This window comes from Lutra lutra, chromosome 2 (assembly GCF_902655055.1).
Source record: "Lutra lutra chromosome 2, mLutLut1.2, whole genome shotgun sequence".
NCBI lineage: Eukaryota > Metazoa > Chordata > Mammalia > Carnivora > Mustelidae > Lutra > Lutra lutra.
The window spans coordinates 15,507,851-15,796,208 of NC_062279.1; the positions used below are offsets into that span (position 1 = coordinate 15,507,851).

Sequence of the window (288,358 nt, forward strand, 5' to 3'; positions counted from 1 at the left end):
CAGGCGCCCCTGGTCTAAGAATTTAAATTGACACAGAGAGATTAACAGGAGAAAATCAAATTTGATTACATGTATTTGAGGAATCCACATAAACGTGAGATATCCAAAGACAGGCAAAATGAGGTATATATGTTGTTTTGGACTAAGGAGAAGGGGTTAGTGGTCTGAGGCTTCAGAGAGAAGGAGGCAATTCACAGAAATAATGGAAGGAGCAAATGTTTAGTAAACAAATGCTTGTTAGGCCATCCAGAAAGAATGGGACATAGAGAGGACTTCGATCAAATTGGCCTTGCTATGGTCCTCCCTATCTACCATACCTTGTTCATATTATACTGTAGTTATCTATGGTGGTACCTTCCTTCCTAGAGGCAGCCCTCTATCTAAAAATGTTAAGCAAGACAAATAAATGAATAAATAAAGTAAAAAATAAAAAAAATAAAAATTTTTAGGTAGTTAGAGGGAAGGTCTTAAAAATAATCAGCTTAAAACAATCCACATGCCAAAGAGACATATTTTGGGGTGGTAAATTTTGTTTCCCTACATGCCAGTCTAGTGACACCCAGGTTCCTGGTTGGAAGTTGTAGCCAAATTTCCATCAGTTAGCTATGCATGTCTTTTATAAAGTATTATCAGCAAAATCTCTATCCTCCTGTCTTCTCACATCTCCCACGCCATGATACTGTGTCTCTTCTGCCTGAGGCTTTCTTGCAGATTATCTAGGATCTTTATGAAAACTCAATTCATGTCTGTTTTGACTTTATTTTTTTCTAGATTTTAGTTATTTATTTGAGAGAGACAGAGCCTGAGAGCACAAATGGGGAGGAGCAGAGGGAGAGGGAGAAGTAGATTCCCTGCTGAACGCAGAACCCAACATGGGGCTTGATCCCATGACCCTGAGATCATGACCTGAGCTGAAGTCAAGAGTCGGACACTCAACTGACTGAGCCACCCAGGTGCCCCTGTTTTTACTGTCATGAAAGTCAAGCCCCCTAGAGGGAAGGCAATAAGAAAGCAGCTATTAGAAATGTGGGATAGTATGGTTAGCCTTGTGGTTACAACAAAAAGCAAACAACAAAAGATGAAAGAATAATAATATTACATGCAAGTGAGTCCACCAAGAACTCTTGCTGCTTTTTACAGTAATTTTTAGGAAAAAGAAAAAAATAAGTATGGTGCTAGGAAACCTAATATATATATTTTTTTTTCTCAAAGTCACACTGTTAAAAGCTAATTAAGCATTTTGATTTGAGATATTTTTGGAAGAATGTGGAGAATAAACAAACACATACACTGTTCATAGAAGTAGTCTGCTGACTTCCAGATCAGAGGCACCCAATATATAATTACTTTTATATATGCTTCAGTCTTCATGTCAAAATTCTGATGCCTCTGGAGTTTGAACACAAGAATGTGGTTCCATGCTCTATGCGGGTTTATGACCACTCATCTTTGAGAATCTTACTTGCTTACTCAAGTCAGTTGGTTTCCTTGAAACATTGTTGCTAACAGTCAGTAGTTCAGCATCAGTTTTTGTTTTTTTTATTTTGGGGGGTTTTTTGCTTCAAAACATAGCAGACGAAATGACCTTCATATTTGAAAATCAGTTTTATTTGCCCAAATGTAAACATATGTGTTGTTTGATCAAAAAATGTATTACTCAAGTAAAAATTATAGAGATCTTTTTGAACATCTGCTTTGTTTTTCCTTTTATTAAAAAACATTTTATTTAAATTGAATTTAATTAACATATACTGTATTATTAGTTTCAGTAGAGTTTGGTGATTCATCAGTTGCACACAACACCCAGTGCTCATTACATCACGTGCCCTCTTTAATGCCCATCACCCAGTTACCCCATCCACCACCTCCCCTCCAGTAACCCTCAGTTTGTCCCTAGAGTTAAGAGTCTTTTACGGTTTGTCTCCCTGTTTTCTTCTTATTTTATTTTTCTTTCCTGTCTGCTATGTTTATCTGTTTTGTTTCTTAAATTCCACGTATGAGTGAAATCATATGATATTTGTCATTCTCTGACTGACTTATTTCACTTAGCATAATACCCTGTAGGTCCATCCATGTCATTGCAAATGGGAAGATTTCATTCCTTTTGATGGATGCATAATATTCCATTAAATTTCATATATATATATCACACCATATATATATATATATATATATATAATACATATATATATAATACATATATATACCACATCTCCTATAGATATAGATATATATCTGTTCTTAAAAATAATCAATTAAAAATAATCTATATATAGATACCACATCTGTATGTATATATATACCACATCTTCCCATTCATCTGTCAATGGACATCTGGGCTCTTTCCATAGTTTGGCTATTGTGGACATTGCTGCTATAAACATGGGGGTGAGGTGCCCTTTCAAATCACTATTTTTGTATTCTTTGGATAAATACCTAGTACTGCAATTGCTGGGTCATAGGGTAGTTCTATTTTTAACTTTTTGAGGAACGTCCATACTGAACATCTGCTTCATTTTGACTAGTTTTAAATTCAGCAGTAGCAACTCCGAAGCAATTCAGCTTAGTTCTATTGTATGACACCACACGGGTTAATCTTTTTGTCTTTTTTCAGTGAAATTGACAATGTTTGGCAGTTGCTTTAAAACAATATACTAGGTTAATCTGGAAGAACCTAATAGCTTTCATTCAATTGATAGGAGAATATCACAGATCTCTAGATTGAGTAGTACAATGCCTGCTATTCAAATAAACGCAAATTGTTATAATGTAATAACACCTATAAATACTGAAAGCAGATCCATGGATGTTAAGTGGAGGTATAGAGACCAGTATTCCTACTTATTATTTTAGAGCAGAAATATCTCAGTTACATTGATTGCAAAATAAAATAGGAACTTTAGATGGAGTAGGATTTGGGAATCAAACAGACCGGATTATAATTCTAGCCCTTATACATATGAACTGCATGACTTTGGGTAGGTTATGTACTCTCCCAGAGTTTAAATTTCTTCACCTGCAAAAAGGAGATTAAAATCTATGGTTGATGTGGGGATAAAGAGAATGAACGCAGATGCCATGGGCAGTGTCTGGTCCTTAAAGCAGGTGGCATTCAAGAAATGTTGGTCCCCTTCCCACCTTTTTTTTTTTTTTTTTTTTTTTTTTTTGCTTACACTATAAAGTTAGAAATAGGCTGCTATCAAGAATAGTCTTGGGGCGCCTGGGTGGCTCAGTGGGTTAAAGCCTCTGCCTTCGGCTCAGGTCATGATCCCAGGGTCCTGGGATCAAGCCCCACATCGGGCTCTCTGCTCTGCGGGGAGCCTGTTTCCTCCTCTCTCTCTGCCTGCCTCTCTGCCTACTTGTGATCTCTGTCAAATAAATAAATAAAAATCTTTAAAAAAAAAAAAAAAGAATAGTCTTGAGGGGCTCTTGGGTGGCTCAGTAGGTTAAGCATCTACCTTCGGCTTAGGTCATGATCTCAGAGTCCTGGAATCAAGTCCCGCATCCAGCTGCCTGGTCAGCAGGGGGTCTGCTTCTCCCTCTCCCCCTGTCTCTTCCCCTACAAGTGCTCTCTCTCTCCCTCTCTCTGTCAAATAAATAAATAAAATCTTTAAAAAAAAAAAAAAGGAATAGTCTTGGAAGAGACTGATTTGGAAACTTTTGTTATTAAAAGGGGGATGGGAAAGTGTCAATTTTATGTCACAAGGATTTATTGTCATATACTTGGAGCTTTATGCTCACAAGATATTTTTAGAACTTTTAGAGCTTCAAGAGAACAGTTTGGATGTCATCATTCCTTTAACATGGAACTTTCTTTCCTTTTCTGAGATTTGTGGACAGTATCTTTTATAGTTCTAAAATAATTTAATTTTCTCCCTAGAGTCTGGCCTATTCTAATAGCTACAAAACAATATTTTTACCAGCAGATACTACTGCAGTTTATATTAAGATTACAGATTGAAATTTCTTCTGAGTTTATGTAGTGGGTTTTTTTTTGTTTTTAGGAATAGGGAAGAAATACTTCCAAATTCTATAAAATAGAACAGAAATGATGATTACTTGCTCCATATGTCTATCACATTATATCATATTATATTTATATACATATCGGTTTCCTATTCCAGAGTATACATTACTTGAAGGCAGAGGCTGTGTCATACATTCCTTGTACCCCTAATGCCTAGCTAATCACAGAGCACACAGTAGGTGCTCAATAAGTACTTTTTAAAAATGTGCTAAGAATAAATCTTGCTATATAGAAAAATACATATGAGTACAATCTATTGAGATGGCCAGGACCTCAAAATTCAGTCTCCAACTGTCAAAACCTTACCCATCCTTAAAGGCCCAGCCCAGGAGAAAGAAACTTCTTCCTAGACACCCCCTGATCCTTCCACAACTCAGAGAGATAACCCTACTCACTTTTGTATTCTCATAGCACTTTGTACATCTTCTTTTTGAATATTTGCCATTTTCTGCCTCGTGTTATAATCTGTTCAGTGACTCGGGTATGAATTATTAACTCGTGCCTGCTCATGGTTGTGTCACCCTTAAGTATCTCATGGTACTAACAGACAGTAGTCCTCATAGAGTGCATGTTAAATTTATCCCTTATTTAACAGCTATGTTCTGAAATCTTTAAGTTAAAAAATTTTTTTTTAAAGTAGCTTCAAAACCCTTTTGGAAACAGGTATATTTTTTACAGAGTGAACATAGAAAAATACTGAATTTTATATATTAGAAGAAAACTACAGGGGCGCCTGGGTGGCTCAGTGGGTTAAGCCGCTGCCTTCGGCTCAGGTCATGATCTCAGGGTCCTGGGATCGAGTCCCGCATCGGGCTCTCTGCTCAGCAAGAAGCCTGCTTCCCTCTCTCTCTCTGCCTGCCTCTCTGTCTACTTGTGATCTCTCTCTGTCCAATAAATAAATAAAATCTTTTAAAAATAAATAAATAAATAAATAAGAAGAAAACTACATGGATTTGCATCTGGGTGCCATCATTTATTGCTACTGGACCATGGTCAAATGACTTAGACTCTCTAGGCCTAGTTCCTTCATCTATAAAAGGGGGTAATAATAAAAAAAAATAATAATAAAAAAAAAAGGGGGTAATAATAATACCTAACACTTACAGTTGGAGACAATATAGGTAAAGGCCTTTGAAGAGAGTTTGTTGCATAGTGAGCTCTTGATAACTGTAATCTATTATTTAATGATGATGATGATGATAATAAACCCAGAGATTGTTACTTCATATTCAGCTTTTTAAAAAATACCAAACAGGGGCAGCCACTCAGTCAGTTAAGCATCTGCCTTTGGCTGAGGTCATGATCCCAAGGTCCTGGATCGAGCCCTGCTTTTCGCTCCCTGCTCAGTGGCGAGTCTGCTTCTGCCTCTCCCTCTGTGATCACTCTTGCTCTCACTCTCTCTCAAATAAATAAAATATTTAAAACAAAACAAAAAACATCATTGCTAAGACTAATGTCATGAAGATTTTTCCCCATGTTTTCTTCTGGGAGTTTTACAGTTTCAGATCTTACATTTAAGTTTTATCTATTTTGAGTTTATTTTTGTTTTTGATGTAAAATATGAGTCCGATTTCTGGTGTGGAGTTTTACATTGCTAAATTGGTGCTTTCTCGTGGCCATTCAGTTTCTGCAATCCCCTTGACTTCAAACACACAATCCACCTTTTTATTTTTCTTCTAAAATTCTTCTCTTTGTATAAGATTCATCTTTGCGTAAAACAGAGCCCATTTCTCTCCACTGTGTTTCCCACATTCCTTACTACCCAAGATAGGCATTGGTTCTGGTGCTGTCCTACATCCCCTGAAGCCAACACTGAGTCAACAAGAAAAATTTCCCACATTAAAATATTCTGAGATTCAACCCTCAGGTAATAATTCCCCTGCTTTTAGTCATTCATATCCTTTGGTTCACCGAAATGTTGATCTAGTGCCTTCTAATTGCTGACCTAAATAATATCCCCAGTTTTTTAAATATAAAGTTTATTTTAGTAACAACCATGAGTCATTACAGAAGCTAATGAACTTGGTAATTCTATGAAATCATCCAAGCATATAAAGCCTATTTTCCAAGGTTCCTTTTTCTTAGTTCAAGGCCACAAGAATTGGAACATGATGGAACTTGACTTCCAGCCCACATTTGCCTTATGTCTAGATAATTATGAGTTATAAATCAAGCTAACAAATTGTTAAGTGAACACATTCTATTCTCCTATGTTAAATCTTAACAAACATACCATGGTAATGACCTGTAAGGCCAAGGTTGACCTTAGAATTTTCAGGTTCCTTGGTGTTCTGTATAGGACCTTGGTGACAGAGGCAAAGCTGACCTCAGCCCTGGGCCAATCCCCTTCCCTTTTACCCCAGCCCTGTTCCTTATGTAAGGGCCTTGCATCCCCCTATGTGGACTCCTTAAGGCCCATTCCCCTCAAACCACACATCCTTACTCCCTTCCCACAGCAGTACCTGGGTATCCTTTGGGCAAGCACAGTCTGTCTTTTGAAGGTGGATGCAGGGAAGAGGGCCTGCAGCCTCAGGGCCATTGGGACAGGGGCCTAACTATCCAGGGTGTGTTCTAGAAGAGAGGGTGCAAGCTCCAGGTAGGAAGGAGTACAGTCAGGGGAAGACCAGAGAGGTACCTCCTAGAGCACAGGTCCAGGCAGGGCCCTTCTTGCCCAAGTCAACTGCTCAACTGACACATGACTGTGTCATGTCCTCTCAGTCCACTTCCCATTTCAGCCTCAGTTCCAGTGGACAGTTCCATGGAAGCACAGACTTTCCTTTTGTTGCCTGCATAAGCTCAAGTTCAACTTTCTGGCCCTTAGCCATTCCCAACATTGTAGGAGCTTGCCTGCACACAAAAGCAGGCCAGAAATATCTCTGAGTTACCCATCTCTGAGGAAGCCTCAACTCATACAGGACCAGTTGGGGAAGGGCTCAAGCTTCCCATTGCTTTGGGTAGACAAATCTGGAGAGCTTTCCCTGAGCCCCTTTTGAGATCCCTGTAGAAACAGGAGAGCGAACTCCACAACACACCCTTATCTTGGCTTTGGCTTTTCTTCCTTCCCTGACTCACTCACTCTGTTCTCTCACCCTTGCTTCCGGGAATCGTTTCCCAAATAAATGCCCCACACTCAAGTCTATGCCTCAGGCTCTGCTTTTTGGGATACTCAACAGAATAAAGAGACACATCTAAGAAATCAAAGGACCAGCCCCTTCCAAGTACAACTACATGCTCTGCCCAGGCTCACTGGAGTCCTTCATCAAAAATCATTTAAAAACTTGTCTGAAGGTAAAAAGTATTCTCCAACATGTTTCTATTATAACCTAAACTCCTATCGAATAGGTTTTTGTTTTTGTTTTTTTTTCCTTTGAGTGGGTGGTCCCTTTGGTCTTTCCTCTATTTGAATGTCTAAAGTCCTTTTATGAAGCCTCACTCCCATGGCTAAATTTTGCCAAATTGACCAGAGCCTATTGGGAGGCAGGGTGGAGGCAGTTGCTTATGGAAAATGAAGAAGGAAGGGAAGCAGACCAGAAGCAAAAACCTGTTAGTAATTTTTACATCAAAGATGACAATGAGCAAGACAAAGTGCAAATAAACCCTTGATACAGTTGGCCACGGGCCGAGGCTCACATATACCAGAATTTCCTGGACAGTCCCCGCTTCAAAGTTTTGACATGAGATTCATAAACACATTCCTCTAGTCAGACTGTTGTTCAGGTTTAAGCTTCAGAAAATAGGGTCACAGACCATCCACAGCCATGACCAGGCCAGGAGCTGCTTTCTGTTGCTTGGGTCCCTTGTCCAGAGCCAGGCCTTAGGATCGGCTCCCTATATAGTGCGTAGTGCCCAGTTCCCAGAAGCTTAAGGGAAAGAGCTTTTCAATAAGACCAACAAACACCACTTCTTGCACAGCCTAACCTTGTTAGGGGGACCCTATTGCAGAAAGCCCCTCTAGGGCCAGTGCACTACTGGCCTCTGGACCACCTTGCTCTGTACCAGCTTTCACTATCAGGCTCTGAGTAGGCACGGAGAGCCCAGACTTTGGCCCCTGTGAGAGGGAGTCACTCATGGCCTAAAAGTGAACCCAGCCCTCTACTATTTACCTGCCCAACTTACAAACCAAAAACAGGGTGGATGGCAGAGAGAGGATTCACCCTGTAAACCATCAATCTCAAGAGCTGGAAGGACTAACCCCTTACTTAATAGATGAGACTCTGCCATAGGATTATAGCCTCTGGTATATACATTAGGCTCTTCTGTAGATTTGGTAAAATTAATCCTAAAACCTTAAGGGGTTGCATAATGCAACCATTTGCAATTTAATAATGTTTTCAAGGGGTAATTTTGTACTGTAAACTGGTGGGGAGGGATCCTGCAAGGTGCAAAAGGATTGATTTCATTATCTGTGCTGACCCCCAGTGGTGGAGGTAAGAAGGCACACCCAGGAGTGGGCACTGGTGTTGGTGCATCCAGGTGACAGACATATTACAAACCTAAGAATAGACAGCGACCCATCCTTACCGTCAACGTCACAATAACCTTGTAGGTTTGATCCTTCTCTTCAGAAATGAAAATGACATCACTATAGTTATGAGTAAACACCTTTTATGTACTAGCACTGAAAAAAATCAAAATTTTGACCCCCAGATACAAGGCCATAAAATGTTTTAAATATCCCAGGTATTATTCAGCAAACATCACTGAAATGAGCCATGAGTCAGGCACCGTTTTAGGCCCTTAGAATACAAAAATCAATAAAATGAGGCCTTTAGCTAGAGGAACTCATAGTTCTTTCCCCAGAATGAACACTCAACAAATCATCACATTCAGTGTGATGTGACCTGTTATAGCAACAAATTGGCTTTTTCCACTAATATTATTAAAAGCATCAAACATCAGAGATATCAGGGAAGAAAAAAATAACTTGGCAACTATAGGGTTGTCAGAATAAAGCAATAGAAAGTGTGAACTTTTGAAATATGCCAAACTGCAAATTAAATAGAAAATGGTAGGTAATGAAGCAAACAGCAAAAATCTTAGCAAGCAGTATTATGAAAAGAAAATAAATGCACTGACCTGAGCTTTGGATGTTTTTGTCATGCAAAATGGAAGGTAGAAAAGAGGCAATATGCATTGATCTGAATATATTAATACAAAATGGAAGGTAGAAAAGAGGCAATATGCATCGATCTGAATATATTAACACATTTCAGTAAAAAGTAGTCTGAAATATATTTATCCTTAGCAGATGAACAAAAGGAATAATTCTTTAGATTTTAGACTTAGATTTGAGTGACCTTGGCTGAAAGGATGGAAGCAATTTTGAGCCATTTAAAAAGAAAGTAACTGAAACTAAACTGGGCCAAAATTTAGGATTAATTTAATTTAATTAGGATTTAATTACATTTAATTAGTAGTCTATGGGATAAATGTTACCTAAATAAATGACAACCAAGGAATGACAGACACATTCTAAAATATCAAACTAACAATATCTTGGTTTGGACACCTATCACTGAGAAAGGACCAAAAATGGAAATTTCTACTTTTTAAGAAAATGTGAGACTTTTGGGTAAAAACGATTGAATGCAGTTGGATCACAGGATCTACCTCCCTCAATACCTAATGATATAAACTACCTGAAGAGAAACAGCGGAGTTCCCCTAAAGTAAATAATCATTGTGTGATGTCAGGCTATAGCCTTCAGAAGGAGATGCTGACTAATGAAAGAGAAGAAAAACTTTGGCAAGGCTCTGCCAGATGTCAGACCCAGTCTCACCAACAAAATGAGTCCAGAGCCACTGGGTAGTGCAGGTGCATCTAGGACCACAAGACCACAAGGATCTCTAACAATGTTGGCTATTGTCTCAAAATGAGAAAAGAATTTAAATTAATGAAATTTTATGCTGTTTTATTTTTTAATTTTAAAATATTTTACAGGAAAATTATTTTTACTACAAAATATATGATCTGATATGTTTGATATCATAAAGAACAAGAATATCTCCAAAAATGAGTGTTCATAACCCATCATAATATCTAAATGTCATAATATCTAAATGACCCTGCTAATATGCCCCATATCCAAGAGAAAGAAACTGAGGGAATAGCTTTATCTTGTCATGGAGTGAAAAAAAAATTTCTCTAAAGCCCAGCACTGGTTTCACTTTTACTTCAGTTATCTATTTTTCTGTTAAATTCAAGAAAATACAACAACTGAAGAAAAAAAAAACTGGCCAGACGAGCTCAACAGTAGAGTGGAAATGATAAAAGATAAAAGCAGTGTACTTAAGAACAATGAATAGAAATTACTCAACCAGAAAATAGATTGGAAAAAAAAAATGAACAGGGCCTCAGGGTCCTGCAGAACAATAACAAAAGTTATATTTGTATCATTGGTCCCAGAATGAGAGGAGAAAGAATAGAGGGCTAGAAAAATATTTGAAGAAATAGTGACTAAAAACTTCCCAACTTTGGTGAAATACATAAACCTATAGATGCATGAAACTAAATGAATCTCAAAAGAAAGAAATCTGTGCCAAGACATATCGTAATCCAACTTTTGAAAACAGGCAAATCTAAGTAATCAGAGAAAGATAATTGAGAGCATCAACTCAAAACAGCAGATTACTCATCTGAAATCATGGAGGTCAGCAGAAAGTGGCACATTTTTCAAGGGCTGATAGAAAAAAATAGGAAACTGTGAATCGTGTCCAGAGAAGCCACCCCTGAGGAAAGAAGGGTAGGAAAAGCAAAGGCACCCTCAGATGAAAGAAAACTAAGAGAATTTGGCACTAGCAAACTACCCTTGACAAATGATAAAAGCAAGTTCTCCAGATAGAAAGAAAATGGTAATAGAAGGTTTGCAACTTCACAAAGAAAAGAACAGTGGAGTGGATAAAAATAGGGGTAAATATAGTGAACTCTCCTTCGCATGAGTTTCTGAGATCATTTTTGAGGGTTGATACTGAAATTATAACACCATCTGTTTGGTGTTCAAAATATGTAGAAGAAATACTTGAAATAATTATATTATAAAAGGAGGGAGGGTAAAAGCATCTAAATAGAAGTAAGTTTTCAGTACTTCACTTGAAGTAATTAAACACTGATACCAATAAGTCACATGATAAGTGTGATAAGTTATGTATGTATATTGTAATACCTAGAGCAACCACTAAGAAAGCTATACAAAGCAACATACTCAGAAACAGTGTAAGTTAAACAAGGTGGAATCCTAAGAAAATTATCAAGCATCCCACTGGAAGGCAAGAAAAGAGAAACAGAAGAAACAAACAGAAAACAAATAATAAAATAGCAGACTTAAGCTCCAATTTTAAGAATTACTTTAAAGATAAATGGTCTAAAAATACTAACTAAAAGACAAAGATTAGCAGAATAGATTTTAAAATAAAAGAAGAGGGGCGCCTGGGTGGCTCAGCGGGTTAAGCCGCTGCCTTCGGCTCAGGTCATGGTCTCAGGGTCCTGGGATCGAGCCCCGCATCGGGCTCTCTGCTCGGCGGAGAACCTGCTTCCTCCTCTCTCTCTGCCTGCCTCTCTGCCTGCTTGTGATCTCTCTCTGTCAAATAAATAAATTAAAAAAAAATCTAAAAAAAAAAATAAATAAAAGAAGAAAACATTGAATTACATACTGTGTACAAGAAACTCACTTCCAACACAACATGAGTAGGTTGAAAGTTAAAGGATGAATAAAAGACGTATCATGCTAATATTAATATTGATAATAGATAAAGATAACAGATAAAGTAGATTTCAAAGATAAAATTAAATGGATAAAGAAGTGCATTATGTAATTATTTTTAAAAATCAACCAAGAAGACATAGAGATACTGATTGTGTATATACCAAACAATAAAGCTTCAAATAAAGGCAAATATAAAACTTTTACTCCAAATTAACATTATAATGATCCCATTTATTCAGAATTATTTTAGTCTATCCTTGCTTCCATCATCTATCTTTTTCTCTTCCTATTTATCTGTATATGTTCCAAGAGAGGTGGATGGTGTGGTATTTTCCTATATTAATGATGGTTATTTCTATGTTGTGGGGCTGAGGTGGTTCTTTGCCATCTTCTTTGTCTTCTGTATTAGTCTGCTATATTTTTTAATATGAGCATTTTTTAAAAAAGTAAAGTCATAAAAGAAGTAGCTACATTGGGGCGCCTGGGTGGCTCAGTGGGTTAAATCCTCTGCCTTCAGCTCAGGTCATGATCCCAGGACCCTGGGATCGAGCCCCACATCAGGCTCTCTGCTTGGCAGGAAGCCTGCTTCCTCCTCTCTCTCTGCCTGCCTCTCTGCCTACTTGTGATCTTGTCTGTCAAATAGATAAATAAAATCTTAAAAAAAAAAAGAAGTAGCTACATTAAGGTAAATTAATGTAGAAATTAATAAGTTCAGCATTTGAACATTTTATTAGCATTTCTAATTATATTTTAATTAGATTTTGAAATACTATCTCACAGAAAACAGATGTGTTCAACCTATGTTCACTGTGCATTTGCCTGTGCTGTGCTTCAGTTTAAGCAACTTGCTTTGTAAAGGGACAAAATTGAACCAGACTTTAACTATATATAAATGCTTATCTATTGATTTAATTAAAATGAAATAGAGTCAACTCTTCATTTGAATAAAGTAGAGCATCCTGAACTATATTCTGAGACAGCTTGTGTTCTAGGTACATAGAGATGACCAATGCTTTCAGCCATCAGGAAGGCTCAGTGGGCACTGGAGCCCCTAAGCAATTCACCTTGGCCACAAGCTCTGTTGTCCATTTATCCCCGTCTGTTATAGGGATGTTATTTCCTGTGCATGCTGTGATGAAAAGAAAAAAAAGGAGTTGAAAGATTTATTACTCTTATGCCTCAGTCACATTGGTAAATGAAGGCGAAGTTGCTTCTAGATGACCTAAGAAACCTCACTGGTATTGATGCCAATATGCATATTATTAAACAGAGCAAATGATTGTCAAGTAAGACAACAAGCTAGAATTGCAGAATTGTAGTGGTTATAGGTTACATTTCATAGACAATAGCAATAACTATTTAAGTCTATGTATGTTAAGAGACTCCACAGTTAAGCAGAAATTAAAACATCTTTCATTAATACGACTGTGAGCGCTTTCAACGTACCAATTTATCAGAACTAACTAGATGATCCATAAGAGTTCCTGCTTTTCTGCAATACAAAGAGAAGGGAGACTTTTTTTTTAAAGATTTTATTTATTTATTTGGCAGAGAGGGAGACAGCAAGAAGGGGAACACAAGCGGGGGAGTGGGAGAGGGAGAAACAGGCTTCCTGCCAAGTTGGAAGCCTGGTGTGGGGCTCGATTCCAGGACTCTGGGATCATGGCTTGAGCCAAAGGCAGCCACTTAACAACTGAGCCACCCAGGTACCCAAGAAGAGAGAATATTTTATTTTATTTTTATATTCTTTAGATTATTAATGTTTACCAGCAGCATTATCAAGTTGAAGTACACCAGTTCCAAACAGCACCAAGAGAAAAAAGCAGCCTTGACAAGATTAGATCTAGAAATAGAAAAAATGAAAAGAGCCGGGAGGATCCAAGACACAATTAAAGAAGAAAGAGGGGAGATTTACCCTGCCAAATATCAGAACTTCTACGAAGCTATGGCACTTAAGATAGCGTGGTTTTGCCACAGAAATAAACCAACTGACCAAAGAAACTGGCCTGTAAAGTAGAATAGAGTCTCTGAACAGGCCTCCACTTATTTAGTCTTTTATACACACACACACACACACACACACACACACGTATGTGTGTGTGTATATATATAGATATATATATATGTATGTATATGAGATATACATATATCATATATATATGACATATAGGTAGCATGGCCAATCAACAAGGAAAGGAGGGGTTTTCAATAAACAGGACTAAGAAAAAAAATGGCTATGAAGGGAAAAAGAAAAATATATTTTTATCTTTATCTACAAAAATTAATTCCAGATGGATCAAGGACTTAAGTGTCAGAAGCCAAACTTTAAAATGTTTAGTAGAAAATATGGAAGAATGAGATGTGAAAAGACATTTAGCCATAAAAGGAGAAAGAAGTTTTTAATTGTAGCAAAATAAAGAACTTCTTTCATCAAAAAATGAAAAGACAGACTCTAAATTGGAAGGAGATATTTGTGGTACATAAAATCTATCAAGGATTAATTTCATATCAATGCAGTATAAGGAGCTCCTGTGAATTCATTAAAAAAAAAAAAATGACAACCCAGTAGAAAATTGGCAAAAGACATCAATAGGACTTTCCTTTTTTTTTTTTTAAAGATTTTATTTATTTATTTATCTATTTATTGCATCTATTCTACTGGCAACTATTAAGAAGACAATACCAAATTTGGAGATTGTGGACCAAGAGACCACCTGTTTATTAGTTGGTGAGAGCTTAAGTTAGAACCACTGCTTTAGAAAACAATTTGGATTATCTCATGAAGTTGAACATTCTCTTATCTTATGGAAGAGTAATTCCTTTGCTGTAAGCCATAAAGAAACTTGCCCATGTACATCAGAAGACATTAAAAATAATAACAATAAAAATAATAATAATACCCAGTGCCATTCATAACATCAAAAATCCAGAAATAAATCCAAATGTTCGTTGATAGAAGAATGGGTAAATCAGCAGGAGAATGGACAAATAAGATATACACTTAAAAACGGTATGTTATTTAGGCAATCATATATATGTGATAAAATTTTTCTTAAGCAAGGGAATCATAAATATAAATTTGGGAGAGTGGTTACTCCTGGACTAGAGAGTGTAAAGCAGGGAAAAAGACAGGGGAAGAATAGTTATCATTAGAAGTTAGGGTCAGAGTTCTAATTCTTTTTTTTTTTTTAAGATTTTATTTATTTATTTATTCAGACAGAGATCACAAGTAGGCAAAGAGGCAGGCAGAGAGAGAGGAGGAAGCAGGATTCCTGCTGAGCAGAGAGCCTGATACGGGGCTCAATCCCAGGACTCTGGAATCATTACCTGAGCCGAAGGTAGAGGTTTTAACCCACTGAGCCACCCAGGGACCCCCCAGAGTTCTAATTCTTGAGTTGTGTGCTGTGGTGCCAGGTGCTCATTGTATTATTCAAGTATTATTCAAATTCATTGTATTATTCAAGTATTATTCAAATATATTTATATAGAGGCCCAAGCACAGTCCAGGATGAACTATGAACCAACGTGTCCTATGAACCAAGAATTATTAATCCATTTTGTGTATTTTAAGTCATTTTAAAAAGCAGCAGAATTTTAAACAAATGCAATGTAGCATTTCTTGTCACTTTCTTATTCTACAATTCCCTTTGTTGCCTCTGTAGCAATATTTTATTTTAAATTTGATTTTTTATAAAAATTTCTTACATTTGGTTTGTCAGATTTATTTTCCAAGTCTACTCTTAAATATGTAGTGTTCACTGTCTGTTAGTATCCAGGTGAGAACATTTAGAATACATTCTTTTCAAGGGTTCAGCTTCTGCAACATGTTATAAGTATAAGCCATGTAATTGTAACCTAGAAAGAAGATAGCATTATACTCTATAGGTCTTGGGCTTGATTTTTAATGTAGCCTAGGATAGGATGAGATGCTGGCTTCTTTCTTTTTTTTTTTTTTTTAAGATTTTATTTATTTATTTGACAGAGATCACAAGTAGGCAGAGAGGCAGGCAGAGAGAAACAGTGGGGAAGCAGGCTCCCCACCGAGCACAGAGCCCAATGCGGGGCTCGATCCCAGGACCCTGAGATCACGACCTGAGCTGAAGGCAGAGGCTCAACACACTGAGCCACCCAGGTGCCCCAAGATGCTGGCTTCTAACAACACAGATTCATTAATGACCTAGCACACTAATCTATTAGTTGCTAGTTATCTTTGTGTTTTTCCACTAAGTTGGAAAAGGAAAATACAGACTCTGTAAGCTAGCCAAGTTGTGTTACTCATAACATTTAGGGAGCTTGGTTTTGTTTTTGTTTTTTGTTTTTTGTTTTTAACTTTTGCTGCCTGTCACATTTCCTATCTCATGTGAAAGACACTTATCCCATAGGGATTCTTCCTTAGTGCCTTGTGGCACATGAAATCAGACCCACCATTGAGAAGCATTTAAATAGCTTGTATATTAATTTGAAAATTCAAGGAACAAAATGTTATTGTATCTTTTAGCTCCTGAACACAAGACCACAGTGACAGTAAAGTAGGTCAAGGCATGGTAGCAGAGAGAGTTAGTCTTGGTCTTTGAGAGTGAATCCCCCTTACCACTTAGTCATGACTCATTGACCAAACCAGAAAGTTCAGATGGAACAATACAGCAAAATAGCAAACATTATAGTGTGTGATCACCGTCGTGTGCTGCTGATACTTTCAATGGACACTAGACCTATCTTCTCGTTGATGACAGGTAGGTTGAAAAATATTTCCTTGGACATTTTCTTCAGTCTTTCCAATTGTATTGGGATGGACTTAGTGTCCAGAGGAACACAGGTTGGAATTTATTCCTTGGCAGGTGTAGGCTAGAGGAGCGGGTCTGTCTTTGGTCCTTGTGGCCTCAGGTCACCCTTGGGAACACGATGGTGCCACTACTAATTTGGAACATGGTGGGGAGTAGGTTGCTAATCTGTGTCTAGGGAGAAAAAGAGATATTAATAGCATACAGCTATAAAATGAGGGTGACTGACACTTGCTTATTGTGAGAGGTAGGAGTTTAAGATACAAGAACTTAGAACTTGACAGCCAAATTAGTTACTGAGGCTTGGTAAAACCCCTTCCAGTGAGGCTTAAGCAGTGTGAAAATTGATGAACCCAAATGTGAAAACAGCTGGATCAATTGGTAGAAACTCTCCTACTTGCAAATGAAATATTGCATCTCGTATGTATTGTTATAATCCAATCCATTTAACTAATGTAGAGTCTGTCAGAAGTGCTAGGAAGACCCAAAGTCCTACAAATTAATACTTCCTATGAGGAGATTGTCAGTCTTTTATAAACTACAGATTTCATGTTCATGCTATGGGCGGGACCATTTTTTAACATATATTATGGCAAGTTTCTTTTCCAAATGCAATTTTCAGATTTTTACTGTTCCTGCTGGATCTGGATGATGTGGGTAGTGAGACAGTGTTGGTGTTATAAAGCTTTACAAACTGTTTACAGTGTCCTGAAAAATGCCCACTCGGTCTTAATGAACAAGGCATTTCAAACATTGGAATAAGGTCTTTTCCAACATTGGCTGACAGATATTTGTAGAGGAGTTGCTTCTGTCCATCCTGGAAAATATACAAATACTGAAGCATACATTTATAAGGATAACATTTTATTTGAATAGATTAAGTCTGAATAATTAGGAAGATCCTTCAAGAAAAAGGATAAGTTGCCTTCTTTGTCTTTAGAGTTCTTCTCATACTGTGGGCCTGAAAAATGGGGAATTCCTATGACACTAGTGAGGCTACACTGACAAAATTATGGAGAGTGTAACTCACATCTAATTACTGTTGGAATTCCTTCTTTGTTCATGGGTACCAGTGGGAAGTTAAAGTAGTGGGAAGCAGAAGTAAATACTTTGGCAATACCAAGTGGCCATCTAGGAAGTGCCAAAGATGATTTGGTTACCAAGTCACCCTGACTGTTGGAATGTAAGGTTGTCAGAGAACACTGGTTATGTCTTGTACACCAAGGCTCCAGTTTGAGAATGAGGAATAACATATTTGTACTAGAGATCTGACATTATAATAGTTACAGAAGACAGTGATGCTGGGGCCATTTGGATATCTTAGCTCCTCCAGAATTGAAGCACCCTTATGGTATTATAACCACCATTAGCCATAATTACCCCAAAGCACAGCCTGGGCCACTGAAAATGTTAACAGCTTTTTGTGTTTTGTGTTTTTTGTTTGTTGTTGTTTTTAGAAGATACAATACTCACTTAAGGAAGAACAGCAAGGGGGCGCCTGGGTGGCTCAGTGGGTTAAGCCGCTGCCTTCGGCTCAGGTCATGATCCCAGGTCCTGGGTTCGAGCCCCACATCGGGCTTTCTGCTCAGCGGGGAGCCTGCTTCCTCCTCTCTCTCTGCCTGCCTCTCTGCTTACTTGTGATTTCTCTCTGTCAAATAAATAAATAAAATCTTTAAAAAAAAAAAAAAAAAAAAGGAAGAACAGCAAGTTCTGCTGCTTGGGGGTGACTTTTTTGGCCAGGTAGGGGTGGGGCCTCAGTTGTCTCTGTGGTGTTTGGCTTGAGTAGGGTGGTTATTGTCTAAAAGTTTTCTGTATTGCTAGGCATATGCTTTCCCGGTCCCTTGGCTAGAAAGAGCAGAGTTCTTTGGAAGCTTTTTTCTTTCTTTGGTGTGTACTCATTGGTGTTTATGAGTGGCTAGTTTCCTCTTTAGTTGATCCAAGATACATGAGACAAAAACAAAACTCAGGAAATTCACTGTCACATCATTCCCTGAGTTTTGAGGTTGTTCCCCAGACTTCCTTTTTCTGTCCACCGTCAAAGCCTTACTTTTGCTTTATAATGTCTAGGCATTCTAAGCTATACTTATCAGGAGAAGTAGGGAGAATTGCGTCTACTCCATCTTGGTCCTTATGGTGTTTTTGTATCAATGAAATAGAAATTCCATTAGAATTAAGAAACATAGCATAAATTTCAGATGTCTCTAAAGATACGCAGAGTGATCTAGATCAGAGTTTTCTCCAGTGGAAACCCTAGGCCTGGGTCATGTTTAAAAAATCAACTTTATCTGGTTTAATATTCATACAATAATGAATATGTTACATACAATTGAATGCACTAATTTTAAGACTACAGCTTGTTGAGTTTTGAGAAATACATACACTTGTGTAGCCATTACCACCATTAAGATGTATTCTCATTACCCCCCAAATCTCCCTTGTGCCCCCTTTGCAGTTGACAGAGCCCTAATCCCTGCCTCAGGCAAGAATTGATATGATTTCTCTCAAGACAGCTTTGATTTTGTCTGCTTTAATTCTTTATTTAAAAGGAATCAGGGATTTCTGGGTGGCTCAGTCAGTTAGACATCGGACTCTTGATTTCCACGCAGGTCATGATCTCAGTGTTGTGAGATCGAGCCCCACGTCATGTTCCTCTGTGAGGAACCTGCCTAAGATTCTCTCTCTACCCCTTCCCCTACTCTTTCCCTCACTAAAAAAAAAAAAAAAAAAAAAAAAAAAATTAAGTGAAAACTGGAATCACATCATATGTACTCTTTTGTTTGGCTTCTTTTACTCAGCAAGATGCTGCTAAGATTTATCCATGTTGTCTGTACTGGTATTTGTTTCTTCTTATTAATAACGACTCTTCTAGCACCCGACTAGCTCAGTCAGTAGAGCATGAGACTCTTAATAACGACTCTTCTATGGTACAACTGTCCCTCAATTTGTGTATCCATTCATCTCTTGATGGACATTTCTACTGTTTCCATTTAGATCATTATACATCAAGGTGCTGCGAGCACCCACCATTCGGTGGGCATCTATTTCCATTCCTCTTGAATAAACACCTGGGAGTGGAATGAGTGGCTCATTCAGTAAACGTATATTTAACTTTATAAGAAACTGCCAAACTGATTTCACAAGTGGCTGTCCAATTTTGCATTACCAACAGCAGTACGTGAGAATTCTGGTTACTTCACTTCCTTGGGCTCTGGCTTCGGTCCTTGCCACCAACACTGATGAAGATCCCTCCAGAGCCAGTGTGTTTTCAGTGCTAGGTTCAGCCAGTGGCACTTCTTACTAAATCTAACCTGTACTCCCACCGTGCCAGCTCTTTAAATTCCCTTGAGCTGAAGGGTTGAGTGAGGTCAGATTCTGGGGTCTTCCCCTCACATATAAGCACAGAACCACAATCTCCATTTGACTTTGGAATTCTGGATTTTAAAGATTTTTTTTTTTTTTTGTCAGAGAGAGAGGGAGAGAGAGCAAGCACAGACAGACAGAATGGCAGGCAGAGGCAGAGGGAGAAGCAGGCTCCCCGCCAAGCAAGGAGCCCGATGTGGGACTCGATCCCAGGACGCTGGGATCATGACCTGAGCCGAAGGCAGCCGCTTAACCAACTGAGCCACCCAGGCGTCCCTGGAATTCTGGATTTTAAATCCAGCAAGTCTTTCTCAAGCCTAACCCCACTATTTTTCAGCATAGCTGATACTTCTTTATTGACACACTGCCCAGGGTCATTAAGAAGCCTAGCCTGAAAGAGATGTAGAAGAAATCATCTGGAGGGGCAAAGGTGGTGAAACCCAGTAGATCAGTCAGCTATTAGTAAACTGAGAGGAGATAATGAGCAAGATCCTTTTGTAGTTGTTTTAATCCTGATAGACCTTGGAAGATTTGTAGGTTACTTACTTTCAAAATGTGGGCTTGTCTCATGGAACGTATTAATATTAATACAAAATAATTTTTTCATTAAAAATTAGAAAAAAAGGCTTTATGCAAAAGAAATATTCCCCAATTAATTCCATTAATTCAATTTCAATTAATTAAAAAATAAATTTTACCAATATCTTTCTCTTTATAATAATAATCATGCAGGAGATTAAATTTTACTTGGAAAATCCCTCAACCCACCCAACACGGGCTAGTATTTTGTCAATTCTCTAATTGTTACCTACTCATTAGACAACTTGCTAAAATCTTAGTGTATACTTCTCTCCTTGGACAGCCAGGGCAAACCAATCTGTGGACATTTTGACATTTTGATCAGGACAGCACTGCAAGAGGCCCAGAGCAGGGGTCTGGAAGAGTTTGGTCGTATCTGAGCCTTAGTTTCCCCATATTTAGATTGAGAGTATTTCTAAAATTAGATCTCAGGCCTCAGGACCTGTAATCCTCTGCCCATTATAGATGGATACCCACTCTAGCCTTAAGATATCTATCTGCAGGACAGATAGAATGGAGAGTACCTGAGATGGTAAGAAATGCTTCCCCAGGGCAAAACATTTCCCAGAAGGACAATATTCTTCCAGGGTGTGGTCTCTGAAATGTTTGCCGTGATTCTGTAAACCATCTAACAGGGAGAAAAATCACCTGTGGATTTTCCAAGTGAATCAACTGCTGATTCACAGGCGTGTCCACGAGGTGTTACTCACCCCATGGTAAGACTCAGCCCTCAGTCCTCCTTTGGGTGGGGTGTGACTAAGCAGGTCTAGCTGGCAGAATAATTATGTTCTCCCAGTTTCTGCCCCCTGGTGTCCATGCTCCATGTGATTCTCTCCCCCTTGAGTGTAGGTGAGATCTGGGAATACAATGGGATTTCATCCTGTGATGAGTTTGGGTTATCTGCTAATGGGAAGGGATCCTGCAGATGTAACAACATCAAGAGGGAGATTATTTGGGGTGAGACTAACCTGAGCAGGTGAACACCTCAAAAATGGGTCTGGGCCTTCTCTGAAGAGAAGAGATGTTTAAAGTGAGAGAGATCCTCCTACTGGCCTTGAAGCATGTTAGAAACTGTCTGCGGAGGGAGCCAAGTGGCAAGGACCCAAGGCTTGTACCTATGGAGAGTGGTTTCTGGTCAATGGCTAGCAGGCAAACAGGGACTTTTTTACTATAGCCATAAGGAACCGAGTCCACCAATAACTTTTATGAGCTTGAAGATGGTTTCTTTCCTAGTCAAGTGCCCGGGCAGGGATACGGGGCCCAGCTAACATTTTGCCTTGTGGGATCCCGAACAGAGATCTAGCTCAACTGTGCTCGGACTGCAGGCCACAGAAGCTGAGAGAATAAATGCATATTGTTTAAAGATGCTAAGCTTGTAGTAAGTGGGTCTGCGGCAGCAGAAAGCAAATAGAGCAGGAGCCGTTCAGCACTCATCTCCTACACCCAGCTTTGTGCCCCTTGACTTTACAGCCCTAGCATACGGCCTTGCACATGGCAGGGCAGAGAGTCCAACCTGGTATGAGCTCTAAGGATCTGATAGAAACCATGGAGGATGTGTTAGGTGGTATTATGTGAGCCTTGATGTAGGACAGGACCCATCACCTGTGAGGTCCTAATCTGTGTGCTTCACAACCACTGTGCAAGGATGATAGTATTTGTTAGAATCCTTTTATGAATAAGAAAGCTGATGTCCATGGAGGTTAACCAAGATGCCCAAGGTCATGTCGTTGATGAGCGAGAAGTCAGGCTTCATGGCCAGATCTTGATGACTCCAAAGTCAACGAGCTTTCGTTTACAGTGCTCCTTCCTATTCTTCATCTCCACTCTGTTTTTGAGTTCCCGAGGGCCACATGGTCCCCCACCTCCCAAGTGCTTGACTCTGGCATACTCATGTAGTTTTACTCCTTGCCTAGAGCAACCCTTGTAGACAAAACATTCCTCGTTGGTCCCCTTGCTCATATATGTTTGCTGCTCCTCACACGTGCCATGACGGACAGAAGCTCCTGGCTTTGATACTCCAGTGCCAGGAGCCACTGCTTCTTTGCTTTCTGGAGCCTCTGGTGACAGGTGAGAGAAGAGTAGTTGGATAGAAAACCAGGGATGTAAAAAAAAAAAAAAGAAAACTATGAATAGGTATCTTCCCATTTGTAGCCAGAGTAGACTCCCCAACTCTGTAGCATTCCAACTCTATTCTGGGATTTGTTCACCCTTCTTTAGTTTAGCTTCTTTAAATGATGCCGTATAGTTCTTGGCTCTCTTGCGGGCAGTTTCTGGAAAATAAGTCTCTGTCATTTGTTCAAACTATTTTTAAGGATCTGAGATCATCTGTGCTCCTGTTCTTTCCTACAGCCATTCTCAAGGAAGGCCTTGGTCCTTTCTGACCCTCTATCTACTGGACAGATTCTCCTTGCTCGTGCTGCTTCAGTATCTCAAGAGGCCAGAGCTCTAAGAACCAGGATAGGGAGTTTCTCACAATCTGCTTTGCAGATGCCTCCTCTCTACTAGATTCTGGTGCATGCTCTGGCTTGCATTTTTGATTTGTATCTTTTGGAGAAGTAAGTAGTAGAAAGAGTCAAGAATCTAGAGTTAGAAATAGCTGGGTTCGTGTTCGGGCACCATCACCAACAAACTGTGTGACTTTAGGCAAGTTGTTCAACCTCCCAGCTTTCATTTCCTCAGTTACAAAATTAGGATAAGAATAACCCCTTCATCAGATTCATAGGAGAACTACAGGAGATGATGCTCATAAAGCCTCTGGCATGGAGAAATTGTGTAACAGCGCTAGCTACTATTATATGCACATGTGGTGAAATGATAGTAGGCAATATTAACTGGTGCATTCCCATCTTCGTCATCCCCACTTGCTTTTACTCTCTTATGCTCCCTATTCCCATACTGCCCATTTGGCTATTAGACATGAGATCTTTGTGTCCCCAAGGAGAATTGTCACAGCAGAAGAAAGAGGGCATTATGTTCTCGAGTCCTGATGTCTAATGGCTGAAGCTGACACAGAAAGAGAGGGCTGATCTGCTTCTTCCCTCCCCTGCCTGCTTGCCACTAGATCAAAGTCCTCCAAGGTGGAGGAGAGAGAAGACCTAGTGAGGAGAGTAGCAGAGTGAATCACTGGTGGGGGTTCTGCCCATTTTCTACTTGGAACCCTGAAAGAGAAGCTTCCACAGTAACGCCCCCCACCCACCAGAGTAACTGTAGGAAGAGCAGACTCACAGACACCCTGCATGTCCCAGTAGCACTCAGGAAACAGCTAACTAACCTTCCTCTGTGGTCTGAGGTGCAGTTGCCTTTGAGGGGTGCAAAACATGCCATCCCCAAATGGGCCTCTTTGGCATAGGATTATTTCGAGTCACTGCAGACACAGAAGCTCTGAAAAGGGAGAAGAAGTTACTCTTTTGCAAGAGAAATTTGTATTTACAAAGGAAACCTCCACTTGTAAGGATGTCTCCCTCTCTGTACCAAGAAGAGAAGGATGACTCTTTTTTTAAAAATTTTTATTTATTTTTTAAAATTTCTTTTCAGTGTTCCAGAATTCATTGTTTATGCACCACACCCAGTGCTCCATGAAGGATGACCCTTAATCATAAGAGACTTACTGATGGAGGGAGCACAGACTTAAATCTGTGTAACAACCTTACTCTTGTTTATCTTGCTTTTCCTGATAATCTCCCCCATAACCAGCCCACCTCACTCTTCTCTCTTTTTCCTTTAGCCAAAGATGGTAGTTAAGCCAGAGGCTAAGCCATCTCAAGGAGTTATCACCCGCTTTTCCCTGGGTAGCTTCCATTTACACATGAGGTATACATGTTAGTAAACTTCTGTTTTTTGTTGTTGTTTTTTTTTTCTTCTTTTAATCTGATTTTTATCACAAGGGTCTCAGCCAAGCACTCAGAAGCTTACAGGGAAAATGATCTTTCTTCCCCTACAAGGGCCTCAGGGATTCAAGGACATTGAGTAGCAGCAGAGTAAACCATGAAAGCAGAAGCTCACTGGGAATGCAGCTATCTCCACGGACGCCAGAGAGCAGAAGTGATGAGGACAACCTAGCGAAATGATGTAAGTCTCAGCAGGACTGTCACAGGCCCCTGTGACAATGGAGGACCACCTACCTCCAACCATCCAACCTCTTCCTCTCTCCATGACACAATGCTTCGCAAACTCCCAGGCAAGGAGAGAGCCCCTGATTGGCTGGGTTAACCCTAACTGGAGCAAGTGTGCCCTAGATTGATGAGTTTTCCACTGCCAAGTAGTACTGAGGTTCAAGTGACTTGACTTATTAACAGAGAGCTGAAGTCAGTTTGTAGACCCACAGAATGGAGGCTGTCCCAGTGAACTGAACCTCCAAGCCAGTGTGCATGCACATGGGCACGTGCTCACACTCACACACACACACACACACACCCACATCACCATGGTATCCTTCCTTGCTCTGCTTGCCTCTGGGAGTGATCTCCTCTTTCGCCAAGGGCCATGCCACCCTAGACTTTCTCACTATTCTCATACTTGGGATTCAAGACACTTTAAAGCAAACTGTCATGTTTATTAAAGCTTGCTTGCTTGCTTGCTTGCTTTTTTTGAGATTTCATTAATTTATCTGAGGAAGAGGGAGGGAGAGAGAATCTGAGAGACTCTGTGCTGAGTGCAGAGCCCCACGTGGGGCTCGACCCCATGACTGCGAGACCATGACCTGAGCAGAAACCAAGAGTAGAGTGCCCCAATTGACTGAGCTACCCAGGTACCCCTGCAGCTTAGTTTTTTTAATATACACAATTCTAGGTCAAAGTCATCTAAGAACCAGAAGGTATAGCTTTCTCTTTCACCTAGGATATTTGCCTTTCTATCTAATCAGCTGCTAATTTGAGCCCCGGGAGAAGTTAATTTTTAAGAATGCTGCCCATTTCCTGCTTGGCACCCTGTAAGAGAAAACTCCCACAATACCTCCCCCATCAGAGTAGCTGTAGGAAGAGCAGCCTCATGGACACCCTACCTGTCCCAACAGCATTTAGGAAACAGCCAACTAACCTTCCTCTGTGGTCCCAGGTGCAGCTGACTTTGAGGGGTACAAAATTACACCGACTCTCCTCACACATCGTGCTTTGAAAAGATTACTGATACTGATCATTTGTACACTAGAAAATTTCCTCAGTTGAACGTCGTCCAGAACATTCTGGTTGACAAGTAGCGATGCAGTTCAGTGGAAGCTGATGTGACTGATGAATTTATCGGGATGGCAAAGGCACGAGGACAGTTCAGAGAAAAGCAGCAGTTGACCAGGCTTTTTCCTTGAAGGTGGTTTGGTTACTTTTGGTAGGATATTCTGGTGAAAGATAAACTGAGGCATATTACATTTTTAAGAGTTTGAGTAGAAATGGATTTGAATCAGGCAGCAGAAAACCACAAGTGGTTAGGAGCCCCTTGGGGCCTCGGGGCAAGACTTGCATAGAAAAGACAGAGAAGCAAAGCACGGAAATTGCTTGATTGGGTCTAGCTTGAACAGTTGCCTTATTTGGAAAAGTTTGCTGTTTGTGATTGGTTGGCCTTAGATTTGGATTTCTTAGCCTAGAGGCATCGTTGGCTTAGGTTTGGGTCTACTTTCTGGGCTGCCCCAGCATAAGGGTCACCTCGGTCCAAACACTTACCTTTCAATTACAACTGAAAAATACCCTTGTTTGAGCCTCCTGCCTGGCCAGAGCTGAGCTGGAGAGAGCCAAAGGCATCGAGGTGATCAATTAGGACAAGCCAAAGTGAGAGTAACCATGGAGCCTTTAAATGCTTATTGGGTTGGAGGAGCAAGAGGCAAACTGGGGAAGCACTAGCTCTCCCAGTGTTTTATTTTTCACCATGGAACAGGGCCAGCACAAACAGGAAGCCCAGACAAAAGGCTCCTGCCAGTTTTTTGGAGGGGGTGGAGAGAGCTGGGGAAGAGTAGGAGTGAAAATACTGAATACTGAGTCAAAGTGACTCAGAGCTCAGGGTCCCCCTGCCCCCAAGTCTAGAAGGTGCTCTCTGCAGAGGTGCCTGAAAAATGCCTCAACCATGAACCTCCCCCCCGAAAGGAGGCCTCCAAATGACGGTGATAGGGCTAGGAATGCAGGTATTTCTATGCAGCATCAGCCAGGAGGGCCCAAGGATCCCTCCAGAGACTCCATGCATTGCACACAGACACAGTGCATTGGCTTTGCATGAAGTGGGCTATGAGGAGGTCAGCTTCCCCGCCACGAGGTCCACTAGGTAAAGCCTCTGTAATTGGCGAACGTGGGGCCTGAGAGATCACACAAAGGGTTGTGACCAGGAGTCACACTTCTCACTCCTCAGTTTGACTTTCTTATCCACAACCCAAGTCCTAACTGGATGTCAGTGGGAAGAGATTTGTGACCCCCCACAAGGAGAGTTCAAATGTGCCTATTTGAGTAGGCCTTTCTGAGCACCCATCTGTTTTCTAAACCCTCATTTGTTCATTTGTTGTTTTTCCATATACTTCCTGAGAATAGATATATGATAAATGTTGCCTGTATTATCTTGACCTTGATGGCTATTTTCCTTTAAAACGGCAACATGAAGTCAGTAATATACTCCTTTTCTGTACATCTGTACACTGGTTTGTTAGCAATGAGGACAAATGGCTGGTTTCTTTTCTTCTTTTCTTACGTGTTCCGATGTTGTGATGTTCATTCTCCTCCATACCCACTCACCATGTAAAACCCAGTGAGGAAATCAACATTCTTTCTAGAACTAGTGTACCATATGTACCTCACACGGGTGGTAAAAGCAGTCCCTCAAAAGCTGAGGGGAAGTCTGGGGGAAGGAGGCTATACCAAGATCAGTCAGTTGACCTGCCCTAGGATCAGCCGGAAGCAACCCCAGTTTTTAAACTATTGAGTCATCCAGGTTTGCTTTGCTTTCTTTTTTTGACAGATAAATAGGTAGAGATTGGGAGGCTAATCAAAGGCTACTTAGGATAGGCGGAGGTTAGACTTCACATGCTCTGGAATTTTCTTTGACTCCACTTACTCTTGTTGACTTGAAAGGAAGGGAAATAGCCTCTTATCAGGTGTTCCCTGTTATTTTCAACAACCACTAACTCCACAAGGGCATAAAATGTGTCTTTTATCTTTATAGTCCTAGTACCTAGCACGGTGCCTGGCAAAAAAATTATAAATACTCAATAAATATTTGTTGAATAAAAATGTTAAATTCCCCAGGGACTGTCTACAAATTCAGGACTGAACCTGCTAATGCGGCTGCCATTGGCAGGCAGGCAGGCAGGATCTCTCTCAAGGTAGCTCAGCATCATGGTTGAGTGGGTAGACCCTACAACTAGACTTCTGGGTTCAAATCCTGGCTATGCTCCTTACTTCTTTGTGCCTTTGGTCAAGTTACTTTAGTTTCCTGCTCTGTAAATCTCTGTCTTGTAAGGTTGATAAGAGCACTACATGAGTTAATATTTAAAACCACTTAGAAGAGTGAGGGCATAAAGTTGAGAGCTATATGTGTTGATAAGTAAATAAAGTAGTTTTCCCAGTTCTATTGACATTTTCAATGACAGCAAATTGATGGATATCTAAATAACCTATCATGGTTCTACTGTGCTTTAATTTATCAGACGACTTCTCTGTCATTATCTTTTTTGTTGTTCTGTTTTTTTGTTTTGTTTTGTTTTTAGAGAGAAAGAGAGAGCATGTATACACATGCATGGAAGTTGGGGGTTGGGGAGGAGAGGGAGAGAGAGAATCCCAAGCAGGCTCCATGCCCAGCACAGAGCTCAATGTGGGGCTCCATCCCATGACCCTGAGATCATGACCCGAGTAGAAATCAAGAGTCACACTTAGCCAGCTGAGCCACCAAGGCACTCCTCTGTCATTATCTTTTAACAAATTCTCCTATCACTCCTACTGGTAGGGAGATATTATGGCCCCCATGTTAGAGAAGGAGAAACTGTAGTTCAGACTGGGGAAGAAGTAGCTTGTTAGCTCAGTAGAACCAGTGCTTAAATACATGAAACCCAACAGAGGAGGTGTGGATGTGGGTGGTGGAGTGGGGATGGGGATTTCTGAACTGAAATGAACTGTGACTATGTTCTGCGAAAAATATTTCTTAGTCATAGTTCTGATAAAAGTTTCATATGCTGAAAAAAATATTGGTTGCCCACCAACCATAATACCTCCAGAGATAGTGCACATGTCAACTTAACATTTCCTAGAATTTGCTTGACACAATTTGAAATTATGCCACTCTCCAACTAAGGTAGCTCTTTCAATGCAGTGACTTGAAGGGACATGTACATCAATCAGTTCTTCAGCACAATGTAGATGGCCTTAAGGCTCTCACAGATGAACTTTCACAATAAGCTTCCATCAGCGACTTGAGTTTTAAGGAGAAATTTGTAAAGAGACTCTCTAACAAATAATTTAAAACTTTTAGTGGTTAACTTTAAGGATATGAATGTATTATAGTGGCCCTGAGTCTAGCTTTTTTTCTTAGGCTCTCATTGGATGAACCAAACCACTGTTTTGGTTCAACCGTCTCAACCTTCCAATTCTGCTCTATGCGTGAGGGTGTATGAGGAGATGCAGGATGGGAGAGGGAGAGAGCAGGGATAAGTCAGATCCTAATTGTGTATGATTATATACTAATATTAGAAATTCAAATGAAATTTAAGTGATATTTGACTGGTTCAAACATCAGAAAGAGATATTTAGAAAGTTCATATTCAATTTCTCACATTAAAGATTTCTGAAAAAATGTTTTCAGAAGGCTAACAAGTCAATCAAGAGGGATAAAGAGCTGAAAGTAAAATAGAAGGATGGAATATTAATTAATTAAAGTCATTAAATTTTGTATCGGCCTGGGTTGGGTCAAGGAAGTATTGAATCAGACCACAGCTGATATGCACAAGCCAGGAAAATCTGATTTCTTTTTTTTCCTCACTCCAAAGTCTCAAGTTCATAGCAGGAGACAGGGAGCTATGGGGGGAGTGGGGGAGAAAGAGATGGGGAAGGCAGGGTGAGAATGCACAGGTGCAGAACAAGCTGTCAGTCCATATACTGCCTCTACCCATCTCCCCAGTGGTAGTCCAACTCATTCTTACAGATTTTTAAATAGTAGAAACTCTCAACAGGCACCACTTACAAATTTTATTTTTCAACCCTTCCATCTGAATTTGCACTGGCAACAATGGCTCTGGAGGCAAAATGTTCAAAATAGAGACATGGCAGCATTGGCTAAATTGGCTAAATGTAACCTAAATAGGGAGCTACAATTTCTTGACTGTATGACATTCTGATTAAATATTAGAAACAAACAACAACAACAAATGTGCGCACGCGCGCGCACACACACACACACACACACACACTCAGGTTTTGAGCAGAATCAGGTTTTTTTAAACATTAAAAATGGGAAAAGGTCTTGGAAAACTTGAAGGCCTCGAAATAAATACTATAAATGAACAATAGGATCTGGAAATACTATAAGAAACTTATTTCTTTAGAAGATTGTTAGAGACTATTAGATATGGATAGATTATAGAATATTAAGTTTTGTTTCCTCCCTGGCTTGCCACCATCTTCTGAGCCTCCAAACCCAGATCACCTCTCCCCTCTCCTACCATGGCTTCTTCTGCTGGCTATCCATCTTCACCAGGCTGCTTCTGCTCTGGCCAGTTATTTTTAGCTAGTGAGAATGATCACCGCCTACACTGCCCACAGGTACTGTGATGAGTTCTTAGTCACAGAACTTCCATATGCATCTTGAGAGTAAGAGAGAAAGAGAGATGACAGTCTTAAGTCCAAACCTGAGTTGAAAGAAGAAATAGCAGAACAGGTATTGGCCAAGATTTTCCTCTCATTCAATTCATGGGTAAGACCAAGGATCATTAAATAGGCCCCCAACAGTGTTTCTCCAACAAAGATCCAGGGATCACCCAAAGTGCCTGTTGAACAGAGACTCCTGGACCCCATTGTCCTTGACCTCTTGAAGCAGGATCTCCAAGCATGGAACCCTGGTATTTTCTTTTTCACATGGTGATTGTGAGGCATGCCAAATTTGAAAGGTTATGAGCTCTCTCTAGGCATCGCCAAAGCACCACTTACTTTTACATACGATGTGAGTACTGCAAGAGTCTTTAGAAACCCTTGACTTGGGACTCCTGGGTGGCTCAGTTGGTTGGACAACTGCCTTCGGCCCAGGTCATGATCCCGGAGTCCCAGGATCGAGTCCCGCATTGGGCTCCCTGCTCCACGGGGAGTCTGCTTCTCTCTCTGCCCTTCTCCTCACTCATGCTCTCTCTCACTGTCTCTCTCTCAAATAAATAAATAAAATCTTAAAAAAAAAAAAAAGAAACCCTTGACTTTACGCCTGTGGACACTAGGAAACAAGTTGTAATTTGGCCACAATCACTCTACTATTAGTGGCCTACTAAGACTGGGACCCAGATATCTTCCTTCCTAATAGCCATATATGATTCCATTTGATTTACATCTGTGATCTATTATTTCCTCATCATCTAAGAAATGGACTGATTGAGATCCTCCCACAGCAACATTCACTTTTTTCTCTTGCTCAGGATCAACTGATAAGTTAGATAAATTGGAAAAGAAATGAAGACTTAAATTGGAATCTTTTATTTTAATCTATGGAAAGTTCTGGCAAGTCTCTAACAATGATGACATAGTAACGGTGTACGTGGAGGATCTTTGGTCACAAGATTTCTGTTAAAAGACAATTCTGGGCCATTTCTAGTCACTGCCACGTCTTACTGCTCAAGTGTCATCAAGGAAGGACACTTTTAAGAGTACAGATTTATTTCAGGTAGCAAGTAGAACTTTATTGGACTAGAGTAAGAGTAGCCCCTCTCAAATGCTACATCAAAGATTCAGATCTGATACCAGTTTCAACATGTATAGATTTCTCCCCCACACCATCAAGCAATTCTTGGACACTCTTAAGGTGTCTTCTAATGCAGCTTGATTCTGATACTATCTACCTGGAGAGAGTGTCATAAGGCACAGGGTAAAGGCTCAGTCCTGAGAGACTGCCACTGTCTCCCCATGCCAATTGTGAGTTCAGATTGTCACCTGTGCTTCTGATGACAGTCTATGAATCAGAGGTTCCAATGATTCCCTTATGGGTGCCTTTGGTGGGATCCCCTTCTAATGGGTTCCATTAATTAGCTAGGGTGCCTCACAGAACCCAGACAAGCATTTTATTTACTAGATTACCAATTTATTATAAGAGGATATAACTCAGAAACAGAAGAGAGGCATAGGACAAGATATGGGGAAGGGGTGCAAAGCTTTTGTAATCTCTGGGTGCACCATTCTCCCCATGTCTCCATGTGTCCACCAACCTGGAAACTGTCTGAACCCATTTCTTATGAGTTTTTATGGAGGCTTTACTACATAGGCATAATTGATTAAATCACTGGCCACTGGTGACTGAACTCAACCTGCAGCTCCCTTCCCCTCCCCAGGGGTCAGGCCAAGGACAGGGAGGATGAAAATTCCAAGCTTCTCATCACATGGCTCCTCTGGCAACCAGCCCCCATCCTTAGGTTACCTGGCTTTCCAAAAGTTATCTCATTGTCATTAAAAAAGTCACCTTTATCTCTCTTATCATTTAGAAAATCCCAAGGTTTTTAGGAGCTCTGTGTCAGAACAGGGATGAAGACCAAACACCTATTTCTTATTATAAATCACAGTATCACACGGACCATTTCAATGTGCAGGAAGTTTGATCGTGGCCAACTGAGAAAAGTGAAGATAGTAGAACGTGTGCATATGTGTGTGTATAATGAGCATACCACATTTTCTTGGGAAAGTATTGGTCCTTTAATCTGAGATTGTGTCCTTTATTTGGAGGTAGAGGGGGAAAATGAGAAGTTGGGGGGAGTTAAAACATCTTTTTTTTAAAACAAATAATGGTGATAATAGGTTGTGTTCTAGAGAACATTCTTACTTGGCAAGAACAAAAGTTGGATATCTTTAATTCCATAAAATCAAAGGTTGTAAACACAACTAGATTATTTGACATTACCTTATTACCATATTCTCTCATATTGACTCTCATTTCAGCAAATCAGTGCTCACGTGCATGGGGACACACCTGACATTCTCACCTCTTAGTTCCATGACCTCATTTCCAAAATTCTGGGTTAAGCAACTTCATCCTTCTACTCAGTCATATCTTTTTCAGGATCAGATTTGCCCCACCTTCCACTCACTCTCTGACCATAATGTCTCATCATTTCATCCAAGTTTATCAGGACCATCAGGCTCTGGACCACTGTTCTTACTCCCTACATTTGTCACCCTTCTGTTTTCACTCCCCTCTCCGGCCAGCTTAGATTCCATGGTTCATCCAATCAGTAAATCATTTTTTCAGCATCCTGAAGTCCTCTATATTCTTTTTTTTTTTTTCATATAAATGTGGGCAAAGGCCCAAAGTTGGATAAAGCCAACACACACCAATACCCAAACAGCTGATTGTAACCGAGTAAAATTACACCACAGGGCAGGCTGGTGCCGCTATGGCCTGATTCATAATCACTGGTACCAAGGGGACCCTCGGCACTGCCCAGCGACCTTACCGAGCTTCTCTGGTCAACTCACTCTCCCGCTCTTGACAATGATTGTTGCAAACTTTCCTTGATGCCTTGATCACCTCCCTAACTTCGAAGAGAGACCTTATCTTCTACTTCATAGAACATACAGAGGCTATTATAAAGGAACTTCCTGCCACAAAAACTATACACCTAGCTTCATTAGCACCCAGCCTCACACTTTCCCCGTTTAAAAAAAAAAGTCTTTCCTCTTGCCCACAATTATGCTTCGATTTACCCTCACTCGCTTACTGCTCTGGCTACTCCTTCTATCTCTCCCTGTCCTTCAAAGCCAATTTCTCAAGTTTCTTATACTTGTTATTTGTTTCTTTGCTTTCCACTAATGAATCAGTCCACTCAAAGCTGGATTTCGTCTCTGTATTTGCAGGGTCCCCTTTGTCAGGATCACCTATATAACCTGCCATCATGAAGAAAATGCATATTTGAAATCTTCCTTTTCTCTGAATTCTCAGTGGCTTGTCACATTTCCTCTGGAAAGTTTCTTCCCACAGCTTTCTCAGCCCATACGGTTTTCCCGTCTTTGACTTGAGTGGTCCTTTTTCTCCTTTCCTGGGTGTTCAAATGTTGGAGCTTCCTCTTCCCGCATGCATTCTCCCCCAGTGCCATCTCTAGGCAAAGCAACTACAAGGCCATTCTTGACCTCCTTTACCCCCCCACCCCCCAATCCTTCCCCCACCCCCACCCACCCCCCCTCTTGTTGACTCTCCTCCAGCCACAGTGACGCTCTTAATGCTCTCCTTCAACCTTCCAGGCAGAAATGGGTTTTTGGAAATTCTTCAGTAAAATCAGTGAATTAGCACTCAACACTCAGGACCCAAGCATGGGTCCCTCGAAGGGAGGGCTGTCGGGTCCCCAGGCTTATATTTAAGTCACATAAAACCAAAGCATAAGGAACAGATTAGACAAGGATTCTTCCAGCCCAGACATGCTCCTTAATAGCTTTTGTACCAAATTTAAATTTGGCAAAAACATTTTCTTGAAAGGGAGATGCTTGCCTTTCCTGAAGATGCCTAAACACCTCAGTTCTTCAGGTCTTTTCATTATTATTTTTTTTAAAGATTTTATTTATTTATTTGACAGACAGAGATCACAAGTAGGCAGAGAGGCAGGCAGAGAGAGAGGAGGGAGCAGGCTTCCCGCTGAGCAGAGAGCCTGATGCAGGGCTCGATCCCAGGACCCTGAGATCATGACCTGAGCCAAAGGCAGAGGCTTTAACCCACTGAGCCACCCAGGCGCCCCATCTTTTCATTATTTTTTAAAAAATTTTAATTCCAGGATCGCTAACATAGAGTGTTGCATTAGTTTCAGGTGTACAGTATAGTAATTCAGTAAGTGTATACATTACTCAGTGCTCATCATGATGTACTCTAATCCCCTTCACCCATTTCCCTCACACCCCACCCACCTCCCCGCTGTTAACCTCCAGTCTGTTGTGCAGTTAAGAGTCTGTTTTTTGGTTTGTCTTCCCCCCCACTTCTGTTCCTTTGTTTTGTTTCTTAAATTTCACGTTTGAGTGAAGTCATATGGTACTTGTTAGGTCTTTCATTATCAGGGTAATAAAAGGTAGAGATTCTGGGCATGAAAATTCTCTTGTGAATATTTCTTGGCCTGCTTACCATGTGATAATTAATTATAATCATATTGTAAAGGATAAGGATGGAATAAGTAGAAAAATCAACCAAGAAACTAATACTCCAGTTTGTTCCTTCAACAACAAAATCCTGAGAATTATCTTGGGCTCAAGTTCTAATATTAATATGTTATGATGTCTCAATTAATACCTTGTGGTTGAGACAAAGAAGTTAGTGAGCTAAACAAAATCATATAACGTGGCTTTTGGAAATGTATGGTACCTTCTCCACCCCTGCCCTCTGTACTCATCATGTACAATCCATGTTCTCATCATTGAGAAAGTTTTATGCCCCTCTCACCTCCCCTTGATTAAATTTCATCTTTGAAGGCTTGAAAGGTACAATAAAAAGGAGTCATTTATATCAGTGGGTTTTAACATGGAGCTGGGAGGCCATTAAGGTGGGCCTTATGCACACTCCTCCCAGGGTGGAAACATGGACTTTTACACTGGGCCAAACAGCCGATATTCCAAGGACTTTCCATGAACACCTGCAGTCTGGTATAGGAATGAACTTTTGCTCAGTGATTACCTTCGCAAGCAATTATGGTTAGCCAAGATTGGTTTTCTGTTGCCAACATCAACCAAATTCTTTGCAAACATAGACAAGCATTCCCTTTTCTCTTTAATAAACCCTGACTTCTGTTCCCTAGTGGGTCAAAATTTGGGTTGATACCTGAACGTGTACTCCCAAATTGCAATTCTGAGACTCAAAATAAATGTGTTTGTTTGATTCAGTTCCGCTTCTTCTCTCAGTTGGCACAGGTAATACACTGACATGGTTCCAGAAAGTCGAAGTCTTATAGAAAAGTGAACACATGTGAAATCTCACTTCCATCCCCAACCCCATCCACCATTTACATTTTTATTAGTTTCTTCTTCTTCTTCTTTTAAATCCTCCTGGTGTTTCTTTATGCAAATGCTTTTTTTTTTTTGAAAGATTTTATTTATTTATTTGACAGACAGAGATCACAAGTAGGCAGAGAGGCAGGCGGGAGAGGGGTGGGAAGCAGGCTCCCTGCTGAGCTCAATCCCAGGACCCTGAGATCATGACCTGAGCCAAAGGCAAAGGTTTAACCCACTGAGCCACCCAGGCGCCCCAGCAAATGCATTCTTATCTCCGTCCTCCCTTTTTACACAAAATAGAGCATATTACCTACGTGTTCTGTTTCACCCATTTCTACTTAATCATACATAGGGGAGATCTTCACCTATTGGTTAAGCAGACTCCTCCCCACTTTTTACAGCAAATAATATTCCATTATGTGGATGTATCACAGTGTATTTAATCTGCCTTCTTTATAGATGGGTTGCTGCCTTTTTTTTTTTTTTTTAAACCATGAAAACAATGTTGTGATGAGTAATTGTACCTAAAATTTTGTGCATGGACAGATGTATGGGTAGCTTGAATTTCAAAAAAAGTAGATTGAAATGAAGAACATAAAATTTGGTAAGTATTGCCAGATTCTCCTCCACAGGGAATTACACCATTTTGCAAACCAACCAGTGGGAGGAGGTATTTTCTTGTTGTGTTGCCCACAGAATGGTATCTAACTTCAGGGCTTCTGTTGATCTGACAGAGGATAGATGATACCTTACTTTAATTTGCTTTTTCTCTTATTATGATGGAAATTAAGCTCTTTACCTGAGTGTTAGGGACATTTGGTCTTTCCTTTTCTGTGAACTGTGTCCATGCCTTTGGTCCATTTTTCTACTGAATCCCTGGCTTTTTCCTTTTTAATATCTCAGACTTCTTTAGATAGTAGTGAGATTAGAATGGACTCATTTTCTCAACCCATTATAGAACTATAGCTTTAAAGAGTCTTTAAAAAGTTATCCATGCCACCCTCTATTCCCTGAAAACAGGAATCCCATTTTCCCAGTTCGGATCATTTAATTTAGTTTTCTGACTTAAAAACTATTCCATGTTCATTATAGAAACACTGGAAGGAATTTAAAACTGCACGTTTGCACTTTGTTACACTCCTTTTCTAAGTACGTTATTTAAGGGAACACTTTCCCAGAGGTGGCCACCAGGGACATTCGTGGTTTGACATACATGTCTCCCAGGTTCTTTTTCCCCTTCTATTAGCCCCACTGAAAATGCATGTGGTGGAAAATGTTGTCTTCAGCAATATCCTTTATGCTGTTACCATTCTGCAAAGCAAGGAAACAAGCAAAAACATGGTCATATTTAGGGACTGTGGTCTCTGCAGACCTGCTGTCTTTCCTGGCATCCTGGTTATCTTAGTAACAGGGCCCCAGTGACAGGGCCTGGGAAGAAGAGAGCTCTGCTTATCCTATTCAGTAATTCACCACCACCTCAAAATATTTGATGACAAAATCCTGCTGCACCCTTTCTAAATCAAGCTCCAGATATTGGTTAAAACTGTTTTTAAACTAGAGTTAGCGGCACCATATCAGAAATGAGAACAACAAAAACTTGAACATGTTGGTGATTTAAGTTAAAATTTATATTTTGAAATAAAAATGCATAACAAAAATTTACAAAATAGTCACACAGGAACACATCTCAAGATACCAGGACATGCCTTATTTACTTAGAAAAAAGTTCCACAGGTAAAACAAAGAGTGGTCATTTATAAATGTCAGTTTCTTTCTTTGAGCAAGAGATAGCTTACCTTAAATGTCACGACTGCAAAACCCCTGAGGCCCCGGGATGCAGCAAGGACTCAGGGCCTGCCTGAGGGAGGACGCCTGCGGGGCTGGCCTCCATGGTGGGGGCTGCTTCCCCAGGCACCAGAGGAGTGGGGAGACTGGTGATTTCTAAGGTCCTGCGTGCCAAGGGCCTTTCATTCAATGAACAGGACATCATTATAATTACCATTTTTTTGTACCTTTGACTGTAAACTTCAACAGAAAATAACACACTTAAAAATTGTACCATAAAATGTGCTATGGTTTCTGCTGTGACCCTTAGCACCTTTGGAAAATTGCCATCTCAGAAACTTCTGAGTTGGTTGGCTCTCTTGGAGATTCCTGCCTTGGGTTGGAGGGTATCTTCCACGCACACTAGTCCATACGGAAAAACTAGCTAGCGGGCCTTTTCCCAAAGCCGGTCCAGGGCTCTGCCCTCATCACACAGGCTGTGCCCACAGTGTCTCTGCTCAGGCTCAGACCATCTTCTAATGACGGAGTACCCAGCTGATTGATTTATTGTTTTTCGTGGCATTTCACTGGTTACTATGTAAGTTGTATTTTAGTGCATTCCTGTAGAATTTCTTCAATTCACGCTGCTAGCAGCGTGATCGACAGTGTGAGGCTTTTACATAACATCTCTTCACACATTTTGCTGGCATGTGAAGCTCAACGGATTTGGTTCAGGCACAAAGGACAGGATTTGGGTGTTGGCAGATAGCTGCATCTCTGCACCTTGCAGTTCTAACTCTGCCTACCCCGCCTTGATGTTGCATTTAGCTAAATTCCTCGCGAGAGTCAAAGAGATTTGCTCACAATTCCTCTGGCAAAATATTTAGTTTCCTTTTCAATACTAAACATGACTTTTTGCAACAAAGACATGCTTGGGCCCAACATCACAAAACCATGCTCTCAGACAAATGACCAAAAAATACAGTTGACTTGTCTCCAAATCCTGATTCTAAAATCAAGGTAGGTCTTTAGGACTTTGACCCTGCCCGCGGAGCCCCACATTCTAGGATACATTATTCCTCATTAGCATGTCTGTGGTTTGACAAAAATCAGAGTACATACTCTCATATAGGAGCACGTTAAGATCATTGAAATTCATAATTACAGCGTTTAACCTCTTCCATGATTACTTAAAAATTCATAACAGCATCACTGAAACTTGTTAATTTTCAGGGCAGTTGATTTAGAAACATTTCCTCTCACAACCATTGTACTACTATCCATTTTTATTTATTCCTAATTAAATTCAATTTCGACTACCTGATTCTGAGTGTGAGGTAGCCTCATAGTTTTATTGCTATGAAAGTAGCAGGTTCCAAAGTACCATGTGAAGTATTCGATTAGATTAAAATAAGAGGAAAATACAGGATCAGTTAAACCATTTCCTCACTTGACATATGAACTAAAAAAAAACCAAAACAAACAACAAAAAAAACCAAAAATACCATCCATCTTTAGTGATAAAGATACAGTTCTTTTGTGAGCATAGACACAATACATGGAATCTGTTTCTTTCCATGAAAAGCAGAGTCAAGAGAAAAGGACTCAAATTCTGTGGCTACCTTTCGGTTAACTCGGGTAAGAATGTGCATAAACTCAAGCTTGTGAGCATACAGTTTCAGCATCGTGCAGAGTGACTGGATGAACCAGGATCCGTCCTTTGAGTTTCGCCAGGAATAGTAACCTACGAGGCAGAGTAACAACCCAAGTACCATGAGTATCTGATTTTATAGATTACATAATCACAAAGGTAAAAACAAGCACAAAGATCCATGCGCATTACTAGCCATAAAAAGGAAATAAACACCTCCTCTTGTTTCAGGGGAGATGATGCTGGGGGTGGGGTTGGCGTTGTGCATACACCTCTCATTCTGGTAAGGAAAAAAGAGTGTGAACTACCTTCCCCGCTGAATCATGGTGAGTTCTCTTGTCTGGGTTTCCCTTCTCATAGGGAGGAAGAGGAAAACATGCAAAAGATGCAGGGACAAATGTGTAAGAGACACCATTTTAAGAAGCATGATGTTGCCATCAGATTACTGATTCACCCCAGACATCAACTGCTTATGTATGCACACATTTGCATGTCCTAAATTTGTCTACAAGGCATCCAGACGAAGTATAATAAAGACATTACAGAATATTCAAAAACTCTAAAAAAAGAGAACACAATGTATCCATCGTACTTTTTCTCAGATTAACTCTCAGATCTATTGCTTCTAATTTGGAAGTACTTTACCTGGAACTGTCTTGAGGTTAAAAAGAAATCATATTGAGCGTATTTAAAAATGTAACATTCTTTAAATATACATTTGTCCTCTATTTCCAAACTTTGTGTCACCCCGAGTTAGCTGTATAATAAATAAATTTTACAATCAATCAATACTTATTTATAGGAGGACAGGTACAACACAACCGCAATAACATGGAATGACCTATTTCTTTTCCCCCATTCCACTCTACCCTCTCACACACTATTCAGGTTTATTTTTATTATTTCCCATCTTCCAAGGAATTCCTGGAAAATGTGACAATATAGCACACACTATACCGTATCATAAGATTACAATTCATCCCCTATATTTTAATACACAATATTGTATTGTATATTATAATATCTGGCATTAAGTTCATGGAGGACACTGTGGATGTATGCTTTCTTATTTTTTTTAATTTTAATTTTTTAAGATTATTTATTTATTTGGTAGACAGAGATCACAAGTAGGCAGAGAGGCAGGCGGGGGGTGGGCGGTGGGAAGCAGGCTCCCCGCTGAGCAAAGAGCCTGAGGTGGGGCTCAATCCCAGGACCCTGGGATCATGACCTGAGCCAAAGGCAGAGAGGCTTCAACCCACTGAGCCACCCAGGCGCCCCTCTTATATATTTTTTTAATATGTTCAGTTAGACAGTATACAGTACGTCATTAGTTTTTGATGTAGTGTTCAACAATTCATTAGTTGTATGTAACACCCAGTGCTCATCACAATACGTGTCCTCCGTCATGCCCATCACCTGGTTACCCCATCCTCCCACCTTCTTATAAATGCACACCTTCCAGCCAAACTTTGCTTAAAGAAGACTTTCTGACACTTCTCTGTTACCTTAAAATACAGACCCGTTAGATGCTTATGAATGTGAAAACCTTGGAAACCTTTGGAACACTTGCTCTGTGTTTAGACTCTTCAGGTAACGTCTGTTATTGGTAGCTGTCTTACCAGGGGCCGTGGAATAGGCATACAGGAAGTCCGCTTCAACTGGTATTTTCTGACAGGCCATGTCGTCCTCAGCTCCACTGTCCGTCTCAATACCGCAGTCCAGGTCTGTGCCTCGGCAGGCCTAGCAGTTAGAAAATAAGCATTTAAGGGCGCCTGCATGGCTCAGTTGGTTAAGCTTTTGACTCTTGATCTCAGGTCTTGTCCTCAAGGTCGTGAGTTCAAGCCCCATGTTGGGCTCCATGCTGGGTGTGGAGACTACTTAAAAAAAAATTATTAAAAACCATTATGTGTGTATATACATAATTGTTATTTCTAAGAAATGTAAAGGCTGTGTAAACATGGATGTTAAATGAGGAATTTTTTTGATTCAAGTCTAAAAGGAATATTTATTTTCTATCTTGTAAGTGGTAGTTTAAATGAATAAAAAAGTTAAAGTAGTTCAGTAGCTTCAGGGGGAAAAATAAATCCATTGGCTAATCCACAAATGAGCGAATTAATCCCTGATTAATCCTCAATAACTAAGTTGTTTAGGTATAAATTACCTGAATAATGAAAAGTTTGGGTTTTCCAGTCAGACTTCGACAGTAATCCCCTCTGAAGAAACCTGTTAGTTTTTTCAGGTCAACAGGTCCATTGGTTCCAAAAATTATTCCTTCATCCCCATGGCTTAGAAGTACACAAACAAAACTGCTCCTTTTGCTATGATCTTCTTTAGAGACTGGAAAAATGTTTACATGTAAGGAAAATAAACATAAAAAACAACACAACTTCATTCACCCATCAATCTCCTATTTAAACTGTACAGGAGGAAGATGAAGAAACTTGAGGACAGAACTGAGAGATCATCAAAACCTACCTTGGGGCAGTCGACATACCTCAAACCATGTTAGGGAGGTAGCATGAATAACTTTTACTTTATGTATATAAAATGTGGGATTATATAGAATATGGTGCCCCAGTTCTCATGCCTTATTATTATAATTACAGCTATACCATAATATAAAACTGGACAATAAAGGGAGGTCATCATTCTTTTAATTATTTCTTACCACTGTCCATTAATTCCAAAATTTCTTCGCATGTGAGATCATTTTTATTCCTGACTTCATATTTCAAGTTTGTGAATGTTTCCCGGAGGTTTGCTGCATCTACATCTGTACCAGACCGAGGTGCCATTCCTTGAAAACAGAAAGGATTACTTATAACTTCATGAAAAAAAAAAAATAATTCCTCTGAAATAAACTATTCAGCAAGTCACACAATCCACAATAAAATCTTTTCAACTGCTAAGAAAATTCAATGACTTTGATCTAACACAAAGTCTCTTTAGTTTCTTAGCATATAAGACACTTCATAACATAAGCTGTATCAGTGCTATGGTCAGAAGGATATCTTTCACAGCTGCTTAGATAGTGAAAAACACAACTGAAATGCTTAACGAGGGAAGTTCGGTTAAATAAATTATGATTCACTTACATAATGGACTACTGTGTTGCCATTAACATTTCTGTAGACATGACACAGCTCAGTCGGTTGAGCATCCGACTCTCGATTTTGGCTCATGTCATGATCTCAGGGATGTGGGATCAAGCGCTGCAGTGGGTTCCAAGCTCAGCCCAGGGTCTACCGGGGATTCGCTCTCTCCTTCTGCCCCTCCCCCGATCTCTCCCTCCCTCTCTCTCTCTCTCTCTGTGTCTCTCAAATAAATAAATCTTTTTTTTTAAATTTCCATAGACAAAATTTTGCCATGGGAAATGGTCATTGTATTAAAAAAAAAACCTGTAAAACAACAGGATCCTACTTTTGTGTAAGAAAAAATGCTATATATAACAATACACACATCTCACACATTCAGAGGAACTGTATTTTTTTAGGTTCCCAACAATTTTAAGATCCATTACTACTTTAATATACTTTCAGAAAAAAAAAAAAAAAAAAAAACAAACCCACAAACCACTACCACATTAATCTTGTTCACCAGGCATCCTGCTATGAGTAATTTCCTTCAACCCTTCCAAACACCAGTGTGACAGTGACTGTGACCAGCTTCACTTGTACAGATGTGGGACAGGGAGCACAGAGAAGTTCAGGAACTTGTTGAAAGTAATAAGGCTAGTGTCAGTCCTGTACCCAGGGGTTCTGGGCTTCAGTTTCTCCTTTACAGTACTCTCCACATTAATGGACAGACTGACTATACAATGTGCTCAGATCTAAAAATGCCAAAGTGTTAGAGAAGACATACCTTAGAACTGAGTAAATTATAACATGTATTAATACAAAAAAATACTCAATGCCTATGCCCACAAAATATTGTTGACAGAGCATCTCTGAGTAGTGTGACTATGAGTGACTTTAATGCTTTTTCTTTTATTAATCTGTAGTTTCTGAAATTTGTATCATGGCCATAGGTAATTTTTGTAAAATTATAATAAGCCCATCAAAGTTTTGACTTTGGAGAGGATGAGGACACCATGCAGCTATGTGACAAAGAGACTGAATTCTGGTCCTGGGTTGTGAGCCATTTATTTATTTGTTTGTTTGTTTATTTTAAAAGATTTTATTTATTTATTTGACAGACAGAGATCACAAGTAGGCAGAGAGGCAGGCAGAGAGAGAGGAAGGGAAGCAGGCTCCCCGCTGAGCAGAGCACCTGACGTGGGGCTTGATCTCAGAACCCTGGGATCACGACCCAAGTCGAAGGCAGAGGCTTTAACCCACTGTGCCACCCAGGCGCCCCATGAGCCATTTAACAGTAGAACAGAAAACACAAGACTATAAGGAGAGCACTGTGAGGACCTGACCTTCACATTTCAAAGCAGAAGAAGAGCTCATTCGATTGCTAAAGTTAGACTCCTGGGTTAAGTAATTTGTGGTTATGGCTGTTAAAGAATAGGTTCCACAATGTAAAATTCTACAGGAAGTGGGCATCATAACTAGCAATGTGATATAGAGTATCTGATGGTTGAAGGTGGCATCTCAACTTACAGCCAAAAGCAATACGAAGACTTTCGTTCAGATTCAGACACCTATTTTTCCCACTACTCCTTCCTCATAACTATTCTAACACCAAGTTCTGCTTATCGTTCCAGGGCAACCTGGATTCTTCTGGCCATTTTCACCACCGGCCCTATAGATGGCCTCCTAAATTGGATCTGGGCCTTCTAATTTCTTTAGTTAAAAATTAAGTCTAATGTGATCGAAATGCCGATTCAAAGAATTATCACAGCATCAATATAAATATAAAAAATAAGAAATGGAGAAACAGCCCAAATGTCCATTCATATGATAAATTATGCAAATTAAGCAAATGGAATACTATATAATAATTAAGAGATCTGATAATTATATAGCAACGTGAAAAATGCTTACATTACATTAAGTGGAACAAGCAGAATGCAACACTGCTTACATATTATGAATGAAATTAAGCTTTGAAAGAAACTCTCAGGAAAAAAGAATCAACACATCAAGATTTTAATGAACTTTCTGGGATTGTAAGGGATTTGATGGTTTATATTCTCTAAATATATATATATATATATATATATATATTCTGAACCATATCAGTAGATTCAAGTCACACCCAGTACAGAGACTGAGAAGAGAGATTTAGTGATCAGGCCATGGGGAACCTAAGCAAGCAGTTTCTGCAGAGGTAGAAAACAGAAAAGAGATTCAAGAGGGATGGAGAGAAGTGAAGATGGCAAGCTTACAGCCCATATTTTCAAAAATTTAGAAGAGATAAAAATCAGATCATAGCTTAAGAGGAAGCAAGGTGAAAGAAAGGTCTCTTTAAGATGGGGTTCTGTCATTTTTGTGGGGGGAAAGGAAAAAGTCAATAGAGCAAATGAAGATAGAAAGAAGTGAAGCAGTGCTTCACTGGAAGGAGGTGGACTCAAGAGTTCAGACTGCAAGGTGGGGCGTGGTCAGGCACACACCAAGGCCAAGTCCCAGCTCGCTACTAAATGATCTGTGTGAACTCTGTGTCAGAATTTTAACCTTTCAGCATCTAATTGTGGTTACTTTTCTGAATTGTTGCAAAAATTAAACAAGATAATACCTATGAGGTGCCTCACACAGTTCTGGGAAAGAAAAATATACTGCTCCTTATTTGTTGCAATCTGTTAGAATGAAAGAGGGAGCAGGAGGATAAAGAAGCAAGAGTTCTACAGAATTTGGGGCAGGAGAGCCAACACACAGATGGGAAGCTAGCTGTTGGAAGAGGAGAAATTCTGATAATGGGCGGAAGATCAAGAGTTTGTGATGGACTATGTGTAGGGTCCTGCTCTATCTTTACTTTGTGGCTATTCTGTGTTATCGTTTACTAACTAATAACATCAGTTCTATTTTTTATATTATACCAAACGTAAATGGTACAATATTTTTTTTTGAAGATTTTATCCATTTATTTGACAGACAGAGATCACAAGTAGGCAGAGAGGCAGGCAGAGAGAGAGGAAGGGAAGCAGGCTCCCTGCCGAGCAGAGAGCCCGATGCGGGGCTCGATCCCAGGATCCTGAGATCATGGCCTGAGCCGAAGGCAGAGGCTTTAACCCACTGAGCCACCCAGGCGCCACAAATGGTACAATATTTGAAGAGGATTAAAAATTACGTTAGGATACATACCAGTACTTCTATGAAAGTTCTTATTATTAATTATTATACATAAACCCATTTCAGGATAATCCATTTTATAACTGTTGTCCAAGGACATTCCAGAGTCCACTGATTTGCTTCCATGTAAGATCTTTCTGTTTGGAAATCAAAAAACAGTTAACATAGGTAGAAATGACTGATGCTGCTGTTCACAGTAATACAAATTTTATAATACATAAGAACAGTTCACATTTGTTGAACGAATGTCAGGCTTTGTGCTATGGTAGCCTTTCCTGATTTAAATTTCATGAGAAACCATTTCACAGATGTGGAAATGCGTACCCCAAGGCTCAGTGCTAAGGGTGACACAGACACTGTCAGAGCCAAGGGAGAGCACACCTTTCGGACTTCAGAGTTCAGGCTTTTACTCTCTACATTTTAAGTTTTCCTCTAAATTTTTATAAAATTTCACCAAATGTATTTTATAGTTTAAAATTCTTAAATTTCTTATAGCTTGTGAGATATTTCTCTCTCAAGGTAAGAGTAAGATCTTAAAAATACCCTGAAAATGAGAGGAAACTGAAAAAATGCAAATACATCTCAAAGCATGGTATTTTTCACCATTCCTAAATTGCTCCTTAAACACTATGAGCTGAACAAATTAACAGTTAATACACAGATCACTGTTGTAAAGAATTGGAAATAGTTGTCTGCAGGTCACTTATCCAAAAACCTGTTATCTAGACCAGGATCAAAAAACTTTTTTTTCAAAAAAGCCAAACATTAAGTATTTGAGATTTGCAGGTCGTACAGTCTCTGTTGAAGCAGCTACTCCATTCTACTGGTGAAAGTAGCCCAGGACGACATGTAAAGGAATGTGTGTGGCTATGTCCCAATAAAACTTGACCAAAATAGACAGCAGGCCTGACCCCTGATCTAGTCCAAGGATCAGGACACATCAGGTCTAGGGACACCAAACATCAACACCTCAAGTCCACGTCCTCATGCATTTAACCCGAGAGTATTTCAGATTATATACAATTCTACAAACATTGTTGGAAAAAGATTAAAATAGTAAATTAAAGCAGTCGAGGTCAGAAACAACTATATTTAGCTAACAGTGAAGATCCCCACATTGTACGGGTGAGAAAATTTATGCTCAGAAAGCCAAGTGACTTGTTGAAAATCATATAAATTGTGGATCCCAGAACTGTAATTCCCCACCACCCCTGCTGCCTCCTTAGGAGGGAGGGTTCCTCTACCAGCAACAGGATAGCTGCATGGGGAGGGGGACACGCCTGACTCAGAGCAGACTTAAAAGCCGAGGGACACGAGCATAACTTATCGTTGAATTGAAACAGACCTAAATCTGTTTTGGGCTCCTGTGCAATTTGCTATTAAATTATATTCTGTATGATATGAAAAGGTAGGAAAATGTGTAAGTCACTTAAAAAGGTTTAAAAAATAAATAAAAGACCCAACCCTTCTAAAATGAGATTGTATCTCAAAAGTTTAGTTTCTGGGGCGCCTGGGTGGCTCAGTAGGTTAAGCCCTCTGCCTTTGGCTCAGGTCATGATCTCAGGGTCCTGGGATTGAGCCCCGCATTGGGCTCTCTGCTCGGCGGGGAGCCTGCTTCCCCCCGCCCCCTCTGCCTGCCTCTCTGCCTACTTGTGATCTCTGTCTGTCAAACAAATAAATAAAATCTTAAAAAAAAAAAAAAGTTTAGTTTCCAATAAATCTCTTCAGCTAAGCAGACACTGCTAAATCATTATTGGTAACCTGGTGATCGTTCCGTAATACGTTTGTTTAATATGAAGATCACTAAATAATTACTGTGATTTTTGTCCAAAATAATAATACTGGGTCTCAGAAGAAACTTTCGGAATTCAAAGTTCCACAAGGGATCCCAAGTGGATAATGACATGAATTACATTAATGGTGTTTACATGTGATCTTTTTCCTTCCTCCATCATTTGGTTTTGGGAAACATTAATAAGCAAACTACTGGAAAGAGGAAGACAGAAAAGCAGATGGTGCGAGATCACCTAAAAGCAGGCAGTTCTTCCCCAGACTCAGAGCTGGCATTTCATTTTAGTCTTCAAACTCATAAATAGGGACGTCTGGGTGGCTCAGTTAGTTAAATGTCTGCCTTTGGCTCAGGTCATGATCTTGGGGTCCTGGGATCGAGCCCCGTGTCAGGCTCCTTGCTCAGCAGGGAGCTGCTCCTCCTTCTGCCTGCTGCTCCCCCTGCTTGGGCTCTCTCTGGCAAATAAATAAACAAAATCTTTAAAGAAAAAGAACAACTCATAAATAAACAGAAAGCCAAAAATCTCCTCCAAACACAAAGGCTGTCATCCTACAGACAGATTTTGGGAGGCACAGAAGAATTGCGAGTTCTGCCTCTCCTAAGGCATCCTCCTGCAGGTTGGGGATTCTGACTATGGGGCAGGCTCTGGACCTCATTGTGCTCTGTGCCCTCCCCACAGTATCATGAAAGTTTGGTTTGAAAGATGAGATTCAGGGAGGATAAGTTAACATGTGCAAAAGCCACGCAGCTGTCAAGGGAGGATGTCAGCTGGTTCTCTCTAGTTTGAAAGCCCTTTCTGCTTCCCCATTCCTTCAAGTCTGCTGTATTACCTACACACCTTTCCTTCATTATAAAGGATAGAAATAGAATATTTTTCTATTAGAAATATATTATAGAATAGATTAGGATAGCTATATATAAATATATGATATATATAGAATATGTAATAGAATATATAACATAATAGAATATATGGGAATATATTATAGAATAGAATATATCCAATAGAAATACTCACGTTTCTGAATTTTTAATGGATTTTGCGTCCACGGAGTGTTCACTGTTCTCCATGGATACTTCTAACTGGAATATAAAGAAGACAGGAGTTAATCTGTCATTAGAAGACCACTGTATTATATTAATTATTCCAATGATTCTTTCTCCAAATTAATGCTATATATGGACATTTTACCACTGGCATTACCACTCCTGGCCCAGCTTCTCCTCTCTTGTTAAAGGTTTTTGGGGGTCAAACCTGAGAGCTATAATCCTTTCTAAAAGTATGTGCAATGTAGTCCATTTCTTTCTCTCTCCTTCTCTCTTTTTTAACTGAGCTATGAACTTCATTTAGTGTGCAGGTAAGAAGCACACAGCTTGATAAATATTTACATTTATCCACTCCCACCAGATCAAGATACAGATTGCAATTTGTTTCTCTCACAACAGATCAGGTCATTCATTGCTAAGAACTTAGTCTTCCAAGGCAGCACAGTTGAGACAAAACCCAGAAACTTCCCATCACAATGGTAAGCTCACACGCTACTATGCTACAAAGCTTTAGATTCTCAAAAGACACAGCACCAGGAAGTCCAAACTTCCATGTAATCTTTATTTTGAAACTGGGCTTGAGAATTCCACCTACTCATCTAGGGCGGTAGAATGGCCAGGGAAACCTGGAAGAGAGAACTAAAGTTTCTGCTTTCAATCTTCCATCAGACAATTCCAGTGGACCTGACACGGTGAGCAAGTCCTCATGATCGGAGCAGCTGGCACTTACGGAGGACTTATTAGACAGCAGGCACTGTGCTAGGCATCTCATCTTTCCTCTTCCCAACACTCCTGAGAGTCAGGAAACCCCATTTCTAGTGATAAATGACTCTGTCCACAGTCACAGAGCTAAGTGACTCAGGCCCTCTCCTTCCCACTCTGCTCTGCTGCCTCTGAAGAAGTCAGTTCCTTACTACTTGTCTTCTGGAGTTCTCCCATGTCTTCTCTGGCCTTCCAGAAGTAAACGTACTTCCCATGGCAATCTGCCTCCCTAAATGAAGAAAAGAGAAAAACAGACCCCCAAATTCTTGACTTTCTCCAGCCTCTAGAAGCCCTGGCAACCGCAAAAATACAAATCAAAATACAACTTTAACCTGACTCGTATACTAAGATCAGAAATCGTAAAAGAATATAAAAGCCCATCAATAGGTCTCAGCCAACCACAAAAGCCTTTACAGAAAGTCCCAGCATTCCTCACCACTTTTAAATTTTAAAAAAATTGTGATACATAAATCTACCATCTTAACTATTTCAAGTATATAACTCAGTAACATTAAGTATAGTTACATTAGTGTATAGCTATCACCACCATCCATCTCTAGAACTTACTTTTTCATCATCCCAAACTGAAAATCTCTACCAAACCCACCCTTTTCCAAGCCCAAAGCTAAGGAGACCTCTTCTGTTCTCCAAAGCTAAGTTCATTCCTGCCTTCTCCCTAAATACCGTGTGAACCTATGGTGAGAAAAGATGGAGACAAAAATATGGAAGAAAGGAAGTGTGACCATTTCAATTCAACCACAGAGAAGAGCAGTGTTTTACTTCCTCTCAAAGCCAGTCTTTGTTTTGCTTTTCTAACAAAGACTCTTTGCTTTTCTACCATCTTGTTTCCTAAAGGCTTTCTAGAAAACCAAGGGAGGATGGTGAATACAACCTTAGTGAGCACATGCTTTGTAAGAGGTATCACTGTAGGCACCAAGACAGAGTGGAAGACAAGACAAAGTTCTTACCTTCAAACTTTCATCGTAGAAAGGAAGAATAATTACAGATTGATAGTAAGATTTCTGACACTAATTGGGACAATGAAGAAAAGAAAATGGGGTAAAGTAATGGAGAGACTGGAAGTATAAGCTACTTTAGCTAAGCTAGTTGGGGAAGCCATCTCTTGGGTAGTGTTTATATCGAGATCTAAATGACACAGAAGTTATCTTTGCTGGGAAGGACCAAGAAGTACAAAGTCCCTGAAAAAGTTTGGGGTATTCATGGTACAGAACGAATACCACTTTGACCAGTGCATGGTAAAAGAAGGGAAGGCATAAAAAGATATGAAGTAGGGAAGGTGAGATCACATAGGGCCCTCAGGAGCCGAGAGCGGCGTTGGTTTTATTCTGGTTGTAAGGAAAAACCATTGGTGTGTTTTAAGCAAAGGTGGGACGGCTTGCTTTAAAAAGATCACTCTGGCTGTTGAGTGGAGAATCAACTGTAGAAGATTGGTGTAGAGGCACACAAGCCAATGGAAAGCCTTACAGAATAGTTCTAGAAAGAGATGATGGTGGCTTAGATTAGATCTGATCACTGGATATATGTAGTTAAGAGTCTGGAACTCAGGGAGAGATCAGCACTGGAGATACACAGGGCACTCTGCTAATTACAAGGCCAGCCTGAGACTAAGAAAGATGACTGAAATGAGGAGGGGAGTTGAGTGGGGAGGAGTCAAATGAATGCTGTATACCAAAGCATGCAGAAGTCTTTCAAGGAATGTTCCATGCTTTAAATTTTGCTAAGAGGTCAAGTCAGTTGAGGACAGACCATTGGCTTTGGCAAGAAGGTCATGGGTATAGTGGGGATTATGAGGAAAAAATTGTCTAACACCTGGAAATGGGCAAAAGTAATTATTGTATAGCATTTCAGTGTGGTGCTGGGCATGGTCTAGAAGAATCTTGAGGATTAGCTGACTTTATAGCGTGTCTTTTTTTTTTTTTAAGTTCTTATTTAAATTCTAGTTAGTTAACATAGAAAGTAATATTGGTACCAGCAGTAGAATGTGGCGATCAATCACTTACATACATACAACACCCTGTGCTCATCACAAGTGCCCTCATTAATACCCATATGCATTTAGCCATTCCCTACCCACCTCCCCACCAGCAACCCTTCTGTTCTCTATAGTTAAGACTCTCTTATGGTTTGCCTCCCTCTCTTTTTCCACCCTTCCTCCATGTCTTGTTTCTTAAATTTCACGTTTGAGTGGAGTCATATGGTATTTGTCTTTCTGACTTATTTTGCTTAGCATAATACACTGTAACTCATCCATGTCATTGCAAAAGGCAAGATTTCATTCTTTTTGATGGCTGAATAATACCCTATTGTGAGTATATATGTGTGTGTTTGTGTGTACACACATAGCATATCTTTTGTCCATTCATCAGTCGATGGACATTTGTGCTCTTTCCATAATTTGGTTATTGTTGATAATGCAGATGCCCCTTCTAATCAGTATGTTTGTATCCTTTGGGTAAATATCTAGTAGTGCAATTGCTGGGTCATAGGGTAGTTCTTTTTTAACTTTCTGAGGAACCTCCATACTGTTTTCCAGAGTGGCTGCACCAGTTTGCATTCCTACCAACAATGTTAAGATGGTTCCCCTTTCTCTGAATCCTTGCCAACACCTGTTGTTTCCTGTGTTGTAATTTTAGCCATTCTGCAGGTGTGAGGTGTTACTTCATCTTGGTTTTGATTTGTATTTCTCTGATGGCTGTGGTTGAGCATCTTTTCATGTGTCTGTTAGCCATCTGAATGTCTTCTTTGGAAAAATGTCTATTCATGTCTTCGGTCCATTTCTTAAGTGGATTATTTGTTTTTTTGGCTGTTGAGTTTGATAAGCTCCTTACAGATTTTAGATACTAACTCTTTATCTGACCTTGTAATGACTAGGTTATTTTACAACTCTGTAGGAAATTAAGTCATAGAAAATGGATAGCCATGCTAATGGTTCTTGTCTATAGCAACAAAAATGAATTTTGTCTTTAAATGATACTGATTTCTGACCTATAGAAAAATGACCCTTCCAAATTATGTTTCACTGCCATTTAGGATATTAACCAGTTCTGCCTCTATTAGCAAATTCATCTCAGTATACCTAACCATCTGTTTGCTCTTCGAATTCTCCTTTGAACTGGTCTTAGTCTCTTACTGGTTCTATTATTAATTAAATAAAGTACCTGAAACATATTTATTCTACATTTACACAACAGCCAAGTGTCACAATTTTCAAACATTATAGTTTAAAAGGATCAATGTTGTGGCAGTGGGTTGGGGAGAAAATGGGAGAACAAAAATGAGTAAAGAGAACACAAGTGAGCAAGCAGTTTTGCAGGGAAGGGGAAAAGAGAAATGGCATAGGTGCTGGAGGGGGACGAGGGGTAGAGATTTCTTGCTGTTTGGTTTTGAAGATGGGCCACAGAAGGCTTGCTTTCATGCTGATGAGAATGATCTGTGGAAAGTGAGAAATTAATAAGGGAAGAGGAGAGAAAGTTCCTGAAGAGATGAAGGATTTGCAAATCTCTCACATATGGGGAGGACTTAGTCTCAGCTAAGAACAAGTAAGGGTTCATCCCCCATAAGGAGAAGGAGGGCAAACTATTGGGGCACATGTGGCAGGAGGGCGAATGTGAGGCAAGGAGGATGAGGTACTTCTTATAAGATTGCTTCTATTTTCTCTATATTTAGAAGATGAACTATGAGACAAGAATCCCAAAATGTCCAAGGTGTACTTTCGTGTATATTTACCCATGTATTATAATCATGTAATACCAAAAACCAATCACATACAATGCTAGCAGGGGTGTGGGAGATCAGCATTCTCATACACTACTACAAGGGGCATACATTGGTATTATCTCTTGAGAACATCTTGCTATGTTCTCTTATCCTGCAATAAAAACTTAGAAGTTTTGAACTGGTAAAATTACACTTCTAAGAACACAGCCTAGAAAAAATAACCCCAGGGAGTGGGAAGAGGAGGGAAAGAGAAGGAGGGGAGAGGAGAACATTGAGAATTGAGAATAGTTACGTTGTAGTATATCCATACGTTAGTTAAAACAGCTACAAAACTTTTTTAAAGAACTAAATCATGCAGGAAATGCTTATAAGGCTAAGTAAAAATAGGTTATAAAGTTTTATAAAATAATATAATCTCAATTTTCTATACAAGAAAAGACCCAAAGTAATTATCCAGCATCTTTACACATTAACCTATCATCCAACAGTGGCTATCTCTGGGTGATGGCTTTACTGGCTACTTATTTACTCCTTGATATTTTCCTGTATTTTCTATGACATCTATTTTTTTTTAACCTAGAAAATAGTAACAAAGTTTATCTTATAAAATAATATCTATAGGCAGGGAGAGATTGTATCAACCAGGATTGTGTGGTCAATTTCAACCTTCAGCCCTGTTTCAAGAATGACAAAAACAGGGGACTGCTACTACTATGAAAGTAGCAATCTTTTCTTGGCTGCTCTGTACCATGTTCTAGTCTCCCTCTTTTTCTTTCTTTTTCTGTTTCACACATACCACAAACATAGATTAAGTACAAGAAACCTCAAACATTCTTAAACCATAAATATAGAGCCAAATTGCCCCATGCATGCCAATTCTAACTGGGCAGACTATAATGCAAAACAACTATCCATCCGTGATTGAAAAAAAAAGTTGTGGTTAAGTTGATGAAATGAGAGAATAGTTACAGAGTGGCTAACAATTTCAAACCAGAGGCAAATACATAGTAAGTGATTTATTGTTATTATGTTACAATCCAGAAGAAAATAATATTATCTATGTTTCAAGACTTTATGGCCAGCCTGTAGTAAATCTGGAATGAAAACAGAATGGAGGGGCGCCTGGGTGGCTCAGTGGGTTAAGCCTCTGCCTTCGGCTCAGGTCATGATCTCAGGGTCCTGGGATCGAGCCCCACGTCAGGCTCTCTGCTCAGTGGGGAGCCTGCTTCCCGCCCCCCCACCCCGCCTGCCTCTCTACTTGTGATCTCTCTGTCAAATAAATAAAAATAAAATCTTAAAAAAAAAAAAAGAAAAGAAAACAGAACGGGAAAGAAGACTTAATAAAGATCGAAATTTCTAAAGCTGAACCTGGAGCTCCTGCCATGTCCTATCTGGCCCCAGTTTGCTTCAAATTGGCCCTGTGGATGGGTTTTCCAAATGTAGGGTACACAGTATGTGTTCAGGACCCCCTAAATGCTGATGGGTTCCCACATATGATTGAGGCCTTTAAGATCTCATGTCAAACACTCCTGCAAACAGTGCCACAATTCTTAGATGGAAATACTAACTTCTACCAACCTTTTATCTCTTGCCAACAATAAAGCTATGGGATGAAACTATGTTACCCTTCCAGAAAGCTTAAATTTAAATAGTGATCAGCTTTCCAGAGTTTTAAAATATTTGGCTTCTTGGCTCATATCAATGTTAAGATTTCACCTAAATAGTAGGTGATTTTTAAGTACTCACTTCCTTTTCATACATTTATTGAACTTTAACCAAGTCACTTTTAATAGTTAAAGTTTCCTATAGATCAAGCTTAATACAAGTAATTGTAATTTAATGATATTTGATATTAGGCATGAGATGGACGATTGTGTTTCAGTAAGGCAGTTGGTGGCTGGAAGGAAAAAATATGAATTCTTTAGAATGGGATTTAAAACAGTGTCTTATACTATTTGATAAGGATTTCTCAGGAACACACACTATGATGACTTTCATTGCTTTCTTTATCAGTACCTGAACCATATATATTACAACAGGATCAGCTGACCTTCGTATATTATCACAAATTTACACGGTGGTAAAAAAAATCCCCATTGCATCAGACATGTGCACATTTACTCTCTTCTTGTCACCATCTGCTTTTTCCACATGGAAACACCACATCCACACTCTTGGGAGAAAGAGCTTTGGTTCTTGTAGAACTTGTCACACGTAGCATTACATCACTTCCATTAGCTAATGCCAGGCTGAATACAATTATACTAGGGATGGTGATCTCATCTTAGAAGGATAAAAAAAAAATGATCCCTCAAGGGAAATATTTAACACTCTAAGTGATCACAGGACTTTAAGTTCTTAGAACACTTTCATTTGACAAAACGTAAGTGGGAAAACATACCAAAAGCGTTCAAAAAATATATCCTAGCACAGCAATGAAATTATCACTGATTCTCCTGTACTGATGTATGTAATTCTTTCCATCAACTCAGGATGCTGCTGATAATAAAATACATTTCTAAACATATATTAGATCCTGGAGAAATTGCAATAGACCAACTGGCATTAGATGGCAATTAGAACTTGGGTCTTAGACTCACTTTTCTAGTTCTTGGACCCCTTTAATGCTTGCCACTGAAGCTGCTACGAACAGTCAGATCTTCAAAAACAAAAACAAAAACAAAAGGTTGTCAGTATAAATGTATGGTCACTCTAAAATAGGTATTTAAACATTTCATGCTGTTTTCCTAAACAAGTGAAAAGTCATAATGTTTTCCTATTTATATTCTAGTTAGCCGACTAAAGAGGGCATTGTATATTGCAATAATGCAGTAAAGCAGGATAAATGTTTTACAGTGAAGGCAGCAGAATGAAAATTAATTTCTAAAACTGAAATTTCGGTATCAAGTTATAAAGTGTTAAAAATTTAAAAGCCCACAAAACCCTGTTATTATAAACGAACAGTGTGAAAGTGTGCCCATGATAGAGATTTCAAAATAAGACATTAAATTAGTAGTAACAGTTTGCCAGATTCTACTCTGCTAACTTGTCACACAGCAGTAGCCTATTCCTAGGGCCTGTCCTAAAAGGAAGCTGAGGCAAAGGATAACGCCTGGTTTCAAAGGGGTTTGAAATCTCCAAACGTGACATCAGAATGAATACTGCTCACTTATGAATCATCTATCATGGATCATGGGTCTATCTAAAAAAAAAAAATTATGGGTAAAGATTTACCAAAACACATAGCCAAAGAAACGGCCAAAGAATCACAATGCCATATGTGATTTGAGGGTTGTGTACAAATGTCATGTAACAAACAGTTCCTCTTGATGCTGGCTCGTCTGGGCTAGCCTCTGAGCCAAAAGGTACTTTTACTTATTTAGGTACACATTTATTATTTACTCAGGTCTTTCTGGCTAGTCCTCAAACCAGGATCTGTCCACCTTGAGAGGGCAGACTCCAACTCCTCCACATGACTAGGGTAATACTCTCCAGAGTTTCAAGGAAGGAAACTAAAATCCATAACCTAAAAGCTCTCATTAAGATGAGACAGAGAACAAAAAGAACATGACAGAAACTGACAGCAGAGATACTGAAATAGTTTAAACTATTGTTCTAATTAATGAACAAAATAGGAATGACAGTTATGGTGTTTTTGATACCACTGGGTAATCTCTTTCTAAAAGTCAAATATCTGGTTTCATGTTATTAAGATATTTTCTATATGCCTATAAAGTCAAAGTGAAGCCTTTCCATTATAACTTCTGGGAAGGCTATACTTTTGCCAAGAGTTTGAGAAACATCAGGATTGTATTTATGACCTATTAGAAAGGACCTATTAGAGGAAGCACCTGGGTGGCTCAGTGGGTTAAAGCCTCTGCCTTCGGCTCGGGTCATGATCCCAGGGTCCTGGGATCAGGCCCTGCATCGGGCTCTCTGCTCAGCAGGGAGCCTGCTTCCTCCTCTCCCTCTGCCTGCCTCTCTGCCTCCTTGTGATCTCTGTCTGTCAAATAAATAAATAAAATCCTTTTTTTTTTTTAAAGGACCTATTAGAGAAGACAAAGTCTCAAAAGCAGTCAACATACCCAGATTTAGTAACTTAAACAGAAAGAACAGACTTCTCACAATAGTTTGGATAAGAACAGATTTCAGCTGTAATGTACTAGAGGTTTTATTGAAATTCATTCCCATCTGGTCTTTGAATTTCTCTGGGGAATTTTAAGAATCACCAAATTAGACATTGCCATTAGACCTGGTAGTCAATCTCTTAATATTTACTTTGTAATTAAGGTGAAAACACACTGAGCAGCAAGTAAAATAAAAGAGTAAACTAAACTAAGTTCAGTTGTGTCGTACAAACAGATCAAACCATTCTTTCCTTTTCTTTGGAAGGGCCCCAGGACCAGGAAGACAGGCTGGAATTGTTTCCCCACTGTTTAAAGTCATATATTGTATAAAATAAATATAGAATGAAGGATCTTGCATGCCTTTTATAAAAATTACAACCTACAGAATCTCCTCCCTCCTGCTCAGAACAACTCCTCTATAGAAGCACTTCTGGTTTACAACCACTGGATTAAAGAAACTCTGCCTGCCAGGGAAGGTTTGAAAGTGGGAAAAGTCAGAGTCGGTAGTCAGTAGTATTTATTCATTTGTCACTGGCACTGTCATAATTTACTGAACTGTGTGCAGAGCACTGCAGTAAACCTATGTATGGAGTTGTGGTTAGAGCCAAGGAGCCTATCCCTGTGTGGGACTCACACCTGGACTCCCTTATTCAGTTCCACAAGGCAATTGCCAGACAGTGCTCAGTAGGGATCAGAGAAGTTTATCTTACTCTACACTAATTCAGAAGCTCTATAAGCAATTTGCAGGCAAGAACAAAATGGGCAGAGAAGTAACATTATCTAATTACAAAGCATAGTCAACAGACATCTCATTTTATCCCAATAACCCTGTGAGGTGTGTATATATGATTTATGCCTAACTTATGAATGAGCTAGTAAGTGGCAACCTTGGGACTTGGCCTTGAGTGGTCTGACAACAAAGTACCTACCTGTTCCCCTCCACTACATTTGTTACATGTGTACAAAACATTATCGAACAGTCTAAGAATTCCCACCTCTTTGTTGGGGCCCAAACACCAGGGCTTCCCCTATTTGAGGCAGAGTTTAAAGATCTAATAGTAGGCACCAAAATTGTTTTAAAGCCATACATGAAAATAAAGACTGCCTTTTAGCTCTGGAGGGGGATGAAGTAGTAGATTGTGTGAAATTGGTTTTGAAAGCAAAACAGTAAAGAAATACTGTAACTGCCTATATCAGATAACATGTCAGTTTCTTAAACAGGCAGGAAGCAAGGCCCTTTTTAAAGAGCAAAAGCAAATCTGATTTAATTAGGTACAATGGTTCTTTTCTTTTCTTTTTACTGTGAACAGGTTTTATTGCCACACTCCAGTAATTGTTCATTAAAACACATTCTAACTTTCAAAGCCTTTTTTTGCAAAAGAGCAAAGCAAAACCAAAGCTCAAACATCAGGTGGTGATAAGGAAGACTTAAGCTTTACAGTCATTCTTGGAGATCATGTAACTCCAACGCAAAGTGGCTGAGCACCACCTTCCTTAGCACCTGTTACTATCTTGCAAATTCACATTGTCACAGTGACTCCATATTTCACTTCTACCATTTCTTTCTAATTCTCATCTTTTAATTATAATTTGCTAAGTAAACCCAAAATAGGTTTATTTTTTCTTGATAGGGCATAATTATTAAAAAGCATAATATTGTAGTGTGGGTATTACTTGTGCCAGACCCTATATATATGGAGAAAAACAATAAGGAACAACAAGATAACAAGATAAATATAGTCACTCATGGAATTTGCTTACAAACTATTAGGGAAGATAGTAGACAAGCAACTGCAAAGGATATGCCATTTGCTTTTTATGAAATGTAGGATGCAAAAGGAACTCATAATAGAAGACCTAACCTTGAAGTACTTAATGAGAACAGAAACCTAAGTGGGAGTTCCTCAAGTGAAAGTGATGCAATGAAGGGAAAGAGGGAATGCAGAGTGTTCCAGGCAGAGAATGGGTCTGAAGATCAGCCTGGCTGTTCAATAAATGAAATGGTGATATAAAGAAAGATAAAACAAGGGAGGGGACCAAGGCGCCAACCTATGCTTGGCTTTGTTAGCCTTGTTAAAGGGATGGAGTTTGTCCTATGCCCAAAGGAGCAGCCTTCTAGAATTCTGTTTTATAAAGATCATTCAGCATGCGCTGTGAAGAATGGAATGGAGGGAGGGCAGGGGGAAGGGTCTGGAAGTACTGGAGGCCAATAAGGAGGCTGCTGTAGCTAGGTAAGAGCCTAGGGTGGTTCTCAAAAATGGAGAGGAGTGGACAGAGCTCACCAATATTTAGAAGGTCCTGGTGGCTTGATGGCTAATTGGGGAAGGAACAGGGAGGGAGAGGTAGCTGAGAACGCTCATTTTTGGCTTGGATGCCACTTACTGAGTACAGGGACAGGGGCAACTACTGCATGGCTTTAGAACAGACCCACTGAAATCCAGAGGGAGGAGGGTTGGGAAAGGCACCCTTTTCAACATGGCCTGAGGGGACTTTAAAGCAGCTCCCAGGTGACTTTGGCAACAGATACATAATCACAGGGAAGAGCTGCAAGGAATTATGGAAGCCTGCGGGTCTGAAAAGGAAATGGAATTCAGTGCTTGGAATTTACTTCTCTGGAAAACTGAGTCACACAATCAGCCCGAAAAAATCTAGGCTCGAGACAGAGAAAGCAGCAGAGACCAAGCCCTCTTCCAGTAATAGGAGGATCAGTCCGCGACTCTGAGCAGCACCAGGCTCGCCTCCCGCCCTCTCGAGGCTCCGTTTTTTGGCGCGGATCATCCGCTCCTCTTTTCCCGACCCAACTTCAGCCCAAGGTCCCAACCACCCTCACTTCTCAAGCATCCCGCTGCCTTCAGCTCCCGCTCCAACCTCCTACCACCCGGCCCCGGCGCCCCCCACCCTCACCCCGGGGCCAGACTCTTCTGCAACCCAGCCTCCACGCTCCCGACGCTTCCGGCCCGGCCTCTCAATCCTCCAGTCCTCCGGGCTCCGTATCTCCAGCCAGATCTCCGTTTCTCGGCCTCCACATCCCCTGGTCTCGCCCACCCCCTCGGGTGTCCTGCTAAGCAGGCTTCAGTGCACGTTCTCGCACCCGTCGTGGTGCCATAACAAAGGATCCGCTGCACGGACCGTGCCCACGTCCTCCTCCCCGGAGCAGCTGCAGGCCCGGGCAGGTCGCCGGGGCGGGCGCAGAGCTTGGGAGGATGGAGGGAGAGGGCCCAGAGCTCTCTCGGCGGGAAGGGCCGATGGCAGCACTCACCGCACAGCCTCCAAACAACAGCCACGTACGGATTCCTCTCGCACCCGTTGGGCTTCCTAAACAGCGGCCTCTGCCCGCAGCCCAAAAAGGTGTACTCCTGGGAGGCCCCGCCCCCTAGGCCCCGCCCCTAGGCCCCGCCCCTAGGCCCCGCCCCGGGCCCGCTCCCTTCTTCTTCTTACTCGGGAGACCTGTTCCTCCAGCCCAGACGCTCTCCCACTCCCACCCACCCATGCCTCTCCCTCATAGGCCCGGCGCACTCTCCTCCCCGCCCCCCGCCTGCCATATGCCTCTCCCTCATAGGCCCCGGCGCACTCCTCTTCCGCCCCCGTCGCCCCTATGCCGCTCCTTCATAGGCCTGAGCGTCCCTTCCTGTCGGCACGCCCACCCCGCGCTGTGGCCTCGCCCTCGCGCGTGGTTTGAAGACTGGTCCCGCCTGCTGCCCCTGAGGACTGGCGGGTTTCCGCTGGTGGCGCGGGGTTCTGAAAGTAGGAGGGACACCTGAACCCTTCGCGAGACCCAAGGAGCAGAGAGGAGGGAGTCAGAGGCGGGCCTCCCGGAGGTAGGGGAGCAGGCAGCGACCCGCGCTGGTAATCTGTACTTCCCCTGTGGTGCCGAGGCCTTTCCTTCGCTCACCCCCCAGTTCCCTGCCCCTTAATCCTCCTTCCCTGCGCTCAGTATTTCCCCGCCTGTTCTGGCTCACGAACTGTGTTCAGACCCTGATGCAAACAATGAGTCGTTTTCGCAGAGTGTTATCAACACAATCGAGCACCAAATTCTGCATCAAACTTCAAGAGGACATCCTTCGAAGTCGGGGACCGCACGTTAGCAGCTAGCCTGTCCCCAGCATTTCTGCCTATTCGGGTGTACGTCAGGGGGGTAGTCTGTCCATAAATAGACGTCGTCATATATATGTGTGTGTATGTATGTATATATTGATGCCTTTTTAAGTACGGCAGCCCTTTGTGAAGTGCTTAGTACATTTTTCTCAGCACATTTTCTTATTTTATCCTTCCAACAACTCCTGGAGGTACGAATCCCAATCCCCACACGGGTTTAAGAGAGTTAACTCATTTGCTCTTAACGAAAGCAGAATTACCTGAGTTAGATTTGCATCTCGAGAACACCTGGGCCTTTCTTTCTCCTTCCCAAATTGGGAGAGGACCCATGTTTGGCAGGCCCTTTTTCTGCTGCAGTAAAACTGGAGACCACGACCCTCTCCAAACCCTACCAGTGGTTTAGCGCGCCCTTCTTCATAGGGAGTGTGGTCGCACAAGTCCTGTCACCCCGCTGGGATGCCCACACGTCTTCCTGTGCTAAGCTCTCTTACCAAAATGATACTTCAGTTAAGGCAGCAGCAGCGGTTTTCTGTTTTCCTGTAGATAATACTAATTAGTCTAGTTGAGACTTCATTATAGTAAAAGGGTTGGCTACAGGCCATGTCTTCTGACTGAATTCAGTAATTTTTTTTCACAGAATTGTCGCAGAGGTGGCGGACTTTGATCTGGGCCTCGAAGAGGAAGAATTTGGGAAAGGCAGGCGAGGCCTTCCAGGTAAGAGAAATAGGTGGTGGTACTGGGTCAGGGACAGGATGTGATCCTGGCTGAACAATAAGAAATAAAATGATTAAGTGGTTTCGATTCTGGGGAGACTGTAAAGTCTTAGAATCTGGTCCAGATTCTCGAGGGAGTTTGGACTTCTTGGGGGTAAACTGAAGTGTGAATTGAGTGACTTTCTGAATCATTAATTAGTGTCACTATGGCAAGTTACAAGTCGGGTTTTAAGGGTGACTAGTGTGGCAGAGAGGCTGTTTGGATGGGGATCCTGTGGGGATGGTAGAAAGGGGTTACTGGAAAAGAACAATAGATCATTGTATGTTTTCTTATCCCTTACAGGAGATTTTTGGGAAATTATGAGTTACTTCTGTTCAAGCATTGAGAGGCAAAATGACCAAAGTGGAAAAGGTGAATGTACTAATTTGGAATGTACTCTTAAGTAGCAATATTACTATAACTGAGTTTTAATCACATACTTTATTATGAATATTCTAGCAGTGGGAGAAATAGTATAAATGTATTCCAAGAGGCCATAAGGGATTATGTTAAGAAATTATTGCCAGGGGCACCGGGGTGACTCAGTCGGTAGAGTGTCTGCCATTGGCTCAGGTTGTGATCCTGGGGTCCTGGGATCGAGCCCCACATCTGGCTCTCCGCTCAGCTTGGAGTCTGCCTCTCCCTCTTCCTCCGTGATCTCTCTCACTTTCACTTTCTCTCAAATAGTATCTTAAAAAGAAAAGAAACTATTGTCAAATACCAGAACACGACTAAATATTGAAACTGGAGCATATATGCCAGAAAGCACAAAATACTTTTTGTGAAAACACAAAATCTGTTCTCAGGACAGAGGGAACAGGGGTTGACGTGTGATAGACAAAAGAGGAAGGAAGCTTTCCCTAGAGGCCAGGAATCACGAGGCATGTGCCTTCTGTTGCAGCTGTTCCTGGGGTTCAGACCGTCAGGAGTCTGAGCTGGGCATATCTAGGCATAAACCTAGGGAAACCAGGGCTACTGAGGTTGGCTGTCTGTGTCATCACTGTACCTCCTTCTCTCTGCCTCTTCTCCCACTACAGTTCCTGTAAAAGGACTAAGCCAGCCTTTTTTCTAGCCTGACCACCTTTAGTTGTAAAATCAGTATTGACCATGATTGAATGCGGTGTTAAGAAATAACACCGTGGGCAGGTGGGGAAGGGGGCCACCTGGCTGGCTCAGTGGGTAGAGCCTGTGATTCTTGACCCTTTGCTGTGAGTTCAAGCCCCACATTGGGCATGGAGTTTAATTTAGGAAAGGAAGGAAGGAAGGAAGAAAGAGAAAAGAAAAAGGAAAGGAAGGAAGGAAAGAAATTAACTAACATTGTGGTGCATTGTGAAGAAATAAACAATAGAGTTCTTAAACCTACTATTTTAAAAAAACAACAAATATTTTTCTTTTTTTTTTTTTAACAACAAATATTTTTCTTTGGAACTTGGAAATTTACCAAAAATAGTTAACAGCCCCTGTGTGAAAAGGGGTTTTTGATGAACAGTTATGTAAAAGAAGGACGACAGTCCTTCCGCACCAGGAATTAAAAGCATTTCCAAAATGAAAATCCATTATCCCAAAGGATAGGGATGAGGAATATGATAGCCCAAAAGCAGAATGCCAGATGCCTTTCTGGTCTCCATTTCCTTTGCTTTTGTCATTCAGCCCTCCTGCTCTAGTAGTCCAGCCCCCAGCTGTCTTCTGACCCTCAACCCAGCTGTTAACATTTTTTAACTGTTCAGACAACATGAGAGCATAACATATATTGAATTCTTCTTTTTCCTTTGTTGACATTGTGGTTTCTTAGGTCCAGGAAGCATCAGACTGGTTTTCCATTGTGTCTCCATGACTTTCATGCATGGCTTCCTTCCCCTGGTTGTATCAGTATTTTTACCAAATCAAAAGTTTTCTGGATGTCCATGTCACTAAGTGTGAACATCCACATGGTTATTCTGTCAGTTACTGATAAGATACTAGAGCTATAAATCCTATCTAATTGCATTGTGTTAATTTTTTTTTTAATATTTTATTTATTTGACACAGAGAGAGACACCGAGAGAGGGAACACAAGCAGGGGGAGTGGGAGAGGGAGAATCGGGGCAGGGAGCCCAAAGCGGGGCTCCATCCCAGGGCCCTGGGGTCATGATCTGAGCCGAAGGCAGATGCTAAACCACACAGGTGCCCCCGTATTTATTTCTTCATTAAGTAATCATTGCGCTTTATTAAAAGTTAATACATTTCATAGAAGAAAGTCAGTTTCTCACCTAGGTTGTCAGAATGTGGAGGATTTTTATCAGTATGCAAAGCAGATTAAAATAAACCAAATATTCAGGATCTAGCAGTCTGGAGTCCTATGTCATTTTCATTGAAAAAAGCCGTTTCATTAAAAATTATTCCAGCTCTTCCATCCAGTGAAATTATATTCTGTTCCTAGGCATGTCTGGTATGAAGTTTATATTGATACCTTTAGAATTATGTTTGTTTCTTAGTTTATAATTTATAATTTTCATGCGGATCACGTGTAATTGCGAGAGTATTCTTTCTTAGGTCTGACATGTTTGAAGTCCAGTGTGAAATCTAACAGTGTCATGATACTGTATCCTCTCAATCTTTTAGGATGAACCTCTTTTTCCTTTCCGGGAATATATCATTTGCCGTTGAGTTTGTGTTGCAAAATTTTCTGCAAGAATTCAAGAGAATATTTATTGATAAGCACAAGTATGAAAAGGCATTGCCAGAGGTAAATAGGAATTTTTCCCTCGAATGCTTTAGTATATGTTGTTATTTCACCTTAAAAAATGAATATATGTGTTTTCTATATAGATAAATTATTTTATTAGTGAAGATGATACTAATGAAAAGGGAGACTACCTCAGTTATCGATTTTTTTTTTAAAGATTTTATTTATTTATTTGACAGAGAGAGATCACAAGTAGGCAGAGAGGCAGGCAGAGAGAGACAGGGCCCTGAGATCATGACCTGAGCCGAAGGCAGAGGCTTAACCCAGGTGCCTCACAGTTACCCACTTCTATATGAAAAACCAGACCAAAACTTCTTGGCTTAAAAATAGTTCATTTTTTCTTACAGTTCTGTGGGTTGACTGGGGAGGTCTTTGGCAGATCTCACCTGAACTCACTCAGGCTTGCTTAGGCATTGAATTCAGATGCCTGGATGGTCCAGAATATCTGAACTCCATGTATCTGGTAGCTGGTGTTGGCTGTTAGCTGAGGTAACTTGGTGCTTGTCCACATGTCCTTTTATCTTCTTTGAGACTGGAGTTCTAGCATGACAGTCTGAGGACAGTCTTGGTCACAGGACAAATCCAGTGCACAAGCGCTTACTACACCTCGGTTTGCTTCACATTTGTTGATGTGACATTGACCAAAGCAAGTCATGTGGCCAAGTAGAGAGTACGTGAGTGGGCTTAGATAACATCTCTTTGAGGGAGGAATGGCAGGTTTTGTGGCCATTACTTACCTACGATGCAAGCTCTTCTCCCCTTCTAAAAGCCTATCCTTTTTTGGTAAGTAAAGCGTAATCCCAAATCATAAAAGTATTTTCTGGCCCCCTTACCTTGGCATGGCTAACATGGAAACATTGTGTGCAAATAAAAAACACACGTCATTAATAAACAGGGATTAAAGGACTGCTACTTGAATACAGTCATTAAATTAACAGACATAGGTTAAAAATGTGTGTATTCCTATCTCTAAACATGCTTATGATTAACATGGACATTCTAAACCAAGACTAACCAATATTGCAGTTCCATTTATACACTGAATTGTTCTCCCAACTAACCACTGTGTTGGGAGAAAAGAAGAACAATGGATAGAAACAGAAGAAAAGGGAACTGCACAGTAGTGTCTAGAAATGAACTCTGTACTAAGAAATATCACAAAAGTGATGGCCAACGTAGTAGCTCCACTTGGGCAAGGTAGATAGTGCTTGATGCAATAAACTGGTTATAATAAAAACCATAATGATACAAAAGCCGCTTACGTTTGCATGAGGCTTTGTAATTTACAAAACGTTTTCTTATATCCTATCACATTTATCCTTATGATAATTACATAAAGTGTTCAGGATGACATTGATCCCCATTTTGCAGTTAAGGCTTAGGGTGCTTCTAAAATCATAGCACTATTAGATAGAAGAGCCAAGATCTAAAGCTATCTGGTAACTAGCCCCATTCCTATTTCACATTAAAACTTCATGCAAAACTATATATATACATAGTATATATATTATATTATGTATTATACATTCTATAATAATATATAGAATATATGTAATATGGAATATATATATAAAAAATATAGAATATATGTAATATAAATTACGTATTATATCATATATATAACCATATAACTGTATGTGTGTATGTATATATATAGATACCTATCTATATATAGAATATATGTAATAGAATATATATAATATAAATTATGTATTATATCATATCTATAACTATATGTGTGTGTGTGTGTGTGTGTGTATGTGTGTGTGTATGGCAGATAAGGAAATAACCGTAAGGAAATGGGTTTTGACGTTTTACCAAAAAAATAAGTTCTAAAGAAAGAAATTATGTCTTTGTTTTAGTGCTAATTGACAGAACTCTTACATGGGTTAGGATTTAGTTTCCCTGTAACTTCTAAACCAATGGAGAGAAAATGGGAAGCAAAACTGAAGCAAATTGAAGAACGAGCATCTCATTATGAGAGGAAACCGTTGCCCTCAGTATACAGACCAAGATTGTCCAAGCCAGAAGAACCACCCTCCATTTGGAAACTATTCCATCGGCAAACTCAGGCTTTTAATTTTGTTAAAAGCTGTAAAGAGGTAATATTCTTATCTCCTACCTCTTTTTTTTTTGAAGCTACTATAACTTGGGATTTTAAAAAGAAATGTCTGTTTGTCTTCAGTCCACATGAGTATCAAAAGAATTTAGTTGTGATCTAAATATCACATTATGGTTTTTTTTTTTTTTTTAAGATTTATTTATTTGTCAGAGAGAGAGAGCACAAGCAGGGGGAACAGCAGGCAGAGGCAGAAGCAGGCTCCCCATTGAACAAGGAACCTGATGTGGGACTTGATCCCAGGACCATGGGATCATGACCTGAGCTGAAGGCAGACACTGAACAACTGAGCCACCCACGTATCTGAAATATCACACTATTTACAGAAATTATCCCTATGAATTTTTGACCATTTACTTAGTATTAATAATGAAAAAGAATGGGCTATGTAGTGACAATTAAAGATTTGTAATGATGTTTTAAAGTTTTAATTGAAATGTAGTTGACATAGTGTATTAGTTTCACGTGAACAACATAGTGATTCAACAATTACACACATTACAAAATGCTTACCATGATAAGTCTAGTCTCCATCTATCACCAAAGTTACTATAATATTACTGACTATATTCCCTATGCTGTACTTTTCATCCCCATGCCTTATGTATTTTATAACTGGAAGATTGTACTCTCATCTCCTTCACTTAGTTCTCCTGTCTCCCCACACCCCTTTGTTCAGGCAACCACCAGTTTGTTCTCTGTATTTTATGAGTCTATTTTAAATTTGTTTTGTTTTTAGATTCCACATAAAAATGAAGTCTTTTGATCTTTGGTTTTCTGTAGCTTATTTCACTTAGCAGAATATCCTTTAGGTCCATCCATGTTGTTGTGAATGGCAAGACAATGAAGTCTTCTTTTTTTATGGCTGAGTAACATTCTTTTGTGTATATGTACTGCATCTTCTTTATCTTCATTTATCAATGGACACAGGTATCTTTCATACCTTGGCTATTGTAAAGAAACAAAGGACATATATTCTTTTGAATTAGTGACTTCATTTTCTTCAGGTAAATACTGAATTACTAGAATTAATGGATTGTATGGTGTTTCTATTCTTTTTAAATTTTTTTTTAAGATTTTATTTATTTGTTTGACAGACAAAGATCACAAGTAGGCAGAGAGGCAGGCAGAGAGAGAGAGAGAAGAGGAAGCAGGCTCCCCGCTAAGCAGAGAGCCCGATGTGGGTCTCGATCCCAGGACTCTGGGATCATGACCTGAGCCGAAAGCAGAGGCTTTAAACCACTGAGCCACCCAGGTGTCCAGGTGTTTCTATTTTTAATTTTTTCTGAGGAACCTCCATTCTGGTTGCCATCATGGCTACACCAACTTACATTCCCACCAGTGGTGCATAAGTGTTTCCTTTTCTCCAAATCCTTACCAACAGTGTTATTTCTTGTCTTTTTTTTTTTTTTTTTAAAGATTTATTTATTTATTTATTTTAGAGAGAGCAGGGTGGAGGAGGAATAGGGAGAGAGGGAGAGAGAGAATCCTCAAACCGACTCCCCACTGAACACTGAGTCTGACGCAGGGCTCCATCCCAGGACCCCGAGATCATGACCTGAGCTGACAAGAGTCAGACGCTTAACCAACTGAGTTACCCAGGTGCCCCATGTCTTATCTTTTTGACACTAGCCATTCTGACTGGTGTGATACTAGCCATCAAAATCATTTGATTTGATTTGATTTGCATTTCCCTGCTGATTAGTAATGTTGAGCATTTCCTCATGTGTCTGTTGGTCTGTTGGCCATCTGTATGTTTTACTCCTTCCTTACCAATTTGAATGGCTTTTTTTCTTCCTTCTTTTACTTGTCTGATTGCTGTGGTTAGGATTTCTACTACTGTATTGAGTGAAAGTGGGAAGAATGGGCATCTTTTCATTTTTGGGTGTGATGTTGGCTGTGGGTTTGTCATTCATGGTCTTTACTATGTTGAGGCGTGTTTCCTCTGTATTCCCTCTGTTGACAGTTTCATCATTATGTTAAATTGGGTCAAATGCTTTTTCTGCGTCTATTGAGATGATTGTTGGATCTTTATCCTTCATTTTATTAAAGTGCTGTAGATGCTGATTTGTGGATAGAGAACCATTCTTGCGCCCCTGGAATAAACCCCATTTGATCATGGTGAATGATCCCTTTCATGTATTGTGTTAGGTTCGCCTATATTTTGTTGAAGATTTTTTGCATCTGTGATCATCAGGGATAACTGTAGTGTCTTTGTGCGTTTGGGTTAGAGGGTAATGCTGGTGGCCTTGTAAAACAAATTCAGAAGCATTGCTAGGGGGAAAAAATTCCTTCTTCTTGTGTATTTTGGAATAGCTTGAGCACTCTGTATTAAATGTTTGGTAGAATTCATCTGTCTAGCCATCTGGTCCTGGACTTTTGTTTTTTGGGAAGTTTTTGATTACTGATTCACTTTCATTACTAGTAATCTATCTATACAGACATTCTATTTCTTCCTGAGTCAGTCTTTATCCATTTCTTCTAGCTTGTCTAATTTGTTGGCATATATTTTCTTGTAGCAGTCTCTTATAAATCTTTGTATTTTTGTGGATGTCAGTTGTAAATTCTCATTTATTTCTGATTTTTTTAAAGGTTTTATTTATTTATTTGACAGACAGACAAGTAGGCAGCGAGGCAGGCAGAGAGAGAGGAGGAAGCAGGCTCCCCGCTAGGGAGTCCCAATGTGGGGCTCAATCCCAGGACCCTGGGACCATTACCTGAGCAGAAGGCAGAGGCTTAACCCACTGAGCCACTCAGACGCTCCTTTCTTTTTTATTCTTGATGAGTCTGGCTATATTAATTTTGTTTATCTTTTCAAAGAAGCAGCTTCTAATTCCATTGATCTTTTCAATTATCTTTTTAGTCTTTATTTCATTTATTTCCACTCTGATCTTTATTATTTTCTTTCTTCTAATTTTGGACTTTGTTCTTATTTTGCTTGTTCCTTTTCGTATAAGTTTAAATTGCTTTTTTGAGATTTTTCTTGTTTCTTGAAGTAGGACTATATTGCTATAAACTTCCCTCTTAGAACTGCTTTTGCTGTGTCCCAGCCATTGCGTTTCCATTTTCTCTTGTGTCCAGGTATTTTTTTATTCCTCTTTGATTTCCCCATTGACACCATTGACCCCTCTGACCCATTGTGTAGTAACAAGTTGTTTATTCTCCATGTGTTTGTTATTTCCAGTTTTTTTTCTTGTAATTGATTTCTTATTTCATATTGTTGGAACAGATGCTTGATAGGATTTTAGTCCTTTTAAATTTATTGAGACTTGTTTGGTAGCTTAACATGTGATCTATCTTGGAGAATTTTCCATGTGCCCTTGAAAAAGAATATTTTCTTCTGTTTGGGGATGAGATGTTCTGTATAATCTATTAAATGCATATGGTCTAATGTGTCTTTCAAAGCCAATACACTTTATTGATTTTCTGTCTGGAGGATCTATCCATTGATGTAAGTGGGGTGTTAAATTACCCTACTATTATTGTATTACTGTCACTTTCTCCCTCTTTGTCTATTAATACTTGCTTTATATATTTAGGCGCTCCTATGTTGGCTGCATAGACATTTACAATTGTTTTATCCTCTTGTTAGGTTGATCCCTTCATCACTATGTCATGCTAATTCTTTCTTTTTTTTTTAATATTTATTTATTTAGTAGAGAGCATGCAAAGTGGGAGAGGGGCAGAGGGAGAGAATCTCAAGCAAACTTCCTGCTGAGTACAGAGTCCAACAAGGGGCTTGATCCCAGGACCCTGAGATCATGACCTGAGCTGAAATCAAGTGTTTGATGCTCAACCGGTTGAGCCACCCAGGAGCCCTTATGTCATGCCTTTCTTTGTCTCTTTTTACAGATTTTAAATATATTTTGTCTGATATAAGTACTGCTACTCCACCTTTTTTTTTTTCGTTTGTATTTGCATTGAATATCTTTTTCTATCCCTTCTTTTTCAGTTTATATGTCTCAGTCCGAAGTCTTTTGTGGGCAGCATATAGATGGGGTTGGTTTTTTTATCAATTCAGTCACACTTTGTCATTCGATTGGATCATTTAGTCCATTTACATTTAAAGTGATTATTGATATATATGTACCTATTGACATTTTGTTCATTGTTTTCTGGTTATTTTTGTAGTCCTCGTTTTTTTCCTTCTTGCTGTCTTTCCTTGTGATTAATGACTTTCTTTTATTTATTTATTTATTTATTTATTTATTTATTTTTTATTAACATATAATTTACTATTAGCCCCAGGGGTACAGGTCTGTGAATCGCCAGGTTTACACACTTCATAGCACATACCTTCCCAATGTCCATAACCCCACCACCCTCTCCCTACCCCTCTCCCCCCAGCATCCCTCAATTTGTTTTGTGAGATTAAGAGTCTTACGGTTTGTCTCCCTCCTGATCCCATCTTGTTTCATTTATTCTTTCCCTACCCCCCAAATCCCCCATATCAACTTCCTCATATCAGGGAGAGATTGATGACTTTCTTTAGTGTTACGCCTGGGTTCCTCTCTATTTTTTGTGTATCTGTTACAGGTTTTTGGTGTATAGTTCCCACGAGGTTCATGTATAATATCTTATGTATATAGCAGTCTATAAAGTTGGTGGTTGCTGATGTTCCAACACATTATAAAAGTGCTACATTTTTACTTCCTACCTCCGTGTTTAAGTGTATGATGCTATATTTATTTTACATATCCCTTAATTAATTTATGTCAATACTTAACTACTTTGTCCTTTAACCTTCATTCTGGCTTTATAGTGATTGATCTACTTTTACTGTATGTTTTCTTTGATAAGAGAAATTTTTTCCTGTCCTAATTTTCTTCTAGTTATGTTCTTTTCTTTTCCACATAAAGAAGTCCTTTTAACAGTTGTTGGAAAGCCAGTTTAGTGGTGATGAACTTTTTAAAATTTTGTCTGGAAACTCTATCTCTCCTTCATTTCTGAATGGTAATCTTATTGGGTAGAGTATTCTTGGACATAGGTTTATTTCTTTCTGTACTTGAAATAAATCATGTCATCCTCTTCTGACCTGCCTAGTTTTTGCTGAAAAAAAAAAAAAATGCACCTATAACCTGTGGGTGTTCCCTTATATGTAACTGGTTGCTTTTCTCTTACTGCTTTGAATAGTCTATCTTTAAATTTTGACATTTAGTTATGTGTCTGGGTGTGCACTTCCTTGGATTCATCTTGTTTGGGCTCTCTTTGCTTCTTAGAGCTGTTATTCTTTTTTCCTTCCCCAGGTCAGGGAAGTTTTAGGCTATCATTGCTTCAAATAAGTTTTCTCCCTCTTTCTCTTTTCTCCTTCTGGGGCTTCTGTAATGTGAATGTTTGTGCCCTTGATGTTGTCCCAGAGGTTCCTTAAACTATGGTTATTTTATTCATTTCCTTTTCTGTTCAGTGTTCAGCTTGGGTGCTTTCCACAATCTGCATCCTCTAATCTGCTCTGATTTATACTAGTGTATTTGTCCTGGTGATTTTCTTAACCAGACATAATAGGGAATGGGGACTTGTTCTCAGTTCTCCTGCTGTAGGCACCCGTGCAGGAGCCCGATGTGGGGCTTGATCCTTTTTCTCTTCATGGAGGACTTCTGTGCCTATGCTAACTGTTCTGCTTGTGGTTCTCCATACCAAGGTTTGGTTCCTATTTTTGCTTTAGCTCCTCTTACCCTTCTTGATGTGGCCTTGTTTTTATGTCTTTTGTCTTTAGCTGTGGAGGATCTGTTCTGCTGGTCTTTGACTGCTTTCAAAGCAAGTTGCCTTACTTGTGGCAGTTACTTCAGTGTGTCCATGGGAAGTGAACTCAGCATCCTCCTATTCAGCCTTTTTGTCCTACTCCCACATAATGATATTTAAAAGAAGCTATGCTGAGGGGTCTGGGTGGCTCAGTCGGTTACGCATCTGCCTTTAGCTCAGGTCATGATCCCAGGGTCCTGGAATCCAGCCCAGGGTGGGCTCCCTGCTCAGCAGGGAGTCTGCTTCTCCCTCTACCTCTGCCTGCGGTTCCCCTTGCTTGTACTCTCTCTCTCTCTATCCAATAAATAAATTTAAAAACAAAACCAAAAAAAGAATGAATAAAAGAAGTTATGCTTAGAGGAAAAATGACCATATCCATGGACTGAAAAATAATAGAATGACTAGATTTTAGTGGAGAACTAAAACAATACCCACAAAAATGTGAGGAAATGAATGAGTGGAGTATGAAAATTTGAAGGATGAAATGAGGAAGAAAAATGGAACTGAAGCAATAGGAAAATAAAATGTCTCAATTAGTATAGTGTAGAGTTCATAAACCCTGGGTCTTAAATCATACCACCAAAGCAAACATGTGTTTAACTTTCTGTGCTCTCCTTTTGTGCTTTGGAATAATAGAGTGGATTTATAGTAGTAATTTCCTACTTATTAGGTAAGTGGGATTAAGGAGTGGTTGCCGGCTGCTACCCTTGCAAATGGTCTGATGCTCAGAAATAAACAGTTGTGTATTGCACATCATTTATTTGGCACTATGGGGAATATAAAGTATGAAAAGGTGCATATGTGAAGTCAAGCATAAATATATTGTGATTCTGATCACTGATACTATATAAAAACTCAGTGTGCTTAAAATTTTTTAGGATGAAGACCCTTTGTTCCCTTGTAAAGGGAAGCTAACTCAGATCTCATCAGAAGAGTTTAGGAAATAGGGACACCTGGGTGGTTCTGTCGGTTAAGTGTCTGCCTTCAGCTCAGGTCATGATCCCAGGGTCCTGAGATTGGTTCCCAAGGTCCTGGAATTGAACCCCTGGGGGGGCTTCCTGCTCAGCAGGGAGTCTGCTTCTCCCCCTGCCCCTTCCCCTGCTCCTATGCATGAACACGCTCTTTCGCTCTCTCTTTGCCTCTCTCAGATAAATAAATAAAATCTTAAAAAAAATAGTTTAAGAAATAAAATAACAGCCTTTGTGTTCATTTTGTGTAAATCCAATTCAAGTATCGGAAATTAAATTCCTGACAGGTTCATTTGATCTTGAATTAGAATAGGAGTATGATTGCTAAAAGTTAACAATTACCAACTATAAAATTTATCTCAGGAAGATTTTTTTTTTTTTATATTTTTAAAATTTATTTGACAGACAGAGATCACAGGTAGGCAGCGAGGCAGTCAGAGAGAGAGAGAGGAGAAAGCAGGATCCCTGCCGAGCAGAGAGCCCAATGTGGGGCTCAATCCCAGGACCCTGGGATCATGACCTGAGCCGAAGGCAGAGGCTTTAACCTACTGAGCCACCCAGGTGCCCCAGGAAGATTGTTTTAATGTCAGTAATTTAGTCCCTCATTGAAATCTCATTTCTGAAAATGGAAGTTTTATTTCCTTGATAGGCTTAACAGCTGCTATTAACTAAGTGGAAAGAAAATAACTTGTGTATCCCTTTAATAGAAGAAACTCTTTGGGGCAACAAATGCAAATGGTTATATCAAGTGCCACAGCCATTAACCTTAAAAGAAGTGTCTCATAGAAAAGACTATTTATAGTCTTATACTTGTTAAAGGTAAACATTTTAAATCTTAAGCTTTTAATATTAACTTGTAAATATTTAAAACATTTAAAAATTTGTTGTCCACATGTTTTTATATGTATTAGAGAATTTATTAATTTTAGTCTAGGTCATTTTTTTTAAGATTTTATTTATTTATTTGAGAGAGAGAATGAGAGAGAGGGAACATGAGAGGGGAGAGGTCGGAGGGAGAAGCAGACTTCCCACTGAGGAGGGAGCCCGATGGTGGAACTCGATCCCAAGACTCCAAGATCATGACCTGAGCTGAAGGCAGTTGCTTAACCAACTGAGCCACCCAGGTACCCCTAGCCTTAGTCACTTATAGTAACATTTAGGTTGTTTCAAAAAATAAGTTTTAAATGGGTGGCACAGTCAACTGAGCCTCAGACTCTTGGTTTTGACTCAGGTCATGGTCTTAGTGTTGTGAGATCAAGCCCTATGTCAGGCACCTCACTTAGCACAGAGTCTGCTTGAGATTCTCTCTCCTTGTGCCTCTCCCCCTAATGCATGTGTGCTCTGTCTCTCTCTTTAAAATGAATAAGTAAGTCTTTTTTTTTTTTAAGATTTTATTTATTTATTTGACAGAGATCACAAGTAGGCAGAGAGGCAGGCAGAGAGAGAGGGAGAAGCAGGCTTCCTGCTGAGCAGAGAGCCTGATGCAGGGCTCGACCCCAGGACTCTGAGATCTTGACCTGAGCCAAAGGCAGAGGCTCAATCGAAGGCAGAGCCACCCAGGTGCCCCAATAAATAAGTCTTTAAAAGAAATAAGTTTAATTTCATAAACTAGAAAGTGAAGCTATAATAGGAAGTCAAGCTAGAGTGATTGAAAAGTGATTTTTCTCCCTTTTTTTCTCTTTTTGGTCTGGATATTTGAATGGTTTCTGCCTTGAACATGTATTACTTGAGTGAATAAATATAATTAGATTTTGATTGGCATAGTCACAATAATTATTTTTCTTTTTTTAGGAATAAAGATGCTCAAATTCCAGTTTTCCAAAATTTGATAAAATTCTTCATGAGCATCGACTAGCTACAGTTGTTTTTGGATTTCTGCTTTTATTAATTTTTCTACTATTATTTTTGCTCTTATAAAGGATGTTCACGTATTTGCTTTGGAATACAAAGTGGGCGATGGGCAACGTATTTACCTGGTGACAACCTATGCTCAACTTTGGTTTTATTATAAATCCCGGTAAGTCCATCAAGGACAACACATTAAAGTTACATTTCCTTCATCTAGTAATGTTGGTGAAATTAATGCTGGCTGAATTAACTGTTGTGAATCTCCATCCCACATTTGGTTACTCCTTTATCCGTAAAATTGAACTCTGGAGCTTCCGTGTCATAGCAGCACTAAATGATCTTACGAGGTGCTGGGAGAAAAGTCAGGGGCAATCGTGTGTGTGTTTTGAGTTCTTGTGCATGTGATGACACAATTCCCCCATCACTTTTTGTTCAAATTACAAACTTTTTACTTTCATAGGATGCCCTCTGGATTTCACTTAGCCCAAGTCATCATTCATTTACCGAGGCAGTATCTATTTTTATTAACCCATGTTAAAGTCCTATCTCTTGATCCACATGTGAGCACTGAAAGCTTTTGAAGTCAGGTGATTCAGAATATGTTTCTAGCCAATTTTTCAAATACTGTTTTCCTAAGGAAAATACAAAACTTAAAAATTCTCATAAAAAGCTTATCCAATCCCAAGAATACATGTGATCCTGGGATTCCAGTTCGAGAAAGAAAGTTCTTTTCTCAGACAAGATTCATTCTGTCATGACACCAAGAATAAAGAAGGGTCATACAGTGTCAAAATTATCTGTGAATAAATAACAGCATGAGGTTGACCATATTTTCAGGTAAATAATGTGACCACATATGATTGTTACATCTTCTTTGATGGAAGCTCTTAATAATATGATGATCCATAAACCCAAGGGGAGCAATTGTTCAGTTTGTCATGTCTTCATTATGCCATAGTTATATGTCATTAAATCACAGTTAGTCCAGTATCTTGAGATATAAGATCAACTACCATGATTCAAAAGGTATAAGATATAAACCTAACAATCTTGAACTATTTAATTCAGGAAAAATCTCTTACACTGCTATGAAGTCATTCCTGAAAATGCTGTGTGCAAGCTTTATTTTGATTTGGAATTTAACAAACTTGCAAATCCAGAAGCTGATGGAAAAAAGATGGTTGCATTACTCATTGAGGTAAATTACAAACTCAGGTTTTTCTCCTTATATCTGTATATCTTTTCATTCACGTATTCATTCATTAAGTGAATGCAGCCTGTGTAATATTTGGGTTCTGTGTTTCACCTCCTTTTCCTTTTTCTCTTGAATTTTCATTTCTTATATGACTTCTCTGAGTAAATTTCTAAAATGGTCAGAGATTCAATTTAGGTCCATATATATTGTAATATTAGTATATCTATAAAAAGTAGACTTGAGAGGGGCGCCTGGGTGGCTCAGTTGGTTAAACAACTGCCTTTAGCTCAGGTCATGATCCTGGAGTCCCGGGATCGAGTCCCACATCAGCTCCCTGTTCTGTGGGGAGTCTGCTTCTCCCGCCGACCTCTCCCCTCACATGTGTTCTCTCTCTCTCTCTCTCTAATAAAATCTTTAAGAAAGGGGCACCTGGGTGGCTCAGTGGGTTAAGCCTCTGCCTTTAGCTCAGGTCGTGATCCCAGAGCCCTGAGATCGAACCCCAAGTTGGGCTCTCTGCTCAGCAGGGAGCCTGCTTCCTCCTCCTTCTCTGCCTGCCTCTCTGCCTTCTTATGATTTGTCTCTGTCAAATAAATAAATAAAATCTTAAAAAAAAACAAAAACAAAAGAAAAGAAAAAGAAAGTCCTAGCAAAGAGGGGGGCCTGGGTGGTTCACTCAGTTAAGCATCTGCCTTCAGCTTGGGTCATGATCCCAGGGTTCTGGGATCCAGCCCCGCATCAGTCTCCCTGATCAGAGGAAACCCTCTTCTCCCTCTCCCACTCCCCTGCTTGTGTTTCCTCTCTCACTGTGTGTCTCTCTGTCAAATAAATAAATAAAATATTTTTTTAAAAAATCTTTAAGAAAAAAAAAAAGACTTGAAAAAGGTGGCAGTTCAGAATCTTTGTTTTAAATTATATATTAACTCTGTTGCAAGTAGCTGACTGATAAAAGTTAGGGAAAGTAATTTTTACTGTAAAAATTGGTTACTGAGCTGAATTTTCAAGAATTAAAAATTATGTCCTAATTTTTGTGCTGGGAGGAATTTTGGAAATTATTCTGTCTTACACCATCATAAAGGAGGAGTCTAAGGTCTAGAAAAACTTAAAACTCCTATTCTAGGTCCTATAATATTGGTAAAACATGATCTAGAAGTACAGTTATCGTTGTTTTTTAACAAAGAGAAAATACTGTCATTCCAGTATGTATTTTTGGTTTAGCAGTGTCAACTGGGAAGTTACTACAAAAGGAATAATATGGGCTAGTTCAACAAAAGTCTATTAATGTTTTCTTATAAGATCTTTTAAGATTTTATTATATTAAGTGTTATTAAACTTATATTGGCTATTATTTGGGGCTCAAAGTAGTATTAACATTTATTGATTAGTTTGTTTTCTTCCTTTTTAAAAATTTGTTAAAGTTTTTATTTTATTTTATTTTTTATTTTGAGAGAGAGAATGAGCGAGCCAGGGGAGGGGCAGAGGGAGAGAGAGAATCCCAAGTCAGCTCCATGCTGAGTGCAGAGCCACATGTGGGCCTCGATCCCATGACACCGACATCACGACCTGGGCTGAAATCAAAAGTTGGATGCCTAACTGACTGAGCCACCCAGGCACCCCTTAAGTTTTGTTTTTCTTTTTCTTTCTAGAGAGAGAGTGTATGCACATGTGAGTTGGGGGAGGGACAGAGGGAGAGGGAGAGAGAGAATCCCTGAGGTCATGACCTGAGCCAAAATCTAGTCGGACGCCTAACTGACTGAGCCACTAAGGCGCTCCTTAAATTTTTTCTCTTAGATGTTAACTATAGATGACACATTTTATAACTTTAAAAATATATCTTAAAATGTTTTTAGTAAAGCGTATCTGCTGATTATGTTGAATCACTTTTTTAAATTTTAAATTTTTTGAAAAATATATGCAAATACATTAAAAAAAGTCATGTAATATTAGCTTTTTCTTGGCTTCCCCCCTCCTTTACTTAGGTTTATTTATTTATTATGAAGTATAGTTGACATCTAATATTTTATTAGTTTCAGGGCTATAACATAGTAATTTAATACTTGATATACATTATATAAGATTCATCATGTTAAGTCTAGTTTCCATTTGCCACCATGTAAGCTTATTATAATATTAATGACTATAATGCTTACATTGTTTTGCATACATCCCTGTAACTTACATATTTTATAACCACAAGTTTGTATCTCTTAATCTGCTTCACCTATTTTGCCCATATTCCTACTTCCTCCCCTCTGGCATCTGCATTTTGTTCTCTGGATTTTTGAGTCTGTTTTGGTTTATTTGGTTTATTTTGTTTTTTAGATTACGCAGGTAAGTGAAACCATGTGGCATTTGACTTTCCCTGTTTGACTTATTTCACTTAGCATAATACCAGTGCTGACAAGTGGCAAAATGTTACTCTTTTTCATGGCTGAGTAATTTTAGTGTGTGTATATATACCACATCTTCTTTTTCCATTCATTTGTCAGTGGACACAGGTGTCTTCCATATCTTGGCTGTTGAAAATAATGCTGCAATAAACCTAGGAATGCATGTGTCTGTTTGAATTACTGCTGTTTTATTCTTTGGGTAAATCCCCAGGAATAGAATTGTTGGACCATTTGGTAGTTCTATTTTTCACTTTTTGAGAAATCTCCATACTGTTTTCCATAGAGGCTACACAATTTGCGTTCCCACCAACAGTGCACAAGGATTCCCTTTTCTCTACATCCTTGCCAACATTTGTTATTTCTTGTCTTTTTGATATTCGCCATTCTGGCTTGTGTGAGGTAATACCTCGTTGTGGTTTTCACTTGCATTTCCCTGATGATCAGTGATGTTAAGCATTTCTTCATATGTCTGTTGGCCATCTGTATGTCTTCTTTGGGAATAGGTCTATTCAAGTTTTCTGCATATTTTAAAAATCTGATTTTTTTTTTTTTTGGTGTTGAATTTTAGGAGTTCTTTATATATTTTGGATATTAATCCCAATCCCTTATCAGATATATCTTTTGTAAATATCTTCTCCCACTCAGTAGATTGTCTTTTTGTTTTGTTGATGGTTTCCTTCACTGTGCAAAAGCTTTTAGTTTGATACAGTCCCAGTTGTTTATTTTTGCTTTTGTTACACTTTACTGAGGAGACAGATCCAAAAAATAATGCTAAGACAAATGTGCAAGAGATTATTGCCTTCATTTTCTTCAAGGAGTTTCATGGCTTCAGGTCTTCAGTTTAGGTCTTTAATCCATTTTGAGTTTATTTTCGTATGTGATGTAAGAAAGTGAATTGTTTTTCATGTAGCTGTTCAGTTTTCCCAACACTATTCATTGAAGACATTGTCTTTTTTTTTTTTTTTAAAGATTTTATTTATTTATTTGACAGGCAGAGATCACAAGTAGGCAGAGAGGCAGGCAGAGAGAGAGGTGGAAGCAGGCTCGCTGCTGAGCAGAGAGCCCGATGTGGGACCTGATCCCAGGACCCTGAGATCATGACCTGAGCTGAAGGCAGAGGCTTAACCCACTGAGCCACCCAGTTGCCCCGAAGACATTGTCTTTTATCCATTGTATATTCTTTCCTTCTTGGTCATAGAATAACTGACCATTTAATTGTGGGTTTATTTCTGGGCTCTCTATTTCCTTGATTAATATGTGTACTTTTGAGTCAGTACTTACTGTTTTGATTACTGTAGCTTTGTAGTATAGTTTGAAATCTGGACTTGTGATACCTCCAGCTCTGTTCTTTTTTCTTGAGATTGCTTTACCTAGTTGTGGTCTTTTGTAGCAATGTCTACACAACTAGGCTTACCTGCTGTATAGCAGCAGTGTGTGTGCCCCTAGGAGCAGGGGAAGAGGCAGAGGGAGAGGGAATCTTAGGCAGAGCTGAGTGCTCTTTCCCATGACCCTGAAATCATGAGCTGAGCTGAACCAAGAGTGGGACACTTTAACTGTGTCACCCAGCTGCCCCCAGATTATTTTAGGTAATATAATCTTCATATATATTTACATGGAGATTAATTTCATTTATTGGTTACTTTGTATAACAAGTATATAACCCAGTAAGTACTTTTCCTTTTGAGTCCCCCTGTGTAGAGGCATAAATTAGATTAACTCTTATCTTAACAGATGGTTAAGAAGTAACTGACTAATAATAGCTAGTGATAACATATCATCCTTTGAGGCAATGACAACTGATGAAATTTAATAAGCCCCTTCTGCCAAATGGAATGGACTCTGATGCTAGTGCATTTATAGAACTATACTGGGGTACCTGGGTGGCTCAGTGGGTTAAAGCCTCTGCCTTCGGCTCGGGTCGTGATCTCAGGGTCCTGGGATCGAGCCCCACGCCATGCTCTCTGCTCGGCAGGGAGCCTGCTTCCCTCTCTCTCTCTCTCTGCCTGCCTCTCTGCCTACTTGTGATCTTTCTCTCTCTGTCAAATAAATAAAATCTTAAAAAAAAAAAACCAAACTATACTGACAGGTAACATTGCTCAAATAATCATATTTCTAACCTTTGGATCATATAGTTTTAATATTTAAATGTCTTTTTTTTTTAAGATTTTATTTATCTATTTGACAGAGATCACAAGTAGGCAGAGAGGCAGGCAGAGAGAGAGGGAGAGGGGGAAGCAGGCTCCCTGCTGAGCAGAGAGCCCGATGTGGGACTCGATCCCAGGACCCTGAGATCATGACCTGAGCCAATGGCAGAGGCTTAACCCACTGAGCCACCCAGGCTCAGTCTTACATTTTTATTTAAAGTTTAACTTGGGAAAATTGACTTAGATGATTAGGATTACTTTTTGTTTGTTTGTTTAACCTAGGCAGTACATTTATTCCGTATAGCTCCAAAATATAAAACCGGACTTTATTCATTGATCAGAAATGTTTCAGCCTCTAGTAAGTGTCAGTGTGTTTAGGCACTCGGAAGACCACGGGTTAGCCCACAGAGACCTAGCTTCTGCCTTCATAGAATTCATAGTCTCATGGGGGATAACAAATTAGGATAGCTTTAGTTACCATAATTTTAAAAGGGGCTTAAACAGGATAGAGCTTGATTTCTCCCTCATGTAGTGTCTGGATATGGCTCTGTTACACCAGAGACCAGGCTTGTTGCTTTGCTGTTTCCTGAGATGTTGCCTTTATGTACTCTGTCCAAGTGGCTCACGACCACAATGTCTGCTTTCCAGTCAGTGGAAGACGGTGACTTCCCCCATGTCACCGGGCATGCCTCTCCCCCGTAAAAGTATAACTTGGAAATCACCTGCCTCTCTGCCTACTTGTGATCTCTGTCTGTCAAATAAATAAATAAAATCTTTTTTAAAAAAATAAAATAAAAAATGAATTAGAGTTGTACCAAGATATTTGAATTTCCTCATGGAAAATTTTTAAAACAATTTGAAATACTAATTACTTACATTTTACCTGTTTTTAGCATGTTTGTAAAGTACTTCAAGAGCTATACAGGGTTAATTGTTCACCTGAAGATGTTTTCAACTTGGATTCCAGCACTGATGAAAAATTTAGCCGTCATCTAATATTTCAGCTTCATGATGTGGCATTTAAAGATAACATTCATGTTGGTAAGTATATTGTTTTTTAAAAAGTCATGGAATTCTGTTAAAATCCTCATATTTTCCTTTTCCTCTTAAGGTTTTGTAAGTATTTGTCAGGTTTTATGGTTGTTGCCCTATCCTAAGCAATGAAATGTGATTTTGCACATCTTCAGGATTTGCCTTTAGTTCTAGACCTACCTTCCTCTTCTGGACACATTTCAGACATGTTAACCTCCTTAGGACGCCCTTGGCATTAGTGCCTCCAGCTAGAGATTGTGAGATGGTCACACATTGCCTGGTACGGGTTTCTGCTCCAACAGGAGACATTTCAGAAGTTTCCTGGGTAATGCACGAGAAGCCCAGTTCAGATCTTATCTGTGGTGCATCAGAGCTGTATTTCTGTCCTTCGCTTCAGCCTTGCCTTAGCCTTAGCTTTTAGTCTGTGAGGACTGGGGCTTGGGCTCCAAACCACACCTGGAGAGGCTTTTTTATTATTTATTGCTCTAGACTGAACCTCAGGATTGGGAAAATGTCCACATATATAAGCCCGAGAGTGTTTGTCTGGTACCGGACATTGAGAGATGCAGGCCCCGGTATGGAAATGGAGTCAGTCTGAGGGGGAGCAAGTAGGCGGAATGGGAAACACTGAAAATCAAGGTCTGAATAGAAGCCCAAATCCCGATTGTTGATGGGAGCAGCAGTAGAGCGAGTATTTCTAGCTCTGAATGGCAGATGATTAACCAAAGTGCAGGTGATAGGTCATGCATTTCAGAACTATAGTTGTGTGATAGTTTCGAGGGTACCTAGGGGAAAAGGCATGAACATAGTCACTAAAGGACTAGCATAGAAGTCAGGAACCTAATTGCTAAATTACACTAATGCTAGGTCACAGTGACCTAGTTTGCTATGTTTGAGGGGCTCCTATTATCTCCCTATTTTGTGTTGCATCACTGGACATTCCTTCCGTCTTTCTTTCATCCCTTAGATATTGATAATTGTAGAATCTCTTCTTGTCCCTCTCTTCCCTCTACCCATAACCTTGATTATCATCCGCTCTCAAGTCAACACATAGATGGTAATCAGAGCCATAAGTCTTCACCTTCAGCCAAGATTGTCCTCGATGCCAAACCCATACAGCCAACTGTCTATTAAACATTCCCACAAAGACACTTCAAACTCAGCATTCCTTGACCACATGCCTCATTTTCCCCCTAACCTTGCCCTTTCTCCTGTGATATGTAAATCAGCAAGTAGTATCCATCATCTGCCCAACTGCCCAAGTGGAAATGCTGGTGTCCTCTCCGAGCTCTGTTTTCTCTCAGCCTCCTTATTCAGTCAGCTGGCTGGACGGATCTGATTTTGCCACCGATGTGCCTCACAGCCTTCTGGGACTGCTCGTTGCCTTCGGGAAAATGTCCAGATGTCTTAGTGTGCACAGAGGCCCGCCGTGCGCTAGCCTCCTCTCACACCACCTGACCCTTGTAGTGTAAACCCTGCCAGTGTTTTGTTTTTTTGGTTGTAATGCGACTGCCTGACTTAAGCTTCGATTGCTGAGGCATCCATTTCCAAGACTGCTGTCTCCATAAACGTGGGCCGCCACACCCCACCCACTAAGGCTCTTCAGATTCAGAAATCTTTTTTTTTTAATATATATTTTTAAAGATTTTATTTATTTATTTGATAGACAGAGATCCCAAGTAGGCAGAGAGGCAGGCAGAGACAGAGGAGGAAGCAGGCTCCCTGCTGAGCAGAGAGCCCAATGCGGGGCTCAATCCCAGGACCCCAAGACCATGACCTGAGCCGAAGGCAGAGGCTTTAACCCACTGAGCCGCCCAGGCGCCCCGGATTCAGAAATCTTGATTGAGTTCAGTAACTCACCTTTTCGGCATCTTGTTTTCTCTTCCTTGCTTTAAATTCCTGCTCTTATGTTTTAAATTCACCAAGAAGGAGTGAGCCCAGGCCCTCACCTGTGCTTGCGCTCCCTACCTGAGTACGTGCTGTGTGGCCCCAGGTAGACTGTGTAATTTTCAGGTCTTATAAATAATAGACCTTTATTTTTTCAGAATTTCCTGATGATTGTTACTGAAGGGCTTCTTGTAGTCATAAATGAGAGCCACAAGGGCCAGTCCTGGTACAAAATAGGTCTTTTTTCACCAGGGCCACATTTTCTCTTGTCTGTGGGCCTTTGGACTTTTGGGTGCTGCTCTCTGAAAAGACATACCCCAGTTACCTGGTCTGTGAAGACTCAATGTAGATATCATCAGATGAACAGCCATTTCTGTCACGTCCCTAAGACTCAGGGTGGTGTTTCATCTGGGTTGTAGCGAGCCCTGGACTTCGGGCATCCAAGCATTCAGCACTTCGGAGGTAGTTTTTCTGTTGTCGTTGTTGTTTTGTATTCTTTACTTAAGTTCCACTTAATGTTTCTTTAGGGCAGGGACAGTTTCTTATTCACTTTTTATTTTTCCAGAGCTTAGCGTGTAATAATGTCTTTATCGATAATAGTGCCACAGCAATAAAATACAAGCAGGCATTTGATAACGATGTTGGGGGTGGAAGACTGCTAAGAAGGCTCTAGCACTAAGATCCCCACACCACAGTCTTAAACAAGACGTGTCTTTCGTCCTGTTCACTTCTGGAGTCTGCTCTGCGGCTCCCAGCGGAAGGCTGAACATCGAGACTGGTTGCTAGGGAGGGCGGGGAATAGAGATTTGTCAGGTAATTAGCAGTCTCTGCTGCAGATGCCTTCTGAAAGCAGAAGACATTCAAGCTGGCTTTAAATCCGATTTCCTTAGAGAAACAAAGTAAGAAAAGCTTTACTGGCAGAACAGCATACACAGAAGTATGGAGATACAAGTTTGAGGCTAACCTGGGGCGGGGAGGGCAGAGGGGGGCCGAAATTTCTTTCCTCCAGAATTATGTACTGCCGGGATCGGAGATGCAGAGATGATGAAATTAGGCTAACATTTCCCCTTCAGTTCCCGTCCCTCCACATATGTCTTGGTGACATTTGTAGCTCCCCTTGTCAGCCTGCCAGAAAGTAGAATTAGAGTAAGCGTAAGCAATCAGAGAAATTGGCCAAGTGTGTAAGTTTGCTCTGCCTAAAACACACATCTGCCAGCCTACTGTAGGATCTGAAATTCCTGGGATTGATACGTTCTTTTGAGTTATCTCCAGCAGTAAAACACCTGTCCCTGCATTGATGAGGAGGGCGAGGGTAAGGGTGATAAGACTGGGGAAGGAACTGGAAGCCTGTGCTGGACTGACTTCATGCTGCTGACACTGTCATTGTTGTGTCTTGGTGACCATAGCTCCCTGCCAGAGATTAGAGGTTCGCCTGGCCTGCCGAGGGCACCCTTCCCAGGCAGTCCCACCGCCATGCCTTCACTTCTCCCACTGCTCCCGTCAAATAGATGTAATTTCCAGGAACATTAACATTACCCATTTATGTTCGTATTGCTTTGTTGTCCTGTGCTACATCATGATTTCTTTTTACTCAGTATTTACCCTCAGTTCCCTCATTCCAGAGATGATCATGCCTGTATATCATTGCAAGGATCAAATGCTTCTGCTTTCATTTTGATGTATAGTGTTTTATGAGCTACTGAGTTTGTTTCATTGCGCAGAGAGTAATTTGGAGAAAGAGAATTTTGAATTTAAAGCATGTGTATCCTGTGATTTAAAAGTTTAAGCTGGTGGCGTCTGGGTAGCTCAGTCGGTTAAGCATCTGCCTTCAGCTCAGGTCATGATCTCAGGGTCCTGCGTTCAAGTCCCATGTCGAGCTCCCTGCTCAGTGGGGAGCCTGCTTCTCCCTCTCCGTCTGCTACTTCCCCTGCTTGTGCTCTCTCACTCTCTGTCAAATAAATAAATAAAATCTTTTTTTTAAATATATATATATATTTTTAGATTTTTATTTATTTTTTTGACTGAGAGATCACAAGTAGGCAGAGAGGCAGGCAGAGAGAGAGAGAGAGGAGGAAGCAGGCTCCCTGCCGAGCAGAGAGCCCGATGCGGGACTCGATCCCAGGACCCTGAGATCATGACCTGAGCCGAAGGCAGCGGCTTAACCCACTGAGCCACCCAGGCGCCCACAGTTTACACTTTTTTTAAAAGATTTTATTTATGGGCGCCTGGGTGGCTCAGTGGGTTAAGCCGCTGCCTTCGGCTCAGGTCGTGATCTCGGAGTCCTGGGATCGAGTCCCGCATCGGGCTCTCTGCTCAGCAGGGAGCCTGCTTCCTCCTGTCTCTCTGCCTGCCTCTCTGCCTGCTTGTGATCTCTCTCTGTCAAATAAATAAATAAAATCTTTAAAAAAAAAAAAAGTGTAAACTGTCTGGTAAATAAAGTGACAAACCCCAACAATAGCAGTTTTAGAAATTAAAATTAAGTTTCTCTTACCACGCCGCATTTCTCCAGTATTGTTATATATGAAGCAACTCAACCAAATTCTCACTTGAATATATGGTATAAATAGTACATGAGAGTTCCAGAAGTTCCGGATTGTCGTACCATCTTTTCTTGGTAAAGGTAGGCCCGCTAGTCGTTAGAGCTCTTGGAGTAAGTGCTGAAATGCCGTACACGTATTTAATTGCTTTCAGTCTGGGCTTCAGTTACGGTGCCACAGCCCATCTCATGGCCAATGAGAAGGAAAAGCAGGAGGAACAGTAGTTGTGGAAGTAATGGCTGGGAATGTCAGGGTTCCCAGGGCATATTATGGCAGGAAAGGAGAGAGAGGCAGCTCTGAGAAATCTGACAGCCTGACTCAAGGAGATGATGGCGGCCTTTATGTGCGTTATCCTGGCAGCACTGCTGATGCGTATAAACCTTTCATTCTTTAAGCCATTACTTGTCAAGACACGTTCTACTCAATTTGTATTAATAAAAGTGGTGCTCTTGGGGCACCCTGGTGGGTGACTCAGTTGTTAAGCGTCTGCCTTCGACTCATATCATGATCCCAGGGTGCTGGGATCAAGCCCTGAGGCGTTGGGCTCCCTGATCAGGGAGGAGTCTGCTTCTCCCTCTCCCTTGACCCGACCCCCGCTTGTGCTCTCTCTCTCTTGCTCTGCTCTCTCTCTCTCTCTCCAATAAATAAATAAAATCTTTAAAAATAAAAATAAAATAAAAGTGATGCTCTCTTGGTGACAGTATGTTAGGCCCAGGTTCATGGTAGTAACAGTGACACATCTCCTCAAACCAACCTTCCTTTGTAAGATGATCTATTTACTTATTTTTAACTTTTACACTGGAATAAAAAAGTTTATTTTAAAATAATAGTAATGAGAGAATCTTGCAGGTCAGGTCACTGGGCAGTTTTTAGATTTTTATTTAAATTCTAGTTGGTTACCATATATTGTACCATTGGTTTCAGGGGGTAGATTAGTGATTCATCACTTACACAGAATACCACGTGTCATCACATCTAGTGCCCTCCTTAACACCCACCACCCATTTAGCCCAGCCCCCACCCACCTCCCTCCATCAACTCTTAGTTTGTTCTCTATCCTTAAGAGTCTCTTATGGTTTGGTTTCCTTCTAGTCTCTCTCTCTCTCTTTTTTTTTTAATCCCTTACCATATGTTCATCTGTTTTGTTTCGTAAATTCCACATATGAGTCAAATCATATGGTATTTGTCTTTCTCTGATTGACTTATTTTGCCTAGCACAATATACTCTAGCTCCATCCAAGTCGTCGCAAATGGCAAGATTACATTCTTTATACTGGCTGAGTAGTATTCCAGCGTGTGTGTGTGCGCGCGTGCGTGCGCATGTACATGCCACATCTTTATCCATTCCTCAGACAGTGGACACTTGGGCTCTTTCCATGGTTTGCCTATTGTTGATAATGCTGCTATAAACACTGGGGTGCACATGCCCCTTTGAATCTGTACTTTTGTACCCAACTTCCTAGTACAGTTGCTGGGTCAATAGGATAGTTCTATTTTTAACTTGAGAGACCTCCATACTATTTTCCCCAGTGGCCACACCAGTTTGCATTCCCACCATCAGTGTAAGAGGGTTCCCTTCTCTCCACATCCTCACCAGCATCTTTCCTTTCCTGACTTGTTAGTTTTAGCCATTCTGACTGGTGTGAGGTAGTATCTCACTGTAGTTTTGACTTGTATTTCCCTCATGCTGACTCATGTGGAGCATCTTTTCATAGGTATTTTAGCCCTCTGGATATCTTCTTTGCCAAAATGTCTATTCATGTCTGCTACCCATTTTTTTTTTTAAGATTTTATTTATTTATTTCACAGACAGAGATCACAAGTAGGCAGAGAGGCAGGCAGAGAGAGAGGGAAGCAGGCTCCCTGCCGAGTAGAGAGCCTGATGTGGGGCTCGATCCCAGAACCCTGGGATCATGACCTGAGCCAAAGGCAGAGGCTTTAACCCACTGAGCCACCCAGGCACCCCTGCTACCCATTTTTTTAAGTGGATTATTTCTTTTTGTTTTTTAAAGACTTATTTATTGTTTTGAGAGAGAATGAGAGAGAGAGATCAGGGGGAGGAGCAGAGGGAGAGAATCCTCAAGCAGACTCCCCACTGAGCCCGGAGCCCAACATGGGACTCAGTCACAGAACTCTGAGATCATGACCTGAGTCAAAACCAAGAACTAGATACTCAACCAACTGAGCCATCCAGGTGCCCCTGGATTATTTGTTTTATGGGTATTGAGTTTAATAAGTTCTTTATAGACTTTGGATACTAACCCTTTATCAGATAGGTTTTTTGCAGGTATCTTCTCCCATTCCATAGGTTGCCTTTAGTTTTGCTGATTGCTTCCTTCACTGTGCAGAAACTTTTTATCTTGATGTAGTCCCAATAGTTCATTTTCATTTTCGTCTCCTTGCCTCCTGCAACATGTCTAGTAAGAATTTGCTACAGCTGAGCTCGCAGAGGTTGCTGCCTGTGTTCTCCACGAGGATTTTGATGGTTTCCTTCCTCACAATTAGGTCCTTCCTTCATTTTTGAACTTACTTTTGTGTATGGCATATGGAAGTGGTCCGGTTTCATTCCTTTGCATGTTGCTGTCCAGTTTTCCCAGCACCATTTGTAGAGGAGACCCATCTTTTTTCCATTGGATATTCTTTCCTGCTTTGTTAAAGATGAGTGGACCATATAGTTGCGGGCCCATTTCTGAGTTTTCTGTTCTGTTCCATTAATCTGTATGTCTGTTTTGTGCCAGGACCATACTGTCTTGAGGATTTCAGCATTGTAATAGAGCTGGAAGTCTGGAATCGTGAAGCCCCCACCTTTGGTTTTCTTTTTCAGGATCACTTTGGCTATTCGGGGTCTTTTATGGTTCCATGCAAATTTTAGGATTATTTGTTCTAGCTCTGTGAAAGATGCTAGTGTTATTTTGATAGGGATTGCATCAAATGCGCAGATTGCTTTGGGTAGTACAGACATTTTAATGATGTTTGTCCTTCCAATCCAGGAACGTGGAATGTTTTTCAACTTCTTTGTGTCCTCTAATTTCTTTCATAAGTATTCCTTAGTTTTCAAAATACAGATTTTCACCTCTTTAGTTAGGTTTATTCCTAGATATCTTACTGTCTTTGATGGAATTGTAAATGGGATGGATTCCTTAATTTCTGTTTCTACTGCTTATTCATTGGTGTATAGAAATACAACAGATTTTTGTACATTGATTTTATATCCTACGACTTTGCTGAATTCATGTCTTAGTTCTAGCAGTGTTTTGGTGGAATCTTTTTTTTTTTTTTTTTTTAGAAGTAGGCTCCATGCCCAATGTGGGGCTTGAACTCTCAACTCTGAGATCAAGACCTGAGGTGAGATTAGGAGTTGGACACTTAACCAACTGAGCCACCCAGGGGCCCCTGGTGGCACGTCTTTTATGATATTTATTATAAGTGATGCCAAGTGACCCTGTCAGTGGGAATTGAAAAAGTAAAAGATTGCCTAAGAGGAAGGAAGTAACAGCAGAAGTATGTTACAGTTTGTAATAACAGCTCAGTTTTAAAACCAGAAATCAAAAAAAGCCATGCTGTATAAAACTGTCACATGTAGATTTGTGCTTAGATCTTGAGTTACAGTTTGTAGAAAAGAATTAGATTAATCATAATATTTTTTTTTCTAGGTAATTTTGTGAGAAAAATTTTGCAGCCTGCTTTTCATTTAATTGGCAGGGAAAATGACGATAGTACTTCAGAGACCGCGGGCCATGAATTTTCCCGTTTTCCTGAAACACCAATTAAACAAGGAATTTCCTGTAGCAAAATGTCCTCAGATACAGACAGAGGAGAGAGCTGTGCCTGGAATTCAAAGGAACGGGAGAGCCCGGGCTCAGCTGAGCTGAACAGTCCTGACCTATCATTTTTAGTTGTGAAGAATAATGTAGGAGAAAAGCAACTCTTCGTAGACCTCGGTAAGTGAGATTGCCAGCTCTCTGCTGGACTGTCCTTTTGTACCTCCCCGAGCAACCCATCAGTGCCCATCCGTCACTTTGCTGAGGATTCTTGCTGCCACCACCACTCCATAGCGACCGTGGAATCACTAGCAGAATGTGCCCCGTGAGCGAGGGTGCTGGAACATGACGAGGCTTCTGTTCCAAGGTCCTAGAGGGGTCCCTGCGGGACAGAGGCCCCAGGATGCCCTGAGTTTCAAAAGCGAATCGTTGGACCTGGCACTTCCTCCGAAACATCCAGAGGATTTGTGTCGGGCAAGTCTTGACAGGGGACAAGTGGACCAGCGCTCTCCAGTACTGGTAACAAGTTTCATTAGAACAGATATGGTAGAAAAATGGTCCTTTTATGTGGCAAAACAAGGCCAGTGGTTCTTCACTGAAGAGCTTTGCAGTGAGTGGCAGGGGTCACCTCGCCGCTCTTTGCCTGTCCTCACACTGGCTGTTTCGTGCACACTTTCTTCGACGCTCCTTGCTTCTGTTCTGGTCTACCAACCTGAGGACGTATGAGCACTGGGCAGAATGCAGCCTGGTTGGGTAACACATGGGCCACTCGGGGCCCCTCATTCAACCAGCTCCAGTCTGGTCAACTAAACCTCATTCTTTAAGAATTTTTAAGTAGTCTTCACGCCCAGTGCAGGGCCCAGCGCGGGGCTTGAACTCACGACTCTTGAGATCAAGACCTAAGCTTCAGTCAAGAGTCGGACGCCCAACTGACGGAGCCATGCAGGCGCCCCTAAACCTCATTTTTATACTGTGGCTCTAGCTTGTGGTTTGAAAGCTGTTAAGAGCACATTTTGCCACTGAGGGTTGGAGCAGCTGAGAGGGTGTCAGTGTCTAGAGGCTGGAGGAAACTAGGTTTAGCCTACAGGCAGGGTAATCCAGCCAGCCAGGCCAGGGGTAGGGAAGTGTTCCTGCTGCACTCTACCTTCCTAGCTAGCTACCCTGACAACCAGGTGCCAGAATTTGGAAATACAGTCAGATCCGTGGAGTGCAGTGGTCTGGGTGTAAACCAGCACAGGTTACGAATAGAGGAGCATTCTTCCAAATGACCAGTTTTGTTCTGTTAGGGGAATAGCCTCTCGAGGTTGTGCGAGTATGCAGTAAACTATGGAGAAGGCCTGATGGGAAGTGATTCAGGGGGAGCTGATCTCTGTGCTCTGCCTCGACCCCAGTATTAAAGACCCGAAACAGAATACCCCAATTCATGATGGTTAGCCTTAAAAGTTAGTTTAATGGGGCACCTGGGTGGCTCAGTGGATTAAGCCTCTGCCTTCGGCTCAGGTCATGATCTCAGGCTTCTGGGATCGAGCCCCACATCGGGCTCTCTGCTCGGTGGGGAGCCTGCTTCCCTTCCCCTCTCTGCCTGCCTCTCTGCCTACTTGTGATCTCTCTCCCTCTGTTGAATAAATAAATAAAATCTTAAAAAAAAAAAAAAAGTTTACCACACCAGCAAGGAAATTTCTGTGATATGCTTGAAAGAAAGATTTCAAGAATATACCCAGAATTATTTATATACCGAAAAGGACATTCCTTAAGGTGTCTTTTGAGAAGGACAGGGATTTAATAGTACACGCTGACACTTTTTTTTTAAGACTTTATTTTTTTAAAGTTATCTCGATCCCCAGCGTGAGGCACGAACTCACAACCCCGAGATCAAAAGTCACATGTTCTACTGACAGAGCCAGTCAGCCACCCCCAAAATTTTTTGTGGAAACTTTTTATTGAAGTATAATATTCAAACAGAAACGTGGCTAATTTGTGAGTGTGCAGGTCAGTGAATTATCACAAAATGAACATACCCTTGTCACCACGCCACCCTAGATGAGAAATAGAAGATTACCGGCATCCCAGAATCTCCTCCCTGTTTCTTGTAGTGAGTCCTCTTCCTCCTCCCCACAGGTGACTGCTAATCCATTCTCTAACACTGTTTTTGCCTGTTTTGCCTATTTCTGAACTTTATCTTTGGAATCCTATAGTATTTGTGGCTTGCCTTTTCACTCTCTTAATGGTGTCTTTGGTGAATGAAAGTAACTTTAAATAATAGTAGTCTGATTGACCATTTTCCTCTTAGTGTTTCTTGTATCTTGTTAAATCTTTCATTATCCCCAAATTATGAAGATATTTTCCTATCTATAAGACTTATTTTTTTACCTTTTATATTTAGGTCTACAATCCACTTGGAGTGGATTTTTGCCTGTTCTTTGAAGAGGAGTTAAGATTCATTTTTTTTTTCCATATGTGAATACCCATTTGTCTCAACACTGTTGAAATAACAGTCCTTTTCCTATAAGGACATCTTTGTCATAAGTCAATTGTCTATATATGTTTTGTCTTTTCCCGGATTATGTTCTGTTCCACTGTTGTATTGATCTGTTTTTGTGCCATTACCATTACTGTCTTAATACAGGTTTTAAGTCTTGATATCCGGTAGAATAACCCACCAACTTTGTTCTTTGAAATTTCTTGGCCATTCTTGACCGCTTGTACTTCCGTTTAAATTTTAGAATCAACTTGTCAGGTTACACACACACATACACACACATAGCTAGAATTTTGATTTAGTTTGCATTGAATCTAGAGATCAACTTGGGAAGAATTGACATTTTTATGATATTTAGTGTTCCAGTTTGTGAATATGCTTTGTCATTCCACTAACATAGATGTTCTCTAATTTCTCTCAATGTTTTATAATTTTCTAAACAGAGAACTTACACATCTTTTGTTAGAATTATTCTAGGTTTTTGTTTTTGAGGGTTTTTGTTGTTGTTGTTGTTTTTTGGTTTTTTTTGGCTTAAACAACAAACATTCCTTTCTCACAGCTGTGGAGGATAGAAGTGCAAGGTTAGGGTGCCAGCATGCGTGGGTTTTGGTGAAATCCCTGTCCTGGTTTACAGATCACAGTCTTCTCATTGTATGCTCACATAGTGGGGAGAGAACAATATTTGATTTTTTGATGCCTCCCTTTTGGGATTCTTGACACCGAAAATACTCACTGCCTTGGAAGCTCTTTAATAGTCTCAAACTTTTTTTCCTAAATGATTTGCCCAGCTTTCCTATTTATTTAGAACAGGAGGGTTACCCCCAAATAATCTTGTCTCGTTTTCTGTTTCTGCTTGTGGCATCTTCCATACCAACTCAACTTTATCGTAAGTTATGTATTGCTTTTCTTTTGTTTACAGCTAATAGAAAATAATTATTTTTTTCATTTTTATTTTTGTTTATGTGAACATGAGTTTTTCTTCCACCTTCATTATTTTATTGAGGTGTAATTGACATGCCACATTACATTAATTTCAGGTGGTCAGCATAATGAATTTGTATATATTGCAAAATGATCAGCACAACAGCTCTATATTTAGTTTCAGAATATTTTTCTTCTGATGACAATTTCTAAGGTAATACCCTTTTTAGCAACTTTCAAATATGCAATACAGTGTTATTAACTATATGTGCCATGCTGTACATTACATCCCCATGACTTATGTTATAACTGAAGTTTGTGTTTTTTGAGTCCCTTTACCCATTGGCCCACCCCCACCTCCCCACCTCAAGCAACCACCAGTCTGTTCTCTGTATTTATTGGCCTGGGTTGTTTTTTTCTTTAATTTTTAGATTCTTTGTATAAGTGATATGGTATTTGTCTTTCCCTGTCTTATTTCACTTAGCATAATGCCCTTAAGGTCCACCTGTGTTGTCACAAATGGCGGGATTTCTCTCGCTCTTTTTTTTTAATGGTTAAATAATATTCCATTTTGTGGAGATACATACATATTTTTTCTTGTTTGATTTTCTTTATTCATTCATCTGTCCACAAGACAGCTTGTTTCCATATCGTGGCTATTGTAAGTAATGCTGCAGTGGATATGGTGATGCGTCTGTCTTTTTGAGTTAGTATTTTTATTTTTATTCAGATAAATACCCAGAAATAGAATTGCTGGGTCATGCAGCAGTTCTATTTTTAATTTTTTGAGGAACCTCCATACTGTTTACCCCAGTGGCTGCACCAATTTGCATTCCTGCCAACAGTGCACAAGGGTTCCCTTTTCTCCACATCCTCATCAGCGATGTTATTTCTTGTCTTTTTGATATATCCACTCTGACAGGTGTGAGGTGAGATGTCATTGTGATTTTGATCTGTATTTCCCTGATGATTAGGGATATCGAACATCTCTTGGCCATCTGCATGTCTTCTACAGAGAAATGTCTATTCAGATCCTCTGCCAAATTTTTAAATCAGATTTTTTTTTCTGTTGAGTTGTATGAGTTCTTTATATATCTTGGCTATTAACATCTTATCAGATATATGATTTGCAAATGTTTTCTCCCACTCAATGTGCAGCCTTTCCATTTTGTTGATGGTTTCTTTTCTCCGCAGAAGCTTTTTACTTTGATGATGTCCTGCTTGTTTATTTTGCTTTCGTTGCCTCTGCTGTTGGTGTATTTAAAACACCCATCTCCAAGATCCAGGTCAAAGAGCTTATTGCCTGTTTTCTAAGAGTTTTATGGTTTCAGGTCTTTGAATCATTTTGAGTTAATTTTTGTATATGGTGTGAGAAAGTGGTGCGGTTTTATTCTTTGGCATGTGGCTTTCCAGTTTTCCTGACTCACTCTCCCGAAGAAACTGTTCTTTCCCTATTGTATATTCTTGGCTCCTTTGTTGTGGATTAATTGAACATATAGACTTGAATTATTTCTTTGCCATCTGTTCTGTTCTGTTGATCTGAGTCTGTTTTCATTGCCAGTCCCGTACTCTTTCGATTACCGTCGCACTGTGATGTAGTTTGAAATCAGGACCCGTGATGCCTCCAGCTTTGTCCTTCTTTGTTGGGATAGCTTCAGCCATTCTGGATCTTTTGTAGTTCGTATAAATTTTAGAATTCTTTGTTCAGCTCTGTAAACAAATGCCACTGGAGTTTTGATGGGGATTGCACTGCATCGTAGCTTGCCCTGGGTACTGTGGACGTTTTAACAATATTTTTCCAGCCCATGAGGTTGGCCTGTCTTTCCATTTGTTTGTGTCATCTTCAGTTGCCTCATCAGTGTTTTGTGTAGTTTCCTGAATATAGGTCTTTTACCTCCTTGGTTAAGTTTATTCCTAGGTATGTTATTCTTTCCAGTGCATTGTAAATGGGACTTTTTAAAAATGGGATTGTTTCTTAATTTCTTTTTCTGATGGCTTGTTACTGTAGAGAAATGCAACAGATTTCTGTATTGTTGATTTTGTATCCTGCAACTTCACTGAATTCATTTATTCTGATAGTTTTTTGGTGGACTCTTTGGGGTTTTCTACATAGAAATTTCTGTACATAAACATTGGCAAATAGTGACAGTTTCACTACTTCTTTCCATTTTGGATGCCTGTTTCTTTTCTTCCCTACTTGCTCTGGCTAGGACATCCAGTACCATCTTGGTAAAAGTGATGAGAGCAGTGTTCTTGTCTTGTTCCTGACCTTAGAGGAAAGGCTTTCAGCTTTCACCACCGAGTATGATGTAGCTGTGTGTGTGTCACATTCAGGCTTTATTATGTTGAGCTGTGTTTCCTCTGCGCTCACTCTGTTGAGAGTTTTGATCATGCGTGGATGTTGAATTTATATATATACATACATACATACATACATACATACATACATATACATACACACACATTCTGTATATGTCTATTATTTCCCTCTGGCTCAATGTGTGGTTTAAGGTTGATGTTTCCTCATTATTGATCTTCTGTCTGGATGATCGATCCATTGGTGTAAGTAGGGGTACTGATGTCCCCTACTGTCGTATTTCTATTTCCTTTTAGGTCCTTTAATATTTGGTTTATATATTTAGGGGCTCCTCTGTTGGTGCCTAAATATTTGTAAGTGCTATATCCTCTTTTTGGACTGACCCCTTTGTCATTATGTAATGCCTTTCTTTGTCTCTTACTGCAGTCTTGTTTTGGAAGTATTTTGTCTGGCGAAAGTAGAGCTACCCTAGCTTTCTTTTTTTTTCCATCCCTTCACTTTCAGTCTGTGTGTGTTCTTATGTCTGAAATGGGTCTCTTATTGGGAGCATATAGATGGGTCTTCTTTTGTTTTTACCCTTTCAGCTTCTCTGTGTCTTTTGGTTGGTGAATTTAATCCATTTATAGTAATTATTGATCAGTATGTACTTGTAGCCATTTTGTTCATTATTTTCTGGCTGTTTTTTCATTCTTTTTTTTTTCTTTCTACTTCTCTTGCTCTCTTTCTTTGTGGTTGATGAATTCTTTAGTGGCATGCTTCCTTTCTCATTATTGCTCTTTTAGCTACTACGGCTTTTTGCTTTGTGGTTACCATGAGGCTTAAGTATAACGACTTACTGTCATAGTAGCCTATTTTAGCTTTATAACAACTTAAGTGTGAACTCATTCGAAGCTGTACATTTTTACACTCCACCCCCCTGTTTTACATTTTGCTGGTTACATTTTATATCTTTTTGTCTTGTGCGTCCCTTAGCTCATTATTATAGTTGCAGTTACCTTACTCCTTTTTTGAGATCTTTACACTAGCTTCACACTTGATTCACATACTCCTTTAATATATAGTTTCCTTTACCAATGAGATTTATGCTTTTATACGTTTTGTTGTTACTAATTAGCAATCCCCCCCCTTTTGTTTTTTTTCTAGCTTAAAGATGTCCGTTTAACATTTCTTGTAAGACCGGTTGAGTGGTAATGAACTTTTTTATCTCTTGCTTGTCTGGAAAGCTCTTTATCTGCCCTTCAGTTGTGAGTGATAACTTTGCCAAATAGCATATTCTTGGTTGGAAGTCTTTTTCTTTCAGTACTTGGAATATATTCTGCCACTCTCTGTGGCCTGCAACATTTCTGCTGAAAACATGTGCTCATAGTCCGATGGGGTCTCCTTGTATGTAACGAGTTATTTATTTTTTTTCTTGCTGCCTTTAAGATATTCTCTCTCTCTCTTTTTTTTTTTTTTTTAAACTGATGGCATTTTAATTATAATGTGTCTTGGTATGGGCTTCTCTGTTGCATTTATTTCATTTGGAATTCACTGTCCTTCTGGATCTGTGTGTCTTTCCTTCCCCAGGTTATTAAAGTTTTCAGTTATTTGTTCAAATAAGTTTTCTGGCCCTTTCTCCTTCTGGGATTCATATAATGTAAATGTTAGTCTTATCAGTGTTGTCTCAGAAGGCCCTTAAGCTATCTTCACTTTATTTCCTTCTTTTCTCTTTCCGCTGCTCTGTTGGGGGAGTTCCTCTGTCCTGTCTTCGAGTTCATTGGTCCGGCTTTGTCTAGTTTGCCTGTTGAACCCCTATAGTGTATCAAGATCAGTTTTTGTTTTTTCAGCTCTGTGATTTCTGTTTGCTCCTTCCTTCCATTTTCCAACTTTTTGTTGAAGTTCTCACTGTGTTCCTCCATCCCTCTGCCAAGTTTGGTGAACATCTTTATGAACCATTACTTTGAACTCTTTTTCAGAAAAATTACTTCTGTCCATTCCGTTTAGGTCCTTTAAGAGTTTTATCTAATTTGTTTGGAATGCAGTCCTCTGTTCTTCATTTTGCTTGACTCTCTTTGCCTGATGAAAGAGCATTTCCTCCCAGTCTTGAAGGGTTGGCCTTGTGTGGGAGATGAAACTTCTCCTTCAACCCTGTCCTAGCTCTTGGTTGTCTCCCAAACTTTTGTAATTATCCAAGCAGCCGGTTTTAGCTTTTATGGTCCCAGGACTTCAGAATATGCCAGGCCCAGTTAATGTCCCAAAGGGCAGGATCTCATTCAGCTCCTGGGTTCAGGCTGATTGGAAGCTAGACCCTCAGGTAGCAGCTTTAAGAGAATGGAAATATGTACAGTCATATGGGTCTGCACATGTGAGTCCCACTGACCCGCACAGCTGGAGAACATGGAGGCATCCTGTGGGTGGTAGTTGCAAAACGTGGGACTTGCTGAGCATACAAGCTCGTTTCTGAGAGGTCCTGGTGAGCTGTGGTGAGGTGGGAGAACACAAAGATAGCATCACCTGGCCTGTGCTCCCTGGGAGCAGCTCTGGAACTTCTAGATGTGTGCCAGACTTGAAGATTGACCCCCAGGCCAAAGCTTTAGGACAAGCAGTTAGGCCTCTTTCCCAGAATGTTCCAGTCTTCTCTGTGTGCAGTGCGCAGGGGTGGCAGCCATCTAAGAACTCTCTCTCTGACTCATGCAGTCTCGTGAGCCCCCGGAACCGAAGCCCCCTGGCCACCAGAGCCAGGTGACTAAGGGCTATCCCCTAGGAGGCAGCTCCAAAATGCAGGGTACCCGATGTCAAAACTGGGGCACGAGATGCTTCTACAAGTTCCCCTCAAGTTACCAGAGATGCTGGTGCTGTGAAGCACAGCAGGAGAGAGGACGGAAATACTGCCCGCCCTCCAAGGTCTCGGGGAAGGTTTCCGGGCAGACCCTACCGGCACGTTAATGTCATTAGAAACCTGCCCCATCCGCCGCACCAATTGTGATCGCTAATAGGCTTCTTAGAGAGACTGCGCGCGCCCCTGGGCCTGTTGCCTCTTGCTGAGCCCTAGAGATGGTGGCTGTTGAAGAACTCCTTCTCTGTCGGTCTTAGTTCTGCAGGACCTGTGAGCGTCAGTCCAGCAGGCCACCAGAGCCGGGTGATGGAGAGGAGTCCCCAGGCAGCAACTGCAAAAGTCAGGGCGCCAGACGAAGGGCCTAAGCCCTGTTCTGGAAGATCCCAGGGAGCTGAATGGTGCGAAAATTTTGTCCCCTGAGCTCCATGCCCTGAGGACCCTTCTGGAGGCTCCTATAAGTGTGCCAGACCGGAAGCTTGCCCTTAGGGCTGGGGCTGCGGCTCAAGCAAATAGGCCTCTTGCTCAGAAGCTGGGTGTGTTTCCGTGTGTCTCTGTGCGGTGCCCTGGGAGTGGTAGTCTCCCGAGCACTGTCCTTCCAGCGGTTACAGTCCTGGGGACCCAGGAACCAAGCCTCCTTGGACTTCAGAGCCGGGTGATCAAGGGCTCACCTGAAAAATGGGTCCCCACATGTAAAAACTCGGGCACCAGATGGGAATAGACACTTTCCTCCTGGAGCTTCTGGTGCTCTGGAACACAGCAGAGGGGGGCCAAAGCCAGCCTCGCTCCTCTGGCTGGAGTGAGGCTGAGGGGGCGGGCAAAGATGGCACCCACTAAGAAAAGGGAGGGGGGAAGGAAAAGGGGGAGAAAAAAGGAAAAGAAAAAAGATGGCAGCCACTGGCTTAGAGAGGCAGAGGGGATGATGGCGCCCACCACCTCCATCCCTGGAGAGTATCCCTCAGTCCAGCGCTTTAAAGTTTGGAAATGAGTCCCTTTCACATAAAGTCTGGGCACTTTCGGAAGGGCTGCTTGTGCACTAGGCCTTGGGGTGATTGAGTGTGCAGGCGAGCCCTTAAGAGCCCTTCGTCAGTTAGCCACAGCCCGGTCTTCAAAGCCAGATGTTTCTGGGGCTCATCTCTTAGGGGCAGGCCTTAAAAGTTGGGGTACCTAATGTGAGTTATGAGCCTTTGCTTTCAAGGAGAAGCTCCCGGTTTTGAATTCCCTGCCAGTTGTGGGTGTTGCCCTGGGGGTGGGGCTTATGGTGAGATTGTGTCTCGGCCTTTCCCACGTGTTTCCATGTGGTTTCCCTCTCATTGGGTGAAGGAGTCAATCTGCCGGGTTGTAGGTTTTTTTTCAGAGGAAATCGTTCCCAAATAACGCTGTAGCTTTTGTGTGTTCCCATGTGGAGGGGAGTTCAAGCTCTTCATATATCGCCACCTTGAACCAGAACCGGTTGTTTCTCTAATAATGCTATTCAAAATTAATATTTGCTGACTGTAAAAACAAATGATGGAAAACATGCATTCATAATTGTTTTATTCATTTTTAATAATAGGAGTTTATACAAGAAATAGAAACTTCCGGCTATATAAGTCATCAAAGATAGGGAAGCAGGTGGCTCTGGAGATTGCTGAAGACAACAGATTTTTTCCTGAACGGTCCAAGAATATTTCTGAAGAAAATCAGTATTTCCTGTCTTCTTTGGTCAGCAATGTCAGGTATATAGTACCAAAATCACACCGTTGTGCATTCATGAATGTTTATTAAACAGCGAATGACATTGTGTAGTACCAAAATGTGAATTGTGTAAATTCATTCTAACTTAAGAATTCTTAAATTCTAGATTAGCTTTCTTTTTATAAGAAAGAAAACAAAAACTATTCCAAATGAATTCCATTTGGAAATAGAGTTACTGTTAATATCTACTTTCCATGGATATACATTCATATGTAAAATTTACATATCTCCTTCATTCAAATAATATTTTCTTGAGATCATTATTTATGTGGTAATGTCAGTTGTTTTATCCACTTAATGTTATATCATGACTATCTGCCAAGTTAATGACTCGCAACAGTTAGTTATAACTAAAACTTTTATTGCCTATATAATTTTTCATTATACTGATGAACTCTAATTTATTGTCAGTTTTGTTGTCGAACACTGAAGGTGCCACCTTTTGGTCATTTTTAAAAAGTGTGAAAGACCTCTTTCAACAGAAACGTTTGCCTCCATTTCTATACCCGGGTTGGCAAATTTTGTTAGTCCAAACCACATTTAACGATCAAACTAAATTGCCTTCCTCAATTGATTTGCTCTACTTCTTTTTCCTTTGCTTTCTCTAGATATAGTTCTCAGGAGAAATCCCATAGAAATGGATGTTCATAAAATACTTAAAATACTTCGCTGGAGGGGAAGTTGTGTCCACATGTCCACTTGCCAGCAGTTACTCGGGAGGGTGGGAAGACGGGTGGTTTCTCTTCATATTATTTCTGGACTTTGAGTTCTTTCATAACATTTTTCAGACGAAACGTCAAAGTCTTAGTTTCCTTACCTTTAAAATGGACATGATGTGACCCCCTCTCTTAGGGAGTTGTGAAGATGGAGGGAGTTAAAACTGGACACAAAAGGACAGCCATGCCCGGCACATGGTAGCCTCTCAGTAAATGTTAGTTGTTAGCAATAGCAGTTCCACGATTCTGGAAGCACTGTAGAGATACTGGAAAAATTGTATGACAGCTGCTGCTCACTGCTGTTGGCCCAAGAGTGGCTTCTTACTTTGTCTTGTATGGGAAAAGCACCACGGCCTGTAAGATTGCCTAAAGTCATCTCCCTGTTACCAAACCCAATTTCCTTTGTAGTTTCAGCATTAATTCCACAGAAGTGGACTCTACTGAATAAAGGTTTCCTTAATTTTCTTTTGTGGTTCCAAGTAAATACTGGGTACATTTCTTCCTGAAATGAAAGCTAAATTCTTTAGGGTTATAAATGCATCTTTTGGTTAATTTTAATTATTTTTTCCTTTGCTCTCATCCCTCCTTCCTTCTCCCCTTCTCCTCCCCACATTATTCACACTTTTTCAAATCATTGTAACAAAAATTTTAAAGGCGCTATACTTTCAAAGAGTAGAATTATATACTTCATTCCATGGCTTCAGCAGTCCCAGAGTCCTCTGATTCACACTGTAGTTGAAAAAAGTATTTTAAATGATCACCAGACTTGTGTTGGGATTGGTGTTTTTGTAGGCAAGTGTGACTTCATTGTCCTAGAAGAATTAGCTGTTGAATAAAGGATTTTAACGTGGAACTATGTGAAATTCAATTTCCTTTCTGTAGCCATCTCTCTTTGATTCTGAGATCACCTTACTTTATTTCTTCCAATATTTTCTTCAGATTCTCAGATACTTTACGAATTCTGACCTGTGACACATCTCAGAATGAACAGAAACGAGTTGAATATTTTAACAGTACCAGCACTAAAGGTAATTTTAAGAAAACAAATTCCTATGAAAATTTAAGGATACAAAGTCTGTTTTGCCTTAAAAATCTTAACTCTTCAAGATTCTTATCTACTGATCCTTTAAAACAACTTAGTTTGTATTCAAATTGGAAAACATATAAAGAAAAGATACTTTTTTTTTTAAGATTTTATTTATTTATTTGACAGAGATCACAAGCAGGCAGAGAGGCAGGCAGGAGGGGTGGGGAAGCAGGTTCTCTGCTGAGCAGAGAGCCTGATTCGGGGCTCAATCCCAGGACCCTGAGATCATGACCTGAGCTGAAGGCAGAGGCTTAACCCACTGAGCCACCCAGGCACCCCAAGAAAAGATACTTTTTAAAGCGTATTCACTAATTTTCATTTTATGGTGATTTTGGGGGGGGGGGAAGCCCAGAAGAAAATAAAGTAGTTTTATTTGTAGAAAGAAACCCCTATTAAAAGAAAAACTAACAGTACTCTTCCCCTCTGTCCACATCACAGATGGACAGCCGCTGTTTGTTTCCACTGAACCCAGAGGAGCTTTCCCTGTATTCTCTCATTCTTTTAATGGCTGCAGAGTTTTTTCATGAAATGCACATGTTCTTCATTCTTATACTGAAAAATGGGCTTTTTCTATCAATACATTAACTCTCTAGTAAACATTTTTACACATATTTTGGGCCATCATTATTTACAAGAGCAAAAAACTGGAAACAATCTAAATGTACAAAATGGGGTTGGTGACACTACTATACATACTCTGTAGCCATTTAATTTAAATTTGTAAAGCCAATATAAAATGGAAAATTTCCGTTTATGATATTAAGAGAAAAAAGTAGACTCCAACATTATTTGAGAGGTGTGATCCCAAGTTCATTAAAAATGTGGGTAACATTTTCTTTGGTTTATTTTCTTCTGATTGTTTAACAGTCATTTCTAGACATTGCCTTGGACTTTATTTCTCTCATTTCTGCTTCAGTATATTTTCCATAGTTTCTCCAACTATGTATATTACCTCTGTAAGTGAAATATAGGTTTTATTTTAAGAAAAGTAGATACTTCTGTGTTTAAAAGTTAAATGACATTTTAAATAAGTTATCATAAATTATTCCAGTAGATTCTTAGATACAAAATATAACTGATCCTACAGCTGAGGATCATGGGAGAACACACCTATCGCTAACAAGTGGAGTTTGGTCCTGGCTTCAGTGTGGAGAGCTCGTACCATGAGGACCTGTGGGGCATCTCAGGAAGAGGGCATTAGAAAAGATTTATTACAGGATGCAGGCTTGAGTTAGGTGATTTTGAGAAGTGTCTAAGGAGGCATGGATTTGTTTCAAAGAGACGATTGGATGACTATCTTCATAAATTTTATCTAGAAGGAAGGCAGGTTACAGTGGGTGTAAAGCTGTAATTGGTTAAGAAGGAGCAATTACTTATATCAGGTAAGGTGGGGAGTGTTGGTCATTTTTGCGGTTTGGAAAATGTTCTTGTTTTGTCTGTGTTCAGACACAGTTATGGAGTGAGTGGTCTTGTTTTTTTCATGAATCATCTTGGCCACAGAGCGGCCTTATCTGATGTTGAACTTCTGTGAGATAATTCCTTATTAGCAGGAAAGCGCCGTTGCTGAGCTGTTGGGGACCAGCCTAGTGTGTTGCAACATCAAGGCTGAGCTGATAGCGGTAGGCTGGCTCTGGAGTACAAGGGGTTGCTTTTCTCTTTATCAAAATGAAGAAAGCAGTTGAAGTGATTACAGGTGCTTCTTAGGAATCGTAGTTAACATTGGACTTAACTTCGAGGTGTGACTTTTCCCTGCTTGCTTGTAGAGCAAGCAAGGACCCGTGACTGCCTGAAACCATGGAAACAAAAAAGTTGCAGGGGCTCCATAACCTACAATTGTCCTAAAGAACAACTTTCAACATTTAACTCTTCGACTCTTAGCCGCTCTAACTATAATTAATTTTTCTCTCTGTTGCAGCAGGAAACATTGAAGGTTTTCATTGTTCACCCTACCCTGAAATTGACCAGTTTGTTCTTTCTTTGGTGAATAAAAATGGCATTAAAGGAGGTAAAGATAATCTTATTCTTTATTCACTGTAATATGACAGAGTTTTAATACCTTTAGAAACATTATTTGTATTTTAGGAATTCGACACTGGAGCTACTTTTTCCCAGAGGAATTACTGGTTTATGATATTTGTAAATATCGCTGGTGCAGAAACATTGGGAGGGCCCACAAGAGCAATAATATCATGTAAGTAATGTTGTTTACTAACGAGTTCTGTGTATTTAACCAATATTATTTTAAATGTTTATAATTTGTACGGTTGAACATAAAAATGACTTTGGTTTCTACAATAAATTTAAGTTGTATCAAATATTGTATTTGGGTTCTGTTTTATAGTATTGAATTTGGCTATGTTAATTATCACCTTGCTTCTTAGCACATGTCATCTTTATTTGTACTTTATTTGGTAATATAATCCCTTAGGTAGTATAATCTTGAGAAGAGAAAGACAGGCCTGAGCAGGGCTAGGAAGAAATTAGAGGCAATAGACAGGTGAGCGAACAGGGATGAGGAAGTGTCTCTCTCTCGTCCTTGACATTTTATGGTGTGTAAGTTGAAGTTGAACAAATTTGGGTGAAAAGGAAATTACTCAGTGTTACGAGTTGGAGTTAACATTAACATGGTCAAGACAAAGAATGGTACTGGATGGCCCAGTTAGTTAAGCGTCTGCCTTCGGCTCAGGTCATGGGTCCTGGAATGGAGCTCCTTAAGTCAGGCTCTCTGCTCAGCGGGGAGTCTGCTGCTCTCTCTGTGCTCTCCGTGCCTCTCTCTCTCCCTCCCTCTCCTAAATAAATAAATAAAATCTTATGAAAAAGAAAAACAGAGAATCATATTGAAGGGAACCAATATTTATCGAATGCTTGCTGTATACACCAGGCCCTATGTTAGGAGTTTTCTTTAAAATCCCCCTGGCAAAAGGAGAGGAAGTGAAGGGTGAAGTAGAATTTTCAATAATTCAAGGATATGGTGAGAATAGGAATAAGACAGAAACCCAGTAGTTATCAGTAATGATATGGGAAATTTTGCTGTTTTGTATGTAATATCAAAGCTGAGACTTCTGCATATCAAGTGTATATAGCACGTGTGCTAGATGTGAGGAAAGATCGTGAAGCTTTTGCTAGAAAGCTGGAAACATTGTGGGAGGCATCTTTCAGTGCTACACATCTGTATGCAGATTAGCTTAGTTTAAAAAAAAAATCAAACACTATATGCTCAATACACAAAAGCTATCACTTAGAATAACACAAAGGAAAAGCTTCCCCACAGGCCCAGAACCAATGATAACCGTGGTTATGGTTTTGGTATATCTTTCTCATCTTTTACTCTATGTATTTTACCAGGAATTCATTATCATATGATGATCATCCTTTAACTTTTTGAGATTCTCAGGTTGCTACATATTTCTTTCTGGAAAATTACCTGCTTCTATTATGTATCCATAATCTCTTCTTTTTCTTAACTGTGAAATCCCCATACATATAAAAGCATGTATTCTCATGTGCGGGTACACCTCAAAGGCACGCTGAAATGATCACGTATGCTGTCTGCCACCCACCGTGAGAAGTGGAACTTGACCAAACTTCAGAAGCACTCTGTGGGACCAACCCGTTTCCTCCTTTGCTCTGACCATCTGAGATAATAATAACTCTTGTCCTGGGTTTTGTGTTCATCTTGCCCTTGCTTTCTTTAAATGTTTTTTTCTCCCATACATATTTATATTTCCAAGCAATAGATTGTTTTGTTTTCCGTGTTTCTGCGTCTTGTGTAGACTGCGTCCTCAGAATTGCTTTTTGGTCAACATTGAATTCGTGGGGTTCATCCATACTGCAACATGCGGCCCTTGCTTATTCTTTCTACTGTGGTGTGCTGTGCCATTATGTAAATATGAACGTGCGCGTCTGTTTCCCGCCTCTGGACATCTGGCTCGCTGGCCCGAGCGACGCCGCTGTAGGTGCTCGGGTACATCCTGCCTGTGGCCCGTGTGCCAGAGTTTCTCAAAGTCCATGCCTGAAGGCAGCATTGATGTGCGATAGAGTATGCCCAGATTTCACGTGACTACGTAAGTAATTTTCCCAAATGGCCAGCTAATTCTCCCGCCAGCAGTGTTTTCAGGTATTTTCTGCTGTTCCATAATCTCACCAACATATATTTTAAAAATCTCTGGCTGATCTGGTTGTATAAGAGGACACTGTGGTTTTCATCTGAATTTACCAGATCCCTAATGAATATGACACTGGATGATCAAACCACACTCACACGAAACAGCAGTCTGACCCGAGGTCGGGCTGACGAGTACGTTCTAAGATTCAAGGAATCCAGAGGCGGTCCCGTGCTATGAGCTATGGGTCATTACCATCACATCCCCATGACTTACTCATAATGGAAGGTTTGTAAGTAAGGTTTGCGTCCTTGAACTCATTCTTACATAAAAATACTTATTAGTGGGGTGTGTGTCCTTCTGAGCATTGCATAATCTCTCAAACCTTGGAATTAGCGGACGCTGCCACCCCAGTTCTCTCTTATTCCACATTGACGGTTATGGCCCTTGGTTTTTTGTTTTCTTAAAGCCCTATGAGGTTTTTTTCTTTTTCTTTTTTTTAAGATTTTATTTATTTGAGAGCAAGAGAGGGAGAGAAGAATCAGGGGGGAGGGACAGAGGGAGAAGCAGACTCTCCGCTAAGCAGGGAGCCTAATGCGGAGCTCGATCCCAGGACAATGGGATCATGACCCAAGGCAAAGGCAGATGCTTAACAGACTGAGTCACCCAGGCGCCCCGATTATGGTCCTTCTTATCACAGTCACCACCAAAAACCTCAGCTCAACAAAGACAGGCCATCACTGAAAGGAATGAAAGCTGTTACAATATGGAAGCTGGGAACGCTAAGCAAGTAGAATGTGGGGTGCCTGACAGATGTCCAGTATCACAGTGTTTCCCTAGAAAGATGCAAATAGTCTTCATGGCCTGGGGACAGTCTGGTGTACAGCCGGGGGACTGCAGCCCTGCAGTCTTTATGAGGATGGTCCAGGTTTTCTGAAACTTATTAGGTTTGCTCAGTTTGGTATCTTTTTGTCTAGTATTTTGTCTGTTTTACCAAAATTTCCAATGTTACTGGCAGAAATTGTTCTTAATGTTCTTAAATTTTTAATATTTTATGATTTATAGTTATATCTGCGCTTAATTTCTGATAACATTTGTGTCTAGCTAATTTAATTTTGATCCAGCTTGGCGAGAATTGTATTAGTTTTCACATTTTGGCCTTGTTGATTCTTTTAAAATCTTGCTTCTTATTACTTCCTGCTTTTTATTTTATTAGAGTTTTCTTTTTCATTTCCCAAGTTAGTTATTTATTGGCCTTTAGCCACTCTTTTTTGTGGTTTGATGCTTTTAGGATTCTAAATTTCTCTCCAAATCTCATTTTAGCTCTGTTTCCCATATTTTACTATGTATTTTCAATTCCATTCATTTTCTAATTTACATCATGATTTTTGAGTAATTGATTATTTAGAAATGTTTCAATTTCCAAGTTATGGGTTTCTATTAGCTATTTTTGTTACTTTTTAAAAAAGATTTTATTTATTTGAGAGAAAGAGAAGGCGGGTGCACGAGAGGGTGGGGAAGTGGCAGAGGAGAGGGACGAGCAAACTATGGGGAGAGGAGCCCGATGCGGGGCTTGATCCCAGGACGCTGAGATCATGATCCAGGCCAATACCAAGAGCCTGATACTTAGTTGATTGAGTCAGCCAGGTGCCCCACTGTTACTTATTTCTAAACAATTTGCTTTGTGGTCAGAGATGTGTTGTGTGAATACTTTTAAATTTAATGAGACGGACCTGGTACCCTAGCACACTCAGTTTTTATAATTGTTTTATATGTGATTGTAAAAAACTTCTAATGATCTGAGGCAGTGTTCCTATAAGCCTGTTATAGCAAACGTGTTAATTGCTTTTAATTTTATTAAAACATGCTTTTTAGGTCATTCACATTTTCTGCACCCTCACTGAATTTTTTGTGATTTTTTGTATCAGTTACTAAAAGAATGTTTTTAAAAATCTTGATTTATGGTACACGGTTTGTTTATCCTTGGAGTCCTGTCAGTTTTGCTCATTCATTTTGAAGCCATCATATTTGGCGGGAACAGGTCGGGGACTAGGTCTTCTTGGGAAGAACTTTTGCCGATGTGTGTTATTTTGCCCTAAAGTCCACTTGGGGTGTTATTTTTGACATCCAGAGTTTTCTTTGGGTTGGTGTATATTTATTTCCATCCTTTTACTTCTTACCTGGTCTCCATCTTGAAGTCTTAAGCACGTCTCTGGTAAGCAGCATGTAGATGAATTTTGTTTTCCATCCAGTCTGGGGATTAAGTAATAACTTTTCCCCCTTTTTTCCCCCACAATGTAAAGGATTTTGGTTGATCTGAAAAATGAAGTTTGGTATCAGAAATGTCATGACCCTGTATGTAAAGCAGAAAACTTCAGATCGGACTGTGAGTTACTAATTTTTACATATGTACCAAGTGAAAAGTGGAAAGCTACATAGAAGAGTGAAACTGTTTTCTTGTCCAGGTTTTCCATTACCTGCTGAAGTGAGTCTCCTTTATCTTCTCAAAGAGGTGAGCGCAGGTTTGAGTTTCTCTCTCATTCCTAATCTGTTCTCCGTACGACAGTATAACTGAGCTGTGCGCCATGTCCTCAGGACGTGTTGTCACATAGGAGTGTGCCCCAGTGACTGGGCCGGCGTCTGCACGCACCCACTCGTGCGTGCCCACGGGCTTCCTCTGCTGCGCTGGGTGTGCAGACCCACCTGTTGGACCGTGCCCAGCCAGGGACAGTCTCTCCCTCTTGGCTTTAGGAAGATCAAAATACTAATCTTTGTGTTTATTTCAACAACTCTGTCTGTAGGTAGAATTGCTAGAAGTAGAATTATGTCAGAGGGTGTGTGCATTTTAAATTTTGGTAGAAATTACCAGATGGCCAAATTGACTTTGTCCTTTTAAAAACTCATTTCCCCAAATCATTCACACTTATTGTGAGAAAAACTTAGAAGATACATGAAAAGCCAACAGGGATAAACTCCTCCTTGCCTAGAATTTGACCAGTCAGGGATAACTGATGTGCTTTGGCAGATATCTTCCAGAATTTCTGTTGATGTATGCTCACATATATATTTTCAAAATCACAGTATGCATCTTACTTTATAGATCTTTTTTCCTAATTTGTTTTCATGAGTACATATTACCAGTTGGTATCCATAAAAATGGTAGGACATAAGGCTTCACAAATTTTTTTTTATAGATTTTATTTATTTATTTGACAGAGATCACAAGTAGGCAGAAAGACAGGCAGATAGGGAGAAGAAGGCTCTCTGCTCAGCAGAAAGCCCTTGGGGCTTGACCCCAGGACCCTGAGATCATGACCTGAGCCAAAGGCAGAGGCTTAACCCACTGAGCCACCCAGGCGCCCCTAATGAGAACTTTTTATTAACTCTTTGATCATGTTATTTTCCAGATTGAACATTTTAGTGTTCCTTTTCCCCACATCTATCACCCTTTTCCTTTCTGGTGTTCTGGTTAGAATAAAAGTTACCTGCTACACGCAGATTAAGTGAGCTCAGTTGACATTCTGGGTAATGGTCTGCTGCCTGTTCAATTTGACTAAAAAATGTCTCCAGCACAAATTCATACAACTAACATAGACATGGTAGGAGCAGGACCAACATAGCTGATAGCCAGATTCCCTGGTAAACTGTTAGGTTAAAAAGTGTTCTTGAAATAACCAAGAGAAAATTAATTTGTAGAAATAAACTTTGCCTCTAAGAGGAGGAGGTGTATGTCATCCTTAATGTTTGGAGACTTAGTTTGAGACTTATTTATTTGGAGACGTTTGTGGTTTCAGTGGATTTTTAAAAATAACTTTTCTGCTTATCCAGTAATACCTCAAAAATACCAAGTTGAAAGTAGCTTTGGTACATCGTATTACCACTGCTTGGACAGAATTTTTTTATTATTATTTGAAATAGAAAATTAATAAAAGAACAGCTTAATGAATACCCATGTACCTATCACATCATTTTAGCAGTTTATATTCTGTCCTTTCTGCTTCCCCTGGCTTTTTTGCTTTTAGTATTTTAAAATGAATTGCCGATCAGTGTTAGTTACGTAGTTTTCTGTTGCATTCATCCTCTCAGTTTTTTAAACATTTCTCTTTTTTTTATTCCCCCTGTAGAAATGTTGCCCAACGACAGGGAGCTCTCCCTTCACCTAGATTTGCCATCGCTAACACTTGGCCACATTTGTGTTCTCCCTCTGCTGTTTGGGCGCACATTGTTATTTTGGAGAACTTTTTGTCTTAGTCCATTCAGGCTGCTATAACACAGTACTGCAGGCGGGATGGCTCGTAAACCAAGAAGGTGCTTTCTCACAGTTCTGGAGGCTGGAAGTCTGAGCTGAGGGTACTGGCCGATTTGGCGTCTGGTCGGCTCTCCGGGTCGTAGCCATTTCTTGCCAGGCCCTCCCTGTCACAAGGATGAAGGAGCGCTCTGGGGTCCCTTTTATAAGGTTACTAATCCCAGTCATGAGGGCCACATCCTCAAGACCTAATCACATCCCAAAGGCCTCCCTCCTAATACCATGACGTTGGGGGTTAGCATTTCAACTTGGGAATTTAGGGTAACACATTCGGTCCACACCAAATCTCTTGAGAGGAATTTGCAGCCATCAACCCTACATCTCTTCATGTTTAAGCTTGTAACTAGAGATATTTAGGTTAAGGATATTCTTTTTTTTTTTCTTAATATATTTATTTATTTGACAGCAGGAGGGATTACAATTAGGAAGAGAGGCAGACAGAGAGAGGGGGAAAGCAGGCTCCTCGCTGGGCAGGTAGCCCGATATGGGGCTCGATCCCAGGACCCTGAGATCATGACCTGAGCTGAAGGCAGAGGCTTAACCCACTGAGCCACCCAGGTGCCCCGGTTAAGGATATTCTTAAATGAGTATGGTAAAATTCCTAAATTCAGGAAATTTAATGTTGATACACTACTGTTATCTAATACACACATCCATACTCCTGTCTTGACACTTGTCTCAACTGTTATTAACAGTTTTTTAAATTCATGTTAATTCTTTAAATACTTTATAAATAGGAAAATCAGTCTTTTAAGATAGCAGATTTTCCAGTTCACCTTCAGCTGGACTGTCTGCTTTTAAAAAAAATTCAGTCTACCATCTCTCTAGCCCCATCTGTGTATATTGAAAAGAATGTACCAGAGGAACCAGGCCAGGGGGTGGGGGGAGCAGTTCCAAATTTAGAGTTGAGTGTCTCAGCTACAGTGGCAGCTACATTTGAATTCACTCATTCCCATGGTGACTGTATTGGAGACACTGTCATCCAGCATATTTATTTTAGTGTCTGTTCAGGAACTGGTCTTCCACCTAATACCTTAGCTTAACCTAGACTGACTGTAGAGTGAGAGCATCGCATAGTCTCCATGACTGACCTGTATCCTCTCCCTTTCCCACTCTCCACTACCTTCCCCTTTTGAACTAAAGGAAGAAGAGTTCACAGCAGCTGAAACAATGAACAGGGACACCAGAAGTGCTCAGAAGCCACCATCGGGCCTGTTGTCAGAAGGTGCCATTTCTGACGCCGACTGGGACGATGGCCTTGACGAGACTGACTTTGTGGAAGCTACTGAAGATGCTGAACTCGCCGAAGCCGCAGAGAGCGGGCTCCTTGGTTACTGCGGTGGAGAGGGGGACATTCCCGATGAACTCATCGTGCAGGTATTACCAGAGTAGCTCATTAACCATGGGCTCTTAGGTAACCGGCTGTGATTGGGCCTGACGACGATTTAGTGACCTAAGCCTTATTAAACCTGTTAATGAAAACCAAGTTTTTTTTTTTTTTTTTTTTTTTTTTTTTTTTTTTTTTTTTTTAAAAGATTTTATTTATTTATTTGACAGAGATCACAAGTAGACGGAGAGGAAGGCAGAGAGAGAGAGAGAGAGAGGGAAGCAGGCTTCTTGCTGAGCAGAGAGCCCAATGTGGGACTCGATCCCAGGACCCTGAGATCATGACCTGAGCCGAAGGCAGCGGCTTAACCCACTGAGCCACCCAGGCGCCCCTGAAAACCAAGTTTTATCACTTTGCTTCTCAATTCCTGTTTTTTACTGAAGTAAGCCAGTTTTCTTCAAAATTAGAAATCTTACTAATTGACCAGAGTTGGTCTATGTTCATATCTGCTTCATTTTGCAGGTCTGTTGATGGGTTAAAACTCTTAACTCTTATTAAAAAAAAATTTTTTTTTTTTTTTAAAGATTTTATTTATCCATTTGACAGAGATCACAAGCAGGCAGAGAGGCAGGCAGAGAGAGAGGAGGAAGCAGGTTCTCTGCTGAGCAGAAAGGCCAATGCGGGGCTCGATCCCAGGACCCTGAGATCATGACCCGAGCCGAAGGCAGCGGCTTAACCCGCTGAGCCACCCAGGCGCCCCCTTATTTAAAAATTTTTAACTGAAGTGTAATTGACATACAGTATCCTATTCAGGTGTATATCCTGATTCGGCATCTTTATACATTACAAAATGATTCCCGTAACTCTAGTTACCATCTGTCCTCACACGAAGTTATTACATATTACTGACTGCATATTCCCTATACTGTATATTACATCCTCATAACTTAATTTATAACTGGAACTTTGTACCTCTTACTCATCTTTACCTATTTTGCCCCCCTGAACCGCTCCTCCCTCTGTAACCAATAATTTCTTATATTTTGGAGTCTCTCTTTGGTTTTCTAGATTCCACATATAAGTATAATCATATGGAATTTGTCTTTGACTTATTTCACTCAGCATAATACACTCTAGTTCCATCCATGTGGTTACAAATGCCAGGTTTTTATTCTTTTTTACAGCTGAGAAATATTCCTGTGTGTTTGTATAATACTCCTCATTTTCTTTATTCATTATCAGAGGACACTTAGGTTGCTTCCATATCTTGGCTGCTTCAAGGAATAATAATGCTTCAATAAACATAGGTATGATACATTCCTTTGAATTACTGTGTTCATTTTCTTCAGATAAATACCCAGAGGAAGTGAAGTTACTGGATCATACGGTGTTTATAAGTTTTTGAGGAACCACTATACTGTTTTCCATGATGGCTGCAGGAACTTACAGTGCAATCTAATAGCAATTTGATGGGTGTGAGGTGTGACACTTTTGTTTTTTTTTTTAAGATTTATTTGAGAGAGAAAAGAGGGAGAGCATGCACATGAGTGGGGCAGAGGGCCAGAGGGAGAGGGAGAAACAGACTCCCTGCTGAGCAGGGCTCGATCCCAGGACTCTGGGATCATGACCTGAGCTGAAGGCAGACACATAACCCACTGAGCCACCCAGGTGCCCCTTCATTATGGTTTTGATTGGCGTTTCTCTGGTGACTAGTGGTCCTGAGCCATCTTTTCATACATCTTTTGTCTGTGTTTATCTACTTTGGAAAAATGTCTATTCAAATTTTCTCTGCCCACTTAAAAAAAAATTTTATATTGTATAAGTTTTTATATATTGTTGATATTAACCTCTTATTGAATGTATGATTTACAGATATCTTTTCCCTTTCCATAGGTTGCCTTTTCATTTCGTTGTTTACTGTGCTGAAGCATTTTAAGTTTGATATAATCCCATTTGTTTACTTCAGCTTTTATTGCCCTTGCTAAAGAGATTGGTCCTCTAAAAAAAAAAAAAAGCATATATATGGGCAGGGGTAAGGGCTGAGGGAGAGAGAATTTTTTTTTTTTTAAGATTTTATTTATTTATTTGACAGAGAGAGATCACAAGTAGACAGAGAGGCAGGCAGAGAGAGAGAGAGAGAGAGAGGGAAGCAGGCTCCCTGCCGAGCAGAGAGCCCGATGCAGGACTCGATCCCAGGACCCTGAGATCATGACCTGAGCCGAAGGCAGCGGCTTAACCCACTGAGCCACCCAGGCACCCCGAGGGAGAGAGAATCTTAAGCAGACTCCATGCCCAGCATGGAGCTCAACATGGGGCTTACGCTCACGGCACTGTGATTTTGTGATGTCTTTGGCTGGTATTGGTTATCAGTTATGCTGGCCTTGTAAAATGAATTTGAAAGCATTCTTTCCTCTTCAGTATTTTGGAATAATTTGAGAATAGATACTACCTCTTCTTTAAATGTTTGGTACAATTTACCTGTCAAACCACCTGCTCTTGGACTTTTGTTTTTTAGTTGTTAAATGACTGATTCCATTTCATTACTCATAATTAGTCTATTCAGATTTTCTATTAGTGATTCAGTCTTAGGCTGTATATTTGTATTTATCTATTATCCATATCTATGTATAATGTATCCATTTCTTCTAGGTTGACCATTTTGATAATGTATAACTGTTCACAGTAATCTCATGGTGGTTTGAATTTCTGTGGTGTCAGCCATTTCTGACTTTATTGGTGCCCTTCTCTCTTAATGAATCTGGCTAGAGATTTACCAATTTTATCTTTTCAAAGAACCAGCTTTTAGTTTCAGGATATATATATTTTTTTTTTCTCCACTTAATTCCTTCCTTCCACTAACTTTGGGCTTTGTTCGATCTTCTTTTCCTAGCTCCTTTAGAAAAGATTTTTTTATTTGGGACTTTTCTTGCTTCTTGAGGTAAGCCTATGTCACTATGAACTTCCCTCTGAGAACGGTCGTTGCGGTGTCCCCTAGAGTCTGGAAAGTTGTTTCCATTTTCTCAGTATTTTTCAGTTTCATCTTTGGTTTCTTCATTGACCCATTGGTTGTTCAATAGCGTGCTGCTGCTTTTCCACGTTTGTATTTTTTCCAGTTTGCCTGAATTTGAGACATGTGCTCTTTCTTGGAGAATACTCCATGTGCCCTTGAAATGAATGTATATTCTATAGTTTGGGGATGGAATCGTCTGTATATGTTAAGTCCCTCTGGTTTAATGTGTTAAGGTCAAGTTTCCCTTATTGATTTTCTGTCTGGATGACACTGATTTAGTGGGGATATTAAAGTCCCATATTGGGGCGCCTGGGTGGCTCAGTGGGTTAAGCCGCTGCCTTTGGCTCAGGTCATGATCCCAGGTCCTGGGTTCGAGCCCCACATCGGGCTTTCTGCTCAGCAGGGAGCCTGCTTCCTCCTCTCTCTCTGCCTGCCTCTCTGCTTACTTGTGATTTCTCTCTGTCAAATAAATAAAATCTTTAAAGTCCCATATTATTATTGTATTGTTAATTTCTCCCCTTATGTCTGTTAGTATCTGCTTTGTGTGTAGGTGTTCCTGTGTTGGGTACATAGATTCTTACTAATGTTCTATCTTGTTGTATTGACCCCTGACCATAATGTAATGCTCTTCTCTGTCCTTTGTTAGTCTTTGTTTTAAAGTCTAAGCATGGCTACTCCAGCTTTTTTTTCCATCCCATTTGCATGGAGTATCTTTCCCCTTTCTTCACGGTGTCTAGTCTGAAGTCTGTCTATGTTGTAGGCAGCAATATAGATGCGTCAGTTTTTTAAATCCATTTAGCTACTCTTGTCATATGATTGGAGCATATCAAAATGCCATTTTGTTAACCATTTCCTGGTTGCTTTTGTTGTTCTCTGTACCTTTCTTCTCTTGGTCTCTTCCCTTGTGGTTTGATGGGTTTTCTTTAGTGTTTGGGTTCCTTTACTTTGTCTATTTTAGGGTTTTGGTTATCACGAGGTTCGTATGTACTGACCTATGTAACAGTCTATTTTAAAATGATAGTCCCTTCTAGTCCTTGGTGGGCTAGCCTGGGCCCCGGCAGTCCCAGAGTCCTCTCTGCTGGAGATGGGGTGCCGGGGCCTGACGGCTGCAGTGAGCCCAGGCCAGAGGGTCCTGGTGTGCTCGGCACCAACACCGCTCTGTGGCATGGCTGGAGCTGGGGTGCACACGGGTTGGGGAGTGGTCAGTGCTGGGGGGACAGCTGGGCCTCTCTCGCCCTGCAGCTGCCATGGCCTAGAGGCCCAGGACTCAAGGGGCCAGGCCTAGAGGAGTGGTTAGGGGACCCAGACCCTGCTCCAGCCAGGCTCTCAGGCGGAGGGGTAAATGAACAACAGCTCCTTAGCCTCTTGAGCCCCAGAGGGTTCCAGCAGTTCCCTACAGCATGGTGGATGTTCTAAGGTTAGTGCACGGGTTTCCTTCACTTACAAGTCTCTCTGTCCTTCAAACTGATGTTTTGTTTCGGGGGCGGGGGGGCTGGCGTTCCCACTGTCACCCCGTGTCCGCCTCTTACCTTTCTCTCTCCACGGGGCCGGGTCGGGCTCCTGGCGTCAGTGAGCAGAGGTTCGTCAGGCCTCAGTGTTGTTCAGGAGGAACTGCTCCGTGGGTGTCTGGACATGCGGTGAGTTCGGGGTCCTTCCATCCAGTCTTGGAACTCCTCCCTCTGCCACTTCCGGTTAGAGCTCTTCTAGGTCAGAGTCTGATTGGCTGGTGTCTGGAATCTGGCCTCTAAAACCACTTATACACTCAAACTTGCCACTTCACATGGTCATTCAAACCAAATGACTATGACCAAAGTAATCCTAAATTTTGGTGACAAGTCAGCCTGAACAAGTAGACAAATTTCACTTCTCAAAGAATTTTTATTTACAAAAGTATAGTATCAGAAGGGAACAGGCAAGCGCAGGGGACTAGTCTTTACAGAGTCACATTTCAGTAGATTGGTCACCTTTCTGGTCAAGGAGCTTCTCTAATTGATGGTTGATATTTTGTAGGTGGTTTTCAGCTCCCAGAAGGGTTCTCGCTTTGACTAACAGAGCTGGAAGGCTGGATGAATCATACTGTTGAAGGAAAATTGTATTTTGATTAACATGCCTAAAAAATTTCTTTAACCCTGTTATACAGCTCAATGCTAAATGGAACTTTTCATAAACTTTCATTTTTTAAATTAGGATCATTTTTAAAAATTGGTTTAATCCTTTTCCTTAGGGCACAATTAAAAAGGTGACAAGGAAACTGCTCTAGAAAGCTTAGGCTGATCTCCTCCCAGACGACCAGTTGGTTCCAAGAACTGTGGCATTTAAATTATTTAAAACAAAATCATTCCTCATACAGATCGAGACTTGGTTTGGGCAAGTCTGCCGACCTCATGCCTATTTTAAACCCAGAAAACTGTAAGGCAGAATTAACTTTTACTGGAAGAACTAATGGAAGGCGAAAACCAGGCCCATCTAAGTTCACAAGGAAAAATGTATGGGGAGGACTAAAGACAAAATTAGAATACAAACTCAACATAAAATAGAAATCAAAACCGAATTCATGATTTTGAAATAACAAAGCTAAGCTTCATGTCATAAACTAGATCCAGGGATGACGGGCTATCTTCCCCCTACAGAATTTGCTCATACTTAGGATAACTGTTTAATTTCAAGGTGTTTTCTTTAGTAATGAAAAGAACAGCTTTGCGTGGAAAAGGTGTGCAACTGTGACTTCCCATCCACATAATTAATTCTTTCTAGACTATACCCTACCCTAGTACTATGAACTTCAAAGATATTTGAGAGCCTACTGTATTCAAGCTGCCATGGGACATGCGCTCTCAGGGAGGCGTGAGGGGTAAGACTAACATTTGGGGTTAGAGTTCTGGTTTAGGAAAGAAGACAGATTCCCAAATGCCTACTTTCCACAAAGGAAGAGAGACACTACAAGAGAGCACAGAAGGCCTGCGGGCATGCGAAGGACACGTTAGAAAGACTAGTGTATTCTGAGCAAAGTCAAGTCCTCAAGTCTCTGTTTCCACCAAAGTTATGTTCAAATTTAAGCAGCGCTATGATTATCTCCAAGTGAGTAACCAAATCCCCAACTCAAGCAAACTGTAGACTAGTGGGTACTGTCACAGAAAACATTAAAAGCATTCTACTTTCAGATCTAATATACAAACTGAAGGCTTTTAAATCAGTGTAAAAACTTAAAATTGAACTTAGAAGTGAAGAATACAAGTATGATCATAAGATATATATTTACATTTTATATAAAATTATATTTGGATTTTTTTCCCTGTAATTTAAATTTCTATTGATCTGAGCTGGTTCTTGTAACAGCAGCAACATCTGCAGCAAAAATCCAGAAGCAACAAGTTTTATAAAAATAACATACGCCTTTCCCTACTCTAGGTCCCTTTCATGTTTCCTGACTTCTAAAATTAGACCTACCATGCATGGGGGATGATGGCTTATATTCAGCCATTTTTCTTTAATAAAATCAGCATTTCTAGATTGTTCTCTATTCCTCTAGCCTGAAGTAGCCAAAGAGGTGATGATCACAGTGATGCTGTTTGGGTGACTGTAATGCACCCCCATTTCCCTCTCCCCCAAGCTCCTGTAGCAGTACTCCACTGTGCAGGTGCCCTGATCTTCTGAATCACAGTGAAAAATAAAAATTGAAGTTACCGTTTCTTTTACATGAGGTTCTTTTTCTCGAATATCTGAGTAATCTTGATGAAGCTGTCTTAGGTTAGATAAGAAACACGCTGCATTCCTTAGGGAAGATTTTCTCTCCTTAAGTTCGTCATATTTGACTTGTAGTTGTTTCAGCTGTGGTTCTAACCTGCAACGACGACGAAACCGTTTCCCCCAAATGAATGCCTACGGTCAAGTGGAATAGCCAAGGGGGTAGGAGGCTGAGTGCCAGGTCACTGAGGCAAGACTACGCAGGGGAGGGGGACTAGGTCTTTAAAGAACCTTCAGTTCTGAAATTATGTGTGACAGGGTCTAGGTTTCAATTTAAAATATAGACAAAACCCTGAAATACGATACACAGTGAGTAATTGGAAATGAAAACCACAGAAGAAGATGCCTTGTACATCCCACAACCCATCCGGTCACTTTGAGGGAGCTGTGGTTTACTCCTCCTGGCCTCAGCTAGGGGCTCGCGTGCTACAAGGCAACAGCAAAAGCGCAGACCAAAGGCCTTCCCTCTGCCCATCTGCCAGGGTCCAGTACAACCCGTGGAAAAATTATCCGAGTGCCTGGATGAAAAATGCAAGGGTAAACTACTTTTAACTTTCTTTCTGTGTCTTAGTTTCTTACCTGTAAAATAAAAAGGGATGGCTTGAATTTAATGACAAAAAAAGGTATAGGCTACCAATTTTTTATTCTCTTAAAAGACAAAAAGCAGCTGTCCTCTAATACAATCTTTAGAAGAGTCCTTTTAACAGTTGTGCCTGTTGAACAAATGCAGCATTATGGAAAGACAAGGGCTGTGGTCACGGGCACAGGGCTGGCATTCAGTCTGCGACATGAGATCCTGGCCCCCACACTTCCTCGGATGGGACTGTGGGTAGGTACCTCTCCCCCAAGCCAGAGCCTTCGCACCTGTCAAGTCAGAACAACCAGACACTGCGTTTTTCTTTCTAGGCCTTTTCAAGATATACTTTTCAATGTCTAGAATTATATCTAAAAAAGGAACCAAGAGGCTGGTCTTTAACTAAAATGTCTTTTTCTTATTAAACAGACATCATAACTCATCTCCCAGGATTATGGGGATAACAAGCAAATATCTGAAGCCTTCAGGCCAGTGCCCAGCACACCCAGGAAGCTTGTTCAAATGTGGTTTTCTTTAGGCCTGAGCCCCTGGAAACTTTTCCCCAGTCCGGCACCAGGCCCAGGTGGGACGGGGAGCCAATGCGCTGGACCCTCTCCCAAACCTCTCTGGCATTCCTGTCTCAGACTAGGCACTGGAATTACAGATGTTCTTTTCTGATCATGCCACTCTCTCACCCTGTTTTGCAACACTCTTCGGAGCAGAGTGGACCTGACTGCTGCTCCTTCTGCTGCTCTAGGACCCCTTCAGCCAGTCGTCCTGGCCGCACGGAAGGCCTCCTGAGCCCTGCGTCCTAGGGTCCTAGACCCCGCACATGGGGGCCTGTTCACATACGATCACATTAATGAGAACCGGTAACACACGGCACCAGTTGAATGGCGGTCACTGCGAAGCACTCTGTGTGTTTAGTCATTTAACCCTCCCGGCGCCCTGGGAGGGGTGGGTATCGTGCTCCTTTCCTGAAGAGGAACTGAGGCCCTGGGAAGGTCAGCAGCCTAACCCAAGGGGGCACAGCTGGTAAGTAGCTGAGCCTGGGTTTGAACCGGGTATCCAGTCTCAGAGTCTGCACACTAAATCTCTACTTGGGCTGCCTTGTGGGCCGGGGTCAGATCTGACCGCGGAGAGATCCGTGCCGAACTCTCTTTTGCCAAAAGCTCCAGCTCCGCAGCACGACCACCTTCACTGAGCTTCCAGACACCAAGAACACCTGGGATCGCAGGACAATACAGACCTAAGTGGTGCCCCCCCCCCCGCCACCCCCACTGTACTGTAATCACATCCCTTCAGGTAAGTTCTTCAAGGAGCTTAGATAAGACATTATCTTACCGAAGCAGTTCGTCCTGGAGTTCAAGCAAACGCTGCCTTTTCTTTTCAATATCTGAAATAATCTAAAGCAAAACAATAATTTGTTAAAATAACTCCCTAAATGTTCCAGCACTGCTAGCGACCCCGTACCAGGTGTTGGAGATGGAGTGGGAAAGAGACCGCAGGGCATTTACTCCAGGACAACGCTAAAGGGGAAGCAGGGCCAGACCTTTCAGACCCCACGAGCCATCCAGTAAGGAGTTGGGATTTTATGTAGATACACCAGGAAAATGCTGATGCAGGAGACTGCCCTAATCCAATCTGTGTTTTAAAGAGATTATTTATATATTACAGATTATTATTTCAGCCGTCCCTTTTAGGGACTGTTCCACGGCTGGACACTCGGACTGTTCCCTTGCAAGCAATGCAGAGCTGAGCAGCAGGACAATGAAACTGAAGGAGAAAAACCCAGCAAAGGTCTAAATCGTGGAAACAAAAATATATGCGTTTCAACTCCATTTCTATTATAAATGTGAAGGGGGAGCCACTCTTCCAATCCTGGATTCATGTAAGCGCGGAGCTCAGAGGTCATCTGGTCCACACATACACCGATGGGCAAGTAAGGCCCGGGGTCCCCTGCCTTGTTTCTCCTCACATATCCTCGTGGTACAGAGTTTCTAAGAAGGTGGGACAACACTGAAGTAGAAGAACCAGGACAAGAAATGAGATCGCTGAACCCTTAACACAGTATTCTTCCCAGGCTGTCCCTTGACTTGAGACTGGAACAGTTCTTTATGCTAAAAGGTTTTATTCTTTGACAGCCACAAAAGCAATAAATATATATTACTTAATAATCAGTTACAGTTAATACTGTGGAAGTCGTTATTTGGGCCTTGATAGCTGCCTTAGGCTGGTTGGGATCCCCATCCCTTTGCATGCATTAATAATACACAACCACAAGACCAACCAGATAAAAGCCTGACTTAAAAAAAAAAAAAAAAACTTCAACCAAGCAAAGGTCCTGAAAGCCAGAGTCAAGGGCGTTACTTAGCTCTGCATGGCTCAGTGGCCCACGTGACTATCTGCATCTAATCATACACACGTGACTTACCTTCGTGTTCTTCCTTTTCAGAGTTTTTGACATCTGGACTTCTTTAAGCTGCACAAAAGAAAAAAATATCTGTGTGCATTTTCCAAAATTAAAATGTTTATTAACTTACGATCTATTGCATTTAGTTTAAAAACAACCTGTGAAACAGGAACAGTTCTAATGAGCTCTTTACCATGTCACCAGCACATGAGATCTTTTCTAGGATAACCGTCCGCTGCCGCAGGAGGAGCGTACAAATGGAGACTGACAAATTTATGTCGACAAACTTACCGTTTTGATGAGTTCTTCTTTCATATTAGAATGAAATTTTTTGATGGCTTCCTTAAAAATTTTAGATTCTACTTTTTGTCTATAGCAGGGAAAAAAAAAGATCAGACTAGGTATTATATAAAGGACTTTGAAAGGTGTGTTTCATTTTCTTAGCACATCAACAAACCACAATTAGACATACACCATTTTGAAGATCTAAAACGGGATGGCTAGAGATATTTCTCAGGCTCAAAAAAAAAAACTAACGGTGTGCCTGGGTGGCTAAGTCGGTTAAGTGTCTGCCTTAGGCTCAGGTCATGATCCTGAGGTCTTTGGATCGAGCCCAGTGGTGGGTTCCCTGCTCAGCATAGAGTATACCACTCCCTCTCCCTCTGCCCCTTCTACACCCCCACCTTCCCAGCTCATGCCTGTCTCTCTCAAATAAATAAAATCTTAAAAAAAAAAAAAAAAAACCAAAACACTACAAACAGCCTCAACAAAAGAGAAGGAACAGGAAATATTTTTCCCTAAGCCTTCGAGTATGTGGTTAGCTTCACTCCCTGATAACTGGCTATGTCCACAGGTGAAGGCAAGTGACGTAGAAAGGTGTACAGCCAGTCCCCGTCCTTTCCTGGCACTGGATCTAATGAGTGGCAGACTTCAGTCCCTCCCTGCCTGCCAACAACTAGAGGAATAATTGTGTGACACATCTGGACTGCCCAAAAAGTAAGTAGGGCGAAGCCAGTGGGACTGACACAGCTGAACGTCCAGTTCTTCAAAACCATGCAGAGCTAACCCTAACAAACTGGTTCTGGTCCCCGTCGTCAGAGGAGGGCCCAAGGCTCCCGGTCTGGCCTGCTCACGGCTGCATGACAGATCCCCACGGTGCAGCAGTGGCAGCCATCTTCCAGGACAGCCGCGAACCCCCTACTCTGCCTCAGCCCCGTAGGGTACAAGAAAGGGTCCTTTGAATCGAAAGTAATAAATATTCTGTATAAATGACAGGTAATTAGAAAATGGTTTCCCTCTTGGGGGAGATCCATGAGAAAGAAAAGATACTCAGGAGAAGGGGGCTAAGCGAAGCATGACACAAGAGAAGGCCTGTACGTAAGAATACAGATCTTGGGGCGCCTGGGTGGCTCAGTGGGTTAAGCCGCTGCCTTCGGCTCAGGTCATGATCCCAGGTCCTGGGTTCGAGCCCCACATCGGGCTTACTGCTCAGCGGGGAGCCTGCTTCCTCCTCTCTCTCTGCCTACTTGTGATTTCTCTCTGTCAAATAAATAAATAAAATCTTTAAAAAAAAAAAAAAAAAGAATACAGATCTTTGGAAAAGGTCTCATTAAAAAAGAGTGTTAGAAGTGTATGTCTAGTGACAGCAGCAAGATAGTGGAATAGAAAGCCCCAGGCCAGATTCCCCACACAGGGATACCAATTTAACAACTATACACAGCCCAAAAGGCCTTGTGAGAATCCCAGAAACCAATCAAGTTGCAGGCAAGTTCAAAGTCAGGAACAATCCTACTGAAACAGGTAAGAAAAGTGGCTTCATATCAACTTGGACAGCCCACCTCCCAAGCCAGCACAACTTGGTTCGATTGAGAAGCTCTGTGCATGGTAAAGAAAAGAATGGAATGTAGGTCCAAGGTTCTGGCTTTTCAGGGGGCTGCCCAAGGGCCTCCCTTCCATCATTTCCAATCCAGAATGCTAACGGAAGCAGCATACTTGGGAATGCCTGGCTGCCATGGAGAAGAGAGCTCAGCGGCTGCTGTAGTAAGAGAAGCAGCAATGCCACTCACAGGATAGCAGGACAAATGGCCCAGCTCACACCTTCTCCCTTGGCAGGGAAAGAGAAGAGAAGAAGGTTATCCAACATTTGGAATGGTTTCTGTGTCACCTGTAGTAGAGCAGCGGTGGGAACTGAAATAGTTTGGATGCCTCTGGCCGGAGAAACCACAAAGGAGCTCAGCACCTTGCTGCAGCACGACAGAACCTACAGTACCATAGAGAGACACCAGAGGGAGCTCTAGTCTTCAGAGATTACAAATCCCTAAAAAAGAAGCAAACCTCTCTAGTTGGAAAATTGCATGCACAAGCCCAAAGAAGATACATCCCCAGAATGGATTAAGGGACCACCCAGGCTGACTGGCAAAGGCCTTCCCCTGTACAAATCCAGTATGTAAAGACTGGGAGGGGTGGCTGCTTTTTATATGTACAAAACACTGCAAAAAATAACAAGGCACTAGAAGAAACAAAACATAACCCAATCAAGTGGGGGGAAAATCCTGAGAAACAGACTTTAAATAAAGAAATGGAAACCTATGAATTAGCAAATTCATAACAAATACATAACATTCATAAGCAAATTCATAACAAAAATAGTAATCTTAATGAAGCTCAATGTGCTATAAGAAAACATATGAATAAAATACATCAGGAAAATGATGCATAAACAAAATGAGAATATCAACAAAGAAAACTTATAAAAAGAATCAAATTCTGGAGCTGAATAATACAATGACAATTGAAAAAGTCACTAGATGGGTTCACAGTAGATTTGATCAAGCAGAGGAAAGAAATGGCATTTGAAAACTATCAAGTCATTTGAAACTATCAAGGTGGAAGAACAAAAAGAAGGATGAAGTGGAGAATTTTTGAGATTTACGGGAACCATTCAATACACCATTATGTGTGTTACAAGTAACCCCGAAAAGGAGGAACAGAAAGGAGCAGAGAACATGTTTGAAGAAATGCTCCAAAATTCCCAAACTGAGGATGGAAATGGACACCCCAATTCAGAAAGCTCAAAAGACCTCAGCTAAGAGGAACCCAAAGAGGCCCACACTGACACACATGATATGCAAATTGTCAAAATTCAAAGGCAAAAATAGAATCCTGAAGGTAGCAAGAGAAAAGCAAATTGTCATGTACAAAGGAACTCCCATAACATTGTCAGTGGATTTCTCAGCAGAGACATTATAGGACAGAGGATGGGATGATGTGTACAAAGCACTGAAAGAAAAAAGTGCCATCCAAGAATACTATACCTGGCAGAATTATCCTACAGAAATCAAGGAGAAATAAAGACTTTCCCAGATAAGCAAAGGCTGGGTTCATCATCACTAGACCTGCCTTATAAGAATTACTAAAGGGAGTCCTTCAAGTTGAAAAAAAAAAGGACAAGAGACAATAACACAAAAGTATATGAAAATATAAAGGTCTCTGGTAAAGGTAAATATAGAGATGGATATAGACCCCATAAAACTGTGATAGTGATGCACAGATCACTTTTAATACTGATAGAGAATTTAAAAGATAAAAGCATAAAAAACTATGAAACTGTGTCTAAGGGTAAAACAACAAAAAGGTGAAATCTGTGCTATCAATAACAAAGTGTTATTTATCCCCATATAGCGAGGGAGGGAGACATAAAGAGCTTTTGTAGGTGACTGAGGTTATCATTTTGAAGCAGACTGCCATTACAATCATTTATGTCACCCCCAATGTAAGCACACCTATTTATACACAAAATCTACAGAAGCACAAAAGAACAGTGAATCAAGACATGTCACTACCAAAAAAAAAAAAAAAACCCACAAAGGAAGGTGAGGAGAGAGGAAAAGAAGAACCAAACAACTATAAGACTTAGAGAAAACAATAGAATTCAGTAGTAAGTCTGTCGTTATCAGGAATTCCCCAAAAGAAATCAAGTGGCTGACTAGATTTAAAAAAGAAAAAAAAAAAAAGATCCAACTGCATGTTGTCTACAAGAGACTCACTTTTTAGTTAGGTAAGGAAATACACAGGCTAAAGGCAAAAAAGATACTCCATCAAATGGTAACCAAAAGACAGCAGTGGTGACCATATTTACATTGGACAAAATAGACAAAGTCAAAAATAGTCACAAAAGAAGAATATTATGTAATGAAAAAAGGGTCAGTTCACCAGGAAAATATAGAATATAAAATATATGTGTACCCAACACTGGAACAATTCAACAATTCTGAATTAACAGAACTGAAGGGGGAAAAAGGCAGTAACACAGGAATAGTACGTGATTTCAATACTTCACTTTCAACAATACATCAAGCAGATGGAAGATCAACAAACAGGAGATTTGAACAAAACTATAAACCAAATGGATCTAAATCACCTACATAGAACATTCCATCCAATAACGGAATCCACATTCTTCTGACATGCACACAGAACATTCTCCAAGACAGATCACATGTTAGGTGACAAAATAAGTCTTAACCAATTTAATTCAACTGAAATCATACTGAGTGTCTTATGGGACCACAGTGGAACAAAACCAGAAATCAACAGCAAAAGGAAACCCAGAAAACTCACAAATATGTGGAAATTAAACAATACATTCTTGAACTACCAATTGTTCAAACAGTAACAAGGTAAATTAGAAAATATCTTGGAACAAATGAGAACAAAAACAATGCACCAACACTTACTGCACATACTGCAACAAAAGCAGTATGAAGAGGCTGATACCAATAAACACCTACATTAAAAAGAAGAAATACTTCAAATCAACAACCTAACTTTACACCTCAAGGAACTAGAAAAAGATCAAAGTTAGCACTAGCATAATGAAGAACAGTAAAAATTAGAGCAGAAATAAATAAAATGTAAAACAGGAAAAAGAATTAACCTAATAGTTTTTTGAAGAGATCAACAGATCGGACCAATCCTTAGACAGACTAAGAAAAAGACTCAGAAAATGAAAGAGCAGGCATTACAACTGATGCCACAGAAGTAAAAAGCCTCATAAGAGACTGCTGTGAACAATTACAAGCCCACAAATTGGGTAACCTTGAAGAAATGCAGAAATTCTAAGAACATAAAACCTGCTAAGATTGAATCAGGAAGAAATAAAAAATATGTTCAAACATGGCTGGTAAAGGAGACTGGATCACTAATCAAAAACCTCCTAAGACCCCCACACCAGGTGGCTTCACTAGAGAATTAATTCTACCAAATATCTGAAGAAGAATTAACAATCCCTCTCAAACTCTTACAAGAAATTTAAGTCGGGGAAGGAAACACTTCCAAACTTATTTTATGAGCCTGGCATTATCCTGATACCAAAATCAGACAAAGATACTAAAAGAAAAAATGAAAGACCAATATCCTTATTAATGCAAAACTCCCCAACAAAATACTTGTAAAGGGAATTCAACAACACATTTAAATGATTATACATCATGAAGTGGATTTCTGGAATGCAAGGATAGTTCAACATAAGAAATACAATCCAACATACAATAACAGAACAGAAGGACAAAAGCCATATGAGTATCTCAATTGATAGAGAAAAAACACCTGACAAAATCCAACACCCTTTCATAATAAAAACTCTCAACAAACTATGAATAGAAGGAAATTACATCAATATGAAGGCCATACATGAAAAGGCTATAGCTAACATCATACTCAGTGGTGAAAGTTAAAAGCTATTGCCTTCAGACCAGGAACAAAGTGGGGATGCCTCACTTCCCATTACTATTCAACACAGTACTGGGAATATTAGCCAAAGCAATTAGGTAAGAAAAAGAACTAAATGGTATCCAACTGGAAAAGAAGTAAAATTACCTCTGTCACAGAGGACATGATTTTATATGTAGAAAATCCTGAAGATCACATACACACACAAAAACTGTTAGAATAAACAAATTCAGCAAGATTGCAGATTACAAAAATGAACATACAGAAAACAGTTGCATTTCTATATACTAACAATGAACAATCCAAAAAGGTAATTAGGAAAACAATCCCATTTACAATAGCATCAAAAAGAACAAAATACTTAGAAATAAATTTAACCAAGGAGGTAAAATATTTATACACTGAAAACTATAAAAACATTGTTGAAAGAAATTGGGGATACAAATAAAAGGAAAAACATCCCATGTTCCTGGACTGGAAGCCTTAATACTATTAAAATGTTCATACTACCCAAAGCAATCTATAGATTCAATACAGTAACTACTAAATTTTCAATGGCTTTTTTGCAGAAACAGAAAATAAAAATTCTAAACTTCATATGGAATCTGAAAGGACACCAAATAGTCAAAACAATCTTGAGAAAGCAAACCAAGTACTTAACACTACTGAATTGTATACTTAAAAATGGTTAAGATGGTAAATTTTATGGTACATAAATGCACATTTAAATAAAAATAAATTTTAAAAGTAAAAATTCACAATTAAAAAGTTCATCAGCTCTACCTTTAAAAAAGGTATTTCTAATATAAATATGAAATCATGACTTTAAGATGGTAAAAACATAAAAAATTAGGAAAACTGGTTAGATCTTTCTGCATATGGCTTACAATGATGATAAATTTAGTAGACTATACCAACTGAAATGGTGGTGGTCTACATACGATAGTCAGACACAACTTTTTCAAATTCTAGTACCTTAAAAATCTGGTCACTTCCCTACAAATAACTAATTGAATCAGTTATAAAATAGCCTATGTTTGTACTGTCTGCATTTCATGGCCTATTTCCCTAATTATATATATACTGATAAATTGCTTACAATCTGTAAACTTAGCAAATTATTCAGGTGTGAGTTCCAGATATAGGGTATTAAAAACAGTACACCCTCAAATATTTAACTTGATTTTGAATAAAACTTTTCATGTGGTTGAGAATACTTTAGTTTAAGAAAATAAAACAAGACCAGTGATTCTACCAGAATCATGCACTATGACAAAAACACAAAGGTATGTGTATAAGACTGATGAATCATGGACCTGTACCCCTGAAACAAATAATACATTATATTTACTCAAGGGAAAAAAAAAAAAAAAAGTCCATGAAGTGCCTGGCTGGCTCAGTTGCTAGTGTATGCAACTCTTGATCTCAGGGTCATGAGTTCAAGTCCCACACTGGGCATGGAGCCTATTTTTTTTAAAAAAAAGGCTAACAAAAATACTATAGCTCTTCTAAATCATTTTGCACATCAAGAACACTATGCTAAAGGGCAAGATATTGCCATTTTGCTAAAATATCAGAAATCTATAAGTCTTTTCTTCCTTTGAAGAGATTTATGAGTGGAAAAAGAGTGACACAGTCAAGAGATGGTCTTTAGTAGGAGACCTGTACCAATTTTAACCGGACACTGGCTTTAGAGCATACAGTACCAAAGAGAACATACACTACGGAAGAATAAAACAGACAATTCCCACAAAGACGCTAAGTTAGCGTGACAGGCTAGCTCCTTTCCCCAAGACCAACCCCCGAAGAACCAAAGAGGGAAAACTCCCTCAAAATGGGGAAAGCTGTGAAAAACCCTGAGGTGAGAGGAAGAGGTATTTAGAACGGGTGAACCGGTAAGAGGGACAGGGACTGTGGCCCAAGACCAGAAGGGAGATGTCGAGGTTGGCCTCTGCTTCTTCCCCAGCATGATTCGCACAAGCTGTGCCAAAGAGCCGCAGCCAACGTCTGTCTCTGTCCCTGTGCCTTTGAGAGTAAAACTCGGGCTGTGCCTACAGGGCCTGGAAAGCAACGTGGAGACTACCTCCTCCCCCTTCCCCTGCCAAACCCCCAGGGCTGTAGAGTGATAATCTAAGGATTATAGCAGCTTCTAACACTACTTATAGCTGGAGGGCCAAGCTTAAGCCTGGACCTGACAGGTTACCAGGTGGGGTAAGTGAGGCTTTCCTCCCTAGGCCTTAGCCAGCCCCCTCCCTGGCACTCCTGGGAATGGACAGGAATCACGGCTTGATCTTCCCTTATATACACCGTCTGTGTGACAGAAAAGCTGACAGACGGAGGGACATAAGCTCACCGGCTAGAGTAACAGAGGAACACAGTTATATTAAAGAGAAAACAAATTATTAGATCAGAAATTCTAAGAGCAGCAGGTATTTCAAAGTAGATGACCCAGTATTTTGAAATTAGCCTAATAAATATTCTACAGATGATAGTAGCAACATATAACATGACATAAAGGGAACCAAATAGAAATGTTAGACAGAAAGTCATATGGCTACATTACAGGACTGGGTAGATGGGATAAATGGCATTTTGGAAATACCAGAGAAATAGCAAGTTAGCAAAGTTCTTGTTTCTAGACTGAGGAAATCTCGAAAAACAAAGCAGAGGACAAGGATATAGCATTAGAGAGAACAAAAATTATTTTTAATTTTGGAGTAAAAAAGAACCACCTTAGACTGGAAAAGTGAGACACAACAGAGTGAAATTAAAGAATATCATACACAAAATATTCTAAAAGCTTAGAAATAGCAGATCACATACAAACAAGACTGACAGACACCAAATTTTCCAAATCAACACTAGATGCAAAAGAAGACAAAGGAATAGTGACTTGAAAGTATTTAAGGAAATGATTTGGAACCTAGAATACTATATTCAGCTAAACTGTCCTTCAAATTCAATGTCATGACCAAAATAATCCAAAGGGTTTAGAAATTTTACAGCACAAAGAGCCATACTCAAAAGTGTTGGGATAAACACTTAAATAAGAAAAGAGATATTACCAAAGGTTGTCATAAGAAATGTATGAAATAAAGGTGAGAAAATAAATACCTTAATAAGGTTTGCTGCTGTCTTAAAAAAAGAGAAGAGAAAACAATGTATCTTACCCCAGAATTAAAAATCTCTGGGGTAGGGGAATGGGAGAGGTGACCAAGAGTTAAGAGAGCTTGCCAGAGTTCTAATCTTACTAGTGGAGAGTTACAAATTCTATTTTTTTTAAAAAGTTATAACTAAAAACATCAAAGGAGAACCAAAAAAACTAAAGTAAAAACAATATATCAACACATTCTTCCAAATATATTGATAATTATATGTAAATGGATTGAAGTCAAGAAAGATGGACACATTGGATTTAAACTTTACTAATTTTTTTTAAGAGTCATTTGAGAGAGAGTGCACGCAAGTGCACGTGTGAAAGAGAGGAGCAGCAGTGGGGAAGGGGCAGAGGGAGAGAAGAAGCAGGTTCCCCACTGAGCAGGTAGCCCAATGACCCTGAGATCATGACCTGAGCCAAAAGCAGACGCTTAACTGACTGAGCCACCCAGATACCCCTAAACTTTACTATTTCTTTTTTTTTTTTTAAGATTTTATTTATTTATTTGACAGAGAGAAATCACAAGCAGGCAGAGAGGCAGGCAGAGAGAGAGGAGGAAGCAGGCTCCCTGCTGAGCAGAAAGCCCGATGTGGGGCTCGAACCCAGGACCTGGGATCATGACCTGAGCCGAAGGCAGCGGCCCAACCCACTGAGCCACCCAGGCGCCCCTAAACTTTACTATTTATTAAAAAAAGTTTTAAGGTCAGAAAAAGGCTGGAAATAAAAGGAAGTAAAAAGAATGTAAGTTCTAGAAATCTTAGCAAAAGAAATCTAGTGACACAATACTGGTATCAGATAAAACAGATTTTAAGACCAAAAAAAGCATTTTTAGGAATGGAGAGGGTACTACCGAAGGATAAAATGTTCAGACTACAAGACAGAGCAATTTTAAACGTGATGTCCTAACAGAATAGTCTCTAAATATATTCAGCATAAACTGATAAAAGAATCAGGAAAAACAATACCGATTCGACATAGATCCAATAATTAGATTCCCCACAGATTATGTGCTAGGCCATAAAGAAAGCCTCAAAATTACAAAAAAATATCACCAGTCTCTCAAATTTGATCACGACATGTTTTAAGACACAAGGTTAATATAAAAATATAAATTAAGAAGTCACATATTTGGACATACCAAAACATACTACTAAATAATTCACAGGAGTAAAGAAAAAATTATAATGGAAATGTAAAAATTCATCAACTAGGTGATGAAAACACATCAGAAGCCATGGGATGAGCTAAGTGATGCTTCAAGGAACGTTCACTGGGCACGTATATCACATCGGAAGACTTACTCATACTCCAGGATGGTCTTCTCAAAGGCAGACAAAACGACATCTAACTCCGAGATGTCACTGGCTTTCTTTCCTTTCAGACACCAAATAGGTTCAGAGTCGGAACGATCTGGAATATTAAGAGAAGTCCATTTAACATACTGAACATATTTTGGCTCTAGAAAGCCTACAACAAGAGCTGTCCCACCAAATTGCCAAAAAGAGCTATGGTTGGAGAGGCATGTGGGAGGAGCCGACTCACTTCCTAAGCCAGTGCAAGCTCAAATATCGCCTCTCCGAGGTCACTCACTGCCCTCTCCTTGGTTCTCCCATTTCTACCAAAAGAGCCTAACGCACTGCTGACTCGGAACTCCCTGCTCTACCTTTACTTGGTCCGCTGCCACCCAACACCACTGGCCACAGAGCTCTTCTTTGTTAATTACAGTTTCGTAATTTTAATCTATCTAAATAGATCACTTCTGGAACACACAGATTCCTCGGTGCGCTGATCTGGTTTTAGTAATGGGGGCGAGAGGTCAAGCACCCAGTAAAATTGGGTTGTACGATACTTAACGATAAGATATGATCCCATCTGGGATAAGAATAAGATCCCATCTGGGGTGGGCAGTTGAGGTGAAAGGATTGAAGAGTATACACCAAAGAGCAGGGGGGCTCTTTTTAGATGATGGGATTGTAGGTGATTTTATCTTCCTTTCTACACTTTCCAAATTTCCTAAACATATAGGACTTATCTTTTAAAAGAAATGAAGGAGAGAAAATGCTTTATTTTCCTCCCATTTTTCAATAAATTTTTACTTGTATCAATAAAAATGCAGGGGCGCCTGGGTGGCTCAGTGGTCATGATCTCAGGGTCCTGGGATCGAGCCCCACATCGGGCTCTCTGCTCAGCGGGGAGCCTGCTTCCTCCCCTCTCTCTGCCTGCCTCTCTGCCTACTTGTGATCTCTCTCTCTGTCAAATAAATAAAATCTTTAAAAAAAATAAAAAATAAAAAAAAATGCAGAACAATGCAGATGAATCTCAAAGAAGTTACATTACACCAAGTGAAAAAAAGGAAAAAAAAAGAACCTTGTTCAGAAGGGTGAAACCATGTTATGTGTTCAGCATGGTTTCAACACTGTGATGAAAAATTAAGGTGATAAAGCAGATGTAACAGTAAAATCTAACACTATAAATATATTGTAAGAGTCCTTCATCTTTGTTGTAGGTTGAAAATTTTCATGACAGATGTTGGAAAAAAATCAGTTACTACAAATACATATATTTTTAGCTTTTTAAAGTGCAATTTTATATACTTACAATTTATTACTTTAACAAAAACAAAGTTTTTAAAATAAAATTCTTGCATGCTTGATAAGGTATAAAACACTACTCTGCACCTGAGTCTCTGGCTTCACTTCTTGATTTCTTCCTTCTGCCACAAAACACCTTTTTCTGAGTTTTCTACCAAAAAAAAAAAAAAAAATGCAAAGATGTTTATTTAAGAAAAGTTTTCCTTCTCTTAAAGCACAGTATTATCAAACACTTAATTCTGGCTGTTACTCTCATTTAGTTCTAAATTATTTTTTTATTAACATATAATGTATTACTTGCCCCAGGGTACAGGTCTGTGAATCGTCAGGCTTACACATTTCACAGCACTCACCGTAGCACATACCCTCCCCAATGTCCATCACCCAGCCACCCCATCCCTCCCATGCAACCCCCCAGCAACCCTCCTCATTTAGTTCTAAATTATTATGTATACAATCTAATAGAGAGAGACACTGAAAAATTAAATGGTCTCAAAAAGTAAATAAAGCTTCCAGTTGGCTTTTAACTATGGTTGCCTTGCAGACGCCTGAGTGGCTCAGTTGGTTAGGCATCTGCCTTGGGCTCAGGTCATGATCCTGGGGTCCTGGGATCCAGTCCTGCATCAGGCTCCCTGCTCAGCGAGGAGTCTGCTTCTCCCTCTGCCTCCCCCCATCCTCTGGCTTGTACTCTCTCAAATAAATAAAAATTTTTAAAAAAATAAACTAAAAAGGCTTTTTAGGCAGCACTGTAATTCAACAGGATTGAGAAACACTACCCTCAGGGGTGCCTGGGTGGCTCAGTGGGTTAAAGCCTCTGCCTTCCGCTCAGGTCATGATCTCAGGGTCCTGGGATAGAGCCCCGCATCGGGCTCTCTGCTCAGCAGGGAGCCTGCTTCCTCCCCTCTCTCTCTGCCTACCTCTCTGCCTACTTGTGATCTCTCTCTCTGTCAATTAAATAAATAAAATCTTAAGAAAAAAAAAAAAAGAAAGAAAGAAACACTACCCTGAGTAAGGCCTACCCTAGACCCACCCTAACAAACCCTAAAACCAATCTCAGACCAGATTCACTAGCAAGACAGAGCCTGGAGGTTGTAAACAGAATTCAACAATGACCCCCCCAGGGATTTGTAGAACTCCCTCCCCTTGCGTGTGGGTGGCTGCTGTGAATAAGATGGGATGCCCGTTCTTCTCTATGGTGACCATAGAGAAGACCCCGCTGTAGCTGACTGGAGAGATTCTTTGGCTTTGAAGATGTTAGCTGCCATGTTAGGGCCACGAGACTAAGACCTAATGGTGACCCCCAGCTTCAACCAGAGAGAACACAAGGACCTCAGGTCTGCAAAGGCAACCAACTAAATTCTACCAACAATCTGAATGATCTGACGTGAGGACCAGGAGTCTCACATGAGATTTCTGTCCTACCCAGCACCTTGATTTCAGACTCATAGGACCCTGAGTGGAGGATCTGGCTAAAGTGGCCTGGACCTGTGACCTACAGAAATTGTGAGTCATAACTGTGTGTTGTTTTAAGTCACAAAGTTTGTGGTAATTTATCATGCAACAATTATAGCAGAGGTTGAGTCGCAGAGAGTTTGAGCTGCTTGGAAAATATGTTAGGCGTTCCACAAATTGACCCTAACAAAAGATAAAACCAAGCTCGTAGAAGTTAAAGATGATCAGCCAATAAACAGACTACCAATTAGAATAAAAAGTCAACATTCCTAAGACGACGACAGAATTGAGTCTCAACAACCTGTCAACAATATCCAATACACAATCCGAAAGTACTAAATTAAAAATGTTATACAAAAAATGTGACCCACAGTCAAAACAAAACAAATATACTCAAGAGAAATGAACACCAAGTCAGCCCAGAGCAAAGACATTAAAGCAGATGTCACAGATATGTCCCAAAGAAGTAAAAGGAAATGGTGGTCTAAATGACTACAAAAACCCAGGATACCTTAGCAGAGAAACTATATTTAGAAAACAAAACTAAATGGAAATTCTAGAACCAAAGAGCACAGAACTGAGGAGTCACTGGGTCGTGTTTCAGTTTCCCGTGGCTGCTATAGTTACCACAACTTGATGGCTTAAAACAGAAACAGAAATTCTCCAACAGTTCTGGGGGGCAGAAGTCTGAAATCAGTTTCAATGGGCCAAAATACAGGTGTTGGCAAGACATGGTTCCCTCCAGGGACTTAGGTCCCTAGGCGTACGGTGTGGGATCCCACAGCTCCCACACAGACACCGTTCTCTGTGGCTGGATGCCCCACTGTCGTTGCTGTGGTGGGCAGGGGGATGACACTAAGGCCGTCTCACTCAGCCATGACGCTCTTGCTTCGGTCTTTAAAGCATGTGTCTTGCAGAGCAGCCTATAGTTAGCCAGTCTCTGCCCTGTAGTTGGAATGTTTAGTTCACTTCCTTTTGATGTAACTGTTACTGTGATTGGGTTTAAGTCGGCCATATTGATCTTTGTCTTCCGTTTACCTATTTCATCCCACTCTTGCACACTCTCCAGAAGCCCATTTGCTTTTGATGTAATTTTAAGTATCATTAGGTTCAAGTCTATCATCCTCCTTACTGTTTTCCACTGGCCTTTTGTTTTTTTCCTTCTGTTGCTAATTTTGGATTAACTGAACATATTTTGGTTTTCCATTTTCCTTGCTCCATTGGCTTCTCAACTACGCCTCTGAATTTTTAAAGAATGGTTGCTTCTGGGTTAAAAATGTGCATCCTTCAGTTAACAAAGGCTACTTAGAATCAGTAGGTGAGCACGTCATGCATTCTGCTTCCTGAGAGTCAACTACTTCCCACCGCATGAATCTCATGACATGACTGCTTTCTTCCCTTTATCCATCACCCTCTGTGCTGCTCTGGTCACAGGTTTTACTTCTACATTCGTTGTAACCCAACCTTACAGTGTTGACATTTTTGCTTGAAACAACTGTTTCTTAAGGAAATTACGAGAAGAAAAAAAATACGTAGTTTTTGTTACCCACTCATTTTTTTAGAATTTATCTTCAAGTAGGCTCCGAGCCCAACATGGGCTTGAACTCACAATCCTGAGGTCAAGTCTCCTGCTCTGCCCACTGAGCCAGCAGGCACCCCCTCCAAACACCCCACTTTGTAATCCTTTGATTGATTTTTCTTTTCCAGTTGTCTTTTTCTCCTTCCTATAGATCTGCATTTCCTTCAGATACCTTTTTTCTTAGCCTAAAGAACATCCTGTAGCATCCTTTTAACAAAGATCGGCTGGCAACAAATTCTCTAAAATTTTATCTGAAAGTGTGTTTATTCACCTTTTTTTAAAGGATGTATTCACTGATGTAGAATTCTGGGGTGACTTTTTTCCCCCTCAGCTCTTTAAGTGGGTCCTTCTGTTGTTTTCTGGCTCTCTTGTTTCTGTGAGCTGGCTGTGAGACTTGCCATTGCCCCGGGTATTTATTCTGTCCCTTTTCTCCGGCTGCTGTCAAGGTTTTCTGCCTATCTTTGGTTTTTTTTTGGCATTTTAACTCTGATATGCTTATGTATGGCTTTATCTTGCTTAAGGGTTTACTGAGCTTCTTGGATCTGTAAGTTGGAAAATTCCAGTCATATTTTTCTTTAATTTTGCTACCCCATTCTGACTCTTCTTTAGGTACTCTTATTATATATATTTTAGATCCTTTGGTATTATCACAGTTTCCTGTGACTCTGATTTTTCCCCCCAAACTTTTTCTGATTTGCAAATTGGATAAAGTTTTATTGCTTTGTTTTCAGTTTCACTGACCAATTTGCCATTTCAAATGTGCAGAGAAGGGGGGTGGTTGCCTGGTGGCTCCACTGGTTAATTCTTGATTTTGGTTCAGGTCACAGTATCAGGGCTGTGAGATGCAGCCCCATATCAGGCTCCATGCTGGGCGTGGACCATGCTTGGGATTCTCTCTCTCCCTCTGCACCAGCCCCCATAAATAGAGAGAGAGAGAAGCAGGGGGAAAAGGGAAGGAAAGAGGGAGGAAGAAAGGGAGGGGAGAAGGAAGGAAGGAAGGAAAAGGATGGGAAAGGGGGGGGAGGGAGGGAAGAAGAAAAGAAGAAAGGGAGGGTTGGTCATTTAGTGAAGCCCATAAGCAGTGAATGGTGCCCCTTATGTCCGTGCCCGTGAGAGTCACCACAGGGTCCCTCTGAGAGGCAGACAGAGATGAGACACAAAGGAGAAGATGACGTGAAGACGGAAGGCAGATACTGTGGTGATGTGACCACAAGCTGACAAATGCCAGAGCCACCAAAACCGTAAGAAAGAGAAAACAGAACACGATGAAGTGACTGAGCCACCCAGGTGCCCTAAAGTCCTGGTTTTACTCACTGTGCTTTGACGATGTAAAAAGTTGGAATCAGGGGCGCCTGATCCCCACATCGGGCTCTCTGCTCAGCAGGGAGCCCGCTTCCTCCTCTCTCTCTGCCTGCCTCTCTGCCTACTTGTGATCTCTGTCAAATAAATAAATAAAATCTTTAAAAAAAAAAAAAAAAAAGTCGAAATCAGGGCGCCTGGGTGGCTCAGTCGTTAAGCCTCTGCATTCGGCTCAGGTCATGATCCCGGGGTCCTGGGATCCAGCTCTGCACCGGGCTCCCTGCTCAAGTAGGGAATCTGCTTCTCTCTCTCTCTCTCCCTCTTCCCCTCCGCATTGTTCATTCTCTGTCTCTCACATAAATAAGTAAATAAAATCTTTTTAAAAATTATTTTTTTTAAAAAGTAAGAATTAGATGAATTTGGGTAAAAAACACGTGGGAAATTCCCACACTATTTCTGTAACTTTTAAATCTAAAATTAAGAAAACAACAAAGCTACAAAATTCATGATGAAAACTCTGGAGAACTAAAGCGAATCCACAAAATTGGGGTATTAAAAACCACCTGGGTGGCTCAGGTGGTTAAGCATCTGCCTTTAGCTCAGGTCATGATCGCAGGGTCCGGCTCAGTAGCGAGCTTGCTCCCCCTCTTCCTCCATCCCTCCCCTGCTCATTCTCTCTCAAATAAAATCTTAAAAACAAACACCCTGCTTTGTAAAAAGGAGACTATTCCCCCACCATTAAAGGCCTATAAGGGGACATAATATCTGAACGTAGATCAGTCACCCTGACCTGAGAGCACATTCCCAGAATACCTCAAACAACTGCAAATTCAAGTTTATATGGGATGTTGACCAAGATAGACCAATCAGAGGCAGAACAACATGTATAATATGCTTCTATTTGTGTAGAAAGGGGAAACTGAAAGAAAATACATCCATATTTGTTTATACGGGCAGAAGGAAACTCTGGAAGAACACATAAGAACCTATATAGAATGTCACCTGCATCTATATTTCCTGGGTGAGGAAGACGGTAAGTGGACCATGATGCAGCAGGAACACATTAAACTTAACATTTTTTTTGAGGGGCGCCTGGGTGGCTCAGTGGGTTAAGCCTCTGCCTTCTGCTCAGGTCATGATCTCAGAGTCAAGGGATCGAGCCCCGCATCGGGCTCTCTGCTCAGCAGGGAGCCTGCTTCCCTTCCCCTCTCTCTGCCTACTTGTGATCTCTGTCAAATAAATAAATAAAATCTTTAAAAAAAAATTTTTTTTTGAACAGGAGGATGAATTATTCAAAACATTAAAGCAAATGAATAAAGGACATATTAAGAACTTGACCAAAAGATACTAAATGTCAAGAATTTAAAACAGAGTGATTATGACCCAGACATCTTATCTTAGCCACTTTTTTCCTAAGGAAATGATGGAGGGCGTATACTAAGATTTAGCTAGAAAGAAATTCATGAAAGCGCTTAAAATTTTTTTTGAATTGCAACCATTCATTAGCAAGAGATTAACTACGGCACACTCGTGAACGAAACGGCGAACGCTAAGACCACAGCCTAGAACACAGGTGCCGGGGCTGGTCACCCAGGGGTGAGGAAAGTGCAGGAAAGGCGCTAAGGAGCCTGGACCAAGGGGCAGGGTGGCTCCTTTCAGGAGACGGGATTGTAGGTGATTTTATCTTCCTTCCCACATCTTCTGAATGTTCTCAAATATTTTTTATAACAAAAACATAAAACTTATCTTTTTAAAGAAACAAAGGAAGAGAGAGGAAATGCTGTTTTCCTCCTAAACATTTTTCCGTCAACCCTCCTCTTCCCTCTAGGGCGATGGCAGACACGCTCTTACCGAATTATGTGGTTCTGTCTTGGGCTCTTTTTCAACAGCGGACTTGGCGCTAAGGGGTCTGATGTTTTTAGGAGTGACCGACTCAGCCGGTTTCTCTGGAAGCTCCGAGGATATATGGGGTGTATCTGGTTGTGTCCTTATTTTCTCTGCTGGTTGAACTTTCCTTCTTATATCCTCTTCTTCAGTGCTTTCAGAGTCATCGCTAATGGGCCTGACTCTCCTTCCTGGCTATGGCGAGAAAGCATTACTGGCTTAGAAAATACAAATGCTTTATCCTCCTTACTGCAATAGTGGACAGCCCTGGTCAAGTCCACATTGCTCATTCGCCACCTTCCAGCTCGAACATAATAGGAAGGTGGCAACGGGATTACCGGGTAGTTTGCTGGGGGCAGGGAGGGGTGCGGACGACCCAGACCCAAGAGTCCAAATAAACACTCCCCACAATTCACACAACCTTTGTGGATCGTGATCTAAACAGATGACATGAACACTATGAAAATCAACTAGGGACAGAGACATTCGAGCCCTCTATAAATAAAAGCACCTAAGATATGAAAATATATTCCCTTTTTACAGTAAAAGTATCTTCTGAAATGTAACATTCTGTATGTAAAATGTGGTTATAGCACATTTTCTCTGTTGGCGTCCCATCGAAATAGGAAATCTGCTGCAAGATAAGAGAACGCTCCTACATACCTTTTTTGCCCTCATCTCTGTAGACAAGTTTTCACCTCCTTCAATTTCGTAAGTATCTGACCTGTACCAAAGAACAAAACATCAGTAGTATCTTATGTATTTTTTTTTTCACATGTCTTGTAGAAGTTGCTCGTCCAATATTAAAACAAGCTCAGTTCCATGAGGAGATTGTCCTGGGCAGGTCTGCCACCTTCGGGGTTTATGGATCATCTCCCACACCATCCCACGCCCAGGCCCCCTCAGTTTATTCTTGGTGGGCAAGTAAGTGCCATTACTGCACCACCTTGTGGTCATGCCCCAGAACTGCACTTTCCCCGTGTTCCCACTCCCGGGGAACTGTATGGGCCATCATCTGATGAACTGAAAGCTAAGTCCACAGACACCAGGCCCATCATAGGGGATATAAAAGGGAAGACCTTCTTTTTCCCTTTGAAAAGGAAAACAAAACAAAACAAAACCCTAAATTTCCAAAGAGAGATGAGAGTTCATTTTGTCACTCAACTCAACATTCATTTAATGCCAACTTCCACGCCATGCAGACAGAACATGGGGGGCCTCCTGGAGCCAGCAGGCATACCAGGGAGAGAAGACTGGCAGTTCAGAAAGATGGCACTGGAAGCTGTGGGGCGGGTGGGCTGGAGGGGAGAGAGCAGTTCTGGAGACAAGGGACAGCAGGCAGGGGACGCTGGTGAGAGGAGCTGAGTGCCTAGGCCATGGCTGGGGTATGGAGAGCACAAATAAGACTGGTCAGAGAACAGAGGCTGTCGGGAATGACTCTCAGGTGACAGCAGGACCATTAATCTAGAGAATATCAAAGGATCTTGCTGACACTGGGTGAGAGAGGAAAGGACTGAGCTTGGCTTTGCCTTTGTTGAATCCGAGGTGCCCGTGGGCATCTAGGGACATATGGCCAATCTGCAGGACATGGCAGGCCCCAGAGAAAGGCTGGGCAAGACAGACAGACAGACAAGGAGCGCAGTGGCATCTGGGTTTTAGCTAAAACCAGGAGAGTAACACTGCAGGCAGTGGAGAGGAGAGAGCAGAGAACAGCCTCACCTGTGCACACGAAGAGGTGAGGGAGAAGGAGATCAAGGAACAAAGACCCAAACGTCCCTGGTGAGGATCTGGGGCCTAGAGGTTGATGCCTCCATGAGTCCTGCTAAACTCCACTCTCTCCCCAGTGCGTCTCTGATGGCCTGACTCCCCTTCGTGTCCACATAAATGAATGAAAGACCTAACTGTGAGACCTGAAACCATAGAAAGCCTAGAGGAGAACACAGGCGGTAACCTCTTCGACATCGGCAGTAGCAACTTCTTACTAGCTACTTCTCCTGAGGCGAGGGAAACAAAAGCAAAAAAAACTACTGGCACTTCACCAAGACAAAAAGCTCCTGCACAGCGAAGGAAATAATCAACCATACTAAAAGACAACCTACTGAATGGGAGAAGATATTTGCAAATGATAAAGGTTAGTATCCTAAGTACGTAAGGAACCTGCAAGGCGCGCCTGGGTGGCTCAGTGGGTTAAGCTTCTGCCTTTGGCTCAGGTCATGATCCCGGGGTCCTGGGATGGAGCCCCGAATCGGGCTCTCTGCTCAGTGGGGAACTTGCTTTCCCCTCCCTCTGCCTGCCTCTCTGCCTACTTGTGATCTCTGTCTGTCAAATAAATAAATAAAATCACTCACCATCAGGGACATGCAAATCAAAACTCAGTGAGCTATCACCTTACACCTAGGGTCAGAACAGCTAAAATCGAGGCTGTAAGAAACAACAGGTGTTGGGGCACCTGGGTGGCTCAGTGGGTTAGGCCTCTGCCTTTGGCTCAGGTCACGGTCTCAGGGTCCTGGGATCGAGCCCCATGTTGGGCTCTCTGCTTAGCAAGGAGCCTGCTTCCCCCTCTCCCTCTACCTGCCTGTCAAATATTTGTGATCTCTCTCTCTGTCAAATAAATAAAATCTTAAAAAAAAAAAAACAAAAAAAAAAAAACAAAAAAACAGGTGTTGGCGAGGCTGTGGAGAAAGGGCCTTGTGCCCCGTTGGTGGGAATACAGATGCAGCCACTGTGCAGAACAGTATGGAGATTCCCCCCAAAATTAAACAGCAAACTGCACTACTGGGTGTTGACCCCCAAAATACAAAAACACTGATTCAAAGGGATACATGCATCCTGATGCTTATAGCAGCGTTATTTACAATAGCTAAACTGTGGAAACAGCCCAAGGGGCCGTCGACTGGTGAATGGATCAAGTGGGATACACATACAGTGTATGTTACTCAGCCATCAGAAAACCAAAACCTTGCCATTTGCAATGACGTGGATGGAGCTGGAGAGTATGGTGCTGAGTGAAGTCAGTCAGAGAAAGACAAACGCCATCTGATTTCACCCACGTGCGGAATTTAAGAAACAAAGGAGCGAAGGGGAAAAAAAAAAAAAAAAAGAGTGGGAGGCAAACCAAGAAACAGACTCTTAACTACAGAGAACAAACTGACGGTGACCAGAGGGGAGCAGGGTGCCAGGATGGGTGAAATGGGTGATGGGATTAGCAGTGCCCCACCTGTGAGGAGAACTTGGTGACTGGAACTAAAATAAAAACTTAAAAAAATAAAAAATAAAAAGTAAAAAAGGCTTCCCCCTCCCTCCTTGTTTTACCTCAAAGCTAAAACCCCCTTCACAAGCATGTTCTGTAGGATAGTCCAGTGTCCATTATAATTACTTTGGGGCTCTTTAGATTAAATCCGACTTTTAGGAGTGCCTGGGTGGCTCAGTGGGTTAAGCCGCTGCCTTCGTCTCGGGTCATGATCCCAGGGTCCTGGGATCAAGCCCCGCATCAGGCTCTCTGCTCAGCAGGAAGCCTGCTTCCTCCTCTCTCTGCCTTCCTCTCTGCCTACTTGTGATCTTTCCCTCTGTTGAATAAATAAAATCTTTAGAAAAAAATTAAAAAAAAAAAAATTTTTGACTTTTAAAATTGAGGTATCATTGACATATTAGCTTCATGTGTACAACACGATGCTTTGCTACTTGTACACACAGCAAAATGTTCTCCTCAGTTAACTCTAGTTAACATCTGTCACCACAGAGAGCTACAAAATTTGTTTTTCTTGTGACGAGAACTGCTAAGATCTACTCTCCCGGCAACTTTCCAATGTACAAGGTATTAGCTGTAGTCCCCCTGCTGTAACTACATCCCCAGGCCTGTTTCCTGTGACCGGAAATACGTGCCTACAGTTAGTTACTACAAGTCACGTTAATTTCTGAGAACAAGTTTTTGTGCACCGGTTCTCTGGAGGAAAAACCCAACTTGGCTCCAGAGATCTTCGAAAAGCTGTAGTCATGTAAGCGCCTGTCTCAGAGAGCTTCTCAGGGAGATCCCACTGACCACGGCTCCACGAGCACTCGAAACAGAATCGTACCTTTTCTCTGCCTCTTTTCCTTGAGGAGTCGAGGGCACGGAGGACCCGCAGTGCTTGGAGAATTCGTCTTCATCAGCATATATGGCGGTGCTGTGTAGAGGAGGGTCTACAAGAGATTTTTTTTTTTAAAGCACAACTTTAAAAGTCTGGCAGCTTGAGCAGCGTTTCTCATTGTTCCGAACCTCAGTGTGAACCGTTCCCACCGCACAGGCGACTGACGCCACAAAGGTCTTTGAGCTCGCACCTCAACGCTAAGCAATTTAAACCGTTTCATTAGTAAACACGTGGACGTTTATCAGTGTTCACCTGTGTTACTGTATTGACACGCTCTGTGGGAGTTTCTCAATGAGCTGAAAGAAATGTGAGTGGGAAGCCTGGTGTCCTCTGTCCTCACTGGGAGGAGCGTCAGGGCTCTACGTGAGACCCCACGCTGGAAAGGCACAGAAAATGGCTCAGAGTAAAGGAGGACACTCTTCCCTCCTCAGGCAGGGGGAGCTTGGGGGAGGGAGGGAGGCGGCCAGGGGTAGCTGCAGGGTGCCCGGTAAGAGCCAAGCGACCACTGCTTCATGCTCAAATCTTAGCTCGCGGTGTAGACTTTAGACAGGTGTCCCACCAAACAGCTGCTTAAGCGAGGAACACTATCAATGCATGATTTTAAAGGTAGGGATAGGCTCTGTGCTGCCCTCAGCCAGACAAAGGGATTTGCTGATGCTGCAAATAACAAAGAATAAAAAATAAACCAATCCTGAATCTCCATATGCAGCCACTCATCCATGCTGGACTCTCACATACAGAGAAAGAGAACCCAATTTTAATAAGATAAATAATCCAGCTTAAAAATGGATAAATGGGGGCGCCTGGGTAGCTCAGTGGGTTAAGCCTCTGCCTTCGGCTCAGGTCATGATCCCAGAGTCCTGGGATCAAGCCCCACATCAGGCTCTCTGCTCGGCAGGGAGCCTGCTTCCCTCTCTCTCTCTCTCTGCCTGCCTCTCTGTCTACTTGTGATCTCTGTCAAATAAATAAATAAAATCTTAAAAATAAAACAAAAATAAAAATGGATAAATGATCTGAAGAGACAGCTCTTAAAAGAGACACACCAATGGCCAACAAGCACGTAAAAGGGTGTTCAAGATCATTAGCCACTGGGGAGACACAATTCAAAACCACCGCGAGGGGACCCTTTCACACCCACCGTCAAAACAAAACCCAAGTGAGGCCGCGGGGAAACCGGGACCCTGGTGGACTGCTGCGTTAGTGTAATGTGGATGCTGCAGCCTCCGTGAAGATGGCAGAGCGAGGCCTCAAAAAAAGTGACCACAGGATCCGGCAACCCTACTTCTGCGTCTACACTCCAAAGAAGTGAAAGCAGGGACTCTAACAGAGGTTTGATTCACAGTCATCACAACATAAAAGTGACCCCAGTGTCCACAGACAGCCGAATGGCGGTACTCAGAGGATGGAACAGGATTCGGTTTTCAAAAGGAAATTCAAGGGGCGCCTGGGTGGCTCAATGGGTTAAGCCTCTGCCTTCGGCCCAGGTCATGATCCCAGGGTCCTGGGATCGAGCCCCACATTGGGCTCGCTGCTCGGCAGGAAGCCTGCTTCCTCCTCTCTCTCTGCCTGACTCTCTGCCTGCTTGTGATCTCTGTCAAATAAATAAGTAAAATCTTTAAAAAATATATTTAAAAAAAAAAATTCAGACTCATGCTACAACACAGGTGGGCCTTGAAGACATACTGTTAAATGGAGGGGGGAAAAAAAGGAATGAAAGGGAAAATACTGTAGAAATCCTCTCATAGGAAGTATCTAGAGTAGTCAAATTTCTAGAAACGACAAGCTGGGCTGGGAGGCGTCGCCAGTCAGGAGCTGCTGGTCCAGCGGGCACGGACCCTCAGGGGGAAGTGGGAAGGTTCTGGAGGTGGACGGTGAGGACAGCGCTGATGCCACAGAACCATACTCTTAAAAATGGTGAAAACCGTCAGTTTTATGGTCTGTATAGGTTACCACAAAAACACAGTGAGACAGCACTGGACAGTCCTGGCCAGAATCGGAAAGTCGGGAGAAAGGGAAACACAGGCCCGTGCACAAGCTTGCGCATGAATGTTCACGGCAGGATAACTCGTGGCCCCACAGAGGAAACAAGCCAGGTGTACGGTGACGAATGGAGAACAAAGTGAGGAGTATTGAAGCAATGGATTATTGAACGAAAATGTTTTTAAAAGGAACAAAGTATTGATTCTTACTACAGGACATAGGGGCCCTGAAAATACTAGGCAGAATGAAGGAAGCCAGTCACAAATGAACAGGGTATGACCCTGTTTACAGGAGGAGGCACACCCACAGCCAGGAAGGAGGTGGAGGGTTGCCCGGGGCTGGGGGAAGGAGGGGTGGGGAGGGACTGTGAAAGGGTACAGTTTCCTGCTGAGGTGATTAAAGGTTCTGGAATACACAGGGGCAACAGTTGTATAATTCTGTAACTACACCAAGAATCCCACTGAATTGTACTTGAAAATGGGGAATTTGGGTAAGTGAATTACATCTCAATTTTAAAAATTCTGTGAGGGTGCCCCAGGGGGTTTAGTCAGTTAAGCATCTGGCTTGTGATTTTTTGCTCAGGTCAAGATCTCAGGGTGGTGAGATCAAGCTCCGTGCTGGGCTGGAGCCTGCTTAAGATTCGTTCTCTCCTTCTCCCTCTGCCCTTTCCCCACGTCCCCTTCTCTAAAAAATAATAAAAATGAAAAATAGAAAAATTATGTGATTTCTTTTGGATTCAGATATTTTACATTTCAATTTCCTTAATTAAAACACTTCAAGCCATAACAAAAGATGTATTCTGACAATGTTTATAAAACGTACACTATTCTTTTATTAACAAAAGAACAGACTAGAAGATATGAGAGACCAAATGAAAAATATGTCAGAGTACAGGTTTTCAAAATGCCCTAAAGATTTTTTCCAGCAACAATGTCTGATCACTGCTGATCTCAGTGTGGGGGCACCTGGCACTTTCTGCCATGTTTTGGCCTGTGGAGTGGCCACAGAGGGTACAGCCAGAAGCAATCCCAGCTGGACAACTCACATACTCCTGGTCAACCCAGTACAGCCCTGTTCTCCTCACACTCCAGGGAACACAGGCAAAGCTCTCCCCTCGCTCTCCTGAAGGAAACTTCTGCCTCGGTGTATCAAGGAAAAGGGAAAATTACCCCTCTTCTTCTCCCTAAATTTAGGCCCCTTACTGAATGACTCTGTTGGTGGTATGGAGTAAGAAGCACAGTTCACATTCTCCTCGTTACAGAATGCTATGATGGGTGTCCCGATAGAACTGGCTTGACGAATGCTACCAGAAGAGTTCCATCCTGATAAATGTTTAACAGAGTTCGTAGTCCCAACGTACCTAGAAGTGAGGAAAACTAACTCAAATTATCAAGTACTCCCCCCAACACTACAGTCATAGGCAGACAGCGGATTTTTATATCTGAAGATATTCCCATGTTTTTACCAGTAACTGGCTTAAAGGTTTGAGGATAAACTACTTCATAAAACTTTAGGATAAAAGACTTAAAATACTGACCAAAGATTTCATAAGGTTCTTCATCTTTCTCATTTTCACCCAGCCTGTCAATGCTGGAAATAACAGAATTATCGGGGAAATCAAACACATCAGTGGGCTTCTGCGTTGGGCCGGCTTTCTAAAAGTAGACAAAGCAAAGTCATTGAATGGGCTCTAACAGGACCATTTCGAGCTGATTTATCTAGCGAGGATAATTCTGAATTATCCGAATGAAGTGATCCTTAACACCTGTTGCGGGGAGACACACAGACATCCTTTGACAAACCGGGGCAAGGGCTGGCAAACTTTTCTGTAAGGGACCAGCAGGTAAATATATTAGGCTCTGCACCTGTTGCAACTACTCAGCCCTGCTACTGCGGTCTGAAAGCAGACGGCAACAACACAGAATAAACAGGGTTGTGTTGCAGTAACTTTATTTATGAATACGGAAATTTGAATTTCACGTCATTTTCCCCTATCATGAGATGTTCTTCTTCTGGTTTTATTTCAACCATTTAAAAATATAAAGATCATTCTCAGCTCACAGAGCTGTCCAAAAAACAGGGAGCAGGCAAGATTTGGCCCATGGGCCACAGTTTGCCAACTCTGGATCTCGGCAGAGCTCTGGGCCCCCGCTCCAGAAATATGCCCATATACCTGAGAGTTCACAAGGACCCACAGGGCTGGAAACTGCCAACCAAAGGAGAGAGACAAGGGTTTATGGTTCAATATACTAACAAGCCCCACAAAATTTGCTATCCCAAATCCTCATGAATGGATCAAAACATACAGAAAATGAGAAAAACTTCCATTTCAACTCTGGAAAATGTGGAAGGTGCCATTAACAGATGAGAAAGCATAAGAAAATTCTGGAAGATAGAAAGAAGATGGAATAAACTGACCAAACAACAACAACAACAACAAACACAACGTTCCCACTTACAGACCTTCCCTCCTCCCTGCAGCAAACTGGCCTCCGGCACACAGCTGTCACACAGCTGTCTTCGAGGGAAGACAGAGGTCAGACAAGAGCCACCCCCTGAAGGCTGGGGCGAGGGCAGCAGGTGGAGAGAGCTCAAAAGACAGGGGCACCTGGATGGCTCAATGGGTTAAAGCCTCTGCCTTCAGATCAGGTCATGATCTCAGGGTCCTGGGATCAAGCCCTGCATCAGGCTCTCTGCTCAGCGGGGAGCCTGCTTCCCCCTCTCTCTCTGCCTGCTTCTCTGGCTACTTGTGATCTCTCTCTCTCTCTCTGTGTCAAATAAATAAATAAAATCTTTAAAAAAAAAAAAAAAAAGACAGGAGAGCAGGGCAGAGAGCAGACAAGCCCCCAACTCCCTACACCCTGAAAGCAGCCACTCTCAATGTCGTTGATGTGGGTTTCCACTGCCAAGTAGATGAGCCATTGGAAAATAATATAAAATGAGCTTTGCAGAGTGCTGAAGAAACGTACCCACTTTTAACATAGATTTTAAGACCCTAAAGGGAAACTATAATATGAACTAAATCAACAGCATGAAATCACAAATAATTGTGGGAAACAAATGCAGAAGTGATTGAGTGAAAAAAGCAAAATACAGTTGAAAACATTTTTGTAAGATATTAATTATCCAGATTGGAAAAAAACAAAAACAAAAACAAAAAAAACAAGGCTCAGAAAAAAAGATTCAAAATGTTAACAGTGGTTATTTCTTCCAGTATACTGGTAAAGGTGGGAGGAAAAGGAATATGCTTTTTATCACAATAAAAATGAGTTTACCCAGTGAAATCTAGAAGATTCAAAGCTTCCCTCGAAACACATTATTTCGTATCATCTATTACAAGAGAATCACATTAAAATACGAAGATAACTTACATCTTTTGCAGAATGCGTTCTTCCTACAGTGTTCTTTGAAGATCTCACACTATTAAACAGCAAAAACACAAATAGGAAATATTTAAAATAACTGGGAAGCACCCTAACTTGCACTTTCTAAGCATTTTTTCTCCCCAAATTACATTTCTCGCTAGTTGCACGGATAGTGCATACCCGGTGAAAGTCAGGTTATGGCCAAATCCTTCCAGAAAACAGAACCCGTATCTCACGTATCTCACGGGTACTTTTTAACAGGTCAAATCCTATCACTGGTATAGAAAGTCACACACCTGTCTGCCTCAGGGACACAGACATTCTCCATCCTGCCGCTATCCTTGCCCCTGAGGACAAGTCAATAGCAGGGACTGACCGTTTCTGGAGAACTAAAAAGGGAGGTCCAGCGGCATTTACGAAGCACCTGACACCCGTTCCACCCTTCATCTGGCTCTTGGGTGTATATTTTCTCATTTGGCTCTAACAGTCCTATAAAGCAGAAGTGAATCCTATATTGCAGATGTAGATTCGCCCAAAGCAGCACAGGGCCGAGGAGGAGAAGCCCGCATTAAAACGTGCATCGGTTCAAATTCAGCTTCCCTCTTCCCACTGCCTCAGGCACCTCCACTGGGCCTTAGCATAAAAGGATAAAGCTGTAGATCTTCAAGCTTAAAGTAAACAAGATGGAAAAACAGGCACTAAAATACGAACTGGAAATAAGAGCCATGGGAAATACCGCTGCCAGTGAATGGGTATCGAGTATCCTTTGCACACCAGGCACTGTAGTAGGGCACCGGGGATGCTCTGGAAAATTCCGTACCCAGTCTCTTACTTTACAACATGCCACGCAGACACCCGTCTGTGGGTCACAAAATCAGCTTAGTGTGTCTAAATCCGTATTTGAGTACTGTTGTGATATAATTTCGAACTTACAGAAAAATCTCAAGTATAAGAACATTCCTGTCCTTCACCCAGGTTCACCAATGGTTTACATTCTGTCTCCTATGCTTTCTGTGTGTGTATATGTCAACTAGAGACACCATGCACCTTTACCCCCCAAATAATTCAGTGTGTCTCTAAGAAAGTGTTCTATTGCATCCTCACAGTACAATTTCCAAATTAAGAAAGGAAACACTGATATGATTATATAATCTACAGTCTATCCAAATTTCATCCATTGCCCCATCATGTCCTTCAAAATTTTTTTCTGCGTTTTCAAAAAGGAAATAAAAAAATATAAAATATAAGATTACATTGGGGATTGTATTTTCATAAACTCTGTTGTTCTGCATGTGTGGAGAGCACATTTATGTACAGCGATGTAAAATGTCATGACTGCGAATCACAAACGAAAGGGCTGAACTCCTTAGAGCCATGGTTCTCAAACTTCCCAGCTCTCAAACTTCCCAGCATCAGAATCACCTGGAGGGCTTCCAACAGACTGCTTGGCCCCAGCCCCAGAGTTTCCGATTCCGCAAGCCCGGGATGGGATCTGAGAGTCTGCACTTCTAACAAATGCAAGGAACCACACTTTAAGAACCTCTACTTTATTGGATTTTCAGCTCCCAAGAAGAAGGTAGAACAGGTATTCATTTTATAGCATCAATGATTCTAGGATTCAGAAAAGTGACTTATCAATGCTCATACAACCAAGTAACAGAAATAGGACTAAAACCCAGATCGCCTAACTTCTTACCTCCTCTCCACTGGCTCCTGCCTCCTCGGCGCTTCAGAAAAAGTCAGGTTTCCTCCTTACCTTAGGGTAGGAGCAAGGTGAGGTTTCCCAAAGACGGAAACGTCTGTGATACCATATGTAAGACTTTTGGTGGATTTCAGGAGTGACTGACTGACTCTCTCTCTCTCTCTCTCTCTCTCTCTCTCTCTCTCACACACACACACACACACACACACACACACACACACACACACACAAGGAGAGAGTGGAAGGGAAGGGGGGGAGGGGAGAGAAAAACAAAAACTACCTGGTCTATCAGAATGAGTTTAACTTTCCTCAGGTGATGTTAAGGCCCATATTCTTTCCCGATCCTCCCCTCTACTGGGAGAGTCTTCTGTTCTTCCCCAGCTGCAGGAGTTTAATCCCAGTTTATGCCACCTGCCTGCTGTCCTGCTCCAGCCTTTTCCCCTATGCTCTGCTCCGCTCACCTTCCACAGTCAGCTGGCGTCTACAAACGCCACCTTCTCCAGGCAGTCCTCCCACCACCCAGGACCTCCTGCCCGTATGTAGGACCTTGTGTACCCACTGCAGCAAGCCGAGACCCCTTTAGCCAGGGACACTCCGGGCCTTTGGATGCTCTCAGGACACCGCCAGCCAGATAGTTGTCAAAGCACCCACTAAAAAATAATATTTTGGAGAGTGGTTTGGCAGCCTGTATTTAAATGCACGCCCTTTTTGAGAAACAAACAAAAACCAACTGCTTGACCCATTTTGCAGTGCCCTTTTTAAAATAACAAGCAGCAGCTTGGTCCCCCAGCTGGAGATGAGGTTCAGCTTTTAAGGTCTCTTATAAAACCACCAGGGTCTTGAAAAGAAGATACTGACTTACTGACCAGCCACAGTGCAAACGTTTCTAGAGTGTAAAGTCTGGCAAGCAGTTGGCACTCGGCGAGCTATTGTTGGGTATTTTGTTTCAAAATATTTTGAGTCTACTTTAGACTACACCCACCCACGCAAAGCTAACATTAGCAAACGTCCTTTTGCACCCTCCAGGCACAGTGTTCAGCGGTTAACTCCTGTCTTGCGGCAACCCCGCGTACTCGGGATTATCCTTCCCATTTTATAGGTGGAAACCGAGGCCTGAGCGAGTACCGCGGCGGCAGAGCCAGGGAGCCTCGCAAAGCAGCACGAACAGCTCCGAGAGGCACAAACGCCGCCGCAGAGGAAAGAGATAAAGCCTGTCCCGGGTCCGGGTCTTCACCGGCCGCACAACTCACCCGCCTCGTCCCGGGTACCGCATCCGCCGCGACGGGGCCATCCTAGTCTACCGAGCTCCCGGCAGACGCGGCCCATAAAGCTCCCGCCAAACCCCGCGCCGCCCCACGCCCCTCCCCGAGCCCCGTACAAGAGCGGGCCCCGGGGCTCCTCCCCGTCCTGGAGCGCGAGGGAAAACCCGGTATGGAATTCTGGGAAAGCTGGAGTCTGAGCCTTACAACCCTTTGCTGATGGTCTCTGAGACGACACCAATTTGCCGGGCTTTTCCTCCCACCCGTGCGCCGCGCCAGTTTTCCAAAGCCCCGCAGTTCCTGAGCCTCGTGGGCCCGCCCCTGGGGCGGGGAAGGGGAGGAGCCGGAGCGGAAAAGAGGTGGTGCGCGCGCCCTGGGTACCGGATCCAAATTCCGGAAGGAGCTCCTGGTTCAGGCTCCTGGGCATTTAGAGCGCTGCATTGCCTGAAAGGCAGGATTTGACCCCGTTGCTGCCATCAACCAGCTGTATGAATCCGCGTATTATTTTCTTTCTTTTTCAGTTTCCTCAGTGCAAATGGGAAGGGCCCTTCTGGAGCTAATATTCTCTATTCTTTTCTTCGTTTAAAAATGTATTATCCTGGGGCACCTGGGTGGCTCAGTGGGTTAAGCCGCTGCCTTCGGCTCAGGTCATGATCTCAGGGTCCTGGGATCGAGTCCCGCATCGGGCTCTCTGCTCAGCAGGGAGCCTGCTTCCCTTCCTCTCTCTCTGCCTGCCTCTCTGCCTACTTATGATCTCTGTCTGTCAAATAAATAAATAAAATCTTTAAAAAAAAAATGTATTATCCTGCAAACGAACGTTGGGCCCTTACCACACAGTAAATAAAAATGAACTTAAAATGGATCAAAGACCTAAACTTGAAAACTATACACCTCTTGGAAGAAAGCACAGCAAAAACTTCATGACATAGAATTGGGCACTGATTTCTCAGATACGTACCAGAAACACAGTTGGGATGATGAACAAATTCTGCAGACGGAGAGTGGTCGTTGGTTGCCTAACCTGAATGTACTTAACTAGCGCTAAAGTGTGGAGTTAAAAATGATTAAAATGCTGAGTTTCATGTTATGTATATTTTATCACAATAAAAAGTTGTAACATATTTCATGCACACAAGAGAATATACATAATGTAAGGCTAAAAAAGAACACCCATAGGGCGCCTGAGTGGCTTAGTTTGGTTTAACATCCCACTGGTGATTTCAGGCTCTGGTCATGATCTCAGGTCATGAGATCCTATCCTCCCCCGCCCCCCCACTAACATGGGCTCTGTGCTGGGCGTGCTCTTAAGATTCTCCCTCTCCTGGATGCCTGGATGGCTCAGTTGGTTGGATGTCTGCCTTTGACTGGGGTCGTGATCCCAGAGTCTTGGGATAGAGTCCCACGTGGAGCTCCCTGCTTGGTGTGGGGCTTAGCGAGGAGTCTGCTTCTCTCTCTGCCCTTCCCCCTGCTCATGCCATCTTACTCTTTCTCGCAAATAAATAAATAAATAAATAATCTTTAAAAAAAAAAAAAAGATTCTTTCTGTCCCTCCCTCCTCACTCTCTCTCAAAAACAAAAACAAAAACAAACCACTCATGTACTCACCGCTGGATTAGAAAATAAACCATTATCTCCCCCACCCCAACAATAAACACTCATCAGACCTGTGTCAGGCCCACAAGCACAAGACTTATAACGCTTTTCCCAGAAAATGGAGCAACCTTGATAAATCCCTAGATAATGTATGAATTACTATATGGTTCTAAACTTTCTGTAAATGATATTTGGTATGTATTCTGCAAGTGCTCTTAACCAAAGCTGTGATTTTTCGATTTAACCACATCAATGCATGCAGCTGTAATTCATTCTTTTTAATTGTCTTTGTAATGCTTTAAGTAAATATTCCACATCTTATTTTTCCATTCCCCAGGTGTATGGATACATCAGTTGCTTTCAGTCTTTTTGCTCTTACCAACAATGCAGTGCTAAATATTCTGTGTCTCACACGACATCTGTCTGAGAGTCTAATGATAGACTCGGTAGTAATATTCTCATCTCACAGGATAAGGACGTTTTCAGCTCTACATGATAATGTCCATTTTTATACCTTGTTTGGTAGACTACAATTTAAAACCCCATATCAGCAGTATGTAAAAGTCCCCTTGGCTCCATATATTTTTCAGTGCTTAGAGCTTTTGAGACGTTTACATTTTTACCTAACTAGTGAGCTGAAATGCTATCCTATTATGTTTTTGATTTGCATTTTCCTTAAGTCCTTCATCTTTCCATCGTTGATAGGCCCTTCCTGACTCCTCCTTAGTGAAATCACCCCACCTAGGAATTATTTGTGCAATTGCCATTGGAGAGTAAATCACCTCTGAGGAATTGAAGGTACCTCCCTGCTGATGGGTAGAAACAGGGTTCCTGGAGCCACAGAAATCTCAGGATTTCCTATCACCCTAACGAGAGTAGATAGGTAGCTCCATTTTCTGGGAAAAGGGTTGTGGGTCTCGTGCTTATGGGTCTGAAACAAAACAAAACTGCCCAACTGACAGGACAGGAAATTGTTGAGCACTCTGGATGAAATAAAAACTCAACCCAAGTAAAAATACAAGGAATTTATGAGCTTGTGTCCAGAGGTAGGCTGGCTGTCAAGCTCAGTTTGACCTGGAGATCTGACAAGCCATCAGGGCTCTGAATCCATTTTCTCGCTCTCTTGATATATCAGTTTTTTCCTTGGGCTGGGTATATCATCATCACCATCACCACCATCATCATCGCTTGGATTTATTGAGCATTTACTATGACCCAGGCATTGTTCTAAGTGTTTAGTACTTATTAAAACCTCACAATAACCCTATATGGTAAATACTATAATCCCACCTTACATATAAGGAAATGAAGGAGCAGCCCCACAGGTGGTAACTGGTGGTGCCTGCATTAGGTCTTGGGATTTGGGTCCAGAGCCGGCACATGGCAGCTGTTCCAAGTCCACCATTCAAAGAAAGAGAGTGGCTATACCCAGCATTCCCAGAAAAAGGCCTCAGTTTTACTCTAATTGGTCCAGCTTTGGTGACATACCTACCTGGGTGAGTCAGAGTTCTCCAGGGAAACAGAACCAATAGGAAGTACACACACACACACACACACACACACACACACACACATCTCCTATAAATGTGTGTATGTATATTTATACAGATAAAATAAATCTCTCTTTCATGTGTATGTATATAAAAAAAGAAAATACCCAAATGTTAAGACAGAAAGAAGTTCAGCACTCTGGATGGTATATTTATACACATCTACACAACAGAGAGATTTATTTTAAGGAATTATCTCACATATTCAATTGTGGAGGCTGGCGAGTTGGCAATAAGAAGGTAGGCCAGCGGCCTAGAAATTCAGGTTAAGAGTTGAGGTTGCAGCCTTAAGTCTGAATTCTGCAGGGCAGCAGGCCGGAAACTCAGGCAGAATTTCTAGGCCACAATCTTGCGGCAGAATATTTTTTTATCATGGGCAAAATCCCAGTCTTTGCTCTTAAGGACTTCAACTGATTGGGCAAGGCCCACCCCTGCTCGTCTCTGCTCAAAGCGGAACGGCGAATAATTTGCCCTACTCAAAGTCTACTAATTTAAAGATTAATTACATCTAAAAGACGCCTTCACAGCAACATCTAGACTGCTGTTTGGCCAAACACATGACCCCTGAACCAATTCCTGCAGCCAAAGAACTGGAATCCACTTACTAGCGTCCAGGAAGCTCATGGATTCCTGCTAGAACAGCGGTGGTTGACAGGGGTTGGAAATTGAGAACGTGGAAAATGGATGGTGTGGACACAGACAACTGAAATCCTCTGCAGAAACCTGCCCAGAACAGCAGAGCTAGTCATAAGGAAGGCAGGATTCCAACCTGGTTGTTCTGAAGCCAAACACACATGCTGCCTTCCCAGTTACTGTTAGCTTAGAGCAGTGATTCTCAAAGTGCGTGAGGGAAGGAGAGAGGAAAGGGGGCAGTTCCCGGATCTCCCAGGTGTGCGTAGCATGATAAAGCAGTAACACCGTAACATGAAGAAGATTCTCAGTTGTTCTGGTCAAAGGGTGGGTGGGAGGGACGGCAGGGTGGCTCAGCCGGTGAAGCATGTGCCTTGCGCTCAGGTCACGATCTCAGGGTCCTGGAATCGAATCTTCTTCGAGCTCCCTGCTCAGTGGGGAGCCTGCTTCTCCCTCTGCCTGCCACTCCCCCTGCTTGTGTACATACTCTATCTGACAAATAAATAAATAAAATCTCAAAAAAAAAAAAAAAAAGAGGGTGGGTTGGAGCCGTGCCTAAGACTTTAGTGTCCAATGACAATTTCAAAGCCTCCATGGTTATTTGTGCTGCTGGGGCAAAGATCAGAACTTGCATGAGTGTCTGAACAGAGAAAGCCAAGTGCGGAGCCCAGTCTGGGGGGAGGAGGCAAACACCGAGGCTCATAAGAAAGTAAGTGAAACATGGGGGCGGGGGACTGGAGGTTGGCAGCTGGAGTAGGGAGAAGGGTCAGTCAAGGGAAGAGGAGAAGCCCAGCAGAGAGAAGAGAGAAGCTGCAGCCAAGGACAGATCAGGTTCCCGGGAAACTCTTTGTGAAGACAATGGCAGATTACTTTTCAAGGAAGCCACAGCCCATATTTTCTGTTTTCAGATGGTCCCTGATGGATGCTCTCCCCCAACACCGTTAACCTTTTGTGCATGTTTGTTAAATGCAACAACCTTGTCTCCGTGTACCTACGGAGGTTGTGAAGGATTAGGGCCAGGGGCCAAGATGGGGTGAGTTGGAAGGGGGCCTAACACGCAGGAGTGGAGGGAGCAGGGCCCTCACCCCTGCAGGTAGCCTGGGGCAGTGTGAGCAACCAGAGGAGGAAAAGTGATGGTGGAGAAGCCGGAGGACATCCTCATGGGTGGGTGGGCAGGTGGGTGGGGGCCCTTGGTTATAGAGCATAGTTGCATGTTTGGAAAATGAAAAAAAAAACACACAAAAACCTGCAAGTATTGCTTTTATAATATACATGCAGCACATGAAGACGTATAAAACATCTTGGACCCTGGGATGAATGGAGTGGCTGGGCTTGAACACTCCCCTGTGGAAATCAATATATCTTCCCTGTGGATGTGGTGATACATATTAGCTTTATGTTTTGGGATATATTAGTTTAATGTTTTAGGATTATTAGTTTGATTTCTAAATAAGAATATAAATGGGAATATTATTATTTATCTCACAGGTTTGTCATAAAGATAACAAGTAAAGAATACAGTAAAGAATAAAGTCTGTATATATGCATACATATACATATATATGTGTATATATATACACGCATATATATATAAAAAATAGCCATTTGTAATGGATTTTGTAATTTGTTTTGTAAGAATACAAATTTTCGCCAGGAGTTTAAGGAATTGTTCCAACATTGCTTTGGTTCTTTGTTTTTCTTTTTTAATTTAAATTCAAGTTAGTTAATATATAGCGATTGCATTACTAGGTATTTACCCAAAGGATACAAAGATACTGATTTGAAGGGGCCCATGCACCCCAATGTTCATAACAGCAATATCCACGATATGAAAAGAGCCCGGATGTCCATCAACAGATGAATGGATAAAGATGATGTAGTATATAGAACAATGGAATATTACTTGTCCATCTAAAGGAATGAAATCTTGCCATTTGCAATGATGTGGGAGGAACTAGAGTGTATTATACTAAGTGAAATAAGTCAGAGAAAGACAGATACCATATGATTTCACTCACATGTGGAATTTAAGAAACAAAACAGATGAACATAGGGGAAGGGAAGAAAAAATAAAACAAGACAAATTCAGAGAGGGAGACAAACCATAAGAGACTCTCAATCTCAGGAAACAAACTGAGGGCTGCTGGAGGGGAGGGGGGTCGGGGATGGGGGATGGAGTAACTGGGTGATAGGCACTGAGGAGGGCACTTGATGGAATGAGCACTGGGTGTTTTATGCAACTGACAAATCATCGAAATCTACCAGGAACCTAATAATGTTCCAGGTAGATTTCCAGGAATGTTTCCAGGTATGGTAACTAAGCTGAATTTAAATTAAAAAAACAAAAACAAAACCAATGTTGGAGCAATTCCTAAAACTTCTGGCAAAAATCTGGATTCTTACAAAACAAATTACAAATGGATATTCCACTTCTGGAATAAAAAACAAAAACAAAAAACACCCACTTACCCTTTCTTATAGGGCCTCTGCTCTTTTTTCAAGTTAGCTTTTCTGTCGAACTTCGCGTACAGAGATGTGGCCACAGGAGGGCAGACAAAAACTGGGCTGGGAGGTTTGAAAATGTGATTAGAGACGGGAGCTCGCGCGTATTCAGATGTTGTAAGAAACAAAATAGATAAACACAGGGGACGGAAGGAAAAATAGAGTAAGATAAAAACAGAGAGGGAGACAAACTATAAGAGACTCTTCTTCTTCTTCTTCTTCTTCTTCTTCTTCTTTTTTTTTAAGATTTTATTTATTTATCTGACACAGAGAGAGAGACAGCAAGAGAGGGAACACAAGCAGGGGGAGTGGGAGAGGCAGAAAAAGGCTTCCGGCAGAGCAAGGAGCCTGATACTGGGCTCGATCCCAGGACCCCAGGATCATGCAGGATCATGTAGGATCATGTAGGATCATGACCTAAGCCAAAGGCAGACGCTTAACAACTGAGCCACCCAGGCACCCCACTGAAAGAGACTCTTAAGTTTAGGGAACAAACTGAGGGTTGCTGGAGGGGAGGTGGGGGATGGGGTAACTGGGGGATGGGCATTAAGGAGGGCACATGATGGAATGAGCATATAACACCCAATTGGGTGTTAGATGCCCGATGCTCATTCCATCACATGCTTATATGCAACTGATGAATCACTAAATTCTACCCCTGAAACTAATAATACACTGTATTTTAACTAGATTGAATTTAAATTTTAAAAATTTTAAAAATTAAAAATAAGTCTGTTCAAGATTAGTGAGAAGACTACATACCTTTTTTCTTCTTTTTCTTTCTTTCTTTTTTTTTTTTAAGATTTTATTTATTTATTTGACACAGAGAGAGAGAGAGATCACAAGCAGGCAGAGCAGCAGGCAGAGACAGAGGAGAAGCAGGCTCCCTGCTGAGCAGAGAGCCCGATGCGGGGCTCGATCCCAGGACCCTGAGCGAGATCATGACCTGAGCCGAAGGCAGAGGTTTTAACCCACTGAGCCATCCAGGTGCCCCCCCCCCCTTTTTTTTTTGAGACAGACAGAGAAAGTGAGCAAGCACAAGTCTGGGAGAGGGGAAGAAGGATTCGATCCCAGGACCCTGGGATCATGACCTGAACCAATGACAGATGCTCAACCAGCTGAGCCACCCAGGCACCCCAAGACCACACATCTTTACTACTCGTTGCTCAACTCATTTTTTCCTTGCCCCACTGTCACTCCCATAAGTTTTCCTAGAGGCAAAGGGTGTGATTTTCTATTATGGAAAAGGAAACACAGAAAATAATTTCTTTCTCAAATTTTCCTTCTGTGTTTTTTAACTTCCTATGAATTACTGGGTGCACAGATTAACCCACTACACTTGGCCGTTTTCTTCAGGAAGAAACTCAAGTCGTTATCTGTTTTAAACAGACCAACTGCTCCACATCTGTGACTATGATGCTGGGAACTAACCGAAAACGTCCCAGGAGGGCAAGGCTGGGGCAAGGATGGGGGAGACCTCTGCTTAGATATTCCCTTTCAGAAAAAGAGGAAATAAAACTCAGAAAGGAAGTTTTATTCAGTGTATTTTAAAGTTGGAAGGCAGAAAGATTTTCCGTTGTGGCAAACTGCAATGACGTTAGATCCCTCTGTGTGTCACAAGCTCTCTGGCATTTCCCTGGCCCTGATCCCACTGCTGAACTTACTTGCTCTGCCACCAACGTCCTACTTTTTCCAGACCTAACTGGCACCACTCCTAGCCCAGCTGAGATCACATGGCTAGTAGGTCTGACCCCTGCATCAGGACCTGCCGCGTCACATGTTTCGGATTCCATTCCCGGCTCCCTGCAGGCTTGGGTCTGGAGCAGGAGCATTCTGGCAAAATCCAGGGTTTCTCCAACCCAGCAATCACTGATTCCGACCTGCAGAGGAATTCATTTTATAACTCAGACTTGTAAGAGGGACCCATGAGCACCTAAGCAGAGAAAGAGAAAAAAAGAACACCTGCCAGGAAGAGATTTTTGTAAGAAAATAAGAGACATAAAATTTCTACAGTAGAAATTTGTCTCCATGATTTGCTTTCAAGCTGTGGTCCAAAAAAAAAAATGTTTCTAAAAACAGTTTTCATCTTTGTAATGACCTTGCTCACTCTGCCACGACTTTTGGGCGGCCTGACAGCACTCAGAGTTGTGTAGCTGACTTTGTCCCCGGAGGTCAAGGAGGCAGCTGGTGCCCTTACCTTAGGGATCCTTTTCTGCTCAGCTGAGAACAAAATAGCAAAAGAATCAAGGTGCCATCAGCCAGACCACCTCCGGTCAGGCCGACAGGCTTCCCTCTCAAGCCCCCAGGTGACACCAAAACCTTCTTTTTGGAACCTTCTGTAGGAGTAAACAGCTCCCCCCAGCACACTCCCTCTGGCTGCTGCCCTATGTCTCACAAGCCAGCTTATTCACCTCTTTATTTAACCTTGTCATTTAGCATGAAGAAAATCATTACCAGCTACCCTACCCCTCCACCTCACACCACTGCCAGGACACAGACATGCCTGACTCTTTATTTCCTGGGCTTGGAGAATAGGAGAAGACTTCCTAGAGGAAGCGGCACTGGAATTCTAATTGGAATAAAGGTATAGGAGTCTATGAGGTCAGGGTAAGAGTGCTCTAGGGAGAGGGCATGTGCAAAGGCCCAGTGGTGAGCAAGAGTGGGATGCATTCTGGGAGTTAGAGTACATTCAGTGTGGCTGGCACAGAGTTGGGGAGGTGGCAAAAGATGAAGCTAGAGATCCAAGCAGGCGTCCCCCAGTTCTTTGCTCTTCAAGGTGTCGTGCACAGATCAACAGCATTGGCACCCCCCGAGAAACCTATTCAAAATGTACAATTTCAGGTCCAATGCCAGATGTATTGAATCCAAATCCAGATCAACATTTTAAGCTCCCCAGGGGATCTGATGCACAACTGAGAAGCGCTCCTCTAAGCGTAGGAAGCTGTGCAGACTTGGGAGCAAGTGGAGCTTTTGGAAGGTGAACACAGGGGAACCACGTGATGGGCTGGGGGTTTAAAAATGTCATCCTGGCTGCAAAGTGGAGGAACAGAGGGTGAGTCAGTAGAGACCCACAGAGAGATAGGGAGGCCAGTTCAGAGGCTGGTGCCAGCAGGAGACGGCTGCCACCCTGACCAGGCAGGAGGGACAGGGGATGGGGGCGTGGACACCGCTGAGAGGCAGTGGAAGAACACAACCAAAGAGGGCGTGGTGGGCGGAATTCCCGCCGGGTGCAGGGTCCACTGCCCGCCAGCCCGGCTGGGTGTGGCGGGGGAGCTGGCCCGAGCTCAGCAGGGTGGGGCCCATATCAGTGGGTGTGAGAAAGCACTGGGCTCTTAAGGGAGAGTCCCTCTGCATCTGCCCCTGTTGCTTAATGCAGAATGTGAGCAAACCGGTTTCACGCATGCTTCACACGTGTCCCATTCAGTGCATGGTGCTTAGGTCCCCCTGTGGCAGCCCTCCCACCCCACTGCCCCGCAGCCCTGCCAACTGTCACTCTTATGACTCACCCTCCCATTTTAACATGCAAAGCAGAAGTCTGCCTAGAGTTCCTGGTGGGGCTGGGGGGGGGGGGCGGTGGCGGGAATCCGTAGCCTCAGTATTTAGCAAGGACAATTTCTATGAGGGAAATTTGACAGTCAAAACCATCCTCCATCCCCTCATTAAAAATCTCAGCAAAAGTGAGTGGCTAAGAACTTACATTCAGCGCGTGTTTGTGAAAAACCCCTGCTTCGGGCTAAGATCGGTCCATTTCTGTGCCTTTGGAAACAAGTAGAATTCATCCAGCAAGACTTCTACCATTTGAGCAAGTCAACAGGGCAAAGGAATTAAAAGTCAAAAAGTGAAAATGTGGCTTTCCTTTTGTGCCAAAAATATGGCTAAAAATTCTGGAGTCCCCGGCATTTACCCACCTCCACTTTGTGACATGACATCGCTGCAAACAGGTGCATTTACAGTGGAGAGATTGGGGGCACCTGGGGACTGGCTAATGAAGGAAACTTGTCCGACACGGTGATGGACATCACACTGTGGAGGGGAAGGGACAACAAAAAAGGTGACCCAGGCACCAGAAGTCATGCAGTGGCAAAATTCAGGACTAGTTCGCTCATCTGCCTGACTTTCCAGGAGCCCATGCCCACACTCGCTCCCAACAGGGCTTCTGTCCTCGCTGCTCTGCTGGAACACTTCTGTTCAGGGTTGTCACCATGGCAGAATCCAGTGGACGGTCCTCTGTCCCCATAATACTGTACCTTTCAACAGCATGTGACGTAACTGATCCCCCTCCTTCCCCGAAACTTTTCTCTCTTGGCTTCCGGGACACCACGTGCTTGGTTTCCCACCTTCCTCCATGGCAGGTAATTCTCAGTCCCGGTGGCTGGCTCCTTAATGCCCTTTCAGATATGCAAGGCTGGTTCTGTCTTGGGAACTCCTCTATTTCCCATCCAGATTTTCTGGTTCCCCCGGGGTTACCTGGCGAAGTCTCTGACACCTTCTTTTTGCTGCTGACTTGCCAGTATGTTATCTCCACCCCGATGGTCTTCTGAGTCCACGAGACCCATCCGTCTTCACCGGCTTGTCTTGTAGGCACCTCAATAGAAACTGTCCAGGGGCGCCTGGGTGGCTCAGTGGGTTAAAGCCTCTGTCTTTGGCTCAGGTCATGATCCCAGGGTCCTGGGATCGAGCCCCGCATCAGGCTCTCTGCTTGGTGGGGAGCCTGCTTCCTCCTCTCTCTGCCTGCTTCTCTGCCTACTTGTGATCTGTCAAATAAATAAATAAAATCTTAAGAAAAAAAACAAAAACTGTCCATATTCAACCTCTGTATTCCCTCCCCCAAAGCCCATCGAGTCTTCCCAGTTCAAAGTGAGTGCAGATGCGCGTCTCCCCAACTGTGCTCACACCCCGACATCCAACCCCTTTCCTATCTCTGCGGCCACCAACCTGGCTCAAGCACCATCATGCCCCACACCGCCCTTGGGTGGTCTCTCTGCTTCTTCTCTGATCCCTCTGTGGCAGCCAGGAGCAGCCTTTGAAAAGGGTAATTCAGGGAATGTTACTCCTTGCCTTGAAACCCCTCAGTGGTCTCCTCCTGAACCCAGAGTCACTTCCAGATTCCTTTCTGGTAACCTGGCCCACCTTCTGTAACTGTTTCCAATGCTACACTTGCCCTCACTTATGATGCTCTGGCCTCCCTCACTTTCTTTCAGATCCTAGAATACATCCCATGCTTTCTCACTTTTGCACTCACGAGTCTGCTTTGGGCACTCTTTCCCCAAACCCTGCAAGGGCAGTTCCCCTTCCTCATTCTTCATGTCGTCACCATAAGTGTCACCTTCTCAAAGGGACATTCTTTGACCCCAACACTTAAACCAGGCCCTGTGGTCCCCTCCCCAATACACTCTCAGTTCTTCTCTGAGCGCCCATCACAATCTGAACTCATTGGATTGCTTTTTTGTGGATGGTCCGTCCCTCTCTCTGTGTTACAAGGTGAGCCTGTTCCAGGCAAGGGTCTAGTCTGCTGCTCTCGCTGCTGTGATCCCACTGCACAGAACCATGCCTGGTGCGCCGCTGATGGTAATTGTGGACTCACCCCTAATGGGTCCCTAGAGTCCTGTATGGAGACATAAATTAGGAACGAAACAGCATCGTACAGGAGTGTAGCACACAGTACTTCCTAGTACGACCCGCAGCTGCTATGACCCCATCAGTGAGGATTTCTAGAACTTCTGAGGGATCTCATGGATCAGCTATATGCCTGCAACACAGCCTCACAAACATTCTCCTCTAAAACAGAGCACTGGTTCTACCAGATTTTGAGTCCTTGACAGATCTGGGGTTACCAACGTCAAAAAGAGCAACCAGATTTAATTTTGGATTAGCCATAAAACCAGAACAAAACTCCGGGGAGTGGTATCAGGCCCTGCTATGACAAAGAGCGATGGTAGGATAGGAATCAAAGCCTTTCGTACTGACGCTTGCACGCAGAACGGGCAGGGCCGAGAAATCACCTACCGACGTGTTTGGTCAGAAGTTCACGGCCGAAGGTGGACAAGAAGAAACATCCACAGCATGAGGTTGGAAGCTCAGCTCTAGCTTCCATTCTGCTTGGTGTGTGACACTGATCACGTCCCCTGTGTGCCTAGATTTCCCCGTTGTAAAACGGGGACAGCAGCAGCATTTGGCTCCAAGGGTTGTAACGTAAAGTGGGTCATCTGGGTAAAATGCTAAGAATAGCGTCTGGCATGTGGGAACATCGGATGCATTTTAGTTTTTTCTTTTTCCAAGGAATCGAAGAAATGGGAGGCAAAAATATTTACCAAATGCTAAATATACTTGACAACAAACAGCCTTTCTGAGTTTAGATCTAGAATGGGGGTGTGTCACGGGGGTGGGGGGAGCGCTGCAGGGAGGGGCAGGAGGTGCTCTGAGGGCAGAGAGACCCCTGGGGTTTTAGCGATACCCTGCTCACGCCTCCTCGTCCCTTGTCAGTGGAGAGACACCTGCTCCCTGGCTGTCCCTAAGCCAAGCTTAACACACAGGAGGTCTGGACAGAAGAGAAGATTGTCTCATTCCAAGGCAGCCATTGTCTTCTGTTCTAGCTGGGTTTGAGACACAGACCACTGGGCTCTGATTAGTGGGAAGAGTGCCACTGTATTGCTGTTGAACAGGGCTCGGACCCCAGACAGTGCACCACAGAAGTTAAGAATTGAAAGACAGTGTTTGGGGATTAGTATCCAGAATATATAAAGAACTCCTAGAGCTCCATGAAATGCACAATCAACCCAATTTGTAAAAATAGGCAAAGGGCTTGAAGAGACACTTCTCTAAAGAAGATATACAGATGACCAGTAAGGCCAGGAAAGGATGTTTGCCCTTACTAATCATTACAGAAATGCCAAGCAAAACCACCTCGAGATAACACTTCACGCCCATTAGGATTTGTATTATCACAAACACAGAAACCAACCAGAGAGGACGTTTATAGACAGGATGTGGAGGAATCGAAACCCTGGTACTGTGCTCGTGAGGATGTCGAGTGGTGCAGCCACTGGGGCCAACAGGATGGCAATTCCTCAACAAATAAAGCATAGAATTACCACATATATGACCCAGCAATTCCATTTCCTGGTACACACCCAAAGAATTGAAAGCAGGGACTAAAACAGGTATCTGTACACCCATGCTCAGTTATTCTCAATAGCTATTATTAATCTCAATAGTATTAATAGTAATTACTATTAATAGTATTATTAGTATTAGTAATTAGTCTTTATTAGTATTATTAATTAGTGGTTACTAATAGTGTTAATTAACAGTACTAATAGTATTAATCTCAATAGCATTATTCTCAATAGCTAAAGGGTATGAACCACTTGAATGCCCATCACCAAAGAAAGAGATACAGAGAATGTGGGCTGTGCCTACCACGGACTACTACTGAGCCTTAAAAAGGAAGGAAACCGGGTGATGGGCATGACGGAGGACAGGTAATGTGATGAGCACTGGGTGTTACATGCAACTAATGAATCATTGAACACTACCTCAAACACTAACGATGTACTGCACAGTGGCTAACTGAAAGTAATAAAAGATCAAAGGGAATTAGTAAGTGTAACAAAGAGTATCTATGGTCCTTCAAAGAGGCCAGAGGTTACTGCTTTGAATTTGTCATGAAGGAAATATGCTCTTGGCCCAATAAATTGCCCTGGCACTAAATAAAAGTTACTATCATAATAAAAAATAAACAAAATGAAATAAATAAAAAGGAAGGAAATTCTGACCCGTGCTAAACCATGGATGGACACGGAGGGTAGTACGATAAGGGAGTTAACCAGTCCCAAAGACAGACACACTGTAGGATTTACCTGCAGGGGAATGCACAGAGACAGTGAGGATAACAGTGGTTGCCAGGGGCTGGGGGGGCAGGGAATGGAAGTTAGTGGTTAATGAGCAGAGTTTCCCATTTACAGGATAAAGTGTTCTGTGGACAGAAGGGGCTGATGGTTGGACATCAACATGAATGCACTTAATGCCTCCAAACTGGGTTCTTAAAAAGTAATTAAGATGAGGGGCGCCTGGGTGGCTCCGTCAATTAAGCATCTGCCTTTGGCTTGGGTCATGATATCAGGGTCCCACGATCAGGTCCCGCATCGGGCTCCCTGCTCAGCGGGGAGTCTGCTTCTTCCTCTCTGTCTGCCCCCCGCCCCTCACTCATGCTCTCTCTCTCAAATCAACAAATAAAATCTTTAAAAAAGTAACTAAGATGATACATGTTATGTGTGTTTTACCATTTTTTTTAAAAAAAAAAAAAGAATAAAACCCAGCATGAACCTCAACCTCATCCCAGGAGAAGCTTTGTTCAAAATTGCAAGCATTTGTTCACAGGAGATTAAATGAACGCCTACTGGTTTGCAGGCTGTGTTGGGTGCTAAGGGAGGGAAAAGACAGGTCGTGCCCAGTGGGAAGACGTCACACTTCCCTCAGCTCAGGGGAAGAGGGAGAGAAAGGGGAGACAGCTATTGACTCAAATGAAAGGCACAATGGCTCACCAGAGATATGTGAACAGGCCTTAAGTTTTAGAGGAAAAAAAACGAACATCTCCACACCAAACAGGAGATTCAGGGGAGGGAGGCAGATTTCAACACCTCAGACTACCTAAGGAACCGGGGCTGACTGGCGAACACCTACAGAAGAGGAAATCTTGACGATGATAGAGTAGCGTGGACACCAGAGGAAAAGGAAAGAGAATAGGTTGGCTGCTGCAATTGAGACATCTTCTAGAACAGTGCTTAGTAAGAGAACTACTAAAATACACAGAATTAAATCCCCCACAGAACCACCAACTACAGCCAATGTCTCCGGAAACAGAGCTTCCCAGCAAAGAATTTGCATTTCTAAGAATATCCGTATTATGCATACCATGGTTTTCTTCCGTGCAACGTAGCAGGGCAGTTGCCAGAGAACCCTGAGGTCCCCGGTCACCCTATGGGGGTGTCAGGGAAGCCGCGGGAGGATGGGTCTGTGGCCCAGGGTCCTTTCTGCTCGGTGCCTGCGCGCACCCAAGCCCTGACAGGAAAAGAGAAGCTTTCACTCACTTGAAATGCAGAAATATTTATTTTGGTTTCCTTCATTGTTTTTTGGAAATTCTGTTTTGGTTTATAAAACATAGAAATAGCCAACACTTAAAGCAAACATTCAAAACCCCAAGGTGACAAATTATTGACTTTTTGTGCAATTAAGAACACACGGATGAAGTTAGGCTACCCAATAGTGTTACTACGGTGACAATCCTTCAGGGCCAACCCTGTCGTGCTTGGGTAATACACAGACTCTCACAAACCCCAAACCAGCTGCTTTCAGTGTGTACATGACAACTTCATTCGGTCACACGTGGCAAAGACTTGCAGTAAAGTGAAATGCAGCTAACTTCCAAATTAACTTTAAAAAGAACAAAACAAAACAAAAAAAATCCCTTGAGAAGTGAATCCCAGAAAATGAGTTTTCCAGATTTCTACACCCTAGAATTTTGGCTTGTCGAACACATTTCATAAAAATCAGGTAGCACTGTAAGACCATTCGTTCTCACTGTCCACTTCGTTAAGTGCCCAAGCGTACCTACTCCCTTAATAGGCTTAAAGACATGCCCTGCCTGAGAATTGATCTGGGGGTGGGAAAAAGCCACTTAATCACAACACAATCTTTTGATATGAAAACCACATTAAAAATCAGCCATCACAAAGAATGACTGTTTCGGCGGAGATAAAGGGGGACAGTTCACTAGGCATCACAGTTGAGCATGGTCGATCCAGGTAATTATTTCCTTCTTGAAATGCTTGTCCTCACTGCAGAGTCTAAGGCAGATTTTTTAATAACCCCTGGGAAGGGATCGGTGAGGGGGGAGGGAATTGGGTCTGGAGAAGAGGATCTGAGAACATTCTGCTCTGTGGGCACCGGAAGCCGTTCGCTCAGGTGAGCAGCCGTTCATCTGAGACCCGGCGTCTGTGCTGGTCTGAGTGGGATCTGTTCTCTCCTTCGCCGGGAACCTTCTGCTCCTCCGGGACAAGAGGGACCGTGGAGAAGTCTGGCTGCTCTGAGACCCGGTCGGAGTGCGTGTGAGGCGGGGAAGGGGAGGAGGCAGGGATTAAGAAAGAATCTCTGGTCCACTTGTGACGTCCTCCAGCTGGGACAGTCCTTGCTTTTAAGGGACAGCTTCCCTCCAGTGCACTGTACTTTGCAGAGCAGCAGAACACCTGCAGGATTTGCAGCAAGTAGCAGACATCTCGGAAATAGCAAAGTCATAACCCCTTAGTTAGAAAAACAGGGAGACAGAAGTTTTCACCCGTCTTTTTTTTTTTTTTTTTTTTAAATAGCGAGGAAGTTTCAAATAACTTAGCCCATGGATAGTTTCCCCTTGACAATTTTAAGGCTCATTTAGGAAATTGTGTATCACCATAAACACGGTCTGCAACAGGAGGTGACTGTAAGGCAGTGTTCCGTTTCCTCTAATGTTCCTATGACGAGAACCCCGAATGCACAAGTCAAACATGGGCGCTCCCTTTCCTACGTGCGCTCTAGTCAAGATTACCGCCGCGAAGGCCAGCAGCTCCAGGAGACGGCGGAGGTGGGCGGCTTCGTCCTCGCATTAAACTTTGATGGTGGAATAAAGTTCATCTATCTGTGACCTAAAATAATTCCGAAGCTCAGGCCGTTTTGCCTTCATCGTTGGGGTCAGGAGGCCGTTGTCGATGGAAAATAATTCAGGGTGAAGACTAATGCCTTTGACCTGCAAATAAATGAGGCCATTAAAGCAAAACCTAGGGCCGAGGGAACCCGGGCCTTAAAGCCTGTTGGTCGGAAGGGATGGAGACCTTGTGGCCATCCAGTCCCTCCTGGGTCTCAGGCCAGCGGCTCACTCAAACACAGGGCAGGAGCTGCTCCCAGGACAGGCCCCGGGCTTGGATCCTGACCTCCAGGAAAAGAGCATGCCTGCCCTCGGTTACAGAAATCCCTCCCTGGGCCAACGCTCGCCCTTTGTCATTCCTCGTGGGTTTCTTTAGGTCCACTTGAGCTCCATACCTATTCATACAAAATCCTCAGGTCAGACATGGGTTTTGTAGGGGTGCAGGCTCCGTGATGCCAATCTTACCTGTTCAAATGGCTTCAGGCCGGAATCCTTCCCAAGCCTCACCATGTCCTCCAGGATGGCTTTTTTGACGTCCTAGGAAGGTGAGAAAACGACAGGTTTGCTGTGTTGGTGGTCTCTGAAGGCACGCCCTGTGCCAAGCCAAGGTCCAAGGAGGCCGACCACACGCTCCCGAGCCTTACCTTGTTCCTGCACAGTTCTTCAAAGGAACCTTCGAATCCTTTCTTTCGGGCCCAGGGACATAATGTCTCAACATCTGGTACCACAATTGCTATGAGAAATGCCTTTAACACAGACAAGTGAGTTATTAGGCGGCTTGATCCAGATGTGCTGAAATAGTGATTCTTTGTCATTTAGCATGAGATCTGGAAGAATCTGACAGAAGTTACAGACCCTCCCTTCAGAACATATTATCAGCCCCAGGAGTCTACTGCGCCCAGGTTCAGCGCTCCCAGCTCTAAAATACAGATGGCATCAGGAATTTTTCAATTAAATATCTTAAAAAGGACCCCTGGGAATCAAAATCTAACGAAACCCTAATTTTCACTTTAGTGCGCATGCACGTGCATGTGTGTGCATGTATACAGTTTAATAAAACAGTCAAATAAGCAGTGAGACCACAGACATCAATAACTGCTTTAAAAAGGAGAGAAAAAAACTTATACAGATTCATTTTTTTAGGTCTCCAATGCCACATCTTTTACAATTTAGTAACAATAAAACTACATAAAAGTCGACGGTATTTAAGATTATACGTTAAAGGGAGATGCCTGGATGGCTCAGTTGGTTAAGCGTCTGCCTTCGGCTCAGGTCATGATCCCAGGGTCCTGGGATCGAGTCCTGCATCGGGCTCCCTGCTCAGTGGGGAGTCTGCTCCTCCCTCTCCCTCTGCCTGCTGCTCCCCATTCTTGCACTCTCTCTCTCTCTGTCAAATGAATAAAATCTTAAAAAAAAAAAAAAAGATTCTAGGTCAAAGAAAAACAGGTGCCTTTCTTATAAGATAATATTCTTCAACAAGTATTTAAAAGTCTCAAGATTTGTAAAAAGATTAGCTTTCAGGGGACAAGGCCCTTTTCTCTTCCCTGACACCACCTACTTGACGTTTTGGCAATGAGACGCTCCGGTCTCTGACCTTGGTTTCCAACTGTACGTATTTACTGGCATTTACCAGCTCACAACCCGCACTGCTCACACACACAACTTTGGAGACACAGCACAAATACGATGGGTTTAATATATTGAAAATTCTAAACTTCCTTATAATCAACCCAGCAATATCTCCTTTCATAGTTTAAATTTAGAAGCAGATTTTACCCACCCCCTAGTATCCTTATCCAGCTGCCCTTGGTATGCCAGAACACCCTAGGTGAAATAAAAATATGGGATTTAAAGAGAAAAATTTTTCTGGATGAGAAATGCCAAGCAGCAAACCCCGATAATATTCCAGCACATCACACGAGAAAGGCAATTCAGTCCTCACTGCAGACCTTCCATTGCCCTGCAAAAGCCCGGAGTTTGAGGCCCCGGCCACGCCCATGCAACTCCGCTCACCGCCCCAAACGTGCGTACCTGCAAGCTTTCTCCGTGGACAAACACCTGAGCGACAGGCTCACTCCGCACGTAGATGTTCTCGATCTTCTCAGGTGCTATGTATTCTCCCTGTGCCAGTTTGAATATGTGCTTTTTCCTGTCGATGATCTTCAAGGTACCATTCTGTGTATGAGAGGGTGGGGAGGGGAGGTGCTGTGAGAGGGTGGGTGGGAGGGGCACGGGGGGCTCACTCCTGGGCCCTGGGGCAGGTCCATCAGGCCCACGCTGGGACTGTGGGAAGGATACAACCCCTGCACCAGACGTGCCAAATGCCACCGTGTCCCCTCTGGTGGTCAAAACCCACCCCCAGGGGCCTTCCTGTGGTTCCAAAAGTCGGCTACAGGGAAATTTCTCTGGTTCTGGCACATTGGTCCTGTACTACGTCCCCAAGTAGCAGACTGAGGTCAAGGAGATGATGAAATGTGTTCATCAGAGCCCGAGCCCGAACCGGACTAATGCTTAATCCCTCTTGAACTTGAAAGAAGGGACTTAATGTATTTCGGAACACCTTGGTATTCTGAAGTCTGAATTAGCTGGGTGGGGAGGGGGAGCATTTTTCAAATCCGTAAAAATTGCCGGGAGTCTCATGCACCTTAAATCTACAAGAACGGGACAATGCAATGATAAAATCATGCAATGATAAAACTGGCCTAAGCCATTTCAGTAATAGCAGTTCAACACAGGGACGACTTAGAAGAAGCAAGTCCGAATTGGTCCCGGCCAGCCAAACTGGTCAAACCCACGGTTGTGGTTTCTTTTAGGCTCTTTTCCCTCCTCTGATGGACCCCGGCATTTGTCTACAGTAATAATCCTGAGACTACATTCAAAGGCGTTGGCCTAACCCGTGGGACACTTACCTATTTTTTTTTTTTTTTTAAAGATTTTACTTATTTATTTGTCAGAGGGAGAGAGAGAGAGCGAGAGTGAGCACAAGCAGATAGAGAGGCAGGCAGAGACAGAGGGAGAAGCAGGCTCCCTGGCGAGCAAGGAGCCCGATGTGGGACTCGATCCCAGGACTCTGGGATCATGACCTGAGCTGAAGGCAGCCGCTTAACCAACTGAGCCAGCCAGGCGTCCCCACACTTACCTATTTTTAAGGGGAGGGCAAGCCTAAGAAACACACATGCTCGCGACTTCTTGCCCACCACACCTCCTTCCTGGCCGTCGACCACAACGTACCCTGTACCTTCTGGAACTAGGGCCTTCACGTGGAGGCCCAGCACTGACACAGAAAAAGCCATACACCGTTCTCTCTGGATTTGAATGGGAAGCAGCCATCAGAATTGATGTCACACATCAAAACCAAACATACTCGCTACATTTCAAGTGAAAACCCTACCCAGGCACCCTATGAACAGAATAAAGCTGTTCCCTGCAGGAGATGGAAGAGCCTCCCACTACCCGCTTCTGCAGGGAAGGGGAAAGTGAGGTAGCACAACAGCAACGGGCAGAAGAAAAGTATCTGAGAACGGGGGGAAGGGAGAGCTTACGGGAAGCCACTTTCCAATGTCCCCCGTGTGTAACCAGCCGTCTTTATCCAGAACTTCTGCTGTTTTTGCTGGGTCCTTCAAGTAGCCTTTAAATACATTTGGCCCTTTCACACACACCTGAAGAGAGAAAGATCGGGAGCGGGGGTGGTTGGGGGGAAGTGGAGGGTGGAGGCCGAAAGTTCCAGTTAGGACTCAGGTAGGCATCGGAGACTGAATGTACAGCCCAGTGACCTCCGCCCACACAGACTTGTGACTGTATTTCATAGCTAAAAGATGAGATCTTCAGAGTTCTCAACATAAGACCCCCCCCAAAAAAATAAATAAATAAAAATAAAATCTTTTTTTTTTTTTTTTTTTTTTTTTTTTTTTTTTGGTTTTCCTTGTATCTCTGTGAGATGATAGAATATGAAGGAGACTTATTGTGGGGAGTAATCACTCCACCATAGATGGATGTCAAATCATTATGCCATTTCCTTTCAACGCATACAGCGTGTATGTCAATGACATCTTGATAGAACTGTGGGGGACAAAGGTGATCTGTAAAGAGCATTTACAGGGGCGGGGGGGATTCTATGGAGAAAATGTGTGTGTGTGTGTGTGTGTGTGTGTGTGTGTTGCGTATCTCAACCTTTAGTGGGAAGCCCTGAATTCCACGATCCAGAGGAAGCTAGCAGGGAACCACACTGGGACCCTGGAGGTTCATCCAATGCCTCTGGTCCCCTTACCCTAACGACATCAGTCGCAGTCAAGCTATAGGGCTGATGACTGCCTGAGGTTCCGGCTCAAAGCCCCAAAGAGGAGGAAATCACTCTGAAGTCATCAGCTTTCCTTCCACTAGCCAGTGGCTCACTAATAGGTCTCCAGGGCCATGAGTTGTCAGGAACTGTGCTCCAGGCCTTTGGGCACAGGAGCCTTTGCACGGTCTCGAGCCCAAGTCCCTGCGATGTCTGGTGGAAGAGACGTGCATGGTCCCCTCCCACATAAGGGTACCTTCAAAGAGAAGCCTGTTTGATCCAGGATCGCCAAGAACATCAAGCTCGGTGGCTTTACGTGACGCTGCCGGCAAGCGGCCGAACTATCAGAGGGAATGGCAGTGTGGGTGAACGACTTGCGAGGGATGGGAGGGGGGTGCCACTCACCTCGCCCTCGCCCTTGGAAGCCAAGTAGTTCATCTCTTCCACGTCCACGAGTTTTATAAGGTTGCAAGGCATTGGAGCGCCAACATGGCCTGCGTGGAAAATAAAAGAATGATCATTCCCAGGAGGACTCCTACTACCCTTAAGCCAAATGACTTTTATGGCCAACAGGCCCGCTCAGGAGGAGAACAGCTGGTGTAAATGTCTGTCTGCAGCGACGACAGCCTGTCTCCCCCGGTAAGTGAGCATAGACAGTGTATTTCCAGAATAGAGACAAACATTCAAAAGTCTCTTAGGACCTTTCCCCAGTTTGAGGCCCCAAATTATTTTTTCAGAGTATAAGTACTCGGGCTGTGGACTGAGGGTTTCTACAAATTCCTGGAAGCAAGCATTCCAAAACCTTTACCAGGTTCCTATGATCTGATGGCCTGCGCTCACTGTTTGCCCCGTCTCCCTCACTCAGACTCCTCTACTCCCTACTTCCTCTAAGAAGAGAAAACACACAGCTTTGGCAACTGGATTACTCTCTCGACGTCACCTGGTTCTGACCAAGATGGTCTTCACTTCCTTAAGTATAGGGGAACACGTTTTAGATTTAAGTTTATTAAGATAGGATGGTGGGGAGGGGGTTGGGGGGCTCAGTCGGTTGGGCATCTGCCTTCGGCTCAGGCCATGATCCTGGGGTCCTGGGATGGAGCCCCACATCTGGCTCCCTGCTCCTCCCTCTCCTCCTCGATCATGCTCTCTCTCACTATCTCTTTCTCTCTCTCTCAAATAAATAAGTAAAACCTTAAAAAAAAAAATCTCATTCTCACAGTTAACTCAACTCTCCTGCCAGAAGTTGCTAGGATTGGGTTGTCTTTTTCCAAACAAACAATAGAAATGAGATAGGTTTTAAGAGCAACACAAATAATTCCTTCTATGTTTTAATAATGTCTGTATAAAGAGATCACTGTTCGAGATTCTCTAGCCTGGTAAGGAACCAGTGGTTAAGAATTAAACCACGAAGAAGGTTCAGAGACCCTCAGTACGAGTCCCAGCAGAATTGTGCTCCTACAGTCTGGACATGAGAATCCAAGTTCCCAGACGGTGCTCACATTTATGCTACAGCAAATATGTCAGCGGCGTTTGCCTACCAGAGTGTAGAATGTACCACTGGGTCAGACCTGGGGTGGGATTCTGGCTAGGTAAGTTCCTATACACTGTTTATGTGCTTTTCCACCAACGATCACTTCCTGTCAGAGGGAGCAGGACTTGGGCCCCAAGGACGCTCCTGGGATGAAACCACTGACATGCTCAAGGACAACTGGTCCACTGGGTAATTTCTGTTTCTGCCTCTCCTTATGCCTTTTGGGAGAAATGCCATCTTTCTTTCTCTCTGTGGGCTCAACTCCCAGCCCAGCACCCAGTGTAAACTTGAGTCAAATTTACCAGCAAATAATTTGACCCAAATCTATTCCCAGAAAGCTCTGTGAGGACAAATGTTCTGAACCCGGTGCAAAGGGCTTTCATCCCTCAGCCGTCAGCTTCAGATTCTAGGTGAATCTCTACCACCACCCACCTTCCGACTGGTCCTCCAAGCACAGGCGCTCTGCCACAGCAGCCCTTTTCCATGAGGATCCCTGATTTACAAGGCCATTTGCCCCAAGGCTTGATCACCCGAGACACAGAACTTCCGTTGTTCAAAGGACCAAGGACAAACCCAATTCTAAGAATTCCCATCAGAATAAGGAGATTCCCATAAGGAGTGTCCCACGGCTCGTACCTGCTGTCCAGTCCCCAGGCACAGTCAGGCAGCAGCCGGCAGTGCACTCAGTCTGTCCGTAGCCTTCATAAAACTGGACCACCAAAAGACAAAACGTTAGTAAAGACAACAGTCACACTGTTCTGCAAGGGCACAAATCAGGACGTTCTTCTCATTCCTGAGTGATGGCTAACCGTGGCAACATGTCTCTTTTTAAAATCTGTTCAGAACTACTACGACGGCACCCAAAGATCTCCCCCCAAACCTGAAACCCTGGCCGCTGTCCACAGTCATCTTCTACTTGCCCTCCTACAGACAGGCGAGGGGGACACTGACATGGCCTGACAGGTCACACTGCACATGACCTGCCCAGGAAGGCACTCGCTCTGTCTGCTCATGGCTGTGCCCCACACCTATCCTGTTAGTCACCTGGTCCCTGCTGCCTCCCCGCGCCCTTCAAGGTAGGTTCTCCCCAGGGTTTGCAGGTTAGCTCCTCACTTGCAACCCATCCCCATCCCCTTAGGCCTGATGAAAGGTTAGTTTCCTGGCTGGTACTTCCCCCAGTCTGTGGTGGCCACAGATACATTACCTCCTGCCCAGGGGACAAGACAGATACACTCCTGTCTCCAAGCAACCTGGGAATAACATGCTCTTCCAAAACAAAATAAGACACCTGCTTATAAGAATGCCTTTGTGGAGAGGAGAGACTTGGGCTGGCAAAAGAGACAAGGAGCAGAAGGGACGCCCACCTCACCTGACAGCCGAGTGCTGCTCTCAGAAACGTCAGCACAGTGGCGGACACGGGCGCGGCTCCTGTGATCATCAGCCTGACTTTTCCTCCCAGGCTCGACTTGCAAGGCAAGGAGAGGGGAGACAGTGAGGGGCCAATAGCTGCACGTGGGTGGGTTCCTCAAAGACCCCTTCTGGAAACCCAGTCCCCGGATCCACCAGCTCCTTCTCTGCAGGCCGCACAGAGAACTCTCGGGTGTTTGAAAGAGGAAGGCCTGGCCGTAGCTGGTTGCCCCCTGAGGCTACCCCCTTCTCTCTCAACACTAGCCAACCCCTCTACCTGCAGGTATTTTGAAGGAATTAGAACAAGACTGTGGTGGGCTTGGAGGCAACCACCACACTGGGGCATTTTGCAGGACACAGTATCATTATTCCATATTCTTAATCACACATGCCTATAAAATGACGACAATCTTGCAGAAAAGGAAAGCAAAATAAAAAATTGGAAAGGCTCAGGCGCCAGTTAAGCGCCTAACTCTTGATTTCGGCTCAGGTCATGAGCTCGGGGTTGTGAGACGGAGCCCCTCGTCAGGCTCTGTGCTCAGCAGAGAGTCTGCTTGAGATTCTCTCTCTCCCTCTCCCTCTGCCCCTGCACTCCTTGTCTCTTTCTCTCTAATAAATAAATCTTTTTTTTTAATTACACCGATAAATCACTGAACACTACATCTGAAACTAATGATATACTCTATATTGGCTAATTGACTTTTAGTTTAAAAAAAAAAAATTAGAAAGGCTCCAATGCCCTGATTCCTTTTTTGCCTCTCCATGTTACCATGTTGTTCAGGTTTGCATGGGATACTGAGGTTTAAGTACTGGCTTTGTCCTTAATTTTTAGAAACGTGTCTGGTTTACTAAAAACGTGCCCTTCTCTCTCAGCTTCATACTGCGCTTTAAGAAAGAGCCCTCACAGACACTCCAAAGGCCACGTGCGTTTCCCCAGGCAGACAAGAGCTGTGAGTGTGTCACCTGTATCTTGTGGAAGATCAGTCTGTCCCACAAGCTGTTGTTTCTAATGATGCCGCTGCGGAGCTCTGCTTCTTTCCTCTTGGAGGCGAAGTCCAGCAGCCACCGTTTCAGCGTGGTGTTTGCCTGCCCAAAAATCTGACGGGTCAAGGAAAAAGAGACTTACAAAATGATGGGGATGGCTAGAATCGAAAAGTCAGATAATAACAAGTGTTGGTGAAGATGTGGGGAAACTGGAGCCCTCAGCCTCTGTAATATGGCATGGTTGCTCTGGAGAATAGACCAGTAGTTCCTTAAATAGTTAAACCCAGAAGTACCATGGGACCCAGCAATTCTGCTCCTAGGTAAGTGCCCAAGAGAAATGAAAATGTTCATTGCATCATTATACATAATGGCCAAAAAGTGACAACAACCCACATGCCCACCAATGCGTGACAGGAGAAATAAAATGTGTTGTAGCCACACGGTGGGATATTACTTGGCCATTAAAAGGGATGAAGTAGAGTCACAGGCCACCACATAGATGAACCTCATGAAAGAAACCCATCACGGAAGAACACGTTCCGTGACTCCATTCATATGAAAGTCTGGAATAGAGAAATCTATAGATTCAAAAATCAGATGCATTTGCTTGGAGTGGAAGGGGATAGAGGTCAGCTACAGGGTTTCTTTCTGAGGTGATAAAAATGGGCTATGGTGATGGTTGCAGAACTCTGTGGATATACCCAAAACCTTTGAATTTTATACTTTAAATGGGTGAATTATATGGAATGTGAATTATATATCTCAGTCAAGCTGTTTTTAAAGGACCATTAAGAAAAAACACCAAAGGTTCTCATAGATCACAGAAGCCCTGCCTTACAATAAAGTTACAATTTCTAGAACCATTTCATAGTTATAGTTCTCATGTGATGCAACTGGCAACTTTATGAGCTAGACAGCAGGGGGAGGAGGTAACAGTCCGTCGTGCAGATGAGAAAATAGAAGCTCTAAAGTGTGTATGGTACAAATAATATGATCTCCCACCTTCCACCTGTATTGGGCCTTCCGGTTTACAAAGTATATTCATGTGTTTTCTCTTCTAATCCTCACCAATGGTTCTATGATATAAATGCATTCTGGTTTTACTGATGGATAAACCACACTTCTGCGAGACCAAGTGTACAGAAGGTATCCGACTGGCCCAATTCGAACCAGAGTCTCGGACTCCCTGTCCAGTGCTCTGTCCCCACTCTGCTGCTCCTTGGAACTTACCCGGTCAAACATCCGGTTCAGCAGTCTGGGGACCACAGGAAAGATTGTGGGTTGAAGTGCCTTGAGGTCATCCATAAGCAGCCTGATATCTCCTTGGAAAAATCCTATTTTAGCTCCATGACACAGCATTACACACTGGAGCAGGAAACAAAAATAACGCCCATGTCTTCATCAAAGCAGGGACCACACAACATACACACAGACACACAAGGCTTCTGTTTTAGCATTTCGGACCAGTGTCCAGAAACCACGAAGTTCCTACATGTTGGTCACTTTTCAAAAAACATTCTTGACTTCCCTGGTCATTACACAACATCAAAGTGTGGTCTTTCTCTTGATCACCCTGAAGATAAAGGAGCTGGTAAGAGACCAGACTACGTTGTTTTTAGTGATGATCATGGAGTTTCTGCTATTTCAGCTCTAGGAGAAACAGCTGGTGAGTGAATGACAGGGTGTTAAGTAATCCCAGTATTTCACTTGCCTAGGAAATTTAGGCCTAATTTGTTCTCCAAACAACAGAGCAACTTGCAAACTTGGCTACTTGCCAAGCGTATTAAAGTCTCATTTATAAAAATCTGAATCTCACAAAAAAATGTCTGAAAAGCCACTATGTTGCAGCTGAGACACTAGGGTGTCAAAGAGCGGAGTGGCTTAACGTTCAGCAACGATCTACTCCATGGGTATGTTCCCACCTGATGCAAATCGCACCGGCAAGCCATATGCACTTGACCCACAGTTTGGCTGTTTTAAATTTTAAAGAGAGAGAGAGATTCAAAAGATGACACCACGGAAGTACAAATGGTCTCAGGCTTGAAAGCAGAAACCACTAGAAAGGTACGCCCAGCCTGGTTCATGGTTTAAAAATTCAAGCTGGGCGAGGAAGGCTTTTGTCCTCGATGGCCTGCCTCCCAGGCACACATCCCAAACTGCAATTAGGTATATATGGGCCATTATCAACCCGTCTGAGATCACTTTGGAAACTCACAAGATCTCCTGAGGTGCGCAGGAGGAGAGGTAACAGACCCAAGATGGGATCTCATGACCCTTGGTCCTTTAGGGTTAGTGCACCCTAAGGGCCAGCAGCCGATCAAAGGGCCACTCGCCTTAGTCACCTCTCGATTAGTCTCAGTCACTGACACTCAGCACAGTGCCTGGCATACAGCCAGAGCTCAATAAATATTTGTTAAATGAATGGATGGTGCCCACTGTTTTTTTCCTAAAGTACAGGATCCAAAATTGTTGGAGAAGTTAGAGATGGTTGTCGTCACACAGTCATACAAAGGGAGGCGAGGCTAAGGTCAGCTAAAGACCATCCTACTTTTCCAAGGGCACTTGGAATATTGGTGAAAAAAATGAATCTGAAGCTGACTTGCACATTATGAACAACCCCAAGGAAAACCAGCAGCTTTTAATAGAGGCAGAGGCTTCGTGAAGCTTTGCAGGATGGCATTCATAAAAATTCTACTTTGACAGTTCATCTTTCTGGAATCATGCCCAGGTGCATCTCCTGCAGAAGCCTGAGCTTCTAATTTTAAAATGAATGATTAAAGTTCACGTACTCAGACCGCTCCCTCTCCCCCCAACATTTATACTCTTTTAAGTAATTAGCACCACTTCTAAAAGGGGGCCGTGCAAACAATTCTCTCTGGGGATGACACTCTGCCCTGAAAACTTACCTGCATCAGTTGCTCATACATGTGTGCAAGTGGTAAAAACGAAATGTGTATGTCACTGGCATTCAAGGCAAGTACTTTCTGGAAAACACAACAACTTAGCAGAACACAAACAAACAAGCAAGTGCGCGCAGAACAACAAAACAAGGCCTACCTCTACAACTCTTTCAAACATGTGGGCGAGAGGCAAGAAAGATATCAAAGTATCATCTGGGGAAGGATTGACTGTATTCTGTAAGCAAAGACACCGGCAAGCAGAGAAGCGTTAAGATTCCCAGTAATTTCCCATTTTTATTTCAGAGCACATGATACCTCAACGCTAAAGAGAAAGCAGCTTTCACTTACAATCTGCCATTAATTCTCACAGAAGGATGAAAATGAAAGGCAATGCTTTAATAACTTCATATTCAATATGAGTGGAGGTCATTCCTCATGGTAAAGGAAACCCACTCAGGATTTTAGCCCAAACAGGGAAAATTTTGCCCAAATTGGGATATTAAGGGATCACGTGCTTTAATCATTTAGTATTCCAAAGTTACTGTACCCCACCACCCAGCAAACTCAATTCCACCATAAGTAAGAAATAAAAGGTCCATTCCAACATAACATAGCATATTATGTTGTGGGAATAGATGATCTATTCCAACATAAAATAGCATTTTATGTTATAAAGGGATAGGAGAAGAGATGATAAGAGAAACTGATTTCCAAGCTCTTTTATAGTATAAATGCATTTTGAGTATTTTAGTTTGATCAAGATCTTTACCCGAGTGGCCTGCTTTACACCCCATGAACACTATATCAATTTGTTTAGTGCAAGAGCTCTCCTCTGGCCCCGTCTCCTATAAAATGCTGATTTGTGATAGAGGTCTGCATCGAGGCTAAGCTGGACATCTGGTTTCCATCACAGGGCTAAGAATGGTCTTTACTGAGGACCAGGCATAGTGAGGGTTTTACGGGGAATATTCATGTTATTCATGTGTAAGGAATTCTGGCCAAAGTAAGAAAGGACCTCCAGCAGCTGCCACCATGCCAGTCAGGTGCCTATGCATCCGCTTCCAGGCCGTGCCCAACCCCCACCAGTGTGGAGCAAACCCAGTAGCCTGATCCTGCCACAATCTTAGATTAATTTTATTCCAGTGTGGTCTGCATCCCAACTAGTTCATCTCAGGAGGTAACTGCTTATATAATGAGAAGTCAGATTCTATAATTTTTATACTTTTCAATTTTTGATTTGGTACTCAAAAGAAAATGTGCATTAGCAAGATTAGAAGTTTTACAAAGTTGAGAATGCCCTTGATCCTATCATTAATTTTAAACCAAGTTTGTAATCATTTGCCTCAGTGAGCCAAGAGTATATCTTAAGTTTTCTTCAAAGACTAGTTAGGAAATTAAAATTCTACTTAGGTGAGGTGCTAAATGTTGAATTCTGTTTATGAAATATATGCCCCCAAAATAGGTATTTGGGACTAAGAAAGTGTGGGTGTAGGCAGGAGGGAGCTAGGCCTTCCGTAGCAACCAAAGACATGTATTCCCCAAAACCATTAAGCATGGGGGCTCCGGTCATGAAAATTAGGGCTCACAGAAGAACCCTCCCAGACACTGTTATGAGGGAAAGGCATTATATTGTTTGAGAAGGACTTTTAAAACTCACGTTTGAAATATATCCTTGGTGCTTGGACCGAATTGTATCATCCCCTCTGCCCAAATTCATGTTAAAGTCCTAATCCCCCATGTGATTGGATTTGGGGATGGAGCCCTTGGGGAGGTAATTCAGGTGAAATGAGGTCATGGGGTGGGGGACCTGATCCAACAGGGTGGGTGTCCTTGCAAGCAGAGGAAGAAACAGCAGAAACCTCTCCCTCATTCTCCATGTGCGCACAGAGGAAAGGGCAGGTGAGGACACAATTCTGGAGGTGGCTACCTACAGGCCAGGAAGAGAGCCCTCACCAGCAACCGAATTTGCTGATACTTTGATCATGGACTTCCAGCCTCCTGCACTGTGAGAAAATAAATATCTGTCGTTTAAGGCCCTCAGCCTGTGGGATTTTGTTATGGCCACCCAGAGAACTAGGACACACCAGGGCGGGGGGGGGGGGGGGGGGGGGGGGCGCGGGCAAACTTTAAGATGACAGGAAACCAACTAAAGGTCAAGGCTTTAATCTTTCTCATAAAATGGAAGTGAAGTCAATTGCAATAAGGAACAATAATTCAAAAACCTTCTGCATCCCATTAAGATTTCATTTGTCCACTTAAATTATTTTCCCCGCACTGGAATAGTAGGTGGACAAGGGCACAAGAGAGTCATTTCTTCTTGGTTCTGTCCTGGAAACAGTTATAGGGCAGTATCCAAATAAAGTTGTACCCTATAAAAGTTGTAATAACTTCTGTCTGTCAACTTAGCTTTACGGTCACACACAGGACTTGGGGGATGAGATCCACGATGAAAATGATTTGAGGGCGGGTGACCTTAGACTATAATAACACTCAGCTCTTAACTATGCCTCCAGCACCGCAGGGGCCTAACAAAGTGGGGCTGCCTTTCCCGCTTTCATTCTTGAGGCCTCATGCCAACCAAGTAACATGAAGGAAGATGATGATACCCCCCAAAGTTTACCTCAGTGACTTTCACAAAAGCTGAACAATCGCTCACTATATTTCCATGAGTGATCAGTGCTCCTTTGGGGTTGCCTGAGGAACACACAGGAGCAAAACAAAGTTAAAGGAAGTCCATCCAAAAGTGAATGAAATTAAGGAAGCCCAGAACCCTATGTAACTGGGTTATGCCTCTAGCATTAGGTGCACCCAGGAGAGCCAAATGCAGAATGACCTTACATTCTGGAAAAATCTGCCATCCTTTATGTGAAACTTCTTATCATGAACAACCTTTACTAACACGGGTGACTTTTAGAGGGCATGTAAGAAAATACAGGAACTTTATTTCTGGAAATCAAATGTTGGTTTGTCCCAGGAAATAGGGGAAACTACCATCCGCTCCCATAAACATCTGAGGAAGTGCACAGCACACTCAGATTCCAAGGTCAGATACAGTGATGGGGAAGAGTGCTCGAACCCCTATGTCCTCTGCTTTCAGACCATCTGTAGCTCAACTAAGTCCCACATCACCCGCCATCCAAGTAAGGGGGGGCCTGGGGGACACACCTCCAGACACCACTCAGAAGCGACTGCATTTCAAAACTTACCTGTAGTTCCACTGGTGAAACAAATGACTGCAAGATCTTCAGGTGCTGGAGGCTACAGGACATTTAAAAACAAAAACAAAGAACAAAAAGAAACCACACACAACCAAGGTGGTATAAGTCAGAACCGAAAAGATAACTATGAGCCATAAGCTAACCCAAGATCTGTACTAGTCTGAGACAACTAGGTATTGGAAGAGCTGAAGCAGAGGGCTGACAGGATGATGAACTTACCTTGGGCCTCTGTCTGTTGGCTCTTCCCAGGTCCTAAATGAGAAGAGAAAAAAAAGTCCTAAATGGGAACATTTTCTAAAAGTAAAGAAGAAGGTGACATCCAGTTGCTTCAAGCTGACCTCACTGTGGAATTCACTTATCACTGGCTCAAAGACAGTAGACATTTCAAATGAAAGAAATGGGCAATTTTAACCAACCTAAAGCGATATATTTAGGCATTGTCTTCAGACGCCATTTTCCAGTTGTCTTCACTCATATATAAAACCGTATAAATGGTATGAGGACTAGTCTTTGAAACATGATTTACTCAAAAGACAGGAATCAGAGTCTTTAACGGTGGATTTCTTGCCCCCACTCCCATTCCCCTTTATGGTCTTTAGCAAAGCCTGGCTCTTAACCAACATCAAACCATAATCTTAACCCAAGAACTGAAGATGTTCTGTACCCTCCCGTGGTCACCCAATTCTGGGTAACTGGCATCTTCTTCAGTCTAGAGAGAATAATCCATCTCTCGTAGAAGAAATGCTAGAGGCTCAAATAGCTGTACTCCCCACATGGAGTGGATTAAAAAAAAAAGATTTTGGAACCTCCAATTACAAAACAGTCCTCTCGAATGGTCACAAAGAGTGGCAGGTTCATTTCCGAGGGGCACATTTCCCAGCGGCTAGCTCCCGTCACTACCAGGGGTCATTTGGATGTTGAACTGAACAGTTCACTGCACACAGGCATCTTGGTCGCCACTTTAATTAGTTATTAATTTCTCTAATGAACCATTTATATTCTTTTCCTATTAAAACTGAATGGCCGGAATGAGCATATGGAGTGAGCATGCCTAGAATTAAGTGGAAATCTGATGAGTGCACTCAGGGTTCAGGGAGTTTCTGCCCGGCGTATGGTTTTAAACTGTTTTTAATCTTAATTACGTTTTAAATTATATCAGAGACAGAACACTGATTCAAAACAGGAACAGTAAAGTCAACCAAGAGCTGAAGCAATGGTAATTTCATTTTTTTCCCCAAAGGAATCTTCATCAGACACAAATCTCCATTCATCTGTTCAAAATTCTTACATAACTTCAACAGTTATATGCGATTTGGCTTTTAATTTATCAGGAATAAACGTTATCCAAATGACTGCCCTATGGGACAAGAAAGCCCAGAGCCTCAAACCTGTCTAAGGACATTATGTAGAAGAGAGTACGGCAACCATAAAAATGAAAGAGTTGTTGCCATCTTTAGGCTCCAAATGCCAAAAACAAAAAACAAAAAAACATACCAGAAGAAAATCCAAATTCCAGTTAATGATTAGCATGCTGAAGTATTTAGGGGTGATAAAAACTGCAACTTAAAGAAAATGCATTAAAAAAATAGATTCAGGAATGAATGGAGGGACGGAGTAATGGATATGTAGGGGATGAAGCAAATATATTAAAACACTAGCTGTGGGATGCTTGGGGGCTGTGCGGTAGTCTACTGACCAATTCTTCCAACTTGTTTGCATGTTTGAAAATTTTCATAATGAAGTATCAAAAAAAGCAAAAATTCCAAATACCAATATTTCTCTTTTTGATCCTATAAAACTATCTGTTAATATAAACTTGATCACAGGACCAGCCATAAAGCCAGTTTTACATCCACTTCTTGGAAATTAACCTTTGGCTTACCAAATTTTTAAAGACTGAGTATGAGTTACATTACACAGGGAAGTACAAAACGCCTTTTATAAAATGAAGCCTTTAATATAAACTTTATATTACAATCTTCATTTACCTAAATTTTTGCATCTTAAAATTACTACATCGTAGAGGCATCGAAAAACACCCCAAATTCCTGTGTGTACGTGTGTGTGTGTGTGTGTGTGTGTGTGTGTGCGCGCGCGCATGTTTGTGTGGTGGGGTCACGGAGAAAGAGGAAAGATGGGGGAAACAATGGCATTATTGTGAGCGGCAATCACAAGTGCAGAAGCAAACGTGCGAGAATGCTCGGTAAAAAGCCAGCTTGCCCCATTGAACAGTATGGCATATGCGTTCTTACAGACTCAGCTTCTCTGCTACTGTGTGTATGTACGTGTGTGTGTTAAGTATGTACACGTAAAAGGACTCTGTTAGAACAAATTACAGTTTCCCTATGAAGGCTAAGTTCCTCCAGAAAGGTATGACACAGATCCTTGTTTGTAGCCTCCAAGGAGAACCGTAAGTAAAATAAAACCCTATTTATAACAGTTCCAGGGAAATATTTTTAACATTTTTCGGAAGGAGAACAACTTACTACTGCATGTAGCCTACAATATGTCCCTGCAATATGTCCCTGACAAGATCCTCCTCTTACCAGCTCCTTGGGATTAAACTCTAATCCAAATCCTACTGGAGAATCAGCTTTTTACATGATGTGATGTCAAACAACTGATTTAAATATGGGCCCTGCTCATTTTCCTAGCATGGTTACCTTGAAAGTTTTGATTAACGTGAATCTTAAGAAATTCAACATAAAAATAAACCAAATCCGACATCTATGCTGGGAATTCACCAGGATGCTACAAAAGCAACTTGGGAAAAAAAATAACAAGGCGGATTGCCATGGCTGGCTCTGTTTTAGAAACAAAGCAGTGAGTAAATGGCATGGAAGCCTTAAAAGGACATCCAACAACTTAAATCTCTGCCTGAACTGAAAATCTGCATCTCTCCCAAATACCGTGTGGCCTGTCAGTAGTCTAGAATAAATGTGTGGGTGCTGTAACTTGTTTTACAAGAGCACTTTCTGTGTGATGGATTCACAGTGGGACACACGTAGAATTCTTCTTTCTAGTTAAGGAGACAGGAATTTCCACTCTGGGTCTTTTATGGTTGTTGAGATGACCAAGCAGAGCTAGGATTTCCACACTTGAACCAAAATGGCCCCAGGGACACCTGTCAGAGGAATGGGCAGGATGACTCACCTCCAACGCCTTCATACTGATGATTTCCACGCCACATCTTTTGCCTCGTTCCAACAGATCGATGCCATAGGAGTCCATGAGGACGATGGTTTTAATGCCTGGTGTTAACTTATTTTCTACACTGTCTAATAAGAGGTGGGCCTTCTCTGGCTTGTCAACAAAAACCAGAGAGAGTTCAGCTGGGAAGGAAGAGATACAATGAAGAATGAGCTCTGAGATATTAAAAACCTGACTGTATCATATCTGACACCAGGTTACTTTAAGGACTACAGTCTTTAAATAGGAAGAATTGTGTGCATTTAAACAAAATCCTGGGGATGCCTGGGTGGCTCAGTCGGTGAAGCGTCTGCCTTCGGCTCAGGTCACGATCCAGAGGTCCTGGGATCGAGCCCGATGGTGGCTCCCGCTCAGAGAGGAGTCGGCTTCTCCCTCTCCCTCTGCCCCTCCCCCCATTCTTGTGCTCTCTCTCTCTCTCTCTCTCTTCCCCTCTTTCTCTCAAATGAATAAGCAAATTCTTAAAAAAACAAACAAACATAAAATCCCTATCAAATCAAATATAACCCAACATAAAGCCACCAAAGCGAGCTGATAACCAGGCCAACGTCTACCCAAGGACCACAGACCTACCTTTGTTGACTATGTAGGTGATTGCTTCCGTTCCAAGGGTATCATAAAGGGGAACGACCACCATAGAGTAAGCAAAGCATCCTTGTTCAATGATCACCCACTAGATGACCAGTAAAGGTTGGGGAGAGAAAAACGAGATGTCATCATGGAACTAATTCAAGGAGAACAACACTCTGGAGAGATTCAAAGTGGAAACACTAGACGTGGCAAAATTCACATTTGTGTGTCTGCTACTATGTGCCAGGCACCCTGAGGGACTCATCGTGCGAACAAAACACCTGCTCCCTTCTAAGAAGGAAAGAGCAATTTGCTGGGAGAACTGATGCAAATATACGAAAAGATAATTAACAATACAAGAGAGTGACCGACTCGGACATGAGGGAGCCCATGGTAGGCCACCTTCGTGGGGACGGTAACTGAGCTCAACCCTTTGCTGGGGCAGCACAGTTTGGATGGAGAGAAAAGAAAGGAGACTCCAGTAGTGGGGATCGCATGATCGAGAGCAGGGAGGAGGTGGGCGAGCACCCTGGCCGGCGTGGGTGGCCCAGCAGGCAAGGCTGCGGTGCGACTCAGGAGGGGCCTGGTTCCATTCCCCAGGGAACGCACAGCCACGGAGGGCTCCTCAGCACAGCAGAGGCCCTGGGGTCTGCAGATCAGCCAGGCGGCTGTGTGTAGTAGGATCTGGGAACTGAGGAAGGAGGGACACATGCTTGTGTAACAGGAAAAATGTTCTGGCGATATCTCCCTGGAGAAGTGATATAGGAAAGACATGATAAGGTAACTGGTCACCTTGCCTCTAAACTCATCGGCCATGTGGCAACTACTCTGCCTTCCGGGCTGAAACAGTGAGGTCAGCCTTTCACTTAAAATCCTTGGCCGCCCCATCACCTCCAGCTGGAATCCTCGAATCTCCTGAGGCCCGCCAACACACGGCACAGATACAGACAGAGCTGCTGTGGGAAAGGAGCATGGCGCACTTAAGTTTGCTTGGCCCCGAACTACTTTTCCCCCTTTTCTTTCCCAGCACCAGTTCCAAGCTACAGATGTGGAGGTCAGGTCCGAACTTCTCAGCAGGGTCGTGTGGTACATGTGCTCCTGTCTTTTCTGCCCCTCCAAGCTCTACCATAAGAAAATGCCTCTTTCCCCAACACAGACATGCTGCTTGATGCAAACATGTGGTTGTTCCTGACATTCCCTTGGCTCCCCCACCCTCAGATACTTCAACACTCCACTGGGAGGCCACCTCCAGGAAGTCCTCCTTGACTGAGCTCCCATAATCCTTTTTCCCTGTGTCCACCCTTACCACGCTACAGAGAAAGCAGGAGCTTAAAGGCTGGTCTTCCAAGTCACTGTTGTGCTTTGGTGCCTCGCAGTGCCTGGCATATAGTAGGTGCTCAGTAAACATTTATTAAACTAGCTGATACATACAGGAAGGGGCTTACTCTGTGAAGTAAGGAATACCTGTCCTCGTGATCGACTCATTATAAAATTCCACTCACGCAAAAATCTGGGTAGTGTTCCCTTGAATGAGTTTTACTTGAAATGAAAGAAACTAAATTTCACGAGCCTGGTCACCGTCCAGCTGTGGAAAATGCTGTTTTTCCCTTACCAATACATAAAACTGTAGGAAACCATCCTCATTTATACAACGGTCAGTAGCACAGGGATGGAGCCCACACGTCTTTTGGACACAGGAACCAATCCAACTTCTTCAAGCTCAGTGCCTGAATTTTTCCCAGCCAAGTTATGCCATTAATCTGTTCACAAACGCCATAAGCAACAGCTCCAAAAGGGCTTCTCATTTAAACTGACCTTTAATGCAAGGGTCTGCGGAAGCACCAGACAGTGCCCTTGACAGCCAGCCAGACAGACAGACCACACACCCACACTAAGGCTGACTCATGGTCAAGGCATGCCCATGGTATTTTTCCCCGCTGCCCATGGTAGTTTCAACTTTGTAATCTGATCAGAGGGCAAGCTCCTACCTTTCAGAGAGCAAAGAGGAGAGTCTGCAACTGACAAAGATGTGTCATGCTATTCTTCTAATCACAGACATAAGCCTTAAGATAAGAAGATTCTTTGTGAGGTACTTGTTCTAGCAACTTCTCTGTTAAGTTTTTGTTTGGAACCTGGTTTTAAAAAAACAAAACCAATAATCCAAAAAGTGATTTTCTTTTCCCCTGCATTTAAGGTCAAGGACACCCTGGCTCGGGTTTTTGTATGCGGCACTTTTTAAAAAAAAATTTATATATTTTTATTTAAATTCAATTAACACATAATGTTTGTTAATATAACATATAATAATTGCTAATAATGTTAATGTTTCAGAGGTAGAGGTCAGTGATGCATCAGTCTTATACAACATCCACTACTCATTACGTCACATGCCCTCCTTAATGTCCATCAGCCAGTTACTCCTTCCCCTCACTATTCTCCCCTCCAGCAACCCTCAGTGTGTTTCCTATGGTTCAGAGTCTCCTATGGTTTGTCTCCCTCTCTGATTTCATCCCCTATTTTCCTCTGTCTTGTTTCTTGAATTCCACATATGAGCGAGATCATAAGATAACTGTGTCACTTTCTAAGGAATAACACAGAGACATATTCTCAGGAGAGATCAGAGCACAAAATCAGGTCCTGAGCAAAAGCAGGTATGAATTCCCAATGGCTCTTCCATCCAAAACTCTCAACAACACTCAGAATTGTCTCATGGTCAATACCTCGGGTCTGTTCTGAGCGAAGATGCCAATGAACTGATCCGGGGAAGGCTTGAAGCCCTTCTGGAGGAGCGCTGAGCCCACACACTCGGCTATCTCGGCAACCTAGAATGGGGAGGATAGACATCAGGAGCCGGGTCAGGCCCAGCGCAAGGAACAGAGCTCACTGGGTGATGGCCGAGCCTGACACCTTGGCCAGCGAGCAGGAGCACACAATGAGGAGAGCCGGAGCAAACAGGCATTCCCTTAGCTCTACATGTTTGTAAAACCAAGGCATCATTCGCCGGATCTCACTCTTAAGGGAATTGATCAGAGGGCCTCCTCCTAGAAAGCAGACAAATTGGATTCTGACAGCTGGGGGCCACAGATCGCTGGATGTTAAGCCCTCTGAGACATTTCTATTTCACACTTTACTTTCATAAAATTATAAAACTATAATTTCATAAAATTATAAATAATACAAGGACACAGAATTATTATTATTATTATTATTATTATTGTGACCATCTGGAGTTATAAAGAGCAGCAAAGCAGCCCAAACTTGTCACTCTCTATAAAAACAGAAATAACAAGGTTGAGGGACAACCTCCTTCAAAAAACTTATAAAAACTTTACATAAAATAAATAGATAAGAAAATAAATACTCTTATTGCAAGTAAAACTAGGTAGATTCATAAAAATTAGGTAGGACTCTAAACCTGCCCCCATCCTCTCCCTATTCCTATCCCAAAGTAACTAAAAAAAAATTGGTTTTAGTCTTCAAATTTGGATTATTTTCCTGATTCTCAGTTGGTGGCTTCTCAAGAGCACTTGGAAATCACACCCACGCCCGTGGGATAAAGCCACACCTATTCTGGCCCAGAACTCTGTTTGTCCTGGCACATGGTGCCACCGCACTCTGCCTATGGGGACGAAAGCTGACACAGGTGAGGTGACAGCAAGAATGATATGAATATGCTTATTGTTTTCGTACCCACAGCCTGTTTCACAACCTCTGCTCGCATGTCAGGGACGGGAGCCCGTGAAACGCTGCCGTGGTTGGCAGAGAGTATCAGGATAAACCGCAGGCATTTCTAGCTCTAGACAGAGGCTCCGTACGTTTGTTTGGGAAACCTCAAAGGGACTCCTAGCCCCACAAAGGTAAGAGTCACTAGGCTAATGAAAAGGCTTGAAGGTACAAATCCAGAGTTAGCTTCTCCGGGTCTAGTTTTAGGTCTCCACCAGCCTCTGGCTGAAATGTACCAAACACAGATAAATGTCTTCAGAAACCGCAGTGATTTTTCAATCTGCCTCGAAAAAATCGAATCGGCGGAGGACTTGCCTTCTCTGCCTTCCGGCTGGCATACAACAGAAGGGATCAGATAGCACTGGGGGGATCTGTGAGGCCTGAGGCCCACCATGCAACACTGTGTGTCCAACGCAATCAACTGTTTACACACCACGTGGGAAAACGAGGAAGCTCAGCAACTGCTTTATCTGGGCTCTGGTAAAGCAAAAGGAAAGCCGCGAATTCCCTCTGGCCCCCAGGGCTACACAGTGCATCGCTTCTTCCACAAGGAAGGTACGCCGAGCTATTCTGTCGCTCTGCTCTCCGTCAAGAGCTACGCAAGCAAAGCCTTTTGCATTTCACTCATCCTCAGAAGAGGGAAGGGGAAGAAAACACGGTGTGTGTCTCCTGTGGGCAGGGCTGGTGAGCACGAGACCCAGGCCGGCTTCGGGGCGCCTCGTGACCATCCCCGGTCACATACACTCCAGCGTGTGCCAGCTGTCGGGGCGCCCTTCCCACGGAACGTGGAAGGCGGAAGCTCATTTGTAGTCATGAATGCCACAGGATGACCTGTCCTTACAGCAGGGAGCCATTTCCTGGACAGCCGTGCTGGAAACATAAGGCAGCAGACTGGACACTTCCCAGGGGCTCCTGTACACTCTTGGGGTCCTACTGCCACGGGGGAGAGAAGCAGGGGCTTCGAGATGTCCTGTTATCATGATACAAATAAAAAGCAAAATCTTCCTGCTCTGCTTTCTGCCGTCAGCAACTATTTAAACAGCAGCAGCTGTGAATCAACGGGGCCTGCAGAGGGACAAGAATAAATCTACCACGATCCCAGCTTCCTTTGTGCTGATACAGTAATGCAGGTGTCACCTCTGAACATCTGTACCACTCACTACGGCTGCCCTGGGGTTCCATGTCACACCAGTCCCCAGTGGGTCAGGTTACCTAGACCAGAAGATGTGGATCTCACTTCCAGTCCCATTTTTGCCACTGACCAACTGTGACCTTGGGGGAGTCCCATCCTTTCCTAGAGGCTGTTTTGTCATCTTTAAAATGAGAGAGTTGCTCTATATTGGGGCTTCTAAACGTCTCTAGCACCCCATAAGGCAGAGGAGAGCTTCTATCCCCTCACGGGCTTTGGGAGAGCGTCACCTGCTTCGAGCACATTTCTAGAATATTATCTTGGAATTATATTCTGCTCTACGGTTATATTAGAATTATATTCTGCTCTGCGCCCACTTAAGTTCTACAAGAAAGTGCTTTTAAACCACCAATGAAGTGACTTAACCATTTTTTTCCCAAATCTTTGTGTAAAACTTCTCCCTTCTGAGGCTGCATATTAACCCCAGAGCTCTGGGCTAGCCCAGTGCACAGATCCTGGAGTAAGCTTTTAGTCCTCACAGTCAGTAGCTCCAAGAACAGACAGATTTCAGCCCCACAGTGTACGTGAGGACCCAAAGAGCCAGAAAACTCACCTGTTTGTATGAAAGCCATTCATAGGGCTGGTCTGGCTTCCGAGAGCCTAAACAAGGGCCGTTATCTAAAAAAAGAAAAAAAGAATGAAAAAACAAAAAATGGGTTTAACGTGCATAAATATTCTAACTGGTACCCGACTTTATCCTATAAAGTATCTGCAGACTTTGGTCCCCAGATTGGAAATAAGAAGGAGTTCAGATTAGAAATGTGTTCTCCCAGGGTTCTGGTGTGATTTTTTGTTTGTTTCTATTTTGTTCCTTAAATGGGGCAGGAGAAGAGGAAAAGTAAGAGGATATGAGGCAGGGGTGCCAGGTGGCTCAGTCAGTCAAGTGTCTGCCTTTGGCTCAGGGGTCCTGGAATCCAACCCTGCTCACCGGGGAGCCTGCTTCTCCCTCTGCCCCTGCCACTCCCCCTGCCTGTGTTTCGTCTCTCGCTCACTCTCTCTCAAATAAATAAATAAAATATATATATTTTTAAAAAGATATGAGGCAAATACAATTTTTAAGGATACTCAATTTGTGAATTCTTCATATCCTATTGGTTTAGAAAGGAGTCAACAGCTGCATGGTTAAAAAAAAAAAAAAATCCTAGTGTAGGTTTCAGAAGAATCCCTCAAAATTTCAAAAGTGTAAAGCATTCTAACTCAGAATGTAAAAAGGAAAACGTGACTCTTAAATGCCCAAATTCTGATGACCTGGAATGTACTTACATGGGTGAAGCCTTACTGGCAGAGAAACAAAATGAGGAAAAGATACAAAATAAAGAGAAAATAAAGTGGCGTATTTGCGAAAGCAAAAAATTAAGAAATATCAGGATGTGTCCTGATTCTAACTTGGGTACTGAATAGGCAGAGAGCAAGAAAACTCATATTACGTATTCCTGCTAAGGGCTAGTACAGTAAAAAGTACCACTGAGATCATTTATATTTGGAATCACGGGAGTTTCCTTCTACAGATCTACCCCAAGCTCACTTTACACTCAGTTTGTAACTGTTGAAGACAAAGCAATGTCCAGCTAAAGGGAAAAAAAAAAAAGAAAGAAAAAGAAGAGAAAAAGCTGCCATGTTCAGATGATGAGAGCTGACCACAGAACTAACTAGAAACACAGGCTCTGTGTTAAGCTGGGCCTCATAGCTCCTTCTACAGGGCATTTTTTTGGTCATCTCCCCTCTGGAACAGGGAACCTGCATTTCTGTTTTGAGACTACAACGTATACGGCTGCCCCATTCTGGGTTTGAGTGTCAGCTGAGGTGTCCCGATTTGGTTTGGGGGCCTGGAGGATGGCAGGAAGACTGAGCCTGGCCCCATCTGCAGCCCTGACGAGGCCGGGCCCACGAGGCAGAGTCACGCCCTGGAGAGGGGGATGCATGACAGGTCAATCCTGAGGACATGGAGGACCCAGGCTGGACCGAATCACTGTTTCACGCTGATTTCTGGCTGTCTCTACTGCAGCCTTAAGGAACACAGAAAAGAGCACTAGGGGCCTCCTTCTCACCCTCGGCCATTCACAGGGGCTGTGATAAAGGCCAGGCCGGACATCACAAGTTCCACCAGAAGTTGTTTTCAGACACACGCCATATGAAATAATGTTATGTTATTCTCCCAGAACAGGGATTGGCGGTGTATGTAAGCAGTGGCCAAATCAAGCCTGCCACCTGTTTTTGTGAAGACAGTCTTACTGGAGCACAGCCTCACTGGCTCATTTACATATTATCTAAGACCTTCAGCAGAGCAGGCTTGACAGAGACCACGTGATCCCAAGAGCCTACATATTTACTTTCTGGCCCTTTCCAGAAAAGGTTTACAGACCCCAGCTCCAGGACAGTGGGAACTTAAAAAAATACCATACCCGGGCCCTACTGACAACAACAAAAAATTTTAATTCTTTTTTTAAAAAATTTTAAACTCAGTTAATTGACATGTAATGTATGATTTGTTTCAGGGGTAGAGGTCTGTGATTCACTAGTCTTTTTTTTTTTCTTAAGATTTTATTTATTTAATTTTTCTTTGTTTTAGATTTTATTTATTTATTTGACAGACAGAGATCACAAGTAGGCAGAGAGGAAGGCAGAGAGAGAGGAAGAAGCAGGCTCCCTGCTGAGCAGAGAGCCCGATGTGGGGCTCAATCCCAGGACTCTGGGATCATGACCTGAGCCGAAGGCAGAGGCTTTAACCCACTGAGCCACCCAGGCGCCCCTCATGGGTCTTATATAATGCCCAGTACTCATTATAACACATACCCTCCCCAATGTCCATCACCCAGCCCAATTTTTTATATAATTGGACCGGGGATGGGGCCTGGGCAATACTGCTGTGCAGCCAGAGACGAGAATCCACAGGTTCGCAGAGAGAGTCCTCCTCTTACAAGCGGCTCCCTGTGTACAGTCTGAAAAGACGAGCTTTTAAAAACTCCATGCCGGCTTCTCCTTTCATTCAATAAACTCCCAACTACCTTATCTGGATGCTGGTGTTTACTCTCCTAATAAAGCCTTTGTCGTATGGTAGTCTAGGAAAATTAAAGCTTAGAATAAGGATGCCTGGGTGGCTCAGATGGTTAAGCTTGGGTCATGATCTCAGGGTGATGGGATCAAGCCCCATGTCAGGCTCTCTGCTTAGCAGGGAGTCTGCTTCTCCCTCTCCCTCTGCCTGCTGCTCCCCCTCCCTCAAATAAATAAATAAAATCTTAAAAAAAAAATACTTAAAAAAAAAAAAGGCTTAGAATAAAAAAGCTTCCCTGGCGGGGGTTAGAAGGCAAAAGTGACCTGCAAAAGAGCTTCCTTCAATCAGTATAGATTAAGAAGAGTGAACTTTGTTTTCTTCAACTTCTCTATGACAGTCACATAAGATTTTCATTTTCTAAGTAGATAAAGTGACCAAAAAATTCTCGAAAAGTTACTGTCTTGAGGTCAGAGGAGAGTCAGAAGGATAATGTAAGTCACCGTACTACCAGGATGAATTCATTCTCTGCTCACACTGAGAAAAACGTGAAAACATTTCTACACGTGACTTTGTGGTAGTGGTAAAGATTCTATATACATATGTACACATCTATAAATATACAAATATTTAATATACAAATATTTTGAAGTGGCTGTATGGAATGACCCACCCTGACCCTGACACTATATTTGAACAAGTTCAAAATATAGAAGTAAGTTGGCTTTCCCTTTAGAGTGGGGCTTAATGAATCTTCTACAGGAACGCTGGGTCAAAAACGCATTAGAGCCATCCAGCGTTACCAGTAGCCAGTAAAAAACAGGGCACTTCTGAGCGCGTACTATCTGCAACACATTGTGGGGCCAGAGACGGCAACAGCACGCAGTCCCTCACTGTCAGCCGACTCCAGTCTAGCTAATTGTGGCAAAAATAAAAGCTAGCCATCAAAAGATTTAAACGACAAACCATGAATCCTGGAGACCATTTCTACAGAGTAACCCGGAACAAGCCAAAACGAAGAGGTAAAAACACAAAGAGGGATGTGGGCAGCTGAGGAGACATTAATGGAGCACCTACTGTTTGCCAGGGCGTGTGTCAGTGTCGAGAGAAGAGACAGCTGCCCTGCTCAAGGAGCCCTGGTGAGTGGGACAGAACAGCAGGCGAGTGCCTCGGCTCCCTGGAGGGGCGATTACAGAAATAGGTACAAGATGCTGGGGGGGAAACACCTCACCTAGAGGCAGGAGATGAAAAGGAAAGACTAGGGCAGTGGCACAGAAAAGGGAGAAATGGAACAGGCACTGTAGAGGGCCAGTAAACGAGAGACAAGCGCACGAAGGCGTGGGGTTATGAGAAAGGGGAGAGGGGTGCTGGTTTTGCAAAAGGTTTGGTGTAAACTTGAGGAGACTCTATCCGGAACCTGGCAGGGAGAGAGGCCAGAAAGGCAGGCAGGAGCCGTGGAGCGTGGGCTGGGTTTCTCTGGCCACCGTTAGTGTGGGAGCGTGTCCCGTGAGTCACACTTGCAAAGGCTCTCCTAGAACACTACTTCCTTGGGATGTCAGTGTTTATTTCTCATAATACGGGTCTCATGGTCAAGTAAGTTTGAAAAAATGTTGGATCGGGCCCCATTAAACCTTTTGACCTCAGGAAATGTCCACACCCAATAATGAGCTCATCTCTGTGAGACTCTGCATAAAATCCAGGACACACCGAAAACCTATTTGACCATGAGACCCTCTCTGCCCCAGGAGCAGCCAGAGGGGCTCGTGTGCTTTGGGGTTCACTCCTGAGACGGTAGGAGGCAGGGGACTTGAACAGGTGGAAGGAGACAGAAGATGAGCAAATATGACTTCCTCAAGAGACCGCCTGTTCTCAGTGAAAATCACTGAACATTAGTCACACAAGTGCAGCAAATGCTTACTTGAAATCTGGATGCCTCTCTGGAAGCCTTCGTACAAAGTTCTGACATCTTCGTAGAAATACACCAAGGGCTCATCGCTATCCAGCAGCGGGGATCTCCGAGCGCCATCGCTACCCTGTGCAAAGAGACACAGACGCAGGAGCACGTTAGGGGAAAACATTAAAAATAAAAAGCCTAACCTGAGTGGCCCACCAGGCCCTCCACGGGACCCCTGTGGGGTCGCTGCTCAGTATTTGTGGAATGAATGGAAGTGCAGGATTTGCTAAGAGAACTCATTTGCCTGGGGTCAAGTGCAGCAGGCTTCAGAGAATCAAGGCTAAGACCAAACGGCCATCAGAGGTGTCCATCTCTGAGCAGGGGTCTGGCCGGATAAGGGGAAGAGAACAGAACTGGAAATGTACCACTACCACCACACAAGCCTCTACTATCAACCGCATGGGGGACGGAGCTTGCATCAGCTCTCATGGAAATGACAGGCCGTTTGCTTTTACTTCCATCCTGTGTATTCCTTTTGAGATGATTTCCACTCTTTGATCCCCGTGTCCACAGCAGTATAACCTGGGAGGAACTTCTGATTTTCCAGGGAAATCAGACGAAGACAAAGGAACTTCTGGTACTACCAAAGGACCATTTACAAGTGGGAGAGACTGTTTCTAGCGTGAGGTTTGAAGAAAGCAGAGAGGAAAGCCTTCACGAGAAAGGAGCAAAGGGCTGGGTCTCAGACAGCACAGTTGCTGATGGAGACACCAGAAGCATTCCAGGGGAAGAACCAACATGGAGAGCCTTCGTAGGTCATGACCGCCAGACAGACTTTGGTGGATCCCTTTTTTTTCTTCTTCTTGTTTTTTTTTTTTTTTTTTTTTTTTTTTTTTAAGATTTTATTTATTCATTTAACAGAGAGAGCAAGCGAGCGAGAGAGGGAACACAAGCAGGGAGAAACAGGCTTCCCACCAAGCAGGAAGCCCCATGTGGGGCTCGATCCCAGGACTCCGGGATCATGACCCGAGCTGAAGGCAGACACTGAACAGACTGAGCCACCCAGGCACCCCTGTTTTTTGTTTGATTGTTTATTTGGGTTTTTTTTTTTTTTTTTAGGATTTCGGTAGGATTCTTCATATCTCCTGTAAGCTCTCCCCCCAACCAATTTATCATATATGTACTTCAAAAAAAAAAAGGAACAGTACAGAAGTATATTAAGAAAAAAAAATGACTAGCCCTTATTATCAGTTCGATGAGTTCTTTCCAGACATTTTTCTTTGCTTTACATAAGTTTATATAAACTATTTCATTATCTACTAGGTACTAAATATGTGTTTGACACTTGACCTAATGCAGCAAATCATTTTCTGGGATAAATATCACCCAATGATATATTTGACTCATCAGCACACTCTATCTTGGCAGACGCCTGCTAACACCTGTGGCCATGATTCCAAACATGATTATTAATTATAACACACTACTTAATAAAGCAGAGAAGTTATTTTCTGTGTGTACTATGGTGGGAAAATCTCTGCTCTGTAGACTCATGCGTCATGACGACCTAATCTCTGAGTCTGTTTGCTTGTCTGCAAAACGGGGATCCCATGTGTCCGTGTCCAGGGTTACCTTCAGCTAAACAAAATTGGTCCTATAAAAGAGGGGTGTGTAGAATACGACTCAGACACCCTATAACAAGCCTTAACTACGAATGCCAGTCCTGCTTAGCCTGTATCTTTTCTCCAACAAATACTCTGGTTAAAATTCAGAAGTAATTTTGTGGCTTTACAGTACGCATTGGAAGCCTTTTCAACCCAGGAAGGTGCCCACCAAAAAGAGCCAGGGTACCACAGCTATGGTAGGAGAAAAAGGAGCAGGGGATGGAGTGACAGAAAAAGGGAAGAACAGAGGTATGCCTGGTGGAGAGGAGCAAAGAGCCACATATAACCACCTCCTGGCCACTGGCCCGGCCTGGCCCACTGTGCCTATCAAGCATGGCCAAGAGGCACAGGCAGCTTGGTGGCCCAGGTCCTCATGACCTCAGCTTAGGACAGGGCCTCCTACGCCTCCCATCCTGCCATGAATTCATGCGTGGTATCACTCGGGGGTCTCTCTGCAAAAGCAATCCTGCCCTCCCCCCAGCATTCCACTGAGAACTCTCACAGCTGTCAGTGGGGCAGAGGGGCATCAGGGGAATAAGACACAGAGCTTTCTCTGAAGGACCCCCGCGTCTTATCCTTACATCCCCAGAAGGGCTCCACGGGGCACTGGCTGGGCAAAGAGCGTGCAGGAGGTCAGGATGAATGCAGGAGGTCAGGATGAATGGACAGGAGTAGCCTGGAATCTTCAGATTCCTCGAGCCAAGGTCCCGCCAAGGATGGTCTGGGGAACACCAGACCCTTCTAAGGAAAGCAAATTAGCTCACCCTTCCCTAGATCTACTGAATCAGAAACTCTGATCCAGCAGAGTGTGATCCAGCAGCTGTAGCAAGCCCTCCGGGGGATTCTGGTGGATGCTGGTGAGAACCACTCACTGGACGCATTAAGGTACACAGGGGAGTAGTGAAAATCGGCACAATGCTTCAGAAAGAAAGCTACAAGAAGTGAGGCAGCAGCACGAAGAATGGGACGGAGGGCAAAGGACCAGAGAAAAATGTACTCATGTGGGCCTGGGTGAGGGCAGCGGCAAGTGGGAACGGGGAGAAGGGTGACACCAGAAGTAGGAAGGGTTAATGAATGGGATCTGCCCAGTCCCCGGATCTAAAGGAGGAGGTCTAAAAATAGTAGTTCCATTTAATCAAAAATAGAAGACTGGGCATGGGGGCCAGGTTTGAGAAGAGAGTCCGTTTAGCTTTGGATATAGGGAGACCATATCCCTTTCAAGATAGTAGGTCAACCTCCCAATTCCTATTTTGAGAATCACTGGTCTGGAGGATAATTTGATGACAAACTTTTGGTTAAATACTTCTTTGGTTAAGGTTAATTTTTTGGTGGTACATAATCCTCAAAACTTTGAGAAACATGGAAGTAACAGAGGCAAATCCAAGTTAAAGAAGTTAATTGAAGACAAGATATTTATTATTCTTCTTCTAATTAGCAATCAGAATACTTAGCAAAGGTTTGAAGATGAAGCAATAAATGAGCTCTAGGCCCCAAAGGCACACCATTTAAGGCATAGGTGAAACTAGGTAAAAAGTCACACTGTCACTTACTCGTAATATACTCTGTAATTTCAAAATTTCTGAGTGAAAGGGGAGGGGGGCACTGAGCAAGATCTGTGCTTTGCAATGTGTTGCTCTATGAAATGATCACACGTTCCCCTGAGGAATCACCATTTGTGAACAAAAATGCTATTTGTAATCACTGGGTGTTGGCAACCTTAATTATACCTACAAAGGGGAAAGGACTACACTCGGGGTGTTGGGAATCAGGGCTGAAACTGAGCTCAAATGTCTATATGTGCTACAAACTCAAGCCATTTCAAAAGGAGGGCATTCCATTACTGGGTCATGCAAGGACATGTCGCTATTTCTAGGAACATTTACTTAAATGAAAAAAAAAAAAATAAAAACTTCTGGACTTCTGATATAACCTACAGATGGAGGGTAGAGGCCGGGGTTTCAATTATTTCCAAGAAACAGGGAGAGCAGGGGTTCCTAGGTGGCTCGGTTGGTTGGGCATATGCCTTGTGCTCAGTAGTGATCCCAGGGTCCTGGGACTGAGCCCCGTGTCGGGCTCCCTGCTCAATGGGGGCCTGCTTCTCCCTCTCCCTCTCTCCCCAGCTTGTGTTCTCTTTCTCTCTCAAATAAATAAATAATTAATAAATAAATGAAAGGAAGGAAGGAAGAAACAGGGAGAGATAAGCAGACAACCCCAACTAAACGTACAGGAAATCAGTCAGTAAGATTGAGTATCAAGGAGGATTATGCTATATACTTCTTTAATGTGGTTTTAGAGTCTTCTAATTAAAAAAAAAAAATAGAGAAGGTCATGAGTCAAATACACTACGGTCACATCAGTGGTCCTGAGTCCATATGGCAACATCTCTATAAGCTAAAGTTCCTCTTGAGGTCAGTCTCCCCATGTGGGCTGAATTAGGAAATGAAAGTTCAAGTCCCACTTGGGGCCAGTAAGGGCAGGACCACAGTGGATGTCTGCATATCCGTGGTTCCCAAGACCAGAACCTTTGCTTATACGGGCCCTTGCTCCCACTTTCTGAAAGTTCACTTTATGAAACTTGACTTTTATGAAAGACCCACATGAGTACTACCTGTTTTCACCAACTGGACAAAATCGGAAGAGGAGTTTCACATTTATGCAAAAAGGAGTTTTGCGTTTACATAGATCTTTTTGTAAAAGTGAAATGGCATAACTGGAACTTCTGGAAAGTGGGGGACACTCTTGCCTTAGGCCCTTTAGGCTTACAAACGCTTTCATAGGGGCGCTCTACTTTTGGATACCAGGGGAAACCTGTATTTGATGAAAAGGACTCAAGATGGTGAGAGTCATTTTGTGCACGCTCATATTTAAATGCAAAAATGGAATTACAGGGGCACCTGGGTGGCTCAGTGGGTTAAAGCCTCTGCCTTCAGCTCAGGTCATGATCCCAGAGTCCTGGGATCGAGCCCCGTATCAGGCTCTCTGCTCAGCGGGGAGTCTGCTTCCCTTCCTCTCTCTCTGCCTGCCCCTCTGCCTACTTGTGATCTCTGTCTGTCAAATAAATAAATAAAATATTTTTTTTTAAAAACGGAATTACATTCTTGTGGATTTCTGGGGGATAGAAAGATCCAGGCTTTGTAAACTGGTCTAGAAAATGGGTATCTGCAGGCCATGACAGTCAAGTTCCCTCTGTGTTACTACTGTTTACTCCTGCTGGGGGTGGGGGCAGACAGAAAGAGGAAGGGAGACAAGGGAGGGAAGGAGAACTACGTAACTTGTAAGGAAACTGTGGAAGATGTAGCTGGATTTTAATGTTAAATCCATCTCCAGGGGAAAAAACAGCAGAATCACAGCCCTAGGGGCACGGTGTTTTTATGGGTTGTTGTTGGATTTTTGTTTATTCATTTATTTATTATTTTCTATTGCCAATATCCTCCATGTGAAACTTTCTTCCCAGCACTTATATTTTTACATGCCTCTTACCCTGCCCAGAGCATCACTGTCTTGCTTCGCAGGCACAAAAACCACTCTTACATCCAGTGACCTCTTAGAGACTCCCTGGCCATCAATTCTCAATCCCACCAACACTAGATCTTTGCTGTATGAACCAGGGCCTTTAAAGGCCAGCTGGACGGTGACCTTCCCACCTCAATTCCTGAGCGCTAACAGACAGGACACCTAAAACACACCTAAACACCCCGTGATATGCTGAGCTGTCTACATCCCAGCATAGCGGGGAACCACCAGGCTCACTGTTCATGCTCACCATTGAACAAACTGACTTCCCTAGATCCTTTACGCCCAGGGAGGAAAGAAAGGACAGAACCATCACGTCACCATCAGTGCTGGGGTTTGTCATCTGAGTGCAGGAACAATGGAAGCTAAGTGACTATTTCCTGAGCGCCTACTACGTGCCAGCCGCTCTGCAGGTGAGAAAGCAGCCCAAGGGCAAGGCTTTGGCCAGAAATATCTTGGACCCAGCTCCATGGACATCTGGCATGGTAAGAAGATTCTGTGGGTCCCGAGCAGGTTCAAACTCACCCCCACACCACTCATCTCCATCTTCAAGGAGCCAGGCCCAGATCACCGGTGGCCGACTCAGTTTTTTGGATCTTCAACACTTTCCCCTCATCCCAGAAGGGCTTCCATTTCACACCCCCCACCCAGTTTCCTACTTCCTGAGCCCCCACTTTCCCAAGCGAAGGATGTGCTTCCAGGGGGGTGGGGGATCTGGCACAGCACTTGGAAACGATAGTTCTGTGCCCCAAGGCACATTTCAATGTCATCACAAGGAGACATCAGCCAACCACAGAAGGGAAAATAGCACCCTCCCACCTCCGTGAGAGGGAAGAAAGTCTGGAGCCACCAAACCCCGAACCCACAAACACACATTGTTCCAGCAGGACAAAACTGCCTGTAGCATCTCTACGTGCCCACCATTTAGACATGCCAACCATTCCGCTCCGCTGTGGACGAATCGACAGGGAACCAGCGTCTACTTCTCATCCGTGGCTGGCCTTCTAGACATGAAGTGTGAGAAGGCAGGAGTTTTGTCGAGAGGCTCGGAAAGTTTTCAGTTGTCATTTTTCATTTGGCACAAGTTGCCCCGGATATTTTTAAACTCAAATAAATATTCCAGCACACTCTTCTGTCATTTATGAATACACACATTCCCTGCTCAAGGAAGCCTGTGAGAGGCGGCATCCTTTGCACAAAATCAAAGCACGTTGTCAGACCTGCTTGACCATACTCCTATTTAGTGAACAGTAGTAAGCGTTTACTGCCTGGTTAAATGGAACCGAGAAATAAATTTTTCTAAAACAATCATCTTTCTTTCTTTGAATTCCTAAAGGCAGCTACATAATAACCTCTGGGGCCTGGTCTTGGCATGGAGTCAGAAACTCTGCCTTCAGTTCTCTGTCATGCCTGCCCTTGTCCGCAGCCCACTCGTCCGCCCACCGCAGCCCCATGACCAGCACCTCTTCATTCAAATGACCAGTCACTTTCAATTAGCGGATGAGCCCAAAAACCTAGAGAAGCTCAGTGAAATGTCCTACGATGTAAGTCTAGCCAAGAAAAAAGTAACTAGCAAAGTTTTTCATACTTTGTTATTAAGAAGGCGTGGAGTCTTAGAAGACGCGCTAAAGTTACGGCAAGGTATGAAAATGCTGATGTTTGCATACCCCCAGGATGCTAGGCCTAAACAAACATCCCTTCCATCCACTCCCACTGCCCCAAAGGCTAGGACCGCTTGCTAAAAATGCCCTCCAATGCCATAACGCTTTAGAAAAACGTGTTTGAAAACTCTCTGAGCACCAGAGCAGCCAAGTTGCTAGGGATAAGATTAAAAAGCCAAATCTGGGCGCCTGGGTGGCTCAGTGGGTTAAGCCGCTGCCTTCGGCTCAGGTCATGATCTCAGGGTCCTGGGATCGAGTCCCACATCGGGTTCTCTGCTCAGCGGAGATCCTGCTTCCCTCTCTCTCTCTCTGCCTGCCTCTCCATCTACTTGTGATCTCTCTCTGTCAAATAAATAAATAAAATCTTAAAAAAAATAAAAAATAAAAAGCCAAATCTTTAAAAAAAAGAAAAGCAAATCTTTGCATACGTCTTTAACCACATGCACAACCATTTTGCAGTCGGACCAGGGAAGCACAGGCAGTGGGGGAATGCTGACCGGATACCTGCAATTACAAATGGCAGGTGAATGAAGGTTGGCGCCCCCAAACAGGAATTCCCACAAGTACTACTGACCGGTATGATGCCAGCGCATCAAACCAGGAGATCCTCTGGGAGCCCCACCCAGACTTCTAGTCGACCATTCCAAGTCTTCGGGATGAGAATTCTGTCTCTATTGAGGTTTCTAGTTACAAGTGACTGCAGAAACAGCTAGACTGTTGCTGATATTTCTCCCTTCCTCTTCATGCTCCCCTGCCACCTGCCACCGGGTTCGAATTCGTGAGTCTGACACCCCCTGTTGCGGGTGCTCGGCCAAGGCCTCTAGGCGGGTGGCCATGGGTGCACCGTGTGAACGCACCCGCCCTTCCCATGGCTCTTCCTGCTCTGGCCCGGCAGTGACCCCGCGGACCCTTCCTGCAGCTCTGCCTCCCGGCTGTGTTTGCCCCCTGCCCCATTGGACAACAGCGCCCCACCGGGAACCAGCCCCAGCCATTCACGTCCCGCGCGTTGCCATTCTTTGCCTTTTGTTTTTTCCAGCTTTACTGAGGTGTCCTTGATAAACCCGTGAGGCCCCTAGAGTGTACCGAGAGAGAGGCCTGCACTGTGAAGATTCTCGCAATGGAGTCATTAACATCTCGTCACCTCACAGATGTATATTTTGTTTTCTTTTTTGGTGAAAACACTTGAGTCCTACTCTCTTAGCGACTCAGTTGTCCGGTGCAATGTTCTCAGCCACGGTCGCCATGTTCTAGGCGAGCGCCTCAGACCTTGCTCATCGGGCAGCTGGAAGTTTGGGCCCTTTTCTCCCTATACTCCCACCTCCCGCCCCAGGGAAACCACCCTTCCTCCTCACTGCTTCTCTGAGTCAACTTCTTTGGGTCATTTTCACTCTCTGGATTGCCAATGTTATTCCCTCAGAGAAAGGCAGTGTGTCTGTAGAGGTCCCATGTGAGTCTTCGTCAAAACTTAAACCCACGCTATCTGCTGAGCGTGGCCTCCACAGGTCAGATGTGTTCCCTTTGGTGCGCTCCTTTCAGAGTTCTGACGAACCAGAGCTCTGGCTTGAGGGCACAAGAACAAGCTGCTCATATTACTCTTGGCTTAAGGACGCTCCTTGCCCTCTGCCAGGGAGAGAAGAGGTCCTTGGCTGTTCTGCCCTCCACCCCGTAAGCTATGTGAGGCCAACAACCTCTTCTTCCCAGGGATGGTGCGCACATCGCTCGGCCGATGTTCAAGTGCTTCTGAATGGATGCCCGTCAGATAATGTCTCTGTGACTCATGGCAGACTAAATCCAGAGTGTCCCCTCCTCCGTAGGAGACCTTCTGGAACACAGGACTAACACACTAAGGCAAGCTGCTCACCGTATATAGCCCACCATGTGGACGGGCCAATCTCAAGCTTTCCTGCCAAAGTGGGGAGCCAGCCAGCATGCGCCCGAATGTCAGGAGATCATCTGGTGTGAAAGTCATCCAACACAGACAAGAAGACTGACACCCAAAGAACCGGTTCTGTATTGTGAAAGATATGGAGCCACCCTGGAACCAAGGGGCCATGGCTAACAAGTTTAAACAATGAATCTGTTACAGATTAATTGGTTTAGTTGCCAGAGGTGAATCTGAAACGAAGTCCCGATATTTTTAAAATGTCTCAAAAAGCCTGGACCTGTGGGTATAAAAAAGTTTTGGAAGGCTGTCTGGGGTGGCTCAATTGGTTAAGTGTCTGCCTACAGCTCGGGTCATGATTGGATCCTGGGATCCAGACCAGCATCAGCTCCTTGCTCAGCATACAGTCTGCTTCTCCCTCCCCCTATACCCTTCCCCTGCTGTGCACTCGCTCGCATAAATAAATAAAATCTTAAAAAAAAAAAAGTTTTTTGCATCCTACAATTTACTCCCTTCTTTAATATTTAAAAACAAAGCATATCACTTGGGTTTTCATTTTCATTTAAGTACACCCTAATCTAGCTAGTAGTCACTCAAAATCTTTCCATGTGAATTTGATAAGTAAGCTATCTCAAGGCCTATAGGACATCTCTCACCAGTTAAAAGGAATTCTCATCTTCTTTCTTCTACCTCCTTCAGGAATTACAATGATTCCATTTTATGCTTTGGGATGGTTTGTTGCCTCGATCCCTTAAACTCTGGTAGGTGGGCTTACGACCCAATCAGCACCAAGTTTTGCTCTGACCCCATCTATGTCCAACCTGGTGCAGGGGAAGAGGAAGAGGGGAGGCAGAAGCTCACCAGAAATCACTTTTGCTGCTGGCCCATGCTCTGACAGCTGCATGCTCTCGGTCCCAGACTTCCCTCCCACCCCATCCTTGACGGTGTCTGGTCCCACCGGCAGCCTGTGCGGGACGTTCAGACTCCATTCTTCTATTACCCGTTCCTTTTCTTCCTTTCATTCCATCACTACTCGCAGACTCATCTGCCTGCAATACCCATTTTCAGAAGAGGCTGCTCCTGGATCCAAAGGTCTAGCCACTGGCTCTTCAAATTAATCTAGACAGGGATACCTGGATGGCTCAGTTGGTGAAGCATCTGCCTTTGGCTCAGGTCATGATCCTGGGGGTACTGGGATCAAACCCCAAATCAGGCTCCCTGCTCTGTGGGGAGCCTGCTTCTCCCTCTCCCTCTGCCTGCCACTCCCCTGGCCTATGCTCTCTTTCTCTCTGTCAAATAAATAAATAAATAAATAAATAAAATCTTTAAAAAATTAATCTAGACAGACCCCAACTTGCCTTATTATCCTTATTTTCCTCCTCCCCCACCCCTGAAAAACCCTAGCTATAATCCATAACTTTCAAGTACTGTAATGAAAGCAGCATAACAGAGCTCTTGATAGCCCACTAACGGTAGGTACAATTTTGCCTCTTTGGATTCAGCGGTTTTCTTATATATAAAACATGGTTACGAGGAGGTCTTTACAGAAGAAGAAAACTAACACTGACCGAACACTTAGCATGGACAAGTGGACACTCTGCAAATAAGCTAAGCCGCGCTCTTAATGCCCACCAGGGAGGGCAGATACTGTCACTCCTGTTTTCTAGTAGGCTGAAGGTCAGGAAAGTCAGGGGAACTTGCCCAAAGCTGCCCGATCTAAGCCGAGGAGCCAGGCCCAGCCTCTGCCACATCTGCAGCCTCCCTGGTCCTTTCCAGCGCCATCATGCTCTCCTCTGTCCCACCAAGGCCTGGGCCCTAACAGGTCCCAAGGTGTCCCTAGTCACTGTGGTGAAGGTCATCTTCACCAGGGAACGTGGGGATCTCAGCCGACAGGAAGAGGCAAGCTGAAACCTGGAAATGTGCATGTCACCTGTGAACATGATTAAAGGCCGTACAGACACAGAAAACATTGCTTCCCTCCACAGCTCAGAGTCATGGAGCAGCAGCAGAAAAATTCTGTGGCAGATGGAAGTTCCTCCCCAACATGCAGGGAGAGGCAGCCCTTGCGGTCCCGCTGCTGCAGGCAGGGTCAGCTGCCACCATGGATGCTGGGGCACAGCCCTCTAAACACAGCCTAGATCAAACCACGCTTCAAAGTTAAAAAAGGCTTGTTGGATTCTGTTCCAAACTCCAGCTTCTCTGTCCCGTTCTGCAGCCTATGTCCTCACTGCCTTTCATACATGGGGCTAGGGCTCAATGCTAACATCCCCTTTATCACCATGACTTTTTAAAAATTGTATTTATTCACTTGAGAAAGTGAAAGAGAGGAGGAGGGAGAGAGAGAGAGAGCACAAGTTGGGGGAGGGCAGAGGGAGAGGGAGAAGCATGCTCCCCATTAAGCAGGAAGCCTGACGTAGGACTCAATGCCAGGACCCTGGGATCATGATCTGAGCCAAAGGCAGACACTTAACCAACTGAGCCACCCAGGCACCCCTCACCCTGACTTTTAAAAGGAAATGTCAGAAGCAGTAACTTATCAAGAACCTCTGTGCCGCTGCTTTAGGAAGGTGTAGCTTGGAATCACACAGTGTGGGTAGTCATGAGATGCAGCAAAACCAAAAAGTGCAGATTCCTCTCATTTTAATATCCAGGTAAGGTTTATGGGAAGTGGGAGAGGGTAAAAATCTGGATGTGAGATGGAGGCAGGGGGTGGGGGGGGGATTAGGATGTGGACTGGCAAATGGCGCTTACTTGTTTTCAAAGTAGGAACCAAACAACAATATTTTATTCTGGCAATCAGTTCCTCTGACAGTGCTAGATAAGCAGGCTTTTCATGAATATGTAATGAAATGAATTAAGGGCTTCTTTCTGCCATAAGCAGTCCATACGGCCATGCTAGCTATATAAATGCATCTATAACTACCAAGCTCTCTTGAATTCGATATTTTAAGGTCTTTTTTTAGAAATGCAAAGCAATAAGACCTACAAGTTCTGAAAACCAGAACTAAGTTCATTTCTATAGGCCAAGAGAAAAATCAGGAAGCCTCTCTACCAGGGAGTAGAATTATAGATTTTAATTTTCTTTCCGCTTCTCAGTAATTTTTAAACTATTCCACAGAGGACACGCATGCTTATTTTCCCAAGTCTCAGAATGACTTTATGAGAAGCTGGAGCTTAAAGAGCATATTGTAAGTGCTTCCACAATTTCTCATACAATACAAATTAGGCATTTACAGTTACTGCTAAATTATAAATATCTTAAATCTGCGCTTGGCAAATATTCTTTTCACAGCAATGGCAATGCTACTGTGAGACACCAGGTCCTCCTCCAGAAGAAAAGGAATCTCAAAAACCTCACACACTTCTATTAGAAAAACTGAATTCTCCTCCTTCACGGTTAGTGATTAGCTGAGGTAAAATATTAAGCCATGTTTACCTTCTAAATAAGGCATAAAACCAACTTTTCTTGGCAATAATTCAGTCATTCTATTTTTCATTTTGGCATGTACTAGACTGACATATCTACTATATATTTAAAAAGCTTCAAATGAATGAATCCAAGCAATTGTCTAAAGGAAAGCAAAGAACTAAAACTATAAATAACAAAAAGGTACTCATCAGGCCAAGGTTCATTTGAAAGGGCACCTCTCCTGCTCATGGCCATCAGCCTGGGGAGCAGGGCAGGATGGAAAAGAAATATTCTTTATATGTGCTGAAAGTTAGAAATACTGAAAACTGATTCTGCCCTGGGTAGGGGAAAGCAAGAGACTACAACACAGAGAGTAGCCCAGGAGTCCCAGCACCCAAGACACCCCGGCTGCTTCATCTTCTCAATCCCTCACGTTTTATACTAAAGAGATTCAGAACGGAAGGCGGGCAGAGCCGAAGCACTAAGAATCTTTCTAAAAAGGGTCCTTAACTTTCCCCAAGCCATCGCAACCATTCAGCCCTAATGAGGGAAATACGTTGCATTTCACTTTCATGACAAGAACATGGCTGACGGTGTGCCCAAGTTCTACACCACTGTGGTACTCAACCTCTGATACCACCTGAATGCTCTTGGCTTGATCTTGGCCTACCCAAAACTCTGTGGCCGTGTTATTCTGGCAAGCTCCTAGCCTCGCCTTTTCCTAGGTGAAATCTCAGAGTCTCTTTCCAAAGCTAGGGAGGTGTTCTAAGTATCAGGTATACCACAGAGGAAATCCTTCTTTCCGGAATGTCTGTTCGACAACTCTCTTCTCTGCTGGAACATAAGCCCCTTGGGAGCAGGGACTCTATGCCTCTCCTTTCCCGCTCACAGAATCCTCTGGGCTGACTGTAGGGCCTAGCACTGGGTCAAAACTCAGTAGAATTCCTGCAGTGAGCCTCTGGGTGACTAGAGGGAGACACCCCGCCAACACCACCCACTTTGTGCTTCTGCTCTGTATTTTGGCCCTTACCCCCATCTATTACCCCACTGGCCAACTTTGTGTGTTGAGCACATTTTGGCTTACAAAGTGCCCTTGCAAGCAAGTATCGGCCAGTGACGGACGTTGACCAACACAGCACTCGACGGGGAACCTGGAGAAATACAGAGAAAATGCACACGGCAGGCAGGCCAGCCCCTCCACTTACCGGCACCTCCACAGACTGCATGGAGAGGTCGCATGGTGGCTTCAGGGCTTTGGGCCTCGTGGCGTACCAGAAGGTGGTGAGGGCGGCAAAAGCTCCAAAGCCCATGAGCGTGTTGGTCGGCAGCGAGCGAACGTACTGTCGGAAGTCAGCCAGCTCTGGCATTCGAAAATACCGGAACAGCTCGTGGGCTTGCATCGTCCCGAGACGGTCGCTCCCTAAGCTGAATTCTGTCAATAGAGAAGAATGTCACATTCCTTCCAGAAAGGCAAGGCCTGTGTCCCAAACTCCTAAAGGCCAACCATCCAACTTGATTCCTGACTGGTCAAGGCACTGAACCCACAGTCTAACGGTCCAGCTCTTTCCTTGGCTGTCAAGTTTCACGTCTCTAAAAACCCTTTAGAAATTCATTGTACGTTTGTACGTGTAGGGGCGCCTGGGTGGCTCCGTGGGTTAAAGCCTCTGCCTTCGGCTCGGGTCATGGTCTCAGGGTCCCGGGATCGAGCCCCGTGCCGGGCTCTCTGCTCAGCGGTGAGCCTCCTCCCTCCTGCCTACCTCTCTGCCTACTTGTGGTCTCTGTCTGTCAAATAAAAAAATAAAAAATCTTAAAAAAAAAAAAAAAAAAAAAAAGAAGTTCATTGTATGTGTATCAGTTTGTGTCAAGCTTCCATTCCCCATGTTAAAAGGTTTCGTTCAGGAAGAATTCTTGCCACAACATGCTCCAGTGGCGTAAGTCACCACCTCCTTCCCTGATACCGTCTCTGCTTCCTTCCACCCAATCAGATATACTCAGCTCACATTATCACGGCTAATAAGAAAGGGGAAGAAGCACAAATAAGCCCACACCACCTAACGGCCATCCGCTCCCGCTTCTGCCCACGCATCTCAGAACGAGCTCCCAATGGATACAGCACGCCAACCTGAATTTCAACGTGCCTCTTGCCTTCCCCATACTCTGTACCACAAAAGCAGCAACACAAATGCCAGGGAACCAGAGTTCACTATTCGGATCGAATAATTTCTTTCATATTCCTTGATTATATTATAATGCTAAAAGGGTGTACATGAAGTTCAAACCAACCACCAAACATCTAGAGAGAGATTGTAGCGTAGTAGCTGAGAAGAAGTGTAAGAAGGGTACTTAAGATCCCAGATTCAAGAGCCAAATCCTGTCTTCCCAGCTTATTAGCTAGAGGACTGGGGACACATTACTTTACCTCCCTGAGTCTCGTGGCCCTAAGAATAAACGGAGGCTGAAAACAGGAGTGATCTCGTGGGGTTTTTATAAGGACTAAATGCACGGGGCACCAGAAATGACTCAATACGTTCCAGGCACTATCATTATTTCACCTACCAAGACTCTGTGATTGTCCTGTGTGTAGAACAGGAAGGGACAGAGTTAATTAAAAACAAGGCTAGACCACAAAGAGTTCACCAACAAAATTAAGAGGCCAAAAACGCACAGAAGAAAACTAGACAAAAAGCCTCATGCTGGAGGTTACAGACAACTCATACATATACCAATATAAAAAGTGTGCAGTACAGATAATAAGTAAGAGTAATTCTAAGGAGGGGGCGCCTGGGTGGCTCAGTGGGTTAAGCCGCTGCCTTCGGCTCAGGTCATGATCCCAGGCTCCTGGGATCGAGTCCCGCATCGGGCTCGCTGCTCAGCGGGAAGCCTGCTTCCCTTCCTCTCTCTCTGCCTGCCTCTCTGCCTACTTGTGATCTCTCTCTGTCAAATAAATAAATAAAATCTTTAAAAAAAAAAAAAGAGTAATTCTAAGGAGAAAACTATTGATGAAAAGGTGCTCTACAGCACGTGTGGCAGTAAAGGGGAGGACACTGTGGTAAATGCTGACGGCTTTTCTTGAACACCGCCTGCCGATTCGGAGTAGGAACATTTTAGTTATCATTCAGGAGGTATCTATGAGCCACTTACAGTGTGTTCTTTTAAAGAGCTAGGTCACAAAGCTGAAGATAATTTTTTTTTTTCAAATACAGACATGTTTACGATTCCAATCTATACTACTGTAATTATTTTTTTTTTATGGAGTGGCAGGGGGCCCATTGTTTTCACCGGCCACCAGTCCTGTAGTATATCTGGTCAGCTTGGGCAGACATGTGCTACAACAGCTCTGTGTAGGTGTACACACACACACACACACACACACACAGGAAATTTCCAGGTTTTACATAACAATTGAGAAGGAACAGATAAGCAAGATCTCTTTAGGTCACAATGGTGGAGAGAGAGAGCTCTAGGACTTACAAAACCACTCACCATCTGTGCCACCCAGAGCTGACTGCTAGGTGACAAGCCACCACAGAGCAGAAGAGGTGGCGAGGGCTGGGGGTGGGAGGGGGCTGGAGGAGCTCAGCCGCCGCTTACCCAACCTGCCAAGGTCTCTCAGGGCATCAGTCACATGCTGACTTGCGCACTGCTGCCCACTGGGCTAAAGGTAACTAGCAGACAAAATTCATACTTGACTTCCCAGGAGGAGAGAGGGTGGAGGATGGGCCAATGAGCAGCTGGGAGCAGAGTCACCCCACTGCTCCACCCATGGGCAGGGACGGGCATCAGTGTCACTGCCAGTGCCAGATCTGTAAACAGACACTGTTTTCTTTCTGCTCAGTTTCCCCATGAAAAGAGACAATGGACATATTTAAAAAAAAAAACAAAAAACAGCATAATACACGATCAGATGTTGGGTGGTTATGTCGAACCAACATGAGACAGACCAAGAAAGAAACAGATTGTCTGTAGTACACTCCCAGCAGATTTATTCTAGATGAATGCATAGGAACTGAGTTACTCTGGTTGGTGCCCATCACGGAGCATCCGGCGTATGCCAGGCCCGGTGCCCGTAGTGGGGAGGACGGTGCTGGTGACCCGGTACAGGTTCTCCATGGGCTCACCAGCTGGTGGGGAAGGTGCAAAATTAAGCCAGCAATGTCTGCAAAGTGTGAGAAGCGTTCCCGTGGGTGGAGCCGGAGACGAGGCAAGGCCTCTGTGAGGAAGAGACCGTGAGGATAAGCAGACAAATCAAGTCTGGCCCCTGTGGTCAGGTTGCAAAAACAGCAGTGCTACTCTACAGACGCAAAGCAACCAGACGTGTACAATGTGCAGACGTGCCTTTCCCTGCAATCGTTCCACCTTCCAGCCGTCTTCATACCCACGGCGCCCCAGATCTGAACAGGACTTTCCCACCCACCCCCCACACACCCCTCTGCCCTTGTCTCTTCTCTCCCACAGGTCCCTAAGGTGATTTCCATAAAACCTAGACTGCGTGAATTCGCAGGGGCTGTTCAACAGAATCCCATCCCTGTGTGAGAATAAAAAATAATTCCCCCGTGAACAAATGCTGTTATAAGCTGGTGATTTTTTTTTTTTTCTATTTTAAGCATCAGCAGTAGCCAAGCTGTAGACAGCATTAGACTAAGAAAGGAAAAAAAAAGTCTCTTTCTAGAGATAAGAAATAAATTAAGATACTAAAAAAACTAAGAAAACTTGAAAAAAACAAAAACTTCAGAAAATTACTGATTTAGGGGCACCTGGGTGACTCAGTGGGTTGGGCCTCTGCCTTCGGCTCAGGTCATAATCTTAGGGTCCTGGGATTGAGGCCAGCATCGGGCTCTCTGCTCAGCCGGGAGCCTGCTTTCTCCTCTCTCTCTCTGCCTGCCTCTCTGCCTACTTGTGATCTCTGTCAAATAAATAAAATAAAAATCTTTAAAAAAATAAAGAAAATTACTGATTTAGTAGCACCCGGGCTAGACCATTTAATCAGACATGAGTCTGTAACTCTAAGGGTTTAAATTCAGCTGCATTCTTATCTTTAACGGGTAATGAGAAGGTTTAGCAGTTTAATTCATGCCTCTCAGAGGAAAGCCAGGCGACAAGCTACAAACCAGCTTCACTGAACCCACTGGCTAATGCTGTACATAGGAAAACTATAGTCTTTCCAGTAAAGAACCAAAGCAAATCCTTCTTTTAGATCCACATGAAGAACAACTCCTGTAAAGCATTATAAATCTCCCTTCTACGGAACTGCTATGAAGGAAAAAGTACTTGGGGTGTTTAAAAAGGAAGGCAGACCCACATCCAAAGAAAAGCGGCCACAATAAATAGCCTTTTAATGCTGCAGGTGAATATAAACACCACGCTTTAAGACAGTCCCCCAACAGGTCTTGAGGAAGAAGAATCAAGACTCATCCTTGCCAACAAATGATTAAAAACCAGACAGATTTTATTCTTATTCCAATGGTGTTCCAGCTGGAATATTTTTAAAATTCTTTCAAAACCAAATTTCCACATCATCCTCTCCATACGTTTGCAGGCCTGGCAAATAACAATGCTACTGTTTGCTAAGAATAATGATTCAATCAGCTTAAAGGCTTACGCAGTCAGTGTTTCTCGGTCAAGAACGCACAAGCCTACAAGGCAGCGAGCTTCTCCTTCCCCAGCAATGCTCTTGCGGCTCCTTCCTCCCCACGCCTACGAAAGGGGGTTTGCTCACTCGGATCCTGGAGTCTAAAACCACAGGAATGGGGGCACCTGGGTGGCTCAGTCGGTTAAGTGTGTGCCTTCAGCTCAGGTCATGATCTCGGGGTCCTGGGATCCAGCCCTGCATCCGGTACTCTGCTCAGCAGGGAGCCTGCTTCCCTCCCCCCCCCCCCCCCCCGGACCTGCCTGCCTCTCTGCCTACTTGTGATCTCTGTCAAATAAATAAAATCTTAAAAACAAACAAACAAACCACAGAATGGACAGTGAACGTAAGAACAGCGGTCAGGGAAGTGTGGTGCACGTCCAGGGCAAAGTATCAGAGGGAAGGGTGCCTGGGCTTCCAGAAACAGATACACGGGGCCAAGTCACAGAAACTGGATTGCATGACCATCAGAAAACAGAAATCCTGGTACTTATCAACCCAAACTGTGGGGAGCCTAGCTAGTGGCCCAGCAAACACTCATTTCGTGTTTCAGGAAGTGAAGCTTTCACACTCTGTATCGCACTGTCTCGCAATACAAAATGAATATAAGGAAGCGGAGGCTGGAGATTTATGGGGCTTCCCCGAGACACCGACCTAGCTCTCAAGTAGTGCTTTTTCCTGTACGTGAACCATTCCTACTCTCTGCCCCTGGTCCTCAGCAGCGGGAACATGCGCGTACCGCTCTGCGCGGGGCGGGGGTGGGGGTAGTATGCAACTTGCAAGTCTCCTGCCACCCACCCCGGCTCAGGAACCGTGAGGGCAGGTGCTCTCTAAAGGTCCTTCTGGCACTCGCTTTCCACAACAGGAGCAGAGCCTAGCATCTGAACTCCATGTGAACGCTCCACGTCTTACATAACCGCCCGGATTTGCCCCATCATCCTGCACTCTGAACATAAGGGCCCAAGGCCACCTCTTACCATTTTGTTTACACCAGGAAAAAGGGATGTGGGGCAAAGGTGACTCACAAGGGCATCATTCTCTAAGGACACAGGGGCACACACGTGTGCGTACACACATGCACGCACGCGCATACACACACACACACACACACACAGCTCCTATGATTGTGTAGATTTATACTTACATCAGCATTTTATTTTCTTCCTATCATTTGCAAACCAAAAAAAAAAAAAAGGTGATCTGGACGTGTCTCCCCTTCTAAAGTTCCTCAAGCTTTCATTCAGCTGAATAATCACGGTCTGATGGAATACTTCGATAGGAATGCAGCCTTCAAGCAAACCCACAGAAATAAATTGCACCCTTGCCCTGGCAGCGGCCGATGAAGAAATCCTGACATCTCTCCTTAAAAGCAGCAAACCAAGTTGGCAAGATGCTGCCATTCCTTGCCCCACCTCCTCCCCTGGTACAATAGGCTATTTACAGAAGGCTCAAACTCCCCCTTTGTCCTGCGCTGGCTTGGGCAGAGCTCGACCTCAGGGAGGAACAAGAAGGCGGCAGCCAGACCGTGCCCTGTTCTTTCAATGTGCCACTCCAAAACTGTCGGATTCGTGCTCCTTAACCCTGGCTGGCAAATGACCTAAAGCTAGATTTGCTTAAGCCATCCCCTCTTGAACCAAAAGAGCGGCCAGGCTCTCCCTGAAGAGGGTTGTACGGGAGCTCCACAAGGACGCCAGAGTCCACCAGTTTGGGAGGAAAAGCAGAAGTCGCTGTCCAAGCCCCATTCTGCACAGGAGCTCCCGACCACGGACACTGCCCCGGGACCATCGTTCTGTTCTGAGCCTGAGTAGGGCAAAGACCGACCATCCGGGTAACTTCGGGATCCCATACAACAGCGGGCAAGTCGTTCCACAGGGAATTAATTACTCCCTTCTACTGCCTTGGAGCGGTTCTTCCCAACTAAGTATGATAAACCTTAAGCAGCACACTTGATTTCTATGAAAGCGAGGCTCTAGATCACCAATTCAATTTCCAACAAGATTGTAAAAGGAGCAATAAAGCAGAGACACTCTGCTTTTAGAAACCTGACTTAAGGAAATATTCAGTCAAGTTGAAAAGTCTCTACCAACCCTGCCCATATCCCCAAAGTTAGAAAGAGGAGGACATAAAGCGTTTAAAGCATCAAGCTCGACTAATTTGTAACCAGTGAGATCAGGGTGATGCCTCACCTGTTCATACTGGCCACCAAGCCACAACTTCCGGATGTGCCCCCAAAAGCAGTGAGATTCCAAATATCATGTGTCCAACTTGAACAGATCAACTTTTAGGGATAGAGGACATGGTCCAACTTCTACTTATAACAGTTTCTTTTTTTTTTTTTTTAAGATTTTATTTATTTATTTGACAGAGAGAGAGCACAAGTAGAGAGGCAGGCAGAGAGGGGGGGGAAGCAGGATCCCTGCTGAGCAGAGAGAACCTGATGCGGGGCTCGATCCCAGGACCCTGAGACCATGACCTGAGCCGAAGGCAGAGGCTTTAACCCACTGAGCCACCCAGGTGCCCCTACTTATAACAGTTTCTGTAAGCTACGTATATACTTAGGCCACATGACAAAACAAATTACTTGAGAAATGTGTGCTTTTTCCCTATTTACATTTCACTGGTATTTTATTAGAATTCTTTGAGCATGCTTCTTCAAACAGGATCTTTAAATGTGCTTCTTCAAATAGGATTTTGTGCGGTCACACTGGTTGCAACCACTGAACAAATTCTCCCACGTCACAGAAACACACCTGCACAATGTTAGGACAGTTTAAAAAATGTGCCCAATGGGTCCATATTATATAACTCAACCTCATACCTGATTGCTTGTTAAACTGACTTTTAAAAGCTTTTGACAGTAATATCCACTATTTGCCTTTGTAAGGTCAAACCTCCAGAAATAACATAGCGAGTGTTACATTTCTTTGCCTTAGAAAAATGTGAAGTCAGTGAGGTGGGCTCTGTGAGGACCCAAGACTAGGACTGGCAGAGGGGGCTTCAGGAAAGGGGCCTTTTCTACCTGATGGGTGTTCAAACTGAGGTGACTGACAGGACCCCCCCACAAACGAGAGCCTGGGTAAGAGAGAGGCACCTCGCAAAATGAGGGAACCTGGGTGACATGAGGACTAACAGAGTTTGGGGGAAACCCCCACCCTCTCTCAGGGCATCTACGTTATTTACTCTTCACGTGTGGACCCCATTCATGAGGCTTGGAAGTAAGAGACGTAACACAAATATACACACAACATCGTGAGAAACAAGGTGGCAGTCCGGGCCAAAGAAATGAGAGAGGTCGCACACCCTCAAGGAGGAGCCATGTGCAGAAGCCACAAAGAAGGCTGGCCCTCAAGGGATCAGTGTGGCCTCTGACCGTCAGCTCTGCTTCAGGGTATGGGGACCAAACAGGACAGCTAGAACCAACTCCCCAGATCAACGCTAGGACTTGAGCAAATTAATCCGGAATGAGTGAAAGGATGAAACTGGGTTCAGGAGAAGGGAAGGAAGACATTCGGGGAAATCAGTGTGAAATGATTTCTTTAAGAGCCGCTGTGCTAAGCAATTACAAACATGACTAAGCACAATTCTCACAACAGCCCCCGCGCAGGGAGATGTTATTAGCTTCAGCTCAAAGATAGGAGGCTGTGCCCGGGGAAAGTCCAATGTCGTGCCCCAGCTCCACGCGAGAACAGGACTAGACACCAGGTCTGAAGGCAAAGCCTGGGGATGCTGAAAGGCACAGGCTGCCACCAAGGCATGCGGTGATTCAAATCTAGACAAAGGTGGGAGGCAATGCACTGGATGAGATAAGAACCATGACATGGGGCTTTGAAAAGCGGGGATCTGAACCCCAAAGCTCATCGATAGATGGAGGGACACCCAAATGTGGAACCTGCAGACAATGGAGTATCATTCAGCCTTTAGAACAGAAGAAAATTCCGACATGCACCATAACGTGGATGAACCTTGAAACTACGATACGTGTTCCAGGGACTTTGAATGCGGCAAATTCGTAGAGACAGAAATAGAGGCTACAGGAGTGGAAGGTGGGAGGGGCAGGGAGAGTCACTGCCTCACGGGTACAGAGTCCGTGTTTGGGATGATGAAAACTTCTGGAACTCCACGGCACTAACGGTTACACAATATTGAGAAAGTGCTTAATGACAATGAACTGTATGCTCAAAAATGGGTTAAAGGGTAAATTTTACATTATGCCTATTTCACAGTAAGAGGCTTTTAATGAGTTAAAAAAAACAACAACCATATTTTGGTATGTGGATATAAAGGGGGAAAAGGAGGAACTGGAGGGTTGGGTTTTCGAGCCTGGAGAATAAACCATAGAATGCGGAAGAAAAATGGGGAGGGGAGGCTGGAAGGTGATTTGAGCGCTCCCAGCCAGCTTTCCAAGGTCCTGAAAGCTGCCCTCCACGTATGAGGAGAAGGGTCCGTCCTCTCCCCATGCGTCTCTGGGTGAGCTCCCCTCCTGGCGCCTCACCTCAGCAGGGCTAGGAAGGCAAGTGTCCCAGGGCCGGCTGCCTCCACTCCTCCACTGAGCTCCTGACCTTCCCTGGAACCCACCAGAAAGTCTTCCCTATGCCTCCATGCCCACTCTGTATCCCCCTCTTTTTGCTGTCTCCTTCACCTACAGCCCTTTTCCTGGCCCTGTTTTCAGATGTCCAGCCCACCCAACAGGCCACTTTCTCTCGTCAATTCGTAAGTACATGACCTCCTCAGTCAGAAGCAGTCAGCGCCCCCCTGAATCCTTGGAGGATGCTCCCCGCAGCCCACGTGCAACCCTTCGCGCCTACTTCGCACTTGTGGCGAGTGTATGCATCTCTCTCTTTCGGGCCGAGGGCCTCTTTCCATCTGTCTTTTTATGCCCTGATGCCTTATCCAGAACAGGTGCTTTATTGACAGTCACTTAGTTGTGAATGACCCTCTGGGATTCTGACCAGTTCTCTACTACGGGCCCTGGGGAGGGTATATTTATAGAACAATGATTCTCCAAAGGGAAAGGAGGTATTCCAAGTATTTCTAAACTTTAGCATTCTCCCTCTAAACCCCACATTGCGGCGGCAGTGGCAGCTGCTGGGAGCCCGTGTGCAAGAAGGAAGCAAGCACCCCCACCTAGTGATGCTGAGGGGGGAGAAAAGGTGGGAGACCATTGAATTAAAGCTATTTTTAAAAAATACTCTCCTGCCCATCTTCCCATGAGGTTCTCCAATGCCCAGTCTGTTGCACTTCTGTATAATGTCACCTCAAGGTCATCAAAGGACAAGGGTCCTCTCCTCTCCTTAGCAGACATGTAGACATATATTCAGACAGGAGACTGTAGATCGCTTTTTGAAAGATCAGGGTTACCCATAAGGAAGGGAAGAGAGCAGACAAATACCTTTCTTAAGTAGAACTGCAAATGTCAGAAGAAGCGCTTGAGTCCTGACACCAGGCTGGCACCCAGCTTCTGGAAGCGAGTCTCCTAGGGCAGAGAAGAGAAGCCTCGAATCCAGAGAAACCTCCCAGGAGCTGCTGGGAGCAATGGCGAGACTGCAGGGAGGAGAGCCCATGGCAACGCCCATGGCCGCGGGTGGGCGGCCATCTGAGATGTAAGGAATGCCACACGCAGGACCTGCCCAGCATTCTCTGGAAGGCAGAGGAAAGAAAGCCGAAGAGTTCTCCTTCCATCACCCTTCAACATAGATATGAAGATCTGTCACGTACAGCCACTTGGGAGAATGGTGACTGCAGTTTGCACATGCCCAGCGAAGACTTCCAGGTGACGTGAGGTGGCTCAGGTTTAAGAGGAGACATTTCCATTAAAAAAAAAAAAAAATTCCTAAGGGAAGCAAGATTTTTCCACTGGTCTTCAAACATTGATTTAATTTTGTTAAGTGAGTCCTCAGAAGCCAAGACAAGGCAGGGCCATTTCCTGCTGCGAGTTAGAGAAAGGGGCAGGGTGGGCGGAATGGGCCTCGGTTAGTCGCCTCACTTGAGCTGATGGACATAAGACCCGCTGGCTAGGCCAACCCAACCCTCCTGCAGGAACGGAGACAGAAGGGGCTTCAGTAGGTCCGGCTTCCCACTCACCCACTGGATCCAACAAGGCACGTGACCTCAGCTGACATCTGGCACAGGAGCCCTATGTCTGGAGGACCACATGTTAAGAACATGACACCACGGTCTGGGGAACAGGGCAACACAAGGAGAGCCTATTCTGACAAGAGCTAGGGAAGGAAATACAATTCAGAACGGACTCTCCACCTTCCTGGCCTGCGATGAACCACAAAGCAAGCTCTGGGACAGGAGGCTTCACCTCCTGGGAGGGAAAGAACTTACTAGGAAAGAGGACAAACGTCTTTTGATGATAGCCATGGCTGGACCCCGCGAGGCAGGAACTCCTCTCCACTCAGGGCTCCAGGACAGGAAGGGGGGCCCATTTGTTTGAGAAACTGCACACAGAGAAAGTACGTAAGTCCCAGGTTCCCCTCAGATGTTGTGTCCAAGAAAACAGGAGTCTCAGAGGCAAAAACCTCATTGCTCTAGGTACCGCTGAGCTGCTGCCTGTGTGGGCCTCAGAGGGGATCCAAAAAGGGTGGGAACAGAGGAAATGTGTGCCTCCTTCTGTCACCAACACCAGGGAGCAGCTCCAAGGCGATGCTAGAGAGAGCAGAAGATGGCCGCACAGCCTTGTCTTGAGTCAGGGACTTGATAACAGATTCCACCCCCACCCAGAAACTCCAGATGACAGTATGACACGGAAAGACAACAAGCAACATTACATTAAAAACTGTCACTTCTATGCTACACCACCTAGGTATTTGTTTTGTGATTTTATTAGTCTATGTACTTTGCTGTGTTATTACTTTTTTTTTAATTTCTCGAGATGAAAAAGATATCACTAGGCGAAGTCAGTTCATTTCTTCTCATACATACATATTTCCCACCTCTCCAGAAAATGGCCTAGGGCCTTCTAGAAGAGTGACAGATGGGGCAGAAGCCCCCTCACCGTCCACCCCGTGTGGGACGCTGGTGCAGCCACTGACCAGCTATGTGGCAACTTCCACCTAAGGGTCCCTTTGAGAAAGGTCCCACCGCGAATCAACAAAATCGCAGGGAAAAAACCCACTCTCCCTCCTCCCTGGCCGACAGAAGGCCAACAGCACGAGGACACAGTGCTCATGGGCTTCCTCTGCCTCCGAAGAGTTTAGGGTATCGGTGAAAACAAACACTCCTGCAGGAAAGATTTAATCCGACTATCCAGACAGAAACTGAAGAACTGAGTGGTAGAGGACTTCGGGAGGGAGAAAGCACTACAGATGGGCTTGTGTGGAGGCAGGGCCTTCCAGAAGGGGGAGGGGAGCAGGCAGAGACCAGTGGGAGTAGGGCAACAGCTTGAGAGCCAGCCCAGGCTGGCGGGCGGGGGCAGGGGCAGGGGCGGCTGGCTGGTCAGGAACCGTGGTGCCACAAACCAGGGTCACGGCCATGCCACCAGTTCATGCTGAGCCCTGGCTGGCTGCAGAAGCTCGTCCCCCTGCAGTGGGACGTCATCTGCCAAGCATCCCGTGTCCCCAGCAGGGTGAGGCCTGATGCAGATGACAGAGAAAAACGAGGCCCAGTCCTTGCTGCTCACAGAGGTCACGATGATCAAATAGCAATGACCTGGCTAAGAAAGCTGAAGGGACACAAGGTTGGGTCGAGTTACTTACACCTCTGAAAATAGGCCGTGGCTGCAGGGGGGGTGGATAAACGAGACGAGGGGCTTCGCCGTGCGGGTAAGTGGGAGACAGAACACGGGCGGACCTCCACCCACACAGAGGAAGGCCAGCCACCCAGGGACGGGGACGCTTTCGAGTGTCTACGGATTTCAGCACGGAAATTAATTGTTTAATTGTCTGTGTCCCTAAACAGCAGCGATGAAGGGAACCTCCCATTATCCTTACGCGGTGGGCTTCCTCAAGACCAAACAGAGCCTTGGAAGAGCGTGGGGCCCCGATGCGACCTCTCCGTGTGGTCAGCTCTGGGGGAGAACTCGGTGGTGGTGGAGGAAGTGACACATGAGACACAGACAGGGTTGAAGGATTAAGCTCATTGTATGTGGAGGGAAGGGTGGGGCCCTGGTGACAACTAGGGACAAGGGCTAGAATAACAGCCAGAGTTCAGGTAACTACCAGAGAAGGTGGCGGGCCGCAGGGAAGCTGCAAACAAAACACACCCAACAAGCTGCGAGGACTGCTGAAAAAGGACACCATGTTCCAAAGGGAAGGAAGAAGAAGAGATGGTCTCGCCGGCTATTACCTACTTGCAAGTGACACGAATCCGGAGTCTCTATTTTCCCCTTGTGTTTTTTAAAATTTTATTAGGAAAATGTCCACATGGATTCAAAGGTAATTAGAATAGTTTAAGAAGGCACGATGTGCCCCTGATCCCAGCTTGAGCTTTATTCGGGATCAATGTTTTACGACTATTGTCTCATTTTACACCCATTAAAACAAAAAACATGATTTCCAAGAAATCCCACACATCATCTCATTCAGGTGACACTTCGGAGGTCCATCCAGCATGATGCTCGGGCAGCTCTGTGAACGGATCTGCAGGGTGTCACGCTGACTGACCCATCCCTGTGTCCTGCCGTCTGACTACAGGTTTCAACAAAGAAAGCCAACCTAAATATTGACTTAAGTGCCATATGCAGCACGATTTTTAATTGTCACCCAAGGGAAGGTCCATATGTTCAATTGAGAATATTTCCTGTGTATGCACTCTACATCAAACATTGCTCCAGCCTCGGGGGAGGGACACAGCATAAAATAAAAAATAAAACACAAAATAAAACCTTTGTCCTAGGGACGCCTGGGGGGGCTCAGTCAGTTAAGCGTCTGCCTCTGGCTCAGGTCATGGTCTCAGGGACCTGGGATCAAGTCCAACATCAGGCTCCCTGCTCAGTGGGGAGCCTGCTTCTTCCTCTCCCTCTGCCCCTCCCCCTCCTCATGCTCTCTCTCTCTCTCTCTCTCAAAGAAATAAATAAAATCTTTAAGAAATAAAAAAATAAAATAAAATCTTTTTCCTAATGAGGCTTCTACATTGTTAAGCTTTGGTCCAAAGTCAAAATATACTCTGGATTTAACATGACTCTTCCGACATACAAGGCCAAATTAACATGAGTCACAACCTAGTTTTTTTTTTTTCCTAAAGATTTTATTTATTTGACAGAGAGAGATCACAGAGAGAGAGAGAGGAGGAAGCAGGCTCCCTGCCTAGCAGGGAGCCTGATGTGGGACTTGATCCCAGGACCCTGAGATCATTACCTGAGCTGAAGGCAGAGGCTTAACCCACTGAGCCACCCAGGCAGCCCACCACCTAGTTTTGCAAAGCAGTTTTGATCCCCCTTAACTGACAAACTGAGTTCTCTCTCTCTCTATTTTTTAATGGCATTTATAGGTATCCTGCCATGCTGATGTACAAAGAAGGAGTTATTTTCTGGTTCTCTCAACTTTTTAAAATGCATCCAGAATAATAAAGAAATGGGTACTTAATATGGAAATGCAGCCATCTATGAACTCTAGACATCTGCAAATATTTTCTCAACATTGCAAAATATATATATATGAATTTAACCTAAAAAGTAAGTAGCTGCAGAAGTTCTAATGCCTCCACTCTGCACCCTGGGTGGTCTTCCCACTTCGGGGCGCGGGGCACGTGTGCTCCATTCTAGAGACTATCACAGAGCAGTACCCGCAAATCCTGCGCCCACCTGCCTGGCCGGAGTCTCTGTCAGTTCTTGAGTATGGGAGACAAACAAATAAAAGTGCTAACTGGAGCCCCCTGAAAAGTGTGCCACAGCTAGGGGGCAGCGTTACCAGTTGGGGCCAAAGCCTACACACAGACTTCCCACCCAAGAGGGAGACAAAGACACTCAACATTGCCCATGAGGGCAAGAAGTACTCTGGAGAGGACAGGCTTTGCCAGGGATGTCGCTGGGCCAAGCGTGAGAGCCCAAATGGACTGGGCCAGTTAGTCTGGAGGAAGGAGAATCAGTGCATCAGAGCCACTGCCGACTAAGAGGCTGGCCTCCTCTGAGGCCTCTCCCGGGGAGCCCCAGGCTTCAGCCCCTGCCTCAAGGGCCAAGGATCTTCAGCCAGCCTACCCTCTAGAGAGGTGCTGGGACCCATGGCGCTTATCTCTGAACCCTATCAGGAAAACACAAGCTGGCTCTGGCTTCCAGGTCGAGCCTATCTCTGGGCCCGCAGCCACACCTCTCTGGACCACGGTTCTGGCCTCTGGGAGGTGGCTGGTTGGACTGCTTGACAGGCAAGTTCTCTGCCAGCTCCCCATTCTGGGGTACCTCAGAAGCCTGCGGGAGGCACAATGTGGGTAATTGTCCCTGGAGACGGAACAAACAGCTATTTGACCATTTTACTAGTGGCACAGAGACAAGGTATGGTTTTAAGTAGAAATACCAGGTAAATGAAGACTACAGTACAGTTATGTAAGATTATCTAGAACTTGACACTGATCTGCCTTCTTCCCACTACAAAGCCTATAGCCACCTGCTGTTTGAAAATCTCCGGAAGTGCCCTGCAAACGATACCTCAGACATTAAGTTCAACCCAATGAAAGTTCAGGCTTTGGTCTAGTGATTTTTGATGCCTTGATCTTACCTACAAGATCTAAGCTTTGCCCAGAACCATAATACACAAACCTGGGACATCTAAAAGTATATTCTTGTCAGCCAGTGACTCCCTTCTATACCTGACCATCGGAACATCTCCTGGTCTCAACCAACCATCAGACGGTATTAAGTGCTTACTCGCAGTAAGGTCCCATGTTAAATGCTGCTGAAAACTCACAGATGACAATGACTAGGTCTGTTAAATGCCCAGAGCCTAGAACGGAGCTGGGGAGCCTATGTGAAGGAACAAGGTATGTTCACATGAAAGACAAATGAAGGAGGGAGGGAGGGGAGTTATTCCAAACAATGAATAACCAGTACAGCCAGGCATCAACCAACTGGGAACGAAGTAAGCCACTGGCCCACAACAGGCTCAGGAGATCCCCGGATGAACCAGGCTTGAACTCTTCCGAATCAGAATTAGGGGTGGGGGCCCTTAGGAGGCAGCTATTTCTACCCAGTATGGGAGTGTTTCCACATCTGAACCATCATCGTGGCTGCTGGCACACCGCAGCTCGCTGTCAGCCCGGGGTTCCAGTGAATGATCGGGAGTCTCTAAGGAGCAAGGCTCTGAGGAAGGCGGGTGCGATAAGGACTCGCAGACAGGTCATGCTAAATGCACAGGGTCCCTGGGGTCCTTCCAGGACATAGGAAAGCCAGTCAGGCAGAGGAGAGAGCTCATGGAAACGTTCTTGGAAGGCAGAGATCTTGATGCAACCCTGTGCTTCCAGAGTCTGCCTTTCCAGAAGTCCCAGGATGTGGTAGCTGGGGAGAGACAAGGGAAACAGCAAGCTGGAAGCAAACTCTAGAAGCTCGTGAGAGCCAGGCTGAAGACTTGGGGCTTTCTAAAGGGAGTCCTGGAAGCCTTCTGGGCAGAAGGGAGGGATTCAATCAGAGTTCTGCATTAGGAAAAGTAATCACCCTCCCTCTCTCTCGCTCTTTTTTTTTTAAGATTTTATTTATTTATTTGACAGAGAGAGATCTCAAGTAGGCAGAGAGGCAGGCAGAGAGAGAGTGGGGAAAAGGAGGCTCCCTGCTGAGCAGAGAGCCCAATGCGGGGCTCAATCCCAGGACCCTGAGATCATGACCCGAGCTGAAGGCAGAGGCTTTAACCCACTGAGCCACCCAAGCGCCCCTCTCTCTCTCTCTCTCTCTCTTTTTTTTTTTAAAAAACAAAGGGTCTCTGCTGTCTAAACCAGAGGTGATGGGGCTATGGATTGGGCGGTGACACCCAGAAGGAAATGGAAGAATGGCTTTGTGTTGTGCAACCCTGTAGAGAGAGTAAATTAAAAAAAGCCGATTGCAGGGCACAAATCAGAGAGTACATTGAGATCTGGTCATTCCCTGAACAGGCCCGGGAACAAACTTCCCTGTGTGTCATGGCCAGAGGGGAACACAGGTTGTGTAACCTGGGCTCAGTCACCCATCTCCCAAACACCAGGTTTGCCAAGGGAGCAAATTAGGCTATTTCAGTGTTGTGTGGGCCTGGGGTCACTGGGAAGTCCCTCAGACCAGGGTGACTGACGAAGCGATGTGCCTGAGCTGGGGTCCCTACCCTTGCCCCCTTCGACCATGGCAGCCCTGCTTTTATTTGCTATCTTGGGGTTCTGCCTAAAACTGTACTAGAAAAAAGGCAGCCCTCCCCACTAGAGGATACCACTGGGCCTTCAAACCCTGAAAATGCACAATTCTGTTCTCTTGTCTAAAACATGCTGAGAAAGTCTGTTTCTGTTGCACAGAAAGCAAATCTATGTGCCGCGGTGAGGCTGAGCACTTCCCTCAGTGAGTGAGGCTTGAGCAGCTCTGCTAAGCCTGGGTCCCTGGCCCCAGCCACGCAGCTCTTCCTTCCACACACCTGATGCATTAAGCATGCGCCTTGACGGTTCACCAGTCTTAGGAGACCAACTTCCAGAGCAGGCACAGCCTTTTACTCTTTAATTCTCTAGAAAGTCAAGCTGCTTAGCCAGTGATCCTGCTACTCACTAAACTGAGTTGAACCAAAATTTGTTGTCCTTTTCAGCACTCTGGTGGTCTGAGACCGAGTGTAAAAATGAGACAGGGAAATAGCAAGGGGCAGTGACATGGAGACTGTTCTCAGTCTCTCACCACTAGCTGGGTAACCTGGAACTTTCCAGACACTCCCTGGACCAAGAACGTTTCAAGGTCTTCAGAGGCTACGGAGCCAATTAATTAGGAGCTCTGACCCTGAAGCCTGACTACCCGTGCAGGTTCAAATCCCAGTGTGGGCGACTTAATCCCTGCACCTATTTCTATATCCTTTGTAAAACAGGGATGATAGCAGGACTTACTTTGCAGGGCTGTTGGGAGGCTTAACTGAGTCAGCACCTGAGAAGCACTGAGGACAGGGCCTGGCGAGGTTGGCTGTTATCACCACCTCTCCTGTCCTGAGCCTGCCCCTGCCGGGGCTGGGGCGACAAGGTTAGTCATCTGACACTGCCCTGCTTTGTAGGTGACAGCTGAGCCTTGAGGCAGAAACTAGTCTCTGTAGCAACTTTCTTTTTACTCTAGTTGTTAAAAGAATAAACGGTATTTGAGGTATTTGGGCCTTAGCTCTACAGACATTTCTCTCCTAACAAACCTGAGGGGGAAAGTACCCATTTCTTTTGCAGCCAAAACTGTGCATATGGACAGTTAATGGACAGATAAATGGACAGATAAATACATTTATCAGAAGGCCTTCCAGAATGAGGAAATGGTATAAACAGCAATCCACATTTCCTCCTCTGATGCCCTATTTTTTCCATTTCTCTTTCCAGACCATGAAATCCTTATTTTGACAGCTTCTGACTAGAACACATGAACCCCAAAGTCCATTAAAACCATTCACGAACAAAAATAATTTTCAAATCACTGTCCATTCCAACAGTTTTAGAGAACATGCCCTCATTTCTTAAAAAGATACATTTAAATATATGAGAAGCTTGGCAAACTGTCCTAAAATAGTTATTCTTAAATATTCAACAATAGGGGCCCCTGGGTGGCTCAGGCAATTCAGCATCCAACTCTTGATTTCAGCTCAGGTCATGATCTCGAGGCCCTGGGATCAAGTCCCATGTTGGGTTTGGTACTCAGCAGGGAGTCTGATTGAGGATTCTCTCCCTCCCGCTCTGTCCTTTCTGCCTCACCCCCACACACATGTGCCCTCTCTCTCTCTCTCTCTAAAATAAATAAATATTTTTTTAAAATATATCCAACGATAGGAAAAGGGTAAATGAATTGGGACATATCCCATATACCACATTATGCAGTCATCCTAAAAGGTCATTTTTTAAGGAGCAGGCAACAACATGGAAAAATGTTCACAATATAACTTACGTGATTAAAATTAAGTTAACAAAATTTTTATATTTGGGGTGCCTCGGTGACTCAGTCATTAAGTGTCTGTCTGTGGCTCAGGTATGATCCCAGAGTCCTGGGATTGAGCCCTGCATAAGGCTCCCAGCTCAGCAGGGAGCCTGCTTCCTCCTCTCTCTCACTTCCCCTCCTAGTGTTCCCTCTCTCTCTGTCAAGTAAATAAATAAAATCTTGAAAAAAAATTTTTATCTTCAATTAAAACTATATGCTCAAAGTAAAAAAAGCAATTGTTTAGAAAAACACAAAAAGGAAATGCACAAAAATGTGAACAGCATTTATTCTCTTGAAGACTATTTTTTAAGAGCTCCCAAATTTTCTATAAGCATAGATTCCTATTATAATATAAAAAAACATATAATATATATTCCTATTTTAATATAATTCTGTAACAAAAGCATACATTCCTACTATACTTTCATATTTACATACTATATACACTTTTTAAAATTATAATTTTATATTTTATATTCATATACACACACATACATATATAGGTTTTTTAAGGTATATCATTTTGACTTAGGTATTAGTTTTCAAGTAAAACTTGAAGACTGGCAACTAACTCATGAAGAGAATTAGGCCAGGTACCCACACAGAGCCACCAGTTTTGAAATCTTAGATTTTGCAAACAAGACATTTCCCTCCAGCCACAGGCATTCTCCCAAGCAGGCAGCACAGGGCAACAGAGCGCTCACCTCCACCTCGGCTTTTGTCCAAAGAATGTGCCCTCTATCCAAGCCAGCCACGTTTCAAGCAAGGCTCGTTCCATATTTCGTTGTCCCCTCTTGATTCCACAAAGGTTACAACTCAGTCAAGAACTTCTGAATGTGAGGATGTAAAAAAGGCAGAAAAAGTAACCTAACACAGACTACACAATAGTTTTCTCTTGTCCTTGTGGTCTGGGCAATTTTTTCACAATTCTGTATCACTTTGGGCTTCCACAAACTAGAAATTCCTATGAGCTGTCTGTCATTCCCCATTTTAGTTAAGGAACTGGGGATAAAATGATCATTTCTGAGTTGCAGCCAGAAACACTGGTAAAACTGCTTCTATTCTAGTTCATAAGCTTTACAAACTTGGGTTTCTTTAAAAGCTCTCAGAGGGGCACCTGGGTGGCTCAGTCAGTTAAGCGTCTGCCTCGGGCTCAGGTCATGATCCCAGGGTCCTGGAATCCAGCCCCAGATCCCTAGGTCCCCAGGTGTCCAGGTGGGGGCTCCCTGCTCATTGGGGAGTCCACTTCTTTTTTTTTTTTTTTTTTTTTTTTTAGATTTTTTTTATTTATTTATTTGACAGAGAGAAATCACAAGTAGGCAGAGAGGCAGGCAGAGAGAGAGGAGGAAGCAGGCTCCCTGCTGAGCAGAAAGCCCGATGTGGGGCTTGAACCCAGGACCTGGGATCATGACCTGAGCCGAAGGCAGCGGCTTAACCCACTGAGCCACCCAGGCGCCCCGGGGAGTCCACTTCTTCCCAGCCACTCTCCCTACTCATGCTCTCTATCTCTCTCTTTCAAGTAAATAAATAAAATCTTTAAAAAAAAAAAAAAAAGCTCTCAGAGCCCCTTTAAGTACGACAGTACGACAGTATTTAAAACTAAACTCAACCCTTGGCAGCTTCAGATCAGCTCTGTTCAGAGATGCAACCTCTAGGCATGAATGTCAAAGAAAAGTGACCCTAAGACCCAAAGAAAAGTGCCCAAGCTGGCATGACAACCTACAGTAAAAACCTCTGGCACCTTCAGTCTACCTCCTCTGACTGACCTGCCTGTGAGAGAGCAAGGCTTGAAGACCACGGTTTCCAGTTAGGCCATAAGATACCAACAGCTTGGAGCTGCCTTAAAGGAAGTTCTTCTGTATTTTTGAACACAAGAGTCTAACCCATTGCATCATCCAAACAATACTGTTCATAAAACATTGTTAATGGATCCTAACTCAACAGAATTTGGATATAAGAGAGAGTAAGTGCCAAAGAATAATGGACAGATGCTTTATGGGGCAAGTTGCGCAATAAATTCAGCAGCTGACCTTAAAAATTATATATTCATCTCAGGTTCCTGAGTGTCAACATCTAGAAATTACGAGTATTTCGTAGTCTTGCTCTTTCCAGAAAAGTGAAACTTGAAGAGAGAGAGGAGAAATCCCCAGCTGTAATGACAAAACAGTCTGATCTTTCCCCAGCTCCTCCTCTGAACAGGTCCATTTTCCACAACACGGCTACCTCAAAAACAAAAGATGTGGTAAAGCCTGGACATGAGGCATGACACTGTGGCATGCTAGGACACTTTGAGTTCTTTCAAACTCCATTCAGAAGAGAGAGAGCCATGAAAACTCTGCCTCTCTGATACAAACAGAAACCAGTCCCTACCTGCATTTGTCCCAAGTAGCTTTCTCTCAAATGTCCCAAATCCAAAAGCCCAGAGATCTCTTTCTAGTCAGGCTGCCAGCAATAATAATAAAATTACTGTCAAAATATGCATAACATAGGAAGGAAATAGGTCAAAATGCTTATAATTGCGAGGGAAGGGTGATTTAAAAAAAAAAAAGGCTTCTCTGTTTACAGTAAATGCAAAAAACAGAGGTGTATAATATATGGCCTATGATATGTCTACATCATTTAAGTGAGGAAGGTAGGTATGAGGTTTGCTTTTAAGGATTGTCTTTTCCCAGTCATAGAATCTTAGCTCATGAAAGGCTTCAAGCCTAATGCGGTCCTTTCACAAGTAAGGAGTCAAGTTTCAGACTGGGAAGGGATTCTCCCAGTTGAGTGAGGACTAGAAAGTACGCCTCCAAACACCCGCTCCACCATGTTGGCAAGCAAGATTTCCTCTAAAGAGTTCGACCTCCTCGACCCCACTCATCCGCCAATCTAAGCTGCCATCTCCACTTGAAAGTGCAGAATCAACCAGAAATTTTTGTTTGTGTTAAGCAAATAACTGTTTACACTGAGGTAATCACAGGGGAAATTTGTGTCAGAAATTGCGAGATTTCATGTTTTTCTCATGCTAAGCAATGACAAAAATAAATAAATAAATAAATAAATAAATAAATGGAAGGGTATTGACTGTTGGGGGCACTTCGGATACTCCTGCACCAAGAAGATGCTTAAAAGTGTTAACTTTAAAAGACAAAGGCAATTAAGACTTATAATGGTCTTAATTAAGCTCCATAACCTTGAAGGTAGGCGGATCGGGGAAGGGGTCTGAAATTCTAACACACACACTGATCAGTGTCTTCTCTCTAGGTCCGACCACGTGTCCATTCAAGCCATTTACCACCACTCTCTGTTTACGCCGCAAGGAGATAAGGCATCATTTCTGCTTCCTAATTTCAAAACATCAGGCTTCGTACATCAATGACTCCAACACCGCTGTGTGCAGCGGCTATGGGCACTCTGGAGACACCGCGAGAATTTCTACACTTGGCAACCGGCTTTTGGATGCTGCCTTTGACCTTTCCGCAAGCGCTCCGCGCAGGGGCCACTGTCACGCCGCGGTAGCAGGACCGTCCGGCGCCGTGCTTCCAGGCGCGGTCCGAGAGCGCCTCAAAAACCCTGCCACGGGGCCAGGAAGGACGCCCGTGGCCGAGAGACCACCGGTCCCAGCCCCGCGAGATCATCCCTGGCATGTGAAGCTCGGGGTCCGCCTTCTGGGCCGGGCCGGTCCCCGCCGCCACACAAACGAGAGGCCGGTCCCGCGGCGCGCGTCACCCGGACCCCGCCGCGCACCAGCCCCGCTCCCGCGCAGCCCGGGCATCCCCGGCTCAGGCACAGGAAGCGGCCCGAAGGCCTCTGCCACCGCGGAAAGAGGAGCCGAGGGCAGAGGCCGGAAAAGCAGAACGGCCCCGGGAGCCGAGGGGAGGCTCACGCGTCTCCGCGGCGGCCGCCGCCTCCCGGGCTTGGGGCGGCGGGGCAGCCTGAGCCCCCGCGCCTCCACCGAGACCACCGGCGCCGCAGCCGGAAAGGACGCGGCTCCCCTCGGCAAGAGCACTCACCTCCTCGGCTGGCCGGCCGCTACGCCGCCAGCTGTCACTACAGCCCACTGCCTGTTCAGCGCCCGCTCGGATGCTATTTAAGGGCGCCGCCGTAGAGCCGCGGCGCCCTGGCTGCGCCCCAGCCTCCTCCGCCGCGGAGCCAAGCCGCTCGCCGGTGCGCCAGCCGCGCCCGCCCAGCTCCGCCCCGCCCCACCCGCCCAGCTCCGCCCCACCCTGTCCCGCCCCGTCCTCAAGCCCCGCCCTGTCCCGCCCCGTCCTCAAAGCCCCGCCTCCACCAGCAAGCCCCGCCCCCGACGTGCGCCTGCCTGCCTCCCCGCGGGAGGAGCCCAAACCTGGCTGCGTGCGGGCGGGTGCAGGGAGGCGACGAGCAAATTCAGTAGGAGTCGCTTCGCCTGCCTTCCATTTCATAGCGAACCTGTGGAAGGGCGAAGGGTGTATCATAGAGTCTCAGCCTAGAAGCCCGGCCAGCTCTGGGGTCCCGTTGCCATGGGGACCGGAAGACGCCCTTTTGCGTCCTCCCCTCCCAGTTGCCTGGGGAGCTTCCCTGGCCTATTTTCTTTTTTTTGACACTCACTTGCGGAGCCCCTTTTTACCCGATTTCACCACGGTCCCCACATGGGATTTTGCCACAGTCCCTGGCAGGGAAGACTCGTCTGGACTTTGCAATGTCTTGGTCGTGAAGCAACTCCGGACCTATCATACTGGTCTAGTTACAGCAGAATACAGATCCAACGTTACTCAAGGACAATATCCACCTGCCAAGTTCTTGAGGCCTCTATCTCCTATTCAGCCCTGGCTGGGGTTTTGAGGGGTTCTGCATCTGGGCAATGCCCATTTGACATGAACTTCTTCAGGTCCTATCCCAAATGTTATTTTTCCTCCCAGCACCTGAGGTCTGCCAGTGTCCTTAACCTCTAATAACGGTGGTTCGGGTTACAGGGGTGCTTGCGCCCGGTATTGGGAGGAGAGCTGCTATCTAGTACTTCTTTAAATTTGCAGCATGAAAAGCATTATTGGGATGATAAACCCCTCTGAAAACAACAGCTACAGTGTACTGAAACAATTCACACATGTTATCTCCTTGAATCTTCATCATAACCCTATGAGGTGGATGCTGACATGATTCTCCTTTCACAGATGAGGGAGAAACTGAGGCACAGAGGTTGAATGCTACTGCAGGCAAAACTGCACTTGGAACTCATGCAGTCTGCTTCCAGAGCACGCCCATAATAACCACTGGACTATACTTTGTCCTTACGTTTTTGCGAGCCGTGCTCACTGGAGGTGGTCTCAAGCATATCAAGTTGACTCGAGCAAGTAATATCCCTGGGACTTTCCTCCCAAAGTGTGTCAGGCACTATAGGACAGTGATGGCGAGGGCAACCCACGCTCCAGTGGCCTCTGCAGCAGCACAGGACTCCAAGACCCCCTTCTACGCACAGACTCTCTGTCTAAGATTAAAAATGGGCTCCACTTTGCTTTCTGTTGGTTTCCACTTGGCTAATCCTTGGTTTCTCTAATCAGATCTCTTCCTCCTCACCTGTGATTTCATCACTCATAGCCTCTTCTTTTTTTCTCTTGCTTCTCCAACCAGTCCTTCAGCCCCTCCTTATGCCCTTCAAAGTTCTCTGCTGTAGTGGTTTGCCAGAGCTGCCATTACAAGTATCACAAACCAGGTAGCTTACACAACATAAATTTATTGACTCAGAGTCCCAGAGGCTGGAATTTCAAAATGAAGGTGTGGGCTAGGGTTGGTTCCTTCTGAGGGCAGCAAGGGAAGAATCTGCTTCAGGCATCTCTCTTTGGCTTGGAGAAAGCTGTCTTTTCCCTGGTCTCCTCACCCGGTTTTTCCACCCGGGTCTCCTCACCTGGTTTTTTGGCTTGGAGAAAGCTGTCTTTTTCCTGGTCTCCTCACCCGGTTTTTCCACATGTCTTCTTATGAGGATATCAGTCATATTGGATCAGAGTTCACAGTAAGGGCATTAATTTGATGACCTCTGTGAAGTCCCTATCTACTTGGGAGTTAAGACTTCAACAAATAAGTCTGGGGAGAGGAGGGGATGCAATTCAACCCACAACGTATGACAGCTGTCACTGACTAACTTCCCTATCACTTCCCCCTCCAAGACCCTTTTTTCCTCGTTGGTTGGCTCTTCCTTGGCTTCTAGCCCTAATGCAGGTAACTGATCCCTGAGAATGAGAAAGGCACACAATCAGGAATTATATCTCAATTCCTACTCTCTCTGGTAAAGTCACTGTATGACATAGGGAAGGAAGCAAGTTCAGGTTTCTCCTCTGGAAAAAGGGGACTAGACTAAATAATTCCTTAGGTCTCTTTCATAGCTAACACTTAAAAACAAAACAAAAACAAAAAATTTATCTCCTTAATCATTTCAAAAAGTTTCACAACGTATGGGGTTGTTCCATGACCATGAAATAAAGACATTGAAGGCAGGCAGAACTGCACAGTGGTTAAAAACATTGGCTAAGCCCCCTCTCTTCCTCTGTAAGACAGGAATAATGGCACCCACCTTAGGAGGGTGTCAGCCCATCACCTTAGTTTTCTCATTAAATGAACGTTCCAAGCTCCATGGTTGGGGGCTCCATTTTGTGACTTGGAAAGATGTAGGAACACAGACTTAAGTCCCTTTTCCATCTTCTTTTTTAAGCAAACATTTCTATAGCCACCCGAAAAAAAGCCAATTGGGTGTCGCAACAGAGCAAATCTAATGGAAATTTAAGTCTCTGATTAGTTGTTCTCAGTCCCATATTGGCTTGATTAAAATGCTGTGGCTAACTCTGGCTAGATCCAGATCTATCGAACACCAATTGATCCATCTTCTGGAGAAGCTAAACAGAGTCAAGGTCCTTTTGGGGACAAGCTGAGGGACAGGTTGACAATGATCTTGTCTCCAAAGCTCCCACTTGTGATTGCCAGCAGCAGAATTGTCACTATTATTGATCTTCTGTATCTACTGATTTTGAACATGGTCATCTGCAGGATAGCCACATCCATTAATAGTGGTCAATGTGCTTTTAATTCCAGGATGGCTAAAGAAAGAGTTGGCATCAGTGGCTGGGTGCTTCTCACTCAGTCTTTTTTGAGGCTACATCTGCGTTAGGCATATATCCCTCTCCCCCGTGAAACTGTTAGTGTCTAGAAAGCGGGACTGTATGCCATTAATCTCAGATTTGCTGGGCTTCCAGCAATAGGGAAAAAGGATGTTTCCACCAAACTGACACTGTTCTATAACTACTGGTGATTATCACATAGTCTCCAGTGGCCCTCATTGAAGCCATAGTCCTCCCTTCTCCCACGCCCCTTTTATTGCTGCCATGCACTTGATCCTCTGACTTCATTAACTTTATGAGGAGAGTTAGTTTACAGCTCTCTAGCCAGTAACCTCCACGGGTGTACCCCTCTTCCCACTGGGAGGCTCCCAAGGGCTCTCCGAGGATCCTATCCTGCTGGGTGGAAATACTTGCAGATTAAGAGCAAAGCCTTAGAGTCAGACTGCTTGGATTCAAATTCCACAATTTACTGGTCCCAGACCTTGGGTAAAAAAACCTCTAATCCCTAGCTCTTTTCTTTCTTTCTTTCTTTCTTTCTTTTTTTTTTAACGATTTTTATTTATTTATTAAAGAGAGAGAGAGAGAGCATGAGCAGGGGGAGGGGTCGAAGGAAGATGGGGGAAGCAGACTCCCCACCGAGCAAGAAGCCTGACACCGTCTCCATGGGGGCTCCATGGCAGGACCCAGAGATCATGACCTGAGCTGAAGGCAGACGCTTAAGCTACTGAACCACCCAGGCACTGCCAATCCCTAGCTTTCTTATCTGCCAAGTGAGTGTGATATCCTAGGGCAACCAATGTAAATCACAATACGTTGTAAGTTGCACCATTATCGTATCTATCTCTGAGAAGGAAAAAAAAATGTTCCACATTATATTTGCAACATCACAGTTGAGAGATGAACCCTATATTGCTTGGCTTTTACTGCATAACAAATCACCTTAAACCTTAGCGGCTAAACGTCTGTCTTCCGCTTGGTCATGATCCCAAGGTCCTGGAATCAAGCACCTGCATCGGGCTCCGTGCTCAGTGGGGTGTCTGCTTCTCCCTGTCTTCCCCCCACTCTCCACTGCTTGTGCTCTCCTCTCGTTCTCTCTTTCTCTCACAAATAAATAAATAAATATTTTTTTTAAAAAGAAAAAAAAAACTTAGTGGCTTAAAATAACGACCATTTATTAGCTCACAGTTCTGTGGCTGGGCACATGGGCTGGGTTCAACCAGGTAGTTCCTCTGCTGGTCTCTCCTGAGCTCGCTCTCTCTCTTGCCACCAGTCAGCCAGTAGTTAGATGAGCTAGATGGTTCGAGAATGGCCTCAGTCACTTGGTCGTCAGGCTGTTTGCTGGGGTCCCTTTGTTCTCTTCCAGGTGCCCACTCCAGGGAGCTAGTTCATGTGTGCTAAAATGGTGGGCTCAGGGCTCCAAGCTCAGCAAAGGGGACAAGCCCTGATGTGCAACTGCTTTTCAGATGCCCTGTTTGCCGCCATTCCATTGGCCCAAGAAAGCCACATGACCAAGTCAAGTATCCATGTGGGAAAGGATTACCCAAGGACATCAATTCAGAGGGGAACTATGGTGACCATGTTGCAAAAAATCTGGAAAAAAAAAAATGCATTTAAGAATACACAAAATATCGGGTTCTCTGCTCGGCAGAGATCCTGCTTCCCTCTCTCTCTCTCTCTGCCTGCCTCTCCATCTACTTGTGATCTCTCTCTGTCAAATAAATAAAATCTTAAAAAAAAAAAGAATACACAAAATATAGTAGTAGCGATGGATGTTAAAGATTTATTAGGGTGATCATATCATAATATACATATATCGAATCATTACACTGTACACCTGAAACTAATATATGTTATATGTCAATCATTACGCTGTACACCTGAAACTAATATGTTATATGTCAATCGATCTCAATTTAAGAAAGTAGAGAAGAAACATATTAGCTGAAGTGAACATAGAGTTTAAGAATATTTACTTTGTAGCTTTGTTGGTGGAGGGACCCCCCCCACCACCAATGCTTAAGGAGATGAGAGGCAAATGTTTTGGAAAGCAGAAGTCATTAGCTTCTAGCAGAGGAAAGACCTTTCTCTGGGACTGGAGGGAAAGAAGTTGAAGTTGGTATGGATAAAGTTTGAAAATAGTAGAGTTCAGGGGTGCCTGGGTGGCTCAGTGGGTTAAGCCTCTGCCTTCGGCTCAGGTCATGATCCCAGGGTCCTGGGATCAAGCCCCACGTTGGGCTCTCTGCTCAGCAGGGAGCCTGCTTCCCCCTCTCTCTCTCTGCCTGCCTCTCTGCCTACTTGTGATCTCTGTCTGTCAAATAAATAAATAAAATCTTAAAAAAAAAAAAAAGAAAGAAAGAAAATAGTAGAGTTCAAAGAGGAAGGAATCAGGCCCTCTACTCTTGTGACCAAAGTAAATAAAATATTCTTCATTCTAAAGAATATAGAGTCGTGATGCCTTTTCTCCATCCCCATTCCTCCAGAGATTGCAGTCCTGTGCTCCCTCTGTTTTCACAGAAGAAATAGGGTTTTTACAGGAAAAACCAGGCTTCTGTGAGTTTAGCCTTGATCAATTTTAAAACATGTATGACTGTCCAGTTCAATGGATAGTGCTGGTATATACTGTTTCCCTAAGAGTTTCTACCTTTGAGCATTCCTGGCGGGTCTAGCCTTCCTTAAACTTCAGTAAGCCAGCACCGTTTATCAAACTAAAGTTCCCAATTCATAACCACTGATAAAATAAGCATTTCTGCTTTAAAACCTGGAGTGTCCCTTTAAACAGTTTAGGGTGACAAGATGAAATATATCACCAAGAGAGCTCCTTTCAGAGTACTTAAATATTAATCACGCCCCTGCCTTCCAAACATTGCGTTCTCTCTTTGTTCAATAATCCCTCCACTGACCTAATAGAGGAATACAGAAGCCAACACTGCTGAGAGTATGTTTTCTGCTTATTAGAAGAAAATTAAAAAAGAAGAAGAAGAAGAAGAAGAAGAAGAAGAAGAAGAAGAAGAAGAAGAAGAAGAAGAGGAAAACCATAATTTCTTAAGAAAATAAAATCCCAGGGCGCCTGGGTGGCTCAGTAGTTAAGTGTCTGCCTTCAGTGCAGATCCTGATCCCAGAGTCCTGGGATCAAGCCCTGCATCGGGCTCCCTGCTTGGCAGGAAGCCTGCTTCACTCCCTCCCACTCCCCCTGCTTGAGTTCCCTCTCTTGCTGGTCTCTGCCAAATAAATAAATAAAATCTTAAAAAAAAAAAAATAAATACAATCCTTTGTCTGATTCCTGAATAAACACTGGGATAGATCTGGACAGACAGGCAGATGATGATAGATAGATAGATAGATAGATGATAGATAGATAGAGATAGACAGAGGGATAGATATGATTGGAGTATGCTGGGCCTTTTGAGGACCAAGGGTCATCTTGGATCCAAGAAAGGATTTTGTTTAAGAAAAAAAGCAGGGCCAGGGTGGTGAGTTGCCCTGTGAGATAATGTCTGCGAAGCACTCAGTACCTAGGATGGAGCTCGATAAATACTATTGCTTTTGCTTCTCTTCGGAAAGCCTTTGTAGCTTATGCTTCTTTCTACCTGCAACCCTGTAAAGTCTTATCATCCAAAACCTAATTCAGGCATCCCTTTCTCCAGGACACACACACGGACACACACACACACACACACACACACAATATGTTGTCCACAGAGCTGTGCTAGCCTGCACATAGGATGTGTGATCTGTTGTAACTAACAGATTGTCCCTTCTGTGCTTTGAGGCCCATGGGCCTGGCTTTGAGCTCCCTGACAGCAGACATTCTGTGTCTAGCCATCTCCTACCCTCCTGTCAATGCAACACTGGACACTCGATACCCATTTATTCAATGGAACAGCTCTGCCACCTCCAAGAGAACAGCTTCTCATTCCCCAAGTGTAATTGTTCTTTCCTCTGGAGGTGCTCCCATGGCTCTTTGCAATGTTTCCATCGTAGGACTTGTCACATTCTGTTGTAATTACCTGTTTGTGTAACATGCACCTGGACAGAATGTGCGTGATTCTCCCTGATTTCACACAGATTCCCCCCTTCCCTATGCCTGATAGTAGCCGGAGTACTCTGCAGATTCCTGTAAATGAATAAAAACTGTTTCAACTGCCCATTCTAGTTATACTCAGGAAGGCCTGTGGCCTAGAGGTCCGGAGGAAAATTAGATTTAGTATGTAATTCATCAGTTGTTATCTCTAGTCCTTCCCTCTCCTCTCAGGTCGCAATGCTGTTCCCTTACCACATGCTTGGGAGAGTGGTCAGTGGAGGCCCAGCCCCGGTCCCTGGGGCCTCTCCCACCCTCCTACCATCCCCCCAGCCCCCTACCCCCACCTGCCACCACCAACAAGGAAATATTATGTGGCAGGCCCACAACACCCAGCAGTATTTTAAGTTTCTCTCAGTGAATAGAATGTGGCTGAAAATACCATGGGGAGTGCAGGGGACTTGGACCAGATCGTTGCTCACCCCAGTTCCTGGGGAAAGGACACTGGTAACCCCCCCTAGGGTTGGCACATCAGCTCTGAGAGGTGTTGAAACTGGGTGAATGGAGCAACACGCAGCCTCCCTTCGATCTGCTGGGGCTTCTCCTTCATCCCCACTGCACCAGCCCTGCCATTGAACACCGCCCCAAGCCCACGCCTCCACCTTCTGGAGGCTGCCACGGCCCACCCTGAGAATCTGATGAATGCTATGGATCTTCACTTCCTAAGTGTTTATCATATGCTGTCTGTTTATCATATGCTGTCTGTGGGTGTCCGAGGATCCCTAGGTTAAGAGCCTCTGATGGAATAGAAAAAGTATTCAAAGGGGGATTATAAAGATCTAAGTTCAAGGCTGGTCTCTGCCCCTTAGCGATTTAAAAAAAAATGGTTCAAGAAGACAATTTAAGTGATATTGATGAGGGAGCAGAAAGCCAAGTGAGGGGAAAGCACAGGCTGACACACCACAACATCCCCGGGCAACAGGTGGGATCTATGGGATCTGTGTGACATTCCTCGGTCACTCCCAGCTGCCCTGAAACTCAGGAAAGGAGAAAATAAATGGTTAACTAACAGCGATCACAGTCCTGCAAGACCCGAGTCTCTATCAGTGATTTAGAAGAAAAAACCATTCTTAGAGGTCTCTGGAAGTTGGGTTGATAGATCCCCAAGATTCAATTTCCTGGAGCCCTACCATCAGCCTCCCATCCAAAGTACTGTGGCAAACAAAGGTAGAAGGAAATGTAAATCAAGTAAAACTTCCTTACAATTTGCAACCCATTGACCAACACTAGAGGCTGGCAGAATAGAACCTTCCTCCAGGAAACTCGCAATGGTCCGAATGTTAATGCTTGGCTGGAGGGAAAAACCACCTCAGCTTGACAATAGCCAGGCCCCCAGGATCCTCCGAGGCTTCTTTAGCATATCAAAGTCCTTTTGGATGCCTCCCTTTCTCCTCACCTCCCCCACCTCCCAAATACAGAATGACCCACCCTTCACAAGCCCGGCACAGCCCCCGGTCCGTCCCTACGCTTCAATAAAATCATCTTTTTCTGCACCAAAGACGTCTCAAGAATTCTTTTCTGGGCCTTCAGCTCCAGACCTCACCTACATTCCCAAACTACATCAATAGGAACAAATTATTGAACACTTCATGGAGCTGATAGCTCCCATTCAAGAACCATACAGCAGGGAGGAAGGCAGGAAAGCACTTTTAAGATAAATAATAAAGAACAGGGAAGAGAAAAACAGAAAATCTCTGATTGGCCGGGGCTACCCAGTTAACCTTGACTGCAGTGAGAAGGAACGGAGAAATACTATAGAGCCTGAGCTGGCTTGGCATTTGGGGATTGGTGGATTCAAAATATTGCGTTTCTGGGCAGGGGAGCATTTATAGGGACACGAAAGTTATCTGAATTTTGGTTTCCTGATGGTACACCATGGGCAGGACCAGATCCGTCATGGGCTTAGAAATTTGTTTTAAGGCTGGTTATGTGAATCAGCTCTGAGCCTCTACAGGTTGTAAGCGGCTTGCCACCTAACAGGCTCTTGGTTCTAGGTTCTCCAGCGCAAGCTTTCAGCTATGCTGTAACCGTTTTTTTTTTTGTTTTTTTTTTTTTTTTTTTTAAATTTTATTTATTTATTTGACAGAGAGATCACAAGTAGGCAGAGAGGCAGGCAGAGAGAGGGGGAAGCGGGGTCTCTACTGAACAGAGAGCCCGATGCGGGGCTCGATCCCAGGACCCTGAGATCATGACCTGGGCTGAAGGCAGAGGCTTAACCCACTGAGCCACCCAGGCGCCCCACTGTAACCGTTTTTAAGTACGAGGTGCTATCAGTTTGGCACAAGTAGGCAACGAACGATTGATAGTTTACTAGAAGTTCAGCTCTTCATCCCTTCACTTAAAAGCATTTGCTGGATGCATTGACTAGATGATCTCCAGGAGCCTGGGACTGGAGAGGGCAGGTAAACGCAGGACCACATGTGTGTACACCTGCTCATGAAAGGTGTACAGAGCAGACTAATACACGGGACCGCAGCTCACAGTATGATGGCCTTGTGCCTCTCTATCCCTAGAATAGACTCCCTCTCAAAAATTTCAGCACAAAATATTTTACCTAATTCACGCCCCAAAAATATTTTACCTAATTCACGCCCAAAAAAGGACCCGTGGTATGGGTCCCTCCAGCCTTGTGGCCAGGTGATCGAAGTCTGACCCTTGTTTGGCGCCCCCTCTAGAACATTCTCTTCCTTGACTCTGTTCAAGTCAAAGCCAAGAGTCTCCATCAGGAATATTCTTATATAGTCAGCACTTAGGGAGACATCTTTGGCCTAAATATGCAGAACACACGGCTTTTTGAAATTAGTTCCGTTTGGTAAATAACCAATGTTCTCACTGACTGAATAAAATTGATTATAATATTCGCTCTGCCCAGCTAAAGGCTACTAAAATGTGTTTTGCAAAGGACTGGTTTTGCATCACTGTTAAAAATCCTTACACTTTTTTTTTTTTTTAATAGCTGCCAAGATATTCTTCAATTTAAAATGCAGGCAGCTCACATACATATGGGCTTCTGGTCATTTAGACTCACTAAACGTTTAGGGACGACTGGGTGGCTCAGTGGTTGGGCGGCTGCCTTCAGCTCAGGTCATGATCCCAGGGTCCTAGGATAGAGTCCCACACCGGGAATCTTTGCTCAGCAGGGAGCCTGCTTCTCCCTGTTTGCCACTCCCCCTGCTTGTGCTCTCTCCCACTCTCTCTCTCTGACAAATACATACATACATACATACATACATACATAAATACAAAAAAATTTAGACTCCTCTACTCTCATGGGGTCTTCTTCAGGTCAGTCGATTTGCCAAAATTTACAAAGCTCCCACTTTGCCAAGCACTGGGCTTTTTGATAATAATCTGGAGAGGTCACCTAAGGCATAAATAATTGTAATTTTCTGAACTCTTTCTCCTGGGTGCTGTTCCTACTGAGGTACCCCATGCTATTTAGTTTCTATAACTTTCATGTTAGATGGAGGAAAAAAATAGCACTGTGGTCCAGTCTAAACATTGCATTCATAGGTCTGCTTTAATGGGTCTTCTTTTCAGGTTTATTGAAAAACCGTCTCTACCATCCATTCACATTGACGGAGCAAGCACCATCTGGGGCTAGAACTGTTGGGGGTATAAGACATGATTTCTGTTTGCAAAGGTTTTTTAATTAAATTGGGAACTGTGATAAAATAAGGAATATATTTAGTCTTTATCCTTGATTCCTGGCACAGAGTCCCTAAAACCCTTGGAATTTCCCAAGTCGTAAGTATCTTTTATTACTCAAAGTGAGTCCCTTTAGCTTGAGTTTATGCTGATGAGGCTATGTGGGTCTCAGGATAGGATTGGTCTTCCAACCTCACTCATTGACTTCCAGGAAGGGGCAGGGGTCTGGAGATTAAGTTTTGTTTTGTTTTGTTTTGTTTTGTTTTTTAAAGATTTTATTTATTTATTTGACAGACAGAGATCACAAGTAGGCAGAGAGGCAGGCAGAGAGAGAGGAAGGGAAGCAGGCTCCCTGCTGAGCAGAGAGCCCGATGCGGGACTCGATCCCAGGACCCTGAGATCATGACCTGAGCTGAAGGCAGCGGCTTAACCCACTGAGCCACCCAGGCGCCCCTGGAGATTAAGTTTTATAAAACTTCTGAAAAGAAGAAATTGGATGAGCTTCTGGGTGAGTGGATGCAGTCACCTGCCCAGAGGGAGGGTGCCATAGCCCCACTCTACAGAGAGAGACACTCCTGAACTCAGGACCCCCCTGGACCTTACCCTATGTACCTCTTCATCTGGCTGTTTATTCTTATCATAATTTCCTTTAGAGTAAACCAACAAATGTAAATGTTACCCTGAGTTTTATCAGTTGTTCTGGCCAATTATGGAACCTGAGAAGTGGGTCACGGGAACACCTGATTTTTAGCCAAATCGGACACAAGTGTGGGGTGTCACTACTTGTAACTGGCATTGGAAGCTTGGGGGGCAGTCTTTCGGGACTGAGCCCTTAACCTGTAGGGGTCTGTGCTGACTCTACATTAGGCACAGAACTGAATTGTGGACATCAGCAGAAAATTGGCTGTTGGTGTTGGAAATTGATTTAAAGATAAATAAGAATGCCAAATAGCACTTGAAAAATGTGAGTGGTGTCTCCGTGAGCTTATGCTAGGTCTTGCTACAGTAATATGACCTCTGAAATGTCGGTGGCTGATAACAACACAAGTTGATTTTTCATTCTCATGACAGCTGAGCTAGAGATCAGCAATGGACGCCACATATCTTCATCTTTCTAGGACCCAAGATGGTGGGACAGCCTCCCTCTAAGGAGACGTCCCTCAGGGCAGAGAAGAAAGTGCAAGGGGGGGGGGGGGACCACGAGATCTCTCTCAAAGCTGTGCTTGGACGGGGGACGTGTCACTTCCGTTCACATTTTATTACCCTCATCAAGTTATGAGAGTATCGTAATAATAATCCTTTCATAGGAAGGGGCTTCGGATAACAGGGCCCGAGAATCTCATCTATCACAAATAGTGTAGAGAAGGAGCGTTCTGAGAACGAAGATGGGGGAAGATCTTGGAGAACCGTAGCCATGACAGGCCCCTCAGTTGGAGCCACTGAAGGGGTCTTGAAGGAGGGTTAGGATTCAGACAGATGGAGTGGTGCTGGGCCCTTAAGATGCCACCGCAAAGTGCCCAAAGTGACATATTCAGATGTCAAGAAACAAGACAATTCAGAAAGAATAGGGTTGGAGTTGGTAGGTTGTTTAGGAGAAAGGCTGAACTACTTGAATCACTATATATGGAAACGTGAAGTAACTGCTACTATTTATTGAACTTTGCCCTAGGAGTTGAGATAAATATACTCTTCTTTAAATCTACCATAAATTTCTCCCCATTTTAGAGAAATTGCGGCTTTAGAGGCGAGGTCCTGGCCTGAAGCCACAAAGCTGATGCGTGCAGAAGTCAGGATTCAAACCGTGACAGTCTGCTGCAGGAACAGTCTTCAGTCGACCACGGCTGGGAGAGCCTGGGGGGATTAATACACTTGCCCTGTACCCTACATCAAACAGCCGGCTTCTTAGCTGCAAGCAACAGAAGCCCACTATGACTGATGTGGATAGATCTAGAACACTGGGAAGAACTCACAGGACGTTCAGGACATTCAGGACATTCGCCTGGCATCTAAGCCGGGAAGCAGGTAGAAGTCTACCCATCTCTTAGCAAGATGAGTCTTGTTAGAATGCCAGTAGCACAGCTGCGGTAACTGCCACAGGTAGACGCCAACCCTCCCTTTGTGTCTGTTACCCTCACTCAAATTGTAGGATGAGCTTCGGCTGCCAGCTTCTGGCCCTGTGCCTGAGCCCTGGCTGCCAGGGGTAGAGAGAGAAAGAGGGAGGATCTCTCTGCTTTGTCATCTGGAGTTGCCAGCAAGGTAGCATGACCCCCCAGATAGGAGGAGTATTGAACATTGCAGAGCAAACTGCAATGTCAAGCATATGACAAATGTCCACCATATTCTGTAAACCCATGGGGGGGTGCAATTCGGTTATTGATATCATATATCTCATATGTATCTATATGCAAAACATATGCATATATAACATACGCAACGCGAGAGGCAGGTACTAGGATTAGAATTGATATAGACAAGGTGAGTTAATTATCTCTCAGACACTTGGGGTGATGGAATAACGGTAGGCCTCAGGGTGGAGTAGCCCCTCAAAGTTTTGAAGGAGAAATGCATAAGGATCATCAAGCTGACGAGATAACAAGCCCAGGTACCCATGAGGATGTAGGGAGGTACAGATGTGTGAAACAGCACTGACCGTGAAGTACCGGGAGTAGAAGAGGGACACGGGGCTGCCATGACAGCTGCTCTCAGCCAGCCCAGCTGATTGCACTGGGTGATGGAGAGGTACTCAACAGTTTCAAAGAGAGGTGGCTCACGCTTGATTTTATTCATTTATTTTAAGATTTTATTTACTTATTGGACAGAGATCACAAGCAGGCAGAGAGGCAGACAGAGCAAGAGAGACGGGGAAGCAGGCTCCCTGCCGAACAGAGAGCCCGATGCAAGACTCGATCTCAGGACCCTGGGATCATGAGCTGAGCTGAAGGCAGGGGCTTAACTCATTGAGCCACTCAGGCACCCCACATGCTTGCATTTTTGAAAGCTCGCTCTGATCCGTGATGGAGGGTGGACAGCAGAAATGGGTGTGGATTGGGTTTAAGCCTGGCAGGCCACAGGAGATCAAGTTTCTATTTTGGCTCTTTCACTAATTAACTGTGTGATTTGGCCTCCAACTTAGGCTTTGCGTGTTTAGGTCTCATTATTCTCATCTTTAAGAAGATTTAGATGGATAAGATATATTTTTTTTAAGATCTTTTGTTTACTTTAGATGGAGGGCGGAGAGAGAGAAGCTCAAGCAGACTCCCTGCTGAGGGTAGAGCCTGAGGCGGTGTTCCATCTCATGACCCTGACTGAGATCAGGATGGGAGCAGAAATCAGGAGCCCCACGCCTCAGCTGAGCCACCCAGGTGCCCTGGATGGATAAGATAATCTGGACGTGGTCCAGTTCCCTTTAGAAGTTCTAGGTTTAGTCACCCCAAAAGCAGATTGGAGCACAAATATAAAAGGACATCAATTCTAGGGTAAGGTATTTGAACTACTTACTGATTTATTCAACGAACATTTATTGCATTTTCTACATCCAGCACTGTTCTAGGGACGTAGCAGAGGAGAAGAAAATTCTCCAACGCTATGTGACCTTTTTGGAATAAGAGCTTACATCCTAACAGGGTGGGAAGTCAACAGTAAAGAGACAACGGTCTAATAATATCTAGTGGCAATATGTGCTATCAAGAAAAATAAAGCAAAACAAAAATAAAAGTTGGGAGGATTGAGAGTGACAGGAGAGAGGCACACCCTACACGTGCTGGCAAGGAAGGCTTCTCAAGGAAGCAAAAAAGATTTTGAGAAGATATTTAAATGAAGGAGGGATCAAGAGCCTTGAAGACAGGTGGGAAGAATTTTCCCAGCAGAGTGAGCAAATAAATGGCGAATGCATTCTTAACAACGTGGATGGAGCTAGAGAGTACTGTGCTAAACGAAGTAAGTCAGAGAAAGACAAACCCCATATGATTTTGCTCCTATGTGGAATTTAAGGAACAAAACAGATGAGCATAGGGGAAGGGAAGGAAAAATAAAATAAGATTAAAAACAGAGAGGAAGGCAAGCCATAAGACACTCTAAACTCTGGGTAATAAACAGGGTTGTTGGAGGGGAGGTGGGTAGGGGAATGGAGTAACTGGGTGGTGGGCATTAAGGAAGGCACATGACATAATGAGTACTGGGTGTCATTTGCAACTGATGAGTTGCTAAATTCTATTTCCAAAACTTAAAAAAAAATACATGGCAACAGCAAAGGTGTCAGACAGGTACATTTAAGGAGAGCAGGAAGGTCAATGAGGCAGAGCAGAGTAAGGAAAGTTTCAGGTAAAGGGAAGAGCCAAGACAAAGGCTCTGAGTCATGTGTCAGGAAGGACAGGGCGATCAATATGGTAGAACAGAGCAAGCCGGGAAAAGGCTTGCAGTAGATGAAGTGGCAATGGGCCAACCTTACTCCATGACTTGTTTTTTATTCCATTATTTCAGTGTGGTAGGCATGGGGCTAAGCTAGCTCTGGGAACACACCCATCAACAGGCCATGCCTTCAAGGAGCTTAAAATGCTTCTAGTGCACTCATAGGTTGTCAAACACATTTTTAGTCATCGACCATATTTTCCAGCACTACATATCTTGCCAACTCAGTCAAGCTTTTCTAATCCATTAGGCTGTTGCTTAACGTGTCTACTTTGTCTGGCTTTGCCCTTATTATTGACCCACCTATCTAAAGCTTCTTTGTCTTTAGGGTAAGCTCAAATACCAGTTACTTCAGGAAATTTCTCTTATCCTAGGTTGGAAGAAATCAGACGCATCCATTAATCTGTCCATCCACCCATCTGTCCATCCATCCATCATCCATCCATCCTATTCTTTGATTCTTTTCCTTTCTAGCAGGTCTGTCCTGGACATTGTTGATGCAGCAGTGAACAAAACAATCCTGCTTTCAATTATGTCAGAATGTAATGGCAAAGTCTGACAAGAATATCAACCATTGAAACACAGGAAACATTACAATCAATGGTTTTTTAATCAGGCACTTCCTATTTGCCCAATGCCAACATTAAACACAATGAGTAATAATAAAAAGTGAAGTATCAAATCCTAACTTCAAGTATATCTCCTGTTTTACAAATAGAATCTGTAAACAATTTTTCGGTGTAGAGAAAAGATATTAAATATCTGCTAATTAAAGTCTTCATATAAAATTCAAATAATAGAAATTCAATTGGATAATTTAGTAGGATGACAAAAATAAGTACATTTGACCATTGAACAATGGAGGGGGCTAGGGGTGCTAACCCTCCCACACACAGTTGAAAATTTTCATACAGCTTCTGACTCCCAAAAAAGTCAACTACTAATAGCCTACTGTTGACCAGAAGCCTTACCAATAAAGTAAACAGTTGATTAAACCACATTTTGTATCTCATACATATTATATACTAAATTCTTACAATAAAGCAAGCTAGAGAAAAGAAAATGTTAAGAAAATCATAAAGAACAGAAAACACAGTTACAGAACTGTACTGTATTTATCAATACTATAACTTTGCATCATGTTTACAAAATGAATCATCAGTACCTCCCTCAATATCATCTTATAGGATACAAAACACTGTAGATGTTAATACATGTTAATAACACTAGACATCAACAAATGAAGATACAATGTAAAAAATTTCACATTTATTTATAGGTCTAATAATTCATGCATTCACAATGAAAAAGCAGCAAATGATCGATTTATGGTAGCCTAGTGTATCCTGTATGATTGCTTCATAGGAGCCTAACGTATACATTAGTGAATGAATTGCTATAAAATTTTTATGGCACGTAGCATTATAGTCATATTCATAATGCAGTAACACAGTACTGAAAACACAGTTGCATTGTTTAAAACCACTTACCCATGATTGGCCAATATGTAATTTCTCCACTTACGAGAGAGAGATGCATACTGTACAGTGATGTAATTCTTTGAAAGCAAAGTTATAAAAGGATTAAAAAAGAACATATCACTAATTTTGTATTAAATACCACTCACGTTATGCCTACATAAGGATAGTCCATGCCTTTCCATAAAAGTCTTGCTCACGGTGTTCTATGCAGTGAATTCTTAGTCCACAGCAAGGATGATGACATGGGAACGTCTCATATGGGTCTTGCCCTACCGATGTTAGATTTCGCAGATCATTCTTAATGGAATGGCTTGATGATGATATACTATTCATTAAGTGGAAATGGATCATCATAAAGTTCTTGATTCCCATCGTCTTCACAGTGAGTAGGCTGAGCAGGGGGACGAGAAGACATTGGTCTTGATGTCTCAAGGCGGGCAGAGGAGGAAGAGATAGAGGAAGTAGAAAGAGAGGTAGGAGAGGCAGGCACACTGGGTGTAAATTTATAGAAATATATTGTAATTTCTGCCTTACTTTTTTGCTTTTTTCATGTCTCTAAAAATGTTTCTATATGGTACCAATCTTTCTTCCACTGTTTCAATGTCCGTATTGTAGAAGGGTCCATGTCATTTAAAAAAAGTCAAAAGCAGTCTTGAATAATCAGGTAGATTTCTGCCAGATTGTCCAATGATCATTTTTTGGGCACTGTTTCTTCTATATCTTCTCTCTCACCATTGGGCATAGGTCTGGAAGCATTCATCTCCATCAGGCCACCTCCTAATTCCTCTGGTGTGGTATCCATTAGCTCTTGAATTTCTCTAAGACCCATATCTCGAAACCCTTCCTCCCCTACCTTTTTTCTGCCATACCCATAATCTCTAACCTCATTTCCTTTTGGTTCTGTCATAATTTATGTTAAGTCATGCCCAGCTCTGAACAGCTTTCTCCAGCAGGAATCCACTGCTTCGGGCTTGATGGCTTTCATGGCTTTTTCTTTAACAATGATGGCATCTCCAATGGTGTAATTCTTCCAGATCTTTTTGTTTCTCCTTCCCAGGGTTCTTTCCTATAGCTTTGGGAATCCTTTCCATAGAGTAATGTGTGTAATGAGTCTTAAAAGTCCTTATGACCCCCAATTTAGAGGCAGAATTAGAGATGTTGTGTTTGGGGGCAAGTAGACCACTCCGACGCCTTTGGTGTTGAACTCATGGGGTTATGGGGGGGGAGCGGGGCACTGTCCACTATCAAAGGAACTTTATTTAAAAAAAAATTTTTTTTCAGACGAACTTTAAAAGGCAGTCACTTATTACTAAGGTACTTCCAGACTTCAGGGACAAAGTATTGATGGAACTAAGCCAGAAAAAAAGGGTTCTTCTTGTACAACCAAAAGACCGACACAGCTGGTGTTTATCTTTTCCCTTCAAGGCTAGGGGTCCACAGCTTCATAGATGAGGGCAGTCCTCATAATAAACCCAACTACATTTGCACAAAACAGGAACATTAGCCTATCCCTTTCTGCTTTAAATTCCATTCCTTGATCGAGCCCTGCATCAGGCCCTCTGCTCAGCGGGGAGCCTACTTCCTCCTCTCTCTCTGCCTGCCTCTCTGCCTACTTGTAATTTCTGTCTGTCGGGTAAATAAATAAAATCTTAAAAAAAATTCTGGTCCTTGCTTCTCTTCCTTACTAATATATATCCTTTGTGGCATTTCTGCCTTTCATCTGCATTAAAAACCCATTCAGGGTATGCTTGGGTGGTTCAGTCAGTGAAGCATCTGCTTTCAGCTAGGGTCATCATCTCGGGATAATCATCTCGGGGTCCTGGGATTGAGTCCTGTATCGGGCTCCTTGCTCAGCAGGGAGATTGCTTCTCCCTCTGCCTGCCGCTCCCCCTGCTTGTGCTCTCTCTCTCTCCCCACCTCTCTCTGACAAATAAATAAATAAATAAATAAATAAATAAATAAATAAAATCTTCAAAAAATTATATTAAGGGGCACTTGGGGGGCTCAGTGGGTTAAGCCTCTGCCTTCTGCTCAGGTCATGATCTCAGAATCCTGAGATCGAGCCCCACATCAGGCTCCCTGCTCAGCAGAGAGACTGCTTCCCCCTATCTGCCTGGCTCTCTGCCTACTTTTGATCTCTGTCAATAAAATAAATAAAATCTTTTTTTTAAATTATATTTAAAAAAAACCCATTCGGGAAGATCTTTCTCCTCAATGATTTTCTTAATGTGTCTGGGAACTTATCTGGTGCCTCTTGGTTGGCAGAAGATGCTTCTCCTGTTAACTTGAGATTATTTAAGGCAAACCTCTTTCTAAAATCAAACCATCCTTTTCTGGCATTAAATTCTTCAGCTTTGGGGTGCCTGGGTGGCTCAGTGGGTTAAAGCCTCTGCCTTCAGCTCAGGTCATGATCCCAGGGTCCTGGGATCGAGCCCCACATTGGGCTCTCTGCTCAGCAGGGAGCCTGCTTCCTCCTCTCTCTCCCTGCCTGCCTCTCTGCCTACTTGTGATCTCTGTCAAATAAATTAAAAAAAAAAATCTTTAAAAAAATATTCTTCAGCTTTGGGGCGCCTGGGGTGGCTCAGCTGGTTAAGCGACTGCCTTCGGCTCAGGTCATGATCTCGGAGTCCCCAGGTAGAGTCCCAGGATTGAGTCTCGAATTGGGCTCCCAGCTCCATGGGGAATCCACTTCTCCCTCTGACCATCTCAGCCCTCGTGCTCTCTCTCACACAAATAAATAAAATCTTTAAAAATATATATATTCAAAAAAATTCTTTAGCTTTGGATCACTTACCTTCCTTTTACTTCAAGTTGTCGTAGTAGGACTCGATTTATCTTAAATGAAGTTAGAGGTGGTTGGTATGCCTTTTTTTTTTTTAAGATTTTATTTATTTGTTTGACACAGAAAGAGAGAGATCACAAGTAGGCAGAGAGAGGGGGAGGGAAGCAGGCTCCCTACCGAGTGGGCAGCCCGATGAGGGGCTTGATCCCAGGACCCTGAGATCATGACCTGAGCCGAAGGCAGAGGCTTAACCCACTGAGCCACTTGGGCACGCTCGGTATGCCTTTCTTACAACAATCCTGCACCTGCATTCTTGGGGGGCCCAGGAGTTGAAGTCTGTTAAGAGTCTGACTCTTGATTTCAGCTCAGGTCATGATCTCAGGGGCATGGGATCAAGTCTCAGCATGGACCCTGCTTGACTTCTCCCTCTCCTTCTGCCCCTCCCCCTCCCTACTCCCTCTCCACTCACCACGCAGTTTGCACATTCTCAATAGGAGAGAAAAGATATTTAGCAAGGAGTGCAAGGTTTTCATGCCTGCTGGCGTAGCTGTGGCAATGGCGTCACAAGTTTTTTTTTTAACCATGGTCCTTTGCTGGATTCGCTTACTTGAAACCACTCGCAACTGTAGATCTAAAGATCACAATCTCCAGGACATATCAAGCAATTCAACTTTTTTCTTGTAAGGTCAGGACCTCTCTCTGTTTCTTGGGAGCACTTCCCACATCGCCATGGTCCTTCCTACAGATTCCATGGTGTTATCTAAAGTATTGCCCTAAACATGATGAAAAACACGCAAGACCTGTGAGTGATCGCTTTTTACTGCAACACACGGTTTCTTGGCGAGATGAGCTGCCCACATGGAGATAACCGGCATTACAGGACCTTTTCAGAGGATACTTGCGACACTTGAGCTCCTTGCAAGAGCAGCAGGAGAAGGCTACAAAATTATCAGTGTGATGTAATATGCACTACAGTTAGTTTCAAGCAGTTATGATTTAATACTACCTCTCTGTGTAGTATGAAACTGAGTGAAGGTGGAACTCCCATTGGGGGAAGTAATGACAGCGAAGGCGCATTTGAGAGATGGTGAAGTATGAGAAATCCTAGGGAAGAGTATGGAGCTCCTTCGGATGGAGGGACTTAGCGCTACTCATCATCATCCCCAGATATGGCCTGACAGAAACATACATTGGATGGATGAATTTTTTAAAAAGGACTGAATGAACCATAGGAGCTACTTCAAATTCTTATTCAGGAAAATGACAAAGAAAATGGTGCTTCTAGAACATTCGCCTGGCACAGCAGAGTAGGAGAGAGTGAAGAGAGGGCCACCCTTAGGAAGTGTGGCGTCACATGGAAAAGCCCGAAATCACGCCCAGAAAGGGCCAAAGATGACGCCAGGGACCAGAGGGATGGCGGGGTGTTTGTGAGGGAGGAGGGTGTTTGAGGACGGTTGTCCTAGGAGAAGGTGAAATTCGGGGGTGGGGGAAGGGAGGGCATAAGGACGTAGAGGCAGTCCCCAGTCCAATCACAGAAAAGTGCATCAAAGCTGCCTGCTCTCCTGTGTGGAAGACGGTAGGCAGAATCCCGTGTGAAATGTTCCCACTCAGCTTGCCGTCCTCTTTTAAGCTAATTTCCCCTGCAATTCTGTAGCAATACTAACTCTTTAAACAACCAAATCAGCAAAGCGTGCCCGTGACTTATTTCCGTGTCTGATGTCTCCTTCATCTTCTCTGTGATCCAGCTGATGAAAGCTATTATTTTATGTTTTGTGTGTGTTAAGGGGGCAAGGGTGTACCTCGCTTGCTTCTGAGCTGGGGGGATGACACTATTGATGAGGTCCCCAAAAGGCAGCAGGAAGCTGTGCTAGGAGGGGGAGTGATGCTTGCTTTGAGATTGTACCCACCCTGCCGCCGGGAAAGGCTGGGGTGATACAGCCAATAAATGAAGGGGTTAAACCCTCTGTTGGCCTGTCTCTGGATCGCCCATCCATGGAGGGTTTTAGAAATAGAGCAGAGTTTTAACCTCAAGACCTGTCCGAAGGCTGGTGTATATTCAGATGACTGCCCACCTGTATCCAGCCTGTGGTTTGTGTGCTCTGTTGAAACACGGCTGTTACATACAAATAAAAGTCACATTATCATAGAGTTTGTGGGGCATCCAACTCTCTTTGTCAGAAGGATAATAAGGGTTCACAGAATTTCTGAGGGCAGTGGCAGCAGCATGTGGACCAATTGGGAACATCCAGGCCAGTGACGGATGATGGTGGTTTCTACCAACATGGCAGCCCGGATGGTGGAGAAATCTGGGTATTTCTGTAACATATTTTGCAGTAGAACCAATAAATCTTATTTCTTGGTTAGATGGGATTGGGCAGTGGTATTAACAGGGCAAACAGAAAACTCCAGAATGACTAGTTTTTGTTTTGTTTTGTTTTTTGCCCTGAAAGACTGGTAGATGAGGGTGCCATTGACTGAGATGAGAATGACTGGGGCAGGAACCAGTTTGGGAAGAATATAAATAATTCTGCTCTGGAGATGTTAGGTTTGAGATGTCTGTTACTGACCTCAGAGAAGTTTCAGAGCAGGCAACCAGGCATACACTCAGGGGAGTTCAGGGCTGGAGACTCAAATTTCGAAGATGAAGTTTTGCAAATCTCCTGGCTCTTCCTCAGATGTTAGAAGGGGCAAGAGGGGGTAGAAATGCTTCTTGCTTCAGAGAAATGAGTAACTGGGGTGCCTGGGTGGCTCAGACAGTTAAGCGTCTGCCTTTGACTCATGTCATGATCCCAGTGTCCTGGGATCACTCTGAGTCGGGCTCCCTGCTTGGCAGGGTGTCTGCTTTTCCCTCTCCTTCTACTGCTCCCCCTGCTTGAGCTCTTTCGCTCTCTGTCAAATAAATAAGTAAAATCTTTAAAAGAGAGAGAGAGAAAGGAAGAACTGAAGTCCATTTGCTCATTCACATTGTCATTCATTCCTCAAATTAATTATTCAGTTCTTTTCAGTGCTAGATAATGTTAAATTCTGTGAGTACAGTGTGATTCGATGAGCACAGAGGCAATCCTCACCCTCATTGAGTCTGACACTTAGATGGCACTGTGAATGTAATCTGAGCCTCCGACGTAAGTTTAAATTTTCTAATAGCCACGTTAAAAAAGCAAAAAGAAATAGATGAAGTTGGGGTGCCTGGGTGGCTCAGTGGGTTAAGCCTCTGCATTAGGCTCAGGTCATGATCCCAGGGTCCTGGGATAGAGCCCCGCATCGAGCCCCGCATCTGGCTCTCTGCTTGGCAGGGAGCCTGCTTCCTTCTCTCTCTCTGCCTGCTTCTCTGCCTACTTGTCATCTCTGTCAAAATAAATAAATAAAATCTTTAAAAAAGAATAGATGAAGTCCATTTTAAGAATGTATGTTACTTAACTCAAGATGTCCCAAATAATGTCATTTCAACATGTAATCAATATAAAAATGATTAATAAAATATCATACATTCTTTTTTTTTAAATTTGGCTTTCAAAATCCATTGCATATTTTATACCTAGAGCGCATACCAATTAAGAGGACCCCCATGCTCCGAGGACTCAGTAGCCACTTACAGCCCAGATCTAGAAGGTGCTGTGCAACTTTGCTCCTTGATGTCTAAAGCCCTCCCTTCTGCCTACTGGCCATCTCGGGATGCCAGGGACTATATGAAGCTCCAGGATGCCATCAAATAGTGAGGCTAAAACTGTGGGGATCACAATACCAGTGCATGTCCCCCAAAGGGCGAGCAATGACAGCCTGATGGTACAGGTACCATCAAGACACAGATCAGTATCCAGCGAACTCCAGCCACACCTGGATTAATTGTTGACGCACTGGAGGATAATTGCTGTGTGCTTTTAAAATGAGACCATCGCCACCAGGTAAATATGTGTAATAGCTGGGTTAAAAAAAAAAAAAAAAAAAAAAAAGAAGAAGAGCTGATTTTCAGTAAAAGTAAATCAAGCTGTCTAAATCCCAGGGTCTCCCCAGACAGCCCCCTTTGTCTTGTTTTCCTGCCATGTGGTAGTGACTCTACTAGGCAGGCTGGGACAGTCTGGGGTCCCTGAGAAGCAGCAGCCAAAGATTTGCTCCGGGAGCGGGCGAAGGGTGGGATTGCCATCAGACAGCCCTGCAAGGGTGACCTTGAGTGAAGGAGGGGAGGGAAGGTGGGCTGGACACTTCCTCGGTTTCCATGCACTCAGGAAAGCTGAGCAAGGCCCAATGGCATCCTGAGACAAAGTCACCAGTCAGATGAGTCCCCCGGCTCCCAGGAAAGAGCCTCATTGTGGCCACATGGTCATTGGTGGGGTGCAGTCTGTCAGAAGGGTGGCCTCAGCAAGGCAGAGATGGATTGCAGAGCAGAGCGCAGCCAGCAGGTGCCCTGGGCCAGTCATGCCCCCGAGTAGCTGGAGGTCTGCATCCTCAGGGCCCCTGTAGGCTCACATCCAGGCTCTCTCTTGAATGAGCGGTGCAGGCCCAGCTTGGCTCATACGCGGGGCAAGTCCATGTGACATGGTGGAATGTGCTCTAGAACTGGCATTTCGGTTCTGGGCGGTTGAGCCCCGAGTCCCTGACTGTCACTAGCCTTATGACCTTAGGTGAGTCACCTAACCTCTCAGAGCCTTGGTTTCTTGATTTTAAAGTAACACCTATCTTGGGGCACCAGGGTGGCTCAGTCATTAGGCGTCTGCCTTCGGCTCGGGTCATGGTCCCGGGGTTCCATGAGCCCGCATCAGACTCCCTGCTCGGCGGGAAGCCTGTTTCTCCCTCTTCCACTCCCCCTGCTTGTGTTCCCTCTCTCTCTGTGTCTCTCTCTGTCAAATAAATAAATAAAATCTTAAAAAATAATAATAAAGTAAAACCTATCTCACAGCGTGGTGAGGAATGAAATGAGCACACATGGTATAAAGTGCTTTGTACGATGTTACAAATGTGTATGTTTGTAACAAAATCAACAAAGCGCAGTTATTAAAGACCAATTACAGAAAATCCGGAATTTTGCCATCAGAAAGTCTGTGGCAATAATGAAGATTTGCTCATCTTTGTGGTCATGTTTGTGCAACACTGTGTCCTCGTTCAGAATTCAGATTCTAGAGGGTCTTATCACTTACTAGATGTCAGTTTCTAGATTATGCTCTCTATGCAGATATTTATAAAAAATTTAAGAAGGCACAAGAATCAGGGGAGATAAAGAGGATTTTCAGAAAGACTTAGCATTTCATTAAAGAGGGCTATTCTGCTCCCAAATAATTCATGGTTGATGATAATTCAGGTTAAATCAATGGTAGCAGCTCACTGTTTCCCTGTTTTCCTTTTCTGCCTTCGAGGATCAGAAGCATTTTCCAGTGGACGCAAAGCTGTTTTGTTTAAAGGATGTCCCTCAGTTTATATTTTTGGCAAATACTGAGGTTTGAAAGGCAGGACGGACGCCTCTGAGACACTGTAGGGCATAAAATAACAGGTACAAGCAGTAGCTCAGACCCCTCCTCCGGAGACTCAGACTCCGGATCACTCGTTTTGTGCAGGATTCTAGAAGATGGAATATGGAAAGCTGGAAGAACAAAGCTGGAAAGACTCCGTGGATTAATTTCTAAGTAGTTGAAGGATCTAGAAGGTGTAGATTTCATTCTGAAAAAAAGAAGGGGGCGGGTGGTGGGGGTTTGAAGTAGCTAATCTGATGTAAGACCCAGGGTTCTAATGTTAGCTCTGGGGTTGTGGGTAAGTGAAATGAGGTGTTGGACTGGTAGGAACTGGGTAGCCAAGGGTGGAGGCTGAACTATACCAAGTGATTCAGCCCAGTAACAATGTACTTGACTATGAAGAAACAGGTCGCTCCACCCAAGGACACCTCCAGACAGAAGACTCCCCAACCAGGCTGCTTGTCTCCCTGCTGATCTCAGTGAAGTGCTTTGTTTCATCTTGCTGCCACCCAAAGATTAAAGGTGGTGATTTCTCCTTCAAAGGCAACCCTAAAGTTATAGCTTTCCCAACTTCTCCTTCCTTCTGACCATGCTACCTCTTCTACTTCACTGCAGTCCTGCTTCCATGGGTAGTTCAAAGAGCACCTGACTACAACAAGAGGGAACAAACTAGACCCAGACAGAGGGGGTCTAACTAAGCCAGAGCTTCTGAAAGTGAGGTCCACCAACCCACCCTGCATCAGGGTCACCTGGAGAGCTCATGAAGGAGGCTTTGTCACACTGGGTGTTGTATGTAAGTGATAAGTCACTAAATTCTGCTCCTGAAATCAACATTACACTACATGTGAACTAACTAGAATTTAAATATAAATTTGGAAGCGGGGGGACAGAAAGCTTCCTAGGAGTTGCAAATAAGAAGCAAGATGAAAGAAAATATCAGTCAACCAGCATCAAAGTTACTAGCTAAGATGGTAAAAATAAAAATAACATTACTACTATTATCATTAAAAAATGCAAATCATATATCTGATAAGGGGTTAATATCCAAAATACATGAAGAATTCATATAACTCATAATTCATAATTCATACAACTCACTAGCAAAACAACAAATAATCAATTAAAAACCAGGCAGAGGATCTGAATAGACATTTTTCCAAAGAAGCCATACAGATGGCCAACAGGCACATGAAAAGTTGCTCCACATCACTCATCATCAGCAAAATGCAAATCTGACTCTCTTTTTTTTTTTTTTTTTTTTTTTTTTTTTAAAGATTTCATTTATTTATTTGACAGACAGAGATCACAAGTAGGCAGAGAGGCAGGCAGAGAGAGAGAGAGGAGGAAGCAGGCTCCCCGCAGAGCAGAGAGCCCGATGCGGGGCTCGATTCCAGGACCCTGGGATCATGACCTGAGCCGAAGGCAGTGGCTTAACCCACCGAGCCACCCAGGCGCCCCTCTTTTTTTTTTTTTTTTAAGATTTTATTTATTTTATTTGACAGACAGAGATTACAAGTAGGCAGAGAGGCAGGCAGAGAGAGAGAGGAGGAAGCAGGCTCCCTGCCGAACAGAGAGTCCGATGCGGGGCTCGATCCCAGGACCCCGGGATCATGACCTGAGCTGAAGGCAGAGGCTTTAACCCACTGAGCCACCCAGGTGCCCTGCAAATCTGACTCTTAAATACAGAGAACAAACTGATGGTTGCCAGAGGGAATGCAGGTGGAAGAAAGGGTAAGATAGGTGAAGGAGATGAAGTACCAACTTCCAGTTATGAAATAAATAAGTCACAGAAATGACAAGCACAATGTGGGGAATATAGTCAATAATATTGTGATACTGCTGTACAGTGACAGATGGTAACTACGCTTATCCTCGTGAGCATTGAGTAATTATAGAATTTTTGAATTGATATGTTGTACACCTGACACTAATATAATATTTTATGTTAATTATATGTCAATTAAAAAAAAAGAAAAAAATAAAAAGAAGAAGAAAGGAGGAGGAGGCTTCACAGTCCCACCCAGACCTACTTATTGGGAATGCCTGGGTATGGAATGCAGACCTGTATTGTTTCCACACATACACTAATTTGGACCCACACCTACACTAATTTTCCCCCAAGTGATTCTTTGCACACACAAGTGTGAGTACCAATTAGATGATATCTAAGCTCTCAGATCACAAAGTCCTGTGGCTTCATGACCCTGGTTTGAGAGATTTTATCTTGTTTTTCAGTTATTTACAGTTTTAAAGTTTTAAGCTCCTTTTTCCCTTGGGTATTTTCTCTGTATTAGTTAGATAATTTCTTTTTGATTAGTTAGAGATCTATTTTTTAAGGCTTAGCAAATTATTTTAAAATAACGTACATAGCACATTACATGCAAGACTCTCTGTGTTGTATGGCGGATGGGATACTTGCAAAAACATATGAGGTCCCTGCCCTGAAGGAGGCCAGAGAAGGAACTAAGATCATGTGGAACCAACTTTGCTGCATGGCTAAGGTCAATCCCAGGGCCGATAATTCATGAGGCCCCCTTCTAATTGGTCAGTACTTGGCCATGCCAGTTGATAAATATTCTGAATATCCATTCTGGCAATAATTGCTATATAAATAGTATATACAAACTTCTTCAAGATTTGAGAGGAAGATGATATTACAACCAGCTTGGGCAATGAGGGGAGCTCCACAGAGAAAGAGGCAATTGAAGAAGACCTTTAAGGATGGATAAGATTTCAATGGGAAGAAGACACTCCAGTGGAAGAAATAGTATGAGAAAAGGCATAGGTGTAGGGAATTGTAAGGTGTGATCATGAGATTGAATTTGGAGTGAGCAGAGAGGGGCTTAAAAGGAAACATGGATGGTATATCAGTTATCTAGTGTTGCATGACCAACCACTCCAAAACCTAAAGGTTTAAAACAACGACAATGTCTTATCTTGTTCAGGATTCTCCAACATGGCTTTGTCCCATCAGTATCAGCTTCACTGGGGCTCGGGGATGCACTTTCAAGATGGCTCCCTCACATGGTGGGAAGGTTGGAGGTGGCTATCTGTTCTTCTTTATGTGGGCTTCTCTATAGCTTGGGCTTCCTCACAGTTGTTGGGTTGCAAAAGCAAACATTCTAAGAGAGCTGAGTGGAAGATCTCTCACCTTTTATGACCTTTTTTGGGGGAGTCATAGTATCACTTCTGCTGTGGTCACAAGCCCACCCAAATTCAAAGAGTAGGAACAGAGACCACAACGCTCAACCACAGGAGTGCCGAAGTCTTTGTAAGAAGAGAATTCGGGAAGGGAGTTGTTGTTGTAGCCAATGTCAGAAAATAAGAGCGAACAGAAACTCCATTAAGGCATTAAATAGTAATATCAAGTGCTTTTTAAAAATATAGATGATTTCATTGCATATATCACAACAACATTCCAAGTAAGCAAAGCAAATAGTACGCTTTTTTTGCAGATGAAAAAAGAAATTCAGAAGTTGTGGGAAAGTGGATGTGCCATGAGTTTAATGAAGCTTTAACTTCAGAGCCCCTCACTTGCACTGATACCTTCTTCCAAAGCCCTAGGAGGGGCCCAGAATTGTGGCCACATAGTCATACATTTGATAAATGTTCAGAGGTAAGATATACTAATTGCAATTGGTTAAATCTGCCCAACTTCTCACTTCAACCTCCCCTCCATCACATTGTTCCTTGTGTCAGGTGTCATCAGAGTGGATATCGGCATTTGGAGATGTAATTAAGGAGAAATCAAATTATGGATAGATTTATTTTTGGTGGAGTAGGATAGATTGATGTATTTTTCAGGAACTTCAACATATGGTTATGGCATTACCAGGAATCCGAAAGTAGAATGACCTTCAGGGATACTCCTAGAGCTTACTGGCTGACTCACCCAGCCCTGCGAAACTGAAGTCCAGGATGTGAGGTTATACAGTGATATGACTATGCCCTGTGGTATCTGGGATGAGAATGAAAATACATGGGTAGTGGCGGAAAATGTTAAAATGTACATAACCAGAAGCTTGTTTGTGGAGAATGCTTCTGATCAGGACATCATTGCTATACCTTTCCAAAGGCAGAAAAAAATGTAAGGAAACCGGAAAACGTTATGATATAAGTATTAATTAAGAGAGAGGGTCTAGGGGTGCCTAGGTGTCTCAGCTGTTCAGCATCTGCCTTCAGTTCAGGTCATGATCCCACGGTCCCGGGATTGAGCCCTGCATCGGGCTCCCTGCAGGAAGCCTGCTTCTTCCTCTCCCACTCCCTCTGCTCGTGTTCCCTCTCTCGCTGTTTCTTCCTCCGTGTCAAATAAATAAATAAAATCTTAGGGGGGAAAAAAAAGGAAGGAAGGAAGGAAGGAAGGATGGATAGAAGGAAGGAAAAAAGGAAAAAGAAAGAAATAAAGTCTGCTCTGCAAGTCTCTGAAAGGAAGACTGGCTCTCAGAGCTGCTGACAGGTAAGAAGTGATGCTTGGAGTTGGTTTGCAGGAGGTGGAAGAGAAATAAGGCTACCTAGTTGTCACCATAAAGAGGAACCTACAGAGAAGAGGAATGGGATCACCATCATTATCAACCAGTAACAAAAAGCACTCATGATTTTTTAAAAAAGATTTTATTTATTTGAGAAAGAATGAGAGAGAGTGAACATGAGAGGGGTGAGGGTCAGAGGGAGAAGCAGACTCCCTGCTGAGCAGGGAGCTAGATGCGGAACTTGATCCCAGAACTCCAGGATCATGACCTGAGCCGAAGGCAGTCGCTTAACCAACTAATCCACCCAGGAGCACTACAAAGTAGCATCTTTTACATGACACGGTGAGGATACTGGAGTACAGAAGGTGACCACTAGGCAGACACACTAAATTGGACACAGTTTCTGACATGTATGATACAAGGTAATATCAAATGAAGCTAACTCAGGCTAGCCTATTGGGTGAAACCAACAACAGAAGGAAAAGTAAACTTACTTACACGATGTGGCAACTGTGCATTACTCATTGGCACATAATATTTGTCACTTGAGATGGACTATAGGTGTCACCAGGGCAGGAATTCGAGAGGAAATATGATCCTAAGAATCACTTCCAAAGCAGGCTGGGGTAGGGAGGTTATTCCCACACAATGCTCCAAATAATATTTGCGGGAAACGGCTCATGATGGAATTCCAGTGTATGAGGGGAAGGAACTTTGAGTGTGTTTGAGGAGTGATCTAAAACCCACAATGATAACAGTTGCTATCATGTTTTTAGACACCAGTGTCAAACCAGAAAAAAAGAGATTAGGTAAAATAACTTTGCATCCTGACGATGCTTTGAAAGAGAAACAATCTTTGATGTGGTTGTTAAAGGTCATAGGACCCAAGATATTATCAGACATGGTGGGGTTGGGGTCAGATGGGTCAGGCTGAAGAGTGGTGAAACCTGAAGGAGAATATAAGAGTTCATACATGTCAGATGAAGACTGCAGACCTAGTGATGGGCAAAGGGGACGTGTCCACAAAGAGATATGTGGTGGGAAGGGGTTGGGAGGAACTGAAAACACACTCTTCAGAAAACAAAAAATAACGTCCTGTGTTTCCTTTGCTACTACCTCTGGCCACAGCCTAGTTCCCAGTACATTTATGTCTCCAATGAATGGATGAATGGGCAGTACCCACTGCCTTTTTTGCCAACTGCTTCCTCCCAGGCTGGGTTCCAGCTGTCACTACACCAAGTGCAGAGTTTCTTCCGAGTTCCCTCAGTCTTTTCCCTCCTCAGCAACCCTGAGCACAGCCTCTCCCTCTTTGGGAAAATCCCATCTCTGTTTTGTGACTTCTGTGATCTGTGTTATTGTCTTTAGTTGTTGTTGTTGTTGTTATCTTATCTCGCCCTCAGTTCCTTTGTTTGGTCTTTCAACAGCTTCTCTCCCATCTCCTGTTACCCAAATGGAGGCACCTCCCCGTATCAATCCGAGTTCTCTGGACTTCTCTCTTTATATTGGGCTCTAGATAATTTTTTTTCTCAAATAAATACAATTATTATAGCAGTCTCCAAATCTACGTGTCCAGAGTCAACCTTTCTGTCCAAGTTTCTAGTAACTAGTCCTCAATGAATTACCATCATTTCAAACTCAAAATATTCAAAACTTAACTCATCCTCTAGCTCCTAAAACTAACTCCCTCCCTCGCTTCCTAATATCTGGTCATCACACTTCTCCAATGCTTCCAAATATGTGTCTTAGGCCTTATCTTTTCTTTTGTTCCCTACATCAGCCACCACATCCCATGGACTCATCTTTGCCATGTTTGTAAATTCATCCTCACCTGTCTCTCCTTCTCCCAAGAATCCCAGGCTCCCTCATCACATGTCTCCAAGGATATAGCCCACAAGCTGTTTTTCTCTCAATTATCATCTGGAATCATTTGGCAATAGGGACAGTAGCAGGAATACTATGTGTCAAACACTTACTGTACATCAAGTACTTCAGCAGAAGCTTTAAATACATGACCTCCCTCCCATGCCTGGGTGGTTCAGTCGGTTGGGCGTCCGCCTTAGGCTCAGGTCATGATCCTGGAGTTCCAGGATCGAGTCCTGCATCAGGCTACCTGCTCATCAGGGAGTCTGCTTCTCTCTCTGACCCTCTCCCTTCTTGTGCTCTCTCACTCTCTCTCTCTTCCTCAAATAAATAAAATCTTAAAAAAAAAAATACATGACCTCCCTTAAGAATGGATGCTACTGCCAAACACATTTTACAAGTGAGAGACTGAGCCTCGGCAAGTTCACCAGAGTCCTTCAGCTAACATGGAGTATGACCTTGAACTCATATCTTGTCTAATTCCAAAGTCGCCATGCTATGTATGTGCTAAAATATCTCCAGCCGTCTCCTGTTACTTCCCGTGTCAAGTCCCACACCTCTGTTCAATATCCAGTGTCTCCATAACTGGGCTTCACCAAGCTGTCTAGTTGACTGCGTTCTGCTCTCCAGGGTGGTACCCTTCTTCTTAACTGCCCCCACCTTCCTAAGTAGTGGGCGGAGCACAGACATTGAATCACAATTCTGACATTTAGTACTCTTACTTGTAAAATACCCATCTCATAATCCCAGATTGCTGTGAGGATTAGATATAAAGAACATACAGGGTGTGGCATGGTGCAAGGAATGTAACAAGTACATAATAAATAAGACCCACTGTTGATGGGTGGTATCTCTTCCTTACTCTGTGCCTTTGTTCATGATCCTACCCATATATAATGCTTGTCCTTCCTATTGGTCTAACCCAACAGTTTTTAAAGGCCAAATCCCACCTTTATGAAATTCTGCTCTACTCCAGCAAACACTGATCTCTCCCCTCTACAATTGTGAATACACTTTTTGTACACACGAGATGACTAGTATTATATACAATCTTATTCTCCAGTGGTTTCCTGCAAATGAGACTCACATGTGACTTGTGCACTCCCTTGTATTTCTTCTGTTCTCATCTTCTTTCTATTCCCATCACAAAGGTCCTGGAGTGTACCTGGAGTGTACAAAGGCCTTGGCAAAGTGTACTGGAGTGATTCATTAATCGATTGATGGAGAAATTTAAACATTAGGAGAAGCGTGAGAGAAAAGAGAGCAAATTGGGTATTCTCTTGTTTGATTTGATTTAGTGATCAGTTTATCCTGTAAGATAAGGCCTGGACCAGGAGAGGTGGTTCAGAAAAACAGTTGATAACACCTATGGTCTAGGGAAAGAGAAACAGTAGATCTCTATATTACTGAGCTCTTACTTTGAAGAAATGACTTGAGATATATTTTCAGGGAATGGTAGTGAAAGAGATACAGTTGAGAGTGAGAATCAGTAGCCTGGTAATAGTGAAAGGAGGATCCAAGACATTCTTTTCTTTTCTTTCTTTCTTTTTTTTTTAAGTAACAGAAAAAAACAGGAAATACATTTCAACAGAAAATCCAGAGGTTACATTACAGAAGTAAGACTGTGACTGACCTCAAGAGTAAGAGGAAAAGCCTTAAATGAGCTCAGGGACCCAGTAAATTGGGTTGTGGGAAGCCAGAAGCTTTGCCTAACTAGCTACTAATGAAGGAAATTAGATAACCATGTTATTTGGAAAGAAACCAGATTATGTTTATTGAGTGATCTGAAAGAAATGAAGGGGCTAGATATGGATGCTTTGTGTTGGTTTCTGAGGCTCTGACCCACTAGAGAGTCATTTTGCCTTATTCATGAAATTGCCAAGATGGGCGGCCATTTTGACAAGCTTATGAGGTTTGATGGGTGTGAACGGCCAGCAGCAAAGATAAGTTAAAAGGAGAGAATGTGCTGATGACTTTGAACATCCTTCTAATTCTGTTGAGGAGATGTAACTTACATTAGTTAGAGTGAAGACAGAGTAAGCAGCAGGAGTGTCATTAAGTCACGTGGAAAGCACCATCTTTGACTGTGCCAAGCAGCAAGGCTGTTTACTCCAAAGACTGCAGCATGTAAGTTCTTCAAGGTAAAGGAGAAGAGGAATGTATCAGCCAGGTTAGCTAACTGTATCCAACTGTCCCAGAATTCCAGTGATTCGCCTCTCATCCAATCGTGTGGTAGGCATATGGCATTTCCCATGATGATTCAGGGACATGTCTTCTTTCATGCAGTTCTACCATCAACACAGGATTTCAAGATCATCTCGGTATCATCTAGTTGGCAGATGGGGGAGTGGGGCAGAACTTCCTTAGCCCTTCAGGGCCACTATCACCTCCATTATATTCCATTTATGAGTGCGGATTATATGTTTTCACACAGATGTTACAGTGATTGGGAAATTAATTCCACTGTGTTCTTAGGAGGATGAAAGAGGCTGGGTGAGTCAACCTCTTTAGAGAAAAAATATAGTATTGGGCTGATGAAAAATAAACAGGTAATAATTCATATTTTTCTGTCCATCAGCATACCTTTAAATGTGGGATGATTTAACTTTCTATTTCAAACAGCTGTTTTGGGTTGTGAATACTCAAAAAGCATAGGGATCCCATATGCATGAAGACGGCAAGAATTAATTTTTGAATGCATGTGTTATTAAATCAGTGACGTTTCTATAGCAATATGGTGGAAGCTAATTTTGCCTCACCAAGAAACAAAGAAAACGTAAAACTAAGAAGCAGAAATGAGAATGGAACTATGAAAATTAATCAGTTAGCCAACAATTAGAGCATATATCAAGAGACAAAAAGTATACAGCATTGAAATAGTTGAAATCCAGTGAACTTAATGTTCCATAATCGCATTGGGGGCGGGGCATTTCACTTTAAAGGTTATTTTTCTAGTTTTAGGTCTCCCAAACACTTTCGGACTGAAGGAAATTATTATGATTTGCATGCAAGTAACTTAATTTACAAAGCTCAGGGAATTTTCCAGAAGCGTCAAAGGTAGATTTGAAAGTAAAAACACCTGATCAGTGTGATACAGCTTATAGAGATAGGAAAGGTCATTCTGAAACAATAGCATGAGGGATAGGAGTTGGAAATAGACTAGAAATTTTTATCTGTGGTGATAATTTTCAGACTCTCCTGGAAGACACATAGATCTACTTAAAGTTAGTCCAAGAACCATGCTTTCTCCCCACAGAGTCCTTGGGTAACAGAAAAGATGTCTCCATTCTAATTTCAGCACTTTATAGCAGACAGAGGTCATCTAATTTAATGCCCATTTTAACTTGAGGGAAATTCCTCAGAGCGGGAAAATGATTTGCTCAAGGTCACAGATGGAATGGATAGTCGAATTCCACTCCAAAAGGACACAGGAGCAAATCCATGGATGTGTTGAAACTGAGGCTGTTTGGATGCAAAATATCACAGGTCCATTGACAAAATGGGGGATGGGCAGTAAGAAAGGAGGAGGCCCCTCATTCCTGAAGCAGTAGGTGAAGAAAGAGTCTATAGTCAGGTGGGTGAGGCCTGGAGCTGGGGGTTGCAAGCAGCCTTCAAGTGTTCAGAAAACAAGAGGGCGAAGAACTGCTTTCTGGAATCTGTTTATAGGAGGAAATGACACTATGGGTCAGTTCAAGCCCCAGAGATGGGGCCAGGCTGGGTGCCAAGGCCACCAACAACCGAACTGGAATTCAGAATAAGGCTGGTTCCCTCCCCATGGCCTAGAGACTAGAGCAGGCAATAGATCTGGGCCCGAGGAGGGAGTACCCAGCTAGAGATGAAGGCAGGAAGAGAGGGCTGGGACTATGGGAAGTGCTTCTGGAAGCTGCCAGGTGTGACAGACAGCAAGGTCCCTCAGGAGTCACCTGAGCCCAGATATTGCGACCAGGCCACCGGACTAGGTCTGGGCTGGTGGTTTCTTCTCAAGCCCCACTAGGTATGCAGGAGGGTGGAGACACTTCTGTGTTGGGTCTGTGGCATTCGAGGCTGGCTCTGGGGCTGGGGGTTATGAGAGGGTTAGGAGGCTGGATCAGGAAGCAGGACCCCAGAAGCAGGGAAGATTAAATAGGAATGAGGACCAGACCCAGCAACTCTGTGTGTCCCCGAGGTCCTAGATGGGTCTTCTAAAGACCTTAGGATCGCCACTCAGTGTGGTCACTTAGTAGTTTGTTGACCCTAGGCAAATTTCCTGTCCTTGCTAGCTTGTAGCTTCTTCCTTTCATTTTTTTTAAAAAAGATTTATTTATTTATTTATTAGACAGAGATCACCAGTAGGCAGAGAGGCAGGCAGAGAGAGAGGAGGAAGCAGATTCCCTGCTGAGCAGAGAGCCCGATGCGGGGCTCGTTCCCAGGACCCTGGGATCATGAGCTGAGCGGAAGGCAGAGGCTTTAACCCTCTGAGCCACCCAGGCGCCCCAAGCTTCTTCCTTTTAAAGGGTCAAATAACACAGCTGGTGAGTAGGGACACAGAATCTCAGGCAGCTGGTGATGGCCCGAAATTCACTCTGTGCCTAAGGCCCAGCTGCTAGAGCATCACAGGGGCTGCGTGAGGCTTGGGGAAGGGCGCTAGGTGGTGGGAGCTGTATCCTTCCCAGTCACCTTTCCTCTGGGGCAAAAACCCATTCTGCCAGATTTTCCCTCACAGGTCCAGGATCCATTTCCTCCTCATCTGATCAAGTCTGGGGGTGGACAAAGGCCATGAAGAAAGAACTGCCTACCTAAATAATGTGACAGCCCGTACCCATTTAGGTAACATCACTCACAGTGAGATGTATTAAATCCTTCCATGGCCTTCCATTGCCGGCTTCCGTGTGAGATACAAGTATCACCACTGCTACCAACCCTGTCACCTTGTTTCCATTATTAGCCCCGACTGATGGATGATGTCACTGAGGTGCACCCAGAATCACCCAAAGTTCTGGAATCAGAATTTGAACTCAGGAAGCCTGTGCTTTTGAGCCACCAGACCACACAGTCTTTCTCTCCTGGATTAAGCTACTAGATTATGAACAAGTATCAATAGAGGGAAGAGAAGGAATTTTCCATGGGAAGAACTGATAGCTGGAGATTTGGGGGAGAGGGAGATGAAAAGAATTGAACTGAAGAAGAAAAAAAACCAGTTTTGTTGGGGCAACAGAGAGTAAAAGTTGTCTGGGGAATAAGATGAAGTCTTCAAAGCTGGTTTTATTCATGTGTCGTCATATACCGATAAACTAGGCCTTCATCGAGAAGCAGGAAGGAAACACGGTATCAGGCTCCAGGAGACTCAGGAGAAAACCAGATGTTTGTACACCTCTAAAGTCTAGTTTGGTGACAAGAGAGGTTTCTGACAGTGTGGAAATCACTGCCTAAAATAGATCCTTGGACCAAAGGTCACAGAATTACAGGAGGGCTTCACCAAAGACACGGGGGTGGGGGTCTCTCTCTCTCTCTCACTCCTAGGATCCCTCCTGTCTCTGCGCAGAGCAGGGGTGGAGGGGGGTTTCTGAGTCATGATGAAGAAACTCCCAACTCCTCTCATCCAGGTCAGGCTCCTTCCCTTAATTCTAGCCAAGATCAGACAACAACAACAACAAAAAAAACCTAGGGTCCTTACTGGGGGCAGAGAGGGCATGTAGAAATGAGGCCCCTGGGGACTTTTTTACATTGCAAAGCCCTGAAATTATTCTCAGTTTTGCTCTGTTGTAAGAGGAGCCACAAATTAGCAACCGTCTCTTGGTGGAGAGGTGCAAGCCCCGAAGTCTACTAACCTCTGCCCAATATTTTCAGATCAGCTTTGTGAGTCTCTAGAAGACGCATAATATCCTACAGAAGTAGGCAGAGGGACAAGATAATTATTCAAAAGTTATTGCAGGACTGTTTTTATTATTTTTTTTAATTTTTAAAAGATTTTATTTATTCAACAGAGAGACAGCAAGAGAGCAAACACAAGCAGGGGGAGTGGGAGAGGGAGAAGCAGGCTTCCCGCCAAGCAGAGAGCCCAGTGTGGGGCTCGATCCCAGGACCCTGGGAGCATGACCTGAGCCCAAGGCAGATGCTTAACCTACTGAGCCACCCAGGTGCCCCCGCAGGACTCTTCTTAAAGGAAGAAAATCCAGGTACCAGAAAAGCAGAGCTCTTAGTCTTTTGAACACTGATGTAAACTATGATGGTGATGGAGATGAGTGACCAGGATTAACAGGGTAACTGAGGTCCGCAGGCTTCTAGAAGCCAGAAAGCCCAACACATAACAAGGAAAAGAGAAGAATGGCTGACTGAGCAGGAACGACAGGTCTCATTTCTTCAGTTTTGTCCTCTACCCCACCTCCTAGCTCAGCACGGCTAGACCTGCTCCGCTCTATGATGACCGCGGATGAGTTTACACCAAGGGAGAAAGCCTCAGCCTGAGCTAGTATTGCGTTTCATAATTGCTTCCCTTCTTCATAAGTGCTTCCCACTTATGTTTTTTCCCAAATCTAGAAATAGCATACTTGGGACGCCTGGGTAGCTCCGTCGGTTAAGCAATCTGCCTTAGGCTCAAGTCATGATCCCAGAGTCCTGGGATCAAGTCCCACATCAGGCTCCTTGCTCACGGGGAAGCATGCTTCTTCCTCTGCCCCGCCCCCGCCCCCCTCCCCGCGCTCTCTCTCTCTCAAATAAAAACATCAACTCTTAAAAAAAAATAGCATACTCATTGAAAAAGATTCAGAAAATACAGAAAGGGTCAAAACAGAAAATCCTTTGGAATCTCAGTATGTGTTATCCTTTGCCCTAAGAGTAAGGGGTCATTTGTCTTGTTCATCAAGTTCTATCCCCCAGATCCAGAGTAAGCGGCACATAGGAGGTGTCCAATACAACACCTTTTTTTGGTGTAACTCAACCTATATTTTAAAATTGAATCAATCCATATACAGAGATTACATCTTAATATCTAATTACACACTATCCACTATTTCAGAGCATACTTTTTCGGGTAAACATGGACATATAATTTTTTCCTGTGCATTCTTACTGTGGTAAAACACACATAACATAAAATTTATGATTTTAACCATTTTCAAGTATACATTTCAGTGGCAGGAAGTTCATTCGCAATTTGTACAACCATCGCCACTGTCCATTTCCAGAATTTTTTTCTCATCCCAAACAGAAACTCTGTCCCCATTAAACACTAACTCCCTATTCTTTCCTCACCCAGTACCTGATAACCTCTTTTAGCTTTATCTTTTGGCATTTACACATTCTAGGTACCTCATATAAATGAAATCTTTTTATTTTTTTTTAAGATTTTAAAAAATTGTTTATTTATTTGACACAGAGAAAGAGAGAGCAAGAGCAGGAACACAAGCAGGGGGAGTGGGAGAGGGAAAGCAAGCTTCCCGCTGAGCAGGGAGCCTGATGTGGAGCTCGATCCCAGGACCCTGGAATCATGACCCAAGCCGAAGGCAGATGCCCAATGACTGAGCCACACAGGCGCCCCACATATAAATGAAATCTTAAAGTATTTGACACTTTGCTTCTGGTTTATTTCATTTAGCATAACATTTTCAGTGTTCATCCACGCTGGAGCATGTTAAGTCTTAATACTATTCCATCGTATGTATATTCTGCATTTTGTTTATCCATTCATCTATTGATGGGCATTTGGGTTTTTCCAATTTATCGTTTTGCAACTCCTTTTTTCACTTTATAATTTCTCACTCATGGCATTCTCTTTTTGTGTTATATATTTCTATATATATGTTATATATTATATATATTCCATATGTTATATATTCTCACAAATATAAGAATATAACAAATAGTGATAATTATCACATATAATTATCCATTTTGTGATTTTATTTGACAATTTCCCTATGAGTGCACAAGAGATGACCTAATCATTCTCCTATATTTGAACATTAGGTTACCTCAGACTTTTGCTATGGCAAGTATGGCAGCAACATCCTTGGACATAAAGCTCTGTCCAAGTGTGTGATGAACATTACTGTTTCCCAGTAATACATTTCTGGAAGGCAAATTACCATGACAATTATGGTTTAAACTTCTCGATGTTTTCTTTCCAATTTGCTTCTCATATGGTTTTCTGGAAAGGCGCATGGGTCTTCCAGTTGTGAATGAGAAAATTAATTGTCCCCTGTCTACACGGAGTGTTATCACATGAAATGTCTTTGCTAATGTGATTGACGAAAAAATGGTTATCTTGTTGACTGAAGTTGCATTTAGTGGGTTATGGGACCTCGCTCGGGCAATCTAAAACAGCAGCTCTTGTGACTTGGGCAGTGGAGAAGTCTGTAACAATGGGGGTGGGGGCAGGAAAGGGGAAAGGTGAGGACACAGGTGGAGGGTGGGGAGTGGGGACCAGTTAGCTGGAAGTATGAGGATGGGAGGCTCTGATAAGTTAGACTCTACCTGCATTTATAATGTACTGAGTCCTAGCTCAGCTCTCTGCTACAACCTCGGTCACCACAAGCAGAATCTTCTCGGTTTCTCAGGCTAACAGGCTGGCTGCACTAATCTGCAGTCCCAAATGATTTCTACACAGTTCCTTTGGCTTGCCATGAAAAGGTGTTATTATTTGCTTTTTTTTTTAAATGATTTTATTTATTTACTTGACAGACAGAGATTACGAGTAGGCAGAGAGGCAGGCAGAGACAGAGAGGAAGGGAAGCAGGCTCCCTGCTGAGCAAAGAGCCCAGATGCTGGGCTCAATCCCAGGACCCTGAGATCATGACCTGAGCCGAAGGCAGAGGCTTAACCCACTGAGCCACCCAGGCGCCCCTTATTATTTGCTTTTTGCAGATGAAAAAATCCAGCCTCTAATAGCTTAAGGAACTTTTCAAGGAAACACAAGTGTTAAGTAGCCCGTCTGGGATTTGATGTACCTCACTATAAACCTACGCTTTTCCTTCTACATTCATTTTTTTTTAAAGATTTTTATTTATTTGAGAGAGAAAGCGAAATAGAGAGAACACGAGCAGGGTGAGGGGCAGAGGGAGAAGCAGACTCCCTGCTGAGCAGGGAGCCTGATGCGGGGCTCGATCCTGAGACTCCGAGATCACGACCTGAGCCAAAACTCAACTGACTGAACCACCTGGGTGCCCACCCCAGCCCCAGCCCCAGCCACCAACATTCACTTTTAAAAAGCTTCACAAACTTGACAAGTGCTGTAAATTTATACCAGGAACATAGAAAAGAATGTTTATTTTACTCGGATGTACCTTTTTAACAGCATTTTTATATAGATCAAAGAGGTTCCCAAGTGAATTGATAAGTAGAATTTTCTATTTTTAATGTTCAGATTTTAATAGCACAGTAGAACGCAGCAAACATACCAGAACCTAATCCCTGCTCTGCTGCTTGCTGATTGTTAGCTGTTTGACTTCGGTAGATCCCTTCCTCGCTCCCAGTCTCAGTGGCTATGACATCCAATCCCCAGAGTTGTCGTGAAGTTTCAATGTGACAATATATGTAACTGAATCTAGCAACATAAGGGGCATGCATTAGGTGGCCAATAAAAAATTCTACAGGTCATGGTGAGATGGCAGTTGGCAAAAGGGAACAAACTGGGGACAATTCAGGAACAAAGGAACTAATGCATTTATTGCTAGTCTATAACTCTAAGGGAAAGGAAGATACATTTCTTTAACTTTTTATTGAAGTCTAACACAAATACAGAAAAGTGAGCAAATCACTGTATGGCTCAGTGAACTACCCCAAGTAATCCCACTCATGTGATCACCTCCAGGACAAGAAATGGAACATAACCAGCGACTCGGAGCCCTCTTGGTTTCCCCTCCTCATCATTTTCCTTTCAGTCTTTCCCAGTGGTAACCACCAGAGTGTTGTTTAAACCAATGGGCAGAATTTCGCCCATTTTTTTTTTTAAGATTTTATGTATTTATTTGACAGAGAGAGATCACAAGTAGACGGAGAGGAAGGCAGAGAGAGAGAGAGAGGGAAGCAGGCTTCTTGCTGAGCAGAGAGCCCGATGTGGGACTCGATCCCAGGACCCTGAGATCATGACCTGAGCCGAAGGCAGCGGCTTAACCCACTGAGCCACCCAGGCGCCCCATCGCCCATTTTCTATGAATGAAACTTGGCCCCCATCTCAGACCATATATAAACATAAAGCATCTAAAAAGTATGGATGACTCTCACAGCCATAATTTTCAGTGGTGAGGGGGAAGAGCCATTCAGGAAAGAATATCATTTACATAAAGTTGAGTCTTTTGAGTAACAAATTCTTAAGGTAGCCATATTGGTCAATCTTTTCCCTTACAGTAATACTTTGTGACTTAAGACTTCCTGTCAATTAATCTCTGATAAAGAAGAGGAGAATACATCATAGGGGAAAAAGAGTGTATTCAATAAATGGTGCTGGGAAAATTGGACAGCTACATGAAAAGACTGAAATTGGACCCCCATCTTACACTATCTACAAAAATAAATTCAAAATGGACGTAAGACTTGAATGTAAGACCTGAAACCACAGAACTCCTTAAAGAAAACACAGGCAGTAAGCTCTTCGACAACTCTCTCAGTGATGATTTGTTTTTAATTTCCAAAATAAAAAATCAACAAGAGGGACTATGTCAAACTAAAAACCCTCTGCACAGCAAAGGAAACCATCAACAAAATGAAAAGGCGTCCTACTGAATGGGAGAAGATATTTGCTAATCATATTTGATAAGGGATTAATATTCCAAATATATAAAGAACTCTTAAAACCCAATTCATTCCACTAAAGTAGCAAAACAACAATGTGATTAAAAAATGGACAGAAGAACTGAGTAGACAGTTTTCCAAAGAAGACATCCAGATGGCCAAGAGACACAAGAAAAGATGTTCAACATCCCTAATCATCAGGGAAATGCCAATCAAAACCACAATGAGATATCACCTCACACCTGTTAGAAGGGCTATCATCAAAAAGGCAAGAAATGACAGGAGTTGTCGAACATGTGGAGGAAAGGGAAAGACGTCGTGCACTGGTGGTGGGAACGTTAACTGGTGTAGCCACTATGGACCCAGTATGGAGGTTCCTCAAAAAGTCAAGAAGAGAACTACCATATGACCCAGGAATTTCACTTCTGGGTATTTATCTGAAGAAAATAAACACCCTAATTCAAAAAGATATCCACGCCCCCATGTTCATTGCAACATTATTTACAATAGCCAAGATATGGAGACAACTTAAGTGCTTATTGACAGATGAATAAAGAAGAAAGATGGGGGAGATATATGTAGAATGGAATATTACTCAGCCATAAATAAGAATGAGATCTTGCCATTTGCAACATTGTAGATGGGCCTTGAAGGCATTTATGCTAAGAAATAAGTCAGAAAAGACAAATACCATATAATTTCACTTACATGCAGAATCTAAAAAAAAGAAATCAAAACAAAACAAAATAAAACAAAACCAGAAAAAGCCAAGCTCATAAGTACAGAGAAGACTGGTTGCCAGAAATTTAAATTTAATTAAATTTAACAATGTATTTGTAGATTCTTTCGGATAGTCTATGTACATCACCAAATTATCAGTAGGAGTGGTTTTTATCCTTGTGTTCATATTCTTATACTTATTTTCTTTATCTTCCTTATCAAATTGGCTGGACATTTTTGTCTCATTCTCAATTCCAGAGGGAATGTTTTTTAACATTTAATCATGCTTGTGTAAGATTATTTATAGGTGGAAATGTGGTCAAGATGGCGGAGAAGCAGCAGGCTGAGACTACTTCAGGTAGCGGGAGATCACCTAGATAGCTTATCTAAAGATTACAAACACCTACAAATCCAACGGGAGATCGAAGAGAAGAAGAACAGCAACTCTAAAAACAGAAAATCAGGGGCGCCTGGGTGGCTCAGTGGGTTAAGCTGCTGCCTTCGGCTCAGGTCATGATCCCAGGTCCTGGGTTCAAGCCCCACATGGGGCTTTCTGCTCAGCAGGGAGCCTGCTTCCTCCTCTCTCTCTGCCTGCCTCTCTGCCTACTTGTGATTTCTCTCTGTCAAATAAATAAATAAAATCTTTAAAAAAAAAATAAAATAAAAACAGAAAATCAACCACTTTCTGCAAGGTAGGACTGGCAGAGAAGTGAATCCAAAGCGACGGGAAGATAGACCGCGGGGGGAGGGGCCGGCTCCCGGCGAGCGGCGGAGCAACGGAGCACAAAATCGGGACTTTTAAAAGTCTGTTCCGCTGAGGGACATCGCTCCAGAGGCTTAACCGGGGTGAAGCCCAGGCGGGGTCAGCGTGGCCTCAGGTCCCACAGGGTCACAGAAGGATCGGGGCTGTCTGAGTGTCGCAGAGCTTACCGGTATTGGAGCGGGGAAGCCGGCTGCAGAGACAGAGCCGAGGAGTGACTCTCAGCTCGGGGTTACCTTGAACCGGTCGCAGGCTCGGTCAGCTCAGAGCGCGGCCGGAGGCCAGGGTGGCGGGAGTCATTGGGCGCTGTTCTCTGGGGGCGCACTGAGGAGTGGGGCCCCGGGCTCTCGGCTCCTCCGGGCCGGAGACCGGGAGGCCGCCATCTTCATTCCCGTCCTCCGGAACTCTACGGAAAGCGCTCAGGGAACAAAAGCTCCCGAAAGCGAACCCGAGCGGATTACTCAGCGCGGCCCCGGGTGAGGGCGGTGCAACTCTGCCTGGGGCAAAGACGCTTGAGAATCACTACAACAGGCCCCTCCCCCAGAAGATCAGCAAGAAACCCAGCCAGGACCAAGTTCACCTACCAAGGAGTGTAGTTTCAATACCAAGGAGAGCGGCGGAATTCCAGAGGAGGAGAAAGCAAATTACGGAACTCATGGCTTTCTCCCCTTGATTCTTTAGCCTTGCAGTTAATTTAATTTTTTTTCTTTTCTTTTTCAATTTTTTTTTCTTCTTCTGCTAAATTTTTTAACTTTTACCCTTTTCTTTTTTAACATTTTTAACTAGTTTATCTAATATATATATATTTTTTTTTCCTTTTTATAATTTTTCTTTATTGGTTTTCTTTTTTTAATTTTTTTTCTTTCTTTCTGAACCTCTTTTTATCCCCTTTCTCCCCCCCCCCCCCCCCACGACTTGGGATCTCTTCTGATTTGGCTAAAGCATATTTTCCTGGGGTTGTTGCCACCCTTTTAGTATTTTACTTGCTCCTTCATTTACTCTTATCTGGACAAAATGACAAGGCGGAAAAATTCACCACAAAAAAAAGAACAAGAGGCAGTACCAAAGGCTAGAGACCTAATCAATACAGACATTGGTAATATGTCAGATCCAGAGTTCAGAATGACGATTCTCAAGGTTCTAGCTGGGCTCGAAAAAGGCATGGAAGATATTAGAGAAACCCTCTCGGGAGATATAAAAGCCCTTTCTGGAGAAATAAAAGAACTAAAATCTAACCAAGTTGAAATCAAAAAAGCTATTAATGAGGTGCAAACAAAAATGGAGGCTCTGACGGCTAGGATAAATGAGGCAGAAGAAAGAATTAGCGATATAGAAGACCAAATGACAGAGAATAAAGAAGCTGAGCAAAAGAGGGACAAACAGCTACTGGATCACGAGGGGAGAATTCAAGAGATAAGTGACACCATAAGATGAAACAACATTAGAATAATTGGGATTCCAGAAGAAGAGGAAACGGAGAGGGGAGCAGAAGGTATATTGGAGAGAATTATTGGAGAGAATTTCCCCAATATGGCAAAGGGAACAAGCATCAAAATCCAGGAGGTTCAGAGAACCCCCCTCAAGATCAATAAGAATAGGTCCACACCCTGTCACCTAATAGTAAAATTGACAAGTCTTAGTGACAAAGAGAAGATCCTGAAAGCAGCCCAGGAAAAGAAGTCTGTAACGTACAATGGTAAAAATATTCGATTGGCAGCAGACTTATCCACAGAGACCTGGCAGGCCAGAAAGAGCTGGCATGATATATTCAGAGTACTAAACGAGAAAAACATGCAGCCAAGAATACTATATCCAGCTAGGCTATCATTGAAAATAGAAGGAGAGATTAAAAGCTTCCGGGACAAACAAAAACTGAAAGAATTTGCAAATACCAAACCAGCTCTACAGGAAATATTGAAAGGGGTCCTCTAAGCAAAGAGAGACCCTAAAAGAAGTAGATCAGAAAGAAACAGAGACAATATACAATAACAGTCACCTTACAGGCAATACAATGGCACTAAATTCATATCTCTCAATACTTACCCTGAATGTTAATGGGCTAAATGCCCCAATCAAAAGACACAGGATATCAGAATGGATAAAAAAACAAAACCCATCTATATGTTGCCTACAAGAAACTCATCTTAAACCTGAAGACACCTCCAGATTTAAAGTGAGGGGGTGGAAAAGAATTTACCATGCTAATGGACATCAGAAGAAAGCAGGAGTGGCAATCCTTATATCAGATCAATTAGATTTTAAGCCAAAGACTACAATAAGAGATGAGGAAGGACACTATATCATACTCAGGGGAACTATCCAACAAGAAGATCTAACAATTTTAAATATCTATGCCCCTAACGTGGGAGCAGCCAACTATATAAACCAATTAATAACAAAATCAAAGAAACATATCGACAATAATACAATAATAGTAGGGGACTTTAACACTCCCCTCACTGAAATGGACAAATCATCCAAGCAAAAGATCAACAAGGAAATAAAGGCCTTAAATGACACACTGGACCAGATGGACATCACAGATATATTCAGAACATTTCATCCCAAAGCAACAGAATACACATTCTTCTCTAGTGCACGTGGAACATTCTCCAGAATAGATCACATTCTTGGTCCTAAATCAGGTCTCAACCGTTATCAAAAGATTGGAATCGGGGCGCCTGGGTGGCTCAGTGGGTTAAGCCGCTGCCTTCGGCTCAGGTCATGATCTCGGAGTCCTGGGATCGAGCCCCGCATCGGGCTCTCTGCTCTCTCGGGGAGCCTGCTTCCTCCTCTCTCTCTGCCTGCCTCTCTGCCTGCTTGTGATCTCTCTGTCAAATAAAAATAAAAAAAAAAAAGATTGGAATCATTCCCTGCATATTTTCAGACCACAATGCTCTGAAGCTAGAACTCAATCACAAGAAGAAATTTGGAAAGAACCCAAATACATGGAGACTAAACAGCATCCTTCTAAAGAATGAATGGGTCAACCAGGAAATTAAAGAAGAATTGAAAAAATTCATGGAAACAAATGATAATGAAAACACAACGGTTCAAAATCTGTGGGACACAACAAAGGCAGTCCTGAGAGGAAAATATATAGCGGTACAAGCCTTTCTCAAGAAACAAGAAAGGTCTCAGGTACACAACCTAACCCTACACCTAAAGGAGCTGGAGAAAGAACAAGAAAGAAACCCTAAACCCAGCAGGAGAAGAGAAATCATAAAGATCAGAGCAGAAATCAATGAAATAGAAACCAAAAAAACAATAGAACAAATCAACGAAACTAGGAGCTGGTTCTTTGAAAGAATTAATAAGATTGATAAACCCCTGGCCAGACTTATCAAAAAGAAAAGAGAGAGGACCCAAATAAATAAAATCATGAATGAAAGAGGAGAGATCACAACGAACACCAAAGAAATACAGACAATTATAAGAACATACTATGAGCAACTCTACGCCAACAAATTGGACAATCTGGAAGAAATGGATGCATTCCTAGAGACATATAAACTACCACAACTGAACCAGGAAGAAATAGAAAGCCTGAACAGACCCATAACCAGTAAGGAGATTGAAACAGTCATCAAAAATCTCCAAACAAACAAAAGCCCAGGGCCAGACGGCTTCCCGGGGGAATTCTACCAAACATTTAAAGAAGAACTAATTCCTATTCTCCTGAAACTGTTCCAAAAAATAGCAATAGAAGGAAAACTTCCAAACTCATTTTATGAGGCCAGCATCACCTTGATCCCAAAACCAGACAAGGATCCCAACAAAAAAGAGAACTACAGACCAATATCCTTGATGAACACAGATGCAAAAATTCTCGCCAAAATACTAGCCAATAGGATTCAACAGTACATTAAAAGGATTATTCACCACGACCAAGTGGGATTTATTCCAGGGCTGCAAGGCTGGTTCAACATCCGCAAATCAATCAATGTGATACAACACATTAATAAAAGAAAGAACAAGAACCATATGATACTCTCCATAGATGCTGAAAAAGCATTTGACAAAGTACAGCATCCCTTCCTGATCAAAACTCTTCAAAGTGTAGGGATAGAGGGCACATACCTCAATATTATCAAAGCCATCTATGAAAAACCCACCGCAAATATCATTCTCAATGGAGAAAAACTGAAAGCTTTTCCGCTAAGGTCAGGAACACGGCAGGGATGTCCGTTATCACCACTGCTATTCAACATAGTACTAGAAGTCCTAGCCTCAGCAATCAGACAACAAAAGGAAATTAAAGGCATCCAAATCGGCAAAGAAGAAGTCAAACTATCACTCTTCGCAGATGATATGATACTATATGTGGAAAACCCAAAAGACTCCACTCCAAAACTGCTAGAACTTGTACAGGAATTCAGTAAAGTGTCAGGATATAAAATCAATGCACAGAAATCAGTTGCATTGGGGCACCTGGGTGGCTCAGTGGGTTAAGCCTCTGCCTTCGGCTCAGGTCATGATCCCAGGGTCCTGGGATCGAGCCCCGCATCGGGCTCTCTGCTCAGCAGGGAGCCTGCTTCCCTTCCTCTCTCTCTCTGCCTTCCTCTCTCTCTCTGCCTGCCTCTCGGCCTACTTGTGATCTCTTTCTCTGTCAAATAAATAAATAAAATCTTTAAAAAAAAAAAAAAGAAATCAGTTGCATTTCTCTACACCAACAACAAGACAGAAGAAAGAGAAATTAAGGAGTCCATCCCATTTACAATTGCACCCAAAACTACAAGATACCTAGGAATAAACCTAACCAAAGAGACTAAGAATCTATACACAGAAAACTATAAAGTACTCATGAAAGAAATTGAGGAAGACACAAAGAAATGGAAAAATGTTCCATGCTCCTGGATTGGAAGAATAAATATTGTGAAAATGTCTATGCTACCTAAAGCAATCTACACATTTAATGCAATTCCTATCAAAGTACCATCCAGGGCGCCTGGGTGGCTCAGTGGGTTAAGCCGCTGCCTTCGGCTCAGGTCATGATCTCAGGGTCCTGGGATCGAGTCCCACATCGGGCTCTCTGCTCAGCAAGAAGCCTGCTTCCCTCTCTCTCTCTCTCTCTGCCTTCCTCTCCGTCTACTTGTGATCTCTCTCTGTCAAATAAATAAATAAAATCTTTAAAAAAAAAAAAGTAAAAAAAAAAAAGTACCATCCATTTTTTTCAAAGAAATGGAACAAATAATCCTAAAATTCATATGGAACCAAAAAAGACCTCGAATAGCCAAAGGAATATTGAAAAAGAAAGCCAAAGTTGGTGGCATCACAATTCCGGACTTCAAGCTCTATTACAAAGCTGTCATCATCAAGACAGTATGGTACTGGCACAAAAACAGACACATAGACCAATGGAACAGAATAGAGAGCCCAGAAATAGACCCTCAACTCTATGGTCAACTAATCTTTGACAAAGCAGGAAAGAATGTCCAGTGGAAAAAAGACAGCCTCTTCAATAAATGGTGTTGGGAAATTTGGACGGCCACATGCAGAAAAATGAAATTGGATCATTTCCTTACACCACACACGAAAATAGACTCAAAATGGATGAAGGATCTCAATGTGAGAAAGGAATCATCAAAATCCTTGAGGAGAACACAGGCAACAACCTCTTCGACCTCAGCCGCAGCATCATCTTCCTAGGAACATCGCCAAAAGCAAGGGAAGCAAGGGCAAAAATGAACTATTGGGATTTTATCAAGATCAAAAGCTTTTGCACAGCAAAGGAAACAGTGAACAAAACCAAAAGACAACTGACAGAATGGGAGAAGATATTTGCAAATGACATATCAGATAAAGGGCTAGTGTCCAAAATCTATAAAGAACTTAGCAAACTCAACAACCAAAGAACAAATAATCCAATCAAGAAATGGGCAGAGGACATGAACAGACATTTCTGCAAAGAAGACATCCAGATGGCCAACAGACACATGAAAAAGTGCTCCACATCACTCGGCATCAGGGAAATACAAATCAAAACCACAATGAGATATCACCTTACACCAGTCAGAATGGCTAAAATTAACAAGTCAGGAAATGACAGATGCCGACGAGGATGCGGAGAATGGGGAACCCTCCTACACTGTTGGTGGGAATGCAAGCTGGTGCAACCACTCTGGAAAATAGCATGGAGGTTCCTCAAAATGTTGAAAATAGAACTACCCTATGACCCAGCAATTGCACTGCTGGGTATTTACCCTAAAGATACAAACGTAGTGATCCGAAGGGGCACGTGCACCCGAATGTTTATAGCAGCAATGTCTACAATAGCCAAACTATGGAAAGAACCTAGATGTCCATCAACAGATGAATGGATAAAGAAGATGTGGTATATATACACAATGGAATACTATGCAGCCATCAAAAGAAATGAAATCTTGCCATTTGCGACGACGTGAATGGAACTAGAGGGTATCATGCTTAGCGAAATAAGTCAATCGGAGAAAGACAACTATCATATGATCTCCCTGATATGAGGGATAGGAGATGCAACATGGGGGGTTAAAGGGATAGGAGAAGAGTAAATGAAACAAGATGGAATTGGGAGGGAGACAAACCATAATTGACTCTTAATCTCACAAAACAAACTGAGGGTTGATGGGGGGAGGGGGGTTGGGAGGGGGGTGGGATTATGGACACTGGGAAGGGTATGTGCTATGGTGAGTGCTGTGAAGTGTGTAAACCTGGTGATTCACAGACCTGTACCCCTGGGGATAAAAATATATTATATGTTTATAAAAAATAAAATTAATAAAAATTTTAAAAAAAAGATTATTTATAGGTGCATTTTATTAGATTCAGGCAGTTTCATTTATATTTGCTAGAAGTTCTAAACACGAATATACATTGGATTTTGGCAAGTTCTTTTTTAGCATTTATCTAGAAGGTAGTATGATGTTTTCCCCTTCATTCTGTTAATGTGACAAATTTCATAAACCTTAAACCATTCTCTCTTTGTTCCAAGCATGATGGATTTATTTTTTTTTAATATTTAATTTATTTTTTTGAGAGAGAGAGAGGGACAGGGAGCACGAGCAGGGGCAGGGGCAGAGGGAGAAGCAGACTCCCCGCTGAGCAGGGAGCCCGATGGGAGGCTCAATCTCAGGATCATGACCGGAGACAAAGACAGACCAGATGAGCCACCCAGGTGCCCCCGTGATGGATTTACTTCATTTTACTCTGCTATAAAACCAAAGATTCCATTACAGCACAGAGACCATTATATCTCTAAAGGTCTTGAGAAAGTGGCAGGGCACATGCAAGACATGAAGTACAAACTGGAGGACTGGGTTAGTTCCTTCACCACATGTCACTGCACTGTCACTGAGGCATGCCTGTAAACTAACACCAGACTAAAACGTCCCATAGACTTGACAACTTCCAGGCATGCCTTCAAGTGCTGACCTTCTGGTCTGTAGACTTCGGTGTGGGGAAGATAACCATTCTTTGGAAGAATAAAAAGTTCACCCTTCTGAAATGTCACAGAAGAATTTTAAGGTCAAAACACAGCAGGTTCATTTCTCTTCATTTCCAGGGATAAAACTGATGCTTTACTCAAAACCACATTAAGCTTTCTAGTTTGACTCTCACCCCAACCTTTTGACATCGTGCATTGATGTTCTTTCCATCAATTAAAGCTGATGGGGTCAGTTTGACTCGTGGTTGAAGGTTGGGGTATCACCCAGTCCAATCACGCTGGGATTATTTGCTTTAGGAGATAAAGGAGTTCTACAAGCCAGTGTGTAATTAGCAGCAACATCAAAACAGGTGTTGGTGCCAGCTATGTGAACAAGGCTCATTGGTGATCCGATCTTCTCATTTTAAGCCCCCGGTAGATACAACCTCCAAGTTCAGTGCCATCATTTACTTGAGGGTGTAGCTGGAGGTCTGCAGCCTGGTAACCCACGGTAAAAATATTCTGTGACTGTTTAGACTTAGCTCTGTGAAAACTCATCTGAGAGCCAGCAAGCCAACTTCCAAAGGCTAACACAGCTCAACCATAAATGTTTGACCCAGAAAAATCTTTATCAACATTACTGTCAAGATGGAAACAATCTTATTTATAGGGGACTTCAATTTCCCACTCTTCTTTCCTGTATTCAGTACAAATATGGTATCAAGAGTCAATTTCAACCCTTCAACCAACTTATTTTATAAAGACATTTCTGGCCCAAGGGTGCTGTCTCTTTCATTTTTGGTTGAAAAGAAGTTCCTAGTTACAGATCTTACATTTGGTCTCTAGGTTGTCTAATGTTTTGCCTATATCTGTGGAAGCATGACTGGAAGTAGAACATTCTACCCCACTACAAGATTGGGTTCTTAGATCTACTTACTATACCAAACCCAAATCCTCTGTTGAAGACATTCTTTGCAACCATTTATAGCTCCCAGTAAGTCAATGTGTTATGTGTATCTCCAGCCAGAGGACCTGTTTCCATTCTGCCAGGGCAACCCAAATTTTAAACCATTCTTGCCTTCCTGGAATAGCCCACTTTGGTCACAGTGTATTCACCAGACATTGTTGGATTTGTTTTGCTAATAGTTGGTTTAATTTGTTTTTTTTTTAACATTTATGTTGTATTGGCCTATTATTTTCTTTTTTTTTTTATAAAGTTCTTGTCAGGTTTTGGTATCAAGGTAACACTGGCCTAGGGAGACAAAATGTAAAGTGTCTCAATTTTTCTCTCCTCTGGAAAAGTTAATGTACAATTGGCATTATTTCTTTCTCAAATATTTGATAAAACTCACCAGCGAAGTCATCTGGATTTGGGTTTATTTTTAATGGAAAGTTTGAAATTATGCATTCCATTTCTTTCATTATTACAGGACTGTAGAGATTTTCTTGTGTCCATTTAGGTAAACTGTGCTTTTCTAGAAAATTGTCAATTGGTAAAAAAAAATTCTAGGTATTCACATTGGTTTTAATATCCTCACAATATTTCAAATATTTGTAGGATCTGTAACAGTGTCCCCTCTTCCTTTTTTTTTTTAAAGATTTTATTTATGCACTTGATAGAGAGAGAGAGAGCACGGAGAGCACAAGCAGGGGAAGTGGGAGAGGGAGAAGCAGGTTCCCAACTGAGCAGGGAGGCTAATGGTGGGCTTGATCACAGGACCATGGATCATCACCTGAGCCAAAGGCAGATGCTTACGTGACTGAGCCACCCAGGCACCCCATCCCCTCTCCCATTCTTGATATGGGTTATTTCTATCTTTTTTCCCCTTGATATCATTAGGGAGTTAGCACGTTACAATTACAATTAGGTACAGTTATTTTGAGGTCTGTGTCTGATTATCTAGATTCCATAAGTCTACTTTTGTTGTGTTTCCCACTTTGGTTATCTATAACAGTAACTTGTCTCTTTATAGACTTATGAATATTTTAAAAGAAATATTGGATATTGTATATGAAAAACTATCGGGAAAAATTGAAAAATTGAAGTTTAGGATGATAGTCTCTTTCAGTAGAGAGGATTTATGTTTTTCTTCTTGTTAATAGCAAAGAGTTCAAGCTATCCCAGATAACCTGAGTTCAGTCAAAGATTGGGATTATTTGAAGCCACTTTAAAAGGGTATTAGGATCCTCCTCTTTGGTAGTCTCTGAACTCCAGCTTTTTCTCCTTAACTTCATGAATTTGTCACCCTCTGTTGAACTACTCAGCCTCTCAACCACCTCTTCTGGAAGCTCCAGAGACTCGAATGCAATGCCCATCTCCCTTCTTTCGTAAGATCTTGGGTCCCTGATTCTTCATTGACTTCTCAATTCCCTGATGCCTTCAAAGATTTTTAAAAAGTAATTGTTTAGCTCTTCTAATTCTTAGCAAACGGATTAAGCTGAATTACTTAGATTACCCACAATCAGAAGGGGGAACTCCCAGAACAGAAGTCTTTAGGTATACATGAAAGGAATCAGAGTGAAGAAAAAGGCAGGCTACAAAATGAAATATTAGAAATCATATGCATATGAACATACTATGAAGAACAAAAACAGTATAAATGAAACATAGCTATAGCCTCTTAGTTGTCTTTGATACCTCTGTTATCTTCTATATATTTTATCTCCTGTATATATTTACCCTATGACTAATCACCTCTCTACTTTTGATACACTTGCCTGGGAAATGTAATAAAATTTGTTATATAAACCCCAATTTTCAATTATTAATGAGAATACAGAAGAAATTGAGAGAGGAAAAAGTAAATGATATATACTGCAATTACCTAGGTAATAAAATAAGATTATAAGATGCAAATGGTCAATCAATTATTAGGGACAAAATAATTGCTATTCAAAACATTAATTGATAAGAAGATGTGAGAATAGTAAAGATTTAAAATATAAAAATTAGGAAAAATTTATGGTTACTCTAAGGGTGGGAGAAAAAAGCCAAACTAAGAGCAAAATAGTGTTAATAAAACAAAAGCACAGTAGCATTTGAAAAAAAGAAAAAGAAAAAAAGACAGCAATCTTCAAAGAAGCTTTATCACCAATAAAAATAATAGAAAATAAAGTAGTGGTAAAATAGAAATTAAGGAAATAAAATTTCTTAAACAGAAAACTTCAAGTATCAACTCTTGTTGAAAATCAATTTTCCATAGTTTTTATTATTTTCTGCCTCAATAGTTATAATGCATGTCACATATTTCAAGACTTTTTGTTACTTTTGGACTTTATCAACAGTTTTTTAGGATTACTACTTTGAACATAGTCTTTATTGAACAGATGGAAATGTCAAATGTGTATGGAAACAGGAAGAATCTACACAGACCCAGTTGATCCTGAGCAAAGCTTCTGGAATAAATTCCTGGTATAATTTGTGTTTTTCTTGTATTGGCTTCTTTTTCTTAAAATCTTACCTACAAAAGGATTCCAAGGAAGTGATTAAACAATGACTTTAAAGGAAAGTTGCACCAATTTAGGACCATAGTTCCAAGTCAAAAGATTGCATTTATAAATGCAGGAGAGGAAAGGAAACAGAATTGTTGAGGATGAGGGATGAGAAGCAGTTCAACAAATATTTTAGCTTGAAGTCATTTCTGGGTTATTAGGTCAAGAAAGTGTACTGAATGGGGTCGAAAGCCAAACTAGCCAACCGAGGCTAGGACCTAAGAGCTTCACGATGAGTTGACTTGAGAATGAAAGGGAACACCAACCACAGGACTGCAGGTGCTCAAGCCTGGGACATTCTAAAACATTCTAGAAGTCAACATGGAGCACATGATGCTAGATAGACATGAGGACAGTCAGCTCTTTTAGTCTTGCTTTTGTTTTTTGTTTGTTTGTTTAAGATTTTATTTATTTATTTGACAGACAGAGATCACAAGTAGGCAGAGAGGCAGGCAGAGAGAGAAGAGGAAGCAGGCTCCCCACTGAGCAGAGAGCCTGATGTGGGGCTTGATCCCAGGACCCCAAGATCATGACCTGAGCTGAAGGCAGAGGCTTAACCCACTGAGCCACCCAGGTGCCCTAGTCTTGCTTTTGTAACTGAAGAACAACTTGATAATAGGAAGATCATATTAGAGAACACAGAGTAACACAGAACACAAATCTGGTGTTGGAAAACTGAGAACTATGTCCGGAAAAACTTCACACAAGCCATCAAAACATGAGGTCAGAATATGAGTCAACCTGCAATTGCACTACTGGGTATTTACCCCAAAGATACAGATGTAGTGAAAAGAAGGGCCATCTGTACCCCAATGTTCATAGCAGCAATGGCCACGGTCGCCAAACTGTGGAAAGAACCAAGATGCCCTTCAACGAACGAATGGATAAGGAAGATGTGGTCCATATACACTATGGAGTATTATGCCTCCATCAGAAAGGATGAATATCCAACTTTTGTATCAACATGGATGGGACTGGAAGAGATTATGCTGAGTGAAATAAGTCAAGCAGAGAGAGTCAATTATCATATGGTTTCACTTATTTGTGGAGCAGAAGCAATAACACGGAGGACATGGGGAGATGGAGAGGAGAAGGGAGTTGAGGGAAATTGGAGGGGGAGATGAACCATGAGAGACTATGGACTCTGAAAAACAATCTGAGGGTTTTGAAGGGGCGGGGGTGGGAGGTTGGGTGAGCCTGGTGGTGGGTATTATGGAGGGCACGGATTGCATGGAGCCCTGGGTGTGGTGCATAAACAATGAATTCTGTTACACTGAAAAGAAATAAAAAAAAAAAAAAGAATATAAGTCAAAATGCAAAGATTGCACTCTCAAAATAGGATATATGTCTCTTAACCTGAATATCTGACTCAGGATGTTTCCTCTATGGGTTTCTTTTCACTTATTATTATGAAAAGGTTTGAAGAAACCATCCACTGTAGTGCCCCAGAAATTTTCCTGTTTTTGAGTTATCCTGAGTTGTTTTCAGTTGTATCAAAGAATGGTATGAAATTCTCAAACAAATGAATTAATAGTTTGTTTTTTTTTTTTAAGATTTTTATTTACTTGAGAGAGAGAGAGAACACAAGCAGGGGGAGCAGCAGAGGAAGAGGAGGAGGCAAGTTCCTGCTGAGCTGGGAGCCCGAGGCAGGGGTCAACCCCAGGACCCTGGGATTATGACCTGACCCAAAGGCAGATGCTCAACCGACTGAGCCACTCAGGCGTCTCAAATGAATGAATTGCTTTAATTACAAGCTAAATATATACCAGAAGGGATTTAGGGAGATCGCATGGAGTGTTATAAAACAAAATAACGCAAGAGTGTTGGGTCCGTAATCAAAGGAACGAGACTGATACAGAGCGAAGGTCAAGCAAAGCTTTATTTCGTGCCAAAC

General features: G+C 42.9%; 4 protein-coding genes, 2 long non-coding RNA genes and 1 pseudogene across 20 annotated transcripts; 2 read left to right on the plus strand and 5 right to left on the minus strand.

Moving 5' to 3' along the window:
• Window positions 1-37,981: 37,981 nt before the first annotated feature.
• Window positions 37,982-60,038, minus strand: CASP3 (caspase 3). Of its 2 annotated transcripts, none has more exons than XM_047714732.1 (7): window positions 59,927-60,038; window positions 48,012-48,076; window positions 45,217-45,341; window positions 41,640-41,768; window positions 41,133-41,308; window positions 40,591-40,711; window positions 37,982-39,064 (listed from the first exon to the last, which is right to left on the minus strand). In XM_047714732.1, the coding sequence occupies exons 2-7, from the start codon at window positions 48,062-48,064 to the stop codon at window positions 38,835-38,837; spliced, it is 834 nt and encodes a 277-aa protein (XP_047570688.1). In that variant the 5' UTR covers window positions 48,065-48,076; window positions 59,927-60,038; the 3' UTR covers window positions 37,982-38,834. The 2 variants fall into 2 exon arrangements, with proteins under 2 accessions (XP_047570688.1, XP_047570680.1); XM_047714724.1 differs by lacking the exon at window positions 59,927-60,038 and adding an exon at window positions 48,955-48,975.
• A 228-nt stretch (window positions 60,039-60,266) lies between these two features.
• On the plus strand, window positions 60,267-113,044 carry PRIMPOL (primase and DNA directed polymerase). Of its 7 annotated transcripts, none has more exons than XM_047714796.1 (17): window positions 60,267-60,485; window positions 61,400-61,476; window positions 61,819-61,887; window positions 64,117-64,240; window positions 66,103-66,342; window positions 74,986-75,083; window positions 75,983-76,112; window positions 81,534-81,681; window positions 89,750-90,037; window positions 99,942-100,104; window positions 101,779-101,867; window positions 103,845-103,931; window positions 104,009-104,117; window positions 108,333-108,415; window positions 108,495-108,541; window positions 111,479-111,712; window positions 112,905-113,039. In XM_047714796.1, the coding sequence occupies exons 5-17, from the start codon at window positions 66,163-66,165 to the stop codon at window positions 112,947-112,949; spliced, it is 1,701 nt and encodes a 566-aa protein (XP_047570752.1). In that variant the 5' UTR covers window positions 60,267-60,485; window positions 61,400-61,476; window positions 61,819-61,887; window positions 64,117-64,240; window positions 66,103-66,162; the 3' UTR covers window positions 112,950-113,039. The 7 variants fall into 7 exon arrangements, with proteins under 7 accessions (XP_047570752.1, XP_047570800.1, XP_047570761.1 ...); XM_047714805.1 differs by having other exon boundaries at window positions 60,268-60,485; window positions 103,842-103,931; window positions 113,012-113,044; XM_047714786.1 differs by having other exon boundaries at window positions 60,268-60,485; window positions 103,842-103,931.
• Window positions 113,045-116,161: 3,117 nt separating this feature from the next.
• LOC125091325 (uncharacterized) lies at window positions 116,162-121,760 on the plus strand. Of its 4 annotated transcripts, none has more exons than XR_007124649.1 (4): window positions 116,162-116,309; window positions 118,832-118,953; window positions 119,073-120,295; window positions 120,668-121,760. It is a non-coding gene; the product is annotated as an uncharacterized LOC125091325 (long non-coding RNA). The 4 variants fall into 4 exon arrangements; XR_007124646.1 differs by lacking the exon at window positions 116,162-116,309 and having other exon boundaries at window positions 118,508-118,953; window positions 119,073-120,025; window positions 120,163-120,295; XR_007124647.1 differs by lacking the exon at window positions 116,162-116,309 and having other exon boundaries at window positions 118,508-118,953; window positions 119,073-119,245; window positions 119,420-120,295.
• Window positions 116,531-151,612, minus strand: CENPU (centromere protein U). Of its 2 annotated transcripts, none has more exons than XM_047714867.1 (13): window positions 151,520-151,612; window positions 148,574-148,622; window positions 146,740-146,857; window positions 143,169-143,274; window positions 139,759-139,819; window positions 139,063-139,290; window positions 132,969-133,032; window positions 131,592-131,700; window positions 121,695-121,773; window positions 121,425-121,472; window positions 120,335-120,396; window positions 118,357-118,513; window positions 116,531-116,748 (listed from the first exon to the last, which is right to left on the minus strand). In XM_047714867.1, the coding sequence occupies exons 1-13, from the start codon at window positions 151,558-151,560 to the stop codon at window positions 116,614-116,616; spliced, it is 1,257 nt and encodes a 418-aa protein (XP_047570823.1). In that variant the 5' UTR covers window positions 151,561-151,612; the 3' UTR covers window positions 116,531-116,613. The 2 variants fall into 2 exon arrangements, with proteins under 2 accessions (XP_047570823.1, XP_047570813.1); XM_047714857.1 differs by lacking the exon at window positions 151,520-151,612 and adding an exon at window positions 148,944-149,733.
• Window positions 151,613-159,472: 7,860 nt separating this feature from the next.
• LOC125091336 (uncharacterized) lies at window positions 159,473-162,516 on the minus strand. The gene is made up of 3 exons (XR_007124650.1): window positions 161,712-162,516; window positions 161,501-161,594; window positions 159,473-159,683 (listed from the first exon to the last, which is right to left on the minus strand). It is a non-coding gene; the product is annotated as an uncharacterized LOC125091336 (long non-coding RNA).
• A 4,376-nt stretch (window positions 162,517-166,892) lies between these two features.
• Window positions 166,893-232,296, minus strand: ACSL1 (acyl-CoA synthetase long chain family member 1). 4 transcript variants are annotated; one of them, XM_047714771.1, is made up of 22 exons: window positions 232,146-232,296; window positions 209,701-209,927; window positions 196,391-196,505; window positions 192,037-192,101; window positions 189,292-189,393; window positions 186,575-186,674; window positions 185,948-186,126; window positions 183,014-183,046; window positions 182,783-182,834; window positions 182,197-182,270; window positions 179,734-179,811; window positions 179,583-179,660; window positions 177,907-178,041; window positions 176,656-176,790; window positions 175,655-175,750; window positions 174,922-174,994; window positions 173,160-173,248; window positions 172,021-172,137; window positions 170,510-170,653; window positions 169,123-169,224; window positions 168,944-169,015; window positions 166,893-168,580 (listed from the first exon to the last, which is right to left on the minus strand). In XM_047714771.1, the coding sequence occupies exons 2-22, from the start codon at window positions 209,893-209,895 to the stop codon at window positions 168,440-168,442; spliced, it is 2,175 nt and encodes a 724-aa protein (XP_047570727.1). In that variant the 5' UTR covers window positions 209,896-209,927; window positions 232,146-232,296; the 3' UTR covers window positions 166,893-168,439. The 4 variants fall into 4 exon arrangements, with proteins under 4 accessions (XP_047570727.1, XP_047570709.1, XP_047570699.1 ...); XM_047714753.1 differs by lacking the exon at window positions 179,734-179,811; XM_047714743.1 differs by lacking the exon at window positions 179,583-179,660.
• Window positions 232,297-283,130: 50,834 nt separating this feature from the next.
• Window positions 283,131-283,954, minus strand: LOC125094003 (voltage-dependent anion-selective channel protein 3-like; annotated as a pseudogene).
• Between the last annotated feature and the right edge of the window lie 4,404 nt (window positions 283,955-288,358).

What these genes read in the sequence shown, in the direction of transcription:
- CENPU (XM_047714857.1), bottom strand. Translation starts at nt 149,041, where the DNA reads ATGAGAAAATATACACCCAAGAGCCAGATGAAGGGTGGAACGGGTGTC. An exon ending in TTTTTAGTTCTCCAGAAACG is followed by an intron (nt 148,623 to 148,943) that starts GTCAGTCCCTGC and finishes GCTGTTTAATAG; the next exon opens with TGTGAGATCTTCAAAGAACA. An exon ending in AAGTGAAGCCAGAGACTCAG is followed by an intron (nt 131,701 to 132,968) that starts GTGCAGAGTAGT and finishes TTAATATTCCAG; the next exon opens with ATCGTTCCGACTCTGAACCT.
- CASP3 (XM_047714732.1), bottom strand. Translation starts at nt 48,064, where the DNA reads ATGGAGAACAGTGAACACTCCGTGGACGCAAAATCCATTAAAAATTCA. An exon ending in GAACTTTCATAGAAGTACTG is followed by an intron (nt 41,769 to 45,216) that starts GTATGTATCCTA and finishes TCTGTTTTCAAG; the next exon opens with GAATGGCACCTCGGTCTGGT. An exon ending in TTTGGAATTAATGGACAGTG is followed by an intron (nt 41,309 to 41,639) that starts GTAAGAAATAAT and finishes ACATTTTTCCAG; the next exon opens with TCTCTAAAGAAGATCATAGC.
- PRIMPOL (XM_047714786.1), top strand. Translation starts at nt 66,163, where the DNA reads ATGGAGAGAAAATGGGAAGCAAAACTGAAGCAAATTGAAGAACGAGCA. An exon ending in GCAACTCTTCGTAGACCTCG is followed by an intron (nt 90,038 to 99,941) that starts GTAAGTGAGATT and finishes TTTTAATAATAG; the next exon opens with GAGTTTATACAAGAAATAGA. An exon ending in TAAAAATGGCATTAAAGGAG is followed by an intron (nt 103,932 to 104,008) that starts GTAAAGATAATC and finishes TTTGTATTTTAG; the next exon opens with GAATTCGACACTGGAGCTAC.
- ACSL1 (XM_047714771.1), bottom strand. Translation starts at nt 209,895, where the DNA reads ATGCAAGCCCACGAGCTGTTCCGGTATTTTCGAATGCCAGAGCTGGCT. An exon ending in CTTTTGTGAAAGTCACTGAG is followed by an intron (nt 179,812 to 182,196) that starts GTAAACTTTGGG and finishes CTTTGCTTACAG; the next exon opens with AATACAGTCAATCCTTCCCC. An exon ending in TGTTTGAAAGAGTTGTAGAG is followed by an intron (nt 179,661 to 179,733) that starts GTAGGCCTTGTT and finishes TGTGTTTTCCAG; the next exon opens with AAAGTACTTGCCTTGAATGC.